The sequence below is a fragment of the Arvicola amphibius genome, chromosome 4, assembly GCF_903992535.2.
Source record: "Arvicola amphibius chromosome 4, mArvAmp1.2, whole genome shotgun sequence".
Taxonomy (NCBI): domain Eukaryota; kingdom Metazoa; phylum Chordata; class Mammalia; order Rodentia; family Cricetidae; genus Arvicola; species Arvicola amphibius.
The window spans coordinates 147,642,620-147,912,688 of NC_052050.1; the positions used below are offsets into that span (position 1 = coordinate 147,642,620).

The 270,069-nt window shown below is 48.2% G+C and overlaps 3 protein-coding genes and 1 pseudogene across 11 annotated transcripts; 1 reads left to right on the forward strand and 3 right to left on the reverse strand.

Annotated features, from left to right (window-relative positions):
• The first annotated feature begins 1,366 nt into the window (after positions 1–1,366).
• Gpat4 (glycerol-3-phosphate acyltransferase 4) lies at positions 1,367–38,099 on the forward strand. The gene is made up of 13 exons (XM_038325644.1): positions 1,367–1,494; positions 19,473–20,458; positions 25,440–25,509; positions 27,023–27,323; positions 28,526–28,600; positions 29,358–29,447; positions 29,559–29,652; positions 30,171–30,286; positions 30,647–30,702; positions 31,609–31,694; positions 35,464–35,592; positions 35,681–35,760; positions 36,437–38,099. The coding sequence occupies exons 2-13, from the start codon at positions 20,294–20,296 to the stop codon at positions 36,543–36,545; spliced, it is 1,371 nt and encodes a 456-aa protein (XP_038181572.1). The 5' UTR covers positions 1,367–1,494; positions 19,473–20,293; the 3' UTR covers positions 36,546–38,099.
• A 12,995-nt stretch (positions 38,100–51,094) lies between these two features.
• Positions 51,095–55,062, reverse strand: Nkx6-3 (NK6 homeobox 3). The gene is made up of 3 exons (XM_038324567.1): positions 54,678–55,062; positions 52,479–52,648; positions 51,095–51,328 (listed from the first exon to the last, which is right to left on the reverse strand). Exons 1-3 carry the CDS (start codon positions 55,060–55,062, stop codon positions 51,095–51,097), a joined length of 789 nt encoding a protein of 262 aa, XP_038180495.1.
• Positions 55,063–56,990: 1,928 nt separating this feature from the next.
• On the reverse strand, positions 56,991–57,278 carry LOC119811636 (annotated as a pseudogene).
• Positions 57,279–59,500: 2,222 nt separating this feature from the next.
• Ank1 (ankyrin 1) lies at positions 59,501–237,699 on the reverse strand. Of its 9 annotated transcripts, none has more exons than XM_038328934.1 (45): positions 146,656–146,694; positions 139,505–139,606; positions 121,514–121,612; positions 119,207–119,305; positions 118,513–118,611; positions 117,929–118,114; positions 116,528–116,626; positions 115,914–116,012; positions 115,540–115,638; positions 112,184–112,381; positions 110,876–110,974; positions 110,392–110,490; positions 109,855–109,953; positions 108,673–108,870; positions 107,667–107,765; positions 106,978–107,076; positions 102,932–103,129; positions 100,290–100,388; positions 98,337–98,435; positions 98,019–98,117; positions 96,973–97,065; positions 96,501–96,573; positions 95,793–95,816; positions 94,700–94,796; positions 94,313–94,391; positions 92,816–92,913; positions 92,512–92,736; positions 91,844–91,998; positions 91,229–91,440; positions 90,621–90,825; positions 90,207–90,303; positions 89,815–90,043; positions 88,270–88,395; positions 88,025–88,144; positions 86,798–86,876; positions 86,454–86,528; positions 84,180–84,311; positions 82,712–82,858; positions 74,137–74,511; positions 73,974–74,046; positions 71,635–71,896; positions 68,084–68,087; positions 67,154–67,242; positions 66,152–66,217; positions 65,778–65,876 (listed from the first exon to the last, which is right to left on the reverse strand). In XM_038328934.1, the coding sequence occupies exons 1-45, from the start codon at positions 146,692–146,694 to the stop codon at positions 65,778–65,780; spliced, it is 5,541 nt and encodes a 1,846-aa protein (XP_038184862.1). The 9 variants fall into 9 exon arrangements, with proteins under 9 accessions (XP_038184858.1, XP_038184864.1, XP_038184866.1 ...); XM_038328933.1 differs by having other exon boundaries at positions 74,125–74,511; XM_038328929.1 differs by lacking the exon at positions 146,656–146,694 and adding an exon at positions 237,574–237,699 and having other exon boundaries at positions 73,974–74,511.
• Between the last annotated feature and the right edge of the window lie 32,370 nt (positions 237,700–270,069).

Here is a 270,069-nt window from a genome sequence, read left to right on the forward strand (position 1 = left end):
GACTAGTCAGCGGCCTCACCCCAGGATCTTCCTATCTTGGCTCCTTCAGTGCACCAGGTCCACCTTCGATTTTCCGTGGATGCTGGGGATCTGAACTCAGGTCCTCATGCTTAACAAGCATTTTACCAGTGCTTAGCCACTTTTAATTAGCCATCTTCCCAGCCCTGAAAAGGATTTTTAAAAAGATGTTGCTCACTATTAAACTTTAAATCTCACATTTGCATCTTACTGCTAGGTCACACTGCCCAGAGTACATTCGAAATGCCTTAAAAGGCTCCAAAATCTACACAAGAGAAACCCTGTCTGGAAAACTGAAACTCTGGTATCAAATATTTAGCCGATTTCTTTATATAAAAAATGGCAAGCACATCCATCTCAGTAATATATAAATTTGCTTTCATAAATAAAACTATTATTTGCTACATACATAGCAAAATAATTTTAAGTAAATTTATAATTATCAGTAAATAAGTCTTGTATACCCGTTACATACTTACATACCTGGGGTTGTGTAAAAATTTCTTTGGCAAGAAGAAACTGAAAAGTGGAAAGGTTTAAGTCCTGAATTAGGGAAAGGGCTCTGTACTGTAGGAATTAAATAAAAGCAAGAAACTCGGAGGCTGGGGATGTAGCTCACTTGGTCGAGAGCTTGTTTTAGCATGCTTGAGGCCCCGAGTTCCGTTCCCAACACCTTATAAAACTTGGGATATGGTTTATTCCCAGCACTTGGGAGGTGAAATCAGCAGGTCCAGAAGTTCAACGTCATGTGCCACCTCAGCGTTTGAGGCAAGCTTGTATTACAGTACAATGTCTCCAAACAAACAAAAAAATCTCCACCTCCGCCCTTCTTTCTTCTCTTCCTCTTCTAAGACCCACGTCGGGGAAACAAGTCTCAATTGGAAGTTTCAAGTCTGACGAGGGATTAGCTAGAACTGTGGCTGAGTTGGAAAACTGCAGCTGGCCAACCAGCCAACCCCTGGCCTTTCTTTTTCAGTGTATCAAGATCAGCACAGGCAGGTCAGGCGGCGCTGGGATGGCAGCTAACATTTGCGTGACCAGCCGGTTCCGAATCTCAGTGGACATGAAGTCCCACAACGGTTCAGTAAACAAACCTTGCTCTTCCGGCCTCATTCGCTCTCCCCCCGGGACGATGCCCGAACTGGAAACCTGGCTGGCCATAGGGCGACCTTTGCTCACACCTCGGGTGCCCAGCGCGGCTCCGTGCCAGGGGCGGGGCGGGGCACGGCCTCCTCGCCGGCCAATAGGCAGCTCTGGGAGGCGGGCATCGCCTGAGCCCCGCCCCCGCCCCCGAGAACGGCGCAAGCGCGAGTGAGGGTGACGCCGGAGTGGGCGGGGCGCTAGGGGGGCCACGTCCAGCGGCGTAGACAAAGGCGGGCGTGCGCACGCTCTTACGTAGGCCTGGGCCGGCGGCGGGCAGGGCAGGGCAGGGCGGGAGCGGCAGGCGGAGAGGACTGCAGCCGAGCCTCACGGCCGGTGAGTTGGAGGGACCCGCTCCTGATGGACGCCCCTGGCCCCGGCAGGGCGTGGGGCGCTGGGTCGGGGACCGCTGAGGGTCCGGCCGGTGGGGCGGCCGCTGCCGGGCGGTGCGAGCTCCTTCCCGCTACCCTGTCCTCCTCAGCCGGCCCTTCTCTCTCCTCCCCTCAGCCGGCTTCTCTTCCCACTGACCACGCTTCTCCCGCAGGCCGCCGGCCGCCTCGGCCTTGCCAGGCCCTCAGCTGAGGAGCGTGACTGAGAACCGGGCGTTAGATCACGTGGAGACGCCTCCACCGGTGGTTCCCCCTGGAATGCACCCTTTCCCCCCACTGGGCTCACATTTTTCTTCTTCAGGTCTGTCTGTCCCTCCATCCGAGGGGCAGCTCTCCGCTCGTCTATTCGCTTTGCTGAGCCTCCGCGTCCGCCTCTTTCCCAGCCCCGTTCACACCCCAGACTCCACTACCTCCCCCTTGCTTCTCTTCCCTTCCCCCGGTGGCAGCATCCTCCTGCCTGAAACATTTACCTGTTTATTCATTTTTCATCTCATTTGGATGTCATTTGTCATTTGGATGGTGGCCCAGAAGTTATAGGAAATGTATGTGAAATGATTCCGTCCCGTACTCTTCATGCTTATTATCAGTAGACAGCCACGATTGCATTTGGTTGGAGTTCGTTTTCCTTAATTTTAGCAGAACTTTAAGAACCTCTAGGAGATTGTATTGCAACCCCGTAAGAATGGGCATTGAAATCACTTAAATTGAAGTCAAAGACTGAACTGTACTCTTGCCCGCTGAATGTTCTTTTCTCTTTCTGAGAGTAACTTTTCTTTTTAGTTCTATATTTTGGGAGAATTTCAGATGTACAAAAATAGTATTTCTAGCTAACATAGGCCCATTATTTAGTCTCATTTCCATTTTTTATTTATGCTATGTCTCAGAAAAATTTTTTTAGCTGTTGTGTATCGATGAGTAGGGTAGGGGAACTAGCTCTTGTAGACCAGGCTGGCCTTGAACTCACAAAGATCCTCCTGCCTCTACCTCCCGAGTGCTGGGATTAAAGGTATGAGCCACCACAGCCCGGCTGGTTGTTTTTTGTTTTTTTTTTTTTTTACCAGTGAACTATATATCTCTAGTCCCAGGGAAGTTTTTGATAGACGGTGAGCTGTACATGGCAAAAGTAGATTTCAAAATCAATATTGTAGCATTGCATGAAATCGTAATATATTTTCATTGGAAGATAACCTATTAAAAGTTTTTCCTTGAGTGGAGGAGATAGCCCGGTGGGTAAAGTGCTACACGAACAAAGAGGTTCGGAGTTCAGATCCCCAGCATCCATGTAAAAGCCAGATGTGTTGTTCATCTGTAATCTCACTGCTAAGAGGCAGAAACAAGAAGACCCTGCAGACCATTTGGTAAGATCCAGGTTCAGTGATAGACCCTGACTCAGTAACGTGGAAGGGCTTGAGAGATGGCTCCTCCATTAGGGGAGCCTCACAGAGGACCTTAGTTTGGTTCCCTGTACTGTGTGGTGGTTTCCAGTTATCTGTAGCTCCCAACTCCAGGGTATCCACACACAGACACATACAATTACACAGTTAAAAATAAAACAGCTGGAGAAGATGGCTTAGCGCTCTAGAGCCCAGGCTGCTCTTACAGAGGACCTAGATGTGATTCCCAGCATCCAGGTGATGGCTCACAACTGTTCATGCCAGTTCTGGGGAACCCTCTTTGGCCTCAGGCACCAGGTATGTGCAGGCCTACATGAAGGCAAAACACTCATACACATAACATAATGAGGCAATTTTTAAAAAAGTTTTTAAATGAAGAATGACTAAGGAAAAGACCTGATTTCTGGTTTTAGTATGCATATACATGAATGAGAACTTGTAGATCATCTTGTTCAGTGTCTTCATTTTTCTTTTCTTTCTTTAGCAAGCCTTCAGGTTTAGAAGAGTTCGTTGCCTTGTCCAGAGCACTAGTTCTAAAAGGCCATGTTGAGGCTAGGAAGAACATCCCATTTTCCTAACTCTGCATTAGTTCTCTCTTTGCCACAGCGAGGTGCCTCTTTCAGGTTGCCTTGAAAACTCATAATTCTGAAAGGTTTAGATGGGTTAGCATGAGCTTTCCCAGTGAAGTCAAAGTAATGTAATGACCATTTGCTTTAAATTATTGTAAAAACAAATGGAAAACAAAGGAAAAGTTCTGATTATAGCATTTAGAAGACCAGAAAATACTGACTTAAAATGGTTGGTAATAAGAATAAGATATAAGAATTTAAATAACATTCATTGCTATTTAATAAATTCACAAAGGGGAACCCACTTAGGTATGCAGCTCAATTGGAAGAGCACTCAGTATGCTTGAGTCCCTGGGTTGGATCCCCATCACAGCTGGGAAGCTTATTAATGGAAATTGGACTGTTTGGAGGCATACTCTTGGTGTTTTTCTTTTTCTCTTTGGAGGGGGTAGATATGATGGGAAGGTCTTCCTTTTTAGACCTGGCTGACCTCCTTGCCTTAACCCCCCTCAATGTTGGGCTCCTTTACTCTTGATGGCTGAGAGGACAATATTATCTTCCCATAAGCCCTTTCATGCTATTAACATAAAAATCTGGATGGGTTAGGTTTTGTTTTGATAAAACAGTATGCATTTCCTAGCAAACTTTATACTATTAAATTCCTTATAAGAAAGATCAGCAAATTTTCAAAACAGTCATACACAGAGATACTGTTCTGAAATGTACATTGCTAGGAAGTTTGTTATTAGGACACAGAGGACATTCACACAAAATAAAATGGCTAACGTATCTATTAGTAGTGAAATCTTAGGGGACCATTGTCTTTTAGACAGTTTGTTATTGACCAAAATGCCCTTATGCAGTGCTGTAACAGTTAATTTTCCCCTGAAACATTATTGCAGTTAGGAACATGAATGTTTCAAGGCAGCCTGCATAGTTCCAAGGCTCAGTTAAAGAACTTTCTTCAAATGTGTTGAGGGTTTTTAGTTTGGTTGTGGTTTGCTTGTTTTTTTGTTTTTTGTTTTTTAAAATATTTATTTATTTATTATGTATACAATATTCTGTCTGTGTGTATATCTGCAGGCCAGAAGAGGGCACCAGACCCCTTTATAGATGGTCGTAAGCCACCATGTGGTTGCTGGGAATTGAACTCAGGATCTCTGGAAGAGCAGTCAATGCTCTTAACCTCTGAGCCATCTCTCCAGCCCCCAGTTTGCTTGTTTTTTATAAAGGAGGTGAGGCACATACAAGCAGAAGAACCATTACCAAGACTTCTTGCATGAGATACCTGTCTTTAAACATGATGCTGTAAATGGGACAACTCATTAAGTGAATCTGTATGTTGGTTGCTTCAGGCTCGTATTGTTTTACAAGAGGACTAAGGATTGATTAATGAGATTGCCTATGCAAGTTAAACTGGTAAGCCAAATGGGAAGTAAAATAACTGAGTTACTTGAATCCCATTCCATCCATTGACAGCATATGGCAAAACTGAGTATTGATTATAGTCCATCTTTCTACCAAATTAGATAGCTCTACTTCTCTTCCGTCCCCCTTCCATCTTGTGTGATGGCAGAAATGTCTACGTAATTAGCAAAGCACACCATAGGCATGTAATCCTCTTTCCCGATTATAAAGGCTCTGGTTAGTGAATCTTTTAGTCCTTTTGTAGAGTCTTATGATGGCATTGCAGAACAGTGGTGAAAGGCGAGGAATGTCTAGCTGTAAGAAGTAAATCACAGGAACTATGTGTGCCCTTCAGAGCTGTGTCTTCTTCCTGTCTGCCATGAAGTGAACCGCTGAGTCCATCACATATCTTGCTGCCATGTTTTGCCCAAGCCTGTGGAGCTAGGCAATCTTAGACTCTGGAGCTGAGCCAAATAAAAAAATTTCCCCTTGAGTTACTCAATTATTTTGGTCTCTGTGACAAAAAGTAGCACACATGAATGGCTATAATTTTATTTGTGTATCAGTTTTCACACTTACTGTGGGGGTATTCTCTAAGGAGTGTTGTGAACAAGCAAACCGTAGACTGTAGAATACTTTAGATTTAGATGTGAGTGTAGTCTGTGTATTTTGTGCATGGTTGTAAATTTGCTTTCAGATGTCCAGTTGTGGTTTTGTAACCAATACAGTAATTGTACAGATGGAGTTTAATGGGAAACAGCTGCATCTAGTTGACATGGTGTACAGATTTGCTTTCTATTTCACCATGTGCTTTAAATGAGCTATCCATCAAACAGCATTTGAATGCTTGGTCCCCAGTTGCTGACATTGTTTGGGGCTACTGAGAAGGTGTGGCTTTGAAGTTTCAAAAGTCAAATACTATTTCCACTTAAATTCCTACTCTGCTGCTCACTTGTGATTTAAGATATGGCCCTTCCGCACCCTGTGTCTGCTGCTCACTTGTGATTTAAGATGTGGCCCTTCCACACCCTGTGGCAGCTGTCATACCTGTTCTCTGCTCTGCCCTCATGGGCTTTTACTCCTCTATAACCATAGCTCCAAATAAACCCATCCTTCTACAAGTTTCTGGGTCATAATGTTTTATCACAGCAATAGAAATATAACTAATAGACAGGGTAACCAGAAGCAACTCTGAGAGGAAAGGTTCTATATGACTTATACAGCCCAATCATTGTTGATCCTTGAGGGAGGTCAGGACAGAAACCATATAGGAAATCTGCTTTCTGGCTTGCTCAGTGGACTGGACTCTGCCATATCAATCATTAGTAAAGTGCCCCACATACATGCCCACAGGGCAGTCTGATGGAGATAACTCCTCTGTAGAGGTTCCTTATCCTGAGGTAAATTCGTTGTTGAAATAGGCTTTCTCTATGTAGCCCTGACTGTCATTGAACTTACTCTATAGACCAGACTAGCTTCACACTCAGAGATCTGACTGTCTCTGCCTCTAGAGTGCTGGGATTAAAGGTGTGTGCCATCACTCCCGCTTTCCAGGTAACTTAATTTGTGTCAGGTTACAAAAACTAACCAGCACAATTGACCCCTTGTCAATTTGACACAGACACATCACTGTGAAACCATAATTTTTCCTTTCTTGTTTATCCTCAAGACCTCGTTACTGTAACAGTATAAAATGGCATAACTTTAGACATGCCGCAGTCTTTAAAACTTTAAGATAGGGTCTGAAGTGGTTCTCAACCTTCCTAATGCTGTGACCCTTTAATATAGTTCCTCATGTTGTGGTGACCCCCAAACAAAATTATTTTTGTTGCTACTTTATAACTATAATTTTGCTAATTATGAATTGTAATGTGAAATATCTTAGGTGACCCCTATGAAAGGGTTTTTCAGCTCCTCCAAAGGGTCATAACCTACAGTTTGAGAACATCATCATGTTGTTCTGAAACTTGCTATGTATACCAGGCTGCCTGTAAACTGAGAGATCCACTTGTCTCTGCCTCCTGACTGAAATTTGCTTGGCAAAAATTTTCGACACTTTTAAAAGTCCAAGGTTTTTTTTAAAAAAATCCATACTCTTTAACTGTGTCCTGTAGAATGAAAAACATATGCACGTTCTCATTTCAAAGGAAAGATCCAGGGCACAGTTAAAATCAAATCAAAGCAAAACCCATCATCCAGCTGTGTAAATAGCTTGGTGTTTCATAAGTGGGAACTCACTCCTGATCATATGGGCTTGTCCCACTTTTCCATCTCTGATGATAGAGAAAAATACTTCTATCTTTTTGTCTTTTATCGATTGGAAATATATTATTTCAGAGTTTACCTTTAAAAGTTTTAAATCAGTACTATTAAAATATAAGGATATGTACAATTTTCATTTTTATGGTAGTTGCTTTTATAAGAATGTAAAAGTGATATGCTAGTTAGTTTGCTTTAGTGATTACACAACGCCTATTAAACGATCCCACTGAGCCCGGGCAGTGGTGGTGCACACCTTTAATCCCAGCACTTGGGAGACAGAGGCAGGTGGATTTCTATGAATTCAAGGCCAGCCTGGTCTGCAGAGTGAGTTCCAGGACAGGCTCCAAAACTACACAGAGAAACCCTGTCTTGAAAAACCAAAACAAGAAGGAAGGAAAGATCCCATTGAACCCTTTATATACAGTTGTCAGATAAAAATTTTTTAAAACTTGGGCAGGTGAGATTGCTCAGTGAGTAAAGGTATTTGCAGCTAAGATTGGCAGCCCAAGTTTGATCCCCAGGACTCGCATGGTGAAAGAAGAGAGCTGACTCTTGCAAGTTACGCTTTGACCCCCACATAGGCAAACACAAAATGCATTAAATTTTTTAAAACCGTTTTTAAACATTAACCTTGTATGTTTATTTACTTACAGTGTTGGAGATTGCGCCTAGGGCCTTGCGCATTGCTAGATACCTGCTCCACCACTGAACCACATTCCCCACCTCTTGAGTCTTTGAGATAGTTTAATGCAGGCTTGGTTCAAAGTCTCTATATAACTCTGGCTGGCCTTTCAGTCTTGCTTCTACCTCCTAAGTTCTGGGATTGTAATGCTTGTGGTGTCTCCCCTAAGAGGACAGTGATTCATATACCTGTCCCTCAGTATATGTGTGTTTGTGTGTGAGTACCGAAGTAGAACCTCAGTCCTTGTGTGTTCTGGGAAGGCTCTCTATTACTGAGCTTCGTCCCTCACCCTTTAACTTTATGTATTTATTGAGACAGAGTTTAGCTATGTAGTTCTGGCTGGCCTGAACCTCACTGTAGACCAGGCTAGCCTCAAACTCAGAAATATATGTGCTTCTACCTTCTGAGTTCTGGTATTAAAAATAAATACTACCAGACCCAACTGCTGTGTTAATCTTTGAAACAAAGTTTCTCTAGTTCAGGCTGTTCTGAAACTATTGTAGCCCAGGCTGGCTTCAAACCCATGACCTTCCTGGCTCAGCCTCTCAAGTGTTGAGAATTCAGCTCTGAGCCACCACTTCCAACTTTTTTCTTTTTTTGAATTGCCTTGAACAAAGCATAAACCATCACAGTATGTTTTGAAGGCTTTAGTAGGCCCAGGAATGCCAAACATAGTGCCAATAGTGTTTGCTTTGCCCTTCTCCCCATTCCCTCTACCTATTAAACCGTTAGATTACAGATAACATTCCTAAAGCTAGTCACCAGGATCTATTCCCTTATTTGGCCACTTTCTCCTCATGAGGCTAATTACCAAGGTCCAAGCTATTGAAAGTGTTGAAATCCAACAATCAAAAGCCCCCTTTTTTTTGTGGCCCTAATTAACAAGCCCAATCAAAATTAACCAAGGATCCTAACATTGGGTTTCCCCTTTTCCTTTATAAACTGTCATTTGCCTATGGTCCACATCTGTCTCTTCTATATCCAGAGACAGTCCTTTGTCCCTTTGGGGCAAATAAATCTCCTTTGTGCTTAGAACTTGGTTTTGAGGTATCTTGTGCTGACTTAAAGATCCTTTCATGTTTAGCCAAACCCTTTTCTAAATTAGCTATTCATTTTATATTTGCACCTGGAGTACAAGAAGATGCAGTAATTAGTTGTACATCCCATACTACTTGATAAAGCTGGCTTTTTAGTTTGACACATACTCATGAATGTAAAATGGATCTAATAATTACTAATTTGCATTTCCTTGACATAATATGGAAAACCTTTTCATGGTTGCCATTAATATATATGTCCCTCTGAATATCCAAATGGTATCACCACTAATTATATCACCACTAATTTACTGACATTTAAAATGTTTATTATTGTGTGCGTGTGCGTGTGTGTGTGCGTGTGTACATAGGAACTTCTGTGTGTTCTATGGTGTGAGGGTAGAAGTCAGAGGAACAACTTGTCAGTTCAGTCTCTTGATACAAGGTTTCAGTGTGTAGCTCTGTGGCCTGCAACTTACTTTGTAGACCACACTGACCTCAAAGTCAAAGAGAACTGCTGCTTTCTACCTCCTGGCTGATTTTATTTCCATCATCTGTTTCCCAGGAATTGAACTCAGGTCATTAGGCTTAGTGACAAGTACCTTTATGCCCTGAGCTGTCTCACTTGTCCTTATTGGCATTTAAAAAAAAAAAAACTTTTTGTATAATAATTCAACAGTCTTACTTGATTTTGTTTTGTGTATTGTTTTGTTCTGCTTTTTGGTTTTTCGAGACAAGGTTTCTCAGTAGCTATGGAGCCTGTCCTGGAACTCGCTCTTATAGACCAGGCTGGCCTTGAACTCAGAGATTCACCTGTCTCTGCCTCCCGAGTGCTGGGATTAAAGGTGTGAGCCACCAGCGCTTACTTGAAACATGGAAGGACTACTACTGAACTTTTTTTTTACATGTGTTGTTGATTTGAGTTTAGGCCCTTTTGACTTTCACAGCAGGTGCTCTTACCAAGCTATCTTGCTCGGCCCCACATTGCCTTTTTTTTTTTTTTTAAATTTTAAGACTTATTTTTATGTGTATGAGTGTGCCATTTGAAACCTAAAGACAGTGTTGGACATCCCCCCACCCCACCTCCACACACCCCAGAACTAGAGTTATAACCATATGTATACATGTATAGACCAGGTGGGTGCTGGGAACCGAATCTGTCATCTGCAGGAGTCGTTGGTGCTCTGAGCCATCTCTCCAGCCACTTCCTCCCTCCCTCCCTTTCTTCCTGGTTTTTAAAAATGTATGTGTGTTACCTTCAGTATTGTGAGCACCATGTGCATGCAGTGCCTGCAATGGCGAGAAGAGGGCATCTGATCCCCTGCAACTGGGGGTTACAGCTGTTTGTGAACATTGAATTCCTAAAAGCAATCCTGGGTCCTTGCAAGGACAAGTGTTCTTGACTGCTGAGCCATCTCTCCAGACTACATGCTGTCCTTTCTTATGTGGGTGGTACTGTATATCAAGATACTTGGTTTTCCCTAGCTTTAGGAGACCTTTTTTTTTTTTTTTTTTTTTTTTTGAGTGAACTTGATATACCATGTTACTTTTCATCCAGTGCTAACTCTGGTGAGTTGAGAATGACTTTGGGGTTTGGGGGAAGAACAAGACCTTAAAACTCAGCCCCACTCTTCCTAGTGAACTAAGTCAACTTTTGCCTATTGTAATCTGACTCTACCTTGAATAATTTATTTTACCCAGAGCACATTTCAAATGTATGTATATTGGTGATTCTTTAGGTTCACTTTACCTTAGCCACAATGCTTCTCCGTATCTGGAGAAACACTTCTTACTGAGCTGTAGCATCCCATGCAGGCCATTCTTCCATTTCAGTACTAAAAACAGTTGAAATCAGCCCAGCTGTGTTTGGGAGTCATGTTTGCCATCACATCAGAAATGAGCATTTGATAGGTCTGAAGTTAACTCACCCAAAAGCAAATGTAAGGTATAGTCCTGCTTCTGTTCTGTGGTTTGTCTTAGTTAATATTTAACCCTAGAGCATATAAAATGCAGAGGTTGGACTGGATTCTCAGTGGTGAAGTCTTAACTTTGTGGTTTGTCATCAGCTTATTGCCTCCAGCTTTGAAATGATAATTAATGCTTATACTTTCAATTTATCAAGCTCTTGTTTCAAACAATGAATTGATAGCTTGATCTGGTTGATTGGTACTCGGGGAGAGATTTTAAGTGCTTAGGTTCCTCAGTTTTAGAGACCAGTAGACAAAAATCTCCATAGTCCCACTTAATAGTTTTCAATAACTAATCTTTTAAAGGTCATTTAAAGTTCACACACTATACAGCTTTATAATTTACCCATTTAACATGCACACACTTGTTCTCTGCTTCTGACTGCTGCTGAGGTATAGAGCCCTTCTTGCATGTTCCAGTCTCTGAACTACACTGTGCCTTCTCTCCATGATAAAGTAAAACTTGAAACTGAGCCAAAGTAACCACTTACACACATAAAGCATCTAGTCAGTAGTTACTATATGAACAGATAGGTAGGTATAAGAATCACCAGTCAGGTTAGGCTGTTCTCATCCCTTTAGGAAGAGCCCACACCTTTTAACTGTTAATCCCAATCTTTCCACTTTTCTGCGGTGCTAGCCACCAATCTGTTTCCGTCTTTATAGATTTGTTGATTTCATTTAAATGAAATCATGCAGTTTGTGGTCCTTTGAATGTACTGATGCACAAAAGAGGGTGTTGAATCCCCAGAACTGAAGTTACAAATGATCCCAGACTCTGTATGGGTGCCGGGAACCCAGGTTCTTAGAATCGAGGTGCTTAGGCAGAACAGTCAGTGCTCTTAACCACCGAGCACTAGCACTTGGATTGGATTTTTAATATTGTGCTGAAGTTTATACCCCCACAACTGCTAATAATACCAGTTCTCTACCTTAAGGATGACCAGAGTAAGTCTCCTTTTTCTAGTTGGCAACTACATTAATCTCATCTGAATAATCTTTAACAGATTTTTTTTTAACCAGAGTTTGTAACCTAAGATACAGTTTTATAGCCTTTCATGAGCCTTCTTATTGGTGTACCTAAATTTGTTTATATTCCCTTCCCCCTTTTTTAGAGAATAAGATGCCTTTTACTTAAGGGTATACATCATCAAAGATGGTTAATAGTTTTCTCAAATTATATTTATTCTTTGCTGAGTTCATTGTTAATAATCCTGAACCCAAAACCAGCTCCACATTAGAGTCACTTGAGTTTCCTAGAAATACTTACAAATTTGTTTCTTTCTCTAATTACCAAGAAGTTCTAGTAAACAGGTCTGCCATGAACTTAGTGTTAATTTATTTCATGGTTGTTTGGGAAATTAAAAGGTGGTGTTCTTAAACAGTATGGGCTAGAAGACAGAGCCGTTTGTTCTAATCCTTATCCTGTCATTCACTGGTTGTGTGACCCTAGGAAGTTTAGTTTTTTTTTTTTTTTTCAAAGTGAGGTTGGATATTTATTTAGTAGTTATAGAAGAGAAGGAGAAGGGGAGAAGAACAGAGAGGGGAGGAGGAAGGGAGAGGGAGGATGGGAAGGAGGGAGGAGAGACCAAAGCTGCCTCTCCTCCAAGAGGGAGCTGGAAAAGAACGCAAGTTTAGTTTGGTTTTGGTTTTGGTTTTTTGAGACAGGATTTCTCTGTGTAGTTTTGGAGCCTGTCCTGTAGCTTTGTAGCAAGGCTGGCCTCGAACTCAGATCTGCCTGCCTCTGCCCCCCACCGCTGCCCAGCAATCCTGGGAAGTTTTATCTCCTCAGCTGAGTGCATTTAATATTAGTAGTCTCCCTCTACATAGATTCTGATGGATTTTGTCTGGACTGAAGCCTGGTGACTCATGTGCATCCTGATAGAGTCAGTAGTGGACCTAGAATAGCAGTGGCTGGGTCTGCGTCTAACCCGCCGTGTCTCCAGCCCCTGCCATCAATGCCACTGTTTTTTTTCCTCTTGAATTACTGTGATTGTCTTATGTTAACTTAGACATTCATACAAGGTCCTATTTTTAAGAACCAAACATTTTCTTCATTCTCATTTCGGTGGAGGGCATTTCACCCAGGTATGCTGTGCAGGCCATGGTATATGTGCACACACACACACACATTATTTCATAATCTACTATTTCAGGTTTTTTTTTTTTTGGTTTTTTTTTTTTTTTTTTTTTTTTTTGGTTTTTCGAGACAGAGTTTCTCTGTGGCTTTGGAGCCTGTCCTGGAACTAGCTCTTGTAGACCAGGCTGGCCTCGAACTCACAGAGATCCGTCTGCCTCTGCCTCCCGAGTGCTGGGATTAAAGGCATGCGCCACCACTGCCCAGCTTCAGTTTTGTTTTTTAAGATTTATTTATGTATATAGTGTTCTACCTGTATGTCTGCCTGCAGGCCAGAAGAGGGCATCAGATCTCATTATGGATGGTTGTGAGCCACCATATGGTTGCTGGGAATTGAACTCAGGATTTCTGGAAAACACCCAGTGCTGTTAATCACTGAGCCAGCTCTCCAGCCCATATTTTGGATTCTTTTACTAAAAAAGTATTTATACATCATTATTGTGATCCAATACATGTGTGCAGTTTAATCACAGCAGGGTAAATAAACATTTCTCTCTCTAAACAATCATTTTATATACTGGAAATTACTTACTCTTCCAGCTATTTTGGAATCTTTTATAGGTTATTTTAACCTATTGTGCTTAAAACCTCAGTACTTACCTCCAGTTGAACTCTGGTATTCCTTGTTTATAGGTTTCTAGTCACATTTATTTATTTGTGGATATATGTGTGGGAACATGTGCCAGAGCACAGGGGTGAAGGCCAGAGACAGCTTTTTGGGAATCAGTTCTCCTTCCAGAAACTGAACTCAGATCATCAGTCTTGGCATCGAGTGCCTTTACTTCTGAACCATCTCATGGCCCGGGTGCCCCTCATACCCCACTCCACCCCACTCTTCTATCTAGTGATCATTATTCCAGTTCATTCTTTAGAGGTAAGAATATGTGATACTTGTCTTTCTGTATCTTACTTATTTCACTTAATATGTTGACCTCCATTTCTATCCATGTTGCTATAAAAGAGAATTGTGCTTGTTTATTGCTAAATAAAATCCCATTGTGTGTGTGTACAACGCATATTTTGTTTGCCCATCTACTGAAGGGGGCGGAGTTGATTATTATTTGGGTACATACTAGGACATTTTAGCTATTGTGAAAAATGTGTATCTTCTGGGTGTAAATGATTTCCTTTTTTTGGATAAGGAGTGGAGTTTCTGGGTCATGTTGGAGGTTCTTTTTTGAGTGTTTTCAAGACTCTACTGTTTTTCCGCAGTGGCTAGCTAATACACTTCCTACCAATAGTGCATTCCTGTCCCCTTTTTCTCACCTTAGCCTGCATTTTAGTCTTTAATGATAGCCAGGTTTTACAGTCTTTGAGCAGTCCTTTTGGTCAGTAGGTATTGCTGAACAGGAGCTGAAAGAGATTGAGTAATTGGCCCACAATTCCATTCACAGTTAGGGAGTAATCCAGGGTTTAGACTACAGGGTGTCTCTTTTGAGAGAACTGAAACTATTACCTACTGAAAATGCTGACTGACGTGCTAAAGATGCCGAAAGAGAACAGTGGCATTAACTTTGAGAGGAACCTACAACCTAGCCAGTGTATTATTTCCCTAGAGATACTATATGCAGATAGCTGTAAACTTGTTTATTTTTTAATCATTACCTTCTTCACAATTGGTATTGTAGATATTATTCTGCTTCTAACTGGGAGACTGTATATTTGTTATAGGGTTGGGCTATGTATATAGCTCACACTGGCCTCAAAACTGCAATCTTCCTTTTAGGTTTACAAACATGAACTGTCACATCCTGCTAAACATTGTTTTAAAAATCATTGTAAATGTAGATGTGCCCCCCCACCTTCCTTCTATGTGCTTGGGGGATAAGCAGGTGTTCTGTCGTGATCCATCTTGCGTCCCTCTCCTTCCTCTGCCCCTCCCCACACTCAAAAGATTTATTTATCTGCATATGTGTCTGTCTGTCTGTCTCTGTGAGTGTATGCAGGCCCATAGAGGAAACAGTGCCCAGGTGTCCTCTCACCCTCCCTCTCTGCCTGTTCTTCGTTTTATTTTTTTTTAATTTTATTGATTTTTATTGAGCTCTATATTTTTCTCTGCTCCCCTCCTTGCCTCTCCCCTCCCCTTCAACCCTCTCTCAAGGTCCTCATGCTCCCAGTTTACTCAGAAGATCTTATCTTTTTTCTACTTCCCATGTAGATTAGATCTGTGTACATCTCTCTTAGGGTCCTCATTGTTGTCTAGCTTCTCTGGGATTGTGATTTGTAGGTTGGTTTTCTTTGCTTTAAAAAACACTTATGAGTGAGTACATGTGATAAATGCCTTTCTAGGTCTGGGTTACCTCACTCAAAATGATATTTTCTAGCTCTATCCATTTGCCTGCAAAATTCAAGATGTCATTATTTTTTTTCTGCTCTGTAGTTCTCCATTATGTAAATGTACCACATTTTTTTCTTATCCATTCTTTGGTTGAGGTCTGTCTATTCTTTTTAAGGTAGAGTCTCTCCCTAAACCTGGGACTTAATGTTTCTTTTTCTTTTTCTTTATTGAGCTTGGCTGGAAGCCAGCAATCCCTAGTGCTCCTCCTGTTTTCACCAGCCTCAGAGCTAGGGTTACAGTTGTGCTCTGGACACCAGGCTTATTGTGTGTGTGCTACAATGTGAACTCTGGTCCTCATACATCTATAGCAAGTTCTTTTGACCACAGAGCCATCTTTGCAGCCCGTCTCTTTTACTTTTTTTTTTTTAATTAAATAGTTTTTTTTAAAATTTATTATGTATGCAGCGTTCTGCCTGCAGGTCAGAAGTGGGCACCAGATCCCATTATAGATGGTTGTGAGCCACCATGAGGTTGCTGGTAATTGAACTCAGGACCTCTGGAAGAGCAGCTAGTGCTGTTAACTTCTGAGCCATCACTCCAGCCCCACTGTCTCTTTTTAAAAAAGGATACTGTGTTATTATGTCTTCTCCTGATAGGGTTTTTTTTTTTTTTTATTTTAGGTGCTGCTCTACCTGCTTCCTTTTGTATATGCATTAGGAGAGAGGGAGGGAGGGAGAAAGGGAGGGAGAGAGAGAGAGCACGAGCTGTGTAAAGTTGACACATACCTAACTAGGACAGTTCCTTGCAGAGGTAATAATAGTATGATCTGTTAATTGACATTTAATGTGTGACAAGCATGTACTTCGTGTGCTTAAAAAAATGTATCTATCCTTGAGTGGTCTAAACAATTTAAATTTTAATTTGTGAGTGTGTGTGTGTGTGTACATGCACACATGTGAAGGCATGTGTGTGGACATGTAAAGGTCAGAAGACACCTTTTGGAGACAGTTTCCCCTCCCATGCAGAGATCATATTTGGGTCATCAGGTTTGCACAGCAAGCCCTTCTGTCTACTGAGCTACCCCACCAGCCTTTAGGGTTATTATATGCCGTCTCTCTTTACATACTCTGACAGTCATGGTCACCTGATGAAGATGTGAGTTATTTCTTGAAATACTTTCTGAAATATTTCTGTATTTAGGAATGGTGATAGCCCCTGCCACACACCTGTGACTAGATCTGAACTGGCTTAGAGTTTAACTGAATTTAAATAATTTACTTTCTAACCTTTTCTGGGGGTCCTGTCTTTTCCTCCTTAGCCTTCATGAACATCTGAAATAGTGACTTTATGTTTGCTTTTTCCTTTGACTCTTGTCTGCAGGTTATTTGTTGACTGACTGTTAGCATAGTACCAAGCACATGCTGTCTGCCCAGTTAGTGTATGTTGAATCAGCCACTCCAAAGATTGAGGACATTGGAGACTACTCAGGATTAAAAAGTTTAGCTAGCTCAGCAAATTGGCTCTGTCTCTGACTACAATGAAACTATCTTCATTTCTGACACTCAGAAATAGTTGGATTTTGTGTTTTTCTCTGAAACAGTTGAGTAGTTTTGGGTTTTTTTTTTTGGGGGGTAGTCAGGGGGCTTCTGGTTGATGTGATTTTCAGTGTTTGGCAGGAACCTGGCTGTGGAAACTAAGAGAATAAGCAAATACTAATTAATGGCTTCCCTCCACACATTCCTAAGAGGCAGTGTTGTGTATTACTTGAAACAAAGTAATATTGTCTCCTAAATAAGCAGTGTTCTGAATTTTCAGTTACTTCTGACTCTAATATTTCTACTAACCCTCCAAGGTGTGTAGGACATTATTTTATAATTGCAGTTTGTTTATTGTTTCCTTGATTTCTAAGAATTTATGCGAGTATTGGTGTTGGCCAGAGAACTTGTCAGACTAGTTCAGTGTTCTCTGCTTTAGAGTCCAGCTTTCGTGAGCAAGTACTCTAGGAGGGGTGAGGTGAGGGGAGAGGTCATCACCTCTCATGGAAAAAAGAATAGGTACAAGTCATTTCTGTGAAGGCTCAGTGGTTAGTATTTTAGGCTTTTCCAGTCCCTGGTGTCTGTCACACACCCTTATTTCCATATCTCTCTAAAACTATAAAAGCCATACCAAGCTCCAGAGCCTTATAAAAGAAGCCATAGCCAGATATGTGTACTTGGCCAACTCCTGAACTAACTGAAGAAATGAGTGTGTTGCTACATGTGTTTATTTAGTGTTTTGGGGACATGAACCCAGAATAACCTTGGGAATTCTGAACTGATTGTGGTACAAAGAAGAATGTTCAAAACTTTGGCATGTGGGGTCAGATTTGGTATGTGACAGCCCTGCTGGCCTGTGGAACATAAGGTAACCTTGGGCAATGGGACAGAGGGCTCTTGCTGTATCTTCTCATGGGAATGCTGGGCAAGGGGAACAGGGCCCAGGATAGAGGGTAGAGTGGAGGGGTGGCTCTTGATTTGGGCTAGGCCCTGACAGGTGTAAGGAACACAGTGACGCAAATTCCTCAGTCACTTCGGGGATGTGGTTAGAAATCTGGCATATATAATAAGTTTAGCCAGTTTATAAGATTTAAAAAAAAACACCCATGTACTTGGATTCTGAGAACAGCAAATTCTGATATGTGATTCCAGATCTATCCTGTGGTTTTTCTCTCTAGGAAATCCGATAGCACCTTGCATAAGTAAGGTACTGATTATTTCAGGGTAGTTTGGGATGTGGAAAGCCATAAATGTTGTTAAAGAACATGGGATAAGAGACAGTCTGCTGTACTAACAGATTGTATGACCCTGGGAAGTTTAGTTATCTCCTTAATTTTACCATCCTCATTTGTAAATGGTAGTGGTGGTGACTCACCATAGAATTGTTGGGAGAATAAATGAGGACAGTGTATGGGTAATGATTTCAGCTCAGTGCCAGATGGAATACCATTTTTATTACATTTGTTTATTTTGTGTGGGTATGTGTACATATGCATGTTCCATGGTGCATATATGGAAGTCAGAGGGCAACTTGTGAAAACTAATTATACCTGGTAGAGTATGGTTCCTGGGGACCAGACTCGGGGCCTTAACTACTAAACTACTTTGCCAGCCCTGAGATAACACATATTAGTTCATAAAATGTTGGTCAAAATTGGTGGTAAGTCATTACCTATTTGTTCAGTTTCTTCAACAAAACTGGTAGGTCATTCCTGGGGTGTAACTCTGTTAGAGTATTTGCCCAGCATAGTCAGGGAAGGCCCTGGGTTCTATCCTAACACCACATGGTAAACATTTTTGCTAGAAAGATTTGATAGGGTGCACCCGAGTTCAGGACTTTCATTGATTGGTAACTTGTAATTTAGATTGAGTGCTGTATATTGGACTACTTGTATGAGATACTTTAATAGTAGAATTTTAAAATGAGCAGCCAGTGTAGTGAAGTGGACTGGAAGGACTTAATTTCTATGGAAGAAATGTGATAAATATCTTGTAAAAATTTAAACGTGTATTTCCTTTTCCTCTACAGTTCTATTATTCTAGGAATTTTGCTGGTACTAAATCATGTATGCTAGGATTATTTAGCACAGCAATATTTAACAAAAGGGTGGAATTAGTAGTGTTTAGTTTTGGGATAATCCTGTTGTGTTGTTTTAGTTGCAAACTATGCACCTACAAAGAGTGGGGGAGCTCTGTTTTTACTTATAGAACTCTCTTCCAAGTTATTTAAGACAAAGTAAAAAGCAAGGTGAAGAACAGCGTGACTTGTAAGTAATGCCCTCATTTTTGTTGTTTGGTGCTGAGACAGACAGGAACAAATGATTTTCCCTTGTAAGTAGAAATTATATTGGGAAGAATACAAAGCTAGTCCCATCTGTTAGGAAGAACTCTAAGTATAGGACAAGTCAGAATGGGATTTACATTCCATACTATACCCTTACCTTTCAGAATGCATGCTATCAGAAAGTTGATGTGGCCACAGCTCCTCTCATCATGGAAACCTATGTATTTATTTGCCTGCTCCCTTTGACCTTGATGACTAGGGAAGCTGGCTGCGGGTTCATCCTAAAACAGCTCTCCCTTGCCACACGTGTAGACTTATTGACATTTCTCGTCTTGCTTTGTGTGACTGATGGTGTTTCTGTTTCCACCCCCAGCCCTGGCAGCATGTAAACAACCTTTTGCCAAGAACCCAGGTCACCGCTGAGAAGGGTGCCTTAAGGGAGAAGAATATCAGAGGACACCAATGCCAGGCGTGTCTGGAATAGTGCTCGGTACAGGCAGCATGAGACGTTCTGTGCCAGCCTCTGTTTGTTACTGGCAAAAGCTGGGGCTCTCCAGATAGGAGGGTCCTGGAGCAGCCAGCACCGGGAGCCCCCCACAAGGGAGCATGGGACTAGCTATGAACTCTTTACAGTGAACTCAGTTTTAGCTTATGAAGGAATTCTAAGTAAAAGTTACTTAATTTCGGCACACTGACATTCAGAAGCCTTTGGTGTCACGTTCCAGCAATTGCTTTTGTCTACTGGAATTATCAGGATTCTTCTGGCATCAAGGTGAACTCTTCTTGGTACTTCTGGCAATACAGACCTTTAGGACAAATTCATCTGCTGAACGCTTTGGGGCAGGAAAAAAGTAAAACCTTGGAAGCAGCCCACATAGCTGAACAGAAAGCTCTCCCTTTCCACTCACTTGCCCGGAAACTTAGTAAGGACTCGGATGCCGTTCCTGAAGCCTTGTCCTGCCTTGTTCACCACAGCTCTATCTGTGCCGGGGAGACCTGGAATTTCTGGGGTTCTCCTGTGGCTCTTTTCTACTACTCTGTATTCAGACAGTTGGATGACATGAACTTTGAGATGGAGTTTGCCACCCGTGGGGAACTGACTTCCTTTCCAAGGCTTGTGCTGTTGGAAGGGACCATCTGAAGACGCGTTTGTGTGTAGAAAGGAGGGCACCAGCCTGACCTGCATCCTCCACCATGTTCCTGTTGCTGCCTTTTGATAGCTTGATTGTCAACCTTCTGGGTATCTCCCTGACTGTCCTCTTCACCCTGCTACTTGTGTTCATCATAGTCCCTGCCATTTTTGGAGTCTCCTTTGGTATTCGAAAGCTCTACATGAAAACATTGTTAAAGATCTTTGCGGTAAGTTGTCCTATTGTGATAGGTTTCCTCCCAGGGGAGAGAAGGGCATTAGCAGAAAGAATGGTTCCTATCAGGAGTCCTTTTACCTTCTATATAACGGTGGGGCCTAGACATCGGAAACTGCCTCATGCAGCACAGGTGGTAGGGCATAATAAGGCTTCTGCCGATGGGACTCCTTTTTCCTCTCTCACAGCAGTCCGAGGTCAGTCCTTGCATTCATGCAGAAAGAATGCACAGAAAAGAGGGTCTGAATTTTCAGAAAGATCGAGAATACATCAGAACTTAGTTAACGTACTGTTGAACCCGACTGATTGTTTTATTTATTATTTATTTATTTATTTATTTATTTATTTATTTATTTATTTATTGGTTTTTCGAGACAGGGTTTCTCTGTGGCTTTGAAGCCTGTCCTGGAACTAGCTCTTGTAGACCAGGCTGGTCTCGAACTCACAGAGATCCGCCTGCCTCTGCCTCCCGAGTGCTGGGATTAAAGGCGTGCGCCACCACCGCCTGGCCCCTGACTGATTGTTTTAAATGGAAGCAGATGAGAAGTAGTATCTCCTAAAAGTTGACCTGTGCCACAGGACTTTAATATTTAGACAGAGATTTGCTACTTGAGTTGTAGAATGTTTTCAGTAGTCACCAAATCCTCAGGAATTCTTTTCCACAGCTGAAGCTGCATAATTTGAGTAATGTACCATGATACTATAATACACTTGTTCACGTAATATCTTAGAGGTTTATTTGGTTTTATTTGGTGGTTCTGGGGATCAAACCAAGGTCTTTGATGTGCTTTGCAAGCACTCTGCAGTCTTTAAAATATTTTTCCCAGGTATATATCTGTGTATTCATGTATATACATCTAAAATTTATATGTGTTGATTAATTGGTTGGTTGGTTTTAAGAAATGTCCAAATTTGGACTACTGCCGGGCGGTGGTGGCGCACGCCTTTAATCCCAGCACTCGGGAGGCAGAGGCAGGCGGATCTCTGAGTTCGAGACCAGCCTGGTCTACAAGAGCTAGTTCCAGGACAGGCTCTAGAAACTACAGGGAAACCCTGTCTCGAAAAAAAAAAAAAAAAAAAAAAATTTGGGCTACTACAACATTTTGCTGATGTAGACTGATGGCCTATAAAAACAAACTTTCTCCAAGAACAGGGTGCTGACAGCATTGTCTGGTATCCTCAGGATGATGGAGCTTGCTGGGATCCCTTTTATAACCCTATTCCTTTTTTCTTTAGGAGTTATTTCATTGGTATGTATTTGTACCATGTGTGCACAGGTACAGTGGAGGCCAGAAAAGGGTGCCAAATCCCTTGGAATTGAAGGTATAGGTGGCTGTGAACTACTTAATTGTGGGTGCTGGGAATCAAAACCCAGTCCTCTTCAAGAGCAGCAAGTGATCTTAACAGCTAAACTATCTCTTCAGTCCCTCTAACCTTATTTTTGAGGACTTTTTCTTCATAATCTTATTCACATCTGAATAGCATCATATTGGAGATTAGGTTTCAGCAGAATTTTAGAGGACAAAGATTTTGTCTCATGGCATAGAATGTTTGATTTTACCTTTCAAAAGATTCTTCATTTTTTTCCTAAATTGGAATGATGTACATATTTTTTAGAATTGGAAGAAAGCTAAAAGATTATCATATTTCTTTGGTCCTTCTGACTACACATTTTAATCACCAGGGAAACTTATTTTGGGCTGTGCATGTAGTTCAGTAAAGTGTGTGCTGCCTGTACAAAACACTGGGTTCAGTCTCCAGCACAATATAAAACAGGATGTGGTGGTACATCTTTACCCCCCAGCACTTAGGGGGTAGAGTCAGGAAGTCAGAAATTGAAGGCCATCCTGGGCTGCTACATAGTGAGTTTGAGACCAATCTGTTATGCATAAGACCCTCTCCAAAAAAGAAAAAAGAAGAATGTACTTATTTTTCTCCTACTCAGAGGTCTACCTCTTTCCACTTCCTGTGTGCTGGGATTAAAGTACATCATCACCATCACCCCAGTTCATTAGTGGGTTTTGCTGTTGTTCTTATTCATCATTTGTTTGGTTTTTTTGAGACAGGGTCACTACAAGTCTTGGCTGTCCTGAAACTCACTATGTAGAATAGACTGGTTTTGAACTCACAGAAATCTGCCTCTCTGCTGGGATTAAAGGTGTATACCACCATGCAAATCCAGCTCAGTAGTGGGTTTTTAAACCATTAAGTTTTATGCCAAAGGAACAAAGAGTCTTAGAGATGAAATCTAAAAGGCCCTGACCAGGCTGTTCTTTTACTTCAGCATTCTTCCTGAATAGGTTTTATATGATAGTAGATAACAAGACCATACCATAATGTCAAAAATTATAATTATACATGTCTTATAGCTTACACTTTCGTTATTTTTTGCATATTGCCCTTCAGTCTTTGATCATTGATGTTCATAATTTAGTTAATAGTGTAGCCATACATTTTATGTCTGCGTCTCTTGTCATTTCACTAGCCATTTTCACATTTTATTTTCATGAAGATCATTAAAACTGGGTATTTAGTTCAAGTACACTTACCTGTGTTTTTTAAATGGGACTAAGCATAAGTCACTTACCTAAGCAGCTTGCCAATTGTTTTGGATACTTAGTCCTGTCAGGAGAAAAATACTTATGTGCCTGCCACAGGTGGGTCTATGCCTGTCCAGAGTACCTCAGAGTAATTTTCTGTTTTGGGTGTTTTTGCTTTAGAAGTTCCCTATACAGCTTGCAGTAATCTTTTTGCAGTGGGATTTCTAGGAACTAACTTTCAATTGAATTGAAGGTAATTTGGAGAAAGTGAAAAAAAGGCCTGGATATAAGCAAAAAGATGAAAATAAGCTGAATTTTGTTACCCAGATAAAAGGAGTCAATTAGGTCAGGTTAGAGAAGATGAGGTCTTGCATTCTGGTCAGTGCCCAGCTGCACAGTCGAATTTGTTGGAAACTTTCAGAAAACTATGGTGTGGTACAGAGCTGAAGATGCAAATGCAACAGTTGTGGGATTGAGACAGAGTGGGCAATATTTTTGAACACTTGGGTTTTTTTCAACCAGCCCAGAAGCTTAGCCTTGGTTAATAAACTTTCTAGTGTTATCTATGGAAGGGCATGAAAGTAATGAAAAGCCTGTGTTTTGAAGATGGGGATGATTTCTGGCAGGGAAGGTGATAGGAAGAACATTTGGGGGCTGGAGAAATGGCTCAGCGGTTAAGAGCCTGCGTTTTAAAGGTCCTGAGTTCAATTCCCGGCAACCACATGGTGGCTTACAACCATCTGTAATGAGGTCTGGAGCCCTCTTCTGGCCTGCAGGCACAAACACAGAATATCGTATACATAATAAAATAAACAAATATTTTTTTAAAAAAGAACATTTAGGTTTGTTTTAAAAAAGGTTTGTTTATTCTTTGATTATTTGATTGATCCACCCCAAATTCCCCATTCCCACGGGACCCCCAGAACATGCTCTCCTATCTTCTTACCTTCTTTTTCTTTTTTTTATAACCTACTGAATCTAATTAGTTTTGTCTGCATGCACATGGATGTGGGGCCCCCACTTGAGCAAGGCCCGCCTACCAGCAGTCCCACCCACAAAGAAAAATAGCTTACTTTGTCCCAGCAGCCGTCAGTTACTAGTAGCTCCTCAGCTACAAGTTGGGTCATGTGAGCCTTTTCTTCACCCATGCCAGATCCTCTGCAGGTTTTGTTCAGGTGACCATAGCTGCAGTTAGTTCATGAGCGCAGGACCAGCAGTGCCACATCCAGAAGACAGGAGTTCACAGCATTCTGTCCCCTCTGTTGCAGTGCTCCCTGGGACTGTGGGGATGTGTTTGTGATATGGTTAGATGTCCCATTTAGGACTGATCACCAGACATTTATTCTGAGCACATTGGCCAGCCCTGAATCTCTTCATTAACTGTCCATGGGCATTGTTTTTTCTAAGAAAACCAAAGAGGAAGAACTATAACTGTAAAGGCAACAAATACTGAGCTGTTCTAGAGCTAAAAGAAGCTCCGTGAAGAGTTACTCTACAGCCATTGTCACTGGTTTCCTGGGGTGAAGTTGTTGGTTTCGTTGTCTCACTATTGAAAAGAATGTCAGCGAGAACAACAGAATTGAGAGCAAGCAAGTAGGACTTTTATTGAAAAATAGAGTCACAGGTTTCTGCCACTGGAAAAGGTCCCAAAAATACTTTAACAAGGAGCACTGTAGATCAGATGTTCTTTTATGTAAATGGGAAGGAGTCAGTTTGCCCCATCAGTACATAAATTAAACATCAAGTTGGAATGTACCTGGTTGACTAGTTTGAGTGTGTTTGGGGGATTCTGGTTGGTCAAGGGATCAGGGAGAAGACTGCAGACTCAGAGGAAGTTCACCAAAGTCACCAAGGAGCAGGAAGAATGCTGAAGTAAAAGAACAGCCTGGTCAGGGCCTTTTAGATTTCATCTCTAAGACTCTTTGTTCCTTTGGCATATCACCAGTCGCATCTGTTTATGTGTTCTCGGAGTTTACTGGTTTCATCAGGGCATGCACAGGTAGGTACTTTTGTTCATTTGATCCCCAGAATCCACATGGTGGAAGGGAGAGACCCGACCATTTCCCCACAAGTTGTCCTCTTGACTTACACATGTTCTCCCCCACACCATACCCACAAATAGATAATGTTGTGGTGATAAGTATCCTTGCAGGGGTAGGCAGTAGTTAAAGGAGATGTTTACTAGTCAGTTCCTAAGTGCTTGGAGGCAGATCCTGGCAGTGAAAAAAGCACCCTGACCATCTTGACTTTTTAGCGCTTTACTTCTGGGAACTTAGTGTGTGAGCCCTGCGGCCAGGGTGAGTCCTCTCTGGAAGGTGTGCTGCTTGACTGCTACCTCGTGTCAGACAACTAGAGTCGAGCCTTTCGCAGGCTAAGGAAGTAGGGTGGTTACTGATGGAAGACTCACTGCTGTCATTTTGCCATTTTCCTCCTCAGTGGGCTACCTTGAGAATGGAGAGAGGAGCCAAGGAGAAGAACCACCAGCTTTACAAGCCCTACACCAACGGTAGGATTGGGTGCCTTAGTCTAAAAGAGCCTCTGAAATAATACCCAGAGTCCTTGTAGAGGTTCAGTCTACTTGCTCTTGCCTATAACAAAATACCTGAGGGTCCTTTGTAGAAGAAAACGTTTAACTTTCTGGTAAGTAGAAAACTCAGGCAGGGGCTGGGCAGATGGCTTAGAAAGTAAAATGCTTGGTGTGCATTTACACAGGTTGGATCTCTAGAACCGTGTAAAACCTAGGTTCAGTGACAATACCCCTGCAAAGTTCCAGTGCTGGGGCTAGAGACAGGCAGATTTCTGCAGCTCAGTGGCAAGCCAGTCTAGTAGTCAAAGAACTTCAAGTGCATTGTGAGCCTAGTAAACGTGTGTGGTGGAGAGTGGTAGGGAGAGATAGCTCACATCGACCTCTGGCCTGTGTTCATGCAGCACGCACACTCATACAGCTGGTCTCCCAACTCCTCCCTCTCTCTCTCACGTAGACAGAAGAGCAAACTTGGGTAGAAGTAAAATGCCACTAGTCAAGGGACCCTTGACCACATTGCAGTATGGCAGATGTACCACATGGCAGGAGCGTGTGAGAGGGCAGGAGGGGAGGGAAGAGTTGGTTTCAGTTGCAAGGAATGGCCTAAGAAAGTAGGCAGGTGTCTGGCTTACTTTTTAAAAACAAACTGATCTAAAGAGCTAGGCATAGTGGCACATGCCTCTGACCCCAGCATTAGGAGATGGAAGTAGGAGAATCAGGAATTCAAAGACATCCTTAGCTGCATAGTGAGCTCTAAGCCAGCCATTGGTCCTGAGACCTTGTCTCAAAACCAAGCAAACATGCAACCAAAAATCCACCAAAACCCCAACCTGATGTTGTGGGAGAGAATGTACCCCTGCAGAACCACCCACCCAGAGAAGAACAGTGCTGCTCTGTTCAGGGACAGCAGTCCCATGACCTAATCACACGAGCTAATCTCTTACATTCCAGGTTTGTCTGTTTAAAGACAGGGTCTGTGTAGCCCTGGCTGGCCTCAGAGATTTCATTGCCTATGCCTCGTGAATGTTGGGATTAAAGGCATTTGCTACCACACCTGTTGATTTTTATTTGATAGTTTTATACAAGTATATAATGAACTTCAGTCCTTTTCACCCCCTATTTCCCTGTCTCATCTTCCTTTCTTCTACAGAAACCCTTCTTTTTCCTGCCTACTTTCATGCCTTTTTTTGTGCAAGTGACTCACTTAGTTTAAACAGTGTTATAGGCATGAGCCTAAGTGGAAAACTATATATATTGGAGCACGATAGACCTCCACCACTTACAACCCCAGCACTTCTAAGTGCTGTTGTGTTGAGGGCTCCCTCTTTCTGCTCATGAAACTCTGGAGAGCATATTCACATCCAGACCATGGCACATGTACCTTTTGTACTTTAAAACTCAGTCTTCATACACATGCTCCTTGAAGCATGCTGCTTGACTGGGGATACTGTTTTTGTTTTTTTTTTTTTAATTTTTTATTTTTTTATTTTTTCAGGAATCATTGCAAAAGATCCCACTTCTCTGGAAGAAGAAATCAAAGAAATTCGCCGAAGCGGTAGTAGCAAGGCTCTGGATAAGACACCGGAGTTTGAGCTCTCTGACATTTTCTACTTTTGCCGGAAAGGAATGGAAACTATTATGGATGACGAAGTGACAAAGAGATTCTCTGCAGAGGAGTTGGAGTCTTGGAACTTGTTGAGCAGAACCAATTACAATTTCCAATATATAAGCCTCCGTCTTACCATCCTCTGGGGGTTAGGAGTGCTGATTCGGTATTGCTTCCTTCTGCCACTCAGGTGAGGCTGGGCCTTGGAGGCCAGTGTGAGCTGTTCTGCCTGTGTGCGTGGCTCGCCCATCTCACGGTGCCTTGTTTCCATTTATAAAGTGTGTTTGGTTTTTTCCCCAGGGCTAGTCCATTTTACTCTTGGAGGAGCATACTGGGAGCATTCCCTTCAAGCCTTTATATTCTTTACCTATCATACAGAAAGAGTTGGATTTCTTTGGTTTTTTTGTGTATATGTGTAGAAGGAACGGCAGGCTGCGTCCTGCCACCCGGCTAGCTTTATACCCGAAATAATTACACGAAAACTGTTTTCATTTAAACACTGCCTGGCCCATTAGTTTCAGCCTCTTATTGGCTAATTTTCACATCTTGCTTTAACCCATATTTAGTAATCTGTGTAGCACCACGTGGTGGTGTCTTACTGGGAAGATCTTAACCTGTATCCATCTCGGAGAGGAGAGCTATGGCGTCTGCCTGAGGCGTCTGCCTTGCTCTGCTTTCTTTCTCCCACAATTCTGTTCTGTCTACTCCGCCTACCCAATTTTCTGTCCTATTAAAGAGCCAAGGCAGTTTCTTTATTAACCAATGAAAGTAACACATAGACAGATGACCCTCCTCCATCATATATGTGTTCTGTAATGTTTTTGGTTTTTTTTTTTTTTGAGAGTCACACTGGGTAGCTCTGTCTCACCTGGAACTCACAGATATTTATGTGCCTCTGCCTCTTCCTCTTGAGTACTGGGATTAAAGGTGTGCTCCAAGCACCATACCTGGCTAGTCGGATTTCATAAAGACCATTTGCTTGTTGTGGGGACTGAACACAGGGCAGAGAACATCATATACTTCCTGACCCCTCTTTCCTAAGCATAGCCTTTCCTGAATCTTGCCTTTCTGGTACAGAAGCTGTATTGATCTCCTCTTCTCTGTGCTCTTCCTAGTTTGTCTGGTACCTTCCAACTCTGCCTCCTTTTTGACAGAGGTTTTACTTCTGCCAGGGTCTTGAACCTAAGCAAGATCAGACAGGTGTCGGGCATAGCAGCTGCTGAAGAGACAGTTCCACTGTCTGTTCGGAATTGTAATCATCTCTCCGTACAAATGGTTTCCCACATTTCCAGGGGAAGCTATTGTCAGGTCTTACGTGTGGTTTTTATGGCTCCTGCCTTTGTCTTCACATGTTCCCTGAATAACTGGTTTACTCTATTTTTCTTCTTACAGAATTGCACTGGCATTCACAGGGATCAGCCTCTTGGTGGTGGGCACTACCATGGTTGGATACCTGCCAAGTGGGAGGTGAGTAGAGTGAGCTGACGTCGCAGCCTCAGAGCGTGAGGACTGACTGGAGGCACAGTGCGCACACTAGGTCCTAGGTGGTTCAGAACTCGCACTGGCAGTGGTGTCTGTAGTAAGTGCTTTTGTTTCGTAATTGATGTGCGATAGTAGCTGTGTGTGCTTACTTCTTGCAGTCTAGTCTTCACCATCTTCCCATTTTAGAGTCAGAAGGGCAGATACCACAAAAGAGTCTTGGCTCAGGTATTAACAGATTTTTATAGCAAAACCAGGACCCTGTATGCAAGACGAGTTCTCTATTGCTGCTGTGCCCTCAATCTTTAAGATGTTTCATTGCTTGGTTCTGCTAGCTCCGTAAGTTGACAAATAACTTTCTTTCTCCCCACTACTCTTCCTTCTTAAGGAAACTTTACTCCCCTAGGGAAGCTCTGAGGCCCCGTAGATATGTGTTTTGCTGGGGCTGATAAAGAGCTTACACCTACTATGGGTTGTTGAGTTGGGGAATAGGAATCTAAGAAACCTTGGCTTGCCTATCCTGAAAATTCTAGGCCTAGAAATATTTTCTACCTCTAACAGGTGAATGTCATCAAGTCACATTGCATTTCTCTGATTGCATGTGGATATAAAGATGTTAAATAATACATTTGTAGGTTTTACTATGTGTGCTAATATTTCTATAAGTACTTTGTCCACTGTTAAATAGAATCAGCAACTTGTCCTGATTTTAGACACAAACACCTCAGCTGTCCTGTTGTTTCAGGTTTAAGGAGTTTTTGAGTAAACATGTTCACTTAATGTGCTACCGGATCTGTGTGCGAGCCCTGACAGCCATCATTACCTACCACAACAGGTGAGGGAGACTCATCACTGTCTAGAGCTAGTGATGCTTGTGAGGTGAGAGGAGTATTCCAAACGAATTGATTCTTGCCATTTTTATTGCTTGTATATATTTTATACCCAGGAAAAACAGACCAAGAAATGGTGGCATCTGTGTGGCTAATCATACATCTCCCATTGATGTGATCATCTTGGCCAGCGATGGCTACTATGCCATGGTATGCAGCCTCTCTTTGTGGTTTTCTGATCAGGACTAGGATCAGATCTCTAGGCCTTCCACAGAAAACTTCCTTGATGAAGGGTTCAGACATGTAAACATATTTTTATGTTCGGGTCCCAACTTAGGAAGGTCACCCTAGGCGTGGGTAGAAGCTGTTCTGAGTTGAGTGCTTGAGAGTATGGCTGGATTGTGTCTTGTGTCTTAGACTGAGGAGATTCCAAGAAAAGGGAGTCTTGAGAAAGCCAGGTGAGAGGCATTGAGATTACCTGAGAGAGCCATTTTATAAGTTACCCAGCTTTATGTGTTTAACTGGAGTAGCCTCTGACACTGATGGCTAAAAGGGAATTCAGATCAGGAGTTCAAGTAGTGGTTTCTTGATAGTGAGAAACTTAAAATTATGAAATATTAACAAGGAGAGGCCGAGGTGTATATTTTGTGGGATTGTGGTCCTCCCCAGAGTGGGGAGATCTGTGTGAGGACAGCTTCACTACTAATGATTCCTCTCTCTGAGAGTAGGTGGGGCAGGTGCACGGGGGCCTTATGGGTGTGATCCAAAGAGCCATGGTCAAAGCCTGCCCACACATCTGGTTTGAGCGTTCTGAAGTGAAAGATCGCCACCTGGTGGCTAAAAGGTAAGTGGCAAATGCTATTCAGTTGATCTAGCAAGGGCGTAAACAGAAAACATTTTCTTTATATAGGTATAACCTTTATACTGAGGTTATACCGTTGTAATAAAGTTTTAGGACATCTAAAAAGGATGTAAATAAACACAGTATTATTTATTTAAGTTATTTATGTTTTCATTATATCCTTCCCAATAAACAAGTTAAGAACTGTAATTCTTGTTTGTTTTGGGTAGTGCTGGGTAGGGTATATATATGCTGGGTAAGTGGTTCATTACTGAGATTTACAAATTGCAAGCCAAAAATCTTTGATTGCTATGTGCAACCTATAAGGTCATTGACTCTTCCTTTTATTTCTGTTTCCTAAAGACTGACGGAGCATGTACAAGATAAAAGTAAGCTGCCCATCCTCATCTTCCCAGAAGGTACAAAGTGATGGGAGTGGGAGACCAGGCCCTGAGCCTTGGGTAACTCTGGGGAGGGGGACCAGGCCCTGAGCCCTGGGTAACTCTGGGGAGGGGGACCAGGCCCTGAGCCCTGGGTAACGCTGGGGAGGGGGACCAGGCCCTGAGCCCTGGGTAACGCTGGGGAGGGGGACCAGGCCCTGAGCCCTGGTTAACCCTGGGGAGGGGGACCAGGCCCTGAGCTTTGGGTAACGCTGGGGAGAGAGATCAGTTCCTGTGTCCTGGGTAACACTGGGGCATTTTAGCATGGCAGACTAACAATTTGGGTCAGTTGAGAAGTTTGGTTACATTTTATAGTGTGTACCTCGCCAGTGCAGGATCCTTTTCTGTGGTACTACTGACAGGTAGCTTTCTAGCCTCTCGTAGAATACTCCTCAGTCTCCTTGGCATCCCTGCTCCAAACCTAAGGCTGGGACAGTGGCCTGAGACAGGAGAAAAGGAATAAGGACTGCATTTGTCCAGCTCCCTTACTGTTCATTCTTGATTTGGGTGATGATTGACTTACGCTCTTTGAGGATTATTTTTGGTGCTGAAGAAACACTGGGTAGCTGGGTGATGGGAGTGCACACCTTTAATCCTAACACTTGGGAGGGAGGCACAGACAGGTGGATCTCTGAGTTCAAGGCTAGCTTGGTGTACACAGCTAGTTCCAGGACAGCCAGGACTGTTGCATAGAGAAACACTGTCTTGAAAAAACAAAACAAAACAAAATATTAGAGAGAGAGAGAGAGAGAGAGAGGGGGGGGGGAAAGAAAGAAAGAAAGAAAGAAAGAAAGAAAGAAAGAAAGAAAAAGAAAGAAAGGGGAAAAATAAAACTCTGGGTAGAAGTCCAGAAAGAAAGGGTTTTCTCTTGCCTGTGTTTTTTAGGAACCTGCATCAATAACACATCAGTGATGATGTTCAAAAAGGGAAGCTTTGAAATTGGAGCCACTGTTTACCCTGTTGCTATCAAGGTATAAGACCTCTGAAGCCAGCTCGAATGCACAAGTGGGAAGTGGGAATTGGTGAATTAGTCGGGGCTGCTCCTCTCTCTGCCAGCACTGCCAGACTGTGTGGGCAGAGCAGTAGGAGAAGAGGATGCTGGTGGGATGCACAGGGATGTGGGATATGGGAGGAAAAGGGCTTCCAGGTTCTGCAAACAGAAACTTCACAAGCCATGTAATTGTGTCCTCACTACTTTGTTCTTTAGAGACTTTGTTGAAGCATAGGACACTCGATTGCACAGGTGACTTGTGCCAGTAGCAGAGGAGGGCTTGTAAGCTGAACTTGTGCAGTGGGGTAGAGAGGGGAGAATGGATGGCTCTTTGTTCTACTATGTGCAGTAAGCACTCCACCGCAGTGGGTTTCAGTGTCCTCATTCGAGCAGCGATAGACTGGATCCTGGAGCTTCTCCACTCCTGTTTCTATCATTCAGGAAGGAGCTTGTCCTAACCAGTCTCTTAGACACCCTGGAAACATGGGATGGTTCAACCAGTCAGCCTCCCTGAATTCCTCAATTTCCTTATCCCCCTTTAGCCTAGTGCAGATCTGTATTCCTTCTAAAAGAGTCTAATCCTCAGAGTATTATCCCCGAACAGTTTGTTTTCCGTAATGTCAACATATTTAGGCTGAGATTTTAGAGCATGGTCTGAAGTTGTGAACAGCTGTTTAGCCTGCCTTTTGGGTGTCTGTTTGCAGTGTTGTAGAAACGTGTCCATTTTGAAACGTGGTTTTCAGCTTTTCTGCACAACTCCTGGGTAGGTAGACAACACCTTCTACTAGCTAAGCAGAACACTGAGCCCACTAATACCTGAATATTGGCTGCAGGCTCACTGATGGACAGGCCTGGTCAGTCTAGCCATTAAGTAGGGATGGCATTGCCAAGGAATAGTCTTTATCAGAGTCTGCTGTGTGTGAAAGTAGAGAGTGGAGTCTATATCCCACATGTATTAGGGTTTTCTAGAGGAACAGAACAGGAGCGAACAAATGGGTGTGTGTAGCTTACACGCTGTGGTCCAGCTAATTCAACAATGTCGGTTTCCCAGCAGAAAGTTCAAAAATCCAGTAGTTGTTCAGTCTACAAGGCTGATTTCTTAGTTGGTCTTCAATATATGCCAGAATCTTGTAGGCTCCAGTGAGAGTGAAGGAATGGACTTGCCAGTGAAATTGATAACAAGCAGACAAAGAGCAGGCTTCATTCGTCCAGGTCCTTATATTGGCTGACACCAGAACAAAGTGTGGCCCAGATTAAAGGCAGATCTTCCCACCTCAAAAGATTCAGTTAAGGAGAAAAAATCCCTCACAGATGTAGCCCCTTAGGTTTTAGTTCATTTCAGGTGTAGTCAAGTTGACAGCCAAGAATAGCCGTCGCACCACCAGTGCCTTCCTGCGTCTGGCATAACGGTGTGTGGAGGTACTGTATCCGCTCTGTCTAGTGTTAGCTTCTATAGCATCGCGGGGGCGGAGGAAGGTGGCAGTAAAAAGATTTAGACCTCATGCCTAATTCTAAATGTCATTTTATCTAGGCCCTGGGTGATACTTAGGGTAGGTCAGGGGGTCCCCTTGGTAGAGCTGTGCGGCCTGACTCACCCATTGTGAGACGGAATCTTGAGAGACGTTAGGACTTCTCTGCAGAATAAAACATGTAAATTCCCATACTGCTCATGTGACAGACTTCTGCTCTACAGATATTTCTAGTTTTGTTTTGTTTTGAGGTTCTGTTGGTCTCTGAACGCGGGCAGCTTCTGCAGTGACAGTGCTATCACATTTCTGCAGTCACAAGTCACAGTCTGGTTTTGAGAGTGTTAACCGTTGTTTTGAACTTTTGTTTTGCCTTGCTTTGCCGTGGTGTCTGCCTGGATGGGAAGAGAATCAGTGCCAAACAGAGGAGTTGGTCTCTTCTAAAACAGCTTCTGCTCATGTGCTTGTAACAAGAGAGTCAGTTTTATGTTTTGAAACAGGTCTCCCTGTGTTACCCAGCCTGGTCTCAAGCTCCCAGGCTCAATCATCCTATTACTTTTTCCAAGTAGCTGGGATGACAGGTGTACTCCAGTACGTCTGGCTAGCTGCCCTATCTTTGTAATCATATACCGTAGATTAATTTTAAATTTTTATTCTCCCTTATTTTTTACTTGTATTAAAAAGTTCACTATTGTTATTTTTTTAAAAAAATATTTTTACTTTATGTGCATTGGTGTTTTGCTTGCATGTATGTCTGTGTGAGGGTGTAGGTTCTCCTGAAACTGAAATTGCAGATACTTGTGAGCTGCCATGTTGGTGCTGGGAATTAAACCAGGATCCTCTGGAAGAGTTGCCAGTGCTCTTAACTACTGACCTATCTCTCCAGCCCCTACTATTCCTGTTTTAAAATTTTATGTATATGATTGTTTTTGTCTGCATGTATCTGTGCACAGCTTATGTACCTGGTACCTGAGGAAGCTACAAAAGAATATTAGATTACAGATGACTTTAAGTTGACATGTAGGTGCTAGGAATTGAAGGCAGGTCTTCTGGAAGAGCAGCCAGTGCTCTTAACTGCTGAGCCATCTCTCCATCATTCCTCTTAGTGGTATTTAAGGTGCATTCATTAATGTGTTAGGTTTCTTAGTTTCTGTTGTTAAATCTGTATTTTTATAGTTAGGACTTAATCTCAGCAGAGTAGTTCAGTATTCTGATTTAGACAGTTGAAACTCCATCCTCCGGCATCTCCATGAATCTCCATGACAGTACTCTACAGACATCCTTCTGTCAGGAAGGCAGCAGTGGTGGTATCTTGATCCTGTGGGATAGCTCTTGAAATTCTTTCATTTATTCATTCTCCGTGCTGACCCTTGGCTTATGCTTTTGCAGTCAATGCACTGCTTTATCTATTTCCTCTAACATTTGGTAGCAACCGCCCATGCTCTGTGTTCCGGCAGCCTTCTCAAAGACTTAGCTCTTCCTGTTATTCTCATGTACCTTTCCTCACCAGACTTCCTACTCCTGAGGTTACTGTGGGTTAATGGTTGAGGAGCTGCAATCATTTCTCACAAAACCCTTGGAAACAAGCCTTTTCTCTCCATTAAAATCATTGACAAATCCAAGTACCTAATACACCTGTTTGTTGAGACTTCATGAGACCAATGGGTGTGGACCCATTTGCTAATGAATACTGGTGACTTAATTAGCAGAGTTTTCTGCCCATATAGAAATTCACTTTGTTAGAATTATAAATATGTAAATTATATTTGCAATACTTAAGGGTTTTTTTTTGCAATACTTAAGTTTTAATATAGCATATTGCAAGCTTTGTAAGTGTTTCTTAGTCTGCAGCATCAGAAATTTTCCTTTGAATGTCCCATGAAAAAGTTGATTATGTGTGGTGTCTTTGTTTATATTTCATGTACATTAGGAGATGCCTTGATGTTTAAGATAGGCCTCATAAGAGAGGAAAGGATGCGTGAAGCAGGCACAGTGGACTATTCCTAATGATTGAACCTAGGAAATGAGTGGCTGGTATTTTGTTATCCTGTATTCTGTTTTTGGATTGTCTGGAAATGTTTGCTTGTGAGTGCAGGATAAGGCTCTTTGAGGCAAGAACTGCTTGGGTGTGGTGGTCAGGAAAGACCTCCCTGATGGCCTGAGTGGGTCTGGAGGCTATGACCTTAGAGCCACTTCAGCCGTTATTTACCTGGACCCCTGCCCCTGTGGGCCCTCCCCAAGCACTGGTATAGTCCTTACATCCAGTCTCCTCTGCTTTTGCAGTATGACCCTCAGTTTGGTGATGCCTTCTGGAACAGCAGCAAGTACGGGATGGTGACATACTTGCTGAGAATGATGACCAGCTGGGCCATTGTCTGTAGCGTTTGGTACCTGCCCCCTATGACCAGAGAGGTAGGTATCTCCAGTCCTCCAGGGCAAGTCTTCGTGTGCTGTGGTGTTCAGGAGTCTGCAGAGTATTTTCATTCATTCTCTGTTACAGAAAGATGAAGATGCTGTGCAGTTTGCTAACAGGGTGAAGTCTGCCATTGCTCGGCAAGGAGGATTGGTAGACCTTCTGTGGTGAGTAGAGCTGACTCCAGAGAATATGCACCTCTGTGGCAAAGCAAAGGGCTCCTCCCTGGCACAGAGCATGAAACCTGCTGGCCATAGAGAAGAACTCTCCAGGCTCCTTTCCTTAGTTCCAGCTAATAATGCCAGTGCTGTGTTGTCCTCGGGAATGTAGAGTTGTGGGCCTTTGCCCAGTCTGTTGGGACTTTCAGACAGTTTGTGCCTCTAGGTAGAGATGACCCTATTCTGTTTGGAAACTTCAGAGGGAAGAATGTAGAATTTCCTCTGTTGTCTATGTGCTGTGTTTGAAAAGTCTGCATTTCCTTTTCTACATTTTCTTGCCTATCTCTTAGCAGAGGAGGTGACACACTTTTTCTGTACAGTTTATAGGTCTCTTGCAACCACTTATATTTGCCATTTGTAGTACAAAAGCAACCAAAGAGAAAACATGAACAAGTAGTCATGACTGTGTCTCACTGAAACTTCCTTACAGAAACAGATGTAAGACAGGGTCTGAACTTTTGTTCCATGGGTCTGAATTAACACCAGACCCTGCAGGAGTTAAACTCAAGTTAAAGAGGAGCTTGATTCATGATTCCTGCCAGATTTTGGCCATATAATGCATCTTTCATACTGCAGAGCTGACCAGTGGCCTTCTCTGTTGCTATATTAGCCTTTGTCTTTCCAGGGATGGGGGATTGAAGAGAGAAAAAGTGAAGGACACGTTCAAGGAGGAGCAGCAGAAACTGTATAGCAAGATGATTGTTGGTAACCATGAGGACCGGAGCCGGTCCTGAGCCTCTGCATGGCCCTGGCTGGAGCTGCCACCTCTAAATTCTGACAAGTGAGCCAGCTGGAGTTGTTGCTGCCACAACCTCTGCCACCATCCCTGCCACCCACTGCTGCATCTTCCAGACTCTGGCCCTCAGGCTGTTCTGGGCTCCAGGACTCCTGAGCTTCATCAAAGCCCCATGTGCTGCCTGCTGTCCTCTAACCAGAAAGCTGCTAGCCGGGGCTCCCCAGGACAAAATGCCTCTTGTTCCTTTATAATAAGCCTGTAAGAGGAAGACCATTAAAGCAGCTCTGTGGTATGCTAGCTGGTGGGAAGGCAGGCCCTGTTCTTGCCCTGAGAGAATGTTGGATATTATTGTGCAGGGACATACACATGCTGGGGAAAGTCAGAAGAGACATTGCTGAGGCAGGTGCCCAAACAGCCACCAGCCTGGGAGCTTTTAGATGGGACAAGAAGAAAGCTATCTACAGGAGTGTTGGTTCCACTCAGCAGATGGAGTTATAAGTTCTTGTGTCTTGCTTACGAAGATCAGCAGGGGAGATAGGAAGAAGCCAGTGGCCCACTGGCCAGCTAGCTAGCCCCAGGAAGATTTGATTCAGACTCCAGGCTGAGCCTGAGTCCCCCACATGACTTGTCTGTTTACTGTGTCTCAGTTTCCCTGTCTGTTACATGGAATTGCCAAGGGTGGTGATGACCTACCTCACAGGGTTGTTGTGGGGATTCTAGTGCTAGTGTATGTGAAGGAAATGGATGCTGGTCTCACAGGGATGGCTTCACAGAGTGTGGCAGGACAAGGTCAGCACTCACAGCTGCTGCCTGGGATTTTAAACCTGTTTGTGAGTAAATAAAACTGGATGGTAAATGAACTTAGGAACTTTGCCTTCACTCCCCGAGAAATGTATTTCTTGCCAGTTAACAGCAGTGGTACTTGAAAATGACCCTGGCCTGCAGGGTCTGGAATGAGGATAGTATTGCTCAGGAGAGGGTAACCTTTCAAATAAGATGTTTTCATGTCTCCATTTCTAGCTTTCTCCCCAGATGAGAGCCATGGAAACAAACTGTTGATGAGGTTGGAGGGAGGCCCTGTCGGTGGCATTCTGGATTTGAGAACTGTGGGACACGGCAGATATTAAGGCGTGAGGAGGGAGTGGAAGTGCTGGGGAGGATGAGTTAGGCAGGAGGGACGGGTACACTGCATGCACCCGTGGGAGAAATGGCAGGCCTGCAAGCCACCAACAACACCAAAGTCAGCCTCTTTCTTCTGAGGTCTACCAACTTTGAATTCCTCCAAAGGAAGAATTCCCTCCTACCCACATGATCTCCAAGTCTAGGAGTACAGCCTGGCTCCCAAGGCTATGAACTGATGCCACTCTGACACTTGAGGACCCTGTGGTGTCACCCCACCTTCCTGTCACCTGATAGCCTCCCATTCCCTCCTGCCTGCTCCATTCCCAGTGGAAAACACTTTTCAAATAAAAACACCAATGACTGTAAGAACAGCCTCGTGGGGACTGTTTTACAAATGTTCAAAAATAAAAAGTGGGTCTCGGCTTATGTAGAATGTAGTGTTTCAGTGCTGTCCTCTGAAAACGTCGAGGGTCAAGCATCCTTTGAAACTTCCGCTGGTGGTTTGATTCACAATCTGTAGAGTTTTTAATTTTGTTTTTACTCAGATCACATCCCTCTCACCCATGGCACAGCAGGGAACAGTGAGAAGTCTGCATCTTTCCTCGGCACTGGTCCAGGAACTCAGGCTAGTGTGCCGCGTGTGACTGGGTCCTGCAGGCTCCCAGCCACTGCAAGCCGCATGGTACAGACTCGGTCTCATGAGGGCTTCCATCCCACTGGCCAGCCTGCTGCTCCCTTGCTGTGTTGTCTTTATTTCTCTATTTTCTGACTTAAACCGGGTGATTTCTGAGGCCTTACACACCTCTGAAGTTTCAGTAGGTGTATGCGTGTGTACCTGTGTGCATACAGATGTGTGGGTAGCAGTGCATGTGGAGGCCGGAAAACAGCCTCAGCTGTTAGTTCTCCAGTCGGGCCTCACCTTGTTCTTTGAGATGGGGTCTCTTTGGCCTAGGATGATTGGCCAGTGAGTCTGTCGTCTCTGCTTCCTCAGCACAACAATTAAAAGTAGAAGCCACCATCCTAGCATTTTTTTTTTTTTTTTTAACGTTGGTTCTAGGAGCTCACACTCAGGGCTTCCTGCTTGCAATGCAAGTGCTTTATTGACTGAGCTCTTATTCCAGCTCCAGTTCCATTAAAAGCCCATTGCTCACACGTGAGCTTTGAGCCCTAAAATTGTACGGGTCCATTTTGAGCTGTTGAGTCCCCCTGCAAACCTAGCTTGGGAAGCTAACCAACTTGGGGCCCAGACCTGCTGGATAGTTGGGATTGTGGATCACAGACAATTTTCACTCAAACAGGACCTTTTTTTTTTTTTTTTATACCAACTAGTTAAAGAGCTTTCTAATCAGGGCAGTAAAAGTCCTCTGATAACAGAAAGGAAGCTCAATAGAAGGATGTCAGCCTGGCCAGGCCCTATAAATAAAGCTTGGGAGCCAGTTTACATCAGCACCACTCCCTGTTGGTGTCCTTCAGAGAAGAAAGAAACCTTGACGTGTGAGAGACGGTGGGCCAGGACAGTAGCAGGGGGCTTCTAGATACTGAAAAGCTGGCTAGTGGACACTAACCAGTTGCCTTGTGGCCGTCTGGGCCGATAAACCATGTGGCTTCCTTCTGCAATTTACCAAATGCCCACTGTCTGGGTTGGTGTTCACTGCTGGCCGCTGATGTCTGAAAGATACTACCATGTCGCTGCAGGTGCCATCCACCTGCTGTACATCTTAGCTGCCAGACTCAGTTTCTCCAGGCGCACCCTCCTGGGTGGCCCGGAATATCCCAGCTCATGCGCACAGACCCTTGGACAGGCTAAGAGATGACCGTCTGGCCATCCGTCTTTCACCGCACCCACTCCCCTCTCCCCCAGTCAATATGTCTCTCTCCGATGGGAAAGTTAATAAATTTTGCTCTAGATTAAAAGTATTGATTATTTCATTTGTAAACAATAAATAAAAAGGAGGAACTTTTCACTGCACCAGGGCTAGCGTCTGGTGTATTTTGCTGGTGAAATTTTGCTTGCTGTTTGGGGGGGTGGGTTTCTCATATGCATTCCGACCGGCCAGCAGCATTGATTTCCTATTAGTCTCCCAGCACCACCCAGTAACACATCATTTCAGTACCTGCTATTAATGGTCTTTTGATAAATAATCACTTGTAAGTCAATAAATTTTTATTAAACACTGTAGCTCTTTGATTTATTAAAATCCGACCATGTTTGTCTGGGAGAAAAGGGATGCTGAATTGAAGTGGAGATCTTCATACATCTTCCTGACGCGGAGCAGTCACTGCACACTCCAGAGAAAAACAATTGCATTTTAACAGAAACAAAACAGCCGAGTTTGGAACTTGGGCCCAGGGAAACTTTATCTCAGTCAGTGTCGCGCTTACTCTGCCGGGAGCAATGGCAGGCCAGCAGAGGAATAACTTGTGTTGGCTTCTGAGTGAGCAGTGCCATCCCCTGGGTGGCACTGAGGGGCCTGGGCAGGTCCCTGGGGCACATACTAAGCAACCTTTTCCAGGGTCAAGTGGGCTCTGGATCAAACACCTGTAAGAGCAGATACTTAAAATGGACTGGAGACAAAGGACCTTTTAACTAGCTGGCCATCTTACCAAAGCCACACCCAGGTCAGGGAATGCCTAGAGACGATGGATGTTGATCATAAAAGTGAGCCAACAGCTACAGATTGGAAGTCTGTCTTTTGGGTCGTACAGTGTGAAATGTTTGACACCTGAAGCCTAGCTGTACATCAGTTGCTCTATGGAGCTGCTCAGCCAGAGTCCTTACCCAGAGGGATGTTAGGGAAAGGGCAATCAGGCTGGATGGTCACTGTCAGAACAGCTGGGGCCTGGAGAGGTGGCTCAGTGGTTAAGAGCACTGCTGTTCAAGGGTCTCAGTTATGTTCCCAGCACCCAAACAACTTACAGCTGCCCGTGACTCCAGTTCTAGGGGACCTGGTGTCTTTCTGGCCGCCTAGGACACACACACACACACACACACACACACACACGCAAACGTGCACACAAATAATTTTTAAAAACTGAAGACCCTTGGCCCTATTGGTCATCTGTCAGTACCTGGCATGGTGGGCAGAGACATGACAGGAGAGGTGGGAAGAAGTCCACGAGCCAGGTCCGCACACCTTTAATCCCGCACCCTGGAGACAGGGAGAGGTGGATCTCTGAATTCAAGGCTAGCTTGATCTATATAGTGAGTTCTAGACCTGCATGGAATACACAGTGAGAACCTGTATCAGGGAGACATAAAATCGACTGGTGCTCTCTTGACAACTACCTGCTGCCGGCTTTCTCTGGAACTAACTGTAAGTTTCCTCTTCTGTCCCCATCTAGGGTGGCAGGGAGTCATCGGACTTTGATGGGTGAACTGCAAGGATTGGCACACTACTGTTTGAATGCATGACTTGTGTCCCCAGATGCAGGAGGTTGGTCAGGGAGCCTGGCTCCTCTTCTAAGGACATCAGTCTCAATGTCATTGGGTGGTGTGCCACACCCAGGAAGCCAAAGGAAGCATGAATCGAGCTTTCTAGAGCATGGATGACTTGAGTTTCATGTGCAAAATTCAAGCCCATTTTTTTGCTTTGTAGCCTAAGTTGATCTTGAACCTGTTATACTCCCACTCAGCCTCCTGAGTGTAGATCACGGGTGTGTGCCACCACACCCAGCTCAAGACCACTCTCAAGATGGAACAGACAACTTCCTAACCTTTGCTACTTTACCTCACTTCTGCCCAGGCTCATTTCATTCTAGGAGGACTTTGGTGGAGACAGGGGTGAAGAATTATCTGTTTCCTCTCCTCCAAGATGACTTCCTGAGGTCAAAAGCGCTGGGAGAGGAGCATCTTGCTCGGAACCTCCTGTTGTAGCTGAAGTAGAGGCAAGGGAAGTGAAGCTGGGACAAAGATGGCATCACAAAGGACATTTGGGCATCACCCACCAGCAACCTCACCACCTGTTGAAACCAGGAGATGACGTAAGATTGAGGGAACAACAGAGATTGGGGATCTCCAGAAAAGAGGATGTGGGTATCCCAGGGATAGCTGTGACCATGTGGTTGTTTTTTTTTTCCTCTTGACTCCGTGGGCCTGCAGCCACATTTGAAAGAAACTTGAGCCATGTCTCGGATCACCGACGCAGTACTGAGAGAACCGTAGCTAGGGCGTTCCTTCTGGATCCCATGAGTTTCGGTGGAAGATGTCCTCAGGCTGCCCAAGATCTGCATCCCATCCCATGACCCAGACAAGCAGCAGGTGGCGACTGGAGGCCACTGGATGCATGGGCCCTCCTGCTTGGCCCCGCTCCTTGTGCATGATGCTCTGTACTGGGCCCTGAGAAAGCCTTGCTGCAGCAGATTGATCAGCAAGCTGTGATTTGTCATTCCTGAGACAGGAGCTGTTTTCTCTTGCTTCAGGAGGCCCCTTCGACACCTGCTTTATTTTTCTTCCTGCGCTGACGTGACGGGAGACAGGTGTTAAACTACTTAATCACTTTAAAATTGTTTTAATTTTCTGTTTTTTATTGATCGCTCCAGCACCAATTAATCAGCTCACTGGACCAGGCAGTTAGTACATTAAAAATTGTCAGGCAGGCCGTGCATCTTGCAAAATGTCTAAAAAATATTCGGCTAACAAATTTTGTTTTTCCTTGGCATGCAACAGTACTTGGCCCGTGGACCTACCTCCCACTGAGAAAGGACCCCCTTCCTCTGGGGTTTTCATGTCGGAATATTGGGGGTCCCAGAGGAACCCAGGCCCAGGCTCTCGATAGAGATGAGCGAAAGCAGTAACCTTCGCTTGCCTCTTTGCACCTCCTCTCCACTTCGGCTTGTGGAGCAGCCCCAGGTCAGCTCTTACCAGGTTTTCCTTCCCTGGGACACCAGTACTTCTCACCTTCTCACGGTGCCAAAGCTTTCTCCCTGGGGCAAGGGATGGCTGAACTTGGTAAACTGTCTTGGCAGACAACTGTACCATACTGTCTTATCCCTGCTCCCCCAGTAATGAGCCTGGCACCCTTCTGTGGGGTATCCTGGGTAGCCACACTGCCCTCACTGCTGCCCCACGCACTACGAACCCTTGACTCACCTGTAATCACCCCACTAGAAAACGATGCAGCAATTGCCTCCCTGTACTCCGGAGTTACATAAACCACAGATGCTCTCCAGGAGCCGGCATCACTTCTAGAGAGCAGACACACTTGCTTCCCCATTTCTCCCTTGGCTCAGATCACCTATTGGTTTGTTAGGGCAAGGCCTGCCTGCATAACCTGGGTTGTGGTTGCTTCCTAGTGGGTGCCCTCACCCCAAAATGTCTTTTCGCTCACTTGCTCCCTCTAGGTCCATCCATCTTATTCCCCGTGTGGGCAGGAGTCACCCTCACCCCACCCCACACCTTGCCGTTGTCACAGGAGACTCCACCAAACCTCAGGCAGTCTTTGCAGATCGTTTCTGGAAGGGCCAGGACACGATCCCTGCCCACGAGGGTGCTCTAGGAGATGTGAGGCTCCCGAGGGCCAGGCCCAATGTTCTCTGCATCCTGGTGGCTGCCCTCAGCCCCACCTGTTCTGTATTAATTGTTATATGATTGGGTTAGCATGTATAATCTAGTATTGATTTTTCTCTTTGGATGCCATGGCTTTATTTGCTCACATCTGCCTTGTGTTTAATTGGTGCTTTGCTCTGGAAACGAGAGATCCTATCAGCCTGTTGGGTTTTCCCTGGGCACACTGGCATGCACACAGCCCAGCACCCACCCTCTCTCGGCCTCTCCCTGACCTTCCCACCTCCAGGCATTCCTGGGGTGTGAGGAGAGTGGGCAGTGACCCAGAAGGGCCTTTTTTTTTATACTTGACCTCATAAGTGTGGGTTCAATTTTCTTTGTGTGAAGTGTGTATGTGTGTGTGTGTGTGTGTGTGTGTGTGTGTGTGTGTGTGTGAGAGAGAGAGAGAGAGAGAGAGAGAGAGAGAGAGAGAGAGAGAGAGAGAGAGTTGTCTTTGGGGTTGGGTTCACGTCTACCCTCTCTGTGTATATGACCTGATACTAACCCATTGCATTTTCTGAACTCTAATGTCGCTTCACTGCTGAAGAATCCGGCTGTGTAGGATTCTTGGAGGTTGTGTGTCAGCCTATATAAGGCTTGGCACACTGTAGGTGCTCAATAAACAGCCCCTCCTTTGTCACTGTCCTCTTCGGCCTTTGTAGCTTGCATATTGCCTGGTACAGCCCTCAGCATGTAGATCAGTCCTGGACACCTTGTTAGTCCGTGTGTCCTGGTTGTGGCTGGTGGCCCCTCACCTAGCCCAAGGCCAGGATTTCTGTCTCCTCCTGTGCCTACTCACTGCCATTCTTAACACACCCAGGCTGGCATCTGAATTTTTGATTTCTTTTTTCCTGACTGGTCTGGCATCTGGCCCAGTTCACCCTGGACTTTCTGCAGTGAAGGGAAGACGTAAGAGCTGGAAGCAAACACTGGCTTCCTGTTGACACACGCTAACTCTCTTGCTTGGCCAGGTGAATGTACCACCCTCACGTTAGTAAGATTAATGGGGCTTGTTTCCTGCCGGGAGGCCCCATGAAGACTCTGTACATTGTTTCTGGGCTGACCGTGGAGACCATCCTGCCAACTGCTGTTCAGGAGAGACAGGTCTGATGTTTCCAATGGTGTGGTTCCTCCTTGGGCCAGGGCAGGGGGAAGAATTGCTGATTAAGGACTGGAAGCTGCCTGTGTCCTGCCTCAACGGAGTAGTTTTTATAAGAAACCCTCCCCAGTAGGTTTCAAATGTATCTAGGGACTGACCTGCCCTTCTCTCCAAATATGTGGACCCTTGTACTTGGGCGGGAAGCGTGGTTAAATGGTTCATTGTCCTGCAGAGTGAGGGAGGGGTTCACAAGGAAGCTTAGAATCAGTGTGGCACCTGGCAAAAGAGTGTCAGAGCAAGGAGTCCCCACCAGGAGGTGACATCGCAGGAGTACTACAGAGCAGTGACGGTTACATGACTTTGTTAACCTCATCGAACAGCCATGGCATATCATACAGAGGAGCCATGATCTGGGTATGCACCCTCCAAAGTCCATGTGTTAACAGCTTGATTTCCATTGGGAGGTGGTAGAAACTCTTAAGAGTGTGGTCTAACCGGAGTTTTAGGTCACTTGGGGTACGTTCTTGAAGGATGCTGATCCTCCTCTCTCTCGGCTTCTTGGCCCTCATGAGGGAGCACCTTTGCTCAACCCTGTGTTCTCTACCATCACGCTCTGTCTCTCCTCAGACTTAAAGCAACGGAGCCAAGCATGCTGGCTTTATGTTAACTTGACACAAGCTGGAGTCATTGGAGAAGAGGGAGCCTCAATTGAGAAAATGCCTCCCTAAGATCCAACTGTAGGCAAACCTGTGGGGCATTTTCTTAATTAGTGATTGATGGGGGAAAGGAGCCATTAAGGGGCCACCCTCGGGCACCTGGGGGCCCTGGGTTCTGTGAGAAAGCAGGCTGAGCAAGCCATGAGAAGCAAGCCCATGAGCAGCATCCTCCACGGCCTCTGCGTCAACTCCTCCCTCTTGAGTTCCTGCCTTGGCTTCCCTCAGTGGCCTGTGACTAAGGGTCTGAAAACACCAGAACTACCTCATGGTTTCTATGCAGTTGGGCATTGTCTTGATCTTGTGACCATCTTGGGATGGCATTTTTATCTCTGCCCTGAAGGAGATTTTTTTCCAAGATCTGAGCAAGTTTTCCAGAAGCTGAGATTTGCAGGTTTCTAGTTAAGACAGTTTTACCTTTAGCAAACAGGACTTGCTGCCTAAGCGGATATCAGCCATGGTCCCTTCTCAAGGGAGAGGAGAAAACCTTCCGCTTTGGAAGGCAGCAGGATCACAGAGCGGAAGTCAGTGGATCAGCATTGACTCTGCTGTCTCAGGACCCAGACAGTTTCTTCTTCTGTTTTCTTATTCCTGCGTAAACTATTATCTTCCTAGTCCGCTTGTTGATCATAATCAGCACCAGAGCTTGCTGTTTTCTTTTCCTCCATCCTTATGGGAAAGTTCATTCAAGCGACACATTCAGAAAGGGTTCGTACCCAGACCCTATAAGGGACTCAACTCAATGGCCAGACAGCAAACAGCTCGGGTAAAACTTATGTGGCTTGGAGAAATGCTTCTCTAAGGAACGTAAGTGACTAACACATACCTGAAAACTCCTACCACAGCTAACCGTGAGGAACTTTTCCCTTCAGTGCTGCCTGGGTCCAGAGCCTTGTGCACACCAGATAAGCATGGAGCCTCATCCCCAGTCCTGGGGAATGCGAATTAAAATCTGGATGAGACATCATCTTCAGACTGTTTGCTGTGGATGCGACTAAACGGGTGTCTTGTACACACACACACACACACACATGCACACACACACATGCGCGCACACACACGCTCTCACATACACACACGCACAAGCATGCACATGTACACATACGTATGTATATTTAATTGGCCCTCCTTCTGTCCTGTCTTAGTGTTATTATTCTTTTAATCTTGCCTTTATTTACTTAGCTTTAGGACTAAGGATTGAACCCGGGGTGGAATTCTAAGCATGTCCTCTACCACTAAACTGTGTCCCAGCCCTGATTTTCATTCAATGGTTTTTTATTAATAATTTGTTTTGTTTTAGACAAGAGTTTACCCTATCACTTAGACTGTTCCTTTAAAAAAAAATCAGACAAAATTTCATTGCACAAAGGTCGTCACCTAGTTGGTTTCTTCTCTACTTCGGACGCAGTTATTCTTGCTCTCCACAGAAAAAGCTGCTTCTGAATTTCTCATCTGATGAAGGCAAGCACTGAGAGTAAAAATGTAGGCTGGTCTCGAACTCATACTCTTCCCGCCTTAGCCTCTCAAGTGTGGGGGTTACAGGTGCTTGCGACCAGGTCATTCTGAAATCATAATCTATTTTTGTTATTTAAAGTTTCATTTTTCCTTCCTTTTTATTATCTTGGTTTTTTTTTTTTTTTTTTTTTTTTTTTTTTTTTTTTTTTTTTTTTTTTTTTTTTTTTTGGTCGTAGTTAAAAGTGGGCACTCTGGAGTCAGCCTGGGTCGAGCAGGATAATGCCTGGCAAGCCACCTGACTTCCCTGGCTCCTCGCTACCAATAAGTTAGAAAGGGGGTATAATGGAATACCTATCCCTAAGGATTTTTGAACGTGAGGAGACCTAAGATAAGGGACATACCTAGAACAGCCCAGGAGACAACAGAGACATCTAACAAACACTCAGGAGTGTAGCAGCCAGAGCAACAGTGGAGTTGGAGGTTATACCAGGACCGGCAATACAGTGAGAAAGAGCACACCATTCAGACAGTAGGACGAATAAGAGCTTATGTGCCCAGCGAATGCCAGCCGGCATTTCTGCCTCTTCATCCTCATCTCGAGAACAGCAGTGCCAGTCACCTGCAGCAGCTGGAAAATGACTGGTTGAAGGGGAGAGAACCCTTTTAAGAGTCCTTTGCAGGTAGTGCTAGAGCCGTCTTTGCACCCTGGACCAAGGCGCGACAAGCAAGACCCCTCCCCCCCCCCTCCCCCCCCCCCGTTGCATCCCGCTGGTACTGTGAAGCCTAGAGCAGCAGTGTCCAGACACAGAAGCCCGAGGTGACCGGGCAGGCGATGTGACACACAGTGAACTCCAAATGTTGAGAGGGAAAATGGTAAGGGGCGGGGTCTCTTACTGGAGCACGCTCTCCTGCCAGTGACCACTTACAGTAAGAGCACCGCACACGAGATGGTACACCTGCAAGCTGCAGTTGGCAGTGTAGTCTGGAGTGCCAAGAGGGTTTTTGGGGACCCTCTTGCAGCCCCCAGGCAGCAGCCGATCCATGGGGTGGGGGTGGGGGGGTGTTGAGCACATGAAGGAGCCAGTAGCTATGACTGTCCATGTGTCCCAGCCCTGACCACTAGTGTGAACTAGAAGAGGAAGAGTGGGGTGTGTACCAAGTTCCTTCTGGGCTCAGAACACAGCTTGCTGGGTCTCATCATCTTCCAGGTTTGGTCTTCTAGGCTCATTCTGTAGTCAGGGCACCAGCCTTATGGAGAAATGCACTGACTTGGTCACAAGGCTCCGGCTACCACTAGCCTAACTAGGGAGTCACATTCAGGCCTCCTGTGTCTTTCATACCCCAGTGCCTGAGCCTAGTGATTCTCAGAGTTGGAGACGAGAAACCTAAAGATCAAGGGCCACCAAGTTCAATGGCTCATTTCTACTCTAAGATGGTAACTTGAGTTCTGTCCTCCTTTGAAGAAAAGGTCACCAATCTTGTGCGTGAGGGTGGAACTCCCCCGGGCAGATCACCACTCTCCAAAGTCTTCACTCCTTGCTACTGTCACCCAGGGAGTCGAGTTTCAACCCAGCAACGTTGCAGGAGACACAAGCATTGGAAGCCAAAGCTGTTTCCAAAGTGTCTATCAATGATTGAGAATGGCTATGTCCTGTTGGTGTCTACCAGGTACACTCATTGGTTTATTTCTTTTCTTTTCTGTTTTTCCCCCTGAAATAAGGTCTCACCATCTTCCTTAAGTAGAAGCTCGGTATTTTCTCCTCTGTTTGGTTGAGTCCTGGCTAGCCTGGAACTGTTATGTAAACCAGGTTAGCTTTGACCTCACCTGCCTCTTCCTCTTGAATGATGGGATTAAGGACCTGCTCTGCCATGCCAGGCTTGTTTATTCTTACTCAACCCTACACAGTATGCACAATTATTACCCCATTTACGGATGAGTAAACTAAGTCCCAGAGGTTAGACAGTCCACCCAAGGATGGAGAGGATGACAGAACTCAGTCTATGGGCCTCTCTGTCCTGTGCCACTTCGGAGGGTTATGAAGCTCCACACTCAAACCCAAGGGTGGCCTGATTGTGAGGTCAGGTTGCAGAAGTGGCAGCTCACTGTTTGCCCCTTTGTTTGATCATTGCTGGCAGGGTATGATCATTCTGAACCTGGCATGATTCTGGTAGCTGCCTATCCTCTCCTGGCCTGCGAGGATTCGGTTAGAGCTGAGATATCCAGGCCTTTCCCTCTCTTTGCCCTCAGAGCTGTAGTAAAAGATGCGGCTGGCACCCTGCCATCGCTGTCTGTGTGTCTATGCTCTCCCTCCTTCCCCCTAAGAACGATTATATACCTCAGCTGTTGGCGGTACAGGTGGCACGTCTGGGTACATGTGTGCTGAGCACACAGCAGCTAAGGGCTGAACCTCCCTCCATCCACTGTTGCCCAGGAATCAAGACAACCTTCCTGTCAGCAAACACTATGGTACACTGTCTCCTGTCAGCAAACACTATGGTACACTGCCAGTTATGTGGCCTGAAACAGTGGTTCTCAACCTTCCTAATGCAGTGACCTTTTAATATAGTCCCTCGTGTTGTGGTGACCCCCCCAACCATAAAATGATTTTCATTGCTGCTTCATAACTGTAATTTTGCTAGTTACAAATTATAATGTAAATATCCGCTATGCAGGGGTCTTAGGTGACCCCTGTGAAAGGGGTCATTTGCCCCACAGGCTGAGAAGCGCTCTCATGGGACCCATTTCCAGAAATCTAGACAGGGCCTGCAACTCAGCCTCATGGTCGGAACTCTGCTCAGAGCTCTCACTGTTCTGTCTTTTTTTTTTTTTTTTTTTTTTTTTTTTTGGTTTTTCGAGACAGGGTTTCTCTGTAGCTTTGAAGCCTATCCTGGAACTAGCTCTTGTAGACCAGGCTGGTCTCGAACTCACAGAGATCCGCCTGCCTCTGCCTCCCGAGTGCTGGGATTAAAGGCGTGCGCCACCACCGCCCGGCTGTTCTGTCTTTTTGTGGCATTAATAATTCCCTTAATCAGTCACGTACTCAACATGGGAGCCCACCTCAGTGTTCTTGAACCCCTAATCTAATGCACGAGCCAGGCCCTTCTAGTATGAACGGCATACTTGAGAACTGTGCCCCAAATCTGTGGTCACCTATTAGCGCTTGAGCTGCCTGTCAGGGAGGATTCTGTGGCTGCTATGAGCACAGGCCTGTTCCCTTCCCCTTAACTCTGAAACATCTGTGATGCGGAAGGAAGGGAAAAATCGTGTCTCCAGAAAGTTCTGGGGTTTGTTTGCTTAAACACAGAGCCTCTTAAAGTCGCTTTGTGACTGAAGGTAACAATTGGGCCTGTGAATGATGGTTTCAGTATCTTTTTTAGATTTATTTTACAAGAACTTATTTTTAATTGTGTATGTGTACGTTTGCGAGCACGCATGCAGTACCTGAGGAGGCCAGTAGAGGGCGTCGGATCAGCTAGCGCTGGAGTTACAGGGCAGTTGTGAGCAGCCTGTAACTGGAAACCGAACTCAGGCCCTCCGGAAGAGCAGCAGACGATCTTAAGAGCTAAACCATTTCTCCAGCCCAAAGATAATTTCATGACACGAGAGACCACTGTCATTATTTTCTTCACAGAAGCGCAGGAGCCGCGGGGAGTTTTCTGGGATTTTAAGCTTTATTTTAGTTTTGTTTTGAAAGCCAATGAGAATTGGTACATCCTGACTCCTCTGGGCTGCACTCCTCTATGGTCAGCCCACTCTCTCCCGGCCTGGAACACAATCATACCCAGAACAGAAGACATTAGGACAGGGCTAGGCCTCAAGATGGGCTGGGAAAGGAGACTCAGTGGGTACCCAATGGTCCTCAATCCCCTGTCCTGCCTGGAGCTCTACCCGTCAGGTGACCCTGTGGGAGGAGTGTGGCTTTCAGAGCCCTTCTCTCCTTCCTGATGAGGTGCCCTCAAGCTCTGATGCCCTTTGGTTCCTAGGAACGCTTTGGTGGGGTGACTCCCAGGGACAACAAAACCTTAGGGTTCTCTCATCTGTTTTCGTCTCTGCCTGTCTCCCCCATTTCCCTTTTCCAGCCAATGTCATCCTTGTTCCGGAGGGATTGCCATTCAGAGTAAAGTGCAGTGGGAGGCCACCAGGGATCTGTTTTCAGAATCCCCTCGCAGAGGTGGGATTTCCTCCTGCCCCCACCAGTGGGAGCATTCGGAAGCACATCTGGACCTCATCTTTGGCTCTGCAGTCACAGCCGCTGACTGGGCGCAGTACCTGTTGACTCCCTAACCAGCTGTTTCCTAGGGGGGAAATCAACGCATCTAGAGAGTCCCACAGCCAGGTTCCCGGCTGCAAAACGCCTGCTCATGTTCTCGCAGGACTGACCCGGCAAGGGGCCCAGGGAGGGAGACGCGGCAGAAAGGTGTACCATCTCCTCCCTTGATGCGCTCACCGTCATCCCTTTCTTCCCTTCCATCACTCTCGCTCCCTCCTCCTCCTGTTTTTCCCTCTTTACTCTTTTTCTCCCCCTCCCCCGGCGCTCCTCTTCCCTGCCCCCCGCCCTCAGCTGGCTGCACAGAAAGGGGGGGAGGGAAGGCCGGCCTGCGCGGCGGGCCCGGGGTCAGACGCTGTGCGCGCCCAGGCTAAGCACCGAGAAGGCGGCTCGGTGCTTGCGCAACAGCAGGCGGATCTTCTCGTCGTCCGAGTCCGGGTCCAGCGGCTTGTTGTACTCATCATCCTCATTCTCCGAGGCCGCGCGGTCCCCGCCTGCACCGCCCGGGGCCCGAGGCGTGGAGGATGAGGGCTCCAGGGCGCTCTTCTTCCTCCACTTGGTACGGCGGTTCTGGAACCACACCTGCAAAGAGTGACCGGGGTGCGGGAGCGGGCCCCACTGCGAGGTCCCCTCGCTGCCCCAGAGTCATGAATGGACCAGGCAGGGCTGCGTTGTGCAGCGGCCTGACATTTACATTACTCGGAGGGGGGCGGTAAAATAAAAAAGTGTGGCGCATTCCTCCCGCAGCAACCCTCTCTGAGCTGTAGTAGCTTCCTCCTTGCGCTGTCTGGGCATCTGAGCCGAAGCCCGTGAAATGTCATTGACTAAAGTCCTCCCTGGGACCCAGGGCAGAGTGATGGTTGAGTCCGGGCCTAGCATGCCCTGGTCTTCCGTTCCACCTCCCGCAAGCAAAAGAAAACGAAATGAATGAATAAAGTTGTCCCTCTTTTGGCTTTATAGAGCCCCAGGAAGCTCATGAATAATTGCTCCCTAGAAAAACAACAAAGGCCAGTAAGAATGTTACTTGAGAAGGTTGAAGACTGTGGAGCCCTAAAGAGGCGAACAAACGAGAGACAGGAGCCTAGTCATCTCCTTGCACCTCTGCTCCACAGCCTTCTCTCGCGGCTGTGACAATCTGCGGAGGTAGGTCCCACTTTGTCCCCTAAAACCTCCCGAATGAATCTGTTCACACTTCTTCATGGAGGTTGCCTTTCTGGCAACTTTCCTTCTTCAGGGTCCCCACCCAAAGTGTGGTCTGACGCTTGTCCAGGGAGCCTGAGGAGGTGGAAGTAGGGAGACGGTTGCTTGCTCGTGAGGTGTGGAGAAGCCTGTGGCTGATCTCTGCCACCCTCCTCTGCATGGGTGGCCACAGAGGGTGTATTAACTTCATTTTAAAGACTGGAAAACTGGCGGGCTGGTCAGTATCCCACAGAATTTGGTTCAAGTCTGGCTCTGCATGCCCTTGGAAGACCACAAGCACCAGGCTGGATGAACTGTCCCTGTCCCTTTATTTATAAAATATAAGAGTGACTTCACGACAGGGTGAAATTTAATGGAAGTACAGCTTACAGGATCTGATGGGCTGGGTAGAGAGCTGTCATCTGGGGGGCTATTAGTAATTATTGTAATCTCTACAGTAAGACGGACAGGAAAGGCTTCCTCCCACCTAGTGGCCTCCTACCCTGGCAGACGCCTGGCTGCCAGGCAGATACCTTCTCCCGCTCAGACTCACCTTGACCTGGGACTCTGTCATGCCCAGTGAGTATGCTAGCCTCGCCCTTTCTGGGCCAGCCAGGTACTTGGTCTGCTCGAAGGTTTTCTCCAGGGCGAAGATCTGGTGGCCTGTGAAGGTAGGGCGTGTGTGCTTTTTCTTGTGGATGGTGTCATTCAGGGGGTCTGGGGCTGGCAGGAACAAGGAAAATAAGGTTAGCAGGGTCAGGAGAGACCTGATGGGAGCCTGTTCTGGGCCTTCCACAGGGATGTGTCCCTCTGAGAAGCCCCTTTGTGGTGACAGCTGCCAGTTGAGTAACACTTCTGATATTCATATAATAGTCACCGCGGTCTCTACCACACCGGGGTGGACAGGGCCTTTAGAGGGCAGCTGCACCAGGTTATAGTTACATGGGACAGCGAGGACTTAGAACCAGGCCTTGTGCCTTCCCTTCTAGTTTTCCCATAATTCACTGACGCTGCCTTCCCTAGGGGACATATGGGAATTTCTTTGCTGAGCCAAGACTCCAAGACAAGAATGCCCTTTCTTCCACCAAGACAGGCATGAGTACCTTCCACCTGCCATCAGACCTCCAGGGCCTCTGAATTCCTTCCCACTTCCTTTTCTTTTGAGACTTCAGCTTCCCAGGTCTGTTGCAAAAGTGTGGAGGGCAAAGCTTCAGGTCCCATGCATTCCTCGGGCTGCATTGCCTGGCAGCCAGCCTGGAAGCCCACCCTCCCTCCGACCTCTTGGGATCTATTGTACAGCCTGGTGTCGGAGTGCCAGAGTCCTCTGGAGAGGCTGGAGACCCCAAACTCAGTCAGGACTGAGGCTCAAAGCTAACAGAGTACCCATGTGTTCGTTCCTAGTGTGGTCCAGCAGCTTGGGTCCCTTGTCCTCATTACAGGCCGAGACTTCAACAAAGAGGAAAAGGATGCCTCTTAAGGAGTGGTTCTCAACCTTCCTGTGACCCTTTAATACAGTTCCTCATGTTTTGGCAACCCCCAACCATAAAATTATTTCATTGCTATTTCATAACTGTAATTTTGCTATGGTTATGAACCATAATGTAAATATCTGATACGTAACCACTGTGAAAGGGACATTTGGCCCGCAGACTGACCCATCACTGTCCTGAACGATGGCCATCACTAGTTCTCTCTCCCCTTGTGTTTCCTGGCTAATTTCTGATGTGTGCACGCATTCAAGACTGAGGGGTAGGACAGGTTGGGGGAGAGTGGGAGAGACAATTTGGGCTTATATAGTACCCCAAACTAGATTGTACAATAGGCTCCAAGAGATGAGGTCTGTCTGAGGGAGGTGGCTGTCATTTGGGCACATGGGGGACAAGAACTTTGGGGATTTCATTATTGGTTCCTTCTGCAGTGGGGCAGCTGGAGACTGAAGAGAAGAGGAGGGATTTCCCTTTGTCCCCACCACGTTTATCCCACCCAGAGTTTTAGTGGCCCCACAATAGCCCTAGAAGCCACTGCCATACTCTCCCAGGGTGTCTCCCTAGCACATGCCCCTGTCACTTCCTGGATCCCTGATTGGCATAATACCCACCCCCTCCAATCCAGTTCTCAGAAACATGAGTCTGAGGTATGGGTGGGGTAAGGGGCCCCCCAGCAGTCAGGGCCAAGGTCAGCTTAGCTCTGTTGTCCCTGAAGGCTGGGCTATTGTCACTGCCATTGCTGACATGGAGCAGGAAGGTGGGTTATGGGCCCTGGCTTCTGGGTGGGACGGGACCTCAGTGGGTCTTGGGAGGATGCCAGGATGCCATGCAAAATTGGGCACTTTGGGATCTGATAGTTCAGGAAGTTTTCTTCACCAGGGTAGCTTTTGCCTGCTTTGTGTGAAAGTCCTGTAGGACTCCAGGAAGAAGCAAACTGAGCTGCCAATTGGATACTGCACAGGGTGAGGTGGGCTGTGCTCGTGGGCCTGGAACACACAAAGTCCCTTGAAGGGTAACTGAAGTGGCACGGGGTAAGACGGGGTTCAGACACCCGTGTTAGGTGGAAGTGGGCTAAGAGTACGAGAGGGTGGAATTCAGTTCTGATGTGACCCGAGGCAAGGGACCAAGTGTCAGGCTGGGCTGTGTAATGGCGGCCGGCCGCTGCGGTGAGATACAGCACAGTGCAGTCCAGCCTCTGAAAGACTCCCTACCTCTGGCCTCCTCCCAGGGACAGGCTGGGGTTGGGGTGAAGGCCCTGTACTCACTGTTGTTGCATGGTCGAGCGCTGCCTCGCCAGTCCTGGCCTGTGTCCGCCCAGCAGTTCCGGGTCCGGGTGGGGTACTCGTTCCCAGCCTTGGAAAAACTCCCCACCTGGGGGCCATAGTAGACCCCCTGGGAACTGAGTCCACCAAAGCCTGCCACATGGGGGTAGCCAGAGAGGAGGCTGCTGTTTGGAGTGGCTACTGGCCTGCTCAGGATGTCTGTGATCCCATGGGGCGTCCCAGCGGCCAGCTGGGGGCCAAGTCCCGGAGGGCTGAGCTTGTAGAAGGAGTTCTGCACCGAGTACTGGCACATGGGAGCCTTCATTTCCGAGAACTGGGCCAGCTGTGTGTTGTTCAGGAGGAACGTCCCCTGCAGGTTGGACTCCATGGTCTACAGGTCAGCGAGTAGGGAGGGCAAGGAGCCCTTAAAGCCCAAACGCCTCAAATGGTGGCCCAGAATCTTACGGCAGGTTCGGAGAGTCAAAGTCCCCCCATCCCACCCTGGCCTCTGACTGTCCTCTGGCTCGGTCCTTCCTCAGAGATGGGGCACGGAAGTCAGGTGTCCAGAGAAGGTGGGAGGCCTTCCGCTTTTTCCCTCCGCCAGCTGTGTCTAAGGAGGGGTGTTCCCCGTATTCAGAGCACCCAATTTCTCTGCCTCTGAGTCTGGGGGCCCTCCATCAGAAGTTTTAAGTTCAGCGAAGGGACATTTCCTTGATAAAGATATGGCCCATTAGAATACAGACCTGAGACTGGCTGAGCTGCGAGCCCTCTGCCGCCATTGGTTGGAGCCCACATGGGCCTCACATTGGCTTCTCCTAGACAAATTGCACTTTGAAAGATTGACTGTAAATCAGCCGATCCGTGTGTGTGTGTGTGTGTGTGTGTGTGTGTGCTCGCGTGCATGTGCATGTGTGAAAGAATTAGCTCTAGACGCCCTGTGCATGGTCAGAGGCTCCTCTTGCTTACCCAAGTCCAGTATCTAGGAAAAGGAGGGTGCCTGGAGGTAGGGACCCGAGGCTCCTGCGGAAGTCTTTATTTGCTCCCTTGAGGAAGAGAAGGACTGGCTCAGAGGTCACCGACCCAAGCTGCCCCTGTATCAATCGCCTTCCTCCTCCAAGACAGGGTAAGTCGGGGCACCAGCAGGAGCTGCTCTGGGGTAATGCAAATCTCTTCAACCTGAGGACCCAGGGTGAGAAACTTCTCACAAAACGGCTTGGGGAGTGATGCAGCAACCCCTAGAGTTGCAGGGGTGTGGGTGTGAGGGGGGCATTCCGCTGAGTTGAGAAGGGGTAGCTGTGTAAATGTTCCTGCTTCAACCAGTCTTTCTTGGTCTCTTCAGTATTCGTCTGTCTAATGTCCTGGGTGAAGTTTCTCATGTGAGGGGCCCTGTGCTCCTGAGGCAGACTCCCAAGCAGGGCAGTTGGGTTGAGACTTGGGACTAAACTGAATCTAAGAGCACCATGGGCTTTGTTTCGGATGGATTGTGGTTTTTTTTTTTTTTTTTTTTTTTTTTTTTTTTTTCTGCTGGTTCTTGTGGGGGCAAGCTCTCATTTGACAACAGGGAAACTGAGGCACAGGGGAATGAGGGCTTGCCTTCTAGGTTATTCTCTAGATTCAGCATTCTTTCCTGAAGTTACTCTCCAAAAATGTGAAGTGACAGGTACAAAGTGAGCATCTCTCCAGATGAGTTCTTCCGGATCCGGGGTTTGGGGTGGGGGTGGGGTCTGTGTTTTCACAGGAGAGAGACAGGGTCTTTCCTTTGTTAGCCTTCTCTGAGGCAGAGGACTGAGATGGGAAGGCTGGCTGCCGTGTGGAATCCGACTGTGACGTAAGCACATGGCAAGGGTGATGTGGGTGACGGAACAGAAAGAATTTTACAAAGAGGGAGATGATCTTTCTATAAATTTTGATTAGGAAAAACATGAGAAAGAGTGGTTTTTAATTTTTTAAAAAAGACTGTGTGTGTGTGTGTGTGTGTGTGTGTGTGTGTGTGTGTCCGTGTCCCTGGGTCTACCTGATGAGTCCAGAAAAGGATGTTGAATCCCCTGGGACTGGAGTTAAAGACAGTTGTGAGCCCCTTAACGTGAGTGTTAGGAACCAAATACAGCACCATCTCTTCAGCCTGAGAAAAAGTTCTCTCTCTCTCTCTCTCTCTCTCTCTCTCTCTCTCTCTCTCTCTCTCGTTTTGTTTTGCTGGGTTTTTTTTTTTTTTGTATTTTTAACCATTGTACAAGAGACTATATTTTGGGCAATCAATTTCTAATTTATGGCAAGTTTTACTTTCAGAATCAAACCCACTGAACAGCCCATTCTAATTTACCCTTGAAGCCTGGCTTGCTGAGCGAGGAATGTTCTTATTCTTTGCAGAAGTTCCTTCCTCACAGGATCAGGCCTGAGGGCTCTGCCTGTTGGCGTGACATCAGCCACTAAGCCATCACCAGGATTGTCCTGTTTTAGTCCTGTCTTTAATTACCTCTTCGCAGTGTGCCTTCAACGGATCTTAGCTCTCAGCCACTCTTTGAGACACTCTCTTCTCCCATGTCTCTTTAACTTTTGGCCAGTCTCGGCTCTCACCTCTGCAGCCTTGTTCATCTTGCTGACCATGCACCTCAGCTGCCTGGACTTAAACCCTTGGGAAAAGGTTCATAATGATTGACATTGAGTTTGCTACCAGGTCACATGCCAGCTATTCCAGATTCCCAGACAAGCCACCCAGCCGAGGTAATGGTGGTTCTGAAAGTGTTTGAAAAACCTTCCGGGGAATTCAAATGCAGGGAGGAGCGTTGGTGGGCTTTCAGTGCCCGAGTGAGAGCTGGGACCCGGACTAGTGCTGAGGTGCACCAGGGATTCTGGGAACAAAGATATGGTCACGCCACAATAATGAGAAGTCAGGACAGGGCATTTGCTGCGATGATTTGACTCTTATTTAATGCTAGAGCTGATAAGGGTGTGTTGTCTGGTAACCTTGAGTGACGTAGGAAAGAGACGCTAGACGCTGTTTATTCTCAGTTATGGCAAAGGAGGGAACACTCCCATTGTGGAGCCGGGCTTTGCATAAAGTGCTGGAAACTCCTTTGGAACAGGGTTCACTTCCTCTCTCTAGGAAGGGCAGAATCTGGCAGCTCACTTGCCTGCCTGAACAGGTTCCCTGCTTTGTAGGGTCGGTACTGCCCCCACCTCTTCTCATCTCCCGATAGCCGGGTTGTTAGCTCTTTCTGGACCCTTCTAGAGAGGGTGGTACTGATTCAGGGGCTTTCCAGGAGCTGGATTCCTTTTAGGGGCAGAGAGAGGTGTCTCCTGGTGCCACCCAACAGACCCCATCACACTTCAAAACATGCTACACCCCTACCCATCACCTCAAACTCTCAAAGATGAGTCAAGAAGGAGAGATGGAGACCTGTGCCATGAGTCAGTTTCTTTATTAATTTGACATCTGTTTAGCTGGTGTAGGGAGAATGGTCTATACATCAGAATAGGGAGGGGTGGTCTCTCTCAGTAACAGAGCATGTGAGAGAGCCAGGACATAGTTCATTTTTCATAACAATTAAAAAAAATCAAGGTCATTTCAAAACTTCTAAAAAGCGTCTAAGGTGCAGACTGCAGCATTCTCTAGGCATCAAGTGGAGACCCCAAACTCCTCCTAAACAGCTCCTACTAGCAACGGGAGCGCGCAGCCATGCCGCCGAGGGCGGGGGGCGGCGTGCCAAGCAGCCAAGCCAGGCTGAGCGGAGGGTGCCAAAGCGGAGCCGGGCCGCGCGGGGCGCTATGAGCCGCTACTGGGGCGGCGGCCTGGAGCGGAGGGTACGGGTCGAGGAGGGGCGACCCCGTGCCCGTCCTCGTCCGCCCAGCCCTCCCGGGGCCGCCCCTCGGAGGAAAGCCAGCCGCGCCCGCGGGGACCACAGCATCCCCCTCCCCAATCCCTACACCCGCCTGGGGCTGGGGCTAGAGCGCGCGCGGGCTGGAGTGCCGGGGCGAGCCTCCAGGGCGTGGGGGCACGGGCATGGAGGGGCGTCTGTGCTACTTGGAAGGTTTTTATTGTGTCCTGACGACACCCTCCGAAGAGCGGCAGGCGAGGAAGGTGACCGCCATCCACCAGTGGCTCCTGGAGAGCGAGAAGAGCCTGCCAGTCTCTTTCCTGGCCGAAGGGGGCGCCGCCCGGGCAAGGCGGAGCCGGATTGTGCTGATTCGGGCCTCCCTCTGCAGGAGACTCTAGTGTGACGTTAAGGCTCTTCCCTGAGGGCTCCAAGGCAAGACCAGCCAGTTGAGGGGTCCCTTCCTGGCCTGGCCCTGAGTCTAGATAGAAGAGGGTCTTTCCTCAGCCCCCTGAAGTCAGCAGCTCTCTCCTGCTCCGGGCTCTCCTTGCGCTGGGCCGGTGGTCGGAGCTTGAGTCCAGGGTCTGTGCCAGGACCTCCAGCCTGCGGCCACCTGCACTTCAAGCACCAAGTTGGCTCTGGGAGACCTCAGGGTGGTGGTGTGACCTAGGAACTGGCAGGTACATTCACAGCCCTACTCCCTTCCTCTTTCAGTGAAAGACAGCCTTTAGCTCCTCCCACAGCCTGGAGAAGTCCTGGGGAGCTGAGCTGTTTTCGGGCTTTGTACATACTGCTAACGTGTTTCTATTGGTTTGCATAGTATTTATTGTATTGATATACACAAGGCTGATTACTGTACAGTTTACACTTTTAACACAGACTATTATTGAAATGCTTGACGCTTTAGAAAACCTCCCGTCTATTGAACATGCTGGTGCAATCCTCGGACAGCCACAGGCCCTTCCCCAGAGAGAACTTTGAGATGGGGCCCTGGCTCCCTTGGAGCCCTACAGCAAATCCTGCCGGCTCCTTGCCTCAGTTCCCAAATTGCTAAACACAAGGAACCCCGAATGCACTCTCAGGGTAATGATTTCCACTGGAAGATGATTAATACTGAAACTGAGAGACAACATAAAAAAATATATATATCCAGGTTATCCATACAGCTTCAGAGGACACAGTAAAACCAGTGTGGATGAGTGAGGGGGAGACCCGCACATGCGCACCTGTGTCGTGTCATTCTGGGAAGAGCAGTCCCTTCACCGGGAAGTGTGCTGTGTGTGTGTGTGTGGGGGGGGGGGGTGTTGTTACAAGTGGCATGTGGTGTGTGCAGGTGTGGAAGGCTGGCACACGAGAATGTGGGATGATGGTGCTAAACTGATTCCATACCCAGTTTCCAGTTTCCCCCTTCCAGAATGATCTCGTGAGTTTCTTACAAATGAGATCGAAGTCAAAATCAAAACAAAACAACAACAAAAAAGCAAACAAACTTTAACCAACCATCCCAGCCACAGTAGAGCCCTTGTTCATGTCTGCACCCATGTGCTCTTTGGGGGCTTGCTCGCTCTCCCTCACTCCTCTCTCCCTTCTTCTTGCGGCCTTTGTCCTGATTCCCACAGAGATCCATAGTCGCTAGAGGCAGGACTGAAGTCTGTAGGTCATGCGTCTACAGCAGTCGTTCATGCGAATATGAGACTAAAGGAAGCCCCTTACAGAGGTCATGCCGGGATCTTAGGACACGTGCGACCCTCCAGTAGCCCTCTGGTCCAGGTCTCCTTCTGTGTGCATGACAGAGTGTGTGGAGTTCAGGGTTTGGGTGTTGAGGTGTGATCCTGCAGGACACAGAAAAAGGAGTCACTCAAGGGTCCTGTGCTTTCCTTCTGGGGCAGGGCAGACCAGGAGAAACAGTGTCCCCAAGCAAAGCAATGAGATGACAGTGTCGTAGCAGAGGCTCGGCGCCCAAATACCACCCATCCTTCCCTTTCTCTACCCAGATGTCTCAGCTCCCTAGCCAGCCAGCCTCCAGTGGGCAGAGAAGGTGGTGCCCTGCCAAGGAGGGTAGGGAAAAAAATCTTTAGAGTAGATTCTTTTGCATAGAAAGTGGCCATTTTTCTGTGATGGGCCTTATACCAAGAAAAAGGCTAGGCAGTAGTGCATCTACACTCTCAGTCCAGGTGGGCCTACAACACTGCTGTCAGCTCTGTGTCTGCCCTGGACAAGATCACTGGTTTCAGGAACTCATGGCCTTGAAGCTCTGGTCCTGGGAACTCATGACCTTGAAGCCCTGGTCTTGGGAACTCATGACCTTGAAGCCCTGGTCTTGGGAACTCATGACCTTGAAGCTCTGGTCTTGGGAACTCATGACCTTGAAGCCCTGGTCTTGGGAACTCATGACCTTGAAGCTCCTCTTGGCTCTCGTTCACAGACTCTCATTGTCAGGTACCCCTGGCTCCCGTTCCTGTGCCTAGTGGTGGCTGACTCTGTGGTAAAGAGATCTTTTAGGCAGGTGCATACTCTCTAGAATATTACATCTCAAGCTGGAAAGCAACAGCCTTGCACGTGAAGTTCAAACTTGCCAGCCTGTGAGATTCACAGCTTGACGCCATTCCTGCCTCCCAGGGCCTTATTCCCCCCCCCCCCCCCCCCCCCCAGCCTCCTGAGAGTCTGGCCTCCTTCTTGCCTTCCTTCCTCTTTCCTTATTTTTTTTTTTCTGAGACAGAGTCTTGTTACACAGCTCAAGTCTGAAACTTCCCACCTCCTGCCTCTCTCTGCATCCCAGGTGCTGGGATTTCAGGCAGGTGCCATTGTGCCCAGGTAACTTCATGTCTTCCAGGAGAAACTAAAGGTTCTATCTACAGGGACCCAGGAGCTGGTGAGGAAGAGAAGGATACTTTTGTATTTTTATGTTCTGGGAAGGGAGCCCTCTGAGAAGGGAGCCCTCTGGGAAGGGAGCATTCTGGGAAAAGGAGCACTCTGGGAAAGGGAGCACTCTGGGAAAAGGAGCACTCTGGGCTTGTAGAAAGTGCAGCTGCCTAAGAGGTTTTCTCCTTACCAGCTGTGTGGCTACTCTGGCTGGTTAATGAGCACGTGGTCCCTGCAATGCCTACCCTGGAGCTAATCATTCCTCAAATGAGAGACAATGTGAGACCTGAGGTTCTAGACACACACAGAATCTGATTTCCCACCTACTTTACTATGCAGAGGAGAAGGCTCAGCCTTAGAGATCATTTTGGAGCAGACACCCAATTTATTTTTGGGTAAACTAAGACTCAGGAGAAAGAGAGAGCTGGAGCAGCTGGCGGACAGAGGTGTGGTAACATGAGCCTTCTGGCTATAACCAGGACTCCTCCTGACACTGTACGTCCTCCCCAGGCCAATCTCTGGAAAAGGCTGATCCTCCCAAAGCATAGGAAATTGCCCCTCCGGTGTGCTCGGGGTGCCCCTGAAGCCAGGCTCTTGAACATCTTTTCTCCCTGCCGTGGTACCTGCCCCTCACCTATGTTGTGACCCCTGCCATCTCCTTTACCTCTTACTCAGGAGTCCTTGAGGCGGCTGGATAGGAGAACAGATTCTAGCTTGAAATAAAGCAAAACAAAGCATGCCTCCCCACTTCCTCTCACTAAGACAGATTAACTTTACAATTGTCAGAGCTAGTTTAAATCCTGGAACTATGTTTGCATGGAAAGTGTTACATAAAAAGAAAACAGAGAGGCACGGGCTTTCTCCTCCCTCAGCACCTTGGAGAATCCTGCAAGGCACAGCCATGCACGTGCAGAGGGTATCAAGAGCCAGGACCCTTTCAAGGCTTGTGGGACCCCCCCCCCCCCCAGCTACATCACTGCCTGCGAGCCAGTCTCCTCAACGGTCCTGGCACCTTAACACTTAAGCACAGTACAAACCCTGCCACATGCCGCTTGCTCTGTGCCCTGAGCCTTGACTAACAACTTGCTAGCTTCTTCTGCCTGCTTCTTCACTCTCTAGAGCTCAGAGGCGGAGGCCTTTCCAACACAGGGGGCAGCAGGTAGGATCAGAACAAGGCTCAGCCACACACTGCTTACCAGGGTGCAGAGTCCTCCCAGTGGGTGTTCGACCTGTCTAAACAGTTGACTGTCCTCCATTTCAGCCGCTTTTTAGATCTGATACTTAGAGCCATGCTATTGGACTCGAGGGAAGTTTAAGGAGAAGGATCAAAATCAGTGATCAGAACTCAACCTTCCGTATGCACGATAATCACACTGCAGCAGAGAGTAGAAGCCCGGTCTCGTACCTGCTAGCTAGACCCCGGGTGGCTTTAGGAGGGGGTGTGGACGACACTCTGCGAAAGGGTACTGTTGAGCCTCACACTTTGTGAAGTCCCTTCACAAAACTAAGCACATTCCTTGCCACACAGCAGGTCTACAAGGAAATAACTGGCATCGTTGCTACGTGTGGGTAGAAATGTTGAGGCCGAGAGAGGTCAGTTGGCTTGCCCTGAGTCACACTGCAAATAAAAATTTGCCACTAATTGAATGCCAGAGTACATATACCTTTGTTGACTCCTCTGGACACAGCACCTCTCGTGGTTAATTATTGTACCCTTGCCACACCCGTGCTGTGGCTGGGACCTGGGGTCTCTGGCACGAGCATGCACTCTGTCATGGAGCCACACCCAGTTCCGTACGTACTTTTTATTGATATATAACACATATTCGGAAGAGACTGTTTCATCTCTCCTTGAGGAGTTTGAGGTTGGGGATATGAGCGTCTTAAGCTTATACAGTGTGGGAACAGGGGGCAGCCAGGCCTCGAATCTAGATTCCAAGGCTAGCTTTCATGCTTAGAAACAAATTAGATGCTTCCCGGTATTCACAGTAGTCCTGGTTCATAAAGCATAAACATGGGATGGACCGCATGAACATATGAAGGATGAACAGTGACTACCAAGTAACTGCTCCCAGGGAAACACAAGGCGAGTTTCTCGGCGTTCTCTGGCCACATTTTCCCCAACCAATGACTCTATCCCCAAATGCGTATTGACGGTCGTATGCATATTTCTGTGGGAGGCTGCGAGACTGCATGTGCCTGGCTCAGTCTCTCACACTGTCCTCATCTCCCCTAACACCAGAGCCCCCAGGAGGCTTTAAAACTCTGCTTCCCTGGACAGACAGAACGTCAACAAAAACAGCAAGGTAACCAGCAGAGAGCATGGAAACGTGCCGTGGCACTAGACAGACGGACAAGGAAGGGCAGTACAAGAACTCCAGCAAGGTGGAGCTGGGAAGTGCACATGCCAGTCACTCCGTGGTCACCCTTGTCTGTGTGTCTGCGAATGACTGATCCCAGAAGCACCCAGGGCTGGCTTCGGATTTCGAGTGACTTTCAGTGAGTGGGCAAATCAGGAGGGGGATAACGAGGACTGGCTGGACTGCTCATGAGGTGAGGTCAGTACGTGATAGGAACAGAGGCTGAAGACCCTTCACTAGCTGCTGCTTTCCAGCCCCAGGGGCGGACGTGGGCAGGAGCTGCCTCACTCGCTTCTGCAAGCGTTACTACCCTGGTCACGGCCCTTCCTTCCTTCCTTCCTTCCTTCCTTCCTTCCTTCCTTCCTTCCTTCCTTCCTTCCTTCGCCTTTTGATGGTGGAGGGCTCAGCACTGTCTCAGAATTAGGCTGCTCAAAATTCCTGACCCCTAAGCTCATGAGGTCTGCTGGGTAACCTTCTCTCTCTCTCTCTCTCTCTCTCTCTCTCTCTCTCTCTCTCTCTCTCTCTCTCTCTCTCTCTGTGGTATTGACGCTGTTGTAGATCAACTATAACAAATTAACGAAAACATCCTAGTTCCTCTCTGCCCTTCGGCCCACCTTCATGCTACCTACCTCCTCGTTCAGGGCACTGGTAAAATCTGAGTCAGAGAGAAGCTCAAAGCAGAGCTAATCCTGGCCTCTGAGTCAACAGCTGGGCAGGACCCTCCTGGCAGTGCCAGGGTTAACGCTGTGACCTCCTTAAAGCTGCTGAGGAGTCAGGGCTAATTTTACTCTCCTATCAGCTCTGCCAATCCCCGTTTTTGCCCAAGTGCTGAGATATGTTGGGAAGCACCCAGTCAGCACTTCTGCTGCCCCCGAGGCAGCACGGGCCCTGCCTTATGCCGAATGCAAAAAAACCAGCGATGGCTTGCTGCTTGGCTCTGGAGTCGGGCCCTGAGAGCTCTGGGGGCAACACCCCAGCTGGTGCTGTGCATAGGGGGAGGGGGCTGTGATGCTTCCTTGCTCCCCGCTGTCTCCCACCCCGACGCGTCTTGTACTGAGCTGCACCGAGCTGAGCACAATGAAGGGCCTCGGGGCAGCTCAGTACAGGACCCCTCAGGGAGGGTAAGGTCAGAGCTGGCTGCCAAAGCTCTCAGTACTGCCGCCTGCTGGAGAGCTTCGTTTCATATCCTGGCCCACCCCTCCTTGGCCCACTGCCATGCCCATCACACAGTAGCGCAGCCCCTAGCCACGAAGACCCTCTTGACTTTCAGAGAATCCCACCCACACCTTGGATCTGTTAGCTTCTTCTTAGACATCAAGGGAGTGGCCTTCACTCCCTTGTTCACAGAGCAGGAGAGAATTAAAACTACGGCAGGCTAGGATGCCAGCGGGCCTTAATTTTGACCTGGTATATTTTCTGGCCACACACAGTGAGGCACCCCTCAGGCTTGACAGTGAGCCCTGTGCTCTGCAGTGTCCTGGTCACCAACCCTAGAGCCCGCTGCTTGGTTTCTAAGAGGAATACCAAGGTTGTTCACACTTTAAAGCGCTATTTAAAAAATTATTCAGGAGTGGTGGCACGTGCCTTTAATTCCAGCACAGAGGTAACTGGAGCTCTTTGGGTTAGAGGCCAACCTGGTCAACGCAGCAAGTCCCAGGGCTCTCTAGAGAGGCCCTATTTAAAAATAAATTGTATAGGGGTTGAAGATGTGGTTCAAAGGCAGAATCCATACCTAGAATCCATGAGACTCTGGGCTCCATCCCTAACACAGCCAAAAGAAGACAAAAGAAAATACAAACAAGCAAAATCAAACTGAGCCCCTGAATGTGTGTACTCTCCTGCAGACCTGTGTCAAACGAGATGCATCTGCTTGAGGAGGAAGTTGGGGGTGGGGAGCAGAGACTAGTTTGGGGCCTGGGAATCTGAGAGTCGGGTTGTGACGCTCAGTTGTGCTAATGCAAGGAATGGGCTGGGGAGGGTGAGGAAGCAAGCAGTTACTTCATCAGAGACCATGCCAGGGAACGACAAGAAAGCCGCTGTTACCTCCCAAGGGGCTACTCGAGGAGAGATCACTGTTTGCCCCTTTTCAGGCTGGCCCGCTTCACTATCTGAGCCCCCTTCCTGCCCTCTAGCAGGTCCGGCTGTAGTCCACTCCCTCTTAGCTCCACCTGGAGACAGCATCAGAGACAGAAGAAAGAAGGAATCACACAGGCAGATGAGGGAAAGGGACAGTGAGGAGGAGGAGGAGCTGGGGACACTGTCCACCGGAAAGGTAACCAGAGGGCAGCACGTGCAGACGGGAGCAAAGTAGAGGTGTGGTAGAGGTGAGCTTGCTGCGGCCGCCAGGGGGCCTGCAGCTTCTCAGTACCTTACTGAGTTTCCTAAAGGACTCAATATCAGCTTCCAGATCCCCAGGGTCCACTAGGGGCCCCTCAACAATCACCTCCTCGTGCTGCTGGGTGTCGACGGCACCGGAGGAGTCTACCTGCCGAACGACTTTGCGAATGATCTGAAAGAGAGGGAGAGAGAAGGAGGGCTGGTCAAACCACCAGGACACAGTGTGAGGCCCTGGCGGTGACATCAGGAGAAGAAGCAATGGCCTCTTGTCCCTTGTCCATCGGGGTCCAAGAAGAAGCCTTTCTCTGCTGTCATTTAAGGAGACCGTTAGGGGAGTTTGAATGTGAGGAGTGGGTACCGTGGGCATGTTTCCTCAACTGCTGGCTTGGCCACTTGTAATGCCTCCTCAGCCTCCCACATTCTACTCTGTTTCTTAGGCTAGAAGCTGGTGCTGGCCCATCGTATCTGTCCAGTGCCTAAGGGCACAGGCAGCCTTTTCTTCTCTATGTGGCTGCCTTGCTCACCTGCTCTATACTCGTGTATCCAGAATGGGAGATGAACATAAAACATGGCTCAGGCCCTTAGGAAGGGGTCAGGACAGACCGGGGCTGTGGCCCCCTATGTGAGTGGCAGCCCTAGTAAAACACACATGCACCCTCTCCTGCTTTCTTCCTTTGCCTTATGGGGCAATGCTTGCTGGGCAATGCGAACCTATCATGCAGACTGATGCATGCCATCAGCTCAGTGAGTTTCTACAGCCTTGCTGCTGAGGGAGGCCTTGGGACCAGCTCCTTGTTCTCCGACAGCTCATCTCAGGGCCGACCTCACGGGCCTCGGGCTGTATTCACGGGAGCGGATCCTTCTGGAATAGGAAAGCTGGAACTATTCACGCTGAGTAGAGCTTTGAGGTTACAAGGCCCCCAATGTCCTGACTGCAGGGGACCTGAAGGTCTCAGCTCTCCTGAGTTACCCCGAATCACGGAGGTGTCGGGCCACAGCCTGCCTACCCCATCAGGGCAGCAGTAAGAAGCAGGTGTACACTGAGTCCCCCTCTCTTTCAGCTTCCAGTCCCATCAGTTCCTCCCCAACTTAGAGGCTCCACACTCACCTTCTTGGTGACAATGTTGCCCTGTTCGTCTGTGAATTGTTCCTCCGTCACCTGCTCTCCTGGAATATTCTGGAGCTCATCCCCCTGGAGTCAGAAGAAGGGAAAGACCCAGATTGGTAAGTTGGATTTTTTGAAGAAAAGCAGGAGATGAGGAACTAGAAAAGCTGCGGCAGCAACAGCCGTGTCCAGTGAAGCCCTGAGCTCAGCAAGTAGCCCCAGACAAACAGGGGCTCCCACGGCGTTGCAGCACCCTGTGGGGCCATGAGCCCTGAGACAGGCTGGGGCCAGAGCTCCCAAGAGCTCTGTGTGCTTGATATTGCAATGGCAGTAATACAGGGTGATTATGAAAGTTCCCAAAGGCCCCCAAGAGAAGTATGGGAGAGAATGTCCCGGATATCACTGCCCTGGAGGTGACTTGAATTCCAAAGTTGGCAATAGAAACGGAATAAGAGCAGAAGTCCTAAGCCCCAGAGCGGAGTGTCTCTACTACTTAAGGCTGGGCACTGGGGTGGTTCTGAGCGGGCACCATAAGCACCTGTGGTTCCCAGCACAGAACGCAAAGAGGTCTTCCTGGTCTTATCTGCTTGTCATATCTCCTGGTTTGAGTCAGCATTCTCTCAGCTTCATCCTGTGCACGCCTTAGAGAGTCCCCGCCGACTGTCCTGCCGCACCCTAGGTCCAGCCCCCGTCCTGCCGCTTGCCTGGTGTTACCTTCAGGAAGACCCTTCGGCGGACCACTCTGGTGGAGATGGTCTCCTCGTCGTCGCTCAGGCCCTCGCTCTCCCCCAGCTCCTTGTCCAGCTCCTGGTGAATGTGCTTCAGCACAAAGCACAGGGAGCCCTTGACAATGTGCATCACATTCTGACAGCTGACTAGGAAGAAGCCCAGCAGTACCAGAGTGACCAGGAGCTGGGTGATGAAGGTCCACATCCTCCTCTCTTCCCTCTCCTCACCAGCCTGGCCCTCCAGGGACCAGGGACACCAGGGGCCCAGCTGCTGTGGAGATCCAATTTCTCATTCTCCTCTTGGACTCCCGAGGCCCCCAGCAACCCCTTCCGTTCTGTCTCTGCCTCTCTTTGCTCTTTATCCCTTATTCTAAACAGGAGACCGAACAATCTCTCCCGAGTGCCTCTCTTAGCTGGGACAGCATGACCCAAGTGTCCTTCCTGCCAAACAGCCTGGGATCTCTCCTCACACCCGGAGGACGTCAGCCTTCTATAATTTTAGCTCTCAAGGCAGCTGCTGCTGTCCAACGGGGATGAAGTGGGAAAACAGGTGCCGTGTCCGGGGCTCGGAAGCGCATGGCAGAGTCACCACGGAGAGGGAAACTAGGCTTGCCTTTGGGAGCCAGAGGGATTCCATAAGTCAAGGTGCCCCAAGAATGCGGCTACTTTTGTGTCTCCATGGGTAGCTGTTTCTGTGTTGAGAGAGTATAGGCCAGGAAAGCTAAACATTTGTTTAAAAACTACCCTAAGGGTGAGCAACTTGTTCAGACCCAGTCAAGGGAAGAGGTGCTGGGCCACTGGGAAGCCAGGCCATCATTCCTGTCAGCCCTGAAGGCCTTTGGCATGGCACTGGCCCATCTCAAAGGCTCTTCTCAGGCTGGAGTGGAGATGCCCACAGAAGAGAAACCACTCCTAGCAACGCTTGTGCTTGGAGAATCACCTCGCACACTCAGTCACAGCAGGCCCTGAGGACCTCCCGTTCTAGATCAGGCTACTCTCCTCTGAGCACTGGCCTACCCCGGGACACGGCACACTCCTGTTACAGGTCACCACGGCGGGGGCTCGGGAAAGTCAGTGACCTTCTGTGCCTCGGTTTCCTCACTCATGGAACAAGGCTCACTGTGCTTTCCTCGCTGCTCTTGGGAATGCTGGCGGGCTCCTACAGTGCTTGGTGAACACAGCCACCGTGAGGAACAGGGGCGCACACTACTGTGGTGCGCTCTGCCCTCTAGAGACCAGCCAGTTCACACGGTCACCATCCTTCTCATTTTGGCTGAAGGACAGGGGTGAAGCTGGTGACAGCAATGTGTCTATGTGAAAAGGTTAAGTAAATGGAAGAGGTTTCCCAATTCTATCACCCCCGAACGGCTTCGCTCCAGTAGGAAAATGCTTGGAAATATCAAATCCCCATACAAAACAAAAAAACAAAAAAAACACCGCAGGCTGAAGGAAACATTTCATTATAGCTGAGCTAAGAAGAATCTAGGCTGGGAGGATAATGGTGGAATGTAACAGTGATGGGATGGTTTGTGGACTATGCCTGAAGCCCTGTGTGATTGATCCTAGCATGCACACTCATGACTACACACAGACACACAGACCACACACACACACACACACACACACACACACACAGGCACACACCAGTTCAACTTTGGATATCTCCTATTTCCACCCTGTTCCTCAGAGAACTTTATAAGAACTTCATAAGGTTATAGTCATTTCGAGGTCTACGAATCCCAAATGACAGAAAGGATTAATGAAAGTGCTAGGAAATAGGAGTTTGAAAACTATTTCCTTCGATGGGTTCATCATCATATCCCTGGGGCCCGTCAGACACCTCTGGAAGTAACCAGTGGTTCCCACAACAGCGAGGCAATGGCATCTCCATTTCTAAGCTGGGCATGTGGCCCCGTGCGCTCATGCTGGCCACAAGAGTGTGGGACGAGGAACCGAGAGATCTGGATACGCCCAGCTCCAGTTCACCGTGGGAGCCTGAAGAAAGCCCTTAGTTGCTTGTTTATGCTTTGCTCCCTTATGATGCAGGAGTCGGATGGACGGTTGATACCTAGAAGCATTCTCCTACGATACTCTCTGCTCCTCAGCGTCTCTCCTCCAAGGGAGCAGATGAAGCAACACTAAAGACTGTGCCTGGCTTTCCCCCTGGGGATTCAGAGCCGTCCCAGTGACCATCAGCTGTGTTTGGGCAGAGATGTCGTTCTTGGGAGAAACAGGAGCAGGTGGCCAGGGACAGCTAGTAGGGAAGGAATGCGCTGGGGGGCGGGGCCTGTTTAAAGACCGACAGGCTGCCTAGCCTGGAGCAGTGCACACACTTGGCAGGCAGGCTTTCTAACTCAAACTCCATGTGATTCCTAGCAGTGTGAGCAGCATCTCAGAAACACGGGTGAACCAAACTGTCTTTGGAGTTCCTGAAGGTGCTCTGGCAGGGGGAAGAAAAGAGAGGAGCAAAGGCGGGAACAAGGGAAGGTGGACTGGGGAAACGTGATGCTGGCTGAGGATACTGTACTGGGTAAAATGAGCCCACGGGTCACGTGCATGCTATAAATACCCGTTCCAGATTGGCAATGCAAACTCAGCAAGAACAAATCAGAAGGCCTATGTTCAAAAGATGCCTGGAATTTGTTCAAAATAGTATGTGGGGAGGAGAGAGGGTAAGGTTGTTGGTGTAGATAAGAAAAGACTGGTTATGACTGGGTAGCTTTGGGACCTGAGAGTGGAGAAGGGGAGGGGGTGAGACAAGACAAAAAAAAGGTAAAAATCAAAGAGAATGGGAAGGAGGGGTTAAGAGAGAGACAGGAGGAGGTCGGAAGGCTAGAGAGAGAGAGAGCTCTGAATGACAGGAGCTGGGGAGAAGGGAGTTATTGCTACCCTGCCACTTGAGAACCCAGAATCCACCCAGAGTCAGAGAAATCAGGGCCAGGTGAATGCTGGAGGTAGTCCAGTCTCTGTTTCTGCCACCAACCGGGACACTGAGGTCCTGAAAAGACAGCAGCTGGAGCATGGTCGCCCAGAGCTGAAAGAGTGGCTCCTATGTGGCCACTGGAGTTCTTAGCACATGGTTCTCTCAGCCCCAGGTTCTCTCTAGAGTGGGGTGGACATAGCCAGGAGTCGGGGTACACACCCGCGGTCTCAGCACTTGGGAGGCTGAGGCACCCCAGGCTACATAGTGCTTCCAAACCAAAACATGAGCACGAGACAAAACACAGCAAACAAACAAAACCACGGCTTTGTGTCACCCAGAAATTTCTATTATCCCTCTGGACAAGCGAGGCCTACGGCAAGCTGCCTGGTCACTTTGACGTCAACAGTCAAGAGAGTGAGCATTGGATGCCGTGCAGCTGTAGGATGGGTGGTAACTGGTGCATGAGCCCTTCTCTTCTAGAGGAAATGTCAAGAGCGTGAAAGGACAGAGAGCGAGGGCACCACCAGTAAACATGCCTGGGTTAGGGCCCGAATCATGAGCTTCTAAAAGCTAGAAGGAACAGGAGGAACCGTGAGGGCACTCAGCAGGTAAATGTGTGTGCTGTGCCAGCTTGGTAACTTGAGTTCTATCGCCAGGACTCTTGTAAAGGTGGAAGGAGAGAAGACTGACTCTTAAAACGTTATCTTCTGACCTCTACATACATGATGTGGCACACGTACCTACCGCTACATCACGTGTACACATGTACAGGGAAGCACATCTCCACCCTAAATAAAAAGTAAACAAATAAAAGAATAAGGAGGTGCGCTCACCTGAGAGAAGGTGCTCTCAGATGCCCACAGGCTTGGCTCCTTGGCAGCCTGGGGGCTATCGGTCTCAGGTGGCCCCCTCTGCACATGCTCTCTCGTAGACACCTGCTCATATTCCTGATGTGTGCCAGGCTCCAGCCCTTGGACAGTGGTGATCTTTCTCTGGATTGAGTGCCGGCCTTGTGTGACCTCCTCTTGCCAGGAGGTTTGTGCAGCTTCTTGCGGATGGGGCGCTGTGGAGCCCTGTTTATCCCAGTCCAGGGTTCTAGGGTCCGGGACAGGTGATAGATGGCCAGGGAGAGAGAAAGGATAATGGTTCACCTTCAGGCTCAGCTCTCAGATATACCCCATATTCCCCTGAACCTTGGCTCAGCTAGGATACAGCCTGTCGTGTCCTTTGCCCCCTCACACAGGCACAGCCATGCTCCGGAACATTGCAGTAGACCTCACAGCCTATGCTCTGATGGGCACTCGACTCACAGCCTATGCCCTGATGGGCACTCGGCTCCAGTACACACGCGGCTCCCCCTTCTGTTCTTTGCAGGCTTCTTATTCTGTCACCTTATCTACAATTTCAACCACGTTCCTCCCCCCCCACACACACTTTGTACCCCACTTTCATGCTTTGCTTTTCCATTTACCACTTGTAATTATCCAGGAAGATTTCTATTTGTCGGTTATTATTACTTTTTATTTAAATTTTTCTGTTTTTCCCATTTTCGTGCATATATGTTATGCGTGTGTGCCTATACATACGCATGCGTGTATGGGTGCTCACATATGTATGTGTGTGCATGTGCCTGCTAGAGGCCCGAGACTGGTATTAGGAACCATCTTCCCTTGCTCTTCCACCGTATTAACTGAGGCAAGGTTTCTCAGTCATACTCAGTTTGCTGATATGGCCAGTTTAGCTAGCCAGCTTGCTGCGGGATCCCCAAGTTTCCACCTTCCGGGGCTAGAATTACACCCAACATTTATGTGGGTTCTGGGGAGTCAAACTCTGGTCCTCATGCTGGTGCGAATGGCTCTTACACGTTGAGTCATCTCCCTAGCTACCAAAATTTCAGTTTTAGTTGTAGTTAATCTTACTACCCAAGAGGAGCTGGTTCTGTGACCCGCAGGATACCTAAGCGCATGGATGCTCAAGTTTCCTATGTGAAACGCTATGAGACGGCATGGAGCACACACACACCCTCTTCCATGCTTTAGGTCACCCGAGACGACTTATAATTCCCAACAGGAGGGAAATGCTGGGTAAATGGTTGCTATACTGCACTGTTGAGGGAACACCAAGAAACACCTGCGCGTGTTCACCGCAGCTGCTGTTTATTTGCTCCACGGCCGCCGGTAGAAGCCATGCGTTTGGAAACCATGATTATGAAGCCACGGAGACTTCAAAGGCCAGCTTTAGCGCTGGCTTGATTGACATTATCTTGTTCCCTGCCAGTCTCCCTGCTAGAACATTCCTGCAGGCAGACATTTCCCTGATTTCTTCCCTGGCACACGGTGAATGCTCGGTACCCATGGGTAAGTGAGTGAGATGGACCGGTCCACACTGGATGGCTGAAAAAGGCCACACAGCCAGGAAATGATCCAGCCGGGTCAGAGCCCGCCTTCAGGGAGCCAGCCGCTCTAACAGAGCAGAGGCCAGCAGACAGGAAGTGCTGGGTGTGATCCTCACAGGCTCAGTCCGTCGAAGTCTCCCCACTAATCAAAGGTTTTCTTTAGGAGCTAAAATGAATTATCTGCCATTTCCTCATGTAAACCATTGTGGGAGGAAAAATGGTTCCTCTGGGAGCTCCTCAGGGATGGCCCCTGGAGGCCTCAGGACAGTGAGGAGGACACGGCGGCTCCCTGGGGTTAACGCTGAGCCAATTAGGAAGACCTCATAAGCAAAGTGACCTCAAAGAAAAGGGCCTCAACACCAGGACAGGAAGGGACACTCGCCTCACACCTGTATTTCCTCTGCCAGCTCCAAGCCTTTGTCTACACTTAGCACAGTGCTGGGCTCTGTCCCACAGAGATATGGGAGTGCTCTATGGTGCCAGGAATCCAGAAGCGCTGAGCCCCCGTGCCATGGTGTAGCCACACGTCCAACAGTGCATCTCCTAGGCACATGTCCCAGATCCTCTGCATTTCTCCTGCTGGGCACAACTGGCAGGGAACTAACTGGCCTTTGTGGGTCACGGCTTCTTCCCGATAGTGGTGGCTTCAGAGGCATTTGTGTTTATTTGCCACCGGGCATTTAGAATACAGCATGAGTGGCAGCATCCAAGCCCAGCACCAGGAATGGTCAGACCCAAAGCCCAGGAAGACAGAGGGACCCATTGACCAGCCCTTACCTGGCCTGGCTTCTGTCCAGCACCTGCCTCACTGAGGGTGAGTCTGTGATTCGGGCGTGAACTCGCTGCTGGCCTGAAACAAGAGACACCTCAGTCTCTGTGTCCTGCTCTGTGCCTGAGACCTCCTGCCTCTTCTTTTCTGACCTCTGACCTTCCTCCTGACCTAGCAAATCAGCCAGGCCATTTGTGGCATCTGAATCCACTGTGTCGTCCTCCACCAGCTCCTGAGAGCCCAGCTCCGGGCCCTGTGGTTCCTCTGAGAGTGCCCCCTCCAACTTCCACTCTTGCGTGGCGTCAGAGTCCTCGGCCTTGCTGCACTCCAGGGAGGAGTCCTCAGCAGTGACCAGGGATGGGGTGAGGCCCGCAGACCACACCTGCATGTCAGACATCTCCAGCATGGTGTCATGCTCCGTGGCCGCCAGGGGGATGGCGTCTATGACAGCCACTTCGTTCCAGTACTGGTCTGCACACAGCGGAGAGGGAAGTGCGTAGTGCAGGGAGGCGGGGGACAGCAGCTCGTCCTGCAGCGAGGAGTAACCTGGAAGGGCAGACAGAGGGCAACATGCTCCAGAAGCGATTTTTGTCACACACACTCACGTGCAGGACCACACACACTTACACACAGGCACGGCCACAGACAGGCATGCACATTCAGGGCAGGGGCTTTCCAAGCTCCAAGTCCAAAGCTCAGGCCTTGTGGCTAATGCCGGGACACCCTGGCAAGAGAAACGAGGCTCTGAGCTGGATGGGGGCAGCCAAGGGGTGAGGGTAGAGAAGGGGGCTCCTTTGCTGGAGGGCAAAGAAACGTGATTGAAATTCGTTCTTATCCAGCTCTGAGCACTAGATAAGGGAGGCTTTAGCCAAAGGACTTGTGCTCTGATCTGTCCGGATCGATCACACGAAAGCCCCAGTCTCCGTGGCTGGCGGAGTCAAGGATGATCTAGGCTCAGTCTTCCGAGTCCTGTTAGGAATGTACCTTGGGGGGGAGAGTGCAGCCCACCCAGGATCAGGGTCAGTAACGAGGCTGCCCTGGAGGGGGTCTGACAGGGTACACTGAACATCCACAGACCTCAGTGCGGTGGTCAAGTGGGAAACAGGCTTCTGGATAGGCATGAAGTGACTTTTCCTCAAGGTGCATATTGGTTCCACAAACTCTGAATGATCTACAGTGGCACAGGTGAGGGTTCTAAGGGGTCAAAAATGGCGCAAGGTCAGAGGGCACCGTGGGTTCCAGTACACCTGCCCGCAGGGCTTCCTCCATAGGCCCTGAGCTATCCACCCAGCTCTGGCTCAGCAGGGACCTGGCACAGCCTGGAATCTGCAGCCTGCTCCCATTCCTGCCCCTTGCTTGGGAAACGTGCTCTTGGTGGTGTCTGGATGGCTTGGATGCTGGCTCTCTGGTGTTCAGAAGCGACTGTGACTGGGTTGAGAAGCATGGCCGCTGCACATGGGGGATTTGTGTGCTGGGTGGATGTCAGAGCTGCTTCAATCCTCCCACATCCAGGAGTCACAGGGAGGTCCCTTTGTGCCCAGGAGAGTAAGTGCCAATCTACAGACAAACTTGTCTGTCTGGTACAGTGTGTCTGAGGAGCCAGGGAACCGGCGTGTGCCTACAGTTGTTAAAGATCCAGGGTAAACAAAGTGTGTGTGTGTGTGTGTGTGTGTGTGTGTGCACGTGCGTGTGCGTACGTGTGCAATGGAGAGGGGCTATGTTATTTCTAGGGACCTTTCATTATCTGGTCCTCTAAGCCCAAACCCTTCAATCAGCCAGCCCCTTCCCAGTACCCACAATCCCTAAACCAGGCTTTTATGTTCATTCTCTGATCTCCATTCTTATTCTTTCTGACCTAGCCTGCCTTGCTCTCAGCTCCGGCACCAGGCACCGGCTCTCCCATGGCCTCTGCAGCTCTGTCCCCACTTATCCTCAGCCAAAGCATATACATACACCAGGATCTGGTTCCATGCCAGGAATTGTGCTAAAGGGCTGGTAAATGCCACACACACACACACACACACACACACACACACACACAAATTCAATTCAGGTTCTCTTTTATTGTAACATGGGTCTCCTGGTAAATACTTTTCAGCTTTTACACGTCTGGAAGAATTTATTTTTTTGTTTAATTTAGTTTCTAATTTTATTTTGAGACAGGGTCTCCTGTACATGGCTAACCTGAAATTTGCTATATAGATCAAGCTGTGCTGAAAAGCACTACCTTTCCGTCTCCCCGATTGAATGCTAAGATTACAGGCATGCTTGCTTCACTGGGATTCCCCCCCTTACTATACAGCTCAGGTTGGCTTCCAACTGCTATGCAGCTCATATTGGTGTTGAACTTTCCTCTCTTCCTCTTCTTCTAAGACAGAGTCTCAACCACGTAGCCCTGGCACTTGCTACATAGACCAAACTGGCCTTAAGCACACTGAGGTCTGCTTGCCACTGCCTCTTGGGTGCTGGTATCGAAGACATTGCTGCTAATATTACTTTTTCATCTTCTTCCTCCTCTCTATTCCCCTTCTTTTCTCACTCCCCTCCTCTGTCCCCTCTGTCACCACCAGAGAGCGACCCCAAGTCTCGCACATTCTAGGTAAACTTTCTAACCTTCCTCCAAGCCATGTCTGCTCATTCTTCTTTGATGGTGTTTTGCTTCGTACTCATTGGTTTCTTGCTTTTACTGTTTCCTCTGAGTCTACAATGCTTATTTTTGCTTCCTTGTGCGGAGTTCCCTTTCATGCCCTACTTTTGACCAATTTGCTTATTGCATACCTCAATATAATTGTTAAAATGCTTCCTGTATATGGAGTCCATGATACTATTATATCAACATGTTTATAATTTCCACCAAATCAGAATATGTTCAGCACATATATGTACACACACACACACACATGCACACACACACACTTTTGGGCACTGATGAGTTTTACATCTTTTCTCTTCCTCCTGTATTTCAACTTGGAGGGCGTCTGTCGACAGAGCCTTCTTTATGTAGCGAGGCAAATGCTGTACTGCTGAATTCCACCTGGTGCCGTGCTCTGAATAGGAATCACAGCTGTTCTGACTGTCCTGCCATCTTTGTTCCCGCATCTGTTCCCATCCTTCTTCTTCTGCCCATTACTGAGTCAGTTTTCTTGCTTCTGGTGTCTGATCATCTTTAATTAGCTGCCAGACACTGGTAATTTTACCTTTTAGGGTGCTGGATGTTTTCCTTGCTCTGCATATCCTTGGCAGTTGTCCTGTTAAGCAGTTTCTTAGGAAAGCAGTTTGATACAATTGCATTTTGCTTTTGGCATTTCTTAGGCAGGTCTTAGGTGTTGCTCAAACTCCGGTTAATTATTCCCATTTCCTGAAGTGTGATCCTTCTGTAACTAATGTCTGAATGGCCAGGCTAGTCATTGGGAATATCTGTTCAATACTCAGCTGAAGTGTGTGGTGACTTCCAAAGGACTCTACTGTTTTGACTCCCTCTCTTTCTCTCTCTGGTTATTTTGAGACAGGGTTTCTCCCTGTAGCCCTGGCTGTCCCAGAACTCTCTTTGTAAACCAGGCTGGTCTCGAACTCATAGAGACCCATCTGCCTCTGCCTCCCAGGTGTTGGGATTTAAGGCACGTACCACCACTGCCCAGCTGCCTTCTGATTCTTGTTAGATGTTTCTTTCCTTGCCTGCTAACTTGGGGAGTATAGCTGCTTTGGATTCCGCGACCTCAGCAGCCTCCCCTTAACCCAGGGAGACTACCTGGGTTTCCCTAGAAAGGCAGTTAAAGCTGAATCTGGACATCAACTCTCTCCGTTTGTGTCTTATGGACCACTGACTCTCACCTCCTCACGCCCAGAGTCCTGTAAACTGTGGTCTCATAGAGGGTGCTCTAGTGTTGGGCAGCATCGTTGTAAAGGGGGGCATGTCTAATCCCTGCGACTTGGCCAGAAGCAGCATACATCATAAACATCATAGACAGATTGTCATCTACTGTCATTCTGTCAGCCTGGGAATCTCATCAGCACCTCAGGGCAAAGGTTTTCTGCCTCCCAAAAGTCAGAGGCTCTGGCACTCGTCTGTAACTCTTCCACCTTGAAGCTTCCACGGTCTTCGTCTGAGTGGAAACTCCATCTAAATGAGGCGTGAGTGGAGAAGACACACGTACAGTTTCTGTTCATTGCTGCCTTCAGGATGTTTCCTGTTTTCAGACTTAGATCTGAGGAGCTCAGCACCGGCAGAGCTGACATGAGTAGGCGCCACTGTCAGTGTGGGCTGTGGTCCCCGCACGAGGGATCTCTCACTAGGTCAGGGGGCAGAAAAGCTCTTGGGAAGATCTACTTCTGTCCTACCTAAGTTTCAGAAATGCTCATCATTCTAGGACTCTTGCTGTCCTGTCCTATTTGGGTCGCCAGCTCATCTTCCGGTCTAAAAGTCTTGCATTTGAAGTCTGACCATGGGAAGATCAGATCTTAGTCACATACAATAAGGCTTGGCACAGAGGAAGTCAAGGGCCTTCCTTCTTCCTCCCTCTCTCCCCCTTCCTTCCTTCCTTCCTTCCTTCCTTCCTCCCTCCCTCCCTCCCTCCCTCCCTCCCTTCCTTCCTTCCTTCCCTTTCTCCCTTTTTCCTTTCTTCCTTTTTTCCCTCTCTTTCTCTCCCTCCCTCCCTCCCTCCCTCTCTTCCTCCCTCTCCCTCCTTCCCTCCCTCCCTCCCTCCCTCTCTCCCTTCCCTTCATTTCCCTTCCCTTCTTCTTCCTTCCTTCCTTCCTTCTTTATTTTTCTAAAACATATAGGGATTTCTTTCCACCCTACTGGGCAGGTCTCTGCAGGGCAGGGAGAGGGTTCTCATGGTGGGAGGAGGACCCTAATCTACTTGCCAGTTTTGAGTGGGTTCCTCAGGGCCCCAATGACAGAGTCCTCTCATAGTGACATCTGTGCCTATACTACTTTGCTTTGGCTTCTTGAGTTGAGAAGATGGTGTGACTCCAGGTGGCCTTTCTCTGTAGCAGGTCCTTGTTGACTGATGTGGCCTACTTCTAGCCCTTGTCTATCTCGGAGACGTGGTCCCCATCTCCTCCAGCACCAGATGGCGGGACTTCTGAGGGCTTGAGGCAGCCCAGGAGATTCTTGTTGGGGCAGCTGATGAGCGCTTCCATGCTGTTCTTGACCCACCATGTGAGCACAGAGAGTGGGCCCGGGTTAAGTGCCTCTTCCTTCCACTTTCGTGGCTCCTCTGACGTCATAACATTCTTAGGGCTAGGGAGGAGGCTCTTGGGGAAGGGCTTGGCCCACAGATCATGCCTGCCTGTATCATGTTGCTTTGGCTTCCTGAGTAGAGTGAGAGCTGGGCGGGACTCCAGGTGGCCTTAGGTGGCCTTTCTTTTTAGCAGGTTATTGTCCTGGGTCTGTACTAACTCAAACGCAGTAAATCATCCTCTTAGTTCAATGTCCGTAGGCAACAAAAGCTATGGCCAGGTAACCTGGTCCCAGACAGGAGTCACACTTCACTAAGCCGCATCATCGAACGCTGATATAAATAAGTACGTTTTGTTTCCAACTAGACAAAATATGTCTCATCAAGACAGATGGAGCTGATGGATACAAGACGGTCTGCTTTTTCTTTCCTTATAAGAAATGTCTCATTTTTAGAAGCCTTGGGTTATTTTTGTTCTTTGTTGTTGTTTTTCTTACAGGCATTTTCTTTCTTTGTGCTTATTCCACAGGCCTGGGTGGTCCCCTCTGACGGAGGAGAACTGGCCTTTCGGCCAGGTCTCCTTTCCCACAACAGTGCAGGCATGTAGGTCGGGAAAGGCTGTGACGAGAGGAGAGTCCACCCCTGCCCCGCCCGCTCTTCCTGCAGGCACTGACCTGAGCCCCTGGGACCTCAGAACAAGCAGAGGAATGTGGCAAAGCACTCAGAAACTGAGGTGATGGTGACGTGGTAACGTGTAGGGCTCGCTGGCACCGGGACAGGCACCATGTGTCCCTGTTAGAGGACACCCAGAGAAGGGTGGTGCCTCTTCATCCCTGCACTTTGCATCCCCTGCATCCTTTCATTTCTGGCCGCAAGGATAAATGTGGGACAGGCTTCCGGGGACAGGGACGAGGGTGCAACAACAATACACAAGCCAATCCTGATGCCTAGGAGGCGGAGAGATTCAGGCCAAGGATCAGTTTATGATATTTGCCCCCTCTGAGGGCAACATGCCTTCAGGGTCCAGAGTCTAGGGATCTGGAGATCTGTGGGCTTTTGGGTGCGGGGGCGGGGTTCAGCACGCTGCACAGAGAAGCCAGAAGTGCAGAAGCATCTACACTCAACGAAGCGGAGAATAATCCTTTGAAGATGTCATTCTGTCGCTCAAGCTCCACCCCCCACAGAACCCTATGTTCCTCTGACAGTCCTTAGGGGTTGGCTTCCTGGTGCCCCTTAGGCCTCCCTCCTTCTCTCTCCCTACCTCCTACTGCCCCAGCCTCTCTGGTTCCTCGCTATTTGTGAATCCACCAGGCATGCCACCCTTCTGGAATGTTCTTTCCTTCTTGTTTACATATGGCTCATTCCCTCATCATCTCTGTGTCTTTGTTCAAACACAACTATCCTACCCTGCTACTCAGTTCCTTTATTCTGACCTGTTCATCCCCATATCACTGTGAGGCCATATCACATATAACACATTATATATTCTCACACACATCATATTATCCATGGGCTCATAACAGAAGGACGATTTCACAAAGGCAGAATCTTGTTTTGTTTTCTTGCCTAAGAACTGATTTCATTCCCCTGCCTAGAATGGTGTCTAACATGTATCTGATGCTTGAGAAATATTTGCCAGTTGGGCTAGCCCATGACAACAGAGCCCTATCATCAGACACAGAACATACAGACTTGGTCCCACTCAAGGACTTGGGACTGCTGAGACATTAACACTCTTCTGGTCTGACTGGAGCCAACATCAGTCCTTCTGACCCTGGAAATTCTAAGGGTCTGCTAGTCCCATGAATGTTAACTCAATTTAGGGCATTAAAATAATCTGTGGATTTAATTTGCTTGAAATAACACAGGCAATATTAAGAAGCCCATGTCACACCCCAAAGCTCCAGTGTTTGGTCACTTGTACGTTCCAAAGCTTACAGATGTTCTCAGCTGCCCATCTTTTTCCTTCTGCAAAGGGGGAACTGGCCTATTTAGGAGCTCCCCATAGGGTTCCAACCAGGTTCCTAGAGGGCAGCTACAATCCCCATAGCTGTAGATGGCTGTTCTGGAACCCTCTGGACCTGAAGAGTGAGAGAAGTGTACGCATCAGCAGCCACCACAAGGCAACACAGACAACACGCCATGCACACGCAACAGATGCCCATGGGGACAGCCATGAGATGCGTAGGGTGGGGTGGAGCTAGGAGTCCTCTATGACATGCACTTGTGAACTCTGACAGCTCTGTCCACTTGGCCAGGTGGAGACAGTGGAGAACAGGAAGTACAAGCAAATGAGTCATCAGGATGAGGTCAGAGGCAGAGAGAGAGGAGACAGGACATGATCAGTAGATGAGCCCCACGCCTGCTGGGGCCACATAGCATGTTTCAGGAGACACAGGACATGAGAGAGAGAATGGGGGAGGTTTGGCATGCACAGGCCCCACCTGACAGAAGGAGGCCCTGTGTCCAGTCTAGTCTAGAACTCACCTGCCCCTGGCTACTCCCTGCTTCCTGGTGGCACCCCAAGCCGTGACTCAGGTGCCCTTGGATCCGATATGTGCATGACTAGGGACAGTCTTTAAAACTACTGCTGTCACCCCATAGCTGTCCACAGTGAGGTATGGGACATCAGAAGAAGACACATCTCACAGTTGACAAGATTTTTAGTTAGTAAGCAGCTTGGAATCTAACCCAACTTCTAAAGATGAGGAGCTGTCTCTGCCACACGAGAGCCAGCAGACAGAAAGGGCCTAATGTGCAGGCTTCTGGGCCCCCACACTGGACTGAGGAGAAAATGGGACCCTGCTCATGTCCACTGGCCAGAGAGAGGGAGGACAAAGAGAAAGGTTTGGGACCTCCAGGCCTGCTCCTTCACGGAAGTGCCTGCTTCTAGCACTGCTTTGGGTGGAGTGCAGGCCTGAGACACAGCTCAGTGGCAAAGGTCAGGGCCTCCTGGGCTTCATCTCCTTGAGATGGGCCACACTGGGGCTCCCTGCCATGCTGAACCACACTGAAGAGTGCAGGGAAGCAGGTGAGATGAGGAAAGGGGAGAGAGTTGACAAGGAAGAGAGACTGGGTTCAAGGAGAGAACACCCTTAGTCCCGAGGGTTCACGGTGGGATTTCAAACAACATCAACTGATCCCCATTAGGCCCTGGGCCAGAGCCTCCCTGCGCCTTGCTTCCTAACCACAAAAATTCTGCAGACAGGGACCCAGGGCATAGGTCCTCTCGTGCCTTGTGAAACAGAAAGCTTGGAGATTCTAGGGCAACGGCCTAGGCAACTTCTTCCCAGACTCAAATCCTTTCCTGCCACGCCAGGCCCTTCTGGGACCTTCATTCTGGGGGCTGGTGGTGAGGGCCTGGGAACTGCTCCCCATGTGGGCACAGAGGCAGACAGCCCTGACCTGTCTCTCTCACTTGCCTCTACTCTCCCTGGTAGGAGGAGCTCATCGCTGACAACCCTCCCATCAACAGGAGGGAGAGATGACTTAGGGAAAATGAAGTGTCTTGGGAAGGGGCCTAGGAGGCAGGGCCCCAGCTCAGCCTGGTCTCACAGGAGACTCACCATTCATCTGGGAGGGTGATAATGAATAGTCCCGGTCCCCGTGCCGCCGGTCTGGTTTGAGGTTGCGGCTCTGCCTGCCGGAGCCCTCCAGCATGTTAATGATCTCGCTTCTGTCGATGTTCCGCAGGGCTGTGTACAGATTCTCCACTGTCAGCAGAGAAGAGAAGAGACAGCTTGAGGAGCAAGCTCACATGGTTCTAGAGCAACAGGAATGCTGCAGGCCTAACGGCCATGGGGCACAAGGAAGTCTGGGGAAGAGAAATAGTTCCCCTTTTTATACAAAAGGTCTACAGAAAACTCAGTGGCAGTTGTGGTTTGGCTTTTTTGTTTTGTTTTGTTTCTTTCAATGCTGGGGATGGAGCCCATGGCCTTGTGCATGCTTGGCAAATGTTCTGGCTCTGCTGAGCACAAACCAGAGGTTCAGCTGCAAATGTGAAACATCTAAAGGTAGGTGTGTGTGTGTGTGTGTGTGTGTGTGAGAGAGAGAGAGAGAGAGAGAGAGAGAGAGAGAGAGAGAGAGCTATAGAGATGTGTGCGTATGATAGCTATAGGTGTGTGTGTGTGTGTGTGAGGGAGAGAGAGCTATAGAGGTGTGTGTGTATGATAGCTACAGGTGTGTGTGTGTGAGAGAGAGAGAGCGAGAGCTATAGAGGTGTGTGTGTATGATAGCTATAGGTGTGTGTGTGTGTCAGAGAGAGAGAGCTATAGAGGTGTGTGTGTATGGTAGCTATAAGTGTGTGTGTCAGAGAGAGAGAGATAGAGATAGAAGTATGTGTCTATGATAGCTATAGGTGTGTATGTGTGTGTGAGTGAGAGCTAGCTATAGAGATGTGTGTATGATAGCTCTAGGTGTGTTTGTGTGCGCGCGCACGTGCATGTGCGTGCATGTGCGTGCGTGTGTGTGTGTGTGTGTGTGTGTGTGTGTGAGTACGAGATATAGCTGTAAGAGTAGTGAGAAAACAAGACAAAAGACTGTTCTTTTGAAGTCCTGGTCTACATCAGTGGATGTAAGAAGCGGATGGAAGCATTGAGTGCCCCCACAGGGCAGGATTTGGAGGAGTTGCTGAGAAAGAGTGAGACATGTCTTTCTCCAGGCAGGAGGAGGGTGTTCCTAAGACAACGAGAGCTGAAGCCGACCAGGGCAGGCCCACCTGACTCTTCTCTGAGACCACAGCCCTCACCTGGTTGAGAAACTCAATGGGAATACTTTGAAAACAGGAGTCTTACATCGTATGCCATACTATTCTGAGGGGTCCAGGGCAATTTATACCTTCCTCTGAGAAGGGGAAAGATTGAGGGCAAGAGCCACTGGTGATGTGATCTGGTTGCCTAGGAGACCTCAAGACTATGAGAAGTGAGAGAAGGGACAGAGAGGGGAAACCCCAGGTCAGCAGCAGGACTGGAAGCGGAAAGGACTCTGGTGAGGAGCAGATCTCTCTAGCCAGCCAGTTGACTGAACGGTACTGACACTTTGCATTTTCGCCTTCACGGGCCACCCAGAGGGTCAGCAGGGCCGCACTCTGCTCCAGCAAGGAGTTGGGGTTTTCTACACGGATCCGGTTGATGTCTTCCACAGTGAACTGCAGTTCCCGGGCCAGCTCTGTAGGCAAAGAACCAAGAGCCAATATGAGTGCTCAGCTTGTCACAGTCCCCATTAAATCTGGGGTTCCTCCCCACCAGGAAAGACAGGGCAGAGCAAGTGTCTGCCTCCTTGTGTTCCTAGTGGACGGGGCAGGAAAGAGGCAATGAATGAGAAAATGAAGACGCTTCCTTTCTTCTCGCATGACTGCACTGAGGAAGTGTTGAGAATGAGCTTCCTCAGGGAACAGGACAGGCTAGTCCTCAGACTTCGAAGGCACTACAGCGCAGGCCACCTGCAGCCTTGCACAGGTGGCCACTGGCAGTCCTCCAAGAACTAGAGGATAGAAAGGCAGCCCTGTGGTTACTATGGTACCTCCCTCTGTTACTTTTATTGTGACTGCTTCCAGAGGTTTAGAAGGGGAATACTTCAGGGTACTTAAGTATGAGGAAGACTGGAGAGAAGGTGAGTACAAGAACATGCCTATACAACACACATACAAGCACACACACACACACACACACACAATACATATAAGAACACAGACCATATACTTGCACGCCGTTGTGCACAGATGCAGTGCACATACACATGTGTATATATTTATGGATATGTATAGACACGGTGCATCCTTGCGTGCACACATACACACATGCACACACCCACACACCCACACACCAAGCAGGAATAAAAATAGCATGAAGAACAGATAGTTCTCGAACTCTGAACTCCTGTCACACGTCTTTTCAGAGAGTTCCCACTGTGGTATCTGAGTCTAGAGCACTGTGGTGAGCACACACATGATGGCCATCCACATGAAGACTACAACAAAGAGTGACAAGAGACAGCAGGTCCGTTTACAGAGCCCGAGGCCGCATCAACGTGTGGGGCATTGTCCTCTGCCTACCTGCTTCCCTTCCAATACTATCTGCCCTGCGGTAGCCAAGGAGTACCACAGGCTCAGCTATAGCCAGAGGTGAAAAGGAACATCTGGAGACCTTGCCTTTCCCCCTTTTCCCACAGTAAGCTGCCTCTGAGAAGGAAATGAATAGCGCTGAGAAGGCAGTGGACACAGACACGATACATACATCATACATACATACACACACACATAAACACATACACATATACATATGCACATATATAAACATACACACATACATACACATAAACATATACATACATATACATATGCACATATAAACATACATACATAAATACACATAAACATATACACACATATACATATGCAGATGTATAAACATACATACATACATACGTACGTATATACACACACAAACATATATAATTTGTCTTGTACTAACGTTTATTTGTTTGATTTTCTGTGTTCTGTCACTAGCTACCAACTTGCTTTATGAAGGTGGACCTGCACATTCCCCGCAATAAAGCAAAGTGAACCAATACATCCAGCTTAGACCATCAAGAGCTGGTGTGGATAGATATAAAGTCTGATGTTTATTTTCAAAGGTATCTTAAGCCAGCTTAGGTCCAGCTCATCCACAAATACCCAGGAAACACTGGAGCTAATGTCCGCCGGCCTAGTTATTTCCCACCACTCAAACCAGCAGCTGAGAGCAGAAACTTAGTAACCACCGAGTCTGCCTGAGTGACCCTGGACCTATTAAGCTTTGAAATAAACAGAATTTAAATGTAGAGATTAACTCAGACAACAGTTTTTGTTGAGAAAAATTCAAATAAATAATAACAGTAGGAAACATAAAACCCAAGTGGCATGTAAGATTGTTCCCTTCTGATTATTACATAAGGCTCATGACTTAGGATTTCTCAACTCTTGTCTGTGCTTAGCCGGTGCTCCTGATGGCTTAGACTGATGCTCAACTTGGAGAGGTCGTAAAATAAATGGCGGTTTCCCGAGTCTCTAGTATTCTTGCTATGAAGTAAGGACAATGGTTTTTCTCAGTGCTTACAGGAAAAACAGACAAACGAGGAGGGGGCAGGCAGCTCGCTGCCCTGCACTGGTACCCAAGGCTGTTGCTTATAAAATGGGCCATCACAGACTCATGCACAATGGGTGATGAGGTGAGGGCTGGATACCCTTCACTCTGGATCACCCAGGAGGAAGGGTCATGGGGTTAGGTAGATGAGGGTTTTTCTTCTTTCTTTCCACATTCCCTAACTCACCCGCCCAGCTGAGGCCAAGGTGCTCCGTGATGACAGCCATCTTCATATCAGCACGGTCTGTGTCACTGGCAAAACCTGGGAAGAGTCATTGGATTGCAGTTAACAGCCGGGGCCAGTCGCAGCATGGATGAGGTGGGCGTGCGGCCCTCACAGAAGGATGCTCAGGTTATACAGGGCCTTCAGATTACAATGTCAGGTAGAGACGTAAGGGGAGGGCTTTGTCTCCTGCAGACAAAGCAAGATAAATGGACACCAGGACAGTCCTTGGCAGACTGCCTAGATGGGAATGCACCTGCATTCTTATAAGAGCAAGCATACTGGGGTGCTAGGCGAGGGGCTCCTACCCAGCCGGGACTCGCTGAGAATGCTATATCGAAGGGAAAGGGGTGTCAGGGTCCTCCTCCTGTCTTCTGCTCCACCGCCCTGCAGAAGACAAAGAAAGGGTACCATGGATTTTGGGTGTACTCCCTCTTAAAGAAGCTGATATAAGCTCTCATATTTTGGCAAAGGGGCATGGTGGTCCATGGCCTGAGAGATAAAATGCATGGAAAGAGGTGGGAGTGAAGGGAGGCTGTGATACTCAAATACTTCATGAATAGTATCCATAATGGCAGACCCAGGGAGCCATAATCATGTGAGCGGCTCTATTCCATACACTCAGCTATCTGTGAAGCAGGTAGGTACAATTCTAGCTTCGATTTCATTGGCGAGGAAACCGAGGCATAGAGTGTAACTTGCACAAGATCTCCCATTAGAGACAGATTTTGAATTCAAACTCAGCTTTTCCTTCCGGATTCTCTTTTGCTCAGTGGCTCATTTCTGACTCACACTGGCCTAAGGTTTAACACCAGGGCCTGTTTGTAGGCACTGGCAACTCCATCTGAGAGAGAAATGGGTTCATTTCTCTCATCCCCGGAAAGAAAAGAGGAGTTGAGCCACATATATGAAGGTGACCTTGTTTCTCTTCTAGGTGTCCGAAGAAGGCTAATGACTCATACAACAGCACAGTAGCACTGACAGAAACCAGGAGATATCCTGAGGGTGGAGTTGCTCCAAAGGTCCGATCTGCGCCATGATGCTCTTTTAGGGATCAAAAAGAGTCCATTGGTCCAGACTCCTTGACTGAGCATGGAAACGTGGGTTTTGACAGTGGCTGGGGACACCAGGGTCCCCTTGTTTGAGGGGAAAGATGGGCAAATAAATGGAAAAGAGACTTAACAACTTCTGTCTACGAGTAACTAACTGGTCTTGGACAAGTCCCCATTCAGCTGTATCAGACACCTCAAGAACAGCAGGGGCTCTGTCTTCCCCGTTCTAGGGAGGCTGGATGTCCATATGAACAGTTCTATTGGTGCCTGGTCCTGACATCTGCTCCTCATATCACGTGACTAGGCTTTCTAGACTTTCCAGGGCAAGATTTCTCTCCCTAGTCACAAAACACATGTTCACAGCAGAGCGAGAACCCTGGGGAGCCTGGGGATTAAAGTTGGCACTTCAGAAAGAAGAAGAAGCCCTTTGGATGTCTGCGTGTTCTGGGGGCTTTGGAGGGACACTGGTGGGTAGCAGCTCACCTTGGTACAGGGCGGCATGGTGATGTTCAGGTGGCAGAGAATGTGCTGTGTGTCCTCGTACTTCATCGCCTTTCGCAGGAACGACAAGAACCCTCCCGGTTCACGACTGCTGTCCCTCACCTAGATTCAATTACACACAGGGAGCTTTAGCAGGACCCTTTATGCCTCGAGACTCGTGTTCTCAGGGCTTCCTGCCACCCAAACTCCTAGGCCAAGGAAAGAGGGTGGCCATAGGAGGCCAGCACCTTCACAGGGATGGCCAAACGGTTCTCTCGAAATGACTGGAAGTGGAAACTTCGTTGTTGGGTTGTTTTCTTGACAGGCACCAAGTTCCCAGAGAGTTCTGCAAATAGAGGCATTCCTTCCAGAACCTACAGGAAAAGAAAAGCATGCTGAGCTCCTATGGACAAGTCTGTAAGTTTCTGTGTTTCCCTTCCCCAAACTGTCCCCGCAGAGGCTGGGGAGGGTTAATGAGAAACCTCGCTGCTCATTTAGGGAAAATGTCACAAATGAGCTGTGCTCTCCTGATGCAGACTCAAGATGAAGATGTTTCTAAGTACTCAGTGGCCAGTCAGGACCGTAGAGCATGCCGTTGGGAAAAGCCCTGGTCTGTTCTTAGGTCCACCTGAAGATATTTTGTTTGTGAGATATGCTGAAAGGCTACAAATGAGTCTCACACATCAGGACTCCTGTGTGCATAACAGCTTCAGCTGAGATGTTCTCGTGATCATATCTGACAGCTGAGGAAACTGAGGCCCATAGACAATGAATACTTTGACCAGTGAGTGCCAGGGCTGCATCAGAACCAGGCACACCTATGTCTCGGCCCTGAACTTCTGATTCCAAGCCAGCTCTTGGAGCTGACTCTTTTGTCAACTTGAGCCAAGCTAGAGTCATGTGAGAAGAGGAAACCCCAATTAAGAAAAGTCTCAAAAAAACAAAACAAAACAAAAAAGGTTAAAAAAAAAAAAGGTCCCCTCACCAGACTAGCGTGGGGGTAAACCTGCAGCACATTTTCTCGATTGATGATTGACATGAGACGGTCCAGCTCACTATGGGCAGTGCCACTCGTGGGCAAGGTGGCCCTAGGTTATATATAAAAGCAGGCTGAGCAAGCCATGAGGAACAAGTCAGTAAGCAATGTTCCTCCATGGCTTCTGCTTCAGTTCCTGCCTCTAAGTTCCTGACCTGAGTTCTTGCCCTGACTTTGTCCCACAATAGGCTGTGATATACTGATGAACTATAAACTGAAATAAACCCCTTCCCCACCAAGTTGCCTTTGGTCATGGTGTTTCATCACAGCAATAGAAACCCTAAATGAGACATCAGCTTTCCCAAGTAAGTCCAGCTAAGATTCAGAGGCCGGACCCTCAAACGGTCCCTAGCTTATTATATAATGAGAGAGACTCTTGGGATTGGTAATAATTTATAATTGATAACGAAAAATCAAAAAAAAAAGGATTTCAAAAAATGGTGTGTGTGTGTGAGAGAGAGAGAGAGAGACAGAGAGAGAGAGAGAGAGAGAGAGAGAGAGAGAGAGAGAGAGTGTGTGTGTGTGTGTGTGTGTGTGTGTATGCACCACATGCATGCAGGTGCCCAGAGAGGCCAGAAGAAGGCATTGGATCTCCTGGAACCAGAGTTAGAGGTGGTTGTGAGCTATCTGACATGGGTGCTGGGAACTGAACCCAGGTCCTCTGCAAGAGCAGTAAGTGCTCCTAACTGCCGAGCCACCTTAACCCAAGAGCTTCATTCCCTTCCAGGGCTGCTATGAGGACTGCCAGTGGCCATACCTCTATGTCCCTGCTCCGCGCCACCTCCACAAAGTTTTCATGCTGTTCCAGGGTCTTGTCCACTTTGTCGTCTGTCATGCAGTAGCAGCGTAGCCGTCCCTCCCGCGGGTCATTCATCTTGGCAAAAATGACGAACTTGGCCATATAGGGGACTGCTGTGAGCTCTTTGTACAACAGAGTGGCAAAGTGCACGGCCTCCGCGGTCCGAGGACAGTCCGACAGCCAAAACCTAAAAGACGGCAAGCAGTGAGCATGGCCACGCCACAGCAATGGAGCCCTGTCTGGTGGGGGAAGTGGCAGAGGACTCTCAAGCCTAGCCTGGAAGAGTGGGCCAGGCCACAAGGGTGGCTCCCTGCAGCCACCATGCTGGGCTAGGAAGGGCCGAGTCGTACCTGGCTGATACATTGGTGGTAAAGTTGGCACACTCGTTGGCGTACACAAGCTTGGTTGTTCCTGTTATATCTTCCCACTGGGCTTGGTCAGTTCCACCTGCAACAGCAGCAATATCAGGGCTGGGGAGATGCTTTCCATCCATAAACAGAGAGCTTACCTGTGTGTGTGTGTGTGTGTGTGTGTGTGTGTATGTGTGTGTGTGCGCAAAGCCAGAAATGGAACATCCAGGGGATCCTTGGTCTACAAATCTATCTCCCCATGCTGTGCTGAGGACTTACACACAGGTCATTTTCCTCTCATCCCCAGCGAAGTCATAAGAGCCCAATGTAGTTGCTGGCTTTATCTTTATACTGCTCAGTGTGTGCCCTAAGCCAGCTGCTGCCAAGGAAGCGGCCACTACAAGCACCACTCACCAATGACGCTGCACAGGAGGCGCAGGCTGGTGGTGTCTCCCTCCCCGCTGTCTCTCGGGTTGTCAGTCCAGGAGGGAGGGAGTGGGATCCGAAGCCCAATGGGGCGGTGGAACTTCCGGCGCCTCGGCTCAACAGTGACAATGGGGCTGAAGGTGGCCTGGTTGCCGAGGAGCTTGGTCACCAGCTCATCTGGGACGGGCTGGGCCTGTGGAGTGCCAAAGACAGAGGGCTCAGCCCCAGGCAAGTCAGGTAGGGTCAGCCGGGTATCCTCAAAGTTCAGGTTAGGAGGTGACTACCTCCCCCTCGGACTCCCCCATATACTTTGATGGGATGGCGTCCCCCTAGGTCTAACCCCTTGACTGAGTGTCTTCCTGAACCTTTTTTCTATCTCCCACTTCATGCTTTTCCTCAGCGCTTTGGCCCACTTCAGGCCTTCTGTGGAATCCTTCCTGGGGGACACAGCTGACCATACTCAGTGGCTATGCTGGGCTGTCTACAACTCTTTAGGAAACACACGGTCACCGCGCCCTCCCAGAGTTCCTTAAGCGTCTTCTCCAGGGCCTGACCTCTATGTAGTCTTAGGAACTGACAGAAAGGGGCCACGTCACCTGTAGAGCAAGCTTCACTTTCTTGGTGACAGCATTTTCAGGGAATGTTGCCTGTACCATGGGCACCAGCTTGCTTCTTAGGGAGCCCCCTTCAGGACCGATGGTGTCATAGTCCTGGCAGAGCCGGGACATGATCACAAAGTACAGGGGGAAGTCGGTGGTGATGATGCGGCAAACACGCTTCTTTTCCAGCTCCTCCAAGCTCCCCAGCTCTGGAACCACAAGTTGCCTCAGGATGAGCCATGACTGTGGTCCCAGGGTCTCCACATCCTAGACACATACACCTAGGGGCTTGGCAGGGAGGTGGCCTAGAAGGCTCTGTCTGAGCTATGACTGTGGTCCCAGGGTTTCCCTAGTGGCTTGGCAGGGAGGTGGCCTGGAAGGAGAAGCATCTGAACCCAGAGGCCCAGTAGAAGAAGCACTGCGCACAGGGGTGAGGGGCACTATGCCCACTCACATATCCTGGGGCTTCCAGCACTTGATCAGAAGGACCATTCCCTGCCTCTCTTAGCCTCCCACATTCCAAGCAGTGCTGACAGACCAACCCGAATGTGCAACCCCAGATCCCACGTTCCTAAAGCAGGAAACCCACCCGGAACTCTGGGGCCCCTTTACCTTCGTCCATGCCGTTCAGGATCTGGTCCAGGTAGCTTTCTCCATAGCGACTCTTATGTTCCTTCCACACAGAGCCATTCTCACTCCTCAGAACCACCAGTTCACGGTCCCCACGGCCATGCGAGGCGAAATGGGGGATCTCCACAATCACAGGGCTAAGGTAGAACACAGCAAACGGCGGGAGGGTGTTTAGAGGAGGCCGGATGCCTGGACACAGGGGGATGGCAGTGGGCCCTGCTCACAGCCTACAGGGGGAAGGACCTACTGGCCAGGGCTGGGGAGGAACAGAGCTACCCTGGGCCACTGAGGCAGAGCTCCGGGGACCCCAGTGGGCTTCAGGTGGGTGAGAAAAGAGAACCCGTGGTTCATTCCTGTCAGGGGCCTGGGGACCCTCTGTGGAGAATGCCTTCCAGATGAACGCTCTGGTGCTCATCCGAATAAACCCTAGGTCCCCCATTCTCCTCTCTAGTATCCTAGCGCTTTTGAGAGTAGCCAGCTCCTCTAGAGCCATAAACTGCTTCATGGGCCCAAGAGGGGAAGGCAAGCCTGTTTGTCACCACAGCAAAGAAATGAGATGCTGGGCGCTGCCCAGGTAGGGTGGTCCCTCAGTCTCAGCTGAAGTGGCAGGAACTGGTTGGGGACACATTCACCAGGACGGCATATCTCACCTAAGGAACTGGGCCCCCTTAGGTCCCAGTGCGATGATCCTGCTGGCCAGGCCCTCTTCCTCAGCCAGTGGGGGTGGTGTGCTCAGCTTCTGAGGCTTGACCAGGCGGCAGGTGATACGCATGGGTGCCGCACACGTCCGGGGAGGGATCACTACCCTCAGGCCATTATGACGACTTCCTCTCATGGATCCTCCCCGGGCATCCACCATGAAGCTCACCAGAAACCTAGAGGCACGGGTAGATCATGACCAGGCTGACTTCTTTCTCAAGGGCAGGAAAAGTGGGTCCCAGATTGGTAACTCACCCTGTGTGGACGGGGCTGGCCACGGGACTAATGTTGTCTGAGGTCTCTGTGGCTGGGCTACTGGGGATGAGGGAATCCTCATCGTATTCTTTGGACCCCTGCAGAAAAGCAGAAAGCCTCTGGTCTCCTGTCTTACCCCAAGTTTACACAAACATGTGCCAGGTCCCAGAGCTCATCTGGGAGAAACCGCTTCCACAAAATGAACTCTGATCCCTTTAGGCTCTCTCCTTGCTCGCTGTCCTCTGCTCAATGCACAAATTGCTCACCCGTCCGCCCTTCTCTCCTGCCATTCTCCTGACCTGTGCTTTCTTCTCCAGGGCTGGTTCTAGATCCTGTACCATTGCCTCATGCCTATTGGCATTGTGTGAGGAGGGCTCCATGAGGTGAGCCCGTCAGGCTGTGGGGCTTCCCATTCCTCCCCGGAGGAAGGAGACTATTCATTGCCTCACAGAAATCCTTGTATCTAAGTCCACACTCAGAGCTGACCGCAGCTCTGCCATAGGAGACAATTAAACCCAACTGTGTATATGAAGCCCTAGATGGGCGATTAGTATAGTACAATATGGTGTATACCTCTGACTGGGTTTATGACTTAAGCAAAGATGTGGAAAGAGATGTTGGGGCTCTGCTTAGCACATACAAAGCCCTGGGTTCTCTCTCTGTGTGTGTGTGTGTGTGAAGAGAACGGGATGATTACAGGACAAGACTCATTCAGGTCCCCTGGGCTTGTTCCTGCTGCCGTGAGAGCATCTAGGGACAACGTCACAGTGGTACCAAGGTCCCATCTGACTCTCTCTCAGACTCACGGCAACTCCAATGCTGTATTGTGCTGATACCCGAGCGTATTTTCAGACTCATAACCCTTTGTGGAGGAGGGAGGGGATGCAGCCCACCTTGGCTGTCAGGCCTTGACATGGCCAGCTTTCCACACATCAACTCTCCCACCTCCCTAGGAAATGATCTTGCTCTGGTGGAAAGTGCCAATGGACTAGCTAAACTGTTTGAAATCCTCCTCCTCCTCTACCTCTATCTACCTTTTTGGACAAATTCGCGTGGAAGGCAAGGAAGACACAAGCCAGGGTACTGTCGTGAATAACTGTTATGCATAGCACAGTGCAATACCCCTCTGTCAGTGCTGGGGTCTCTGGCTTCTATTAATGGGGGCAGAGGAGGGAAGACAGTTGCCCCTTCTGCAGAGAGAGGAAGCTGACATTTGTGCATTGCAGGGAAGGCTTTCTTCCTGCTCCCACAGTTGGCCGGCCTGAGTACCTTCTAGCACGTTATGATGGTGTTTCTCACCATCATACCTGAAGCCCTCTGAGGCTCCCGGAACTCACAGTGGCCATAATGAGTGTGCTAGCTGTACCAGGCTCTACAGAACACAGGGAACCATGATTCTGAGGGTGTGAGCTTCTCTGCTTTAGCTTCTACTGTCCCTAGGTCATAGGAACACAATCATGGGATGTCCTCACTCTCTGCCACGGAAGAGACCCTTACCTGTTCCGCGTCTTCAGATCGGATGATCACAGTCTCAGGGGTGACACAGGGGATCCTTGGGATGGCTGGAGATTCCACCCTATGAATCAGGGACATTAGACAATCAAAGAGCAGAACATTTGATGCAGGCTCCTCCGTCACTCCTGAGAGACCTCAGTGACAAACCTCAGCCCATCTGTAATGACCTGGCTGGTTCACCCCTCACCTCTCATGTGATAAAATGACTCTGTTATCTACAAATTGACCCACGTCCTCCCTGCACCTTGAAGCTTCTCCATCCCCAGGCACGCCCAAGCCTGGCCTTCACCTCCGTCTCTACTCTGAGTCCCAGAGTGGTTCTTGGCCATCCACAGCATGATCCTCCCACCCACACTGGGCCCATCTTACACTTGGTCTAGCTTCGGCACAAAATCCAACAGCTCTTTCTCCTCACCCACATCCCGGGAGTCCCGCCTTTCTGCCTTGGAGCCAACAAGTTCTTCACCTGAAAACCAGGAGCTCAAGTGAGTGGCAGGCCGGAGACAAGAAATCACCTTTGTTCCTAGCAAGCACTTCTCATAGTTCACCTCCCAACGTCTGCTCAAAAGTGGAGGGCAGGGCTGGTTTCTGATACCCCAAGGGCCTGTTAGCCATGGAGATTCCCAGTCCTGTTCTCCCAGCACTAGAGCCCAGGGTGGGCCAGTTCCTAGTCCCTGTGTGCACCCCTTGGCTTTGTAGGGTGGAAAACAATAAGCCAGGAAGAAGGTTTTTTTCCTTTTGATGAGGTCCCCATCACACAACAGCTCTTTCAGAGCGTAAAGTGGCGCCACATGCCACAAAAAGTCACAGCTACAGATATTTCTTTCTTTTTCTTTTTTGAGACACTTTCTCTATGTAGCGCTGGCTGTTCCAGAATCTGCTTCCTAGACCAGGCTGATCTTGAACTCAAGGATCTGCCTGTCTCTGCTTCTTGAACGCTGGGATTAAAATCATAAGTCATCACTCCCAATTTAGGTTACAGACATTTCTAATCTGCCATTACAGAGGGGGAAACACAGCGCCCAGACCTGTTCACTCAGGGTTGGGACATTCTTTTGTCACTGAATCCCCTTATTTCCCATCACCTTGGAACTGTCAATTGTAATTCCAAATCTCATAAAGAGGACCAGCTCCCTGCACCCCGTCCCCTCTTCTTAGCCCGACTGGAGCAGCGACCTGGGCTCTAGGGCCCATATGACTATTGCCCTATGGGAGAAGCCCAGTCCTATGACCTGGAGCCGACAGGACGGAGGTGTGACTGTTCATGCAGGATGAGCACAGACACGGAGGCATGGGCACAGAGACAGAGGTGATGTCATGGTGTGCATGTCCTGTTTAGTCAGCTCCGGGCCCTGCAGGCCACAGAGGATGCAAAGCAGGCATGGGTTAGTGAGGACTTGTGTGCTTATGACGGAATGTGCTCTGGTGAGAAAGACCACAGCGAACAGAAAACATTTCATACCCATTATAGTTATCTGAGCAGTTCCTGGAAGGCAAAGAAGAGCCAAGTTGAAGGAATGACAGCATTGGACCCAGTAAAGCGAGAGGCGTGTTGTTAACGGTGTGTGTGCTCTAACTGTCTAGCTGACTGTCACACGACCACCGATCTCCAGACAGAAGGGGCCAGAGAGCAGGCCCAACCCAGCTGTCCTGCATTTCCTCAATTCTGTGAGGAAATAGGGCTTACTTGGGGGACGGGAGATGGGGAGGATACCCTGGAGATCATGAAGTTGAAACCTTCGTTCCCCCAGTGACGACGGAGGACTCCAAACTTTCTGCCCCACAACACTGTCGGAGGGCAGCTGACCAAGATGTGTTCTCTTTTTAAACAAGCAGCCTTGTCATTTATGGAGGCTCAAGGAAAACAGCAGCCAGATGTTGCTGCAGCGAGCTGCCTTTAGTAGATCCATCCTTGACCAAATGCAGGAATGTCCTATATAACAACTAGCTCGCAGATAAAGACTTGAGATCTAAAATATTAACCCCTAAATTCTCAATCTTCCTTCACCCAGGATCGTTTGAAAGAAGTTATTCTGACAACAGACAATATTTGTAAGAAGCGGTGTCCCTAGTTTCAGTGTGTGCTTGTACGTCCTGCCCGGATCTGTTTCGAGAAACACCACGGGCAGCCTGAGAGGATTGCGCCTGAGCTCATCACCAAAGACTTTACCTTCATCTTCAGACACATCCAGGATCTCATCCACGGTCTCAGGGTAGCTCATCCGATGTTTGTCGCTGACTAACTGGAAGGGGGAAGGGCAGGGGCTCAGACCCACGTGGACTGCAGTATTTTTGCTTTAGTCCAGCTACTGCCCCCAGATGAGCAGCCAGGAAAGGAGACGGAAAGATGTGCCTCCAAAGAAAGCCAGGCATAGAAGGCATTTGATCTGGAAGCCGAAGCCTGGCAGGTACCATAGGCAGGATAACACCAGACCTCAGACTGCCCGCCCTTTTACCTCACCCCCTTCCTCAAGCCCTTCCAACCCTTTGGGCACTAGGTGGCAGTATTGCCCCACTTGTAGCTAGTAGTGCCTGCCAGGTGGGTGGCATTGACTTTGGGTAGTAACCCTCAGGGCCCACAGCTGTAACTGGGGTGGAGGGTGGAGGTGGGGCCGGGCTCCTCAGGAGAGGGGCAGACATACCACTACACTGGTTTCATCTGTGACCACTTTGAGCACGTCGGTTACAGAGATATAGCCCAACCGCTTGGCTATTGCCAGAGGTGTGGTTCCATTCTAGGACAGAGGGAAAGCAGACAGGGCGTCAGAGGGGAGAGCCTACCTCTTACACACAGACCAGGCTTGTTTGGATTCTTCAGAAGGGCCTAAGTGGACAGGCTGGGTCTTGGAGCTAAGATCTGCGTACAAGTCTGTGATCCTGGAGGCCACAGAGATGAGACAGGGCCGGAAGGCAAGCAGGGCACACCGTAAGCCCTCAGTGTTGAGAAAATGGCCTTGACATGAGACAAGGCAGGTGAGCACTGCTGGGAGAAGCCAGCCAGCAGCAGGGCAATGTTCCCACACCCTTTCTTCAGCTGTCAGTCACTCAGTGTTAAGATAGCTAACAACAGTCCTGAACTGTTTAGTTAACTAATTACAACAGTCAGAATCCACAAATTCCCCAAATGGGACGGGGGCACACTTTAATACATCGATTGTGAGAGAAAGGCTTAGGTGAAAACTGCAAGGCCTTGCAGCTTTTATTCTCTTGGAAGGTCTTCTCTGCTTACAGAATGTGCCTGGGCCCCACATGACTTTGGCCCACCTGCAGTTACACCCTCAGCAAACACCTACAGCCAAGAGTCCACAGCTTTCTGAGTTGGGAACAGCCATGCAGGTTAACCCTACAAACCCCACGATCATGACAGGGAATTCATCCCAAAGAACAATCGCCAAGGCTGCTAGGGGAGTCTTTGAGGTCCAAAACCACTTAATTTTGCCTACTTATCCTATCTTTCCTGAAGGTAGCTTCAAACACACCAGAAGGCATGCTAGCAGGAACAGTTACAAGCCGGAGAGGAGGAGGCATGGTATTGGGAAGGATAATGGTATTCCGATGGCTAAGTTCTGGAGAATACAAGGCAGCCACACTGTGGTGCATAGCTCAGTCCAGACTCCAGAGAGTCATCAACCTGTACAGTTAGGGATGCTCCCCTAGCTGTGAGGAATGGCTTCGGGTGGGTACTCACCGAGCTGACCTCGTTTGGAGAAGCACCATTCTTCAGGAGCAACGTCACAATGTCTGTGTGTCCTTGCTGAGCTGCCTGGTGCAAGGGGCTGTATCCTAGCTATGAAGTAAGGCAGACATTTGGCAGGATCAGTTAGCCATTGGGGGGGAAGAGCAGCATACAAAGTCCAGAGTCCATCCTACTAAAACTCTTCCCCCCACTTCCTTCTTTAGGGTCAAAGCTTGGGACGGAAGCAGGGCCTGGAGTGGCTCTGGCTCCCTCCTAAGGGAGCACCTAGGAGCTGTCGGCTCAGGAGTTGAGTGTAAGGGACCCCTGTACCTTGGTCTTGGCATTGACATCAGCCTGGTGCTGCAGCAAGAACTTCACCAGCTTGATGTTTCCATAATGGCTGGCCACGTGGAGTGGGGTGTAACCCATCTGAAAGGCAAGAGATGAATGTGGGCAGGAAGAAGTTGTCTGGGCATCCCTAGCTCCAGTGGAGTCATGCTTCAAGGCATCCTCACAGAAGCAGCTGCTTAAGGGAGGGGAGGAGGCTATGGGGAAGGGCAAGCGCTGTTGTGAGACACGGTGTGCTAATGTCGGCTAGAGAAAGGACAGGATTGGCGTCAGATGAAGGAAGCTGAGATGTTGCTGAAGCCACCAGGCAGGCAATCAGAAGGCTGATATGAACCCGGAAGAGGGAGTTAGGCTAAGAGCTGTTAGCCTTGGAGATTATCAAGGGCAGCTGACAGGAAGGAACAGAGACGACAGAGTAGGGACAAATATCTGGGAAGCACTTAGAAAGGCTGGGGTGGGGGATCCGAGAGAGCCACGCCAGGATTCGAGAAGCGTTCCTTTTAGAAGGAGGGGCTGACGGGTCTGTGCCAGGAGGAGCTCTGGAAGGACAGACAGCCATGCACTGTCGATGCTGACGTTCACAACGGCGGACTCATTTCTTCTACTAGAGGGGTGGAGCCCACTGTACACATCCAGATGCCAGGTGAACTACTGGAGTTTGTAGGGACTGACCGTGGCCTAAAGTGAAGTCGTGGGACTGTGGGCTGCAAGGCAAACTTCGAAAGACTCTATCCTAGTGATTTCTGCTTGTTTATCTCCAGTAGGGACAAACCCAGATCTCCCACACTCCAGCATGTGGCCCCACACTCTCCATGTTCAAATTCTTCTCCAGTTCCCCGTGATTACTTTGGTGTTATTTCTAAACGACTGACAAGCCAGGCCCTCTTTGGTCACGCATGTCCTTAGGGAGACAGCGGAAGAGTCTGGAGACCCTCTGAACACAGACCCTGTGGGCCAGACTCTCATGTCCTGGGATGGCTTTGTAATGTGGGAGGCAACTCTAATGTACAGAACAAGGTCCTTCAGGGAAGGACCCCAAAAGACTGAACTAGACCAAGGATACCCTTGTGCTTCACAGAAACCCTGCTGGAGCTGTAGGCAGCTCTTCTTGGGGTGTCTTCACCCGGTGGCTAGAGCATCTGTGGAACTGGGGTGCATGTGTGCGTGTTTCTGGCAGTGTCACTCTTCCTTCTTTGGGTTTTTTTTTCAGGACTGGGGACAGGACCCAGGGCCTTCCTTGCACGTGGCTAGGCAAACTCTCTGCCCCAGTTGTATCCTCAGTCCCTGTCCCAACAAAAGGAACCAGGATGTTCCTCTTCCGTGCAGTTCCGTCTCCCACCAGCTGGAGGTGCTCTTTTCTCCCTCTGGGCTACCAGCTTCTTAATCCGGGTTTTTACAACTCCTTCCTGTCACTGCAGTCATCTCCCCACGCTGCAAACGCCCAGAGCAGTGTGCTGTGTGCCACACACACACACACACACACACACACACACACACACACACACTCATCCTTACACCACAACACAGGGCTCTTTGCCACAGAGAGTTTGAGAGAAAGTCAAACTCCACTCAACACAATCTTGGCATCAAAGGGGCTGTACGTAGGAGTGACACAGAGGAAGCCCAGGTACCCTCCCCATGCTCACTGCACACACGTGACAGGACTTAACATCATGTGCAAACACCCCTTCCGAGTTCTTAACGACAAACCTAAGGTCTCACAAGCTTTAAAAAAAAACTCCTGGTTATAACGAGTGAGCATGAATGGCGGTGTCTCCAGACTCCTTACCAGTCCCAGGAAAAGGCATGAGGGGGTGTGAGGGGGTGCCCCGTGATGTTCTAAGGTGTGAGGGGGCACGTCTTAGTGGATTGTGACGGAGCATGCAGCTAAGGGAGGGAGCCATTACAGATGCGGCATGGGGTTGCCTGCCTTACCCGGGTGGTAGCATCCACTGTGACACCATGTTTGATCAGCACGTCGGCCACCGGAACATGGCCTTCTTGTGCTACCAGGTGGAGGGGGGTGAGGCCACTCTATAAAGAAACAGACGTACATCAGTTCTGAGCCAGTGAAGAATTCCAGGCTATCGTGACGGAACTGTGAGACTCGAGAGTCCTGGGCCTAGGCAGCACCAGGTCAGCTATCCGACAGGTTATTTGGCAAAATTTTTCCTGTCCTGGACCTCCAAGTCCTCACCGGAATGTCAGGTGACTAACTTAGGGAAGGGTCAGGCAGCTTTTTCTACTAAGGGCCCAACTGCTAATTGGTGAGACTGTGACTTTGTACCTTTGCCAATCCTGGTAACAAGCAGTCCTAACTAGCATGGAAACCATTGGGCATGGCTGAGTTCCAATGAAGCTTTATAGAGCTAAGCGGTGGGCTGAGGCTGACCCACAGACAGCAGATTCACTTAACAAAGACTTCCAATTGTAAGGACTGTTATTTCCAGGGTAAACTTTGGTGCCTTGGTTTCTTACTCTAGAAGATACGGGCTTCCGCCGACTCATCTCGAGGGCAGAGCAGGGGGCATCTGAGAAAGCCCCATCCATGTAAAATCACTGCAGCTTCTGAGAGCATGAGCTACCACTGCCCCGCAGCCCACAGCAGTGTGAGGGGTGGACCCCTCTGGGAGTGGAAGGGTCACATTATTAGGCTTCTCATCAGCCATCCCATGAGGATGGTGGTGTGTCAGGGTGTTGATTGCTATGTGGGAACTTGCACCAGATCTCTTGGGAAAAGCCACAGTCCCTTTACTCCCTGTGCTGAATACATGGACCCAACTCTGATTCCCCACCGAATCCACTCATCCCTGCATTCCGCAGGCTGCCCAAGGTCTGGATCCTGTTTCCTAATCTAATCTGTTACTTTGTGGTCTTTTTTCTTAATTGGTGAGCTGAGATCATTAACATTGAGAGTTATTAATGAGCAGTAGTTATTGATCCTGTTATTTGTTGTTACAATGTGGGTCCTCCAACCTGGTCTTTCGATTTGTTGGTCTGGGATTATTTGTTCCTTCTGTTTGTTTAACCCCCAAGAATTTGCAGGCTACAGATGGGAAAAGATCTTAACTAGTAATACATCTGCTACAGGGTTAATATCTAAAATATAGATATTAGAACTAAGGAACTAAAAGAATAAAGAACTAAAAAAAACTTGGACATCAAGAAAGCAAATAACAATTAAAAAACGGGGTACAGAGCTAAGTGGAATTCACAAAGATGAAACAGAAATGGCTGAGAAACACTTAGGGTTCGGGTTACGGCTCAGTGTTTCTAGCCATCAGGGAAATGCAAATCAAAACTACTTTGAGATTTCATCTTACACCTGTCAGAATGGCCAAGATCCATAAAACAAACGACAGCTCATGCTGCTGAGGATGTAGGGTAAGGTGCACACTCCTCCACTGCTGGTGAGTGTGCACATTTATACAGCCACTATGCAAATCAGCGTGGCCGTTCCTTGGGAAACTGGGAGTTGATCTACCTCAAAATCTTGAGCGTACACCCAAAGGGCTCTACACCCGACTACAGAGGATCATGCTCAGCCATGTTCATTGTTGCTTTACTCCCAATAGCCAGAAACTGGAAACAGCCTAGATACCCAAAGAGATGAATGGATAATGAAAATGGGGTGCATTTATACAGCAGAATATGACTCTAAATGGAGGGAGTGAGGAAAAAAATCATCCTGAATGAAGTAACTCAAACCGCAAAAGACAAATATTGTATATATTCTTTTATATGCATGTTAGCTTTTAAGCCTTCAATCGCGATGCTACAATCTGTACAAGCACAGAGATTATGGAGAGAGTAAGGAAGTAGGGAGGGGGAGGATTTCCCAAGGAAAGGAAAATAGAATAGTTATGGAAAGACGGGGGGGGGGGGGAGGGAGGGACTGGGATAAAAGGATTAAGCCCAGAGGGGGAGGAGTGTGTGGGAAAAGGGAGGGAATGCAGAGAGGGACAACTAACACTAATGGCTACTTGAAGGGTCATTGGAAACATATGGCAGTAAAAGCTTCTTGAAATATATACATATAAGAGAGAAGTTTGAATGAAGTCACCAAATAGTGGAGGAACAAAGCCCCAGCTTAGTGGAGGAACAAAGCCCCAGCTAGATACCATTCATCACCAAGTGAAATCTCCACTGCCAGGAATGGGTTACAGCTAGTTGAGGTTGAGTTGTTAACCAAAGAGGCTCTATTTTACACCCCCCCCCAAAAAAAAAACCAACTCAGGCTATTGCCAAAACTATTGGCAATATATTCAGAACCAAATTATGCAACGAACTCCTGAATGTAGATGCTACTCAGGGGCAAGTATACTCTGGGTTTCCATTGTGGCCTTCCTGAAGGTGCTCAAAGGGGCAGAGAAAGGCAGAATGGCACAGGAAGGCTACAAAGCCACAGGGTCTCAGTCTTCCCAGTCAGCTGTGGATTCCTATGACACTGGGATAAAATTGATGTAGGGCTGTTACCAGGATCCCACCCATAGGCCTCATGGAAAGCCAGAGCGCTCTGGTAAGTCCATAAGCTGCTGCCTACATGGAAGCCAGAGGGCAAACTCAGAGGGGCCTACCTTATTCCCCAGGTTGCCATTGGCTTGCTTTGAGAGGAGAAGGTCGACCATTTCGGTGTGGCCCTCTTGGGCAGCCAGGTGCAGCGGGGTCACGCCTTGCACAGACTCGGCATTTGCTGATCCCCCGTACTGCAGCAGACTGCGGGCCACCTCTATCTGGTTCTGCTTGGCAGCAATGTGCAAAGGTGTGTAGCCATTCTGAAACAGAAGAAGGCACCTGAGATCCCTTCCACCGAACAGCCGAGGTAAGGACAGGAGAGCACAGGGGGCGGGGTAGGCTCTGCCTTGCCCTCTGAGCAGGCTGTCATCATCAAGGAAAGCATGTTAGATAGACAAACAAATTCACAAACTGCTGGCTAGGAGCTAGACCTGCGGGCTCGCATCTCCGGCAAACCTCCGCTCCCTGCTCACCAAGCGTGATGACCTACCATCTTGCTCAGATGCGCTCGCTGCTGGGCAGGAAGCAATGTTACCAAGCAAAATTCAGATGCCAGCTTGAAGGTAGGGTAGGGAAGAGTTCAAGTTTCCTGTCTCTCCCTCCTGGCAGAAAGGACTCAAAGGCCCAAATGCTTCATACAGAAAAGAAACAGGGAACCACGTATGGCAGCACATGGCTGTAATCCCAACATTCTGGAGGGTGGGGGAGGGTGAGCCTGAAGCCAGCCAGGGCCACATAGTGAAACCCTGTGTCAAAGCAACAGAATGACTGGCTCTTGACACGCTCACATTTCTTCTTCAGTATTTATTACAATCTTTTTATTATTATTATTACCCTAAAAGAAACCTTTCCTCATGCAGTTTGGCCCCCAGTGCTGTTCTTTGGGCCTGCTGACAGGGAACTCAAGGATGTGGGGGTACTAGCCAGTTCTATTCTACTCCAAGCCATCTGTGGCCCAGGGCAATATTCCATCTCCTAGATGATGTCCTTACATATTTTTAAAGATCATTAAAAGTAGGGGAAATATCTGCCTCGTTTATTAAAAAAAAAAGAAAGAAACCAATTCTGGATGGATCAAATGTAATTATGTACTCGCAAGGAAGTGCTTTCCAAAACTAAGACACGAGAACGGAGCAGTCATGGGTGGTGGTGGCTTTGCCCTGCACGGTTGGGCAGGAGAGGATGACAAGTACCGGCCTTACCAGTAACTATGATGCCACCCTGTACCAGGGTCTCACTCTGGAGTCTAAGCTGTCCTGGAAATACAATACAGGCCAGGCAGGCCTCAAACTTGAGGTGGTTCTCCTGCCTCAGACTCTCAAGTGCTGGAAATACAGGTGTAAACCACCACTTCCGGCTTTCATTTCATTTCTTTATGTAGTTTTGATAAAACGCTGTCAGTGGTTGGGTTTCTAGTATGAGTGAGCTCCTTCTCCTACAGTAGACAGGTGATAGGTCGGTCGGTGACCTTGTTAGAAACTGCTTCTGTGATCTCTCTGGAGCATTAGAGTAAGGAAATCAGGCACACATCCCTGCTGTGTGATGAAGCTCTCTCTGAAAGGGGATGTGTGTTAACAGGCAGCAAACCCTAGGTCCTGTTGGCTTCCTGAACTCTGTCTCTCTCTCTCTCTCTCTCTCTCTCTCTCTCTCTCTCTCCTCTCTCTCTCCTCTCTCTCGTCTCTCTCTCTCTCTCTCTCTCTCTCTCTCTGTGTGTGTGTGTGTGTGTGTATGATGCCCTTGACACCTTGTTCAGCAGAATTAGATCCAGAAGGTCTAGACAGGGCTTGAGGGTCTGCGTTCCTAATCAGCTCCCAGGTGATGCTGACGTTGCTGGCCTATGAACCACACTTCGAGAAGCCCGGCCCTGAAATACTCAGAGTGAAGGACTGCCAGTCCAGAAGACTTCCAGGGCAGGACCCACGACCTCTAGGACCTATGCCCACTCAACCTTTCACAGAAGACCGTGACCGTGTGCGACGGTCTCCAGACATGTGTTTTCCCACACTGGCGAGTTAGCATTCCCCCAGCTGTCTGTGGTCTTTCGCTAGTCACCCACGATCTCACTGAGGGTCCACCAGCATTTCTGGTTGAGCTGTCTTAGTAAAATAAGGAGAGCCATTCAACTATAGCAAAGCAAGGGTTTTTAGGACTTCTTTTTTTTTTTCACCCCCAAGGCACGGTCATTTGAGACATTTGCAGTGCATCCATGGAGGTACCAGCAGGAGTCCCAGGTCACTTGGGCAGCTATGGGTATCTAATACACTGGCAGGAACAGACGTTGATTTCTCAGGGACAAGCTTGCCCTGGAGACGGCTAAATCTTCCAGGTCACCTTGGGTTAAATGGAAGACATGAGTCACTGACCATCTCAGAGCATGGACCAAGCCATCAGAGTGTCCCCCAAACCAGGACTAAAGGAATGATGACCTTTTGCGGGTGACAAGGAGAAGCAGCAACTAGGTCGGAGCTCCAGGGAGAGGTCAGACAGGGATCTATGTCAGTAAAAGGCTCCTTTTCCCAGGAAAATAAGCTCAGGGAAGGAAGGCACACGGGAGGGAATCTGTTAGCATCAGACCGAGAAGGGGAGAGTTTGGTTTGGGTGCAAAGGGATTTACTGTGAAATTCTACAAAATTGCCAGACTACTTTGGGAACTATTTTTGCCATGGAAACAAACCCCATCTGTGCAGGCTTTGAGCTGCCTTTCGCTCTCTTTAAATATCATGAACCTGGCTCCAGCTCCGTTTATATAAGTGGGAATGAGGAGGAGGAGGAGGGGAGTCCGGTTTCTTATTTTTAGAAGCAGGAGTAAGTCAACATCTCAGCCGGCTGTGTGCTGCCTCTGCACAATGACGTAGGGTGCGCTACCACGGGAGACAGGAGTAGGGGCGAAGCCTGAGGAGCCGAGGGCTTCCTGAGGCACGCTGTGTCTGCAGAGACGGATGCTGGGGCTAGAGGTGAGCATCATACTGAGAGGACAGAGCAAGCTAAGCCACTCGGTCCCCTGCCCACTGGTGAATCTGGCGAGTGTAAGCTGAAGCTCTCAGTGACCCACCAAATGACTCTTTCCTTGGTGGGCAACACTGGAGTTCCCACTGCGTGACTGAATTCTGCCATACATCATTCTCAGGCTGCCCTGTCAGGAGGCGGGGCCCTTGGTGCAGAGATCATGGGTGTCTCTTCTCCCATTCTTCATAATGTTCTCTTGCCTCTTACAGATCCAAGTCCCACCTTACCCCAGGGGTACTCTGGTCCTCCAAAGGCTTCCCTGTCTTCTGGCTTATTTTATAAATCCTCCCAACCCAGGTCAGGGTCCCTCAGGGCCACAGAGTCCTGTACGTAGCAGTGTATTGCAGAACCCAGATGTGCTATCACTGCAGACCATGCAGGGGTTAAAGCCCCCACCACAGTGTCTATATTCTAAAGCAGAAACAAAGTAGGGAGATCCTCACACCCAGACAGGACTCTGGGCTTCAAGGACCAGAGAGGAATGACCACTGCACCCAGCACCAGAACCTGGGAAAGAAGCAGAGAACAAGACATCCCAGCGGGACACACTCCCACTGAGGGAAAGCCCTGGGAACAAGGCTGTGGCCCCAGGAAACTCTCATGCGCTAGACCTTTGACCACCAGTTTACAAAACACAGTTGACGGGTAGCTGGTGGGGGTAGGGACTTGGGGTGTGTAAACTGAATCCTACCACTGTGAGGACCTTCTGACAGAACAGTATTGCCCACTTCCCATTCTATGAGCCCTCAGATAGCAGCCATGATGCTGCAGGCAGTATCTGTGAAGGCGTTATGGTGTGTCTGTGTTTAGGAGTCAAACACAAGACATCTGGGGTTGCTTAAGACTGGCAGTTCTCAACTTGTGGGTTGTGACCCCATTGGGGGTGAAATGACCCTTCCACAGGGGTTGCATATCAGACATCCTGCATGGCCAATATTTACATTAGCATTCATAACAGTAGCAAAATTACAGTTATGAAGTAGCAACGGAAATACGTTTATGGTTGGGCGTCACCACAACATGAGGAACTGTATTGAAGGGTCACAGCATTAGGAAGGTTGAGCACCACTGCCTTAGACAGGAGCTGGGAGAGGGACCTTACCCAGGCAGGGCTGTGCGGGGAGCCACCTCGGGGAAGTAGGAGCTTGACAATGTCCAAGTTATTGTGATGGACGGCTACATGCAGCGGAGTCAAGCCGTTCTGCAGAGGGACAAAGCAGAGGGGAAATGAGCAGCTTCATTCCTGTGAGGGACCATGTAGACAACCGAGATCCACTCTTCAATCCTGGGTGCTTCTTTCACAAGGCAGCACCCAACCAAATCTGGGCTGGGTATAGGTCAGGGGTGAAGCACTCGGCCAGCGTGTGCAAGCTCCAAGAATCATTTCATCACGAGAAGAGTGAAAATCAATCTCGTACTTAAGGCTGGGGGTGGCTCAATGGTAGAGAACTGTTTAGAATATGCTCTAGTGCTGGGTCCCATCATTAATACCATAGAAAAAGAAAAAATATCTGCCTAAAGCCAGTCTTGAAGGAGAGCTACGGAAAGACAGCTCCAGCAGGCTCTGGGACCATTTCTTCATCCCTGCTGGGGAGGTGGTCCACAAGATCAGCACACTTGTTGAGAGAGTACCAAGTCCTTCTAACAGATGCCGACTTTCTCAGGACTGCATCCTACAAGGACATTTCTCTATGGGAGGCTGCCCAGGCACGAGAGGTGCTTCCCAGTGGGGAAGCAGTCTGTTCCTTCTTGCTTCTGCTAACCCAAGAGGAGGGGGACGCTCCCACCTACCTTTCCTGCTGCGTTGGGATGTGCATCCTGTTCCAGGAGCAGCTCAGCCACCCGTACCTTCCCATACTTGGCAGCCACATGGAGAGGGGTAAATCCTTTCTGAGGAGAAACACAGGGCCGTCAGGATCCACGGGAGCCAATGCCACCGAAGGAGCGCACGGGTAGGACGCTTCCTGCGCTAACCAGCATGGGAATGCCTATGCGACAGAAGGACCGGAGCATTTTGGTCCCTGCAGGAGGCTACAAGCCTCCCTGAGTACCACCAGGCCGACTCTCACGAGGAGACACGAGAGGAAGCTGCCTGCGATATTGTCAATTGCTTGTTGACTGCGGGAGGCAGGGGCCATCTCTCTTGTTTGCTATTGTTCCTTTGGAGACAGTCTTAACACACGGCCCAGGCTGGCCTTGAACTCTAGATCTCTTTTCTTCTTCTCTGAAGTACTGGCTCACAGGCATGTGTCTCAGTCCATCAGGATCTGACCTGTTTAGTTGGTCAGTTATCTGTTGCCACTCTGGAGGGTGAACGTGGGGCCTTGAGAGCGCCAGGCAAGCAGTCCCTTTAAAAACTACTTCCCTTTGGTTCTTCCTGTAGCCTAGGAACCTAGAGCAGGTGTCTAGCAAGTTACAGGGGAAATAGAAGACACCTGGGTTGGAGCAGAGACCTGACTGGCTGTGCTCTTTCCGGGGAAGGAGATGACTCATGGGCCTGCAGAGTCCCATGACCACAAAGAAGCTTAGATGGGGACTCCCCTTCAGAGCCCCAGGCCTAGCCTATTATTTCTGAAAAATTGAAAAATATAAATATGTGTGGTTTGTTTTGTTTCTGGTCTTTTTTTTTTTTTTTTAAATTGAGATCCAGTCTTGATATGCTGTCCAGGTTGACCTTGAGCTCCTGGCTCAGGTGATCCTCCAGTCTCAGTTTTCTGGGTACTATGATCACAGGTGAGCCGCTAAACCCTGCCAGCCTGATGCTTTCTAAGAACTGGAACCGTGGTCATGACTGTACCTTGGTCATGCACGCTTGGGATGCCTCCTTCTCCAGGAGGGCCAGGGCTGTGTCCACGTGGCCCTCACGGGCTGCGGTGTGCAGGGGTGTGTGGCCAGCAGTGGTAGCCAGGTTGGGGCTGGCGCCGTTCTCCAGCAGGAGCTTCACCATGCTTGTGTGGCCGATGCGAGCAGCACAGTGAAGTGGTGTCTGGTCGTCCTGGACCCCAGAGGAAAGCACAGAACTGGGAATGTTAACCTTCCCAAGCCCAGCTTCGTATTTCCCAGGGGCGGGAGGTGGGGCCCAGAGAGAGAGAGTAAGCGACTCGGTCACGCATAAAAAGATCTGGGATTTCTTCCAGTCTCTGAGTTACAGAAAATAATACACTCTCCCTCATTTGATCCGAATACCTCACCAACTCTGTGCTTTCGCTACTTAATTGCGCAAAGGTTCAGCTTCCCCAGTTGTAAAGTGGGAATTGTAACATTATTTCATAGGGTTCAGCTCAAGCAGCTAAGGGACACAAAGGGTTCACAATGTTGGACATAGAAAAACTGCTCAGTAAACTGATCCCGATCCCAACAAGCCCTATCTCCCAAGCTCTGCGACTCTTATGCTTGTTTATGTTTGAATACTTTGATGTTCTTTATGCCAGCAGTCATGGGGCACCAAATTACTAAATCAGGGAAGGCGTCCAGCTACCGCTCCTAGTGCAGGGGCTCCACAGATGGCACACTGGTTACTGTGCTAAAGCAGAGATGCTCGAGGGAGCCTGTCGCCTGCAGAGTGCTGGTCTTGGCCACACAGCCTATCTTGCAAACTTGGTAGCTGGTCTTATGGTTTATTCGTCATCCAGTCTACAACTGGGGATCCTCCACTTGTAGACCAAGTGATTCCCGGCTGATTTGTACCGGTGACATCGTGATCTTACCAAGTCCCTTCCTTCAATCACATCTACTCGTCAGCCCAACGAAAGCCGCAGGCCAGCCCTGCTCCCCGGGGTTTGGTACTCTACAGAAATTCAGCTTTGATGCAAGAATATCTCTGGCCCCTCAGGACTCCAGCAAAGCAGAGCCGGAGCTTTCTGTGAGACCTACACAGGAGTGGCGTGACTGGGAGCCCCTGGCCTCTGAGAATGGCTTCCCTTCACCAGACTGGAGTGACCCTGGGACCCCCCCCCCCCTTCCTGCCTCCGGAACTCACCTTGGCCTTAGCATTGGCTTTGGCTTTGTTCTGGAGCAAGTATTTGGCCACTTCGGTATGCCCTGCTCGGGCTGCCATGTGCAATGGGGTCTCTACCTTCTGCAAAGTAACAAGGTTATAGAAATATTAATATATGCTGGTGTTGCAAATGGACACTTGTTGAACTCAGATTGCTGTCTGGGCTTGGTAGGATTTTGTCCAGGAGTCGGAGCTGCCCAGCAAGTCTGGCTCTTTCTCCCTGTCAGTTGTCTAGGGAAAAGGGAATGTAAACCTCGGAGCTAATGAATATTCAAATGCGGGAATGTACTTCCAGATTGCACTTATAGAAGTTCCAAAATAAAACTCTAAAGATGTGCAGTTGTGTGACAAATTTAACTGGGGGAGCCTCAATAGAGAGGAACGTTCGCCCCACTCCCGACACCTTTGCTATCCTGAGAATCCCATTTCCGTGGGTGGAGAAAACAGGGACCTGCTTCTACAGCTTCCCTCGGAGCTGGGGACCAGAGCCAAGAGTCCTCACCGTCTTCAAGGTCTTACCACATTGGAGACGTTGGGTGACGCCCCCCGCTGCAGTAAGTTCTTCACAATGGGAAGGTGTCCCATGAAGGACGCCACGTGGAGAGGTGTCAGTCCCGACTAGAAGAGACAGAGTGGAGTGAGCAGGAGCCGTCCCCACAAGGAAGAGCAAGCCAAGATATCTTAGGCTCTTCTGTTGATAGAGAGCTCCATGAACGGCCACCTGAGAAAATGGACTTAAACCAGGTGGGCTTCTTCTCAGGAAAATGGCCACAGGGACAAAAGCCCTGGCAGAAAAGGGTCACCACTTTGCATTTCAAACCATCCTTTCCTATCCTGAAAAGTCCTCTCGCCCGGGAGTCACCCTGATCCAGCCCCTTTGGGGACATGCTGACGTATACCTGCACATGAGCACACACGCATATCTGCAGGCACACACAGCTATGAGGAATAACCGTGTAAGACAATGGGGGCGGGGCGAAGGCACGCCTACGCTTTCTCCTACCTCGGTGACTGCGTCGATGGAGGCGCCCGTCTTCAGCAGCAGCTCCATGACGCGGATGTGATTCTTCTTGCAGGCGATGTGTAAGGGGGTGAAGCCATTCTGTAGCCCACACAAAGCCACATGGATAAACTCGGACAGTAAGCAGAGAACTGGAAAGGAATCCTGCCCCTTCCCAGCCCACCCAGCAAGCACTCGTAGACCACGGTATAGACCGTGTCACTCATGAACAGACAAACAGGCGTTCCTTCTCTTTACACATTGAGAATATTTCTGAGTATGATATTTGGGGGCATTTTAAAAGAATTCTGTCCTATTTCTGGACACACTAAAGGAGTACTCTTTGGAAGCAAACCACTTCCTTTCTACATGACGCTGCGTGGAGAGGGACTCTGCTCCCCAGCATGTATACAGGCGCACCCCTCCACGGGGACAGTTCTGTGTCTGTCTACCGCCTCTGTACTTCACAGGGCAGTGCTTCTCAAACAAGGTCAGTTTTCTGGGGGTGGGGGGAGGGGTTATAGCCAGCCATGTCTGCCGTCACAGGTAGGGAAGGAGAACTACTAACATTTAGTGGCTAGAGGCCAGAGAGGGTGCCAAGCACCCCACAGCAGTCAGAACAGCACATTTCAACCCCAATGTCGGCCCCAAGCTTTGGAAGCCTCAGTGACCCCCGAGTCTGCTCTGGGCTCACTGCAAGCAGGTTTGAAGGAATGGATGATCTGTCTTTTGCCTCTGGAGGGTACCTGTCCCTTCAGTCCTCCTCCGAGCATGGACAAGTGTGAGACCACGGTCCTGGATGCACTCCATGGCTCTCTGAACTACTCTGGTGGCCTCTGGCCTTGGTAGGAGGGTGAGGAGCGCAGCCATAGGACCACCCTGTTTTAGGTCTGAACTTGTTGCCTCCCAGGGCTGTGGCCACAGCCCCGATCAGAGCTGTCCTCAGTTCAAGTCAGCGCATTCTCACCCCAAAGCAGGTTGAAGACCAGGCCTGCCTCTAAGATGTTACTGCCTATTAGCACTGAGTCTGGCTGGGGCCTTAAACCTACATGTGCACCATAAACACAGCTTCCAAAGTCAGATCTCCTGGGTATAAACCCACAGCAGATCTCAGTCTCTGGCTGAAGCTTTGATCTCAAATACCACTCCCCCCCCGGATATACCACACACACACACACACACACACACACACACACACACACACTTTGTGCACTTGCCTACGGTGCTGCCCCTAGCGGTACGCATGCAGAGCTGCAGCCCCTCCCCGCATCCCTTCCCCCCAGCAGCATCCCTACAATAGCCTCCTCTCACCAGGGCTCTGGAGTTTGGCTTGGCTCCTTTATCCAAAAGAACCTTAGCCACCCTGTGGTGGCCACAGTGGGCTGCCACGTGGAGAGGAGTCAGGTGATCCAAGGTGACGTCATCGATCTCTGCATTGTATTGCAATAGAAGTCGGACACAGTCGAGATGGTCTCCCTGAGCGGCCATGTGGATTGGGGACAAGCCATTCTGGAGGAAGAGGGATAAAGCAATGACAGAACAGGGGACTCAGGACAGTGACGGCAATGCCACCCCCTCCTGTCTACACAAGCTTCAGTGTGGATCCCAAATGAGCTTGTCTCTGATGAACATGTTCTCTCCCACGTAGCCAAATCTTCAAGCCTTCCACAAAGGCTTCCCTGACCACCCTGGACTTCCTCAGGCCTCGCTGGTCTGTATTGGTCGCTCAAATCTGACCTTATTTTCACCTTTGACGAATCATCTACTTTGCGACCGCCATCTTGGCTATGTCTTTTCTCTTAATTACAAGCTTCTAGGACCAGAACTTTACCTCATTTTCCCAAATGCTCACGGGGCCCAATTACTACATGCAGCATGTGTGGTGGGCCTTAATTAACGAGTGGTGGGTCTTAATTAACGTGTGGATAAAGGACAACAGAACAGACTTTAGATCTCTTTAAACTTTCTAATTGGAAAACGTTCCCATTTATTTATTGTGTGTGCTTGTGGGGTGGTGGGAAGGCATGTCTGTGCCATGGTGTGGCCGTACACTGCCAAAGGACAACTTGCTGGAGTCAGTTTCTCTTTCTAGCATATGAGTTCTGGGGGCTGAACTTAGGCTGTAAGTCGTCTTGGTGACTAGTGAGCAATCTCACTAGCCTGGATAAAGTTTACAATCACTATGGAAACACCCTTGATATATTTGAGGGCAGTAATGGGAAGGTTTAAGTGAGAAGTGAAGACCCAACTATGGGAGGCACCAGGCTGTGGGCTGAAGTCCACCACTGACAACAAAAGGAGAAAGTTGGGCATCAGCGCTCACCTCTGTTTCCTACTGTGGATTTAATGTGACCCACTGCTTCGTGCCCCTGCCGCCAGGCCTTCCCCGCCATGATGGACTTCAATTCAAACTGTGAGCCACCCACCCCAGACTCACCCTTCCTGAGCTTGTCATATATGCTGTCCTAGCAACAAGAACAATAACTAGTACAGAAAAATTGGTACTAAGGAACACGCGGTTTCGGTGATAAACCTGACACAGAATCCCTAGGCCTTTGGAACTGTTTTTGCAAGAGAAATGTAGTAGATTTCAGAGCTTCAGGCTAGAGAAGTCCCAGAATGCTGTAAATAGGACCTAATGAGCCCGCTCATGAGAGTGTGGAAGGCCAGAACGCTGAGAGAGCTGAATGCAGGTAGCGACGGCCCAGCGTATGCGGTTTCAGAGAGGAACACGCTCCCTTTCATGCTATATTCTGCCAAAAAATCTGGCTTCTTTCTACCGTGTCCTAAGAACTTGCTTGGGTAAGGCTGAATGCAAAGTAATGGATGAAGCTATTTGGCGGAAGAAATCTCAAAATAGGGTAGCATTCAGGCGTTGTCATGGTTACTTGGGCAGGTCGATAGTGAGAGAGGGAGCAAGAAGAGGAAGATTAAAAAAATGTGTAGTTCAGCAGGAAAAGGCTCATGCGTGGATTTGAAGCTGTAGACAACGTGGCAGAGAAAAAGCAGCTATAACTGTCAAACCACCAAAAAGAGAAAAGCTCTCCTTGCTTTGCTCTAAGACAGGAATACACACCCAGGGCAAGAGCACACTGAAAGCCCCACTTTTGGAAGTGAAAATTCACTTGAAAGACGGAGAGATTGAACATTGGATGCCACTGAACAGGGTTTCCTGCTTACAACGTTCTAAGAATCATCCTGGAAGGCACACAGAGGCCAATGTGCTCCAGAGGGTCTAGGCTCTGTCTCAGGCTGGCAGGAGAGCTGGGCAGTGCTATTCATGTGTTAGCTTTATACGCATAAAAGACGTCAGACTGAGGGGGTTATGGAGTTTTACACCACAGTTCTAGAGACCACTCAGGCCAGAAAATGTGAGGCCAGGTCAGAGTCTCCAAAAGGGTGCCCTGAGAGGCCATTGCATGAAGCAGTGAAGCTGAGGTGCTAGCTGCAGTGTGGGTGTCCTCAGAGGAAAGCCGCAGCCACCACCACACAGTGCAGTCTCAAGAGAGGCGCTGTGTGTGTTTTAGGCAGTGGAGCTGGAGGGGCAAGGACATATAATCTCATCATGAGGCCAGATGTTGGACACAGCTGTAGTATTTGGGTTCCAGTCTTGGTTTAGCCTGATCTTTCTTTGCTTCTAGAAGGGGCTATTTACTCTGCGCCATGGAAGTGGCCTTACAATGACTGTACAGGGATCACAGTTAAGAGACTGTCTTGAGTCTCAGAGGAGACTAAGGACTTTGCACTCCTTTAAGAAATGTGTTAGGGTCTGGAGAGACAGCTCAGTGGTTAAGAGCATTTTGATATCCAGGACCTCCAGGGTGGCTCACAACCATTGGTAATTCTAGTTCCAGAAGATCTGACAACATCTTCAGGCCTCTGTGGGGGCACCAGGCATGCACACTGTGCACAGACATGCATGTAGGCAAAACACACATACAGTTAAATAAAAACAATTATTGAAAATAAAAAGTTAAATTATGAGTGTGTGTCTGTATGTCTGTGTGTGTCTGTGTGTCTGTTCACAGCTATGTGTACATGCGTTACAGACATTTGTGAGATGCCTGCTGTGGGTGCTGGGAGCTCTCTTAATCCCTGCATCATCTCTGTAGCCCAGGACTCTGCACGCTCTAAGGCGCTGGGACCAGTAAAGACTGTGAGGATAATTTAGAGACAGACTAAATGCATTTTACATCATGAGGTGGAAATGGGATTTAGGAGTTGAGATGGAACATTGCCATCACTGTGTGATACGCCTGGGTGTCGGGCTGACAGAGGGTGGAGTTGTGATGATCAAACCTCCAGTATTGTCAACTTGTCAGAAATACACTGGCATGCCTATGGGGGTGATTCCAGAGAGGATGAGCTGAAGAGGGAGCGCCCACCCTGGATGTGGGTGACACCATCCGTTGGCCTGGGACCGCAGACTGAATAAAAAGGAAAAGCCAGCTGAACACCAGCATTCGTCTTTCTCTTTTTCCTGACTGTACCTACAGTGTGACCTTTCACCCCTGCTGCCAGGACTTCATGGCCTTGAGTGACCGGGTGCCCTGAAACTGTGAGCCACCATGAACTCTTCTGAAGTTCGTTGTCACAGCAACAAGGGACATCTAGCTGGCTTGAAGTGTCGCCTACCCAAGATGGCCTACCCAGGAAGGAACACACACCTTGGTTTTGGCTTGGATGGGTGCCCCGTGGTCCAGCAGGATCTCTGAGATCCTCACGTGTCCGTTCCGAGCTGCACAGTGGAGCGGTGTCAATTCATCCTTTATAAGACAGTGAAGGACAGAAAGCCCGGACGACAGCCATCAGTGGCGAGGTGTCGCCAGCCTGGCTGCAATATCTCTTCCAGATGTGGAAGTTCTGACACTGCCTTCAGGCCAGGCTGGCTTTACCTCAGTTTAGTCCCTGTCTCCTGCTGCACCCAGCTGCTCCTGCAGGCCACTCAGGACGGCAGGGTACACATTGAGAGCCTGTCACTTGGGGAGACTCAAGGCAGAACTCACCCCCTGCCCTTGCCCTGAAGGCTGCAGACACCTACCTTGGTCCTCGTTTCTATCTGAGCCCCTCGGTCCAGCAGGAGTCTCACCATGATCACATTCCCCCTGCGGGAGGCGATGTGCAGTGGTGTGATGCCATTCTGGAGGAAGAGACGGGGACCCTCAGGGCTCAGTGGTCCTTTGGAAGGTGGCAGGATGCACACCATCCCCTAGCCCCTGCCTGCATCTCCTGACCGCCACAGAGCAAGCAGACACTTTAACTATGGGAGCACAGCTCACCTCAGGAAGAGTCAGGACCTGTGAGAACCTGATGGTACTGGGGTTAACTGCACTAAATTGGCCAAGCCCACATCCCCCAGAGCAATGGAGAAGATGGGGAGAAAGCCAGGCATTTGCAACCATCCCCCACCTCCTGTGTTCGCCTGAAGAGCAGGCACATGGAGTTTTGAGTTTCCTCCAGACCAAGTTGGTGGGAACTGAAGGGTCAGTTGATTAGTAATTCCTAGCAGGAGGTTTTAACATTCACTGGGGCTCTGCACCCCCTCCTCAGGCATTTCTGAGATACAGGTAGATTCCAAGGTGCTAGAGAGAGTATGTGAGAGAGACGGGGGTACCCCAAACCCTGGACAGTGTGCAGAGACTCCGGTGCAGTTACCTGAGGTGTGAAGTTGACGCTGGCTCCCCTGTTGAGGAGCAGCTGGGCCACGTTGAGGTTCTCATAGTGAGCTGCGATGTGGAGAGGTGTGAAGCCCGTCTGGCGCAACAGAGGGGGAGAATGGCTTGTCACACACCAGCACCTTTGCCCCAGAACAAGCCCAGGGTTTCTAAATAACAGTAGGGCCACAGGGCCTGACACACAAAGCAGGCTCTGGCCAATGGCAAAAGCTAAGGAAGGGGTGGAGAGATGACCTCTTGGCAAGATATTTCCACATCAGAGGGACTTCTAGTATGTGCCTTATGGCCAAGGTGCTGTGGGACAATGGTCTTTACAAATCCCTGTAAAGATTTGTTACTTGTATTGCTTTAATAAAACGCTGATTGGCCAGTAGCTAGGCAGGAAGTATAGGCAGGGCAACCAGAACAAGAGACTTCTGGGAAGAGGAAAGAGTCAGTCTGCAGTCATCACCCACATACAGAGGAAGCAAGATGAGAATACCTCACTGGTAAAAGGTAACAAGCCACATGGCTAATATAGACAAGAATTATGGGTTAACATAAGTTGTAAGAGTTAATAGGAACTAATAGGCCTGAGCTAATAGGCCAACCAGTTTATAATTAATGTAAGCCTTTGTGTGTTTCTTTGGGACTGAATGGCTGTGGGACTGGGCAGGACAGAAGCCTCTGTCAACACCAAGGCAAACTATAAACTGAGATCAGCTCTCATGAAGAGATTTTTCTCATCAGTGAAGAGCTATGGAGCCCATAACTGCCAGCCCCCTAACAGGGTGTGTGACTCAGCTCTCTGGCCAGAGAGTTCAGCAGTGTCATGCTGCTCCAAATCCTTAGACCACATCCAAGCAGGACCCAGGCACAGGGAAGTGGTAGAATAGGTGGAAGGGGAGGGCAGTGTGAACCAGTCAAGCAATCTTGATGACTGAGGGACAGCTGGAGGCCTCACTGAAGGAGCAGTGGTTAATAACACTTTAAATATCGTATCTCCAGCAACCTCACTTTACGCCTTCCTGTCTTTTGGCAACTGGAGGTGATGACTGCTTCATCCAGGAAGGGCACAGGGTAAGAAGAGGGTGACAATCTGGAGTCCCCTCTGAGTTGCGCGTCATGCTGCAGGGAGATCTACCCTGCCCTCCTGGGTGCTGGTCTGGATCCCCCAAGTAGCCAGAACCATCTTAGCACCATCTTGGCTTTCTCCAGGGATCTGAGGCAGGGCTGCCCACTAAGCCCTTCTATGTTACTGCTAAGCATGAAAGGCACAGCTGGTTCATTCCCCTCGACTCTGGTCTTGGAAAAACGACTCTGGTCTTGGAAAAAACGCCGGGAACTAAAGGTGCCTCTAGCTTGCTCACCCTGGGGGCATCATCGTCCTGGTTTCTCTCACCTTGGAAAGGACATCTGGGTTGGGGTCGTTCTGCAGAAGGACCGCAGCTGTCCGTGTGTCATCGTTGCGGGCTGCGATGTGCAGGGCTGGGAGGCGCACTTTCCCTTTGGTTCCATAGTTGATGAGGTGAGCCACCACATTCTCGTGACCCTGCTGTAGGGCCACAGCCAGCGGTGTGAAGCCATCCTGGTTAGGCAAGGGCAAAGATGGGATTTCAAAGCCCTTTGCATCCTCCAAGCTCAACGCAAGTGCCGCCTCCTCCCTGAAGCCTTCCTTGGCCCCATTTTCTTGCTCTGTGCTCCCACAGGGTCTGCATTCTTCTTCCCTTTGCACTGAGTTTTCATTTACCTTATGCTTGAGGTCAGGTCTGTCTGTGTGTTGTGAGGGTCTGACCATGTGTGTGTTGTGTTTGCAGTCTGAATGTGTGCTATGAGGGTATCTGATTGTATGTACTACATGTTTGTTGTCTAAGTGCCGAGGAGGCCTGAATGGGCATCACCTGTTTGCAGTCTGACTGTGTGCCATCGTCATTCCATGCACCGGAGACAGTTCCAGCGCAGCGCACACTTTGCAAGGGAACTTACTTCTGTGGCTACATTCTGATTGGCTCCGTTCTCCAGTAAAAACTTCACCACCTCCAAGTGATTCTCCTGGGCCGCCATGTACAGGGGAGTAAAGCCTTTCTGTAAACCCAAAGAAGAAGCCATGAAAATAGTGGGTAAGACAGGATGACAGCTGTAAACCCTTTCATGCTGGGGGGACTCTCTTCATACCCTCTCTTCGCCCTGGAGACAAACCACTGCCTCTGGAAAATTATTAGTTACCAAAGACCAAGATGGGGAGATGACTCCATAGACGTGTTTTCCCCCCTACCTAGCTCAAACATCCTCCTCCACTTAAAAAGTTATTTTGTTTTAAATTATGTGTATATGTTTATCTGTGATGTGTGGGTGTGTGCACACGAATGGAGAAGCCCTCTGCTCATATGATCCATATGTGATTTCATTGGTCCTATTGAACCAAGCTGGAGTCCACAATGACCAACTCTCCGTGCTAAGGTTGTGTACTCTAGCCTTGGACACTTAGCACAAAACGCCTGCATAACTGCTAGGACACGTGTTAGTAAGAAATCTAATGTCTGCCGTGCGTGCGTGCATGCGTGTGTGTGTGTGAAGTACACAGCAATCAATGTGTCTTCTGTGTGGCATAGAACAATTGTGTAAGTGGAGGAAGACCCCCCCGCCCCGCGCCCAGTTCTAGGAACCAGGGAGCCATTACCTGAGACTGGGCATTGACGTTGGCTCCATAATTAACCAGTTCCCGGACCACCTCGTCCTGACCAGCAAGGGCAGCGATGTGCAGAGCAGTATTCCCCTTCTGAAACACAGAAGCGAGGGACAGAGGATGTTTTCCTCAACCTGCTCAAGAGCTTGTCACAGAGAGGAAAACGAAGGTGCTGGGTGGGAAGCCCCAAGGCAGAAACATCTGTGTCTACGCCCAGTTTGTCACTGATCATGGAAGACTAGTAAAAGCTCAGGGAACAATGTGTTCTACTCTCTGACATATCACACACTCATATGAGTGCATGTATGTGCACATACACACACCACATAGACACATCACACACACACAGACAGATACAGACATACACATTACACATACAGACACAGGCACATATACCTCACACACACACAGACACACATACAGAGAGACACAAACACATCATACACACAGACATACACATATGTGCATGCACACACACACACACACACACACACACACCAACTGCAAGCCTCAAAGAACGGTCCTAAACCTGTGGGGCAGTCACAGGACAGGGGTGTGATCCTCTGTGTTAATGAAGAAGCAGAAGAGAAGTTTTAATTCTATTTTGATTTACAAATACCCGAGTTCTCCATGTTTAAGGAGCCACAGAAGCCACAGAAGCCACAGGAAGAGGAGGGTTGGGTCAGTACTGTGAATTTGTAGGGGATGGGAGGGGTCTACTTACTCCTTACCCACCCTGAATCTGGGCTCTAGTTTCTGGGTTGGAGAGGGAGGAGAGGAGCCAGGACACTCATTTTTTCACTTTCCCAACCATGAGCCCGGCTAAGGAACTAGGGCAGACTTTAGTGTCTTAGTTTGTCTTTATTTCTAATCTTCCCGAAGCCTGGGAGACCCATGACAATTTCACAATCTGTCTGGTGTCTTCCCTGGCCTCAGGTTTGACTTTCCCCTTTGTTACCCTCTTTCTCTCTGGCATTCTAAAGTTTCTCTGGCTTAGAAATGTCTACAAATAAAATCTACCAAGTAAGTATTCACGACAAAATAAAAACCAAAGGGGGAGGGTATGGAAAGAGTGCCATTTACTCGGCTCTGGGGAAATGCCAGAAAAAAAGAGACTGCAGGTTTGTGGCTGGGTACATTGGAGGTCAGTAGCTAACCCTTGTTCCCCGGGAAGAGCAGGTGAAACAGTTATCTCTGTGTAGGGGCTGGAAGCAAAAGCAGCTCCAAAGAGCAGCTCTGCTCACTACACCGACGAGTGAACAGGGAATGACATGAAAATTAGCAAATTTTACCATGGGAAAGGAGTCTACCTTCATAATATTTGGAAGTTCACTTCATACAAATTATATCTGTTCTCTACATATTGTTCAGCTGCATTTTCTGCTCGCTGCAGAGAGCTAAAATTGAGGCTGTTCTCAGGACTTAACAAGCATCTGATGGGAAATGAGAGGTTATGGTAACTCAGGCAGAGAGACAGCAATGTGGGGATGTGGAGCTGGGAGGAGAGGGAGGGGCCGCAGGGGGTGGCATAGGGAGATTATTTTAATAAACAAGTGATGTACGTAAGAAATAAGCGTGTTTTCGGGGTCAGATGTAGGCCAATGCTAGACTGCATGCTTACCGTGCATGAAGACCAGGGTTCCACCACTACCAATGCAAAAAATATTATTTTTGCAATCTGCATGAATTGATGCTTCTATGCCAAACAGTTTCTGATAAAAGGGAGTGCTGTCCCAGGTAACCAATCAGGGAGAAAATAGATGTAGCGCTGAACAGGAAGATTTTCTAGAGAAGGACACACCAGAAGGACCGGGCTCCCTTCAGTGACAACACCGTCACTGTCATTATTTCCCGTCTAATTCTGTTGTCAGATACTATATATACACGGCTCAGTTAATGGTCACACTGACCCTGCAAATAAGCTTCGTCATCCCCATTTACAGGGGAGAAAACTGAGACTTCCCAGTGGCCAAGGTCACAGAGGGGGAAGCATCTAAGCTGGGGCTCAACTCTGGAGCTTGCAGACCTCCAGGGCCCTGTATGAAGCAGTGAGAAGCCACTGTGAAAGGGTCCTGGTTTCGGAATCCAGAGCTGATGGTAGGATAAAGGCCCGCTGACAAATTCTGGAAACTGGGGCCTGTTTTTCAGGTGGCACCCAGGACTCAGAGAAACCAGATGTGACTAGCCCCATCCCGGAAACCAGTGCCACGTTTAGGCTGGTTTCCAAGCGGCAGTTTGAGAAAATTCACCAAGGCATTCCACGGGCTTGAATTTGCAATGCCAAGGACCCCTGCTTCTTACCTTGGTTGTCGTTTCTAGAATGATCTCTTTGTGCAGTAGTTCAACCACCATCTTCACGTGGCCTTCTTTAGACGCCAGGTGCAAGCCGTTCAACCCGTTCTGAGAGGAGCAGAAAGGAGGGGAGGTTTTGGTTAGTGTCACTGCCCACTCGGCTATCCTAAAGACTGGGTAAGCTGTGTGGAGGAGTGGAAGGCAGAAATGAGGGACACTGGGTGGGTACAGCCAACCCAGAGAGCCACCAGCTGAAGGCTAGCTGGGAGGGCTCTTGGCACCCGAGGTCAGAGCACCAAGAAGGAGAAGAGCAGATGACAACAAGGCCGTCACACTTGGACACGAATTAAGTCTTTCGGCTTCACTGGGGCGTGGAAGCGTCCAAACGCACAGATGTTGAAGGCTTGAAGAGGTAAAACCTTAACGAGCTGGCGCCTCAAGGAAGAGGCAGGTGGAATACAGCTGTCTTTCTGTCTTTAACTTACAAGCAGCCAGAGCCTAGCACCTCTTCTGCCACAGACTCATTCCCAAGACGTACTGTGTGACCACGGGCCCCCAAACATGAGACCTAGTGACCTTGGACTAAAATCACGAACCAATATAAACATTTTCATTTTTTTGAAGTCGACTTCCCCGGGTATTGTGTCATAGTGGCAGGAAGCTGACCACTTGATTGACAGATATGCCACGGACTGAGATGGTTGGTATGGCCGTGTCCCTGGGGAACTGTCATGCAGTAACTAAAAAAAAAAAGTAGGGATGTCACACCAATACATGCTTGAAATCTGTGGGGACCAGTCCACGCTTACCAAAATAAGCTGCAAAGCAGACCACTTTGCTGCGTGGTTTCCTCAATGGGAAACCAGTGTGAAAACAGCCCCTTTGCTAGCTTGTGGGTTCAGGTGCCACCAAGGAGGCCACGCCCAACCATCAGTCTCCAAAATCAGAGACTCACCAAGGTGTGAGAGTTGCAGTCAGTTGGAGGAGCCACTGCATCCCTAAGGGGCAGCACAGCGGTCCAGAATGCATCTCTCAGCCCATCCTCCCTCTCTGCAGTTCTTCTGACTGTTTACTTAAAGGCCCTGGAACTTTCTGGCAAACTCTGATTCAAAAAACTGGGTGTACTTGCTGGACAGTGGTGGCTCACACCTTTGATCCCAGCACTGGGGAGGCAGTGGCAGGGGGATCTCTGTGAGTTTGAGGACAGCCTGGTCTATAGAGTGAGCTCCAAGACAGCTGGGGCTACACAGTGAACCCATCTTGAAAACAACATCATCAACAACAAAACCCTGCTACTCGGGGGCTTGGTGAGAAGGCTCGGTGGGCAAAGGCATTTGCCATCATGCCTGATGACCTAAGTTTGGTTCATGTGATGGAAGGAGAGACTCCTTAAAGTGTCCTGCTGACCTCCACATGATCTCATGAAATACTTGCGCCCCCCCTCCTCCTAAACAAATGTCTTTTTAAAAAGTACTACCCAGCATTGAGAATGATTCTGACAATGTGATGTCATGAATTTCAAGTCCCCGGCTGAGTAGGATCCATAAAGGCAGTGGTGTCCGTCAGCAAGTGATTCCATTCGTTGCCTCCACTGCGGCCAGCAGCTCTCTTCTCCTACTGTCTTTCCCCATGGTCGTTAGTCTGGCTTTAACATCTTTACATTGTTGCTGCTGCTACAGTAGCCTGGCAACTGCTGCAGGCTCTTGCCAATTAGGATAAGGTTTGACCTCTCTGTGATTTGAGGCCTCTGACTCACCTGTCCTGAGAGTCCCTGCACCCAGGGCTCCAGAAATCCCCTCTCCTCTCTTGGATCAGAGGACATGCTCAGCTTCCTGCTAAAGCAACTCTACCTGGGGTCATTGCTCCCTCTTAGCACGTGACCATGGGGAAGAGTCTCCTGGGAATGTACTTGAGGGGAGGAAAACAGGAAGGTTGCAAGGATGTCAACCTATGTCCTATTTACATCTGGCTTGCCCAGCCTGCAAGCAGCCAGTGAATATGGTTGGCTAAGACCTCATTGGATTAGGACATTCCTTACTGTGTGTGTGTGTGTGTGTGTGTGTGTGTGTGTGCGCGCGCGTAGATGGCCATCATATGCCATCCTCTTACAGGCTGTACACAACAGTGACTTCAGGGTTCAACAACAGCTGTGTGACGTTTTCATCCCACAGTATGAGTAAAATTATCAGATCACAGAGAGACTAGAGCCAGTGCCTGAAATGGGAGAGGAAGTGCCTGAAGGCAGGCCATAGTCTGGACAGGAAGTTAGGGCCAGAGTAGGAAACACTGGACACACACAAAACCACTGTCTGTATTCAGTTTGCAAAGTGCAGGTTAGCTAAAAAGCCACCTGTCAAATGATGGGGTGCTTGGGAAGTCCCAGCTCTTCCTTCAGCTGCTCTTGTTTGGGGCAGGTCTGATAAGGGGCTTGTTCTCTTGCACACCTGTAGACAGAGATCTATCAACCCTACTCCGGAAGGCTCCAAGCCCTGGCGTGTGGGACTTCTGGGGTCCGGTGGTGAGGTTGTGGTCGTGGCTACATTCTGCTTACCACGAGAGATGATTCTGGTAGCATGCCAGCATGGATGTGGTTCATTTATTGCTTGGCTTGGCAGCATTGCCACCTAAATGGTGGGTATTGATTGGTCCTGAAAGCCTCAGAGCTGCAATGTTGTCGAGCCTGGAAGGAAACATCTAAGCTGGAGGTGGTTTTCCCCTGCTCTTCAGAGCCAGAGTGAGGACCCTAATCCATAGCGATGCTGGATTCTAACCACAGAAAGCTGGAGGCGAGATGTATTAGAGGCTCTCAGCTATACCTCTCATTCACAGCTTAGCACACCAAGGCCCACAGCAGTTAAACTAATGAAGTCACATCATCCTTTTACATCACAGCCACATGAAAGTCATCCTGGTTTTGGGTGCCTCCCTCCCTGGAGCTAGCTCACTTCTTTCGAATCAGATAAACAGAAGCATAGTTCACTTTCGATCACAGTCCCGAGAATCATCCCCAAGGATCTGGTTGTGGCCTCTGCGATTGATCTCAACAGTTCTACTCACTGTTCTGGTCTTCATGGGTCTCCCTTTCTCTCCTCCCTCGTTCACAAGCTGTCTAGAAGCCCACTCCTGGCAGAAGAAATGGTATTTCTACCAAGAGGGTCCATTGGATCAATTCTACATCCCAAAGCCTATCTCATCTTTCTTCTTTGTGACTCTCTCTCTCTCTCTCTCTCTCTCTCTCTGTGTGTGTGTGTGTGTGTGTGTGTGTGTGTGTATGATCAAATACGTGTGGAAGGCTGAGGTTAATGTCGGGAAATCTTCCTTGATCAAATCTTCAACCTTATGCTTTGAGGCAGAGTCTCTCAATCAAAGCCACAGTTCATAGTTATCACTGGCTTCAGTAGGTGGTTTGCTGGGAGATGTCCCTCATCTCTGACTTCTGAAACTGGGCTGGAACTGCAAGCAGGCCACCACGTTCACAGAGCATTTATGTGGGCTCTGACGATCAGCACTCAGGTCATGTGGCTGGAGCGCCAAGTGTGTCCAATGCTGAGCCATCTCCCCAGCCCTCCAGTGAGTTTTATTACTGCAAGCAGATGTAAGCTACACCCATGACTCAGGTGGTTTGAATTGAAAGTCCTCATCTGGACTACTGAACCAAAGCAAACCCTATTAGGTACAGCCAGCCAGGGTATGCAAGAAACCCTGGAGTTAGAATGCAACAAAACGCGGGTGCAAATGCTTGCTTCAGCTGCAGTTGCCACCCAATGCGAAGCTCCACCTACTCCCAAACTGCGTGAGAGCGGACAGTGCCTGGCAGTGCACTGGAGGTGATTAAGGAATGACATTTTCTCTTAAAGAACTCACTGTGGGAGGAACAGATCCACACAAAAGAGATATCCCAAATGTTTGTACAGACACGTATAAATCCGTCGCACAGAGGAGGGTTGAACTACTCTTTAAGAAAGGTTTCATAGCCAGACAGCCAGTTCACGTTAGCATTAGGGTGTCAAGTTCACTTACAATGGTGAAGTGAAGACGCCATATGTGATACTAAGGTCTAAACCCACACACTGACACGTCAGAAGCCAAGCATCCAGCCTGCTCGCCAGGTGTCCTTTTCCTCTCAGGAGGCGGCTGGATCCAACAGGTGCACAAACGCGCCAAGCCCCAGAGGCACAGCTCTCTGCAGGCGCGAACTTCAGCAAGCGGATGGATGCTTAGCTGCAGCGACTGACCAACCAGACCAGCGGCTGAAGCTGGGGGACACGGGGGACCAGTGTTGTAAGGAGCCTCTGCCTTACTAAACGTAGAACTAGTCCTCCCAATACCAGTCTGTTTCGATACCAAAACAGTGTCCTGTGAATGAATAGCGAATTTAACGCTTTCCTTTTCTTTAAACGGCTATTTTTTTTTTAATTGCTCAAGTGTGACGAGGGAGGAGTACAAATGATGTGAACTATTTGTTCTTAGCTGTGACTGTGGACAGGGATGAACTGTAATCTGCCACCTCTTCACAGCCAGGAACCATATGCTTCTGCTGCAGCTGAATCAAATGTAAGCTGGTTGCCAAGAGTGAGAGGCAGCCTGCTGGATCTCCTTGGAACTTCAGCTACTCATCCAGCCTCCACAGTCACTCTCTCTCTCGAAGCCAAATGGCAGACAGGCTGTGGAGGGGATTAGGCATGGGACAGAGCACACATTACTTCTCTCAGATAGCAGAGTGCAGAAGATAAGCACAAACAGGTTCAAGAGACACGAGCCTAGGAGTGTCAGCTAAGTGAGACGCGCAGCTACTTGCGGCCATTTTCAGTCGTGCTGTTCCGCAGGCCACGAGCTGGCCATCCTCTTCCCGCCGACCCCTTTGCACCACCCGTGTGTCAGACCTGAGATGCCCGTGCTCCAGGTGTTCCACTGTGCTTTCTCCTTCTGTTTTCCTTTGTTTTAACTTGAATGCTGTCTTCTGATCTAGTTCCTGTTCTGAACTCACCAAGTTTTGTCTAGTCTATGGATGATATTGCTGAAAAGCTTCTTTATGGCTAAGAGGTTGTTTTTTTTTTTTGTTTTTTTTTCCGTCACTGTCTTACATTATTAGATTCTTCCTGGGGCTTTCCATCTTCATGCTGAAATTCCCATCAGTTCATGAATGTCATTCATTTCTCCCCTGCATTCGTGCACATTTTGGTCATCTCTGTCCTCTCGGAGTCTGGCTCTGTTGAAGGCTTTGTCTCTTGACCATAGTTTGTGCTTTGTCTTATGTGTATATTACATTAATGATTCTTAATTGTCTGCCAGGCATCATGTATAGGACAGGAGACACTATGTCTCATCTATGGCTGGAAGCAGATTTGATTCATCTGTGGCTCGGACAGTGAGCGTTAGGAGTGGCCCTGGGTTCGAGCCTCGTTGTGTCTGGTCTGTTGGCCTCCACACTCAGTCAAGGCATGGGGCCAACAATTCACCGGAGACCTCTTGACCTGAAAGAGTTGTTGGGGTTTTGCCTCGCAGGGGTCACCACTTCCTCTTGTACTCAGTCAGCATGGAGATGATATATGTAGGCCTCTTGGGATGGTGTTGGCCTCTCTGGAAACCAGATTACCTGTCCCCTTTGACCCTCAGTGGAGTTCAGGAAGATTTATAATTTTTCTTTTTTAGATTATCTGTTTTGTTTTCTTACACTTAGGGTGACAGTGACACCCTCTGAAGTTTTTATACCCTACACACTCCCTATCCTGAGATCCATACCATTCCATGCCACAGAGGCCTTAGCGAAGAGATGGTCTCTTTGAAGAGCAAAAATCTTCCCACTGCCACCCATGCCAGCTTTCCTCTTGTGCCCTTGGCCCCTTTTGGGGATGTGGTCTGTTTTAGAGCATTTTGAGAAGCAACGTCTGAAGGAGGAGGAGAGCCCAATGAAGGCTGTGCAGCTGCTTCGACAGTTCTTAAGATATTCTCAAGTCCCATTCAGCCTGTATGATTTGACTTGGAGTATTTTCTTGTACCAAATGTGAGAGATTCCATTGGCAGCCACTCGATTCCAGACATTTGTTCTCAGTAAACTGTTCCTCTGTTTAGCTCCTCTGATTGCCCCAATTACACTAATTGATTTCCAAATGTACAAATACAGTTGACATGTCACCCGAAATTTAGCGCTTATCCAGTCCAAAGCAGAAAGCTTCAGACGGTAAGCGCTGGCATCCTGAGGTCCCACAGTCCACGGGAAATGTCATGGACGCCTCAAAAGCAGATGCCGATGGTCTCCCAACACACACCCCCCAAGCTTCCTGTTCGCCCAGTCATCCTATTCCTGGATCACACGGCTTCCAACTGGATCCTCTGATGAGGGCTCACAGTGCCCCTCCCACCTCAGAGTTTGCCTGGATTAGGGTCACTATTGCTGTGATGAAGCACCATGACCAAAGCAACTTGGGGAGGAAAGGGTTCATCATGCTTTATGCTCCCCCCTCACTGCTCATCATGAAGGAAGTTGGGACAGGAACTCAAACAGGGCAGGAACCTGGAGGCAGGAGCTGATGCAGAGGCCATGGAGGGGTGCTGCTTACTGCTTGCTCCTCATGGCTTGCTCAGCCAGCTTTCTTATAGAACCAGGACCACCAGGCCAGGGTGGCACCACCACAGTGTGATGTGCTCTCCCCTATCAATCACTAATTAAGAAAACGCCTACAGGCTTGACTACAGCCTGGTCTTATGGATGCATTTTGTCAGTTGAGATTCCCTCCCCTCAGAAGGCTCCAGCTTGTGTTAGGTTGGCATAAAACTAGCCAGCACCAATTTCCCAAATCTTTTCATTCCAGACCTATATTCTTCCTGGGAGTGAAGCTGGGACTAAGACCATGCCACGACCACTGCTGGGAAGCCATGGCTTGGTCCATCCACACTTATTATCATGCATTGGTTTTGCTTATTAGATCAGTTTTTTGCTCTCTGGCAAGGCAGAGACAAGAAGACACCGGCCAGGGGAGTTTCTGATGAGCAAGAATGGGGCTGGAGTTCTAGATGGCAGGGAAATCGGGGACCCTGAGTGCTAAGAGGTAGGATGGGAAAATCCTATTGTGGTGGTTTGAGTAGGAACGGCCCCCATAGACTTGTGTGTACAAATGCTTAGCCGGCAGGGAGGGGCACTATTAGGAGGTGCGGCCTTGCTGGAGTAGGTGTGTCCTTGTGGGAGAAAGTGTGTCACTGTGGAGGCGGGCTCTGGGGTCTCCTATGTTCAAGCTACGCCGAGTGTGACAGTTTCCTGTTGCTGCCTGTGGATCCAGATAGAGAACCCGCAGTTCCTTCTCTAGCTCCATTGCTGCCTGCACGCCACCATGTCCTGCCATGATGATAACAGACTAAACCTCTGAAACTGTAAGCCACCCAAATTAAATGTTTTCCTGTATAAGAGTCGCTGCGGTCACGCTGTCTCTTCACAGCAAATAGAAAGCTAAACTAAGACACGTGTATAATTGTGCCATGGTGCCATCTCCCCTTTACCAGGGTAGTCAGTAAAGAATCAATTAAATGGGCTGAGCATGTAGCCTGGTGGTGGCATGCTTGCCTCTAATGCACTGAGATCCTGGGTTTGATTTTTAGTACTGCAGAACAAACCAAAATACCGTAGTCAGGGTTCCTATTGCTGCAATAAAACACCATAACCCAGCCCAGCCATGGTGGCACATGCCTTTAATCCCAGCACTCGAGAGGCAGAGGGAGGCGGATCTCTGTGAGTTTGAGGCCAGCCTGGTCTACAAAAGCTAGTTTCAGGACAGGCACCAAAGCTACAGAGAAACCTTGTCTCAAAACAACAAACAAACAAACAAAAAACCCCACCACAACCCAAAGGAATCTGGGGAGGAAAGGGTTTATTTCAACTTCCAACTCTTGGGTCTCACTCTATCACTGAGTAAAGTCAGGGCACGGATTCAAGGCGGGAACCCGGAGGCAGGAACTGAAGTAATGCCATCACTGCCTTGCTCCTCCTGGCCTGCCCAGCATGATTTCTTATATACATCAAGACCACTGGCCCAGGGCTGTCACATCAATCATTAATCAAAAACATGACCCACAGGCCAGTCTTCTGGGGACATTTTCTCGATTGAGTTTCTCTCTTCCAAAATGACTTTAGCTGCTTTAAGCTGGCATCAAAGCACCCAGGACACAAAACAACCAAAAGAATCAAGCAGCAATCTTGCCCCTGGTGTGGTCAGAATGTCTACACAGAGCTGATGTACCAAGGTTTCTGTTTAGGACCTCACCCCCCTGCACAGTTCTTGGCTGAGAACCAGGACAATAGATGGGCACAGCTGTGGGAATGGGTGCCTAACCTCCACCTTTCAGAACAGAAGCCAAGGACACTCTGGGAAGTGAACAATACAGCAGGCACAGGTGCTCACCCATGGAGCCAGCCCAGGGGATCTTGGAACGGACCTGGAACAACTTGTGGCAGAAATTAAGGGACTCAAAGAATCACAAGGACACAACAGAGAAGCCAAAATACTGAAAGGACTCCCTGTGTCCCAATTTAGATTTTAACATCAGACAGACATTGCTGAGGTTGAATCATTGAATGGAGCAGGGTCAAAAACCACAGCCTGAGGACCTGCTCCACTGCTCCACGTCAGGTGCCCCTGTCACCTAAGGCCAAGCATGAACCTAGAAAGACGCCTGGAACAAGAAGGGAGGGTGAGCAGGTAGGCTGGAGACACAGGAAGAGGCAGGCAGAAAGAGGGATAAAAAGGAGAGCCCGAGGGAAGGGACGGTTTGAAGAGGGACAGCTGGACTCTGGACGGAATGTTGACATTGGTAGACATCCATGCTTCTTGCCTTGGCTGCATGTGGGAGCTGGGTGGGTGGTCCCCTTACTCATGCCTGTTGCAAACTGGAATGCCTGGGAACAAGAGACTATCATGGATGTGTAGGAAGGTCAACAGATATGAAGACTGCACAGAAAAACAGTCACAGCAGATGCACGCAATAGGGAGGGGAGGCAGGGACTCTGTACTGTTCTTTTGGTGTTTCTGCAGATAAGAAACAACTGCAGTGTTAAAGAAGACAGGAGGGAGGAGTGGAGGCAAAGGCTATTGAGGCTGAGGGAGAAGGGACCGCTCTCGGTTCTGGCACTGGAATAGGTTTTCTGCAAGCCTTTGAGGAGATCTGACCACATCCACCCTATTTTTGCAGGGCCTGTGAAGAGTGGCCTGGAACAGAGTTCTACTGCTCTCCTGTAAGGATATAAGCTGCCCTGCCTGCCATCAAACCATGCAAAGGGAACAGTCTCAACTTCACATGGATGCCTGCTGAGAAGGACCCTCCATCCTTTCTGCTTTCGAGGGTTTATGGCTCCGCAGAGACCACTTGGTGGGGGAAAGTCTGTTAAAAATATTCCATCTTGCAATTTAATGACTCAGGGCACAGATGGAGCTGAGTAAGTGTCAGGGTTGGGAGGGGGTTACCTTTCCCTTCTCTGCAAGCCTGGATTCCTCTGGAGGCAGGGACAATTGCAGAATGGAAGGGGCCAGGAAGACTGTACCAACTTAGAGAGGGAGCCAGAGAGAAAGGAACAAGCTGGCTCCGAGCATTTTCCCCCTTCTTTGTTTTATTACAACCTATAATTCAGTTCTCTGCCCAGGTAGCTCATAAGGATCATAGTTTAGTTCTACTCGGGAGGACGAGAGACACTGTGATCTGTTTCATTATCTGAAAGCTGAAAGGAACCTTGGCAATTTCTGAGCTCTGCTTGGAGGCCAGTCGACCTCAGATCGCCTTCCCTCGGCTGTGGGGTTGCTCAAAACTCGCAGTGGCCTCCATGCTCCGAAATCCCACAGCTCAGCAACAAACCCACTGCTGAGGTTTCAGGGCCCTTGGGAGTGCAGGGGGGAGGATGTTCGAGTTCAAGTTAATGAGAGAATGGGCTCTGAAATTGAGCGCAGCAGCTAAGAATATCTCCCATGTACTAGAAAGATTCTATGTCTGAGCTCTTGATATTTCATTTTTAAAAATCAAGAGAACCGTACCTCCCAAGGAAGGGCAGCAGGGTTAGAGGAAGAAGCCTAGGGAGGAGTGAGGTCATTAACTAGTCTTCACAGTTCATCTAAACCTGCATGCACTGAAAATGACGGCCCGGCTGCCATCCTGGTATGAGAGCTAAGCAATTAACATCCACAGGAAATGCCTTGGATATGTGTTTTGCTGGCACCGAGGAAAGCATGACAGTATTCCCACCAAACTGCCAACCATGGTGTGTGGGGTGGGGGAGGGGCAGACTTTCAGATGCCGTGCATTTCTGCACAGTTGTGATTTGTAAGTAAAACATGCATTCATCTTGCTGTTAAATTAAGAAATCAAAATTAAAACCGGAGACTCACTTATATATAGTCTATAGCCATACCACAATGAACATGCCCTCTCCAGAGACACATTTATATACATACAGTCTATAGCCACACCACCCTGGAAATCCCTATCTCAAAAGAGAAGCAGGGCTGAGCCTGGTCGGCTCATGGATGGAAGAGACATGCCAGTAACGAATGAGAAAAGCATCAAGTTCACCACCAAATGGACGAATTCTAGGCCCAGCCATATCTGTAGTCTATTTCAGTCAGGGTGGAGTTGAGAGAGGGTCATTGTTCTTGGCAAGTCCACCTGCCTCTCTCTCAAGTCCATACCCTGTTTCCAAACGGTGAACGGTTCACTGACCCATGTTCCCGTGGAACTGGGAAACAGTCTCTATGGTGGTTTGAATGAGAATGGCTTCCATAGGCTCACATATTTATATGAATCTTTGGTCCCTAGTTAGTAGAACTGTTTGGGAGGGATTAGGAGGTGCGGCCTCATTGGAGGAGGTGTGTCACTGGGTGTCTTAGGTGTCTTAGGTCAGTTGGGATTGGTTGGAGTCAATGACTTAATCCTTTGTAAAAGTTTTTTAAGGATTTCTGTAAAGTGTCTCATTCCTTCCCATGTGCTCCTCTGTTCAACAAAAACAGGACAGACAGACACAACTCATCCAATAGACACAGACACACACACACACACACACACACACACACACACACACACACAGGCACAGGTTTTGGGCTGCAAAGAGACACCATGACCATGACAACTCTTATAAAGGAAAGATTTAATTGGGTGGCTTATAGTTCAGAGGTTCAGTCCATTGTCCTCATGATAGGACATGGCGTGTGTAGGGAGACATGGTACTAGAGACGGGACTGAGAGTCCTACATCTTGATCAGAAGGCAGCAGAAGCAACCGTGTCCCAGTAGGTGAGGCCTGAGCACACATGAGACCTCAGAGCACACCTCCACAGTGACACACTTCCTCCAACAAGGCCACAGCTCCTAATAGTGCCACTCCCCATTGGCCGAGCACTTAAGCACATGAGTCAATGGGGCCATGCCTATTCAAACCACACACTGAGGGTGGGCTTTAAGGTTTCAAACACCTATTCCAAGCCTGTCTCACTCCCTCTGCCTGCAACGTGCAGATCAGATGTAACTGCTATTGCTCCAGCACCATGGCTGCCTGCCCGCTGCCACCACACTCCCCACCAGGGCGGTGGTCACAGACTCACCCTCTGAAACTGTAAGCAAGCCCCCAATTAAATGCTTCCTTTTGTAAGTTGCCTTGGTCCTGGTGTTTCATTGCAGCAACAGAACGGCAACGAAGACTCTCTAAAGACCCCATCCCACACAATTGCACACACCTGCTCCCGAGCCTGTGTACCCCAGAGGCCTGGATTTCCTGAGGTCCTGCTTCATGTGTAATCAGGTCCTAGCTTGGCTGGGCAAATGGAGAGTTTGCTACAGAAATGAATGCAAATCCAATCACCCTGACACCCATGCAGCCTCTCTTTTTCCTGAAGTTTCTCATGAATAAGAGGGTCGACCACATTTGGTCTTCACATGGTGAGTTCACAGCCATCAGATCACAGTGAGGAACTGGAGGGTTTGTTGCCCTTCCTGACTGTGTGACAGAATATTATGGAAATATCTCAAACATCCTAAGAGATGGAACTTCTACCGCCCTCACAGCCAGAGTTAATAATATATCTTGAAGTCACTTAAGACTGTTATCCTACTGTGTAATCTGATTTATCTTAGATTTCCCATGTGATAAACTTTTACAACCTAAGATAATACACAGTTGCAATCATGAGTTATGTATCCTTCCATCCCCTAACCCAGAACAATGCCAGTCCTGAAAGCAGCAAATACAGAAGCTGAAAGCAACTTGCTTTCATAAGATCTACCATAAAGGTTGAAAGCATTGAGGTATGGATATTGGTTAACAAACAATGACGTTTGAGGTATGGATATTGGTTAACAAACAATGACGTTTGAGGTATGGATATTGGTTGACAAGCAATGACGTTTGAGGTATGGATATTGGTTAACAAACAATGACGTTTGAGGTATGGATATTGGTTAACAAACAATGACGTTTGAGGTATGGATATTGGTTAACAAACAATGACGTTTGAGGTATGGATATTGGTTGACAAACAATGACGTTTGAGGTATGGATATTGGTTGACAAGCAATGACGTTTATTGTCTCAATCAGTGGGGATTGGTTGGAGCCAGTGGCTTAATCCCTTGTAAAAGTTTGTTAAGGATTTCTGTAAAGGGTCTCATTCCTTCCTCATGTGATGTACGCTGCTGTTCAACAAAAACAGAACAGACACACACAACTCATCCAGTAGACAGACACAGAGACACACATAGACAGACACAGGCACGGACACAAACAGATTCACAAGACAGTCTTCCAGCAGGCACATATTCAGATTCCCACACAGGCAGACAGAGGACAGACAGCACAGAGAGCAGGAGGTAGAGAATTCAAATCTGGACTCGCCCTTGGCTAAAGGACTCCAAGAGGAAGTGCTTTTATTTTTTCCCTTAATGTGACCCAGATGCATCGTTAGTGACTCAGAGTTAATCCCTAATGTGTATAATCCAAGCACTTCATAGCTCTGAGTTCCCTCCTTTCATGGTAATGGCAAGGAGTGTGCTGGTGCAAGACGCATACACTCCACACACCTGATGATGCTAATCACTAATGCACACACTCCACACACCTGATGACGCTAAGCTCCCCTTCCCTAGGCTTTAGGATGTGGGAAAAGGCTCTACTGGCTACAGATGGATATCCTTATGAAGCAGAACTAGACAATTACCCTTCTCTTTGCTTCACTAGAAAGAAAGGGGGAAAAAACCCAGAGCAGACTCTGGCAGGTGGATCTAAGCAGTGGTGGCCGTTGCTAGAGCCGGTGCTGTATCTGGAAGACTCTTTGCCTCTCCCGGCTTCACTTTTCCTGTCCTTTCCCTAGCCATCTTGCAAGCAGGCGTGGGCATTTAAAGTGGCCAGGCTGGGGACGGGCTTCAGACATCCACAGCAAGGAAAGCAAACATGACACACTCCTGAGTGTAACAAAGAACAACTTGCTTTCCAACTGCCTCATAACTAGCAAAATCAACATCAAATGGAGCCGTTCCGGCTCAACCCCAAATACTATTTCCCTTTTAAAAGCAATCCAGACTCTCAGAAGAAGCGCCACAGGCTCTGGCACGCAGGCAGGGGACTTGCATTGCCTCCCTCTCTTCCTTTGATGACAGTCAGCTTCTCACAGTATCAGATGTGGAACAATACGGCCTCTCCCCCTCATCACTACCCGGAGCCGCACCTGGGCGGCAAGGCTTAGGCAGTCGGGAGGTTCTCTGTGTGACAGCCGGGTATAGGCAGAATTTGGAACCACGTGGACTAATGCCATTCTATGCTTGTCAGCAGCCCAAATATCACAGATAACAGACGACAATAGCAGGCTGTCTGTGATGATGGAGAGCCAGTCTCCCAGACTGGAGGGCTGCCCCCTCACCCTCCTTCACTGCCTGTCACCCCCAACCTCCCAGCATGCCACGGGGACCCTTGCACTCCTCCTCTGTGTCTGCAGGGATCAGTCACCTGTCAGTGGCCCCCACTAGACATGTCACAACAGCTTAGGGAGCAAGTATGGCAGACACTGAAATCTCTCTGGCTCCTGTGCAGCCAGGAGAACACTGTGTCTGTGTGCTCCAGGCGGCAGGTAGGCTTCCTGTCTCAGTTTTTTGAGGGAAGACCGTGGCTTTATGCTCTGCTAGTTCCGTAGTCCGTGGCCATCATTAGCTTTCAGCACTGGGGTAGCAGGTGCGCTGCTGGGACCATCCCAAAAGGCCTTTTGCTGCTTTGGTTCCAGTTCCCGGGCCCCGGTGATACCATGTTGACCGTCCACTCTAGGAGAGAACCTAGGTTGTTCTGCCAGCTCGCTTCTTTTCATGTGGCTCGCTGGCAGTGTGAAAAGCCTGTCAACTCATCCTAAAGTCTCTTGTCAATCACCACAGTCTCCACACGATGACGTTTGGTTCTTGATGATGCTGAAGCTGGGACTGGCGGGATTACTGTCACCTCCACACATCCCCCCCACCCCAGCCACACTGTCCTTCTTGCTGCTCCCCGATGAGATGAGTGCCTCCTGCCTTGGAGCCTTTCATACATTCTCCCTCTTCTAGGGATGCGATTCCCTTTCTCTCTTCCTTTCTTGGTCCAGGCCTGTCCAAAGTTATCTCCTTAAGAACACGTCTAAAGCAGGTTTTGTCTCCTGGGTATCAACCATCAGATAAGGATGGCGATTAGCACATTTCCCCACCTGTTGTCTCTTTTCTTTACTAGCATACAGAGCTCAGCCTGTGTATTCTGTCAGGCATGTGTAGGACCTCGAAGGGAAGATGACACACAGTTGCTGCTCAGTAAACTCTACAGACGGTAAGGTTGTATTCTGAATGTCTTCTGTCCCTATTCATGATGCCAGAATGAGCTACTTGTGGGACCCTGCCTCCGGTCACCTTTCCGTCCCCTCTGCTGGTGACCTCCACTGTCATCAACCCCTGCACTACTATTCAACTTGTGACTTTACCATGCACATACTGTGTGACTGCCTGGTGTCCCCGGGTCATTCCGGAAGTCCCTCCCCCAATTCTAGTTCATGATCCAGGCTCACTGGCTGTTTCTTCTCCTCACCCATGACTTTTATCCAAGCGACCAACAAACAATATTCTCCTGGACCACCGCAGCAGCCCCATGGCTGGACCTCCTACTGTTCCCTCTGCACCCTCTGGAGCACAGTAGCCAGTGTGATCCTTTGTTAGGGCACTTCCGAGGACAGCACTCCCATGCTAGGACCCCAGGCTCATTTCCCTTTGCTCTCAGTATAAAGATCAAAATTCTTAACGAGGTATCTCCAAGCAGGAGAGACGGCCCACGTGGGTACACTAATACAGTTGTCCTGGGATGGCTCCACCCCTCTCAGTGAGCTGTAGTGGCTTTCATTTGTATTCTAATAAACAAAGCTCGCCTGAAGATCAGAAAAGTGAAAGAGCCACACTGATCAGCCTTACAGGCCAGGCAGTGGCCACACACACCTTTAATCCCTGTAGTTTGTAGGATGCTGTCCAGCTGTGTGATGTTAAGCTCTCATTACCAGGAAGATGCAGCTCTATCTAGTTTTACCTCAGCTGGGTCCCTGTCTGCCCACACTCACCCATGCTGTCTGTCCCTTCATTCACCTCAGCTTGACTCTCAGTTCCTCCATCTCTTGCTTAGGGTGAGGGCCTTAAGGTATCCGTGACTTCTAACTCTAGGTCAGGCTCCTCTCTACTCATTTACTCAGAGTATCTTAGAGGAATATCCAGAGCAATGCTTCTCAACCTTCCTAATGCCACAGCCCTTTAATACAGTTCCTCACATTGGTTCCCCAACCAAACAATTATTTCATTGCTGCTCCATAACTGTAATTTTGCTACTGTTATGAATCATAATGTAAATATCTGTGTCTTTCCGATGGCCTTAGGTGACCCCCGTGAAAAGGTCACTGGGCACACAAAGGAGTTGCTGCCCACAGGTTGAGAACCACTATCCTAGATCTTAGCCATGTATCATTATCAGCCCTCCCTTCCCTCAGGGGTAGAGGAGCAGGGTTAATCTATGTCCCTGCACATAGGAAGACACGGGATGTGGGGGTGAACCTAAAGATCCAATGATGCTGGAATAAATGACCAAAGCCGGCATTATGGAGATGCTGGTACATGTGTGGATCTGTGTGCACCCTGGTGTGCATGTCCTCTTTTCTGTAAGGAGAATGGGGACAAGAACTAATAGATCTGGCCTGGGCACCCACGTCTCTTACATAAGTGAGCTCGGTCTACGTACACGACCTAGAGGAATTTCCCTCTTTTGGCAGACGCCTCTGGCGCCTGTCTGCGGAAGGCTTTTTCAGGAGGTGTGTCCACAGGAAGTAAGCCTTGGTGTTTTACCTGCCATCACAGGCCCATGACCTCGGAGGATTCCTAGCCCCTGACCAGAGGACAAAACCCTGTGTGGAACTGCAAACAGCAAGCATATGTCACAGACAGTGGGCTCTGCCCTGCAGGGGGTTATCTTATCCCCTGACCCCTTTCATTTTTTTGGTGTGGCAGACATTGTCTGCCTTGAAAGGAAGGGGTTGGTGACAGCCAGGTCTGCTAACACAGGACCCCGTTCCACCTCAGCACACAGGTCCTGCACTGTCAGGGGCTGAGCCCAAGAGAAAGGGCTTCGACAAAGCACCAATAATTCCCACCTGCATCTTGCTTTCATATTCTGACACACGGAATAAGAAAGATAAAGATGGAGAGCCAGGGATGACTACAGGAGATGAAGTCACTCCATGATGCCCCCATCCCTCTGCTGCCACAGCGAACCAGGCCCAGCCTCTGTCACTCAGCTGCCCCATTTTAGCTCGGAGGTTCTTTTGAGACTGGAGGATTAGTCCTTGGAAGGCCTCCTTAGGGTTCTGACTCTCCTGGAAGTTGCATGGAAGCTAGGGCACAGGGAACCTTGGGGACGTGTGGGGTTTGGGGCTGCCCACTCAGTCCAGAGAGATGCTTCTGGGTTGTGCGATGAATGGTGACCAGTTTCTCTCTCAGACTCATCAATCAAGACTTTCTCCTTGTCCCCAGGCCTTACTCCTGCTTCCTTGTCCAAAGCAATGTATTCAGCATTCTTGACTTCAGCCCTGTCTCTCCTTCCTCCACATGAGACTTAGTTCAACCCCTGAGTGTTTTGAAGTCTGTGCGTGCACAGCTGTGGGTCTTTCTGCATGGGATATGACAATATCCTTTTCCTCAGCCAGTCTGCCAACCCAAGCCCAGCCCACACACTTACCACCCTCCCCCCAAGCGCATTGCCATGGACAGAATCACAATCATCCTAACCTACCACCCCCTTACCCTCCTTGCTCTTTCAGCTGTGGATGGAAGCCAGCACAAGGCCAGCTCACAGGGAGGAGAAGTCTATAGTTTCTGCCAAGCCTAGAGGGACAGAGACATAATGATTGAGGGCACAGAGTGGCCACTTGCATTCTGAGGGCTTGTTGCTGTTTCTGGGGAAGCAAGCCTCGACCACACCATATAGGAGGACACATGCTAAAAGGAAGAGACAAGTCCCCAAGGACAAATAACTATGGGTTCCACTTCTGGGAGGTCCCCGAAGTGGTCAAGTTTACAGAGGGTGAAAGCAGAGTGTTGTCGCCCACATGACTTGTTTCTCTTCCAGATGCCCAGGACCCTAAGCACTACTCGTGGGCAAAGAGGATCTACTCCATTGCTCCAGCATTGGCCTAGGGCTCCTCCTATGCTCATTTTCAAAGGTCATGTCTACGGCAGCAGCAGAATCCACAGCATCTCCTAAGGGAGAGGTTGCATTGGCCAGGCCTGAGCCTGGGTCCCACTGAAAGAGCAAGGTAGACTTTCTATGGGACCTAGGCTGGAAGGCATCAAAGGAGTAAGGAGAAAGGATACAGAAGATGCCCCAGAGACTTCTGAGGCTCTGGGAAGGGTCCAGCATGACAAGTTTCAAAGTCTCAGACATGGCACCAGGTAGGAACCCCTCTCCCGAGAGGATGTGCCGTCTGTGTCCACCCACTGACCTGGTTACAGGTGTTGATGTCCACCCCATTGCGCAGGTGATCCAGAGCCTTGTCCAGGTTTCCCGAGCGTGCCGCCCTCAGGAAGCTGGTAGCAGCATCGGCCTGTGGGAGAAGACAAGAGGCCGTGAGTGTCCCCGTGCGGCGAGGATCTTATAGTCCTGCGTGGTCATCTCCTCCTATTGGGAAACCCTGGTGCACAAAACACCCCCATTTGTGGTGTCAGCACCCCAGGTCTTGGTGGGCAGTTGCCTTATTGCTTCTCTTCCTTCAGGTGCCTTTGACAAGATCATCCATGCAAGGATTGAGTATTGAGTGATCCCAAACCAATCCCAGTGGTGAACATTCCCTTTATTCTTTTCTTCACTGTTAAGGATGGAACCCAGGGCCTCACTCATACCAGGTTAGCACTCCACCACTGAGCTACATCCCCAGCACACCCACTCACAGCCACCTTTTTTTTTCTTTTTTAATTTTGAGGAAGAGTCTCATTAAGTTTTCCAGGCTGGCCTCAAGCTCTCTGTAGCCCTTGAACCTGTGATCTTCCTGTCTCAGCCTTCCAAGTCACTGGGACTGCAGGCCTGTCTGGTTCCCTGTTCTTGCTGGGGATCAGGATATTACACAGGTTTCCATGCGAAAGATTCAGCAGCATAGGTACAGAAGTCAGTGTGGGCCTTGCCTTGTGTTTTTAGAAGTAAATAACACATGTGGATATTATTCTCCAGTTAAAAACCCTACGTGACAGTTAACACTGTTTCAGCTGGACTCCACAGTAGGCAGCATAGTTCTGAAATCCAAGGCTCTTTTCTTTAAGATGTGTGTGTGTGTGTGTGTGTGTGTATTTCAGTTGAATGTTTGCAAATGGAATTGGTTGTAAGCTGCCATGTGGGTGTCAGGAAGCAAACCTAGGTTCTCTGGAAGAGCAGTCAGTGCTCTTAACCTCTGAGACATCCCTCCAGTCCCAAACCCCAGGTTCTTAACCTCCTAGCTTTCCAGCTGGTGGCCCTTGCCAAGTAGGTGCCCAGCACAGTCCTTCCTCCCTTCCTACCTGCCACTTGGTCATCTGCCACACGGACAGCAAGACTCTGCTGCCCAAAGCACCGGTTTGCGTTGAAGAGGAATAGCAGCCAGAGAGTGAGAGTCAGGGCAACAAGGGACAGAGTTAATGTAGACAAGATGGTGGGGCACAAAGGACTAGAAGGTGAGAGGGGCTCACCACGGATGTCCTGGGTCCCAGTTTGAAAGCTAGAGTAGTAAGAATCTTTTTTGTACCCTTGTGATGCTTCTGAGAACTATCAGGTAAAGCAGAGGGTAAGTACAGCACTCAGTCCGTGGGACACGCAAGAATGCACTTAATATGAGTATTATATGTAGTGGGGCGGCAAACTATGTATTTCTCCAGACAATCTCACCTATGGCATCTTCCCTTCTGTAGGTAAGTCCTCCGTCTTCCTTTTTCTGTAGTACGCTCTCAGAGAGCATGCAGTAGTGGACGGAGTGGTGCCTACAGGGGTAAGTCCACTCCCTAGCCCTACAGTCTGGGCTATGTCCTCATTTGCAGAGAGTCTGTGCAGAAGTCACAGCGTGGCTCTTGAGATGAGATCAGCCTAGATTCCTTAGGCAAGTCCTAAATCCAGTGCTCGGTGTCCTTAGATAAATGGAAGCAATGGCACACCCAGAGGACACCAGCAGAGAGGGGGACTGCAGTCACAAGCCAGGTGGCCTTGAAGAGGACAGAGCACAGAAAAGCCTCTGTCGTGCAAGGAGCACGGCCCTGCTCCTGCTTCATTTACACTTTCGGTCATCCTGCCTGGTAGAGAACAAACTCCTTGCTTTAAGATATTTTGCTGGTGGTGCATTGGCATCGCGGCTGCAGAAAACTATGCATTAAGGGTCAGACTTCCTAAACTCAGAAGACATACAGTCCATAACCACCTAGCTCAAACACTGCTAAACAGGCCAGCGCTGAGCACTGCTCACAGAGGGGCTATATGTCACCACCAGTAGCAAGCACCAGCTGTGTGGTGGGAAGCAAGCATGACAACTGAAGCCTGTCCCCAAAGTCTGTCTTCCTGGGGCCCACGGACACACCTATGATGTATGTTCAAATCCAGGCCCTGAGCCTGCCCACACACGACCTGCCCCGTCCATCCAGGAGGCCCACTTCTCTCCTTTCTGTTGCTCTGTGGCATTTCTGTTCCTTATCCTGCTAGGCCTGAACCTGGCTACTTTCTGGACCCCAGGACTCTGTGGCAACTCCGGTCTGTGTGGTCATCTTGTTTGTCTTCAAGGTCCTACTGAGCGCCCCTGCTGGATGACGCTGCTCCCGGACATTAAGCATTTATCATCTTTGCATGGAGAAATAGTGGGGAAGAAGCTTGATTTTAGATGAAAAGATGTTTTTAAAACACATCTTTTTCTAGTTATTTAGTTGTTCGCTTCTTGGGGGAAGGTACTAAATCTTTTGAGCCCAGGTTTATTTCACTGCGAGGCCAAGGCCGACCTCCCTTGGCCTGGAGCCGGCTTCCTCACTAGGGCATTGGTGACGGGAGAAACATTTTGAAGAGGGGGCGTCTGCGTGAGTTCAGTTCTCAGCCGACTCGGACCCAGCATCTCTCTCGGAGGACAGCTATGACTGCTGACTCAGAAGGGCTTTCTGATCTCAACTAGCGGGAAAACGCGTTATTTATTTCCTAAGAAGAGGAGTGTTAAAGAGGCGCGTTCCACCAATGAGCCATTACAGCACAACAATAACAGGATTCGGGATAAAAAACCTGAAAGGGGGGATAAAAATAGAAGCAATCTCAGACACCCTTGCCTGTTCAAAGCCCCGAGGACGGGAAACTGTGACAGACAAGCAAGGGAACAGGAGCCAATCTGCAGTCGACTGGCGAAAGGATTTTTGCAGCTTCCAGAGCATAACCGGGATAATTACCACAGCCAAGTCCTGGGTCAGGTGCATTGTCAACCCTGGGGATGGAACTCCACGCCTTGTGCTAACCACAGCCCAAGGGGTAGGCACCATTGCCATCCCCATCTTAGAATTGGTTACACGGAGGTTTGGGGAGGGAAACGGTTTCTCCAATTCTACAGCTCGGCATTAGTCTAAGGAGGGGAGCGTGACTTAGGCCTGCGATGTCAAGGTGTGTTCTCGTAAGGAGGGGTGCGTGACTTAGGCCTGCGAGTCAAGGTGTGTTCTCGGCGGTGTTTGTTTTGTTTCATTTTTACTCTTGATTTTTATTTTATTTTTTTTTGTAAACCTGACTTCCATTGAGGCAATTTTTCCAGGCATTGGGCACCTAAGGATGCAGTTTAATCCAAGTCGGTCCCACAGCTCCCAGCTCTGTCTCTGAGCACCGTGTCAAGGCCGACGTAGGTCTAGAAAGGAATCACCTGGTTTCAGGTCTCCTCCTCCTCCTCCTTTTCCCCACAGAAGACAAAACTAATACTGTGAACACAGAAGGACTGGCTAATGCCACCTGGATAGTTGCTGTGGCTGTGTCCTTTAGATTTCCTAACGGATAGAGTAGCCAGGACAAGGCAGCATTCCTGCGGTGAAGTGCACGTAATGATGTCACTCCCTCTGGCTACTGTGTGCCACGCCCTCTAATTCTACAACGGGTTTACCGAGGTTCTATTTAAAGTCTGGTATCCTGTTGGGGGTGGGCGGAATAAAAGAGAGGGGGTGTGAAAGTGAAAAGCCTTGGGACACAGTGGTTGAGTTATAAAGTGGTCACTGGCACAACAGGGGTTCACGGTTTCCTTCCACACTCATTCATGAGTGTGTCCAGGCCACAGAGCAACGGTTCTAGCTGGTGTACAAGACTCATCTCTAATATTTTATTCTCCCAACTCTCCCTCCCCCATCTGTCTAGTTCAACTGCTCTAGTTTAGCTTCCTGTGCCTGGTGCACACAGGAACAGCCTAGACGGTCTAACAGGGCAGGAGGAGCCAAAGGAACCCAACGCCTTCCATTAAAACCACTGACTCGAATCAATGCTAACCAGACAAGCAAAAGTAGCAGGGCATTGCATGTCCCTGGGCTCTGATGAACTAGAACAAAGTTGTAGACCCTCTTGAAGACCATTCATCCCCAGCCTCAGGAAGCTACACTGTAAAAGGAGGGCTAGGCTGGGGTTCCCAGAGAAGGCCCGCTCTGTCACAAGAAGTCAGTCCTCAGATAGGTCACATTCTCAATTGATTGTGGTGGTGCTCACACTCCCTGGATGCCCCATTCAGGCTATAGTGTCTTTGTCCCTGCCTCACATTTCATGTCCCGCCTCCCTCTCCTCCTCAGCCGCCCCCTCTCTGTGTGTATGTGTGTGTGTGTGGGGGGGGGGGATGGAGAATGCACAGCATACATTTTCTGATGTGTTTGGCCCACATCCCTCCCACTCAATCCATGTGATGCCTTTGAATCTCCTTTCAATGCAAGTACGGAACTCTTACTATGCTTTAATTACTCAACATCAGTTAATTTGCTCTTCCCAAGAATTCCACGAGGCTGGATCTCCCTGGGAAGGGAAATAGACAAGATCTCCTGAGTAAATTGGGAGCAAGGGGGAGGAGGGAGTAGAAGGGGAATGGGAAGGGGTGAAGGGAAGGGGGAGGAGAACATGAGGGATTGGGAAGGTTGAGTTGAGGGAAGGGAAAAGAGAGAGAGCAAGGAAAGAGATATCTTGATAGAGAGAGCCATTATGGGATTAGCGAGAAATCTGGCACTAGGGAAATTCCCAGTAGTCTTCAGGAATGTCTCCAACTAAGACCCCAAGCAATGGCGGAGAGGGTGCCTGAACTGCCCTTCCCCTGTGATCAGATTGATGGCTACCTTAATTGTCATCATAGAACCTTCACCCAGTAACTGACGGAAGCTGATGCAGAGATTCACAGCTAAGCACTGGATAGAACACATGGAGTCCAGTCATAGAGAGGAAGGAGCAGAGGAGTCAAGACTATGATGGGGATACTCACAGAATCAGCCAACCCAAGCTAGTCTAGTGGGAGTTCACTGACTCCGGACTGACAGCTGGGAAACCTATATAGGCCCAAACTAGGCCCTCTGAATGTGGGTAAAAGTTGTGTGGCTTGGGCAGTCTGTGGGGTCACTGGCAGTGGAACCAGTATTTATCCCTAGTGCATAAACTGTTTTTTTTTTTTTTTTTTTTTTTTTGGAGCCTATTCCATATGGAGGGATACCTTGCTCAGCCTAGATACAAGGGGAAGGCATTGGTTCTGCCTCAAGTGATGTGACAGACTTTGTTGACTCTCTATGAGAGGCCTCGCCCTCTCCTGGGAGTTAATGGGGGTGGGTAGGGGGAAGGAGGGAGGGGGAACTGGGTTTGGTATGTAGGATAAGAAAGATGGTTTAAAAAAATAAAAAGAAACAAACAAAACAGAATTCTATGAGGCAGCTCCTTTACCCTCTCCTCCCTCACCAGAAGAAGCAACTAGCTCGCAGAGAAGTTAAGTAACTCATCTAGTACCAAATCAAGTAGTGGACTGACCAGGGTTTGAATCCAGACAGCGGATTCCAGGGCCTCTCTCCTAACCGGTCTGCTATCATTGACAAGTGCCCTCAGGCTTCCTCTCCAGTTCATCTCTAGCTAGAGGACGCTTGCCTGCCTCCAGAGGGTGTGCACCTTGGAAGGGGGGAAGCGGACGAGGGAAGGAGGGAGCGGAACTGTTGCTGAGACTCAGGTTCGAGAGGGTGGTAGAACTGGGTGAACCCTGGTCACCTGGACCACTCAGACTGTGACACTCGCACTTCTTGAGCAGAGCGGTACTAATATAGCAATGGCCCAGGAGACCAGTGCCCTGGGAGCGAGGAGACTCTGGGAGCGTGACAGTGAACGGCAGTATCTTTGTCAAGCCAAGCATGGCTCCAAACCCACTGGAGGCTGGACACCGGCAAGAGGACCCTGTGGCCTCCCTGGTCACACTTCTAGGGTTTGAGAAGGCCTAAGCGTCCCTTAAAGATGACCCTAACATTCTTTGCTCAAGGCCTGAATATCCGATTCTGAAAAGACAGCAGAAATAAAGCCGGGCAGAACGCAGCCTCTTTGACAAAGCCATCATGGGAACTCCAGGAAAGACAGTCTCCTGAGTTTGGGTAGGTGGGGGTTGCTCGTCCAGCAGACTAAGCAAGGCAGGCAGCAGGCTGGGCAATAGCTCAGTGGAAGAATGTTCACCTAGAATGTATGAGGTCCTGGGTTCTACCCTTGACAACATAACTCAGGTCTGTTCCTCAAGGGCCTACGCCAGGCCTCACGGTCAAGTACAGTGTTGCAGCTTCTGTAGAGCCCTGGCATTTATTCCCTGTAGTATGTGGAAAAAGAAATAAGGCCCAGGGCCACCAACAGCTTTACGATTTCTTTCCAGAAACTAGGCTGTCCAAAGATCAGCGAAGTGTCCACAGAGCCCCAACCAGACCGCAGCTGGTATCGATGAAATGGAAATCAGAGCTGCCACCTTCTAAAGAAGCAGCTGTGTGAGTGACAGCCCTGGGTTCTCTTGCTGTCCCCAAGGGACCCATCCTGCCTTGGAGGCTAGGTTGTGCAGGTGTGTGCAGGGCTGGGTGGGCCCACATGGGGGAAGACCTGCCTGTCAGTGCCCAATTCCTGCTTTGCTGCTTGATGCCCCGTGCCTCTTCAAGTTGCCAGACCCTAGTTTCCCCATTGTTAAAACAAGAGTAATACAAAGGCGGGCTCTGGCGTGCACAGATCCGTTTTCCTGTGCCCCATTTATTTCTGCTCCCTAGGGACCTGGAGGATTTGGGTGTTTCTAAGGACTTGGGATCAGGCTTGCCACTGCTCCGGCCAGGGCCAACCAAGACTAACATGCCAGGTACAGTTGAAGTCACAGGACCCTGGCTCTGCAACCTAAGCGAGGGGCGACACAGCCCAGCGCAGCTGCCTCCTGGTTCCAGCCAGCTACAGGTCGTGCCCGCGGGTGTCTCCTGGGCCCAGCCTAGGATGGCAGCAGCCTCCAGGCCTGAGGAATTTTCCTCTGGATCCCGCGGAGCCGCGGGCGTGAGGCAGCAGAAGCACAGACCCAGCCTGTCCTCGCTCGCCCGCAACCGGGAAAGTTGGCGCGCGCCGCCCCTGCCCCTGTCCCCCGTCCCCCGGCCCCCGCCCGCGCGGCCGCCGGACACTCACCGCGGGGTCTGTCCCCGACTTGCGCGGCCGTGCTGCCATCGCCCGGCGCCCGCTGACACCGGAGCTCCCTCGGCGTTATCTGCTGGGCGGCGCGGGGCGCGCGGGCAACTTACGAGGCATCTGGCTAAAAATACAGCCGCCTCCCACCCCTACTGCTCCGGCGCCCCGACCCTGCGCGCCGCTAACGCCATCGGGTCATTTTCACTCCATTATCGCGCCAGGCGGGAAAGCGCAGCACCAAGATCCCGGGGTGTGTTGGGGGGGGGGGGGGGGGGGGGGGTGGGTGGGTGGGGGGGGACAGGCCCCGCCACCGAGCCCCACAGGCCACCGAGCCCCACAGGCCACCGAGCTGCAGGTGCGGTCGCTGAAGCTGGAGCCCGGCACACACGACCAATGCGACCAGGGAGCTCCAAGCTGTACAGCGCTCTCGCTCTGCCTCGGCCGCCAGGGAACCCGCCGCAGGCCAGCGTGAGCTCAGCAAAGTCTGTTTGTGCCCCGTGGCTGATTTGTATATTTCCAGCTCTTCCATCATATCCGAGACTCCAGATTAAACAGCTTATTCCAGAGTCTGAGCCAGAGCCCCAGTGAATGAAGCTGAGGAGCTAGGGACAGGCATGGTACTACTGCCTCCAGTTCTTGAGATGGCCTGGTTCAAGTGCCCAGGTTTTTGCTCTGGGACGGTACCCACCTTTTCCTGTGGTCATTTCAGGGGCAGGTGTCAGAAACACGTCAGGGGCTGGCGTAGTGTTGGGAGTGACACCAATAACTATTACGAGACTGATGAGAAACGGTCAGGGAAAGCTGCCCCAGCCACAAGGTTCCTGCTCTCTTCCAAGGACAGTCTACACCACACAAATGCTGGTAAACTAACAGAGGTTATCGGTCGCCTGGGAACTGGACAACACTGAGCTCAGAGAGGTTCCTGGTGCAGGCCAAGGTCACCACCAGGAAACAGGAGGCCTAAGGGGCCCCAAGCCAAACTGAGTGAAGATCCTTCTATAAAGAGCCCTGCCAAGTTCCTAAGGAGAGTACAGGGGGCTTGGGCAATGGCTCAGTAGATAAAGTCTGCCATAAAAACATGAGGACCAGAGTTTAGATCCCCGGAACACATACACCAGCCAGGCAGACATGGTGGCCTCTTATAAGCCCAGCACTTGGGTTGCAGAGTCAGGGGATTCCCCGGGGAATCTCTCTGGAATTACCTGGCAAGCTCTGGGCTCTGTGAGAAACTCTACCTCAACAAATAAAGTGAAGTCAAGGAAAATGCCTGACCTTAACTTTGGTCTTCTGCACACATGGGTTCACGCAGTGAACCTACACACACACACACGTGCATCTACATACAAACACATGCGAAACAAAAAAATATGTGTGCAGTACCAGGAAGACAAAATAAGATGACTGAGAGACCACGAAATGAACTAAGGTGTTCATCAAATAGATGGCCTAAGTACTGAGCAAGAGCTGTCTAAAAGGCAACCAGATCAGTTGAAGTCAGAAATATCACGAGGCCCCCCCCCCCAACACCATTGCAGGCAGAATTTGAACACAGACACACTCCATAAGACTCTGGAGAATGCCCATACTGTTGTACCGAACTGCAAGTGCCTTCCCCATTGCTGGAATACAGAACACCCTAAAGATCTCCTGTCTGTGTGTGCCTTAAAACTGTGATGGTGGCGCATGCCTCTAATCCCACCACACGGGAGGCAGAGGCAAACAATCTCCCTGGTCTACAGAGTGAGTTCCAGGACAGGCTCTAAAGCTGCAGAGAAATTCTGTTTCAAAAACCAAAAACCAAAAAAACCAAAACATCAAAAAAGAAACAAATAGGTAAGTCTCCATATTTTAGCGGAGTGGTGGTGGCACACACCTTTAATTCCAGAACTTAGGAGGCAGAGGCAGGTAGATCTCCGTGAGTTCGAGGCCAGCCTGGTCTATAGAGCAAATTTCAGGACAGAGTTCAAAGCTACAAAGAAACCCTGTCTCAAACAATAACAACAGCAACAAAACCCCACAAAAAACTAAACAAAAAAACCTTCCTCTCAGGTTTGCTCAGAGAGAGTGCTGCAATTAATAAGTTATGGTTACCGGAACAGCCCAGAATGCAGCACAGTGGAGCCTCCCAGGGGTAACAAAGCTCCTTTTTAACATTAATATTTAGAGGGAGAAAGCACCCTACTCAAATGGAAGATAAATAATGTGTTTTGTTTTTTACTTTCAGAAACCACATGACTTGCAGAAAGCACTGACAGGCTATTTTCAAGTTATCTGAAGCGTAACTAACTTATTAGGAATTGCATATTTACAATGCACAATTTGGTGAGTTTTGATATTAGCACACCTCTAGAATACTATCACCCCAATTAAAACAAGGAGCATACGGATCTCTTTCAATGTTTCTTGGGGCTCCTTGCTCAATGGCTGCTTCCTGCCTGTTGGTCTGCATTCTTAGACATGCTAACAGATATCTGGCAATATCTCATGGTGGTTTTAATTTGCATTTTCCTTTCATAAGTAATAATACCTTTCCAGGTGTGTGCCTGCCATCCACCTCTCTGTTTTAGCAATGTATCTGTTCATATTGTTTGCTTATTTTAAAATTGAATTATTTATTCCTATTTAATTTCTCTCTCTCTCTCTCTCTCTCTCTCTCTCTCTCTCTCTCTCTCTCTCTCTCTGTGTGTGTGTGTATACATGTGAATCATGCCAGGAATCAAACTCAGGGTTGTGTATGCTAGCAAAACATTCTACAGCCTTTGTTTATAAAGTTCCTCATATTCAGAGTATCTGTCTGAAAAGTAATATTACCTGAAAACTTATAAGTGAAATATTCAAGGATTAATACAAAAATCCCAGTCAATTTTGAAACCTAATTCTTATAATTCCTAAGTCCAGCATTCCTTGCAGTATATAATTGTATTGATTGTATACAATCACTGACAAAAAGATGAGAGAGCCACAGTGGGCCAGACACTGAACACAGCCCACGGCACTATGTGTATAAAGGAAAAGCTGCTGAGATTGTCGAAGGACTTTTGTACCCAGGACTGACAAGAATTTTGGAAATATCCATAACCTCATTGGGGTTGAGATTCTGAAACTTACAAATGGAAACAGTCAACCAGGATGGAAGAGGAGAAGAAAAGGCACACCCGCAGGCATGCTGTTTTGTAAGTATTGAGTAAAGAGGAATACCGAAGACCAACATGAAAGAAAAACTGGCCCTTAACCCATGTGCTCCTCCAGGCCTGGAGTCAGTCTCTAAGGAAAACAAATTCCCCAGCTAACTTTCCCAAGCATGGCAGCCTTACACCACGACTGAATTATAAGCACCCGGCTGCGGAGATGGCCGGGTCCTCGTGGTCTGTATTCCCCACCCATTCTCTATACGACTGGAGCAGAGCTGGGCTGATTTTCAAGGCTGACATCACAGTCCGTCTCTGCTTGTCATCAGGATGCTACATGTCGTGGGATGAAAGTGATGTAGAGAGGACCAGGCTGGGCACAACATTCCAGCTGCAAAGGAAGAGACAATTCAACTCGCAATTCATAAAGGGTGTCGTGAGGGTGACAATGGAACCTGGTAGATTTCCAAGGTTCTAGATGAGCACTGGGACACACAGCCATTGTTTCCCTACAAGAAACTCTCCCCTCTATCCACGGGTGTTACGACGCTCCTAGACACGTTTAGACCACAAATATGGTCTCGCTCTTTCTCAATCTCGTATGTTTGTTTACCTTACATCAAGACACTACACTTTCCAGAGCTTGTTGTACCTACTGTGCCCAGAATAGCTGCTCATAGCATCCATGGGAATCTTCTCCAACTCACAACACAGAACTGGTGGGCTGAAGGAAAGGCAGCGGCTGCTGGCAAAGATTCTAGGCTCCTTCTTCAAGCCCATAGTTTCACAGGCTCTGCAGTTTTCCCAGGCTTGCCAAAGTCTTCCCCAACAGTCTTTCTGAAATGTTCTCACTTCAAAAACATAATGAAGGACTGGGGTCTTATTTGAGGAATGGAATCTGTGAAACTAAGTCAGAAGACTGAACTGGGAAGAGGAGGAACTAGCTGGGCTTGGTAGCCATCTCTGCTCCCAGTTCTCAGGAGACTGAGGTTGGAGGATGGTGAATTCTAGGCCAGTACAGTCTACACAGTGAGATGTCTCAAGGAGGGGGAGGGTGGATAGCTTGGTACGGTAGGACCTTCCCAGGTTGATGGACATTTTATAGGCTGTGCCTGCCCTCCCTACCCACCCCAGAGGCTGTTTATTCTTTAGCCCTTCTTAAACTTGGGGGAAGGATTTTGGGTTTTGTTCAGGAGCCTGAAACAGAGGCCCAAGAGAATGAAATTCTCAGCTCAACAAGTCTCCAGGATGATTTTGGGTTTTGTTCAGGGGCCTGAAACAGAGTCCCAAGAGAATGAAGTTCTCAGCTCAACAAGTCTCCAGGATGCTGAGGAACAGGGGTGAGCTTTGCTGACTAATATGGTATGTAAGATGGTGCTTCCATAAAACAGGACATCAGAGCTGTGTTCCAGGGCAAAAGCAGAGTCCCAGCACCTCAGGCTCCTACCACCATTGCCCTGAAGCTTCCTATGGAAACAGTAAAGACTTGGAACTCACTTAATGGAAACAGAAGGCCTGCTTTCCTGGATGGCTTTACACCCTGGCTGTGAGCTGGTCCCACTGCAGGTGAGCTGTGACATTCCCATGAGGGAGAATGCATTTCTGAACATTGTCTTCCACATTAAGGAAACAAACACAATTCTGCCTACCTGTCCAAGGGTCACATGGGTGACAGAAGATGCCTGCCACTCTCTGACACATGGTGGGCACCCAATTAAAGACAGCTGACACATCGTTTCCCTTTATCTCTCTCTCTTCTTCCCAGCTGAGGTTTTTTCTAAATCTTTCTCCCAGAGGTCTAAAGTGTTTTTGATCTGGTTTCTACCCTGGAAAAACTGGGACCAAAAAGAGGACACCAAGGGCCCCCAGATCTCTGGGCTTTGCAGGCACTACTTCCATGTGCAATTCTCCACACTACCAAACAGCTCTCAAGATGCAGCTATGTGGACAGGGTACCCCCATCCATGTCTGTTGGCCCCTTGTAGCATCGTCCTGCGCACCCATCCCCAGGAGCAGCTTTGCTCTGGTCCCTTCTCTATCAGTTCTGTCTGTCACCCACGCAGGGAGTCGCCCTGGCTCCTAAGGACTCTGGGCACCATTGATAAGGGCGTGTCTGAGGTACCCCACCCTTTACTGAGAAAGACAGGAGGTTTATCACCCTTGAGAGCCAGGAGTGGGCCACCCAGGGGAGTACGTGAAGCATCAGGAGGGTCAGAGCTGCCAAAGTGTTATTCCTTGCACACGGAACTGCCCTCCTCACTCTCCTCGCCAAGGAACTGGGAAGGATCTTTAGGAAATGTCCCAGAAAACATGGAATGTTTTGTTCTGTTGAATGGCTGAGGGTGCAGTTCAATGGCACAGTCTGGGCTTAGTTAGTATGTATGAGGTCCTCAGCAAAATGAGTAGATAAATAATGTTATGCCGAGTTGCATAAGAAATACAGCACGGCTCCCTGATACCCATGTGGCTTCTTTTGAACCTGCATGACAGGGCAGCAAAAAAGAGAGAAAACCCTGGCTGTTCCCCTTTAACAGTCTGTGGTGAGCTCCTAGTAGCTAACTGAGTAACCCTGGGTGCCCAGCCTCCCTGAGCGAAGCGGTGGCAAGCATGGGGGACTATTTAGGGAGGTGACCAGGACTGGGTATCAGGTCCCATAGTGTTGGCACTAGTGTCTGTCCTGTTCCTTTTAAGAGGGTTGGACACCTTGGAGTCTATTTTTAAACTCTTAAGAAAAACTCTGCATGGATTCCGGGGGCTCTTGGTAAATTAGAGATCATCACGGGAGGGGGGGTGGCATTGTGGCAGAATCTAGGACTTTCTCCTCAGATACACATGGGGCTTTCCCAGTTCCTGGGATCAGAAGTGACACAGAATGGCTTGTGTTACAGGCCGACTGTTTGGCACGGCCTCGACGGAATTTGAGTCTCAATGAGTCTGTAAATTGGAAGAGTTGTCTGTGCTGGCTCTGCCTTTTCGGTACTGAGCTCTGTTTTCTGGTACCTCTGAGTCCTAATGTGAAAAATCCATGGTTTTATATGTCTGTCAAACATCGTATATTCTGGAGCACCTGCCCCTTCTAGAACTGCAGAGACTTTAATCCAGAATTTGCTGATAGCATACAAGCCACATTTGCTCCTCCTGATGGCCACTGTAGCCAGCACCTGGGAAACACAGCACCTAAGCTAGAGAGAATGGGGCAGGAGACTGGCCCAAGTGGCAAGTCTTCAGGAGACAGAATTATTTCCCCAATAGCGAGCCTTAAACAGGCTCCAATGTCACTGCAGCTCATCCAAATGCCAGACGACAGGCACAGTCTGTTTCCGGTACAAAAGCAGACCAAAACTTGACTCTCCCTTTCTCTTTTTGGTAGGAAAGGGAACAAGAATTCCTAAAGAATGACAAGCCTTGAGCAAGCAAATATTTCCCCTGGGGCCACAAGGAACGAGGGGAGGGTAAGGCCCCCTTACAGACCCACTCACTTTGGAGCTTACAGGCTCAGCACGGAGACAGGACCTTCCTAGAGATGAACAGGACTAAACTGGGTCCTTGCTTAACCAAACACAAGCTTCTGCCAGGCTTGGCCAAAACAACAGATGTGAGTCCTGGCGTGATGCTGCCACACATCAGAGACACCAAACATAGTAGCTGAGCTAGAATCTCAGTGAATTTAATCTCTTTCCATTTTAGAGAGAGCCGTATCTGTGAAAAATCCACTATCAAGGCTGGTAGGCTAAGCGGTTCATTGCTCTGTGAGCTATCATGGCCCCTGTTAGGACATCCTTAGAACTTCTGTTCTCCAAGGTGGTTTCACTCTTTTCTTGCTTCCCATCCAAGAGCTCTGGGCCATGTGTCTAGAAAGTCAAATTCCATTCTTCACCTCTCTCACTTTCCCTGCTACCTCCATAAGACACATGGCCAAGTCCAGGCCCATGGGAAAATGGCTTCTCTACTGTCAAAACAGTGAAGCACTCACGTCTTCCATGGTCCCTACACCCTTGTTAAGGGAGAGAAGATGTAGGGATGATGGGAGGGGCAGAATTTAGAAACATTTTTGAGATGAGATATCACACAACTATCCAGGCTGTTTCTAGAGCTTGCTGTCGTCCAGGATGACCTTGAGCTCATGACAAGAATCCTGTCTCAGGCTCCAAAGTACTTTAATTTCACACACACACACACACACACACACACACACACACACGATACCCTGCCCGGGCATAAGTATGATCCTAGGAGCATCACCATCATTGAGGGTGGTGGCCCATGCCCCATAGTTCTGCTTATCTTCTGTGGGCAGAGCTGGCTGTGTGTGAGGCTGACCCTTCAGAACAAACAGCTGACAGGGAACCCAACTGCAGGGAAAAGAAACCCATTTGGAGCCACATGTGAGCTGCTTTGCCATTTACTAAGCTATCTCCGGTGTTTCTAGACATTAAGGACAATTTCTCTACAGCCTGCCTCTGTGGGAAAAATACACACTGGAGAAAACGCTGCACTTGCACCCACTGTGCTAACATGGAAACTCTTTTAAGGTGCTAAATGGACTTGATTGTTTCCTGAATCCCGTGGGTCCTGAAGAACGCGCGAGGATGCTCTCAGACCGTTCTACTGCTAACACTTCACCTGGGGCAAGCCAGGGCCCTGCCCTTCCTTAGAAAAGCAAACCCACCCTATTGGGACAATCAGGTCCAACCCAACCCTGGCCCACTTAGGCTTCTCCAATATCAGAACAAATCTCCTCTAAGAGACAGGGGATGGAGAGTGGCCCACCGCCAGCCACAGCGATGGCTGCCTACAGCTCCAGAGGGGCCTGTGCCCTCAAGTTTGCATTAGGAAAGGAGCCCTGAGGACCGTGATTTGGATGTCTTCCACAGCATTGGCCCATGATAAGTCCCTTCAGTGACAATAAAATGTAGATAAAAGAACAGGAAGGGGAAGGCTTTGAAAAATAAAAGCTGAAGTGTATGAGCCAGACACTGTTCAAAGCACTTTAGATGTCGTGCGTGTTTAAACCTCTGCCTTCCCCAGGTGCCTACTATTATTACCCTCCCCCACTCTACAAAAGCAGCAGCAGAGACACAGACACCTTAAGTAACTTGTCCCCAAACCACCCAAGGGTGACACAGGGGTCTGGGCTTGGCTCTCTTAGAGGGCTGAAGGTATTATTAGACGATGTGAGAAAAGACAATCTCAGGATTTCATAGGAGGAACTGTTAGAATATCATGATTGAGGATTCCTTTATTCATATAATACGCCAGGCATGGGTCAAAGACTCATTCAGTGCAGACTCTTTGTGCCGCTGTCCACAGGAAAGTTGGCTCCCCAGGATGTGGGGACAGGTCACTAACCAGAGGGTGTCCTTTTCAAGAGCAGCGGAAAACAGAGCCCCAAGAGCAGTGAATTTGACCTAACCCTGTGCACTCCCACTGAGCTCCCTGGAGTTAGAACAAAAATGACAATCCTGTCGTTTTTAGCCATGCCTTCTCAATCCGATGGTCTCCAAGACGAGTGCTCAGCCCGGACACTGGTCCTGCATCCTCAGAGAGGGTGCATTAGTTACTTGTCTCATTGCTGGTACAAAACACCTGGCAAAAGCAATTTCAGAAAGGAAGGGCTTGTTCTAGCTCACAACTCGAGGGGATATGTTCCACCATGGCAGGGGAGGCACAGTGCCAGAGGAGAAGGGACAGCTGGACCCATTGCACTTACCGCGGGAAGCAGAGGGTGATGACTGCATCTCTTTATTTACTCCACAGCCCCAACCCATGAACCGGTTCCACCTACAGTGGTGGGTCCCCCATTTTAATTCACCTAACCTACATAACCCCCACAGGTCTGCCCAGAGCCTAACCTGATCTAGAAGCAAGCATCCCCATAGACTGCCTTCTAGGTGATTCTATATTCCATAGAGTTGACGATCTAGAGTACCCATCACACATGATGACCAAAGAAACCCAGGTAGGTCTCTTTCCCATGAGTCCCATGGTCAAACCCTGTAGCTTTTGGAGTCTGTCCTGGAACTAGCTCTTGTAGACCAGGTTGGCCTCAAACTCACAGAGATCTGCCTGCCTCTGCCTCCCCGGGGGCTGGGATTAAAGGTGCGCACCATCACTGCCCAGCAGAAGAGAAGCTTCCCTGACCGGGAATCAAATCTCGGTCGCAGCGTGAGAGGGCTGAATCCTAACCACTTGACCACCAGGGAGCCCGACTCCTCTTTTAACTACCTTTTGATGCAGTATTTATGTCTCCCTTTTCATAGTTATTTAAATAAAAAGGCAAGGACTCCGTTACACATCACTCCACTTTTCTCCCTCCCCCACCCCCGTAGAAGACGCCCCCTGCAGTGAGGGACTCCCCTCCCCCACAGTCCATCTGAACGAACACCTCCAACATTGGACAAAGCATCGAAGTAAGTCTGGATGCTCCTCCCCTACTTTAAACACTGCCTTTACCCAGTGTCGGGAATGGGTTACCGCTTTTGGAGTTGTTAGCTACAGAGGTGGCATAGACTCCCGAACTTTACAGACTCCAGTCAATACCCTGGTTACATAACCCCCAACCCCAACTTGATGGTATGGCCCTATCGCTGAAGACACCACATAGCGGAGTCACAGAAAAAGGAGAAAATCAAGCTGGTCTGACCTGGAAGCTTCACCCTATTGGCTAGCTTTGATAGGAAGCTTCATCCCTATTGGCTAGCTTTGGTAGGAAGCTTCATCCCTATTGGCTAGTTTTGGTAGGAAGCTTCATCCCTATTGGTTAGTTTTGGTAGGAAGCTTCATCCTTATTGGCTGGCTTTGATAGTGCTGGAAAGGTGGGCCAGGAAACCATGGCTAGACAGGTCATAGGCTCTAGCGAGGGGGGGAGGACACGGGGGAGGGGCCACGGGGGCCACGGAGGGCGGAGGGGGGGCACGGGGGCCCACGCCACCCCACTACTGTTATTCTGCCTTCTACTCACAGACCAATCCTCACTTCTTTTTCTCTAGATGACGCTTAAGGCAGAGACCCACAACTAGTCAAGATGCAGAGAAGAAGGAACTCCAGAATGCTCAGCCCGCTCAGCCCTAAATGGGAGATCTATATGACAAACAGCCTTTCTTCCCAAGACTCAGGGGTCATTGCAAAGGAGGGACACAGTGTTTTCTGGGTATAACAGGGCAGTCGCACATGGGAAATCAACGGCAGTTGCCCTGGGCGTGCAGGCAAAACCTAAAGAAATGAGTTTAGGGATTAGGAGTCACCACGAGAGGCAAGTCTATGTGTGTAGGTGAGTGGTTCTGAGTTCCTAACGATGTGGACGTTGGCGCTGTGGATGACTAGGAAGCTGATAAGGAGCCAGGACCTCTGGCTGGGGTTAAGCTGGAAGGCAGACTCAGAAGACTGTCCTGCTAGCAGCCTGGTATGCGGTACTGTGGGACTTTGTCCAGGCCACTTGTGGTGTGTTTCCCACCGGCAGTGCAAACAGCCCTCAGTTTCCTCTGGGGACTGGCCTGAGCACAGCCAACCAGGTAACAGACCTAGTTTACCTCTCCCAGATTTCTAACCAACAACCTCCCGTTATTTCCTCTTCTACTCCACCTGAATTTATAACCTGGACAGCACGTCTCAGAGGCCTGTAGGAGTTTGCTGTGCTAACCTGAGTGACTCAGGATTATAGATCCACTCTCTCTCCTCCCCCACAGAGATGAGGCATCTCCCTTGCTGGAGGGAGGGTAGATCCCTGGTGGGTGTCACCGTGGGTGATGAGGTAACGGTGTTCCTGAGCCTGAGGCTCCTCAGAGGAGCTCTCTCTCTCTCTCCTCCAGGAGTTGCTCATGTTCTTGGAAGGATGTGTGCAGCACATTGGTATAGAAAGCTTATTGTGTGGTCCAGCAATTTAAGGTAACAGGTCGAAAGCTTGGTTAGAGAGTGTAAGGCTCAGCTGCCTAGGAGCTGGAGGTGAGGAACAGAGTCTAAAGGTTGGGGCCGAGAACGGTGGGATGGGAGTGGAGGCTCAGGGTTGGGAATGAAGGCTGGGTCGGGAGTAGGGAGTAGAGACTGGGGTAGGCATTGGGGAGCGAAGACTGGCAGTTGGGTCTGGGAAGGATAAGTAAGAAGAGAGGAAAACTGTTAGACTCCCTGCTCTTTCTGTAGGCAAGTGTGTTTGGAGTTTGCTAAAGGGATTACTTAAAGGGAGTATAGGCCATTGTTCACTTGTGCAAATTCTTGTTGTCTTTACCGGGGTCTCCCTCTGGAAGGCTGAAGTGAGAAGGGGCTCTGTGAAGAAAGCAAGCTACTGTGAGGTCAGGACATTCCCTGCACACACACACACACCCCACACCATACCATACATACACATGCACCACACACACACCATACACACACAAGCACACTACACACCACACACACACCACACTATACACAATACAAACACACAACGCACACACACACCACAACACAAACACACCACACACAACACACACACCATACACACACACACCACACCATACCACACATACACACGCACCATACACACACACCACACTATACACAACACAAACACACCACGCCCACACACACCACACACACAAACACACCACACACAACACACACACCATACACACAACACACCATACACAACACAAACACACCACGCACACACACACCACACATACAAACACACCACACCATACCACACATACACACGCACCACATACACACACCACACACAAACACACCACACATACCATACACACAACACACACACAAAGACACAACACACACACACCCCACACATGCACTCCTCAGCTCCCTTAGTCTCCCTTCTCAAGTTTTCCCAGAGTCCCAACAGACCCCAGCAGTTTTGACCAGTGCTCTCTGTGTTAACTGTCATGATTCCAAGTGACACCTCTTGAATACCATGTGAAGCCACAGAACTGTGCAAACGGGCAACTTGTCCCACATCCAGAGTGTCAGGTGCCATGGAAGAGACCTGTCCAGGCCCTCAGTGGCTCAGGGTACCCAAGCTCAAGTCCCTGTCTACAACAGACACTCAGGCTGTGTAGCTTGTCACCAGACCATCCCCTCTTCAATTTCCATGTCCACGAGATGAGATCTCATTTCCTAGTGGGATCATCACGTTCCTGAATATCCTGTTCCCTGACTATCCATGAGTCCCCCCTCCCCCCGTAACCTGCAGTGTTTGGCAATTCTGAGAGGGATAGGGTAGACCTATCTCAAGTGATCTTGCAGAACCAATCTCTACATATTTATCTGGGAAATCTATTACAGTGGATTTTTTTTTAACTTCATCTTAAACCCCAGCAACTACACAAATCTGGATCCCAAACTAAAGAGTTCTACCTTCCTCGGCTTATGAAATGTTGTGTTTCACTGACTTGATCGTTAGGCCTCAGCTAATCAGAGAAAGCTGTAGGTCTATACCTGTTCCTAAGTATTGCAAACATTTCCAAAATACCCGCACTGGGAAGGCCTCTTTGCTTGTCTCCAGTCCATTTCAGCTGACTGAAAGATTCCCCCATATCCACAGAGAGCTATTAAACCAGCCATGTGTGAACCACTGAGCCCTGCTGGCCCAGGAGGAGAAATGAGACGTTTGACTAAGCCAGCTCTCCACAGAGGGAAGTTTGGAAACTGCGTACGGCAAGCTTTATTAGTCAGGCCCTCTAGCCAGAGCTCTAGAATCATCTAGCTGATAATGAACAGCTGGAGGAGCGCGATGAAGGTCAATAGGGACCCACCCTTCCTCTCCTGTATTTGGCGGCTTGGGAGCAAACACCTTTCCTGCAGTAATCTCATTGTTGGGAAGTTCTGCTCTCTCGCAGAGTTAGAATCTTCTTCGCTGTCACCCCTACAGTGATTCCCATCACCCCACCTCTGGTCATGCACTAGGCACACCACAGCTGACTCTGTTGCTACTGAGGCAGCCTAGGGATAACTGGGGACTTGGGCCATGTGAGTCTTTTCTTCTCCCCATGTCTCTTCACACTCTCCCCCAGCCTGCTTCTCTGCCTGCCTGCATTCCTGCTCTAGAGACCACACCCCTTCTGTGATGGAATCTGAGCACCATTCTGAGGCTGTGTTCCCCAAAATGTGCTCCTAGGAGTGCTAGCATTGTCACCCACTCTAACCCAGGAGGTGTGCGGAAGAGCGGATGTAGAACTGCACAAACCAGCCAAGCATCCTAACCCTCCAATGCAGTCTTCTGAAACATCACACCGTTTCCTAAGAGCAGATGCCTGTAAGCTACTCCTCTGCCTCAGCTACACCTCTGCCTCCCTTTTCATCCCAATTCCACGCAACATCCCCAGCCTTCCTGGCCCCCAGAGCCAATAGAATAAAAACAAAACTCTTCTACAATTGCTACGTCATTTAGGAACTTCCCGATTAAAGCAAAGCATCCTTTAGGAGTATAATTGATTGATCCTATTGGAGTTTGTACATATGAACTTTCTTTTTCTCTGGCACAATGGCCTGCTGCCACCACAGCAGTTTTACATGACAGATGTCAGCTACTGAACTCACTGGTAAGCAGGAAACGGCAGAAGAAAATAAATCACTTCCAGGTACTTTTGGCATCGGAATGGTTGGAGTCTATTCAATTAGAAACATGGTTTTTGTGCCTCCACCAATGCTATGTAAGTAATACTCGTATGCATTTGGGAACTAAGCACTTAGAAAGGCCCCGTGGTGACACTTCTGCAGATTGAGTAAGTATGCTGTAATGCAGCTGCTTTATAAGTTATATGCTTGGGGAGGAGTTTGGGATTTGAGGTTTGGAAGGGGAGAGAACTTCTTTGCTCGGTGGACCCAGTGAAGATTTTGGAAGGAATGGGCAAAGCAGGTGATAGGAAGGTCCCAAAGGCAGCCTCTTGAATCCTCTGTGAGGCTGCACCCATGAGTCAGTGCTCAGGGTTCCAAGTCCTGGGAGTCCCAGTGAGATGTCACCACATGGAGGACTGCCCTTGACAACCCCTGTTTATCCTCTAGGGTCCCTGCTTTCCGGGCAGTGCACCCACAAAAACTGAGTAGGATACCGGGAAGAGTCCAAGCCTGGGACCCCATTACAACAGCCATGCCGCCTGGAAAAGATGAGCCAATAGCTCTGTGCCTCCAAGTCCTTATCTGTCAACTGCAATGATTTGTAGGGTCACATCTGCATGGGTTTAGGCCACAGTCTGGCCAAGGACTCGGGGAGCATTTTCCCCTTCTCACTTTCCCAAGTTCAGAGTCCATTCTGACCGATGACTGCTAATCTCTGTCCCTAACCACTTCTCTGCTGGCCTCCTTACCTCCCTGACTCACTTCTCCACCTTTGGGCTTCCATCTGCTGCCCCCCCCACACTGGTCCAGGCCATCAAAAATTATTAGATAATAAAAAATTATTAATATAATATAATTATTATAGTTCATTTATTCATTCATTCATTGAATGTTTATGTGAGGGCAGTGGATATGTGTGCCACAGGGCACAACTTGTGTAAGTCAACACTCTCCTTCCACCATGTAGGTTCTGGGGATCAAACTCACACCGCCACGTTTGGTGGAAGGCGCCTTCATCTGGTCAGCCGTCTTGCAGGCCATCCCCCTTTTCCTCCCATTTTTTGACACAATGCCATTATATAGCCTAGACTGACCTTAAACTTTTGGCAATCCTTCTGCTGCTGCCTCCAAAGTGATGGGATTACTATGCGTGCCATTAGATCTGGTTTTCTGCTTGCTGGGGACACTCTGTTGCTCACTGTTGCTCTGACGTCATTCAAACACCCCGAAGAGCCAAGTTAGGCCCTTGTGGGTCCCATGCTTTCCTTAGATGCATGTCTCTATTTTCTGGGCCTTGACCCTATGGCTCAGAGTCTCTCTTCTCATGGTTCCCCTTCCCTGCATTCTCCAATGTCGACACAAAATCTGTCCTGAGAGCCAATGTGGGTCAACTCTCTTCTCAGACTTCCCCTGAACTCCTCCTCTGGCAGTGATCCCCCTCTTCTGAAATTCCAAAGCTGACTCCATCTGAATTCTGGACCACTACCTTTGGGTGACTGCCTTAGCTCTCCTTGAAGCTTTCAGTGGTTTAGGAGCCTCCGTTGCAGGCCACTTCAAAGCTGTATCTCCACGGGCCTTGTCTATCCCAAGATTCTCAGTTATTGCTTCTCAGTTAGAAAAGGCGAGGTAGTAAGGACAGTGAGCAAGGACAAGAGCCAAGGAATCAGGGATGCCAACGAGGCCTGGATGACTGGCAGGTAGAGGAAGAGGGAAATCCCGACAAATCTGTGTTGCCCCAGAGCCCTGAAAGGACTGCCTGGATAGGAAGCTTACTAAGATGGGGTGTTTCGAAGACAGATCGAAATCAGTCCTCCGTCATGGCTTTACGCCCACTGCTGTTAAACAAACAAACAAATACACTTAGCTCCAACAAGCGAAGCCACAACATAAGGTATATTTTGAATATACCTCCTGTATATTCAAAAGCAGGTGACCAAGCTCCTAATGTCCACACTGCAAATGAGGGAAGCAGAGGGCAGGGCCCAGCTCCGTCAGCTTAACCCCCCGAGTGCCTGTGAGCTGTCGCTTTGTGCCCGACACCTTCAGAGCAATCTGCTGACACAGCTCAGAACTCAACGCCGGTTACTTCTGTGGGAGTCGGTGGCACGTGCCTATGTTTCATACAGAGAAACAAGGATGCTGGAAAGGAAGTGGTTTTTTTTTTTTTCAAAACTGAAATCAACTGTTTCTCTGGATGGCGAAAATCCAACCTCTCTCCCTGATTCATCACCCCATCAGGAGGTGCACTTACAAAACTGGCAAAAGACAGAAGGCTATTTTTATGGGAGATTCCAGACAGAGTTAAGATGGCACAAAGCAAGCTTTCCCCAATGCATTGTTTAGTGGGAACACACACACACACACACACACACACACCAAAAGTTTACACATTTTCAAATTCTCTGCCTTCGTGCATACAGAGTGACCATTCACTTTTACAGTTTTATTTTGTGCAGGAGATCTTAAACAAAGAGAAACCAGCTGCTGGATGAGGGTGCAACCAGAAGGGGCAAAGCTATGTCAAGGACCAATGAATGCTTTCGCACCATAGGAGTGGCAAAGCCTTCCCTGGGTCCTAGTGTAAAGGTTGGTAGTATGTGCAGAAAATGTTCACCATAGCCCCAGCCTATGCTTACAGCCTGAAGACTGCTTCCCTACAGAGATTGCTCCTCCTGGGATTAGCTAGACCTGCCTCCTTGTTCAGCTGTATGTAATAACCCCGCCTCCTTGTTTATCAGTTACAATAACCCCGCCTCCTTGTTTATCAGTTACAATAATCCTGCCCCCGGTTCACGTGTTTACAGCCTGTCTCCCTGTTCAACTGTACATGATAAACGTACTGTGCTTCCCGGGTGCCACAGCTTCTCTGTCTGAGACCCCAGACCACCCAAACCAGCTTTTCTGTGTGTCACATTTGTCTTTTCTTCATTCTTGAATCACCCTTTGTCAGGGTTCTGGGAACCAAGCCATGCAAAGACCTCCAACCGAAGGGTCAGTTGGCCTAGAGTCTAGAGTCTGGATTGTTGGCAATTCTGTTGGAAGCTTGGGGAAGCTGGGTTGGCAACTCCATACTAACTGATGACCCCCAGGGCAATTTGCTCACATTAACAACAAAGAGACCAGTGGGTATTGTCCCTTCAACTCTGTATCTCTCCCAGTCCATATCAGAATAGTGGAACATACTGACTCCGATGTGTGGAACTCCAGGCATGATCTGACCACAGAATAAGGGAGGACGGGGAACATGTGATGCCACATTGCCGTCCAGGAATAGAACTAGCATATACTACAGTATGGAACTTGACAGTACCTCACATCAGACATCCTTGACAGACGGGCACCTCACAAGCACCAGTTACAGCATGGCTTATCTCACTAAGGTTGAGCTTCAGAAGGCAGAAAGAAACAGAGTAACAGCGATGGCCCACAACTCGCCCACCAAAATGTCCTCTCCCCTCATCTGCCCAGCAGAGAGGACATTTTCCACGGCACTCTTGGTCATGAGGGGACCACAGCCTCGGAATCCTGGTCCCATCTCAGGTAGCTGCTGTGTGATAGGCCAGCACTGACACCAGGCGACAGGACTCATTTTCGACCCCTGTTTTGTTGAATCACCAATCTGTACCAAATACAATGCTCTTGGCTATGGGCATGAATGATTGATCAGCCTTATCAGTCTCGATGACAGGTTCTTCAAGATCATTTCCCCTCCTGTCTCTCTGATTGTCATTTGCCAGAACATTGCTTCTAACCAACTTGCCATTCAGGTGTTAGTAACGGGACAGACTTCATTGACCAGAGACCACGGATGAGCAAGAATACAAAAGAACACCAGAGCTTGGGGCATCCTGTTTTTCACTGTTGACATACTGTGACATACTGATGCAAACACCAGACACGGGTGAGTTATCCTAGCATTAAGCCATACCTAGACCTAAACCCTCCTACTGTGCCTCCAAACCAAGCTTGTGGGACTAGAGCCCAGACCTAAGGGCCTTGTACAAGCAGACAGCGTTTACCTTATCTCATCATCCTCCCTGTCTTTGTAAAACTGTTTCCTTCTTTGTCACACAGACACGAGGCCATCATTAATATTAAACACATTAGACATTTAACCACACAGAACTGATACTACTTAGTTGTACGATCGTCCATTTTTGGACCTCAACAGTTCTCACCTGGACACCGGCTCTGTTGTGCTAGCTGCTGTTCACTCCCCTGGCCCTCCGTCCCTGCCAAACCGAGCTTCCTGAAGCGCAAACAGATCCTGACCCTGTCTTGTTTGCTGGCTTGCTGAATGCCTGCTGAGTTTAGGAATGTGCAGTGCGACCTCTATCTCCCCATCCTCCCTTCTTGCCACTTTCTCCCTGTCCCACAGCACCTCAGAGCCAGCCCCCGGGGTTGCCAGTACAAGTTTCACAGAGTCCATACCTCCTGCATTCTATAAAAACCCCTACTGATTCAGCAAGCCTATGCCAAACTACCTGCCTTCCAGAAGATTTGCAGGTGACCTCCCCACAGAATCAACTCTTCTCATCTCAACTCAACTGCAATAGATGTAATCCACTAAAGCAACGTTTGCCACTTGTGGGGGGGAGGGGGTTCAGGGACTCTGTTGCTCACTGTTGCTTCTAACTCATGTTAAAAGTAGGAAGGACTTTTAATTTCTTCCAAAGTTCTTAGAATGGTTCAAGTTCTTGATGCAAAGGACTCTTGATTCCAAATATAAAACCATATATCCAACATTTCCTGGAACATGGCACTGGTCTAGTATACGCATCCTTCCTGACTGTCCTAGGACAGTCAATGTAGTCTGCAGTTAACAGGTGAGGACAAGGGGGCAGGCAGTGGGTTTCTGGTCTAAGAGTAATAATACTTAGAAGGTGGCAGATCGAGGGTTCAAACCTAGGAGTTCTGGTTGCAGACCCCACGAGTAGGACTATCTGTGGACTAGAGGTCCTGCACCTCCCAGCCAGGGTATTAAGGTGCCAAGAGACACATATATGAAACAGTAGGTTTCAGCATGCCCAGGGTGTAAGTGAAGAAGACACATGCCCTGAACACTGCGCCGGAGAGTGGGAAGACCTGCTGAGCTGTACCCCGCCATGGGGCATGGTCAGTGGTTAGCCGCTCAACCCCACTCCTCCCTGTGGAATGTGAGGCTAGTAACAGCAGTGCCTTACAGAGCAGTCTCCACATCCCATTGAGAGTCAGGAACAGACGGGAATGGAAGTAAATGTTCATGATTCAAGATCTTCGAGACTGAGACAGGGGATTGCCGTGAGTTCTGAGGCCAACCTAAGCTACATAGTAAGACCTGTCCAAAAATAATACAAGACTCTGCAAGTATAGTGTTTGCTATTTGTAAAACTACAGCCAAGCATGGCAGCTCACACCTGTAACATCTGTCCTGGGGAAGCTAAGGCAGGAAGATCATTGCAAATCCAAGGCCAGCTAGATGATTTAGTGAGTTCCAGGCCAGCCCGATCTAGAGTGAAGATCCGTCTGTGGAGTGGAGGAACAGATGGCACAACAAACAAACTCCAAGCCCCCAAGTCAACCAACCAAATAAAAACTGAAATTAGAAAAAACTATAAACAAAAAATGAGGTAAAAAGCAAAAGCAAAACTAACTGCATTATTCATACCCAGCGTATGAAAGGCCAGAGTTGGGCAAGAGAACTCAGCCAACAAGCCCCGTGCACACCTGGGCTGATCCCATGGTCACCAAGACACCTGCCTATATGAGAAGACATTCAGAAGTCGTGCGAGGTCTCACTGACCTCAGGCTTCTACTTCAAACCCAATATCCCTCATCAATTCATACTTTTTCCCCCCGGCGAAACAGTAGTTTTGGAGCCTGTCCTGGAACTAGCTTTTGTAGACCAGGCTGGCCTCGAACTCATGGATATCCGCCTGCCTGTGCCTCCTGAGTGCTGGGATTAAAGGAGTGCACCACTATTGCCCACCAGTTCACATGTCCTAAATGTGACAGACCTGACTGTTGGGATCAAAGAATTAGAGATGGAAGAACATTCAGAAAGAACTGTCAAGCCCAGGGGTATTGTCCTAAGCTGGGAAGGAAGTCTGTCCATCACCTTTCCCTGTCCCTACACCTTCTGACTGCCCCTCTGCCATCTGCCTTGAATGCTTCTACTCTTGGCTTTCCCCTTATCTGTTAAAAGTTTCACCAAGAATCAGTTTCTTGCAGAGTACAACTCAGTATTCTATTAGAAAAGCTGACATGTATGTAATTAATAGAAGACTTTTAGAGACGGCCTGAGGAAAAGTCTTCTGTGGCTGCACCCCTGGACTCCACGGCCGATGTGGCAAAGGTGTCCCAGGACTTGGGGGCTCTTTTGGCAACTTCAAACCATACCACAGAGAATCAAACCCACCAGTGCTGGATGCTCCACAGAGGCCCCGTGAATGGTTCCTGTCACTTTGAAAAGAAGCTGCGGGTCATTAGTCACTAAGCCACAGAGGAACACAGGAGCTGGGCTTTAAGGGGGACCAGCTTCCTGAAGGACAAAGAAGATAGATGCTCCCTCTTCCAAAACATGGCTTCCTATCCTACTTTGAGAGAAGACAGGGCAGTCTTCTGGCCAATGTCACCCTAAGGAAGGGCTTGAGAGGTTTTCTACTGCCTTCTGCTGTAACCCATTCCAGAAGACAATGAGGATCAGGGAGAGGATGGAGGTAGAGGCCAGGTACTTGACCAACTTTCTGCTCTTCTCCACACGAACAAATCCATCTTCAGGTCCCATGATGCCTCCATTCCTGGATCCCTCCCACTGCACGCTAATGCACTTAGGCTGGTTGGGTCCATTAGCAGCAGGATCACTTCCTTCCTATGTGGGTACAGGAAACTCAGCATCCACAGTGAGCTAGGAGGGATGGTGTTGGTCAGGACAGCACAGGAGGCTGGGAGCAAAGCAATTCCTCCCCTAACAAGATCTCCAATCTACTGTCATGACAAGCATGACAAGCCAAGCTTGCCAGAGGCAGGATGACTGACTGCAGTCCAGGCCAGGGGTTCCTGTACTCCATGCTGGCTCGGAAGCTAAGCTTTTAAGTTGTGACCTCCCTCCTAGTTTTCACTCAGACCTGCCTGGAGATTCATTTTGCAAATTAGCAGCCAGATGGATCCTGACAGCCGGTGGTGCTCACAACCTGAGTTCGCAATGGAGAAATGAGAGCTCACACGCTTTCACTGCTTTTATATTAAATCACTTGAAAAATACTTTTCAGCCCCACATTGAGGACCTCCTCGGAGGCTGGGGAAACTGAGAGGAAATGACTCAAAGATGAGTCAGTCTAGCACGCTGCCCTCCCCCAGCGCAGCCTGAAGGAGCAATGACACAGAGGTAAATAAGTCCAGAAGTGTGGGAAAGAGGAGGACTCTACGCGTGCGCGGTGCGCGCGGGGCGGGGGGGGGGGGCGGGTGTTTCCTGTAAGGTGAAATTTAAAACTCCCAGTGCAGGGCACATCCGGAGGAGACAGACTCACAGAGTGCAGGGTTAACGGCACCCGCGGACTCGCCCATTGCCTTGGTAGCGATAACCACCCGTTAGGTGCTTCGCCGGTGGTTTATTGTCTGGTCATGTATTAGTGTCACTGAGACTTATGAACGCTTACTATGCGCCAGGGACTGAGGGCCAAGGATGCGATGGGGATAACAGCTCTACCGATCCCACCTCATGGAGTGTGCGGACTCCCTGTGAAAATGACCCCACTGCCAGATTCCTGTGAAGATGCTGGGGGTGGGACTGAGGAAGGGGCCCAGAGGGCAGGACCAGGTGTCCAGGGTGAGAGAAGCCAGACTCTGCCCTCAGAACAAGGTGAAGCCACTGAGGGCTGAAAATGACAGGATGAGGTCTGCCTCTCCCAACAGCCACTATGATTGTATGTAATTATATGTAAAAAGCGGGGGAAGTGGGCGGGGCCAGTGGTGCCGCTCAAGTAGTCCAGTGTGCACTTAGCTAGCGGTGAGGCCCTCGGCTTGATTCCCAGCACAGAAAGGGGGGAAAAGAAGAAGAAGCAAAGAATGTGGGTGAAAAGATAGTACTGGAAGGAGCTGGGCCATTTGGAGGAAAAAAATACCACCACCGCTTCTAATAGCAAAGCAAGACAGCCGTCATCAGAGAGGCTCCCTCCTGCAGCCAATGGGAACAAATCCAGAGACCCACAGACAGACATTATGCAGAGAGTGAGAGACCTTGGAACACTCAGCCCTGAATGAGATACCTTTATCAAATCCCTCCCTTCTGGGCTCAGGGAACCCTGTGGAAGAGGAGGCAGAAAGAGCTTAATAGCCAGAGGGGATGGAGGATACCAAGACAAGCTCCTGTGAACTCACAGAGACCAAGGCAGCAAGTGCAGGCGTTGCATGGGTCCATATTGGGTCCTCGGCATTTGTATTGTGGCTTCCAGTTTAGTGTTATTATGGGATTCCTCAGTGTATGAACAATTGGGCCTCTGGTTTTTATGCTTTTTCTTGGGCTCTTCTTCTGTTTGTTTCATCTAGTGCCACAGTGTTCACTGTTGTCATATCATATCATATCACATCACATCACATCACATCACATCACATCACATCATATCATATCATATGAATTATAACCCCCTGGAAGCCCATTTGTCTTCTAATGAGAGACAGAAAGAGAGTAGAGCCCAATATAAGGGGAGGGGAGGAGGAACTGGGAGGAGTAGGGGGAGGGGAAACCATAATCAGGATATAGTATGTGAGACAAAAATCTATTTCCAATAAAAGAAAAAAATGACAGGAAAAAAATCAAATAAGCAGATGAGGCCTGGGCTCCCTCTAAGCAGCTTGGCTTTCTGACGCTGACACCGTGAGCATTCTGGATGGCTGGCAATGCCAGAACCCTGGTCTATGCTCCCTCTTAGCAGCTGGGATCACAAATGACCATACTGCAAACACACTGTGTTTCCTAGTAGCTTCTGGCTCCTGTTGCATTGTGCCAAGGGCAATGCTTTTCAGTGAGCACCCATGGCCTGCCTTGTTTCCTCTTTCACTGTAACTGGCCCTGCACATTCCAGAGGAAAAGGCTGAGGGCTGCATTAGAAGTCAGGGACTAAGAGTTCGGCTTCCAAGGCACCAGGAAGTGGCCAGCATAGGTAGACACAAACGCTGGTAGTTACAGATCCAAACTGTTCAAAGTCTGTTGTCCTACCCAAAGCAAATGGCGAATTCTCATACTGATACAAAGAGCCTCGCATCTTGGGCACCTAGGCCCCAATCTCGCCTTCCATAGGCTCTTCCGACCTCAGCTCTCCTCAGCACTCCATCCTTTTGCTGCTAGCCTCCTGGTTATCCCGCTAGCCATGCTTACCTTGGACCTTGGCAGGTGCTATGGCCTCCATCTCTCCCCCCTGAAGTAGTGCAGGGCTCTGGGCTCTCTCCCTTTGCTCAGGGGCAGGCACCTCACTGAGTCTCCTGAATGCCTTATGAACTTGCAGACCCTGCCCCCAGACACACACAGAATTCCCCTCCCCAATGCTCATCGCTTCTGTCTGTTTTTATAGTGCTGTGGATGGAGCCCTGGTCTCTTCCAAGCTAGGCAAGCACATTACCCACCCCAGCCTTTTAATAGGTGTGAAATTTTCTCATTCACACTGCATTAAGCTTCTCCGCTCAGCCGGGCCATGAACTCTTCCAGGGAGGGATTTCCCTCTCTGGCTCCTCTCTTTGTTCCTGCCACACAGGACTTCACACGACACTTCATAACCACTGCTGGTGGCTGTTGAGCAGCCCTTGAAGACAAAGGCATTTTGTGCCTTTTAGAGAACACTCTGTTAGCGCTCTCTCTCTCTCTCTCTCTCTCTCTCTCTCTCTCTCTCTCTCTCTCTCTCTTTCGGTAATGACAAAAACCCTGCCTTTCTAAGTATGTTTCACTTTGGTTAATCTAGAAGGGGGGGGAAACGCCAGCTAGTTTTGTAGAGAAACTGACAGGTCATTTCTGGAGTGGGAGGGAGCCAACTTGTATCACCTGTCTCCCAGAGCTACACCAGTCTCTCCCTTTCCCTTTCTCTCTCCCGCTCCCCTTCCTCTCCCATCCTCTCTCTCCCTTCTTCCCTCTCACTCTCTCCCTCCCTCTCCCCCTTCTCTCCTCCTCCTCTTTTCCTCCCCCATCTTCCTCCCTCTCCTTGTTCCTCTACCGTCTCCCTCCTCCTCCCTCCTTCTCCTTCTCTCCCTCCTCCTTCCTCTCCCTCCTCTTCCCTCTCTTCCTCCTCCTCCCTCCTCTCTCCTCCTCCTCCTCTCTCTACAACTTCTCTCTCCTTCTCCCTCTCCTTGTCCCTTTCCCCTCTGCCTCCTCCCGCCTCTCCCTCTTCCTCTAAGTCCTCCCTCTCCCTCCTTCCTCTCCCTCCTCTCTCTCCTTCTTCCCTCTCCTTTTCCCTCCTCCTCCTCCTGTTCCTCTCCCTCCTCCTCCCTCTCCCTCTTCTTGTCCCTCTCCCCTCTCACTCCTCCCTTTCCCTTTTTCCTCTCCCCTCACCCTTCTCCTCCCTCTCCCTCATCTCCCTCCTCCTCCCTATCCCCTCTTTCCCTCGAGTGAGCAGCAGCAATTCAAAATCGACCATTTTAAGAACCCAGAAGGTTTGTCCACGGGGTGCCTGGCTTTTGGGCAAATAAGCAAGCCTGTTTTCCAAAGAGGGCGGCAGCCTCTTACAGAGGGCCTAGCGACCCCTCCCGAGCGTCTTTATTCTTTATCCCTGCCTCTGGAAGGTACTCAGGGGTCAGGAAAGTCCCTAGTATCTCAGCAGGTTTATTCTGCGATGAATCCGCAAACCACGAAGCCTAACCCCGAAATAGAGCATAGATCAGAGATCCCAGAAAGAACCCAGTCAAGTCTGCGGCTGTGAAAAGTACCAAGCGAAGAAACAACCAAGGGCACCTGCCCCATCTACCACCGTCAGCGGCAAGTCCTTTGTGGAATGAGCAGTCTCCTCTGCACCCCAGGGCTGCCCGGTGCTGGCACCGTTCCCCACCACCGGTGGTGACAGCCTTAAGGCACACCTGTTCGCATATCTGCTCCACATCGCCCCTGGAAGTGCGGCCCCCAAGTACTTACTTTACAGAAGCCCATCGTGTCTCGCTGGGGACCTGGACCCTCCAGGGCAGGCGGGCTGGCTGTCAAAGCAGCCGGAACAGCCTGGCTTCCAGGGACCTGCCACCTCTACTCTGCCACCAGAAGAGGCCTTATCAGGGTACCAGCACACAGGGCGGCGCCCGCGTGTGGCCCTCAGATTGCTCCACCGAGGGCCTTGGCGCATAACCTGTGCCTCTTAGGCATGCCTCCTAAGGGGTTTGGGGCCCCTCTCATAGCAGGGGCTACAAGGACCCCGGGACTCTGTCTTTTCCATGCTTTCACTTCTGTCTTTATGTTGCTGACTGACTGCTGCTGGGAATTACGGGCACACAAAGCTGAAAAGGAAAGGGGTTGGGTGGGAACCAGACCCAAAAGTCTAGGTCCATTTCAGGCCATTCTCCTGCGATCCTGGCTGCAGAAGGGCTTACTTTTTGAATACCTGTTCAATCCAACAATGGGGTGAAGTGGCACCAGCCCAGAGTGGCTCAACGGTGAGAACAATGAACCCCAGAGTGGTGGATGGCAGCTGCTGGCAGAGAGGATGGTGGACCAGGACGGACTGAGCGGTGAGGCAGGGGGTGGGCTCATGAACAGGGTTGCCATTTAAGCACCCTAAGGGGTTCCTGGGGTCCCTTTCTAGAGGTGCCTTAGTGGGCTGTGTTGCCTGCCCCGCCCTTCCTGAGAAGGGTCTTTCCAGCCTTCCTCATGACTTGATGGAAGCCGAGCCAGATCCCCTGGCTGGGCAGCCATCTGGCTTCTCAGCTTTGCAGCAGAATCAAGCATGCCCTGCTGTGAGGTCTCAGCTGCCATGGAAAACACCCTGGACAGCCGTGAAATGACCTCTTCTACTCTTTACAATAGTAAGAGACCCCCCCCCCCATACACACACACACACACACACACACACACACACGCACACACACGAGTCCTGCCCTTCTCTACAGTCCAACACTGACAGGCAGGGGAGGGCTAACCCAATTGGAGCCACCATTAGGACTAAAAATAATCAGCAGGCTCCCAACGGCCCACGCCCTTAGGCTGGCATCTTTTGAAGCCCAGGACTCAGAACTGTGACGTTCTTCCTCCTCCCGCCCCATCTAAAACACAGAAAAGAGGCAGGTCCACAGGGCTACACCTCAGACACAGTGTCTGGTCTCACCTAGCCTCAACATGGGGCAAGGCTAGCTCATGTGAGGCAGGGGAATGACTTTAGAAGCATAGGATACTTGGTAGGTAGGAAGTGCTTGGTAAAGATTTCTGGAATTAATCCATAGCCGTCACCAATAAAAACGATATGATCAAGTAGCCATGTCACCATCTGCGGAGGTGGTTTTTCTCCCTTTAAGGTTTTCAGACTTTAAGAGAAAGCGCTAGGAAATAAGGAAATATTGTACCAACTCTGGTTAGGTCCTCAGGTGGTGCTTTTGGTGACAGGACACCGCTTCACAGATCTCTGAAGCCTAGGACTCAGATTGCCTGGCATCCCCGGGAGCTGGGTCATCTCAGAATTAAGTCCAGATGCCTCTCCCCCACGGAGCTTATATCCTCTGGGAGAAAGGCCAGCTACCCTCAGAGGCAAACCAACTGCTGAGGCTAGAGAGAGCTGGGTTGGGCCACAGAACCACTCTATCCCAGGAGCACGCTGGCACAGTGCTGGCATAGCGCTGGCTCGGCGCTCCGGACCTCAGATGACACCTGGAGGTGGCTCTCAGGTGACGACTCCTGCACCGTGAACAGGAGTGCTGGTTGCCACTCCTCTGCTAGAGACAGTCCCCGTGAGCTTTCACATCCTGCTGTATAATATCCCTTTCCACCTTATTTCTGAGATGGAGCCCCAGGGTTCGTCTTGATACTTGAAACTGAAGGCCAGGTTGCCTCTGCTCTCCTGAACGGGGGTGGGGTGGTGGGAACCCTGAACAGGTAGCATTGCTGGCCTCCCCACAACGTCATGTGCTTGCTTGCTGTCCCTACTGTGTGTGCTCAGTACACGTAGCTCGTTATTAAATTACCACTGTCCTCACTGCACACAGGTATTTCTCAATATCTGCTGACTGGTTCTGGGACCTCTAGGTACCAAAATCCGAGGTGCTCACATCCATCCCACAGTGGCATTTACACACAGCCTACGTATATTCTTCCATGTACTTAAATAATCTCTACTTTGCTCACAACAGCTAATACAATGTAATCCCATGACGGTAGCTGCTATACTATTTTTCAATTTGTATTATTTTATTGCCTTTTCCTCTAACTATCTTCAATTGGTGATTGTTTGAATCCATGGATGTGGAACCCAAGGAGACAAAAGGTCAGTTTGTATATTTTTCATTTATCCATGTTTTACAAGGTATTTCAGAGATTTTTGACAAGAATCTCTGGGTATGCCCTAACACAAAATAAAAATATAATTTTCTGCTCATCAGAACACATTTGCTTCCCAAGAGCCAACCGAAGATGCTTGTTATGCCAGCCTGCAGGCAACTGTAAACCAAAATGTCAACTATCATGGCCAAGGATGGCCGAGCATCCTATCACTGAAGACTCCCCCACACTGAGGGCTGGCTGCAGACTGCAGCCCATTATATAAACCACTGTGGCATGGCAATCCCAGTGGCTCCAAATCACTACAACCCAAATATCCTCTTTGCTTATGTCCAGAGAGATTTCCCCATTGTTTAACACATGCAAAAGATATCGATTTTAAATTTCTAGCATGATATTAGAAAATAAATACAAGTTCTAGGGCTGCCTTTCCCTGCTGAAGTAGTCTTGGGGTCATAAGTCATGGTCCTTCTGCTGTACCTGATCCCATTTGTTTATGGCAGTTTGTGGCACTTAGAGGATGCTTTATTTTATTACAGTTATTTGTGTGCGCGCTTGTCTTCTTTATTAAAAGCAAAGTCTTTGGGGGCAGAGATTGCAAGATATTCATCACTAGCCTGGGGCTTTACACCTAATAGATGCTCAGGAATTACTGCCAAGTGGACCGTGAACACATGCATGCACTAAAGGATGAAGGATTTCTTCCAATGCACAGTTGTTGAAAATTATAAAGGAAATGAGTTTTGTGGACATCACTAATTTCGGGTGCGCCCACGGTAGCTGCCAGAACACACTGTTTCTCTCCTAATTGAACAGTCTGTTTACCAATACTTCATTCTTTTTTCAAGAATTTGGCCTTGTTAAATTTGTTTTCTTGAAAAGGGAGACATCTATCTTTCCATCATTTTGTTTTAACCCAGACTCCCAAGAGTGTCATTCTGACTACACGTGCAAGGCCACCCAGTGGCAGGGATGACACCACTCTCTGCTGGAGGACTTGAGCCACTCAGAAATTGTGCACTGATAGCTATTGGGAATAAGGTAGCCCTTCCTAGTGTCTAACTCCACTCCTAATTCCAAGAAGATCCAGGGTGGACAAGTACCCTGCCACAGAGTCACACCCCAGCTCTAGCCCCTAAACTGTTGGAACTCCGTAGCCCTCTGAAAAGAAGTGTTTTGAGTATGCATTGTCAACAGATGCACGTTTGCTTATTTACAAACCACACACGAGCACTATTGTGACAATACATTATGTGCATCATAAAACATATGGCAAGATGGAAATTTTTAAATGATGAGATGTTTTCCACCTAGAAAATAGAAGTTCGGATGCCTTGTTCTTGAAGCTTTTCTGCTTTCCGCAGGGATGCATGGACCCCCATGTTGGAACTGACAGGACTATGGCTTATGGTGAGGTTGACAAGCCAATGCCCTCAGGTTAAGAAGGTTCACTGAACCTAACCTTTGTCTGGCATCCTTCACCTTCTAGATGCCTCACTAATGAGTGCTGTGCGCAGCTGCGTTAGAGATGGCAGCTGAGAACAATTCGGGTGTGATTGCAGATGTCTCACAGACTGATTCGGGGGGTGGGGGCAAGAATTCACCCATCGAGCCTTATCTGGAGCAAGTTGTCGGTAGCCCTGAGCCATCCTGACTCACTATGAAGCAGGACAGCTAGCATTTCAGGCTGCTCTAAGGATCAGATGAGGCAGCATAGAGGTGTGCGTAACAGGGACACTGGGCTGTTACCCAGGTATCACGTGTCTCATATGTAGCATGTGATCTTCTTGGTTTGAACCTGATACAGGAGATATGGACTACAGAGCACTCAGACCTCGCTAAGGGACTCCATAGTGACGAATAGAAGCACTTTCCTTTACCTAATAGCTAAAGATATAATTACTTAGGAAGGCTAGCAGGGACAATCTAGGGGAAGAGAGGTGGGCAGCAGAGATAAGGAAGGGAGCAAACAAGCAAGAGAAGAAAGATAGCCCCCAACATTAGGGGAGAAACAGATATATTTACTGAACTTTCCAGTCCTCTGTCTCTTCTCATCCTAAGCAATTTTTATACAGATAGTAATTTCAATGTAGTTGTACATATCCTTAAAATATGTAAATTAGGGCTTGTGTAGAAAGGAGAAGACTAGGGTGAACTCAGCTCCAGAACAGAGCACCAGGGCCATCAGTAAATCAGCTTCTACAGTCTCTACCACCTCACCCTCGGCCTGCCTTTCATCTGATACACACCAAATGCTTTTAAAGATCCTCGGGACTCACACGTGCGTTCCTAAGTGTCATGTAGCGTTGTTTTAGCGTGCTCACCCCTTTAAGGATGAGTGGCTGAGATTATCGTTACATTGGTTCGTGCTTCCTTTTCTCCATGCCGGTGGGAACTACTCCACAGGTAAACTGCTGCTCTGTTATTAGGGGGAGTGATGATAAACGCTGTGATGGGGGAGGAGGCAGGACAGAACTGTTTCCCCATGAAGATGTGTGCCACCCAGAGGCAAAGGAGCTCAGACAGCCCACCTGAGCCATTCATTCGGATTTGGCGTCCTCACCCCTGGCCTTCCCTTGGCCAATGAATGTGGTGCAACAATAAAGTCTACTCAGATTTCATAAATTCCTACCACATAGCACAAAAACAGCCCTGAATTCAAGCAGTCACCTCTGAGTATGGTGTGACCAGTCCCAAGCCTACACAGGCACCATGGAAGTATGGAACTTTGCTTAGGGCCCAGAACTAACACTAACTTTTTTTGTTTTTTTTCACTTGGCAAAGGCCCGTTTGGGGTTCTGTTTCACAAGTCGTTAACTGTAATGATGGTCAAGGTCATCAGGCTTCTGCCCACTGGATGAGGCCAATGGAAGTACCTTTATGAGCACTAACAACCAATATTCCATTAATCCTTCTTAAAATGACCGTCAGTGGTGCTGACTTTGCAGCCCCTGTGCCCCTGGAACCGGCCTTTGGGCCGCGCTTTCAGTCACGTTTATGCCACAGTGCGCTTTGCCTGGGATCCTCCATTCTGTGTCCTTCGACACCCAATACACAGAAGACTCCAAATGATCCAGTGTCCCCTCAGGTACCCGTGTGGCAGCTGCCACTGAAAACTCCTGAGAGCCAGGCAGATGCCCAGTTGGGGCATCCACTTCTATTCACAACGACTGGATGTTCGTCGTCGCCATTGTTTTGCACTTAACACAAATGAATTCCATAAACCAGCGTCTTTCTCTGTGCTGATTCCATCCATGTACACGCCACACACGGACTGGACATATCCCTCTATCCTCTGCCCTTTGCCCTTCGGTTATAGCTGGCAGTTTTGGAAATGGAGGGAAGATTTCACGTCGTGATGGCTCTGAGCAAAGGGAGGTCCTTATCTGCCCGACACGAGAGCCTTTATCTCCCGCTTCTGCCAGGGTAAGCATCCCGTTTTCTTTGACGCAGCTTCTTGGTCCTCCCCCCTTTTTCTTCTTGTTGTCCATAGCCCCAGTCTCCAGGGTTCTCATCCTCCCAGGTCTGAAGGACCCACAGGAAACACTGCAGAGCTGGTGCTCATCCGGGCGCCCTGCTCGCTGCCAACACACCTGCCTCTCCTGACCGCACGGTGCCTCCAGCCACACTTCCAATAAACATCCACGGGCATGTGCCCGTGGTCCACTGCCCCTGGGGCACCACTGCCTTCTCTCAGCGAGACATGGTTTCGCCGGCCGTTACAGAGATTAATCATTTCATGGTACCCAGCGAGAAAACACTAATAGTAAAAAGAAGAAACTAAAAATCACCCACAGTGTCTGCATCACAGTATAAACTTTCACTCTTCGACACATTCTCGTTTACATCTTTACATTTTCTTTACATCTGAAATAATAATAATAATAAATAATAATAATAAATACTTTTTGAAAATAGAAATTATGTCACACATAAGATTTTTTTTATTTAATTTGTATTTTATTTGCATGGGTGTTTTGGGTACCTGTCTGTCTGTCTGGTATCTGTGGAGGCCAGAAGAGAGCATCAGAGACTCTGGAACAGAAATTACATGTGACCTGAGCCACTGTGTAGGCACTAGGACTAGAACCTGGGTTCTCTGGAAGAGCAGCCAGTGCTTTTAACCACTGAGCCATCTCTCCAGCCCTGGATCTGCATTTGTTCAAGCTTTGTTGTATAAACATGTCATTCTTACTATGCCTCTAAATTCACATAGGCTGTTGTGCCTTCCCCCCTCCAGCCACCCAAGCCTTCCTTTTATTTTCCCCACCTGACATAACCCATTAGGATCATCCTAGTCTGTATTAATTTTATTCCTGTCATTACATTCAGCCTTTGTTGCACAGATTGCATAATTCGCCGCTTGATCTGTGGTCTTGTCTTTCTAATAATTTTGACAATGGCTTTTGAGTTCCTGGTCACCGGTCCTCAAGATCAGCACCTATGCCTCACACACAGCTCGTGCTCAGTCAACAGATGAAGATTTTCGGATTGCTTCCCAGGGCTTCGACTCTGTTCCTCCTGTGTTCTTTCTATGCAAAGGCAGACCGTCTCAGATTCATCGGAAGATGAATCAATACCGCAGAAAGGCTTGAGGCTCCCAGCCTGCATTTCCATAATTCATTTATGCCCTCCGTGGTAGCATAAATGGGCTCTCTGAGATGCCCTGGGGCATTCTGCAGCATCCTGGACCTTTCTGGGCTTTACCGACCGACAGCGGACCATCCTAGGACGTGAGTGATTTAAGCACCAAAGAAGAAATGGTGAGATTCAAACTCTCCTTTGCATTCTGTGTTGAAGGCCTTAAAATAAATACAACAGCCTTTATAAGAAAATGTAGGCTAGACAGAAATTACAAATTAACACATTTATTTTCTACCATTAAAGTCATAGAGAGCATTTTCCAGACCCCATTTTACAATGGCTATTATTTTCCGTTCCCAAACACAAGTACACACGCACTGTTACATACTGTCACCCCCCCCCCCCATAAATAAGAAATTGTACCAACCACATAGGCTTTTGCAACTTATCTACTATTAATGATGAGTCGGATGAAGACTTCTGAGTTATCTGCCAGCTCTATCTGACAGTTAAATGCACCATAGGCGAGAGGAAACAGGGCTCCGCTCAGGGGCTTACCTTATCCCTTGCCCGCCTCTTCCTGCCTCTTCTTGGCCCCGCCCCTTTCCTGGCAGCCCTTTCCCGTCCAGACCTGGCACTTACTCAGCTGTGAGATTCTCACACGCCACCTTCCCACTCAGAGCTGCGTCCTTTGTGCTTGCACTGTGGCCTCCCACCAGCTGTGGAACCCTGTCAGCACCATCGCGATATGCCAGGGACGGGAGAGAACTGCTGATTCTCTATGTCTTGCCCGGTCCCTTGGTCTCAACAGTAGCCCAGGAGCATCCAACCACAGGGAGACATAAACCATTCTGAAAGCCATTCCTGCCTGAGAACGACTACAGTTGCCACCAGAGGGAGCGGCCCTGTACCTATGGTCTCTGGGTGAATATATCCACTCTGCAGCTCCTCTGATAGCAAGCTCTAAAGAAGAGGTTTTTAACCTGTGGGTCGCGACCCCTTTGGGGTTACTTATCAGTTATCCTACCTATCAACTATTTACATGACGGTTCATAACAGTCGCAAAATCACAGTTACGAAATAGCAACGAAATAATTTTATGGTTGGGAAGGGTTGCTGCCCAGATGAAGAACTCTTAAAGAACCACAGCGTTAGGAAGGTTGAGGTCCACTGCTCTAACGTTCCAGGGATACAGAATACTGGGACGCTCTCATTAGCAACTGGCAGTCAGAGGATTCTAGTTCCCAATGCCGGGGGCTAGCTTGGGTATAACTCAAAGCGGTCCCATTCCCCACAGCGCCTCACCTACTACATCTCAGGCAAGAAGGACCAAAAAGACTCTCTGTGGAAGGCTCAGAAAGGTACCAGGGGTGGCATCTTCAGATAGTGGCAGAGAGGAGAGGCAAACGGAAGGACCTGGCAGGCTGGACCTTATCTTGTGGGACCCTGGAGATTGCTGGGACAGGTCAGGTTTCCTGTCGAGGCCCCTGAGGTGCTATTTCCGGTACCCATGCCGCCTTCCCCCTCCCTGCCGCAGATCCCCCAGCACAGTCCTTTCCAAAGCATCCCTGGTCCCTTCTGGGTCACCTGCTTCCTCCAGTCCCACTCCGCCTTGATCTCTTTACAGCCCTGAGCTGTCTAGGGATGAGTCCCTTCCCAGTTTCCCCTGCTATTTACACACCAGGGCCCTCTGAGGACACACAGTTAGTTTTTAGAAGCTTCCTTCACAGGCTTCAAAGGAAAACCTCAGTTTTGGCATTTCCTAGAAAAAGCGATTTAAGATTTCTTCTTGTGGCTCATGCTGTTGAAACAAAACCAAAAGCTGGGGGTCTTGGCAGCACTTGCCACCCTGCCAGTGCTTCCGGGAGCTACAGGTGCTGCTTAGTCCTTATTGGAACCCCGAGAAGAGCTGTTACCGTCCTCAGTTCACAGAAGTAGAAATTGAGGCTCCCTGGTGGCGGTGGTGGCGGGGGCGGGGGGGGGGGGGGTTTGGGAGGATGAGGGGGGGGTGTCAGGGGGCGTTTAGGAGTCAGGGGAGGGTAGGTGGGGCAGGTTCCAACAGATCAAGGCAACATAGGCTGGGATTGGAGCTGGGCCTGTCCCCAGAAGCTCTGTCTCCAGAGGCCCTGCACCCAGCAGCAGGCTTGCCTTCTATTGTCCAAATCTCCTGCAATGTGAGGGTCACAGTTTCTAGAGTACAGTCCTCTTGTGAGGCTCACATTTTCTTTGAGCATAAATGTACTAGAGAATCTTGTGATTTAAAAGGCTACTATCTCCTTACTGTTTTTTTTTTTGAAAAGAAATCTGACTTGACAGGATGCTCCTTTGTTTTGTTTCTGGTTTTTGTTTTGTTTTTGTTTTTGTTTTTCAGTACTAAAGCTTAACCTGGGCCTTTTGCATTCTAGAGAAGATCTCACCCACAGAGCCACAGTGCAGCCCTAGGAAGGTTCTTAGGTTGTAAATGAAGTTCTCCTGGCTTTCTCTAAGTATTCCTCAGATAACATCTATGGAAGTATCTAGAATGTTTTTTATACCTACAGTGAAGCATAAAAATTCTTTGGGTCACGTGAGAAATTTCAGTGGTAACCGTTCACTGTGTCCCAAGAGAATAAGGTACTAAAAAAGATGAAAGGGTTAGGGATGGTGCATATACCTGAATTTTTTGCTAAATCTAATTTATAATTATTTAGAAATGTCAAAAAAGCAGCTAAGACATTTCTAGCCGGTCTTTCTTTCTTTCTTTCTTTCTTTTTGTTTTTGTTTTGTTTTTCGAGACAGGGTTTCTCTGTAGCTTTTGGAGCCTGTCCTGGAACTAGCTAGCTCTTGTAGACCAGGCTGGCCTCGAACTCACAGAGATCTGCCTGCCTCTGCCTCCCAAGTGCTGGGATTAAACGTGTGCCACCACCGCCTGGCTTTGCCCTAGGTTTCTAAATCAAGTCTTTGGGTCCTAACAGGCCCGTCCCTGCTTCTCTTCCGAACACACAGGCTCCAGATACACACATAGTTCCTCCTGGGGTCATCTGTTCCCCAAGAGGCTTGGTAAAGTAGGCCATCATTCTTAAGTTAAATTATCAATCCACAGTATTTTTTCTGGTACGGCTGCTTTCCACAGATAATAAAACCCCATCAACTTCCTCCAATGGAAACGTGACCTACATAACAATGAGGAGTAATTAATCCTCTGCAGCAGTGTTCAGGAGCTGGAGCTGCGCTAGAGCCAGAGTGCCTAGGAGCCCGCTCCATCTTGACTGGGAGCTGGCAGCAGGTGAAGGAAGGGATGGATCCCCAGGGACAGGTCTCAAGCACCAAATGATGGCGGCACACAGGGAAGGTGGTCAGGACCTAAGAAGACCAAGCAGTACCCAGGACTCAGAGCAACTCGGAAGGCCAGTTCCAGGTCAGGCCTGCTACCAAAGAACCCAGAAGAACTCTATAGACTCTATATGGTAGAGATGAATGAATCTATATGAATACTATATAGGTTCATCTATAGGATAAAGGAATCACAGAAGATGATTTGTAGGTGACACTATCTTACCAGGTTGCTTGGGCTAGAATATGTCACACCCCTGTCCTTACCTCCAAAGATGGATGTGTCCCATCAACATGCCCAAATGGCCACTTGGTCTCCACTCCCTAAACCTGTTCTTTGGGTCACATTTCTCATTTGCGAGTGAGAAACTTGAGTGGTCACTGTTTACTGTGTCCCAAGAGGGTTCCCCTGAGAATACAGCACAGCAAAAGAAAAGGCCAAGGAGTGGTGTGCACACCTTCAATGCTGGCATCCAGGAGGGGGAAACAGGAGGATAAAGAGTTGTTCAAGCCCAGCCTAGGCAACATGGCAAGTTTCTCAAAAACAAAACAAAACCAGAGACGATGACGGGAACTAAATGACAACAGACCGCAGACTAGTGACCCGAGAACCAGGGTCCAGATGCTGGCCTGATTTGAGCCAAATTCCTTACAACTCCCAGCTTGTCTGCATCTCCATTTTCTCAGCAGTAAAACCAGAAGGCAATCAGGATGATGGTGCACTCACCTGGGCATCGAGGGCGGGCTGTGTATCGAGTAGCTCCTCCCTGATGGAAGGCAAAGCCAGGGAAGCTCAGCTATGTTAAAGGACAGCGGCTCTAGGCCTGGCACTCTCGTTCTAGAGTGTCTACTTGAGATTGAAGCCGGTGTAGCACAAAAGCCTCCACACAAGCCTTGTCTGTAACTAGAGAAGAAACCCAAAGTCCTTCGTGGAGAATAATCCACCCAACTGTAGCCCACCCAGAAGGAAGTCGCTACTCAGCCACCAGCTCTGTGAACATGAAGATGCACAGCGTTACATGTAAGACAGTTCAGAGGAGACAAGACTCTGGGGCTGGAGGACAGACCTAGGGGTCCGTGGACAGGAAAGGGAGACCCATGCAAGCTCTCTAAGGGGGCAGATCTAGTCTGTCTTGTTTGAGGGTGAAGTGTGTGACCCTATGCATTGATAAAAACGTGGGGGATGAATAAAAAGAAACGTGTGTTACTGTATGTGAACCTGAAAAATAACGGTTTGAACCATTTTTAATATCAAGTTTATATCCTCCAAGGCAGGGACACAAAAAGACAAATGTCTCTATCATGGTTTGAACCTACATTGTTCCCCACAGGCTCACAATTTTGAATGCTAATCCCAGGCTGCTTTGGGAGGGCAAGAGACATAGGAGGTAGATCCTGGCTGGCAGAAGGAAGTAAGTCGCTAGGGGCTGACGATAGAAAGTCGTAATCCCTCCTGGCTCCTATCTTTTTTTCTGCTTATAGGGCAGTCAGCCAGAGGCACCCTGTCACAATGATTTGGGACCTCTGAAACTGTGAACTCAACTAAATCTTCCTGCCCCCAAGTCATTCTGGCTGGATATTTTACCACAGGGACACAAAGGTGACTAACATAGTATCTGGAGTCAGCTTGGCTCTTGCTGCCTCTCTCTGTTCCACCCTCCTGGCTCAGGGTTCAGCTGCCACAGCATAGTCCAGCCATTTTCTTCAGGTTCATAGTCAGTTCATAATCAGACATTTAGCCAGAACTCGCTACCTAACTAGCAGGGGGATGTGACAGAAATATTAGGAGCTAACTCTCTGCACCTCATCTATTCCCCTACCCATGCCAAGCAGGCAGAAGTTGTCTCCTGCTGCCACGCACACCCAAAAACCCAAGAGTCAAGAAAGCAAAGACAGGGGAGAGAATTCGTCACCAGAGCTCAGATTTCTGCCCTTGTACCTGGAGGAAGACAACCTTTTCTTGAAAGAGCAACAGCAATAGTGCTTACCCCTTCCAGTGAACTTCCCAAACAAAGAAACACAGAGCGCTGGTAAGGGAACATCAGATAAGCCACACACAATGGTCTAGTGAAGTTTCTCCTGTGAAATATTCGCTTTTCTCTTCCATTTGTAGATGCATGGCCATTGCCTAGAAATGTAGTTTGTCTTTCACTATTTGCTGATGATACTATACTTTATATAAGTGACCCCAAAAACTCTGCCAGGGAGCTGATAAACACCTTCAGGAATGAAGCAGGATATAAGACCAACTCAAAAAAATCAGTAGCCCTCCTTTATACAAAGGATAAATGAACTGAGAAAGAAATCATAGAAACATCACCCTTCACAATAGCCACAAATAAACATAAAATATCTCAGAGTAACTCTAACCAAACAAGTGAAAGACCTGTATGGCAAGAACTTTAAATCTTTGGAGAAAGAGATTGAAGAAGACACCAGAAAATGGAAGGATCTCCCAAGCTCTTGGGTAGGTAGAACTTACATAGTAAAAATGGCAATCTTACCAAAAGCAACCTACAGATTCAATGCAGTGCCCATCAAAATCCCAGCAAAATTCTTCACAGACTTCGAAAGAATGGTACTCAGCTTCATAAGGAAAAACAAAAAATCCATGATAGCTGAAACAATCCTGTACAACAAAGGAACTTCGAGAGACATCACCATTCTTGATATAAAGCTCTATTATAGAGCTACAGTAATGAAAACAGCTTGGTATTGGCATAAAAACACACAGGAGGACCAATAGAATCAAATCGAAGACCCGGATATCAACCCACACACCTACGAACACCTGATTTTTGACAAAGAAGCAAAAAATATAAAATGGAAAAAAGAAAGCATAGTCAACAAATGGTGCTGGCATAACTGGATATCAACATGTAGAAGAATGTAAAGAGACCCATATCTATCACCATGCACAAAACTCAAGTCCAAATGGATCAAAGACCTCAACATAAAATCAACCACACTGAACCTCATGAAAGAGAAAGTGGGAAATACACTTGGACACATTGGCACAGGAGACCACTTCCTAAATATAACCCTAGCAGCACAGACACTGAGAACAACAATTAATAAATGGGACCTCCTGAAACTGAGAAGCTTCTGTAAAGCAAAGGACATGGTCAACAAGACAAAATGACAGCCTATAGAATGGAAAAAGATCCTCACAAACTCTACATGCAAGGAAATGCTCAAGATCCTTAGCCATCTTGCAAATCAAATGCAAATGCAAATCAAAACCACTCTGAGATTCCATCTTACACCTGTCAGAATGACCAAGATCAAAAACACTGATGACATCTCATGCTGGAGAGAATGTGGGGCAAAGAGAACACTCCTCTATTCCTGGTTGGAGTGTAAACTTATGCAGCTGTTTTGGAAATCAGTATGATGATTTCTCAGAAAATTAGGAAACAATCTATCTCAAGACACAGCAATAACACTTTTGGATGCTCAATTATACCACAAGGACATGTTCTCAACTATGTTCATAGCAGCATTATTCGTAATAACCAGAACCTTGAAACAACCTAGATGCCCCTCAACCAAAGAATGGATAAAGAAAATGTGGTACATTTACACAATGGAGTACTACTCAGGAGTAAAAAAAAAAATGAAATCTTGAAATTTGCATGCAAATGAATAGATCTAGAAAAAACATATTAGGTAAGGTAACTCAGACCCAGAAAGACAAATATAATCTGTACTCACTATAAGTGGCTTTTAGACATAAAGCAAAGACAAACCAGCCTACAATTCACAACCCCAGAGAACCTAGACAACAAAGAGGACCCTAAGAGAGACAAACATGGGCCTACATAGGAAGGAGAAAAAGACAAGATCTCTTGAGTGAATTGGGTGTATGTGGGTCACAAGAAAGGGTAGAAGGGGAGAGAGGAGGAAGGAAGGGGAGTGGACAAAAATGTATAGCTCATTAAAAACAATAAAAAGAAATAGTTTGTCATAACTCCATAAACTGAGACCACACTCCCATGTATGCTCTTTAACTCATTCCTGGATATGTTTGCAAACCTCTCTCAAAACCTGGCCACAAAGCAAGCCGAGGGGTCCAATAAGGGACAGAAAAAACCTAAGCCTGTGCCACTCCTGTCCTACTGCCCCTCCAGAAGCTGGACTTTAAGGTCAGATGGTGGTGACGCGTGTTAGAAAGGCAGCTCTGCCTGAGGGTGCATTCTGAGCAGGCTGGAGGCCAGCCAGCCAGCCAGCCAGCCAGCCAGCCAACCCTTTCTTGTAGGACACGAAGAGTCTGCATACGTGGTCCTCCCAGTAGGCTGTGCAAGCAGCCCACTCTCCCAGGTCTTTCCTAGTCACCTCTAGGCGACTCACAATGGTTTCCATATATTCCAGTACCCTGTGGTTACAGCAGGTGTCTGATGGGGGAGCCACTCTGGGGAAGGGGAAGCTGCTCTGATTTTTCTGTGGCTGCTAATAGAAGGTAAATCCAGCCAGAATTTGCACCAAAAGCTCTAGTAAATGCCAAGCAGCTGTTCTCTACCAATGAGGTCGAAGGCACAAGGTTAAACTGAAGTCTCTGTAGATTAGATGTGTTCCAGAGAAAGGGGTGGTGAAGAGAGAGACAGGAAACAGCCACTGCCTAAGACTGGGTTTGAAAGGCTGGCTGAACGACTGCAGGAGGATGGCCAGGGGCTGCTTCATCAAGTCCCATCTATCCCCAAGGTCCCCAAACACATATCCTCAGGGGCCACAGCAGCAGACCAGGGGCAGAGAAGATCTCAAAAGCATTCGAGGGGTAATGCCAGCCCCCTTGGGAGTCTACTGGAAGTGGATGAAGCAGAGGCTGAAGTTGAACTCCAAGTCTTCCCAATTATCGGCTCTTCAGATCCTCAAGATCCACTGGCTGATAGGATCCAGCTGGGACGTGACGCCTGCATCAAGGCAGTGCTGTGGCTTTTTACAGACTCCAGGTGTGTCCCAAGTAGATAGTTTCAGCCTCCGACATTTCAACCTTAGTAGCATGACTGTTGATAGATTGCAGCTGCAGCAAGTCAGGGCTGGAAGGCTGACTTTAGTGGTCATGAGGGCATCAGCGAGCTCAAAGGAAGGTTAAAAATCTCTCCAATCTTATTGTCGAAGTAACATGGATAGGAATAAAAAACATCTGTCCCTTCTCTGGAGCTCAGGACTGCTGGTTTGTTCAAGGATGGTGAGGTAGGGTCACTGTCCTTTGGGGTCTGAGTTTACAATACTGCTGGGGATCAAAGACTTAAATGCAGCTCAGTGCTGCCGTCTACTGTTCACATCACGCACTACACCAAGCAGCACCACTTCCCTTCCCCAGCCACATCTCCCTCCCAGCGCAAGGTTCCAGCTCAGGCTGCTTGTCACTCTAGGGAACTGTCTACAGAGATGCTCTCTGAAACCCTGCTGGTTAAATGTCCTCTATGGCTTAACCTGTGAGTTTCTGGCTTTTTAAAAGTGGTTGAATCCAGTCAGAGCAACCTCAAGGCATGTGCTTAGAAGGTCGTGGGGATCCCAGAGATCTGAGGCCCGCACAGCACTCACCGAAGTTCTGGGTGATTTTACTGGACTGGTACTGGGGCCAGGGCTGGAGAGTCAACCATGTTCAGGAGTGGCAGAGAAGACTCAAAGGCAGACACCCACAGCCTACAACCGGAGGGCTCCAAACCAGCCACCTTCTTGGACAAGCCACGCACAGGACAGCGTGTTAGTTTTCTGTTATTACGATGAACAAGGCCTGAAATAATCAACCCCAAAAGGAAATGTTTGTTCTGACTCAGTTTTGGAGGCTAAGTTCATGGTCTGGTGGCCCAGTGGCTTCAGAACTCGTGACAGCCCAGTACATTCTGCAGGGACATGGGGTGGCCAGAAACTGAAAGAGCAGAGGAGGAAGGGGCTTCATTCCTGGTGTCCCCCATGAGAGCCTGCCCCCATTACTTAATATCCTCTAACTAGGTCCCACCTCACAGAGATCCTACCACCTCCAAAGAAACCCCACCCCGGCACCAAGCCTTTAACACACAGGTCTTTGGGAGACATTTAGGACCTAAACTATAGCATATGGCTTTTACATTTCTAAAAATGGTTGAAAAACTAAAACCCAAAGGAAGACTACAAATGTAAGTCTACGTGGTGGGCAGAGTCTGGGATATTGGCGTGAGGGTCTTTCGCCATCGGTTGCTGGCTATCTGAAGAGAGGAGAATGGAGGGCCTCCCCTCTGAGATTTAATTCCCTGTATCTGGACCAGAGCTTCCAGATGCTGCCGGGATCCCCTGCAGGCCACTTTGGGAACGGAGAGGGCAGAGGAGGAGAAAGCATCCCAGGTCATGTCTACTAATCTCAGGTTCTCCACTGTGGGCCAGCCCAGCTGCTCAAGCAAGGGCTGCGCATCTCCTCAGCTCTGTCAGGGGTTACATAACCGCAAAGGCCGCAGAATAATACTTCAGCAGTCCTCGAAGCTCCAGATTGGCCAGAAAATGTGCCTGCATCCAAGACGATACACAGGATTTGTCAAAATGGCCTCTGTCTCCACTACAAATCCTTCTTCCAACCAAAAGTTCTGCTGAAAATTCAGGATTTTAGTTTAAGAAATAAAATACCTTTAAAAGAAAAGAAAAACCCTTACTCCTTGCTGTTTCTGAGCAGAGAAGTCATGTGAACCGTAAATGAAGAAATTAAGGAGCTTGTTCTCCACTCCTTTCTTCCACACTCCGGCTGTGCGAGCAGGTCACGTGATGACAGGAACGGAGTGTCGCAGTCCCCAGTGTGAGCAGTGCAGGGCCAGACCAGCCGGCCTTCACCAATCACTGCTCCAGTGTGGAGCAGCCGTGATCCCGCTTTACCTGTGATGATGCTGGGGTGGGAAAAGAGGATCACAGGTTCCAAGACAAGGACCGATTGATGGCTCAGGGCTCTCCATTTCAGCTGGTGGCAGTCAGCCGGGCTGAGGGCAGGGAGACTTGGAGGGGAGAGGCAGCAGGGACACCCTACACTGACGGAATGTGGTAGTAGTGCAAAATTCCCGCTATGGACGGCTTAGTCAGTGCTAGCCCCCTCACAGTTAGTTCCCTGAGGCCTTGGGGCAGGAGTGCTCTCTTACCTCTTCCTCATAGGGCAATCGCACGGCTGGGTTGAGACCAAGGCTGCAAGGAGCTACACAACAATCACTCGTCACCACCACACATTCACTCACCCAGCCGGTGCCCATTCACAGGGACAGAACTGGTTCTGGGGTGAAGGTGAGCAAGACAGCCCAGTCCTCGCCCTGATGCGACATGAGTTGACTTTGAGGAAAGTAGAACAGTGTTGTGTGTGTGTGTGGGGAACAGTATTGTATGGGGCGGTACAGTGTTGTGTAGGGTGGTACAATGTTGTATAGGGTGGAACGGTGTTGTGTAGGGTGGAATGGTGTTGTGTAGGGTGGTACAGTGTTGTGTAGGGTGGAATGGTGTTGTGTAGGGTGGAATGGTGTTGTGTAGGGTGGTACAGTGTTGTGTAGGGTGGAATGGTGTTGTGTAGGGTGGAATGGTGTTGTGTAGGGTGGTACAGTGTTGTGTAGGGTGGAATGGTGTTGTGTAGGGTGGAATGGTGTTGTGTAGGGTGGTACAGTGTTGTGTAGGGTGGAACGGTGTTGTGTAGGGTGGAATGGTGTTGTGTAGGGTGGAATGGTGTTGTGTAGGGTGGAATGGTGTTGTGTAGGGTGGCACAGTGTTGTTTAGGGTGGTACAGTGTTGTGTAGGGTGGTACAGTGTTGTGTAGGGTGGTACAGTGTTGTGTAGGGTGGTACAGTGTTGTGTAGGGTGGTACAATGTTGTGTAGGGTGGAACGGTGTTGTGTAGGGTGGAATGGTGTTGTGTAGGGTGGTACAGTGTTGTGTAGGGTGGAACGGTGTTGTGTAGGGTGGAATGGTGTTGTGTAGGGTGGAATGGTGTTGTGTAGGGTGGGTACAGTGTTGTGTAGGGTGGAATGGTGTTGTGTAGGGTGGAATGGTGTTGTGTAGGGTAGTACAGTGTTGTGTAGGGTGGAACGGTGTTGTGTAGGGTGGAATGGTGTTGTGTAGGGTGGTACAGTGTTGTGTAGGGTGGAATGGTGTTGTGTAGGGTGGCACAGTGTTGTTTAGGGTAGTACAGTGTTGTGTAGGGTGGTACAGTGTTGTGTAGGGTGGTACAATGTTGTGTAGGGTGGAATGGTGTTGTGTAGGGTGGAATGGTGTTGTGTAGGGTGGTAAACAGTGTTGTTTAGGGTAGTACAGTGTTGTATAGGGTGGCACAGTGTTGTTTAGGGTGGTACAGTGTTGTGTAGGGTGGCACACTGTTTTAAAAAGTTCTACTAATGGAAAATCTTGGCAAAACACAGGTTTTTTTCTCCTTTCTTTTTTTGTTCTGAAGACTGAACCTACAGCCGACTTTTCACATTTGTCTGTCTTACTCAGTCTGCCTTCATAAAATACCACACCGGGTGGTAAACAACAGGCATTCTGTCCTCACAGTTCTGAAGCAGTCGAAAATGGAGGTGCCGGAAAACCAGTCTTGGTAAAGGCTCTCTCTCTCCTACCTGCTCATATTTGCCTCCCTCCCATGCCCTCACTTGGCAGAGAGAGAGAGAGAGAGAGAGAGAGAGAGAGAGAGAGAGAGAGAGAGAGAGAGAGAGAGAGAGAGAGAGAGTTCTAGAATCTTTTCTTTTTCCAATAATGGCACTAATCCCATCACTGGCCTTCATCTCCGTGGTCCAGTTTCTTCCTGTTATCCGGTTTGTTTGTTTGTTTTTCTGTTGCTGTGAGAAACACCATGACCAAAAGCATCATGGGAGGAAAGGATTCATTTCGCTCACACGTCACAGTCAGAGTCCATCCCTGAGAGAAGTCAGGGCGAGGGCTCGAGCAGGATCTCACAGCAGACGCCATGGAGCATGGAGGAATGCAGCCTGCTGGCTTGCGTACAGGCTCACGCTTAGCTTGTTTCCCTACACAGCCCAGGACCACTTGCCTAGAAATGATGCTGGCCATAATGGGCTGGGCCCCCATACCAGCCAACAACAAGACACTCACACCACTCTGATGGAGGCAGTTCCCCAGGTAGAACTCTCTCAGGTAACTCTGGGCTATATCAAGTTGAAAATGAAGCCAAGAAGAAGAACTTCCAAAGACCCCATTGCAGGAACACAATGGGAGCAGAACTTGCCACATAATTGGGGCATTGAGACACAATCAGCACAGCGGACAGTATCAGCCCTGATGCCCCCACAGCGGGTAATCTGCAGTAAGGACAGCCTCACAAGTGCCCCACTTCTGAGGAGCTGACCACTATCAAAAGTACCCCAAAGATAAACATGTTGGAGCGGTAGTGGGGGAAACTGTGAGCCTTGTGGGCTATTTATAGAAAAGAGAAGTTGGGTAGTGACTGCAGAAAACAGTATGGAGAAACCTTAAAATCTTACTGTGTAGCCCAGGGAGCCAACATCCAAGTACAGTGGCCACATGTGTGACATTATTATTCCATTAAAAAAAAAAAAAGAGCACAACCCTGCCTGGAAAGGTGACTCATGTCTATGATCCCGGCACCAAGGGGTGGAAAGGACTGAGGCTGGATGTTTGCTTTGAATTCAAGGCCCATCTGGGCTAGGAAGAGAGTTCTAGGTCAGCCTATGGGAATGAGAGAGCCTGTCTATAACATACATAGTTTTAAAAAATACGAGAGACTGAAATCTTAAGGATGAGCCTTACGGCATCTCCCTCAGGGAAAGGGGCCACAGGAGGGCAAAGGCTGGATGGTTAAGCTTATCGGGATGTGTTATTGGTCTGCTGTGGCTGAGAAAAGACACCTGGGGCGGGGTGATTTTAAAGCTCAAGCTAGCGAGGCTGCAAAACCCAAAGTGGACCTTGTGGCAGATGGCATCACGAGAGGGACAGCATGTGTGAAGGAGACCACCTGGGGAAGCAGGAAGCCAGAGAGTTCGAGGACTTACTCCTTTTATAACAAACCTGCTTGGTTTAGGACTCACTGTCTTCTAGAGACTGGCACTGAGCCCAGGAGAGGGCAATGCCCTCAGTGACCTCACTGTCTTGCACAAGCCAGGCTCCGCCTCTTAAAGGTCCCGCCTCTCTACCTTACCATATTGGGTCCAAGCCTCCAGCACTCCAGTGTATTCCAATGGAAGTGACACATCTACACTATAGCAATGATGCATTTTATGTAATCATTTATGGCAGGGGCAGGGATAAGAGAAAAGCAGGACCTTGTTGCCCAGTGGCTAAGAGGTCTTAGTTATACAACATGAAAGTGTTCAGAAAGGCTCCACAGGGCCTCAATCAACTCTGTGCTGTGTCTCTGGAGAGTTAAGGGGACAGACAGTGCAGGCCACTGTCCTTTGCCATCCATGTCACAAGGCAGCAGGAACAAGGAAACTTGGTAGGTAATGGGCAATTAATCACTGTGTTTGCCGTAACCACTCCAGGGAGGTAGGCAGGTGTTCAGATTCATCAGACAATGTACTCCAGACCTGTGCCCTACCCTTCCATCAAGCTGGAAAAAAAAGGGGCTGGGGGAGCCCTTCCTGATGCTGCATACAGTTGCATGTGGAAAGACAGGAAACCTCCCAAGCTCTGAGGCTCTGTGCTGAGAAGCAGCCAGGCCACTGAAGAATACCTCCAACCTGTCCAGATGCATCTTACTGGGGTTCTTTTTTTTTCCAAGACAGGGTTTCTCTGAAGCTTTCGTGCCTGTCCTGGAACTAGCTCTTGTAGACAAGGCTGGCCTCGAACTCAAAGAGATCTGTCTGCCTCTGCCTCCCAAGTGCTGGGATTAAAGATGTGTACCACCACTGGCTCTTACTGGGGTTCTTAAGGTTGGAGTGACCAGCCCTGGATGGGACAGAAGAGCCAGGGCAGCCTCTTTTAACAGGTGGGAAGCCATTGTCTAATGGGCATTGTTATAAACATGAAGGCTGGAAACCAGACAGCATTGTGCTGACTTCTAACTAAACCATCCGGAGACCAGAGGATAGCCAGAGGAGATAGGGACACGGGGACGGCAGGCAGGAAAGAGAGGACAAACAGTCACTGTTTGCACTGTTTGTGGTTTTTGAGATATGTCCTTCCATTTCCCACTCAAGCAACTGTGGGCAAGCCATCTCTCCCCTTCCCTAGCCGGTTTCACCAGTAACACGGTGACAAAGCTCCCACCGGTGGACACCAGAGAGTGTGTGTGGACATCTGGTCGTGGTCACCACTTGAGGAACTTAGTGAACGGACAGGAGTATCATGAGGGATCTTGGCTGTGAAAGGAAGGCTTGGAGTAGCAGCTGAACCACAGGCACCACCATTTGCACAGAACGTTGGTGCCCTATGTAACTTAAGCCCAGGTCTGTGCAAAGCTCCCAGGTCTGCATCCAGCATAAGAGCAAGGGCACGGCAGATGGGACAAATGGCACGGCAGGGCCATCAGTGAGTTCCTTCATACACTGGAGCCCTGAGAGCATCGTGAGAAAGCCAGACGCCAGGGATGGGGGCAAGCCAGAAAACTGTCGTGAGGAGTACAAGCACACACCACCTTGTTTAGCAAACTCCAGAACATTGGTGAGCAGATCTTTTGGGAGTTTCTGAAAGATGGAATTTTTGAGTAAATTTATAGCAATTTATAAAAATATGAGGCGTGCTAGCCCGAGAGACGGTGGTGGGCTAGAAATCATACATAGGTCAGGAGAGCTTTCTATGAATCTGCCAGAAAACTCCACATTTATCACCAAGAAAAAGCTTGGGAGGTTGGGGAATATGTCCTGGATTTTCTCTGGAATGCATAAGTCTACATATTTACGGGACACATGCCCTTCTTCAACCTCTGTATACCATCGTGGATGTCCACAGATAAATCATGGGTTTGTTCCGCATCCTAGTTAGGGATTACTACTGCTGTGATGAAACACCATGACCAAAGCAGGTCTGGGAGGGGGGTTTGTTTGGCTTACACTTCTATAGCACGGTGTATCACTGAAGGAAGTTGGGGCAGAAACCTGGAGGCAGGAACTGATTGATGCAGAGGCCATGGAGGGATGCCATTTACTGGCTTGCTCCTCATTGCTTGCTCAGCCTACTTTCTTATAAAACCTAGGACTACCAGGCCAGGGATTGCATCACCCACAGTGAGCTGGGCCTTCCCACATCAATCACTAATTAAGAAAATGCCCTATGGGTGTGCCTATAGCCTGACCTTACAGAGGCATCTTCTCAGTTGAGGCTCCCTCCTTTCAAATGACTTTAGCTTCCGTCAAGTTGACATAAAACCAGTCAGTTGCTGACATTCTGGTCAGATATGCAGTAAGGGATGAGAACAGTGGGTAACAGCCCAGCACTACCGGCTGTAGACTGGGAGAACTCATGCATACACTCAGGGACCCTGCTTGGTTCCAGATCCCAACATGCTGCAGACATGAATCTCAGAACAAATCAGATTGAAGCAAAGTTGAGTTTTATTGAGAAAAAGACAACACACCTCAGATTTAAGCTGAATGTTAAGGTTAAGGAGGCATTGAAGCATCTTCACAATAGTTTTGAAAGATATAATTCTCTCTCCCCCTCTCTCTGTGTGTGCACAGGAACATGCATACATGTGGAAATCAGAGGATAACTCAGAGGAGTTGGTCTCTCTTGCACCTCTTAAGATAGGGGGACTGAACTCTGTTAGGTCTGCATATAAGCACCTCCCTTTGCTGGGCTATCCCACCAGCTCTAAAATACTATTTTCTAAATAAACTTGTAAGGTGGCTTATGAGGTATATTATTCAAAGTTAGAGGTGAGAAAGGAGTGATGACCTTGGCATGTGAGTTTGAACCTCATCCTGTTACTAACATGATCTCAGACACACTGCTGAGTCTCCTGAGCCTAGACTTCCAAGCTCTACATACAGAGCTTCCTCCAAAGACGTAGACGAACCAACGCACAGAGAAAAGACTGTTTAAGCAAGATCACGAAGTGCAAGCTGTGTATAAATGTGAGGTTCTTTATTCAAAGACCAGTTCTGCTTTAGACTGTAGAGGATGAAATTTCTCTGTCCAAAGTTGCAGGCGTGAGAATCTGAAGGAATTGGGAGCCCACTCTCTGAGTGAGGCTTCTGCATTTGCTGCGTGTCAAATTGAGGTCAGAGCTGGCACCAGTGTTTGCCCAGCATCTCAGGAGGGAAGTGGGCACCTTACCCAGCTCACTGGCGGTATGCATCTCTATTTGGAAAAGCTGCTTGCTTTGCAATGGCACAGGATGACTAAAGATGTGCATTTCCAAATCAGAGGCCCAGGGCTTCCGCTTTGGATCTCTTTTCCTTCTGTTTTTGGTGGTCTCCTGGAGCCTGATTCTCAGGGAAGAGATCTGGGGCTAGGGAGCTCTGGGTGGTGCAGCAGTGAACCACTCCTTCCTGCTGTGGATGTAGCCCACTTGCTCTGTTAGTGGGGACAGGAGAAATGATTAACTCCAGGAAACCGGCTCATTGGAATAGATTGCATAAATTATGCCTTCCAACAAAATTATCTGACCACAAGTAAAGGAAAAGGAAATGTGCTGCTTCCCATCTGGATTTCTTCCCCCACTGCTTTCTTAAACACTAGAACCATTTTAAGCTTCCATATACAAAAGTCCATGTTGGCACATAGATTACCCAGAGATGTGTAAAGTATTTGTGTAGCAGGGTCACCCAAAGTCTGGTTTTCTTCACACTCCCTGCCTCACCCTTCTTTCTGCTTCTCTCCGATTTTTATTTCTGGATGTTTCTCTGGAAACTGGAAGGCTTGGGGCTGAAAGGGTTCATGATAACTGGAAGCTCCCTGAGCGCACAAATGGGTAATATTCATCCCCTCGTGTCTGTGGTTGGACAAGCAAGACCCCACTTACAGACCTTTTCACAGAGAAGAAAACAGGGCCAGAACATGGCCAGGCTTGGCATCTTGTCTGGGCATCTTGTCTCTGAGCCCAGTGATCTTCCCAGGGCCATTTGTTGGCCCATCCTGTTGGCACACCGATTCAGTGGGCAGACTCTCACTGTGCCCTAAGAGGCCCTTTCCAGCAATGCTCACCCTCAGAAAGGTGCACCAGATGACAGGACCAGGAGTGAGGGCAAACATGTGAAGGCGCATGTCACCTGTCCCTACCTAAGCTACTCTTGCAGGCAGGCAACTCTTGGCGTTCATCCCAGGAACAGAGGCCAAGGGCAAAGCATTTGATTACTGCTTACCATGCAAGTTTTTTTTGTTTGGTGTGGACAGGGGCTAATCTGCAAAACACAGCAAGTTCTTACCAGCCTCCAGTGAATTGATCCCAGGAATCCATCCTTACCTGACCATGGGTCCTATTGCAATTGGAGAAGTAGTGGGAGCCACTCTAAACAAGGACCTCACCACTCTATAAATGGCCTAAGCCACACCCTTCTGACAGTTCCTCATCCTAGGCCACACCACCTAAGCACTCTTGACTGCCATGATCCTCAGTGGTCACATTGTGGCTTCATAATCCATCTCCCTCTGGTTTTCACATACAACCACCTGAGGTTACCAAAGAGCTAAATCATGCAACTTTCCCACTGTGGTGGAAGAGACTGGGATTTAGATGAACCACAAACTCAGAAACAAAAGAAAACATATGGCAGGTAATGAAATGAATTTAGATTAACAGCCTGTGGCCCCGCCCTCAACACAACAATGAACTGTCTCCTGTACTGTCACAGCTCCACGTGAGCCAGCAGGCTTCCCCGGTATCTCTCTCCCCTTGGACGCTGTCATCGCTGCTGTTGCCTGAGGAATGAGAGTGCGGGGAATGGTGCCTGCCCCAACATACTGCTCCACACAGTTCACTGGACAGAGTTAGTTACAAGACGGATGTAAAGGAGGCCGAGAATTCTGTCTTCCTCAGTGTCTCTACAGAGATGACACTGACGGTCACTAATGGAGCTGCATGAGTCAAGACTGGACTAAGAACCTCTGAGCATCCCACATACCAAGTGACCCATGACAGGTCCCTGAGGGTAAGGTGAGGAGACTTGAGGTAACCCCGCCCCTGCTCCACCATAGGAATGCATCTTCCTGTGCACAACAGAAATATTGCACAGAGAGCCTTCTTAATCCACCCTTCTTCCTAGCACAGATTTCCCAAGTTACCGTAATCACCATGGATGTATTTCATTTTATGTTTGAGGTGGCTTATTACTATGTCATCCAGGATGATCGTGAACCTGCCATCCTCCTGCCTCAGCCTCCCGAGTGCTGGCATTACAGGTCTACACCACATACCTGGTGTGTTGGTCAGGTTGTTTTTGTTGTTGTTGTTGTTTGCTTGGTCAACTTGACACAAGCTAGAGTTGCATGGGATGAAGACTGCAGCTGAGAAATGCCCCCGTCACACGGCCTGCATGCGAATCTGCAGGGCCTTTTCTTGATTAATGATTGATGTGGGAGGGCACAGCTCACGGTGGGCAGTACCACCCCTGGGCGGGCATTCTTAGGTTGTATAAGAGAGCAAACTGAGTAAGCCAGGAAGAGCAAGTGAGTGGGAAGCACTTCCTCATAGGCTCTGCTTCAGTTCCTGCCTCCAGGCTTCTGCCTTGAGCTCCTGCCCGGCCCTCTTTTCTTGATGGACTACAGCTGTAAGCTGAACTAAACCCTTTCCTCCCCTACTTGCTTTGCCCATGGTGTCCCAGCAATAGAAACCCGAACTAAGACAAGTTGTTATCAGGAGTGGGGTGTTGCTGTGACAGACCTGACAAGTGTTGTTCTGAGGAGGACTATGGGAGAGCATTGACACGTGAAGCTGGAAAAGCCTTTGACTGTTCAAAGCCTAGTGGACCATTTCGGAAAGCAAGGAGGAAGCGTGGGAGCAGTGCAGATGAAGACCTGGCTTGCGACGTTTAAGAGGGCAGCAAAGACGACCAGGACCTCTTGTGTGTTGTTTTGTATAAAGTATATTTCTAGTCAGCTGGATCTGAGAAATCAGCTGTGGTTAAGAGACCAGCATCACTGAGGCGAGATCTTCTGGGAAGTTCCTCAGGGTCAGCACACAGAAGCTGTGATGGGAGGGGGCTGAGGCTGTCTCTCATGCTGGCAGCTGAACTTGGTAATGTGTAAGAATCACCGAGGTGGTGCTGGTCTTTGAAGGTGTGAAGGGCTTATGGAGAGCAGCTGGGGCTTGCCACTGTGTAGCAGGCCTGGACCTGAAGAGAGACTGGGAGAAGGTTTTGAAGGTGCAGCCTCCGCTGCAGTAGAGACCCAAGCATATTGGAGACATCATAAGATGACCCAAGGACGGTCACAGCTGTAGAGGGGAGACAGTCTGAGCCTAGGATGTGACCTGTGTGTGCTATGGATGGCAGAGCTGGAGAGGCTGTGCCGCCCAAGCCCTGTGGAGCTCAGAAGACCCCGAGTCCTAGATGGCATGTGTTAATTTATTTACAGTATTGGAGTTTAACTTTTCATTGATCTTATTGTCACTGTGCTCTGGTTCTTCCTTCCTTCCTTGTTTTTTTTTTGTTGTTGTTGTTTGTTTTGTTTTGTTTTTTTTAAAGGAACCCGCAGTTGAGATGCTTTGAAATTTTTGTTTGTTTTGCTTCTTCAAGACGGGGGTCTCTCTATTATTTAGCTCTGGCTGTCCTTAAATTCATTATGCAAACCAGGCTGGCCTCAGACTCACATAGATTCACCTGCCTCTGCCTCCTGAGTGCTGGGATTAAAGGCCACCACAACTGGCCACCTTTAAAGAGACATTGGATTTTTAAATAGAATTTGGACTTTGAAACGGTTAAAAAAATAACTGTGGGGCTTTTAAAGTTCTACTATGTTGTATATTGTGATATTAACATGACATCCTCGGGACAAACAAGAAAGGGAAGTTTGTGGTTTAATAGTGATATGTGTCTCCTGTCAATCTATGAAGGCCTAATAAACCCATGCCCCACCCTGCTGCCTTTCCACTTCTCACTGCCATGAGAAAATCCTTGACTGGGACTTCGCTGATCTGTTGGAAAGTGGCCCCTGCACAGCAACCTTAGCTGTGTCTTCTCACTCAGACCCATGCCAGCATTGGAGATGCCCCGCATGCCTGGCCTTTGAGAGTTATATGTCCATCTTCCATATCTACATTAGCACTCAGAGACCAGTGCCATGGTTCCAAAGTTCACAGAAGGAAGAGGACGAGATCTCCGCCAATGGTAACAGCATGCTATGAACATGAGGAGCTTGGCTGCTTTCTCATTCTGTCTTGAAGAGAAGCGGAGTTGGCAGAGCGGGCAGTGTTGGCCAAACTGCATCCTGCAACCAATGCTTCAACATCTGATCTAGATGCAGGGCTCTCTTGAGATAAAATCAGCACAAAAGATTGCACAGTTCCAGGCTCAAAAGGTGCTAGAGGACATGGCCTGCATGCGTCCCCCTTTCCCTCTGCCACTACGGACTGTTCCCCACACCTAGACACTGAAAACCGTTCAAATTACACATGCTCCCATGGCTCAGCTGCTCCATGGCCTCCCACAGCCTTCCTCAGCTCCACAAGCTGCTAATCACACATCAGGGTGCTCTCTGCAACTCTTCCTTTCTAGAACAAAAGCAGCTGGGTCATCACCGTTCTTCCTTCATTGCTGAGAAGATCAATGAATGAGAACATTTAAGGTCAAACAACTGGTTGGTATTTAAGACCTACTGTGACCTTCATTGAGCCTCCCACCTCCCAAAGACGGTATTGAAAGATGAGTGGCCAGCCTGTGGCACTATTGAGAGGTAATAGTACCTTTGAGAGGCGAAACCTAGTGAGAGAAGCTTGGGTAAGTGGGGTGAGCCGGGACATGCCATTGGAGGGGATGTTGAGATCCTAGCCCCTCTCTTTTCTCTCTTTGCTTCTTGACCACTGGGAGGTGAGCAATTTCCACAGCTACCTACTCCACCATGATGTACTGGGTCCCCTCGGGCCCAAAGGAAACAAAGGTAAGCAACCATGGGGCAGAAACCCTGAACTGATATGTTTGTATACGTGTGTGTGTACGTATGTATGTATGTATTATGTATATATTATGTATGTATGTATGTATGTATATATGTGTGTATACATATACACACATGTATACACTCATACACACACACATTATATATACATCTGTTTCTACCTCCATATAGATATAGATACCCTTTCCTCCTTATGAGCTGAGTTCCTCAGTATTTTGTCATAATAATGGAAAGCTGACTCACACATGCTCAGATGCCTGTCTGGGAGGATAAAGTCAGGCAGATGGAGAGAGAAAAGCACATAGAGGACAAGGTTCCTACAAGTCTGGGGCCATGAAACAGACACTGGGTCAGAAGAGAGTTGGGTGCCCAAGTTACTGCCGATCCAGTTGCCCAGAGAAACACAGTGCCGGAGACTAATGTAACACTAGACTTCAAGTCTGCAAGCTGGCCTGATGGGTAAAGTTGCCTGCTTCCCAAGAATGACAACATGGGACCCCCATGGTAGAAGGAAAGAACTGACTTTTAATGGTTGTTCTCTGACCTCCACATATGGGTTGGGGTGCATGTATAACCCCCAAATAAATACAATTTAATAAAACTAGATAGCACCTCTGATGTCCTGGCCTCTCTACCTGCTTGTCCTACATGGTGAGGGGCTATGCTCAGGCCATCGTGAGCTCATGGAAAGGAAAGACAGCATGCTTAGAGTGTACTCATAGCACTGGAAAGGGGGATAACAGGAATCACAGGCTGGTCTGGTGAGGGGCTCTGTGCCAAAAGGGGGCCTAGTGTGTCCCCAGCAACTTTTGTTGCCTGGCACGATCTTGCTTTAGGTCCAGCCTCTGCTAAGGGGAACGTGGAGAGCCTCGACTCATGATGAAATGGCTGTGGTGGCGGAAGCGGTCACCTGATCAGCACAGCCCCAAACTATTTCATCCAAGGACATAGATAGTTTTTTTTCCAATTTCTGAATGGTTTCCCTGAAGATGGACATTCAATACTCCTCTACATCTGACTTGCTTCTCAGAACTGTCCTCTCACCTTCACAGGCAGTGGTGATGTGGACACATGGCTGTATCGTCCTCAGTCCTTTGTCCATAGGTGATCCCTGCTTTTAGCACCTTCAGCATAAGAAAATCCAGAGGAGCTTCCCGTGCAAAACGCGTAAGAGAGAGAAAGACTATTCAGGCAAAAGGGAGCCAGCTTTTAACAACCAGGGGATTTCCCCTGGTACATTTAAGAATGAGACTCAATTTCCAAAAATTCCTTTGGCGCTCAACTTTTCAGGAACATGACTATTGTCAATTTACGAGAACAAAACAGTGCTTTTTTTTTTTTTTTTTTTTTTTTTTTTTTTTTTTTTTTTTTTTTTTTTGGCTTTGCTCCTGATACTGACATGCCAGAGAGAGTCAGGGTTTGCTCAAAAAAAAAAAAAAAAAAATCATTTACTTTACAAAAATGTTCTGGCAACTTTGCTTACAGTGTCTTTTCTCAACACTCAGAATAAAGTCTGGAAATTTCTGCATTGCAAAGGCAAAACAGCCAGGAAAGACTGAAAACTCAGAAGGGTTCCGACGGGGTCAGTGGAAGGCGCTGGAAGTATTCTGGGTTCGGAACACCTAACGCTTCACTTCCTCCGGGTAATCTTTCAACTGAAAATGCTAGTATCGATTGTCTCTGAGCTTTATTGATGGGCTGCTTCTTTAAAATACTCAGATCTATTTGAATTTTTATAGCCTTTCTTCTCAAAACTCCATCCCCTCCCATTCCACCCTTACCACCAAGTAACAATTCTGCGGGAGACGAGAGACAGGTATGAGCACTTCGGGGCACTGTCTCAGGTTAATATTTCATTAGCTAATGATGGGCTACTCTGATTGAAAGAGCTCAGCATAAAGCACAGCCATCTCCGCACAAAAGGCAGAAATGCTTTTCCTCATCAGGCTAATAGTGTATTTATTCTTGGATTACGTACTTAAGTCTTTACTTACGGCTTCCCATCTTGCCAATTAGTTAAATAGCAAAGCTGAATCTCCTTGTGGAGGAGCTCTGCTCCCTAACGGGTAGTGTCAGGTCCCAGGTCCTTTCTGGAGAAAGACATCTTTCATATAAAAGCTGGCATGAGACAGGCAGGTTGGAAGGAGAGTCACTGTGTGACCACCTGCCCTCGCTAGGCATCTAGAAACTTCTGGCATTTATCAAGCTCCATTTCAGACCCAATTCCACTAAGCCAACTACTGAGCAAGAAAATTCCAAGTGAACCACCCCATCACCTAACTGCAGGTGCCCAAGAGAGGACAGTTTTCAAGAACAAAGATTCTATTTGAGAAACGCTGTCTGCATTTCGAAAATCCCTTTACATGGATGCTATAAAACAGCAAACTGGGTTCACTCAATGATGCCACAGGGATGGAACATGATGGGCTTCTCTGAGCCACTGGCTCCTCAGAGTGTGGTATTTGAACTAGAAATTTCTGTCACTATTTCTGTGTTCTTTAAAAATGCAAAGCAAGTACAGATGAGGTGGCTCCATGGGCAAAGGCACATGCCGCCAAGCCAGATGACGTGCGTTTGATCCCAAGGAGCCACAGAGTAGGAGAGAACCAACTCTCACAAGTTATCATTTGAGCACCACACGCATTGTGTGGCACACATGCGTACACACATGGAACAAAGCTTTGAGTAATAAAAAATGCAAAACACTTGGCTGTCTTCCAGACATACCACTTGGAGTTTGTAACAGCATCCCTCAGTGACATATGAGCCCACAGACTGAGGAGCGCTGCTCTGGACCCAGAGCCATGTATGGCACCACGCCCTCTACTAATATTTAAGATGTATTAGATGGGCAGCTAGCAAAAAAAAGGATAGATGTTTGGTGGAATATTTATAAGGACGAATGAACAAATGCATGACTAATTGAATAGATGAATAAGATTCATTGACACAGGACGCAAAATGTTATACCACCAACGCCAGAAACACCTAGAATTCAGGCTATTTCCAGACTCATTCACTTTCCTTTTTTTAAAAAATAAATGATGAACTTAGAATGTATCCAGTGTGCCACATGGTCCAGCAGCAATCATCTTCACGTGGCTAACATCTCAAGATGGTCTGAGTCTGTTGCACAAGACCTGGTCAGCACAAAAGAGAGGGCACATTATGTGTGGGGGAACCACGGTGTTACTTGTGATCTATTTGTTGTGTGGCCACACTGGCAATCACTCGGAGAGCTAGCTGTCAGGAAGAAGGTCTCTGCCAACTCAGGAGAAGTGATTGCTTCCGTCATAGGGACCATGACAGTCCTTTGGTTTCCCTGATGGTGAGGGCAAGGCTCAGCATGTGCTCCGCAGCCTGGCTGCTTCCTGCCCTCCTCTCCCCTGGCATCAGCAAAAGTACCAGAATGCGTTAGCTCGTGAGGACAGGACCACATGCAGAACATGCCCTTGCCAAGTGGCTCCTGGACCATCTACTTCTGTACATTCGGTACATCACCTAGCGAAGGATGGACTTGGAAACCGCAGTCCCCACATACCCAGAGCCAAAGTGCACAGAGGGAACCTCTGCCCCATACCCCTTAGCACAAGAAATCCCAATGTCAAGGAGCCAGGATGAAGACATTTCTCAGACGCCCACAGGTAGTATTTCCTTTGAAATCATTTTTGTTTGTTTTTTGCTTCTCTAAATGGGAAGCCCTTCAGTTTTGTGTAGTAGACACCCTTGGGAAAGGAATAAAGCCACGTATCTCTTCTCTCTCCCAGGGAAAATGTACATGAGGACATTTTTTTACTTTCAATTTCAAGGGAGCTTCTTGAGAGTTATTCGTAGAATCCCTAGAGGGCAGAAATTCTAGGTTAATCATCATTGATAGAAATGAGGCTATGGACCTTTTTCTCCAAACACAACTCAACTTCAGCACACTAACACCAACCAAAGAATATGAGTCATTTTTAATGAGGGGGTAAACCAGATGTAGAAATCAGAGAAGGCACTCGTGTAAAGTCAGAGGCAGGAACATAAAGACAGACTACTAGACCAGGCTAGAATGAGGCCCTGCTCCAAAGGGGAAAAGGGGCAGAAAAAGGAAGCATAGTTGGAAGGGAAGGCCTCTTGGTATGGCTGGCTGGAAAACAGTAGACCCAGCGGCACCTTCAAGAATTTTCCCAGGGCTTGGCTCCATGACAAGAGTCCAGTTTCTTAGATCCATATTGCCTTAATGGCTTCTTTTTTTGACAGTTGCCGACTATGCGCTCAATAAATACTTATTGATTCATTGATTTCTTCCTTGGCTAGTGTTGCCAGGAATTAAACACAGTGGCTACTGTATAGGGCTATAGGCTGCCTGCCTTCCCATCTCTAAGAGACTAGTGCTTTGGAAGCCCAATCAGTGGCTCTTTGATGACTACAACAGAAGTAGATTGGCAGGTGGCACGGGCCCCAACCAACCAAAAACACTGATGTTCCAACTGTCTGAATTGTTTCAAAAATTGCCATTCCTCTATTGACCTCTGCTGTCATGGACTGGCTCTCGTAAGGAGGGAACCCTCATCAGAAAGGGGAAAGGGGAATGAGGGCACCCATCTAAAGCCCTCCCTTCTGCAGAGAAGAAGGCTACAGGATGACTATGCTCAAACATTTATGATATAAGGGAGAGGGAGAGCCGTGGTGTGGGAGCGTGAGTCTGTGTCCTTGATGGACGTTTTAAAACTCTGCTAGGTTTCCAAAGCCCAAAGGAGCTGGACCATTATAATCTTGTCTTTGCAAGCCAAGAATAGCTCAAGATTTATGCTCCATGTTGGACAGACCTCCTCGGCCTGGATGCTGCCTCTGAGCAAATCTCTGCAATCCTGCCCTGGCTTTGACCAGCTCTGAGCCTGGGGTTCACTGACACTCCAGTTCACCAAGAAGTGCCAGGTCAGCCCTTCCCAAGGAGTGGCAGAGCCAAGGTACAGCTAAGGCTGATGATGGAGTCGGCGGGGAAGCACTCAGCACTAATGTGTTTGTAGGTGCCCAGGTGCTAAGGGCTGGGCTCCAGGCTGCTGTGTGTGTGGAACAATAATCCCTAAGCATGTTCTCAACCTCTCTGAACTGCAGGCTCTTATTCTGAAATCTCAGAGGCAGAAGGTATTCACTTGGCTGCTGTGGGATTTGCTACAAAGAGCTACCTGGAAATGAAGGCGCCATGATGGGAAATGTCTTTAAAGTTATCTTCTCCAAGTGTGGTGGAAGCCAAGCGGTGAAGAGGTCACAAGCACATGAGACCGTCCCCAGGATACAACCCTCTTAGGGTACCCCAGGGAACGGTGTGAAACTGGATAGGCCTTCCAGGAGCTTGCCTACTCACCCGGAACACCACTGGAGAGAAAATAAACAGACTTCCCATGCTATGGTGCAAAGCTGTCGACAGAACGCTGCAACCCAGACAGGACGCTCTCACTCAGCCAGTGCACAGTGCAGCCCCCGCTTCTCAGGAACTGCTATTTCTGCCTCAGAAATCCCTTCTCTCAGGGTGTGAAATGTTTCTGTAAGGCCATGATCAATGCCTGACAGAAACAATGTGTGAAAGGAAAGACTTGGCTTAACCATGGTTTCAGAGGTTTCTGCCCATATAATGGCAGTAAAATTCACATCATAGCAGACAATGGAGCCACAACAGGGAAGGACCAGAGTAAAACACAGCCCTCAAGAACATATCTCCAAAGCCGGGCGGTGGTGGGGCACGCCTTTAATCCCAGCACTCGGGAGGCAGAGGCAGGCGGATCTCTGTGAGTTCGAGGCCAGCCTGGTCTACAAGAGCTAGTTCCAGGACAGGCTCTAAAAAAAGCTGCAGAGAAACCCTGTCTCGAAAAACCAAAAAAAAAAAAAAAAAAAAAAAAAGAACATATCTCCAAATGACACTGATGACCTATTTTCCCCAATCATACCCTACCTTCCACTGTCTATCAAATATTGAATCTATGAATGGATTAATCGTTTATTAGGTCAGACTCTAATGAGCTAATCATCTTTGGAAATGAACTCAGCATATTCGAAGGTGTAATTTATTAACTTCCAGAGGGTTCTTAGTCTAACCGAATTATCAAGATCAACCACCTCAACCAGAAAACACTGCTATAGGAGACAGAAACAGTGCCAAGATCCCCTGCACCCACTGCTCAGCAGAAAATTCACAGGAGCCAAGCCCTCAAGTAGCTAGAGGACAAGATCTCTAGTCCTAGAAATTCAATGAGGCTCTCTATTCTAGAAATGAAGGTAACTGAACAGGGAGAGGACCCACTCCCTGGTGGGCACACCCATGGTGCACCAAGCCCTATATGACGTCCTCCTCCAACTGGGCAGCGATAGACAAATGTGGCTGCATGAAGGCCTCCTCCGGGTTGGACAGTGGTAGGTGAGCATGCTTTCAGCCTGTTCTATGATCCTGGATAGCATTTTCCAAACTGTGCTTTATAGAAACCAGGTCCCCAGGGCGTTTGTGAACACTGCGGAGTGCAGCCCCACTACTCAGAGAATGAGTCGATTACCCAGCGCCGTGCTGTAAACAATGCTGAACTTAGCTGTGCAGGGAACTTGAGTTCACCTTCCTCCAGTCCTCCACGGATTACATGTCATTAGAGTTTTGTGACAGACGCAGCTTTGGTGTGGGGATTCCCCACCCTGCTGCTAATTTAGCCAATAGTTCTTACTTGGGGCTATCGGCCTTCCATGTCCTTGACTCTATGGCCATCAGACTTCACCAAGTTCATCCAAGATGGCCAAATCTGCACCATGCACTGCACCAGAGATGAACTCTGGAGCAATTCTAAGGCCTTTACAAAAAGGGTAGCAATGGGGAGCTCCCCGGGGCTGGTGTTCAGAGACTGAAGATGGATGTCATCTCTCAGCCAAGGCCTGGCTCACTGATTTTCTTGCTTACTTCTTATTTTGTGAGCCTTCTTAGGAAACACTCAAGTCTGGAGTATAGTTTGCCTGGCATGCATGAGGTTCTAGATTCTATTATCAGCACTGAAACACACACACACACACACACACACACACACGGGGGTGGAGTGGGGGGCAGACAGACAGACAGACAGAGGACGTGAAGGAAGGTTAGGGGACCATGTGAATATGGTGAGAAGGGGAAATAAGAAATGGATATGGTTAATATACATGTATGACATTTTCAAAAATTAAAGATATTCTAAAAAGAAGGAGGAGAAGGGAAAAAAAGAATAAAGATACAAATTTGGGCCAGCAAGAACCCACCCCTAGCCCTTCTTAGAGGGCACCTCTAGCCCTTCTTAGTGCGCGAGCTCTAGCCCTTCTTAGTGCGCGAGCTCTAGCCCTTTTTAGTGCGCATGCTCTAGCCCTTCTTAGAGTGCATGCTCTAGCTTTTCTTGGCATTCTCTAGCTCTTCTTAGAGCGCATGCTCTAGCCCTTCTTAGTGCGCATGCTCTAGCCCTAAAGCCTCTATGCTTCTGTACCCAGAGGCCTCTTCTGCAATGGGGTGTAATGTAACCTACGCTAATCACCCAGTAACACTAAGTCTCTGCTTAAATGTGCCCAGTCCGGGTGACGTGAAGCAGGAACAAAACTGAAGAAACTAGCAGCATTCCATGACTGTATCCCTCTTTTTATGTCTTTTTTAGTCTGAGCCCTACTTCCACCCAGGAAATAACAGCCAAGTACACAGATATGAAGTGTGCAGTGCCTAGCGAGGGTCTTAGCTCTGTCTTATCTGCTGGACAGCCTAGGTGGGGTTATTTAACCTGCTGAGCCTTGGTTTCCCAAACTGTGTCAGGGCATTGGGGTGAAGCTCAGCGGCACTGATAGCCACGCCACAGGAAGAGCTGGGGGCAGACACAGGCCAATGGGGCTCTACAGGCAATGACAACTCCCTTCCCTGTGCTGACAGTGACTAGGGGGGACTGCTGTGTCCTTTGCTCTGTGTTTATCATAGAATCTGTGGGTAATCTTCTCTAGCAGCCTGGAGGGGATAGATGAGAAAGAAATCGCAAGCTCTACGCTCAAAAGCACAGACACAGAAGTTGTGACAGGTGGCTGAGGCCAGCCTTGCACGCTCAGGGCACTTGCTTTATACCCAACTTCTGGAAGCCAAAAGGCTGCAGATATGTTTGCTTATTTTTCAAGTGAAAACATGTTTTAAGACTCTGAAGGGGAAGGCGGTGGTGGTGCATGACTTTAATTCCAGCACTCAGGAGGCAGAGGCAGGTGGATCTCTGTGAGTTCAAGGCCAGCCTGGTCTACAGAATGGGTTCCAGGCCAGCTAGGGTTGTTACACAGAGAAACCCTGTCTCTGAAAAAGAAGAAGAAGAGGAGGAGGAGGAGGAGGAGGAGGAGGAGGAGAGAAGAAGAAGAAGAAGAAGAAGAAGAAGAAGAAGAAGAAGAAGAAGAAGAAGAAGAAGAAGAAGAAGAAGAAGAAGAAGAAGAAGAAGAAGAAGTAGTAGTTCTGGAGATTGAATAGAAGGAAAAAAATGCTGTACAGAAAATTACCATTCTAGTCCAACTATAAATGTCATTAGTTTTAAATTTGCATTATTAGAATCTGTTTACATTAAAAAAAGAAATGCAAGATTGTCAGGCACAGTGCACACCTCTTTAATTCCAGCACTCTGGAGGCAGAGGCAGGGGGATCTCTGTGAATTCAAGGCTGTCTTGGTTTACATATCAAGTTCCAGGACAGACAAGGCCACACAGAGAGACCCTGTCTCAAAAAAAGGAAGATAAAAGAAAGCACTGCCCATAGAGCAGACGCTCCCAACATTGCTACTGCAGAACAAGAGCAAATAGCAGTCAACCTTGTGCCTACTCAATCCCACAGCTCAGCAGAGCTGCCTGAGTTATTACCAGTCTGTCCACCCGTCCAGCCAAAGCCTTAAGCAGTGCAGAGCCAAGATTCTAGAATCATGTCTAAGGCCAACAATGTCTATGTGAGTTAACTTTTAATATGGAAAAAAATCTATGTTACTTAGCAATACATTTTGTCGTAGTTCATTTGGGTCATGAACAGTATTTACATGCACAGAATGCCTAAGAGGACAGTTACCAAGTTAGCCATAGTTTCTTTCCATTAATTTTTTAAAATTTATTATCATAGTGTGTGTGTTGTGTAGGTGTGCACAGGCCACAGTGCACATGCTGAGGTGAGACTATTCTCCCCTAGTTTTATTGGGTCTCAGGGATGGAACTTAGATCAGATCTCCGGGCTCATCTCCTGAGCCATCTCACAACCTTGGACACAGTTCTGAGATTGCCTTCATCTAGAGAAACAACGACCACCCCTTTTAAAATCTGTTTACATGTGCTTTATAAATTGGGGGTTCCTTCTTTTTGAAACAGGGTTTCATGTAGCCCAGATTAGCCTGGATGAAACTTGGTGTACAGACCAAGCTGGACCAGAGGCTCATGGAGTTCTGCCTCAGTTTACCGAGTGCCACCATGCAGAGCTTTCTACACACCCATGAGCACCATTTCCTCCTACAGCTCACATCTTACCAGATGGAATACTATTTCTCCCACTGGAGTATATACGAAGGAAATCTGCAATAAGGCTTACTTACAATGCTCAAGATACTTTTTCCCACCCCCACAAGGCCAAGGGCATCATCTGCAGAAGCCAGTGAGTCAGCAGCCAGCACTCAGAGAGATGGTACTTCCCACTAGTGTGGCCTCTGGACATCAGTGGCACTGAGTCTGTCAGCCATGCAGTCTGATCATTACTGCTGTTCCTTCGCCCTTTGCTACTCATTCAGGTAAAGACAGCGCAGCATTTACCATCTGGAGACCGTGTTCCAGCCTCACCGTAAACAAAGCAAACTGCCGCACCTTCTGCCACAGCAACGGCATCGTGAGTAAAACAGGTGGAAAAGCCTGAGCGCAATTAAACTCTTAGAAGGATTAGCACAGAGGGGAAGGGAGAAAGAAGACCACATCATTGAAGTCACAGTCATGGCTCCTGGAGCCTTGCATGGTAGTGTCTGTGGAAGCAACGCAAGAGAGGAGATCGCCCTGCATGTCCTGACATAATCTGTGGGCATCTCAAAGGGTTTCCTGTTAAGCCTCCTGCAATTCAAGCAAGTATCTTCTTCCCCTGGTGGAAAGACCAGCCTGCTAGCAAGGGGAAGGAAGAACAAGCAATGGTAGTCAATAGCAACCATCTGTGACATTTCTTAGAGGCCTGAATGCCCTTGGGGCCCACACGATCACCTGTGTCCATTTCTGCTGGTCCATTAGCCAAGTCTGGGAGCCTTGACCAGCACAGCATCTTGGCTGGGACCCTCTCCCTAGAACTTTCTGGCCTCTCAAGGAGTCTGAGCTCTGAATCAGTGGGTTTCCTTTGCCTAATTCATCTAGCGAGTCTAGATTCATGAGAATAGAAATGCCCAAGTCACAGTTAACTGGGCCAAACATTCTGTTAAGAGTTTTGGCAACAGTCTAAAGGCTAAAATCTGTGCTGCGAGGGCTGCAGATTTGGCTCCACGCACACCACATGAAGACTTTGGCCATGGGCCCTGCAATGTTTTACTCTCAGGGGTACACAGCATATTATGAAGGATCCATAAATACTGTAAACCCCACACCTCAAAAGTTCTGTGGGATCTTCATGGGCATGGCTGTCTCTAAGCCGACTTTCTCTGTGAAGCAACTGTTGGCTGTGTGCGCATGGAGCCTAGCAGGGCTCTTGTCTCAACTCCATTCCCAGCCAGGTCCACATAATACTGTCAGATGCCCACCTGACCTGGGCTTAATGAATCCTGAGCACCCCGCAGGGACAAGCACAGAGCTCTACTTGGTGTCTAATGAATATCCACAGTGCACTTCCTCCAGCTCATGGCTCCAGGTCATCTCCACACTCACAGGCTCCCAGATCCACATCTCGGGTCCTGCTTCCTTCAGACCAAATGTCTACATCCAGCCCACAGGCAGAGAAGATGGCCCTTGGCACCCAGCAGGACACATGGGAAACAGAACCTGCTCATGTTCTCCTGCCCCACTCAACACAGCACGAGGCCGCTGCCCAGAGTCCCTGCCTCTCCTCTACCCTGACTCCTTCACCCCATCCCCATCAATCCTTCCTGGAAGGATCTCAGTGTCTCCTCTTAACTGCTGATCTCCCAGTCACCACCAGCAAACTCCAGCAAAACCAGTTTCCTCCAGCAAACTCCACCCTCAGCAGCAAATGAGCCAATGCCTTTCCACTCAGCTGCACTGTCTCCTCCATCCCAGCTTGTGAAGAGTCCCAAGTCTCATCCTCCCAGCTCCCCCGCCAGGACACTGCTTTCCACCACCGTCTGGAGGCTCTGCAGTCTGCCCCCCCCTTTCTTTTCTCTTGTTCCTTTTCACTTAGCGATGACCTGTGGGCTCTTTTGTTTGGGGGTATCATGCTTTCATTTCTTTCCCCACAAGTAATGACTTTCCCTTAAAATAAAGGTAAAATACGTATAACTGAAAATTTCCTAGCATAACCATTTTCTCGGTGTCCATTCATTTCACATGCAGGTCACCTCCAGGCATTTGAAGAAAGTTGATCATCTTCCAAAGTAAAACTACTCATTAGAAACAACTCCTCACTCCCCCCCACACAGGCCTCCCGAAAACTACAACCAACTTCTGTCTCTCACTGACCACTTTAGGAACCCCACAGAAGACACATTACCCAGTACTTGTCCTTTGTAACTAGTTTATTTTGCTGGGCATAATGGTCCCCCAGGTCCTACTGTATGGTAGCGCATGACAGGATTTACCTTTTTTTCAAGGTAGAGTAATGGTCCATACCATACATACATCACATTTTCTTTACCCACTCATCCACTGATGGGCACTTGAATTGCTTCTACCTCTTAGTTGCTGTGAATCATGGTGCTATGAGTTTTTGGGTTATATATCCAGAATCTATTTAGAATTGTTAGACCATATGGTAATTCCATTCTCCTCCCCCTTCTCCAAATCTGCCCCGAGAGAGCCTGGAAAGAAAACCTCAGGACCAAGAACGGGGTGAGTGCAGTGAGTCCCCTTCCCAGTCATGCTCCAGTGCTGAGGGAAATGTGCAGTTAAGCCTGGCAAATGGAAGAAAATGTGTTGGGTAAAGCATTCAAAGCCAAGAGGAAGGTGCCTGTGACCTGCTTCTCATGGTGCCGAGGGGTATCACAGCATCAATGAAAGTTTCTTCAAATGACATAAAACCTCTTACGGGACAAGAAACAAAGCCTCGACCAACTAGAGTGAGAACCTAGGAACACAGAGAACAACTCAAAGCCCCAGAGCACTGGGAGCACCTTCCCACACACATGTTCCACAGCCTGGAGCACCTTCCCACACACGTGTTCCACAGCCTGGAGCACCTCCCCATATACGTGTTCCACAGCCTGGAGCACCTCCCCACACACGTGTTCCACAGCCTGGAGCACCTTCCCACATGTGTTCCACAGCCTGGAGCACCTTCCCACACACGTGTTCCACAGCCTTGAGCACCTTCCCACACACGTGTTCCACAGCCTGGAGCACCTCCCAGTACTGAGGTCCCTCATCTCTGCCCATGAGGTCAGTAGAGCATTGCCTTCCATGAGCCCCCTGGGCTTGGCTGCAGTTCACCTCCTCTGTCCTAAATGGCTCTGAATGCTGCCTTGGGTGCTTTCTCATCTCCCGCCCCGTCCATGTTCTGTTACACTGAAATGCGTATCTTATGTGTCCCCCACCTTCAGCGCAGGAGCTCTGGAAATAGTTTTTGACAGATACATGCACACCTAAAGCCCCGCTGATGTGGGTCCTAAGCTTATATGACGAGTGCTTTACTCACCGAGCCCTACATTTGGAGCTGTGACTGACCCACCACTTCCCTGTCAGAGTCACAAAAGGAATGAGGTGTACCAGCGGCAGAGGCAGTGCTGCCACGAGGTTGGTTGCTCCCTTCACCGCTCCTGACATTGGGGTTGGAGCATGTCTTATATGGGGCTGACCTCAACAAGCTAGATAGTAATAGAATCCTTCTTTTCTGTTACGGCAATCCGTGTGTTTTATAGATTATTGTCCAGTGTCCTTCTCCAGCGGCAAGAGGGAAGTGGCTCTCACGCAGAACCATTGTGTCAAGGTGATGGATGACAACTTGGGCAGGTTTTATCTGCCCAGGGACCTTCTGAAAGGCAAAGCCTGATGCAGATCAGAGACAATGCACAAGAACTCATCAGAAATATCCACAATACTGATTATCACCTGTGCATAATTTATAACTTGATATATCTTGTGAATAATTAAGAAATCTGACTGGGAACCTCTTCCAGCAGAACTTCTGGGAGAATATGAAGTAATCTACTAAGAAATATTGACCCTGGTATAATTCAATGCAAAGCCCACTTAAGTCTGGAGAAACAGCTATGCCAAACTGCTCTGTAGAATCTTTAAAGCTCTTAGAAATTTTGGGGAACAGAGAGAAAAACCTGTAGAATAAAAGTCTATGCTGTCAGACACCATGAAATCTTGGGGCAGGGAGCAAAGACCCTAAACTACTTTGTTGTTCTAGTTTCTATCTTGAATGTTCCTCTAAAGGCCCCATGTTAAAGACTTCGTGCCTATTGGGATGAATGAAAACATTCATCATACCCTTTGAACCCTTCGATGGAAGAAATTCCACACAAGGACTTAACAAAAGAGCAAGGCAGAATTGGGGATTAATTCAGAGAGGGAGAAAGAATGGGAGTTGCTCAGAGTCTCATAGCCCAGCTGAAGTGGTCCCTAAACAAGAAAGGAGGAAAAGATCTGCCTGAAAACAGCCCTGTCCTATGGCAAGGTAGACATCCCTGAGGAGAGCCACAATAATGAACACAGATGTGATGCTTCTACGGTTCGTGTCTCATCCTTTGTGACTCTGTCTGCCAAGAAAGTAGGGGATGGGTCAAAACCCTGTAGGGTTCAGGGAGTAAAGTTCTTGTTCTATGAGCTTAAGGACTTCCATTAGAAACCCCAGAAGCCACATAAAAAGCCAGCAAAGCTGGGGAGACAGAGACAGTAGGATCTAGGGGCTGGCTGGCCAGCTGGTCTAGCCAAATCGGCGAGCTCCAGGTTCAGGGATCGATCTCATCTTAAGAAGTAGGGCGGAGGATGAGTGACGATGACACCAGATGTTGTCCTCTGAGTAAGTTCCTCACTTACACCCACATTATATACATGTACAAACATATATGTGAATACGCACGACTTATTAAACTGGGTTGAGATCTTGGGGCAGAGAGCAAGGACCCTAAAACTACTTTATTGTTCTAGTTTCTATCTCGAGTGTTCCTCTAAAGGCCCCATGTTAAAGACTTTGTGCCTATTGGGGTGTGTAGAACCTCCAGAAGATGAGCCATTCGAGAGGCCTTTAGACTACCAGGGGTATGACCTTGAAAGGAACCATGGAGCCCAGGCCCTTCCTTACTGTGTTTGAGTGACTGAATCTGGAGGACACAATTTGACAATAATAAAAGGTTTCTGAATGCACAACGGCCAAAACTAAATTAAAAATCTAATATGTAATGAATCTGAGTTATTTCCAGCAGCCTTCGCTCTGAACACACGTGTGCACTTTGCGGTCAATAGAAAACAAACAAAAACAAAAACAAACAAATCTGCCCCAGATGCTGCTTCTCAGATCTGAGACTCATGAAAGTTATGAACGACAGTGGTTCTTTTCTGTGCATACAAGGTTTCCGGTCTTGTGGAAGCATAATGGTTTAATTATAGAAGACAAAGATCTTTAATATTTCCCGCTGTCGTTCCTCACCAGGTAAGCCCTAAATTAGCGTATCTTTGTACTGCATTAGAAAGTTCAATGTTGAAAGTTGCTGTTTGAAATACTACTGACTTGAGTTTCACAGATAATCATTAAATGAATGTTTTCTTGAGATTAGGACAGATTTTCCAGCCATTTCAGAAATGGCCCAGGCGTGTTCCTGCCAGCTTGCACTATGCATTTATGTGCTGCAGCGGTCTCAGCACTGACTATTGTAAAATCAAAATATTGATCAGCTCTGAAAAGCACTGAGGACACTTCGGGCCTCTAACATCAAATATTTAGCCAAGATTTAATTACTTACATAAAAATAAACGCATCTACCTCATGATGCAAAGTCGTTTTCCATGTTTATAAGTGATAAAATTGTATGTATACCAGAGAATTGTTTTAAGATACGTTTGTGATTTAGTGTTCATAAATATTTGTTTTGTATTCCTATTTTATATGCCCGAGGCTCACGGGCAACGGGGTTTCAACCAGAAAGCAGTGAAGAAGCCCTGCCCTAGAGGAGCAGAACTCAGATTGACCCTAGACCCCTGCAGAGGAAGAAGCAAGCATTGCAAACTGAGCTCCTTCCTCTTGGCTGACCCCTGTGTGAGGGGGAGGGAGGGGTGTGGCCCTGAGAGAGAGCGGAGCCACTCTGCCCCTTTCAAACCTGCAGTCTTTACCAAGTGATCCTTGAATTGTGTGTGTGTGTGTGTGTGTGTGTGTGTGTGTGTGTATTATGTGCATGTGTGTGTGCATGTGTGAGTGCGTGTGAGAGTGTGTGTGAGCTGAGTGCATGTGGCTGCATGTGACTGTGTGTTCGTGGGGTGGGGGGAAGGCGATAAGAAATGAGACTGGCCCGGTATTTATTTTTTACAAAAGGGAATCTTTGATAGTCATGCTGCTTTCATGTAGATCTGCTTCAGTTACCTTCATTCAGCCAAACCAGTTCCGTTGCATCCAGTAGGGAAGAAGAGAGATGAACGCTAGTTGAGGGCCCCCTTCTTTTCCTGCTTTTGTTCAGTCTGGTATGTTCAGGGTAAGTCCTCCCTCCTCAGTTAAACCTCTTTGAAGACTCCCTCAAAGACAGACCCAGAGTGTGCCTTCTAGATGTTACCAATTCTAGTCATGTTGCTGATGAAGAAAACCACCACACCTATCCATATATAAAGATATAGTTGTCCGTATATCATAGATCTAATTATGTCCTCTCAAATGTATATGCTGGAAATCCTAACCCAGCTCCTCAGAATGTAACCTGGTTTGAAAATAGGATCTTTATAGCAAGTAGCAGGGAGGTCGTTGGTACTGGACAGAACCCCAAATAACTGGTGTCCTTACAGGCAGGGAAAAGAGGCACAGGCCAAGACCAGAACACCATATGTTGGCTGGCCTGCCATTTCCAGGAGGAAATACACACAAGGAAAAGGGTTTATTGGTCTGTGGTTCTTGGCTCTGTTGCTTTTAGGTCTGTGGCAAGGCCAGACATGATGGCAGGGGAGTAAGCAGTGAAGGAAACCACTCACTTTGCAATGACTAGGAAACAAAAGAAGAAAGAGGAAGGGACTGAGGTCCCATAGTCCTCTGGAAGGCCATTTTCCCCAGTGAACTCACCTTGTCTCACTAGGCCCCATCTTAAAGGTTCCACCAACTCCTGATAGCTCCTTAGGCTGGTGACCAAGCCTTTTGCCATTAGGGGAACATTTGGTATTCAAACTATAGCACCACTGAAGATGAAGGCAGAGGTGAGGTGGTCTAACAAGCCAAGAAACATCAGAGACAGACCCTACCAGAAGCCAGAGTCCCTTTCCAGTCCTTGAAGCTTGCTACTTCCCATCCAGGGGCTTCGGCATGTTTCTGCTGGCTGAGCTATCCTCACCCCACCCAGGGGCAGCGTCACTTTGTACAGCAGCCCTAGCAAGCTACCCTGAAGACCTGTGAGCCCCGAGTGAAAGCAGTGCTATTTAAGAAAGGTAGGAGTCCTCTGAGCTCTGGAAATCACTGTGAAACAGAGGGCAGGGGCCTTGGATCTGTCCCAGGAATCCCTTGCCAGAATCCTGGCTGGTCACTTAGGACCCTGAGGTAGGGTAGAAGGAAATATATATGAACACACACATATATCATATAGCTGAACAAGGGAGTGGGATTCATAATTTACTGCTGGATCATGGGGACAGGACTTAGTAAATCTCAATAGGAGTAGTCTCTGTAGGGGAGAGGCCTTCAGGCCATAGACATCTGAGAGGAGAAAGCTATGGTGGATATTTCTGCACATACTGTCAACATCTGCACGCCGCCACTCCTCTGAGCCTGAGACACTGGGGTCCTTGACATATCTGTATCCTAGGGCTTCATCCACTCCCCACATGACCAACTGGAGGCTTGGCTCCATAGACAGATGTAGCGACCAAGTGTGGCATCACCGTAGCTGGAAGGCCAAAGCCCCAGCAAGTTCAGGGGACCCACCACACTGCCTTCTATGCATCTGCCTAGTCTCTGTCATGTGCTTGATCAAGACTCCATGAATACTGTGCCATCTGCCCTCTAGAGCCCCATCCCATCCCTTGGCAGCCTCCCTTATGCAGTCCAGAAGGTCCATGGTCTACTGACAAAGGCAGACATTTGTGGCACGACAGCTGGCAGCCCGGATTAGGGAGACACAAGCCCACTGCAGGGGAATTCCTCCGGTTGCCCAGCTGCCCTTGCTTTCCCATTGCCCACTTTCTCTAAGGATGGAGCGCACACCTCCTGCATCCCCACAGAGCCTCTCTCTCGTTGGGACAGATCCTTTCTTCAGGCCCCGTTTTCCTCATTAAGAGCTGGCTAGTGAGTTACACTGTGAACATCTTCCATTAATCAGGCTGGCTATATTTAGGATGTCACAGAACCCATGACAACCCTACGAGACAGGCATTACCAGTCTATCTCCATTTTGTAGATTAGCAAGCTAAAGCTGCTGAAGGCCACCAGCCCACCAAGATTTGACGACTTAAGTGTGTCCTCCCAGGTTCTTGCACTGGGATCTCATTCCCATTACGAGGTCCCTGAGGGCACATTATGGTTAGTTTTAACTGTCAACTTGACGTGACCTGGAATCGCTTGAAAAGAGTTTCTTTTTAAAGAATAATATTTTATTAACTCTTTGAAAATTTCTTGCAATATATTTTGATCATATTCAACCACTCCAAATCCTCCTAGATTTACACCACCTCCCATCTACTCAACTCATGACCACCCCCACCATGAGTTCAATTTGTTTGCCCAAATACTCTCAGGTGTGAGGCCCATCCTGGATCATGGTCCAACCTACCATAAGTCATACTCTTAAGGAAATCTGGCTCTTCTTCTCCTGACAGCTGTAAAATATTAATAGCTCCTCAACCAGGAGGAACCTACCTCCCTGCTGGGATTTTATCTGGCTTGAGCTTGTCTTATACAGGTTTTCACAATCCTACTGAGTTCATATTTGCAACTACACTATTGTGTCAGGGAAAAAACTGTTTCCTTAACATCATCTGCCAGCTCTGGTTCTTACAATCTTTACACTCCCTAGGAAATAGAGTCTTAATGAGGAGTTACCTGATCAGGCTGACCTGTTAGCATGTTTGTAGGAGACCATTTGATTGTTAGTTAACGTAGGAAAACCCAGCCCATTGTGGGTGACACCATTCCCTAGTCAGGGCGTCTTGAATAGCATGAGAAGATAAAGCTAGCTAAGAGCAATCAAGTAGTCATGCACCCATCTGTCTCGGCTCTTGACATGTGATGTGATGCTTTAAACTCTTGCCTTGTCTTTCCCACAATGATGAACTGTAGCTTATAACTAATATCTAAAATAACCCATTTCTCTCACAAAGTTGCTTTTTGTCTGGATGTACCATCATAACAGCAGAAAGAAAACTAAGACAGTGCATAGACTTAACCTATGTGCTTTGATAAGGGTACGGGTAGGATTTGATTAGGGCTGGAGATGGTCACCAGGTTAGAGGACTGAAAGTAAAATCATATTGGTTTTTAGGAAAAAGGAACAGTGAAACCAGACATACAAGGTCCCTTATCTCTTGCTAACAATTATTATTAGTATTCTGCTATTGGAAAACAAATTAATATATGGTCTATGGTTATAAGTAGCAGAATCTAGATTATGATCTAAGATGGCCCTACTTCAAAACTCTAACTACACAGGATATGATGATGCACACCTTTAATCCAGTACTGAGGAGGTAGAGACAGGCAGAGCACTGAGTTCAAGGCCAGTCTGGTCTACAGAGTGAGTTCTAGGACAGCCAGGGCTACGCAGAGAAACCCTGTCTCAAAATGAAACAAAACAAAACAAAAACTTCCAACTAGAATCACATGCTAACATGAGAATTCAATTAAACAAAGGAGCACAGGTTAGGGACTTAGTAAATTAGTCAATTTCCAATTGAAATTCACTGATATTTCTGGGGATCAGGACTGGGTCTGATCACACTGGGCAGCTTTAGAGCAAATCCTTGGGTCTTAGTCACTGGACCCTGGGTTTCTAACAGCTACCTCTTCCTTGAATGATCATGTCTTATTTAGGAAAATCTGGCCACAAGTACAAACTTTGTGCCTGTGAGGGCTAATCTTGGATGCCAACTTGAGTACATCTAGCTATTGTTGCTTCCAGGAGCTCTGGATGAACTGACAAATGAGAAGGGTGAGCTCATTGAAAAACTTTAGCGGGGTGGTGGTGGCACACACCTTTAATCCCAGCACTCAGGGGGGCGGGGCAGAGGCAGTGAGTTTGAGGCCAGCCTGGACTACAAGAGCTAGTGCCTGGACTACAAGAGCTAGTTCCAGGACAGGTTTCAAAGCTACAGTGAAACCCTGTCTCAACAAACAAACAAACAAACAAATAAAATAGACCGTCTAAAGTTTCCCAAGTATGTCCTGGAAGAAAACTGTTTCTCCAACAGCCATGAAGCCCAAGATAGAGAAAATTAAACCCAAGCGTTCATTAAAGCCTTGGCTGACCTACAAGCATCATGGAGAGAAGCAAGGTTTGGCACTGTGAGAAAGGCCAGAGTCCATGTGGAGAGGCCAGAAAAGGCTGAAACAGGCTATGTGTGCTACCCATGGTGGATCTGGAGCCAGAAGCCTACACAGTGAGTAAATCCCACATGCTAAACATTGGACTATAGGATATGGATTATATAAACATTGGACTATAGGATATGGATTATATGAGTAGGTTTTATTGGATCTGATTTTTCCCATGTCTTGGCCTTTTTCACTTGGAATAAGAAGTATCTAACTTGCTTTTAAGCTAATTCGACTTTTTAAAGCACTGAAATTCATAAAAGCTTTTAAAAATTGGACTATGTTTGATATTGCAATAGTAAGAGGACAGAGAAGGTGACGTGTCTGTATGTTAAGCTAACGTGAAATGGAGTGTCCCAGTTACCTCTGACTGTCAACTTGGAACAGTCTAGAGTCATTTGAAAAGGGAGTTTCACTTGAGGGGTTTCTCAATTTGCCTGTGAGCATGTATGTGTAGGGAGGTGGTCTTGATTGTTGGGCCATGTAGGAGGTCCCAACCCACTGTGGGCAGCATCATTCCCTAGGCAGATGGTCCTGGGCTATATGAAAAAGCTAGCGAAGGTTGAGCCTGCCAATGAGCCAAACGGCAGTTTTCCTCCATGTTTCTGCTTCAAGCTGCTGCTTGAGCTCCTATTCTGACTTGACTATGACATGGAAGGGTAAGACAAATGAACTTTCTTCTTCCCAATTTGCTTTTGGTGATGGCGCTTTTCATAGCAAGAGGAAAGGCATGAGATCTGGTGATAGCAAGTCGTAAGTGTGTGAGAAGCCAGAACGAAGGCCCACAGAGCTGTGGCAGTGTGAGGGGGAGAATGAGGAACTTAGCAGGGAAAATCAGTCCCCAACTTGTCCCCCTCCAAAATAGTCACTGCCTGTAGCTGCCATTACTCCTGGTATAACAATCAACCAAAAGCACATCCATGAACACTCTTGAAGGCAGCAGAGCCTGAGAGAAGAACCAGACCCCCACCCCTCACAAGCTATTATAAGATATATAAAAGAAACCTAAAATGCAATTTACAGCAATGACAGTCCCCTTTAGAGAGCTGAGTCTGTGGGGATGCGGGATGTGGGAGACTCATTGTTCCTGGCTGGGAAGATGGTACGTGAAGGTCTGCACTCTCTATCTTACCTTTGACATGACAGTCATGCCCTGATGCACAGGCCAAGCTGGAGGAGAGGAGAGGGGTCAGAGATAGGTCCTGGTCCCCTCACAAGCAGCTACTCAGGGACTCACCTTTGACAAGGTCTCAGAAAGTTGTTTACATGCAAGAATTTCCTCTAGACATTCCAGCTGCCACGGCCAAAAGCAAGTCACACTCAAGGTCATCTGCTCAGAAAAAAATATGAGTGTTGGCCTAGGACGACAATCACACAGCCAGGACTGGCTCTGCAACCTGAGTGTCTAGTGCAAAATGAAATGCAAAGCCCCCTGTGCACAGACGAGGAGTGATGTCAACATAGTCACCATGGAGCATTAAAAGAATCACTGACCCTTCAGAGGGTGACACCTTGTACAACTGCCCAGGGCGCCCACCATGAAACCAGCATTACTTACACCTGAAAAGAACCAAAACAAAACGCCCCCAAACCCAGCGCGTTTAAAATACATCACCAGTAGAACGGAAATCACAAAGAAATCATATAAGGGTTGGACCTAAGGTACATAAACTCATCACCACGGGCCTCCCTGGGCTTTGCACTCCCGGCTATAGCCCTTCTGGGTCTATTGTGGGACCCCAGAAGAGAGAATCGAAGCATGTTGGGGTTGGGGAGGCAGCGCACAGAAGAGGGAGTCCTGCTATTCTAGACTGGCAGAGCTCTGGGAATTCTGAAGAACATTGACATTCCCCAGCAATTAAGTCAAATTAACATAATTCAAACAAAACATCTAATTTTAGCTATGTGTAACAATTCTGCCTCAACAGAACAGACATTCCTGCCTTATTCCAGGAGTGCCTGCCATGCCAGGGAGAGGCAAGCTGGAAGGCAAAGCCTTCTGACACAGGCCAGCACCAGATTGCTTCCGTTTCCCTGCAAAACACAGGCTCCCAGAGGCTTCTAATCCCCAGTAGCAGAGCAATCTGCTGTCCCTCACACCTCCCTGTGCAAGGAGGACCAACAGCAATCATCCTGCTGGTGTGAAACCCAAGGCCCTGAAGCTCTTGCAATGAATGAGTCTGCTGCCTCTCTGTAAAAGAGGAAAAATAATGCCTGCTCTAACCAGGTAGGAAATGAATACCTGTAATTATTCAAGAGGCCAAGGCAGGAGGATTGCATGTTTGAGATTGGCCCACATAGCTACTTCCAGGCAATCTTGAACTACATAGACCCTGTCTCAAAACAGCAATGACTGTGGATACAGCTCAGCGGTAGAACACTTACCTCATACATGCCAAAGTCCAGGTTTCCATGCCCAGTATTACATAGACACACAGTAATGATACCTATGCTGCCTGCTCTTCTGGAGGCTCAAAAGTATTCATATCTGTTATCCTCTGTGTCTGAGCTAAAGGCAAGTCACTGGGTCTATCCATTCAACTGACAGATTTGGAACCCATGAAGCTGACCTAGGTGGGCCCCTGTGCATGTCCAGCATGGAAAGGAAACATTTAACCCAGTGGTTGGTATGCAAGACTCAAAGGCCTAGGCCAGCCTACTGCCGGGTTCTGTGTGACTCCCAAGCTAAGAATGATCTGCACATGTTCACATACATGGCTGGGGTGAAATGGATAATTTCCTAAACAATAAAGTCTGAATTTGAGTATCTTAGTTAGGGTAACTATTGCTGTGGTGAAACTTCATCACCAAAGTAACCCAGGGAAGAAGGGGTTTATTTGGCTTACATTTCTATACCCCTAGTTATAACGAAGGAAGCCAGGACAGGACACAAACAGTGAAGAAGCCTGGGTCCAGGAGCTGCTGCAGAGGCCATGGAGGGCTGCTGCTTTCTGGCTTGCTCAGCCTGCTTTCTTATAGAATCCAGGACCACCAGGCCAGGAATGGCACCACCCATGATGGGCTGGGCCTTCCTCCATCAATCACTAATTAAGAAAATGCCCTCAGGCTTGCTTACAGCCTGGTCTTAAAGAGACATTTTCCCAGCTGAGGTTCCCTCCTCTCAGATGATTCTACCTTGTGTCACATTGACATAAACCTAGCCAGCACCCTGAGTGTTGGTTAATAAAGTTTATTGCCATACTCTTGTGTTCTCTGCCTGTGGCCGTTTCCTCACTCTGGCCACACAGCTGAGCATTTGCAAAACAGGCTGAACTATTACTCTCTGCTGCATCTGTCAAATGAAGCACGATTAATAAAAACTCAGAGACCAAAATTGGAGTTCAACCTGAAGATCCGAAAAGCAAAGCAGCCAGCCACGAGCTCTTATCTCAACCTCAGTGGGAAATGGCGATCCTGCCTCCAGGATTCTGAATCTGAGAGCTGTTTCCTCTCTTTTTATAATCTTCTCTAACTCTGGGATTAAAGGTGTGCGCCACTACCGCCTGGTTTCTATGGCAAACTAGTGTGTCTACTGGGATTAAAGGTGTGTGGTGTTGTTGCCTGGTCTATAAGGCTGGCCAGTGGGGCTGTTTTACTTTTCTGATACTCAGGCAAGTTTTATTTATTAAAATACAAGTGAAATGCCAGTACAGTCAAACTCTTATTTAAACAAACCAAGCAATGAGGGCTGTGATAGACAGACCCAGTGCTCACGGAGCAGGAAGGGACAGCCTCTCTGCCCTGTCCAGTCAGAAAAGCCTTCCTAGAACACGGTCATTCTTTCAAGGCTGATGCTTGGCTCTGACCCTTGAGGAAGTCATCCCAGACTGTTCCTTGCTGGAAGAAAGATCCAAGTCCACATGAGACTAGAGGTAGGGAACAAACGAAGAGTTCTCAGCACTCAGCCATGGCTTTCAGCACTCTCCAACATTCCAAACTGAATATGGCATCCCCAAAGACTAACGAGGACACAGAGCAAGAAACAGTTTGGAATCCTGTATTGAGGGCACATTTCTCCCACTGGGCCCACGAGAGGACGACAGCTGAACCTGAGCCTGGTAGCTGTCTCCTCTTTTGCAGGCACCAGCAGATCCTGAATAATTTAGCAGCTGCAGCAACAGCGCTGAGGCAGCTCCTGCAGCAGCTGCGCCGGCGGCCGCTGGCCATAGACCTGCTTCCACGCTGGACCACAGAGCAAGGGCCTCTCCTCCCCCAAATTCCCCCCTCTGTTTTAGACTCAGACACTCTGCTTCTAATAGCTGGGCTTTCTCGGCAGCCTGCAGAGGAGTAGGGCCTGGACACATATTCTAGAACTTGTTTGGCCGCTAAAAATAGCTATGCGCTCTGGACAAGCCATTTCCTTTTCCTCACTGAATTTTCCCTTGAAGAGGAAGCATCTGGGCTCTCCCAGATTCCCTCCAAGATGCTGTCTAGCTAGTACAATGGCATACCTGGGATCCTGACTACAGGAGGGACCGAGGCAGGAAGATGCGTAAACCCAGGAATTCAAAGCCAGTCTGTACAACACAGCAAAACAAATAAAATGATGAATATATGTAAATAAAATGTATAATTGCTATACATATAAATAAAAGCTATATTTTTTATAAAGCAAGCTTCTCACCTAGTCTAGTCCAGGTTCTTTATTCTGCAGGTGAGAAAAAGAAGTCCAAATGAATGAAATGATTACTCCCAAGGTCATGCAGCCACTGCTTAAGAGGCAGTCTTAAGGGACCAACATGTAATTCCTAACACTTCTATTCTAAGCCACCATTCATATACCACAGGTACCTGGACATGTTTATGGTCATATTCAAGTTTCCCCCCCCACACACACACCTATGCCCACAGCTGTGTCTAGCTCAGCACCCATATTTGATGGCTGGGGTTGGCCTTTTATTCATCAGTCAAGGGAGCTGCTACACGGAGCCCACTTCAGCTCTGGGCTCTGTGCTGAGTTCCAGAACAGTGTCCAGCGGCTGGGACTCAGACAATAATGTGTTTGCCTTACAATCATGAGGACTTGAATTCTACTTCCCAGTGCTCACCTTCCCCCCACCCCACACACACAACTTGTGCAGGAGCATTTTTTTACAACCCCAAATGCTGGGAAAGTGGACACAGGCAGATCCCTAGAGCTTACAAGTTATGCAATCTAGCAGAAACCTCGAACTTTGGGTTCAGTAGGGAACCCTGTCTCAGAGTGACTGAGAGTGACCCCGAAGCCGTCCTCTGGCCTCCAGATGCACTCACACCGGAACCTACACCCTACACATACATACATTTTAAATGTCTTTAGTCCCTCCTATATCCATCCTGTCTTTCCCGTCAGTTTGCAGCCAGGCAGCTCGATGGAGCCCTGCTCCAGCTCTAGGAACTGTGCCTTGATCTCCCTGAGCCTTTGAATCTCAGCTGTAAAATGGACATCCTGTGCACCAGCCAAGAGCAGAGAGTCTGGAGAGCATGAGACGCTCTGCTTGCCCTCTGCATTCCCTGTTTGACCTCCCCTGTGGAGGAAACATCAGACGCAGCTGGATAATCCTTGCTACTCTCCTGCTGGAAGCAGGGTGGGCAGGTGATTGATGAGGAAACCAAAACATGATGGGAACCCTGACCCACTGATCCTACACATGCCACCAAGTGTCTGTTACAAACTGGGGCTTCAGAGAGAGAGGCGGAGATTTCTCCTCGGCTCTGCCACTTTGGATCACTGTGAAGTGCACTGTCTCTGTAGAATAGAAGCATGTCTCCCCACTCCCTGCAGGGCCACAAAGATGGATAGCATGAAGCCTTGGATGGCATGTGGGTTCTGATGACCACTGGACTCTGATCTAGGTTCCTGTGCATCCTGCTCCCCAGGGCATGCGAGGGCTCATCTTCCAAAAAAAACACAGAGTTTCTAGGTTGATGGCAGCCTCACCAAGCCATTACCTTCCTGGAATATTTGCTCTTCCCCGACCCCTGCAGAATAGCTACTGAACAAAACCGGGGAAGTGTTTAGCCCCCAAGGCTTCCATGAGAACAAGGAAGCAAGGCACTTGAGAATGGGAGAGATGGCCCCTGGTGCTAAGACTGATCCAAAAAGAAGTTCATGGCAGAGTAATTGGAGGGGCATACCTGTGAACCTAGCACTGGGAAGGCTGAGGGAAGAGGATTGAGTTCAAGGTCCACCTGGGTGCCGTGGCAAGGCCCCGTCTCAAATGTCTAAGAACTGGAGATGCAGACCAGCAACAGAACGCTGACCCAGCATGTGCAAGGCCCTGGGTTCCAGCCCCAATATTTGGTTTTGCAAAAGCAAAAACAGGGGCTGGAGACATGGCTCAGCGGTTAAGAGCATTGCCTGCTCTTCCACAGGTCCTGAGTTCAATTCCCAGCAACCACATGGTGCTCACAACCATCTGTAATGAGGTCTGTTGCCCTCTTCTGGCCTGCAGGCATACATGTAGACAGAATATTGTATACATAATACATAAATAAGTATTAAAAACAGAAACAGAATTTTCAGAGAAATTTAGTAATTAAAAATTCTAGAAATTGCCCCCAATAGATAAATTCATTTCCACTCTGAGTTAGATGTGAGTGTTCTCCAAAACTTGTGTCTTTAAAGCTTGGTCCCCAAGGTAGCACTATTGGAAGGTATGGAAACTTTAGCGGGGAGTACAAAGGTCTTCGGGAATATGTCTTTGATAGAAATCGGAGACTCTAGCCTTCTATGATTTGAATAGGGCTCCACCATGTGCTCTCTGTTATGGCTATATGGCATCCCAACCAGAGGCCTAAAAGCAATATGCCTGCCTGATTATGGTCTTAAGACTTCAAAACTGTGAGCCAAATGAACCTGTTTCTCTTTATAAGTTAATTATACCATTTGTTGCCACAACACAAACCCAAGGAAACCTCTAACAGTCTCTAAGACACCTAGGTCTCCTAAGACAACAGTTCTGACTGGCAAGCTGCATCTTATATGCCACAGAATGCTGAATCTGCTTTCTAGGAAAAAAGGGTAGCCACAGCTAGTCAGCGCTCTCCCCCAGAACCAGAGTGCCCTACACTCCTCTCGGGTGCAGGAGATGATACTCCCTCCAGTTGTGACCTTGAGAGCATGTCAGAGACAGCAGGCCACAAGGTCAGTCACCTTGCACTGTGAGGAGTAGGCCATGAGGCTCCTGACTCCTCCATGTACACCTGTGGCAGATGCCTTACCCCCTCGGATGCCACTGTATTAAAAACAAGAGGAGAAAGAGGAGGAGGAGGGAGAGGAGGAGCCTCATTTCCCCTAAATAAGGCAGATGGAGTCACAGGATGCTGAAGCACACAGGCTCTGCAGCAGAGACCTATACTCCAGCGACCTCACGTGCTGACCAAGAGCACAGATAACCCTCCAGCAGCCGTGGGCTCAGTCTGTCTGCCATCCCCTCTGCATCTGCTCACAGCAGCGTCAGCGTTGGAGAACCAGGCACTGCACAGACTGGACACAGAACGAGCAAAACCACAACTCTGTGTTGGGTACCTTCCATGTATTCGTTATTATCCATTTACTGCTGAGTTTGCCATCTTTTAGAGTGACTCTGACATGGGGCAATGGGAAGGAAACAATGCAAAAGAGCAGCCCGTGTTGGGCACTAGCCCAGGACCACGGAGAGGGCTGACAGCAGTCAGCTAATAGGTAGCCTGTCTGCCCTTGGAAAGAATTTGGCCCTGCCCTAGAGGCCATAGAAAAGCAACTTGAAGGGGTCCATGCAAGTGAGTAATGACTACTGATTTTAAGGGCTGAAGAGGTGGCTCAGTGGTTAGGAGCACTGGCTGCTATTCCGGAGGATTGGGGTTTGATTCTCAGCACTCACAAACTGTAACTGTCTGTAACTCCAGTTCCAGGGTGTCTGATAACCTCCTCTGTCCCCCATAGACACCAGACCCACAAGTGGTATGCAGACATAGATGCAGGCAAAATACCCATGCACATAAAATAAAATATTGCTGAAGTAACTCTGGCAACAAGAAGAAACACTGGGTTGGATGGGCAAGAGCAGCAAAGCTTCTTGGAAATAGCACAATTGAGATCAGAGGGCAGAGAAGCATCTGCCCCACCATGTGCCTGTCAGTCCTTCAAAACCCTTTATTACTACTGTGTGTGCATGGTCCACACAGACATGTGTGCCACTGTGTGCATGGGAAGGTCAGAGGACAACTTTGTTCTCTCCTTCTACTTTGGTTTTGTCTCTAGGGATCCAATTCAGGCCACCATCCTTGCACGGCTGGTGCCTTTCCCACTGAGTCAGCATCCCTCCAACCCGACACCTATCAACCCCTTCACGGAGAGTCCGTTGGTGTCAGGGCTGATCCCCTGGATGCGCTGCACACAGCACTTTTCCCCAGCTGCTTTGTGGTGGCAATATTGACATTTGGGTGGAAGGCGTTAAAACTGGAGGAGGCTAGGATGCATTCAGCGGTGGAACACTTGGTTGGCATGGAGGAAACCCTGGATTCTATCCACAACAGTGCACACGACAAACAGGCAGAGATAACAGACTGATAAATTCGAACATCATTTCAATGTCCTTCAAACAGAGCCGTGGCCAGCATGAGTTCCTAAGTTCATTATGTGTAAAACAAGGAAGAAGACACACACACACACACACAGACACACACACACACACACACAACACACACACACACACACGAAACTTTGTCTAATGGTTTATTCAACTTAAAGCAGAAAAAAAAATAGCCCTCCCTTCCGAGTTCAGCAGTGGTATCGTGGTTCCCCAGACCGACCAGGGAAGCAGTAGGCGCCAGGCCACCCTCAGTGAGAGGACTGTGATGGTGGGAATCACCTCATATCCCATCAGTCTCCAGCTCCTTGTGACCTCAGAGCAGAAGCTCGTTTCCAGGGTCAAGGGTAGACAGAAATCAATGCAGCCCTGTGGATAGCTCTAACATGGATCCGCTAACCATCCATGAGGAGGGGGGAGTTGCGTCTGTACAGCTAATGCCACTCCTGCACATGGTGCAGACCCCAAAGCTATTCTGGCTTGGTTTGTTTCTGATTCTTCACTGAGCTATGGTTGGGATTCATATTTCTCCAGTCTTTCTTAAGTCATTTCTGAAAACTCCGGCGATACTAAACAAACATTAGAATCGACCTTCATAGCCATCACTGGAAAGGAACTCATAATATTTAAGTTATATACAAGTGGGACTCAATTTCCATGTTTTAAGTCTTATTAGGGTTAAAGAGGAAAACGCCGATGGCTACATTTTCTGAAATCTTATTTATTCTCTCAGACATGAGGTTCTCTTTGCCACTCACATCCCCACAGCCTCTTGTGCCTGTGTTGGGGTTTTAGATTCCCCGGGGTGGATGTTGGAGGTGGGTGGGAATGGAAACCTGAGTGTTTGAACTGAAATCATTGAGTGCTTACTAGATTCCCGATAGTTTATGCATAGTAAGCCTCCTTCCAGAATACTAAAGCCCTTCTAAGGTTCCAGGGACCTTACTCAGAGATATCCAGGAGTATTACCAGGAGGGAGCCTTACCTGGTGGCTATTTAGAACTAGGAAGGCAACGTTGAAGTTGAGCTCTGATGGAAGAGTTGCCTTAAGTGAATGAAGCTAAGGATTTAGATGCAGGAAACTCTAGCAGCAAGTGAAAGTCTTCATCCTTAAGGTCCTGAAGATGTTTGCAGTTCATCTCAGAAATGACAGGATGGTAAATTTATGATCGACCAGGTGGCCCAAGGCTAATAAGGCTGGAGTTCATTTCAGGGAAATCAGGAGGCCAAAGGAGGTTTTGAGTAGGAAGCAAAACTGATTTGCATTTTTGGAGGATCACCCCAGAGGCTGAGTACAGTATGAAGCCCAACACCTATTTTCAAGGTAGTTTACAATGGACTCATTCCATGCCCAGATGTCTTAAGGACTGTGGTCCAGCTCCACTTTGAGCCAGGACACTGTCGCCTACTTGGCTCTAGTCCACATCACCTTGGGATTCTTAATTGGACTGTGACATCATCTCTCATCTCCAGCTCTGCTCCCCAGAAGGCTGGGCTCAGATGTCCTCTTTGACAAGCAGGGCATCCTTCGTCTTTTTCCTCTGTCTATGCATAAATTATCTGTGTCGGGTTTTTTAAATTGTGCAAATACAGAGAAGAATTAAAAGGAAAACTTAATTATCTAGAAACACACATCAGTGTCGCCAAGTTTGGTGGTATATGCTTGCAAATGCCAGTGCTTGGGAGACTGAGGCATGAGGATCACTTGAGTCTAGGTTTTCAAGACCAGCCTGAGTGACACAGAAAGACTCTGTCTCCTTAAAGAGCAACGAGGCAAACAGAAGTACTGTGTTTGAAATGTATAGCATGCTAGCAAATAGGTAATTGTCACAGCCCCTTCTTTTAAAGTAAGCTGGGCAGGGTGCAGTGGCAGAAGCTGAATCAGAACAGGTGTTTGAGGCCTGTCTGGGCAATTTAGCAAGACTCTGCCCCCCTCTTTTTAGGGGTGGGGATGTGGTACCCACCATGCTTGCTCATGTGGAGGCCAGGGATGACTGCTGAATATCTTCCTCTATTATTGCCCACCTTGTCTTTTGAGAGAGGATCCATCACTGAACCTTAAGCTCATTGACTGACGCCACTGGCTTCCAGCAAACTTCAAGGCTCTACTCTTGCTCCCAGCCCTTGAGTTACAGGCACCCAACTTTTCATGTAGGTGCTGGGGATCCAAATTGAGGTCTTCAAGCTTGTGCAGCAAGCACTTAACTCACTGAGTTGTCCCCTTAACCCAAAACACTATCTCGACACAAAAACTTTGAAAACTGGCTGGGGACCTAGCTCAGTGGTAGGAAGTTTATATAGCATACACAAGGCCCTGAATTCAGCTCCTGATAACACACACATGCACAAGCAAGCGGGAGAACGGTAGCCTTGCCCCCTCTAGCCACCTCTGGTGTGGGGTTCTCCAGTAACATCGTTTAGCTCTTGTGTTCTGTCAGCTAATCCACATGTGCCGTATTTAAAGAACTCAGAAAGCCTACATTCCAGGCCTTGCTAGAGGGCACAGAGTTGAACAGATCCCCACCCATATTTAAGATGTTCCTATATGTTCTCTCTCTCTCTCTCTCTCTCTCTCTCTCTCTCTCTCTCTCTCTCTCTCTCTCTCTCTCTCTCTCTCTCTCTCTCTCTCTCTGCCAGAGAGCTACTTAAGGGCATAATTCCGAGAAAGCACTCACTGTTTTCCACTGCTCCTTTCTTCCTTAGCTCAACAACTGATGCCACCAACTACAGATCCAAACACCAAGGCAAAAATGAGTCCCTGTAAATGCTGAATCCCACAAGCACACACATCTACGATCAACAACTTTTGTAGGTCAACGTATATGCAAATACGCTAACACACAACAAAGGGGGACTTGGAACTGCCCTAGAGCATGCCTCTCCAGTGCTCACACAGGGGACTCCACTACCCAAACAATCCTTTAGTTTTTCATTGGTTTTAGGTCCCTACCTGCCATCCCAGCTCAGGATAGCCTGGGCATAGGTGTTGTTTCTATTACTTGCTTACCTCAGGCTGAAGTAATGTTCTCTGCCTCAGAGTCTCCTCTGCCCTCCTGATTGGCCCATCTGAGATTCCTCTCCAGCCTGTGCTTCTGGCTCCCCTTGCTAGGCCCACAATTGCTGACCACCTCCACATCCAGAGTCCACTTCCTCGCAGCCACACACACTACTTGCATGGTTGGATGCTCTGTCCTACACATCTGGATGACCCCTATAAGCCCAGAGAGACCCCATCCAGCAGTTACTTCCCCCACCCCAGGGGCTCTCCACCACACATCTTTTATCTAAGACCAGTTTTGTGCAACCAGGCTGGTTTGCAGATCATCCCTAGACAACTCTAAGGCCAGCTCTTACCCACCTCTGGCAGTTCCGATAAACCTTGGAAGTCTGCACTCGCTCTGTGCATTCCCTGTAAAATGCAAATGCCCTCGATAACAGGAAAAAGGAAGAGGCAATGGCAGACTGCTGCTGCTGCGGCTGCTGCTGCTGCTGCTGCTGCGCAGTTACTCACATCAGCTCGCTACTAACTGATTGTGCGACCAGGATGCCGATTATGTGCAGGCGGAGGAAGAGCTGAATCAGAAAGTTAGGGAAACATTTGTCAAGACAGACGAACTGGAAGGAAAGGAGAGGGTTCCTAGCACCCAGTCTTTACCCCTGCCTTCCTCTGGATGCTCAGTGAGGGGTTTCCAGCTACCAAGCAGGCTACTCTAAAACATCCACAGGAGCCTTTGGACACAGTCGAGGCTGTGTAACCAGAGCCCTGCGGCTCTGTGCTAAGCCTCTAATTTGTAATCCCTTCCTTTCCAAGGAGGGCACCTATGCTCCACTTTGGGATGCCTCAGTCTTCCTTGAAAAACAAACAGCAGAGCAATCTTCTCAGAGGCAAAGGATCAGGTCACATTGGAAGTCAATGAGACAAGAAGTCCAAAGTAATTATCTGGCTTTAGTTTGATGATATATAATGCAAGTTTTCCTTTTCTGGGGAATATGCTGTGCTTTATGCTCCTAAAATTCAGATCTTCCCCCCCCCCCCCGATAAGTCCAGTAAATCCATAATCCAACATGCCTCCTCGTCTGTGTGTCCTACACCCTGGAGTCATTGGCCATGGTCTTAATGATGATTAGTCTCAGAGAAACCAGGAACCACTTTTATGTGACCTATTTCATGTGACCTACTGATATACAGCTGCACCCCCATGCTGGGCTATAACAAAGCCTGAAATAGTCAAGCTCATCCCACAATATAGACCGTCTGCACAGACGATTGAGTGGGCATGGGACAATAAATCTATTCCAAATAGCAACTTCATTCCTTTCCTGGAAATGAAATGAAGGTGTGGTTTAAAGCAACATTTTTCTCATTGACTAGCACTGAGATAATAATGTGTTGGCCTTTTCAGATGACCATCAACATTTCACACTGAGGTTTGGTCATAGGGTTTAATCAAAAACAATTTATTAGCCCTGTACTATCAGATTTCCATCATTATAACAAATAGTTGAAATAATCAGCTTATTAGGAAGAATGCCCATTGGCTCACAGTTTTGGAGGTGTCAGTCTGTGTATGCTTGGTCCTGTTACCCTGAAGCCTGTGATGAGAACAGCACACAGTAGTGGGGAAAGCTTGGTAAAGCCAAAACACTCACTTTACCACTGGGGCACAAGAGAGAGCAGAGGCCAAGTTCCCACAATGCACTTCTAAGTCACATTTTTCAGTGACTTGAAGACTTCCCAATAGGGTCTACCTCGAAAATGTCCCATCACCTAAGTGAAGCACCTGGTCTGAACGTGAACCTTGGGAACATTTCTGATACAAAGCACGGTAACCATCTTGTACAACCCCATGTTACTACAGCCTCTTATGAGCACAGTCCTCACCTGTTGGCTAAAACAGAAGAATTTAAATTTGACATCTTGTCATATTAAGAAGACCAAAGCAAAACTAGTAAGCAAGCAGTGTTGGGGCAGCTGGCCCAATCCCTGCGTTCAGGGGCGTCCCTCCCCGACCCGGTTCTTTTTAAAGGCAGCCTTTGTGGGGGCGAGGAAAACAGAGGCTTGGGGGCAAGCCACAACCTGTGTCACTTCCCAAGGAGGTCCACGATCTAGTATCAGCTTCTGTCTCATCTGCTCCAATGGGGCAGCTGTGAAGAGTGAAGACCCGCAGAATGCAGGGTGCTGGGTGTACACCAGGCATTGTCTTTCTGTATCCAGGATGCTCTAGCTTATGACTGGGGAGTGAAAGACACCACGCATCAGGAAAGGAAGAACTAGGCAGGTCCCGGGACAAGAAACAAGCTAGGAAAACCCTGCCTTCAGCCACAGCCAGAGCTAAAGGGACTGCTTCTTATTTTTGAGGTTCTCCATGTACCACAATCAAGTGTCAAAACAGGGTTAATCAAAGCGGTAATATGTTTTAAAGTCTTACAATTATTAATAAATGGGCGCTTCTAACAATCCACATGCAGTACAAAAATTAGGCAATTCAGAAACAAAGTGGGGAGTGCACACACAAATATCACCTCACCCTACAGCATGTGCTAGCAAATTGGCCTAGCCACAGGGCCAAGGTTTGAAGACATAAGGAACACCATTATCTGAAGCCTACAACTTAGCCCTTAGGTTGAGTTTATAACCCCATTGGGAGATAACAGAAGCTTTAACTTGCAGCTCTTTGCCAGTACAAGTCCTGGGGCAGCCCCTGCCTAACTTGCAGTCCCCAACCCTGCCCAACTCTATCCCACCGTCTCCACTGCCCAGAAGCTAGGCAAAGGAGGAGAGCCGAGAGCTCTTCTGTGCCTTCAGGTAGGGCAGGAGTTTTCTTTTTCTCCTGACTCCACCTTTCCACTGTGTATCCACAAGGCTTTGGCTCCTTGAGGCCCTGTTAAGAAACTGTTGTTCAAAACCGCTCAAACCACTTGCCATGTAGCACAGCAGACACCCTGCAAGGACTAGCTCCATGCTCATGGGCAGAATGCTACACCCAAAGACCAGGTAGTCCCCCTGCCTGGCTGAGGTTGCTATTGCAATGCAAATGACTTGGAAAAGATGCATCAGGCTCCCTTCCAATCTCCCCCAAAGATAGCCAAAGAGTGTAGTTTGCACCTGAACACATGCCACAGCCAAGACAATGCCCGGGCCAGCAGAAACAAACATAATTCACTCATCAAACCGTTAATTCTACAAACATCCATTGCAGGCCCCTTGCGTGTGAAGGGCTGAGCTAGGCGGTGAGCGCCCAATCACACACAGAACATGGTCAAAGCTTGCCGTGCATCAGCGTCCGACATGAAGTCGGTGTACAGAATGGAGGCCGTGGAGAGAGCCCGGTTAACGCTACCCCAGCGTACTCACAGGCTTGGAACTCCTGAAAGAGGCTCTGTCTGCCATCAGCCACCCACTGCTGCTTCCTTGAATTCTGCCCCTCCTCAGTCCTCTGCCTAGCTTTCTCTCCAGCCTCCATAATCTCTTTTTCCTCCTAGCTGCAAGCTCTGGACGAACACCAAAGGCACACAGATTCTCATTCTCACAGCTTCCTCAGCCCTAGAAAACTCTCCTTTTAAATGCAAATGCCTTTGCAGAGGCCGCACCATCTATTCCTTTCCACTATAGCCTTCAGAAACAAGGGAACCCAACGGTAAATGTCATGAAGGCTGTGTTTTGCTCTTTAAACATTGAAATAAAATAAGCCGGAGCGGGGTACAGCAAGGGCTTGATGAGGACACCGCTCCTTCACCAGAAAACTGAATGGAGCACCTGCAGAGCTCCCAGGTTGAATCCCAGTCCCGGAGCTGAGTTCTCTATGTGTGTCAGTCAGTGCGGCACATCAACTCCCATCCCTGATGCACAGCCCCCTTAGCAAGCACCTTCCCACACAGTATCATAACTGCAAAGACAGCAGCCACCATTCAGGTTACAACCGCGATTATTCCTACAAATGAGAGGGCTGTGGCTCTGCTCAGTCAGCCCCAGTTAAGCAGTTACCCGTGAGACAGACACCTTTCCTTCTAGTAAATGCAGCGTGCCCTTGGCTCAGGTTCCCACTGCCATAAATTGCCCTGTTAATGTATTCATTTGTATGTAGGAAGTTCTTTTTCTACACTCAAGGGAGATGGCTCCAGAGCCTTGGGTCGTTATAAGATCATCGATAGTCCTCCATGTTTGACTTTAATATGCTGTATCTTAAAACGTTGCTTCTCTGGTAAACACTGGATTTAGACCTCACCTTATATAAACCTTTAAGTCAATGCTCAGCTCACTGCTTCACATAGACCCAAGAGGAACATTCTCCAAATTATCTTTTTTGGGGCTAGGGGTTAAGCTCTATGGTAGAGCACCTGCTTAGCATGAAAAGGCCCTGGATTTGCTACCCAGCACCCTTTGCAAAATAAATGAAAACAAACAAATATATAAATGACCCTTCCAGATTGCCTTTGTCCCTCGCTTTTTCTTCCGGGGTTTCCCACCTCCCTGTAGTTTCATGGTTTACTGAAGGTTTTAGCTGCATTACTTTCTCTGACTGTCCAGACCATCTCAGTGTTTTATAGAACTCACAATCACTAGAAATACAAAGAAAGTAGCCCTGCCTACCCTCCCAATGCATCCCCAATAAAGAATAAGTCTTGGGAGTTTACATCATCTCTATCAGTTCTAATGAAAACTTCCTAGATGTTATGCCGATCACAGCTCTTGGGATACTGCAGAAAACCATGAAAATCTGTATGGAAGATTTCAGAACACCTACTGACGCAGTATGCTGTGACCAGTTAGTAAGTCAAAACAACGCAATTCAGGGAGAAGGCAGCCTATTGTCATCTAGCACTAACATGTGGAAAGAAGTTTCCCAAGAATGCAAAGATTAAGATCCAAGAAGTAAAGTGAATATCAGAATTGCTGTGTTTACATGGGTGCAAGCATGCAGTCAAAGAGAGTTTCGTAGATGATAGAGAAATGAAATGGGGGGGGGGTTGTTTTGGTTGTTAGTCAATGTTAACTCCAGTATCTGTAGCATGAAAGAGGAAGCTCAAGGCAAGAACGGGGTTTAAAAACATGGAGTGAGTTTTGGAGATGATTGTCTTGCCCCAAGATCGAGAACAAGAATGGAAATACAGAAGGCTGACACCATCGCCAAGAAAGGGGGTGAACCCCAGGCACTCTGAAGTACACTTCCCTGCTAACTTACAGGATTGGCATGTGAGACCCTAACAGGGACCTGATAGGATTCTGCTTCTAAGTGTCATCAGACCAAACCGATTCACTATTGTTTTGAGAAGACCTCTTCCACTCTTGCTTAGGGAGTGTGTCGTGGTGAAATTACTATTTACATATAAGGTGCCAATATCGGGATAGGAGAAGAGGGGCGGGGGGGGGACACTTGTATTTTTCAGGGGTGTGGTGATTCCTTAGGTTAAAATCAGTGAACATCTCAGCCCACCCAGTGTCTCCAGGAAAAGAGCCAATATCCATCCTGCCACCTACTTAAGGTAGACTGTCCCCTACACTGCTGTCAACTGCAGCTTCCACACTTCCTTCTCAGAATGAGACGATTTCAGGGAGGAAGTCTTTCTCAAGCAAGGGCAATGCCTCTGTGGGGAAGCCCCAGGAACCCCATTCTCGGGCCAGGAGGCATTCATGCAGTCCCTACACCAACAACTTCTCTAGGTTAAAATGGCTCTGTGAAGCGAGGGTCTAGCCCTACCTCGGACTCCCAGAATTCCATCCGTGCTCTCCTAACCTGGGCATCCCTGCAGCTCTAGCTGATGGTAGAGGCAGCTGCTGGGTTGCTGTGGATCTCCAGATGTTGGTAATTAGACAGTGGGTCTAGTCGAAGGTGGCCCTTAGTATGCCTTGGTCGGAAAGCAAGGACCGCAGATAGCAACAGTTGCTTTCAGGGGTCTGGATCCCTGGGGTGTCTCAGCACAGACCCCTGTCCCATGAAAGATTCCCCGACGCTGACCCATGGAAGAGCCCTTCTCCGACCAGGCCTTGGGTCAGATTGAACAGCCCCAGAGAGGCTTCTAAGGGAATTTCCTCCTCCCTGTCACCAGCTACTCCTCTGAAATGACCTTAACATAAAATGTTGCCAAATGCCCAAGGCTGAGTGGCGTCTTCTAGGTTCTCCCGCGGACCCACAGGGTCAGGAAGGGCAGTAGCCCCAGTCGTCCTAAGAGATCTGGGGAGGATGATCTTTCCGTGCGGCGCAGGAAAACTAACTGGTCACCTGAGCAGGAGCGGGCAGTGCCACCTCTGGAGCGCCTGTCGCGATCACCCAAAGCAGCTACCCAAGAAAGCCAGGCAGCCAGCACGAAAACGCCGCTGTGCAGCCCCTTGCCGGCTCCGCCACCCCGGAGGCGGCAAAAGTTCCTCCCAAGCGCGCGGGCCTGCCGGCCTCTGTTCAAGGTGCTGAAGGGACTCTCCGGGCCAGCGCGCCCCAGCCCCCGGGCCACCAGCCGCGTGCCCTGCCCGCCACCCCCACGGCGCTCCGAGAGGGTCAACCCCAGAGCGGCCGATAGAGCGCCTTCCCGCAGCTACTTCAGGCGCCTCGGTGCGGGGCCGCCGCCGCCCCCTTACCTTCTTCTTGCGGTCACGGGAGCGGTTCCGCCGCTTCCTGTTGGATTCCTCCTTCTCCTTCTGCTCCTGGAGGGCCTGCGCCTCGATGTCTTTGATTTTCTTCAGCTGTTTGGCCGCCTGAGCCATGGCGGGTCGCGGCGCTCGGTCCCCGCCTCCCGGGCCCGCTCACTCTGCGATCCGCCGGCGGCGACACCCTCCCGGGAAGAGCCGGCTCCTTCGGCTGCGCAGAGTGCGAGCCGCTCGCCCGCGGCGGCCAAGGCTGCGGCGCCCGGGGACCGGGTGCGGGGCGCGGAGGGCGAGGAGAGGCCGGTGCGCGGCTACCCGAGCCCCGGGGTGGCGCCTCCCGCCGCGGCGGAGCCTGCTCGCCCGCGCCCCGCACCGGCTCTGGGCTCGCCGCGCGCCCTCGCCGCGCCCGGGCCCCCCCTCTCCTGCGGCGGCGGCGGCGCGGGGGGCGGGAGGGAGGAGGCTCGTACTGCGGCGCGGGCCGCGGAGGGCGGACTCGCGGGCTCGCGGGAGGCGCGGGGGCAGCTCGGCGCGGCCACCCCACCAGACTGGGCGCAGGGCGCTGCGAGCGCCGGGTCCCCACTGTAGCGAGGCCCCGGGGCACGGGATGGGGCTCGCCTTTGGACGACTGGAACAAAGCGGGAGCGCTCAGCCCGAGCCCAATACGGGCGACCCTGCGGACCCGCGTGTCTGACGCCGGCGGAAACGCCAGCATCACCGGGCCAGGCTGCGGAGCGTGGGACCTGGGCGCCGCTGCGGCACGGACTCTGCTAGCACCGAGCCCGGCCAGGGGCGCCCTCCGGAAAGGGCCGCGGCTCCTGCATGAGAGCCTGATTTGCCCGTGTCAAACCAAGAGGGCCTTTCGTTCGCATATTTACCAACTATAGGTAGAAAATGTGTCCGGCGTTAAGTGATTCTTTTTTTTTTTTCGCTCTGTTTAGACTGGAGTGAAACTGGGTCTCCTCACCAGGGACCGCCCACCTTGCACTAGCAGGTCTCTCCCCACCCTCCGTAGGCACTGTGGTTGCGATCCGTATTCAGCTATAGTCTTTCCAGTTGGGGTCATGCAGCCACCATCGCAGACTGTGGGAGGGGGAAGTGGCTTACGTTCATTTCACCACTCAGTCATGTGACAAACGGGGAAACTGAGGCTCAGACCTATGAACATTGCGGCTCCCAACCTACTCCTTCCCTGTCCCGCGGGATGTTAAGGGCAGAGTTTTGACCACCAGTGTTTGAGACTTGGAGAAGTTATTATGAAACAGCCTGCTTCCTCCTGCCCCAACCCCCATCCCAGTCTGTGTAGAGGTTTAAAGTAGCTCTGGAGAGCAGGGGAAGGAGTAGCGATGGGTACCTTGCAGCCCGTTATCCCACAAACACATCTCGCTCAGTGACTTCCATTTCTGCTTTCCCCTCTGAGCACTTGACAGGAAGCAAGGAGCTGGCCGAGCCTAGGGTTTTCAGGGCTCTAACTGCTGTCTCTTCCCAGAGGTGAGTCCTGGGTCTTCTCACAGTAAGCATAACCACAAACACCAATCACATAGGCAACTTCAATTGTCCTGTTATCTTCAATGTAAAGAAACCGGAAAGCTGATTTAAAATGTATTTTAAGCCTATATACCCCAAGCCATCATTTCAACCCATGAAGTTGATATATTATTGATGAGATTTTACATTTTTCTGCTGAGTCTTAAGAATCGAGTCTATTCTCGTCCAGATTCAAATGAGACACAGTCCCTCGCCACCACGGGTCCCACTTTGGTGGTCACTGCACTGGAGAGCTTCCCTGGGCTGTAACCAGCCTGCCCAGAACAGTACCCTCTGGAGCCCCAGCCCCCATGTCTTCTGTATCCCTCTCACGACCCACTAATAAGTCTCTTCTCTGTAGTCAGGATATTTTCAAACAGATAAAATTATTGTTAGTTCCCTCTAAACATCCTTTTTTGTTCCAAAATCAAAATCTGATCTACTACCTACAAGGACCTGATGACCAGCCCTGTCCTGTCCCCCAGTTTCTCACTCTAGGACTTTTGGGTGCTCATGTGTCACCTAAAGGTGCGGATGCTTTTTACCACAGGACCTACATCCCTGCTGCCCTAGCCCAGACTGCTCTGTCCCTACTCCACCTTCTTCCCTCCCCTTGGCTCAGCAGAGCTCTGAAGCCCCCAGACAGACGATTTTCCACTGTAACACACCGCAGGTGCGCTCTCGCTACACCTGGCATGGGATTCTTTTACATTAGTATGGTCAGGTGGGTTGACGCATGCCTCCCGACTGGATTTTTAAACTCCAGAAAGAGAGGCCTTAGTTCTTAGTTCGTCATTGCATCTTCAGCACCATGGCCAGTTCCACACATTCCCGGAAGCTCGGAGACTGGCAGTTAAAACCAAGTCAGCTGTGTGCTGGTGTAAGGAACACGATTTCAAACAGCAGCACTAACATTGCACAGAACACTTTCACTCTTTTACACGGGGCTACAAATGAGGGACGGGGAGGTTGAGAAGCTTTCCCGAGATCACACAGCTAATAGAGAGTAGACCAATAATCTGGTGGCAGAGTCCACCCCCTGCCTCTGAAAACGCATGAGACCATTTCTCTTCCTCATCTGTGACAAGGATGGCGATAATTTCTCCTCTGAAAGACAAAGAGGAGAGCAAACGGCAATACTCCAGTAAGACACAGAGCAGACTAAACTGGTGTCTGTCAGAGTGGACTAAACTGGTGTCTGTCCAAACCTGTCTAAACCACCTTTAGTTCCAGAATACAGACGTCCCCTGCACAATAAAATCTCTACAGGATTTGAGATTTGCCTTTGAAGGCAAATTAAATTAAAACAAACTTCCCCCAAGACTGAGAGCAAAGGGCATTAGTAAGAAACAGATCCTGCCTCAGCTGTCCCTGGCATCATCACTAAGGTGGTGGCTCTGACCCTGGACTTACACAGCTCCCATGGGGCCAGGTGTAAGTGCTGTTCAGTTTCATGATCCTCTTGCCAGATGCTTCTCCTAGGATTGGTGATGTAGGGGAAGACCTCTGCCACAGCACAAGGGTACAGGCTAAAGCTGTTTGCTCAGCGGGCTCATCTAGACCCAAAGGAAAGGAGGAGATAGCAGGCGAACTCTCCTGCATGAATGAGAAACTGGGTGAGGCCAGCATGGTGACAGCTGGAGGGACTGCCTTGTTTTTGATAGGAACACTACCCAAATGTGGTGGTTTGAATAAAAATTGCTTCCTTATATCCATAGGGCAGCACTATCAGGAGGCGTGGCCTCGTTGGAAGAAGTCCATCAGTAGAGGGAGGGCTTTGCGGTCTCAGAAGCACAAGCCAGGCCTAGTGGTTCCCATTCTCTTCTTGCTGCCTGCTGATCCGGACGCCAAACTCCCAGCTCCCTCTCCAGTACCATGTCTGTCTGCATGATGCTGTGCTTCCTGACAGGAGGATAACTGACCAAACTTCTGAACTGTAAGCCAGCCCCCAGTTAACTGTTTTCCTTCAGAAGACTTGCCATGGTCGTGGTGTCTCTTCACAGCAACTGAGACCCTAACAGAAACAGCAGGTAACTCTTATCGGACTCCTCAATACCACAGACCATTGTACCTGTGCCAACCTGAATGTTTACTGGGCCCTAGGCACTGCCAACCATTTATGAATAAAACATGCCTGTAACCCCAACATCAGAGATGGAGGCTGGGAGATTATGAGGTTTTTTCTTTTTTTAAAAAAAGCAGAGTGAGAGTCTTTCAACACCCCATCCAACCCCAACAAATGCATCAATTATAGTTTAGATATGAAATGTCCTGCCAGAGGGCCTGTATTGAAGGACTGGTCTCCCAAGAAAAGCAGTGCTCAGAGGTTGGGCTTTGGGGCAGAGGGTAGATCTGAAGGTCTCTCACTTCATGAATAAATTGATCCATTGACAAATTCAATGTTTTGTTTTGTTTGTTTGCTTGTTTGTTTGAGACAGGGATTCTCTTGGAAGCCTTGGCTGGCCTGGAACTTGCTTTGTAGACCAGACTGGCCTCAAACTCAGAGATCCACCTGCCTCTGTCTCCAGAGTGCTGGAATTAAAGGCCTGTGGTATCACCACCACCCCACCCTAGCTGATGGATTCAAATTTTGAGTAGAATATTGGGAGGTGATGGAAGTGTGGGAGATGGAGCTGGATGGGAGGGAGGGAGTCACTGGCAGTGACTCCTTTGAAGAGGTCTCTTGGCTCTGTCTACTTTCTGTTTTTCCTCAAGGACTGCTTGCTAGCTACCCTGATATGAACAGCCTCTATTTCACCCTCACCAACACGAGGCTCAGCTTCATCACAGGCCCCAACAACGAAAGAGCCAACCTTGGGCTGAAACCTCTGAACCCAGGAGTACAAATAAGTATTGTCTCCTTCCAGTTTCTCTGGTGTGTTGTCACAGTGACCAGAGTGTAACTAGCAACGTGACATCACCCCTATTTTCCATATAAAGAAGCTTAGGCTATGTGCTCTTAAGTGGCTTCCTTTCCGTCATGTTCCAATGAAACAGGGTCAGAGTCCAGGCCCAGGGTGAGGTGCTGTCTCTCCATATCCCCCACCAAGGTATGATGCGGGAATGAAGTGCCCCTCCCAAAGACCATCAGATGGCCTGCGGTGCCCGCAATGAGCTAGCTCTTTGTGGTGCCGATTTCCATTGTCAATGTGATAGGATTTAAAATCACTATGGAAACAAATCTTTGAGTATGCCTGAGAGAGATTATTTAGATTAGAGTAATTGAGATGGGACCACACAGTAGGCAGCATCATTCCATAGACTAGGACTCGGGACTAAATGGAACAGAGGAAGTGAGCTGAGCGTGGCCAACCACTTTTCTGCTTCCTCACTAGGTCAGCTGCCCCACACTCCTGCCTCTGTGATGGACTGTACCCTAGATTGTAAGTCAAAAGTCCCATAACTCTTCTATCTCAGCTAGGCTTTTATTGCTATGAAGAGACACCATGACCATGGAAACTCTTACAAAGAACACATTTAATTGGGGTGGCTTACAGTTCAGAGGTTTAGTTTATTATCATCACAGCAGGGAACATAACTGCATGAAGGCAGGTGTGGTGCTGGCTACACCGGCTTGCAGGAAACAGGAAGTCGACTGAGACACTGAGTGGTGTCCTGAGCATGGGAAACCTCAAAGCCCTCCCCTACAGTGACACACTTCCTCCAACAAGGCCACACCCATGCCAACAAACCCACACCTTCTAATAGTGCCACTCCCTATGAGATTAGGGGGCCACTTGCATTTAAACTCCCACACCCTCCTTCCTTGAGTGACTTTTGTCAAGCATTTTGCCTCAGTAAAACTGAAAAGATCTAATGGCATCGTCACAGGAATAAAATTGCTTGTAATTACCTGAATATATCAAGCAGTATTGCCAGGCAGCCAAAGATCCATACATCCTTCCCCTAGACATCCAGGTCAAGGAAATAGCCCCTTCGTGCAGTTCCAGAAGGGCCACCTCCCATGCCAGTCACGGCTCTCCCAGGTGTCTGGGCTAGGATCAGGGAGGAAATTTTTTTGTGATGCTTCCTACCATTCTGCAGGAGTCCTCACTCCCTGAGCAGCTGTGACACTTGTCCCTAACTCTGAGATGAGAGCCAGCCTCAGGGAGCCTATACCTGACATTTCCACAGAGAGCGCTGTATTTCAATGGGCCTTTTCATTTATCTGATTAACAAAGGGGAGGAGAATCCATTTTTACATTTCTACTTCCTCTAAGATTTCCAGCCCTGCCCCCGCCAACTCCATCCTCTAAGCATATGGTTTATACAACTGTACCAAATTATGTTCTTAAAAGGAACATTATTAATAATTAATACAGCTTCCCAACATAAAAGCTGCCTCCAGAGCTAAGTAATATAAATAGCTGAAACATGCCAGGGTGCTTAGACATTCCTGTGAGTGTCTCCAACGTGAGAATAGCTTCACAAAGCAGACCACCGGAGTCAACACTTACAGATGGGAGCCAAGGAACTGAACTCATTTGTATTCAAGTTCAAATTCCCGGGCCTGAGACTAGAACTAAAATAGTCTTCAGGGTCTATGGTTTGACTGGTGTATGTGGCCATAGATCCTAAACTAAGATGAACCTGGGAATCTCTTCTGTCCTATCCTGCACCCCAGTTCCTCGGGAAAGAAGCAACTTGCAAATACCTGTTGGCCTGAGCCCTCACCACAGGCTGTTTCTGACTCCCTCGGAGAGGGGCGCTAGTCATTCATTGCTATGTCAGAATAAGCTAATCTGAACAGCAGAAAGTTTATTCGGCCAGTAGGTTTGGAGACAGAACATTTAAGATAAAGTGGACATCCTCAGGTCAACACCCAGCTGGTTCACCAGATAGCAGGTGGCCTCGTGGCAAAAAGCAAGCACCAAGGAGAAAGACTCCGTACTATAAGCAAGACAGGAAGTTGGAGAGGGGCAAGGGCCTAGATGGCTCTTTTTAGTCCCACGGTCAGGATAACTGAAAGGGTCTCTTGAAAACAATACCACTTCCTGTCTAAGGCAGCAGCTTGTGACCTCATAACTTTGCATTAATCCTGACTTAAAGCTTCTTTCTCTGCTAATGTCTGAGCCCTGGGAAATGGGATGGTTTGAATACGAAGCAGGGTCTCCCAGATCATGTCTTGGAGGCTTAATTCCTGAGACAGTGGCACTATTTGGGAAGGTCGTGGAAGACATTAGGAAGTGGGGGCTGGCTGGAAAAAGTAGGTCACTGGAGCCAGAATTTTGGGAGTATCTTGACCTAGGACTCTGACTGGACCCCTCTTCTTTAGACTCTGTTCTAGTTTGATTTCTGACAAACAGCATGACTAAAAATAGCTTGGAGAGAAAGGAATTTATTTGGTTTCCAGATTCCAGTCCATCATCAATGGAAGCCGAATCAGGAACTCAAGGCAGGAATCTGGAGGTGGGAACCACTTCCCGTGGCTTGCTTAGCCTGCATTCTCATGTAGTCACCATGCCTGGGAGTCACAGAGCCCACAGTAGGTGAGGCACTCCTGCATCTGCCATTGGTTAATCAAGAAAATGTCCCTGTCGCCCCAACCACAACGTCCCTATCGTCAGTCTGAGGAAGGCATTCTGAGGGTCCCTCTTTCCAGGGAATTATAGTTTGTGTCAAGTTACAAAAACTATCCAACACAGGACACACACACACACACACACACACACACACACCCTCTGCTTCCTGTTTACCAAAATGGGAGCTACTTCTGCCAGTCACTTCTGTAGCCATGATCCTCTCTTTCACCTGTCCGTTTGCTGTGACTCTCTCCCAGTCTCCCCTGGCTCCTCTCTCACTCTCTGTCATTGCAGAGTAAGCGTGCCTTTTGCAAACTGTTATATAATGGACCGGCTCCTTAGGTTCTGTGATGTGGCTGTGTTTAAGTGCCCTATTGCATAGAGAAGCCTTGTTTATTCTTCCCTCCACCATTAAGAAGCATCTGGGCTCCTCTACCTTTGGTCATCTGTGAGTCCACTGCCATTACACACAGTGTAAGTCCGGGGGTAGGGAGGATGTATCCCTCCATTTCTTTGGTAGCTGGTGACAAGGTGTCTTAGTGGGACGAAAGCAATGAGTAGATGTTTAAGGAGGTGCTGGACTTCCTGGGTAATGTGACAGACTATATACTGCTGCCATGTGACCCAGTGCGAGAGCAGAGTCAAGATAAGAAGGAAATGGACTCTGTGCTTTGGAAGTTCACAAAACTAACGAGAGAACAGCCACAACTAGAGAAAAAGATGGGGGGCACATACTTAAAAGAATCTAGCCAAGCCAGGCCCAGCTCCAGCCATGCAACCTGGACAAGTGGAAGGGAATGACCAAAGCATCCCATTATGTAACCCAGGTGTCCCTAGAGTAAGAAGATGGGCAATCTTGCCTCGGGGCGAGCCTATAGCTCTCACAAATTTCAGAACCAGTTGTGTGTTTTAGTGAGACCATGGTTCCTCCGGGGCACAAGTCAGCAGTGGAGACAAATCCCATTTTGTCCCTGTTGGGACCTGGAGGAAAAGGGTTGAGTGCCTTTTGAAAAGGAATGTATTGTTTTAAACTGACCTATTATGGAGGGCCTGAAAGCCAGGGTTACAACTAGAGAGCCCGGACCAAATCTGCCATGGTCCCACGGTCTAAGACAGCCCTGGGAGACAGTGTCCAGCCTCTGCCAATGCTTTCTTCCTTTCTTTGCTAACCAGAGGTGTTTGCTGACCACACTTAGTTTTGAGGATTGTGCTCTGGGCATGTCCTTCTACCCACTAGTGACTACGCAGATTTTACCCCCAGAATAGCTGATGTTCTGGGTGGGAGACATCTCCAAGAGCGTTGTGAGCAGGGGAAGGCATCGTAGCATTGAGAGCTGTGTGGGTGGAGGGTCCCTCAACTGCTTAAGTGTCGATCGCACTGCTGGAAGGATGCAGTTTGGATGCCCTGTGGAGCTTCAGCATCCCCAGACCTGACTTACAGGGGATGGCAGACAGACTGTTGGAGAAGTTGACCCAAACGCTGACCTCAGACCTTCCTTCAGCAACTGATGGAACCAGACGCAGAGATCCACAGCCAAGCACCAGGACAAGCTCCAGGGATCCAATCGAAGAGAGGGAGGAGGGAATATATGAGCAAGGGAGGTCAGATCAGGATGGAGAACTCTACAGAGACAGCTGAACAAAGCTCATGGAAACTCGTGAGCTCTAGACCAACAACAGTGGAGCCTCGATAGGACTGAACTAGACCTTCCATATGTGGGAGACAGTGGTGAAGCTTGGACTATCTGTGAGGCACCCGGCAGTAGAACCAGGATCTATTCCTGGTGCACAAGCTAGCTTGTTGGAACCCATCCCTCTGGTGGGATGCCGTGCTCAGCCTTAATGCAGAGGGGAGGAACTTGGTCCTGCCTCAGCTTAATGAGCCAGACTTTGCTGACTTCCCATGGGAACCCTTACCTGTTGTGAGGAGTGGATGGGGGAAGCGAGAGGGCAATAGGAAGTGTAGGGGTTGGGGAGAACTGTAGATGGAATGTAAAATGAAATTTTAAAAAAATTAAAGTAAAAAAAGAATCTCTGGTGTCTAGTTATCTGGGACTGAAGTCAACTGTGATTATGAAGAGCCCTTTTCTTTGCTGGGACAGCTGACTGATGCAGGCCACCTGGGACTGAGGAGTTTGAGATGATCAAGGAGAGAGCAGCATCACAGAGGTGAGACCTTCTGGGAAGTGTTTCCTCAGGGTCATCACACAGAAGCCGTGACCCTGTGAGGGGGTCATGGCTGCATCCCATGCTGGCAACCAGATTTCGGAAGCACAAAAGATACCAAATAACTAAGTATCCTAAGCAGACAGCAACCCTGGAGTTATTATCATATATGTCTGATCTCAAACTAGACTGCAGACTCGCAGTAAGACAGAGCTGTACTGGGAGGGGGAGACACATGTGGACCAATAGTGTAAAATAAAGGACCCGGAAATAAATCCACATGGCTACAGTCACCTAAACTTTCACAGTGTCCAGATACACACTGTGAAGAGAAGAGCCTCTTCAACAATTAGTCCTGGGAAAATTGCGTCTCCACGGCAGAAGGCTGAAGCCAGGCCTGGATCTCTCATAGTGATGGCTAATGTCGGTTGTCAATGGCATCTCTGAGAAGAGGAACCCCATCTCTCTTGGAAGCTGTTGGGGGCTGTGAACCCCCAGACCCTGAATTCCCTGTGAGCGGCTTGTTTTTCCTATGCTTGCAGCTGCTCTGAGCACGAGGCCCCGCCTGCAGCTGCTCTGAGCACGAGACCCCACCTGCAGCTGCTCTGAGCACGAGGCCCCGCCTGCAGCTGCTCTGAGCACGAGGCCCCGCCTGCAGCTGCTCTGAGCACGAGGCCCCACCTGCAGCTGCTCTGAGCACAAGACCCCGAGACCCCGTCTGCAGCTGCTCTGAGCACGAGACCCCGCCTGCAGCTGCTCTGAGCACGAGGCCCCGCCTGCAGCTGCTCTGAGCACGAGGCCCCACCTGCAGCTGCTCTGAGCACGAGACCCCGAGACCCCGCCTGCAGCTGCTCTGAGCACGAGACCCCGCCTGCAGCTGCTCTGAGCACGAGACCCCGAGACCCCGTCTGCAGCTGCTCTGAGCACGAGACCCCGCCTGCAGCTGCTCTGAGCACGAGGCCCCGCCTGCAGCTGCTCTGAGCACGAGGCCTGCAGGTGAAAAATCCTGAGAGCTGGGCGTGGCTATTAGTTAAAGATTTCTATATAAGCTTCTCCTGAGCACAATAAAGTTAGTATTCTTGTATCAAGGAGGACCGTGTCCCCATGTCCGTGTCTCTCTCTGTGTGTCTCTGTCTCTGTGTTTTCAAATCTCCAGGCCTAATTCCCGGCTTGCAGTGGCATGGTAGCATAGTACCGTATAGATTGTAGTACAGGACCATTTTGGGTTTTTACACATCTCATTTTTTGTTTGTTTTTTTGTTTGTTTGTTTGGGAGGCAGAGTCTCACTATGTAACTCTGGCTGTCCTGGAGCCCACTATGTAGACCAGGCTGGCTTTGACCTCACAGAGATCCATCTGCCTCTGCCTCTGCCTCTGCCTCCTGAGTGCTGGGATTTAAGGTTTGTGTCACACACTCTACCTGGCTACAAGAGGGAGCTTTGATTCAAGAGCTGCCATGTTGTGGGCATGTCTGTGGGGTATTGTCTTGGCTCCCAATAGATGTAGAAGGGCCCAACCCACTGTGAGTGGTACCATCCCCAAGCAGATGGATTAGGACTGTATAAGAAAGGTAGCTGATGTTTCCATTGGCACTGGGAGCCACAGCTCTGCATCTTCTTCGGTTGGAGTTCTCTGTGGTCCCTGTCTCATGCAAAGAGAGGCTTCCTTGATGAGGGGTGAAGACCACACTCACCTGTGGGTATCAGGACAAATGTTTTCTGATTCTCCTTCAAACAACAAGGGCCTAACTGCCAGTTCTGAAGACACACTGTGGATAGAATGACATCCTGAAGACACACACACACACAAGTAGCATTAAATAAACTGAGGTTATATTTAACATACGTGTGTGTGTGTGTGTGTGTGTGTGTGTGTGCATATTCAATCACAATGGAAAGAAGGGGACATGAATTGAAGGAGACTGGGGAGTGATATACAAGAGGGCTTGTGAAATGTTGAAATTATATAATAATCTCAAAAATTAAAAGACTGTTAAACAAAAACAGAAAGCTAACTGAATTTGAGTCTGGGAACACACCACAAAGCAGCCTTCCTCCAAGGCTCCTGCCTTGAATCCCTGGCCTGACTTCCCTCAGTGACAGACCGAGACGCAGTGAGTCCTTCTCTCCCCAAGCTGTTTTGGTCGTAGTGTTTACCACAGCCCCAGGAAAGCTAACTAGGACACTCCCTCCGCACAGAAGTCAAAGTGGATCAAAGACTTCACACTCTGTAACTGCAGGAGGAATCATGGCAAACACTTCAAGGCGCAGGCACAGGCAAGGGCTTTCTGACGAGGACAACTCCAGTCATTGTCAAACAGGATGCCAAGAAATTAAAAGGCTTCTGCACATCAAAGCAAACGGCACCATGAAGAGATGGCCCACCGAGGCAAGAGATATTTGCCAGCCGTACACCCACCAGAATGTGGCCAGAGTCTATAAAGAATACTAAAAATTAAGAGCCAGAATTCATCCAGTCAATAAATGGGCGAAGGAACTGAACCAATAGTTGTCAGAAGATGAAATACAAATGGCCAGTCAATATTTCAAAAAGTTTTCGGTATACTTAGCCATCAGGAGACAGCAGATTCAAACTACACAGGGATTCCGTCTCAGCCCAGTCAGGACGGCCTCTACCAAGAAAACAGATGACCACACATCCTGGTAAGGATGAGAGGACAGAGCCCCCATTCGATGCAGGTGGAGTGAACTGGAGCAGGCACTGTGGACATCAGAGTGGAGGTTCATAAGAGACCTAAACATAGAACCATATAATGTTGCTTTACATCCTGAGTTCACGCTTCTGTGTCCATGTGTCTTGCTGTACTGGGCACAGTAGCCAAGCTATGGAACCAAAGTCAGGGTCCATCAACAGACGAATGAATGAAGAAAATGCAGCAAATGTGTGCAGTGGGGTTTACATTTGACCATAAAGAAGAATGAAATTATTACTTTAGCATACACACACACGTGCACACACACACACAAATAATGGAAACAGAAAACACTTTAAAATATATAAGCCAAATTCACAGGAGTTATTTGGCTTTGTTTTGTTTTGTTTTGTTTTTCTGAGACAGGGTTTCTTTGTGTAGCTCTAGCTGTCCTGGAACTCACTCTGTAGACCAGGCTGGCCTTGAACTCACAGAGATCCACCTGCCTCTACCTCCCGAGTGCTGGGATTAAAGGCATCACAAATTAAATTTATATTTAAATTTATAAATACATATATACCTAGGGCATGAGAATAAAAAACAAGCTGAGGGGGGATGAAGCGTGGGAGGGCACAAGAGACAGTGTGATATATGAGGCATGATAACAGAAGGAAGGGAGGGGACCAGCAATAGGAGGGACAGAGGGAAGGGGTGGGGAGAGAGGGAACAAATTATTGTCGTGTAGACATATGAGAACATCACAGTGGAACCCATGGTTTTCCATGACTGCAAAAACTAACCAAAAAAAGAGAGAAACTGTTAAGGTTTTTATTTTTGAAAATTATTTGAGCCATTTTATACACACCAGTAGTATATGTCTGCTCCACGTGCCTTGGAGGGTGGGGTGCAGTTCAGCGGCAGAGACCCTGGATCAACCTTCACCTTTCCCCTATGACCCCATGACAAGGCATGCCTCTGTCACTAATGACAGGGACCTCTTTTCACACACTGCTGCCCACTCATGAACCTTCTTTGGTGAAGTTTTGTTCAAAACTCCTGCCTGTTTAAAAAAAACTAGAGTATACTGTTACTGATTTTAAAAAATTATTCGTATACTGAGGTTCTATAAGAGAGATCTTTTGTCAGATATATGCATTGTAGTAAATACAAATATGTCAGCCGGGTGATGATGACACGGGCCTTTAATCCCAGCACTCGGGAGGTAGAGGCAGGTGGATCTCTGTGAGTTCAAGGCCAGCCTGGTCTACAGAGTGAGTTCCAGGACAGCTAGAGCTACACAAAGAAACCCTGTCTCAGAAAAACAAAACAAAACAAAGCCAAATAACTCCTTGACTGTGATCTAACTCCATCTCTTTTTCCCCCCCTCCTTTGCTCCCCCCGCTCCTTTACTCCCCCTGCTCCTTTGCTTCCCCCCTCCTTTGTTCCCCCCCCCGCTCCTTTGCTCCCCCCCCGCTCCTTTGCTTCCCCCTCCTTTGCTCCCTCCCCCCCGCTCCTTTGCTCCCCCCTTCTCTCCCTTGCCTTCTAACGACAGGGTCCTTCTGTGTGAGCCAGGCCGCAGAGACAGTCTATAGCAACACTGACATCAGATGGCTCACAGCACGGAGTCATGGTACTTTCTGCTTTGTGAGCACAGAGAAGTCCTCTGCATTACAACTTGGACTGTGCGGCCATTGGGTCTGGCAGATGGGCTCTTGTATGCTGCTGCTAAATTCTTGCACACGAACTGGAAATCTAGCTGCTTGTCTTTCTTTAAGCTTATTTATCTGTGCATGTATACACATGCGCGTGGACACGTCAGGAGCACCATTCAGTTCCTTCGAGAAAGTCTCTTATTGGCCTAGAGCTCCCTGCTTAGGTGAGGCTAGTGGCCAGCAGCCCCAGGAATCTACCTGCCACTGCTTTTCATAGCGCTGATGTGTGCCACCGTGCCCAGCATTTTTGCATGGTCGCTAGGGATCACTCTAGTCCTTGGTGCTAGGGAACACACAGGTCCCTGGGTGTGAAGCCACATGCATTACTGACTGAGTCTTCCATCCCTTCCGTTAGGTTTGCATCAGAGTGGAATTGCTGGATGGTGGGACATGCATGACTTTGGCTCTAATAGATAATAGCAGGACTTTTCGAAAGGAAAAGGTTACAGGCCACCAGCAGTTTATAAGAACCAAGGGGCATCACGTGCCCAACAGCACTTGGCATTTCTCATCGCTTTTGCTGATCTAATTATTCAGTCACTCATTCGTTCATTTTTAGCACTTCCTTTTTACTATATCCATTTTAATTAAGGCCATATTTCCATCTAAACACTTCTTTAGCTGCTTTTAAATGATTTTTAAAAGCATTTTAAATGTCTCATTAAGACATTTGAAGATTTTCAAAAGTAGCTAAAGAACAGTAAATTAATTAAATTTACCAGCTTCAAAATTAGCAGCTCACGGCTGACAGTTGAGCACTCTTGAGAACTTGCTCAAGCCGTGGTTTACTTGGAAACAAATGTCAGTATATATCCTTTCATCTTTACAGCTTAGTGCCTAACTCTAAAGAAAACAGCCTTGTCAAAAAACCAACCAACCAAACAAACAGGTTTCTGCTCTGTGACAGCGTACGTCAACCTTCCTTGGAGTGTTTGCTTTGCCTAGCTTTGCTCAGTAAGCGTCTGTTCAAACTGTTAACACACCTGCATGTGCACATACACACACACAAATACACACAGACACACACACATAAATACACACAGAGACACAGACATACAGAGAGACACACACATATAAGCACATACACAGACACACATATGCACACAGAGACACACATGCTCACACTGAGACACACACACACTCTCTCTCACACACACACACACATACACACACACATACACACACACACCCCACATCACACTCTAAATACCAAACTCTCAGTATCATCAGTAAGTACTGCTTCAGTTAACTGGGCTGTTGCTTCTTCAGGTCACTTCAGGGATTGGAATTCACACCAGCTCCCCCTCCCCTGCTGGCTGGGCCTCCACTATCATTCCCTGCAATGTCTGTCTTGTATCCTTTCTAGTTTCTCCTATTCCCCCTTTGCTGCTTTTTCTATTGTAGCAATGCTTACTATGCTCTCCTGTCTCTCACACACCCTATAAACTGATCGACCGAGGCTTATGCCAAGTCCGTTGACTGTGGTAAACATACTCGCTCAGGTGGCATGAAAGCCCACAGAGCCCTAGGCGTTTCTTTTGGTCTTATTATCAGCACTCCATCACCTTTGCCTGGATCCACTATCTCACCTGGTAGAAGACATAAAACTTCCATTCAAAAATATGTCTTCTATTTCCCTGTATTTAATTTTCGCACATATAGATGTGTGTGGCATGCATGGGACAGGGCATGCGTGTTTGTGGGCATGCATGCATAGCCAGAGGACAACGTTGAAGGTCTCTGGCTGCTCTCCACTTTATTCGCTGAAGCGAGGTCGCTGGCTGAACCGGAGACCACTGATCTGGCTGGTTTTGCTAGTTAGCTTCACCAGACATCCATCTCCACCTGCCTCCGGAGCACCGGATGGGTTTACCACGAGGAGCTGTGCCTGCTCAGTCTCCCGGCTTCTTCCACCTGCATCTGCTTGCTCAGACTTTTCATGACTGAGCTTTACCCACTGAGCCATCCGCACATGAGTCCGTGAGTTATTCTAAGCATCCAGAATGCTTCTACTAGTCATGTTTTTTTTTTTTTTTTTTTTTTTTTTTTTTTTCCCTGAAGACTTCTGGTGCCACAACACAGCAGCCACAGCACGTACTCTGGGATTTATGTCTGGGTGAAATGTGCTTCATTCGTGGGCACTTTTTTAAAGCTGTTGTTGCAAGCTGTGTTTTTTTTCAATATTTTTTATTACTTTATTAATACTAAGAATTAAAATTTCCACTTCCTCCCCTCCTCCCACTTCCCTCCTGCTCCCCTACTCACCCTCTCTCCCTCCCCCTCCAGTCCTAAGAGAGGGAAGGGTACCCTGCACTGTGGGAAGTCCAAGGCCCTCCCCCCTCCATCCAGGTTTAGGAAGGTGTGCATCCAAACAGACTAGGATCACCAAAAGCCAGTACATACAATAGAAACAAATCCCAGTGCCATTATCATTGGCTTCTCAGTCTGCCCCAATTGTCAGCCACATTCAGAGGGTCCAGTTTGATCCCATGCTCATTCAGTCCCATTCCGGCTGGCTTTGGTGAGCTCCCATTAGCTTAGGCACACTGTCTCAGTGGGTGGATCATCTCCTCGTGGTCCTGACTTCCTTGGTCATATTTTCCCTCCTTCTGCTCTTCAACTGAACCTTGGGAGCTCAGTCCAGTACTCCCATGTGGGTCTCTGTCTCTATCTTCATCTGTTGCCGGACAAAGGTTCTGTCTGGATCCGCTCAGCACAGGAGCAGCGACCTCTTGCCGCAAGCTGTGTTTTATATGTGCCCTATAAGGCATTTTTTTTTTTGAGACAGGGTTTCTATGTAGCTTTGGAACCTGTCCTAGAACTCACTTTGTAGACCAGGCTGTCCTCGAACACATAGAGATCCACCTTCCTCTGCCTCCCCAAAGCTGAGATTAAAAGCATGTGCCACCACTGCCCTGCTGGCAATTTTGTTAATTGTTTTCAATTCTTTATTCTTGTGTGTGTGAGAAAGAGAGACAGAGACAGAGAAACAGAGACAGACAGAGAGAAAGGGAGAGGGAAGAAGGAAGGAGGGAGGGAGAGAGGGGGAGAGGGGGGGAAGGAAGAGGAAAGAGGGAGAGAAGAGAGTGCCCAAATGTGTGTGCATCTGTGTGTGTGCATATGGAAGCCAAAAGAGGATGTGGCATGTGTTTTTCTAAAGCCTCTACCTTACTATTTAAGACAAGTCTCTCACTGACCTTGAAGCACCCTGTGTCAGCTCGGCTGGCTAGCCAGTGATCTTCTGGGATCTTCTGGCTCCAACTCCAATGCTGGGGTTACAGTCACATGCAGTTATCCCCCAGTGCTAGGGTTACAGACATATGCAACCATCCCCCAGTGCTAGGATTACAGACACATGCAGCTATCCCCCAATGCTATGGTTATAGATACATGCAGTTAATAGCAGATGAAATAGATTTTAAACCAAAACTATTAGAAGAGATAGAATGAGACACTACACACTCATTAAAGGAAATATCCACCAAGAGGGTATTATAATTCTAAATATTTATGTAGTAAGGACAGCCAAGTTCATAAAAGAAACACTAGTACAACTGAAGCCACGTGTTGAACCTCGCACAGTGACAATGGGAGACTTGTATAGTCCTCTCTTGCCAATAGATAGGTCACGTAGACAAAACTAAACAGAGAGATGCTGGAGTTTAACATAAATCAAATGGACCTAGCAGATGTCTACAGCGCACTCTATGCACACACTGAAGGATATTCTTCTCAGCAGCTCAGGAAACAGTCTCCAAAGCTGACTACATATTCAGACACGAAACCTGTCTCCACAGACATAAGAATCTGAAACGGCACCCTGCATCTTATCTGACCACCACAAACTAAAGTGGGCATCAACAACAGAAGCAGCAAAAGTACGCAAGTTCGTGAGAACTGAACAACTCACTACTGAGCGAAAGCTGTCAAGACAGAACTCAAAAAGGAAATTAAAATTTTTTATAGATTTGAATGAAGATGAAAACACACAAAGCCAAACTTATGGAACACAATAGAGGCAGTTCTGAGAGGCAAGCTCACTGCACTAAGTGCCTATGCTAAGAAAAAACAAAACAGAACACAACAGGAGAGATCTCGTATTCGTAACTTAACAACACACCTGAAAGCTCTAGAGAATCAAGAAGAAATGATACCCAAAGGAGTAGGTAGGAAGAAATAATCAAACTCAGAGCTGAAATCAACAGAATGAAAACAACAGTGAACAATGAAATCAATGGCTCTTTGAAAAAAAATCAACAAGACTGACAAATCTGTAGTCAAATTAACCAAAATATGCAAAGACCCAACTTAATAAAATTAGAGATGAAATGTAGACATTACAACAGATACCAAGGAAATTCAGGGAATCCTAAGGATATAAAATCTGCATTCTGAGAACTCTTTGTGTCACCTACACCACCCTGTTCCACACACAGACTTCCACGCCCTCCACTGAGGATGGAGGCTTCTGTCCTGCCTCATCCACAGCCATTCAGTCCCAAGGAAACACACAGGGACTTATGTTAATTATAAAATGTTTGGGCTATTAACTCAGGCATATCATTAAATAGTTCTTACAACTTAAATTAACCCATAAGTCTTGTCTATGTTTAGCCACGTGGCTTGGTACCTTTTCTGGGTAAGGCATTCTTATCTTGCTTCTTCTGTGTCCGGCTGGTGACTGCATCTCTTCTTTTCCTCTTCCCAGAATTCTTTCAGTCTGGTTGCCCCACCTATACGTCCTTCCTGGTTACTGGCCAATCAGTGCTTTATCAAACCAATATGAGTGACAAATCTTTACAGTGTACAAAAGCATTATCCCATAACCTTTACCAGGGTGAGACCTCTGACCTCTTCATGTATTTTCTGTCATCTACCAGACTTAGCCTGGGTCCCACTATACCCAGACTAGTCTGGCCCTTCCTGCCTTCACTGTAGAGGGGCTCAAGTGGTGGGCCTGCGTCCTCCCTTCCTATCCGCTAAACCACAGGACGCTCCTTCCACTCAGACATACCTCCCCCCACACTCCTGGCTTAGAACAGGAAGCACATCCGTACACCATCCCAAACCTCTCTGCCCACCTGACTTCCCTCCACCCAAGCCATTTCCAACCTCTAGACCAAGCCTGTCCCCACATCCTCTCATCTCTCCCCACCCTGCTTTATCTACAACAAACTTAAAGCTAGCAGAGGAAGTCTACTAGCCTAGATCTCGTTACACAAAGATCAAACCTGTGTTCCTCCCCAAATCTACTAGTCCTGGAGAAACGCTGGCCAATGAGAATTACCTGGATGAGGCCAGGATGCAGAAGGTTAAAACAACCCTAACGCTCCTTGAAAATTCCTGGATCTAAATGAAAATGAAAACACATTTCAATAAAATCTGTCCTATGAGGAAAACTAATAGCTCTAAGTGCAGACACTAAAAAAGTGAGAAAAAGCACAAATAAGTGGGTGAATGATGCAACTAAGAAATTTGGGAAAACAAGAATAAATCAAATCTAAATCCAGTCAACAGCAAGAAATAATTAAAAAAAAAACAAACAGAGCCCAAATCAATGACATAGAAACAAAGAAAACAATTCAAAGAATCTACTAATATAAGAGCTATTTTGGGGGACATTTGGGGGGTTTTGTTGTTGTTGTTGTTGTTTGAGAAGTCAAACAAAATTGACAGACTCTTGGCCCAACTAGCCAAAAGAAAAAAAGGAAACCCAAATTGACAGAATAAACAAAGAAGCATTACAACAGATCCCAAAGAAAATCAGAATATTTGAAAAACCTGTACTCCCTTAACCTGGAAAATCTAAAAGAAATGGATGATTTTCTAGATACAGCCAAACCATCAAAAATTAAACCAAAGAGTCAACAACTTAAACAGACCTATAACAAATGAGGGGATTAAAATAATAATAAAAAGCTTCCTGCTAAGAAAAGTTCAGTAGCAGATAAACTCACAGCAGAATTCTACCAGAAAGTCAAAGACAATCTACAGCCAGTCCTTCTTAAACTTAAAAAAATATATAGAAACAGAAGAAATGCTCCTAAACTCTTTCTACAAAGTCAGAACCACTCTAACACCCTGATCAGGGAAAGACACAACAAAGGGGGAAAAAAAGAAAGAAAGAAAGAAAGAAAGAAAGAAAGAAAGAAAGAAAGAAAGAAAGAAAGAAAGAAAAGAAAACTATGGGCCCTCGTGGACATAGACTCAAAAATAATAAAATACTTGGAAACATACATCAAATATATTATCCACTATGACCAAGTTGGCTTTATCCCTGAAATGCAGGGATGGTTCAACACACACAAGTCAATAAGTGTAATAAATCACACAAATGGACTTAAAGACAAAAACCAGAAGATCATCTCAACAGATGCAGAAAAGTCCTTTGACAAAATCGGCATGCCTTCATGATAAAAGTCTAAGAGACTGCAGGGCTAGAGGGAACGTACTTCAGTTTAATAAATTCAATATTTTCTATGTGTATATGCAATGGACCCACAGCCAACGTCAACCTAGAAAGAGAAAAGTTTGAGGCAATCCCACTGAAGTCAAGAATGCCTATTCCCCACTCCTTTTCAACACTGTTTAAAGCACTAGCTGTAGCAATAATAAGATGAGAGGAATTAAGGGGTACAAATAGGAAAAGAAGAAGTAAAGGATCCCTATTAGCAGATGACATGATACTGTATATTAGAGAGTCCAAAAACTGCTACCCGAAAACATTTAAAAATGATAAACTCAGCAGTGTGTCAGGATATATAATCAACTCGCACAAATCAATAACTTTCCTATACACCACCAATAAACATACAGAGAAGGAGCTCATGGACACACTCCCAGTCACAATAGCTTCAAAGAAAAGAAAATATCAAGGAATAAACCTAACCAAAGAAGTGGAGGACCTCTACAATGAAAGCTTTAAGCTTCTGAAGAAAGACAAAGACACTAGAAAAAGGAAAACAATCCCGTGTTCCTGCATTGATAGAATTAACTTCGTGAAATAGCTGTCCTGCCACAGGCTATTTACAGATCCAACGCAATCCCAACCAAAATCTCCAACTCATTCTCTGCAGAAATAGAAAAAACTATCCCTAAAATTCCTATGAAACCACAGAAGGTCCCGGATTAAAAAAAAAAAAAAAAAAAACCCTGAACAACAACAATGACTACAATGATGGAGGAATTACAGTTCCAGATCTTAGGATCTGTAATTACCATTACAGGGACATATTAATAAAACCAATGTGGTATTGGCACAAAAACAGGCATGTAGACCAAGGGAACAAAACCAAAGATCTAAATATAAGCACATGTGATTTCAGCCACCTAATATCTGACAAAGATGCCAAAAACATAAGCTGGAAAAAAGAAAACATCTTCCACAAATGATGCTGGGCAAGCAGAAAGTCCAAATGCAATGAAACTAGACCCATATCTATCACCTCGCACAAAAGCTAACTCCAGATGGATCAAAGACCAGAAACACTGAAATTGCTAGAAAAACCCATAGGCGGTGCCCCCCACAATGGAATGTAGGAAATGACTTTCTGAACAGGACTCTATGTGCACAAGAATTATGCCCAGTCATTGACAAATGGGGCTTCATGAAACTCAAAAGCTTCTGCACAGCTAAAGAAACAACCTGGTGAAGAGGAAGTCCACGCAACAGGAGAGCATCTTTTCCAGCTATATGTCTGTCTTAATTAGGGTTTCTATTGATGTGAAGAGACACCATGGCCACAGCAACTGTTATAAAGGAAAACATTTAATTGGAGTGGTTTACAGTTCCAGAGGCTCAGTCCATTATCATCATGATGGGGAGCACAGCATCATTCAGGCAAACATGGTGCTGGCTACATCTTGCCTTGTGGGGAACAGGAAGTTGACTGAGACACTGGATGATATCCCGAGCATAGCAAACCTCAAATCCCTCCCCGACAGTGACACATTTCCTCCAACAAGGCCACACACTCCTACAAAGCCGTACCTCCTAATAGCGCCACTCCGTATGAGATTATGGGGGGGGGGGCAATTACATTCAAACTCCCACAGCATCTGATGGAGGATTAATATATGGATTATATAAAGGCTCAAAAAAACAATATCAAAGGACTTATTCAAAAAATGGGCCTGAGACCTGAACATAGAGTTCTCAAAAGAAGGGGGGGAAAGTGACTAATACATATCTCAAAAAAATGTTCATCATTCCTAGCAATTAAGCAAAGTGCAAATCAAAACAACTTTGAGGTGTAACCATATACTGATCAGAACGGCAAAGATCAATGAGACAACTGACAGCAAATGCTGGAGGGGGTGTGGTTGGGAGGTGGGGAGGACTTTAGTTCCTTTGGATGGCAAACTGGTGCAGCCCCCATGGAAACCAGTGTGGGGAGTCCTCAAAAAGCTGTAATAAGTCTACGTTTGACCCTGCTATATCAGGCATATGCCAGCGGGCTTGACTTCATACTCAAGATCCTAGATCAGCCATGTTCATTGCTGCTCTATTTACAATAGCTGGGAAACGGAGACAACCTAGCTGCACAATGAAAATGAGGTGCAGGCAGGCTATGGATTGCTGGTCCTCTGCCAAGAAAAACGAAACTGTGAACTTTGCAGGTATATGGATAGAACTGGAAAAGACCGTACAGAGCAAGGTGACCCAGACCCAGAAAGACAAATGTTGCATGTTTTTTCTTACTGGACGCTCCTAGCTCCAGTTCTTCAGATGCGATGTGAGTTCATAGCCTTTCTGTCACTACAGACTACAGAAACCAGGACAGTAAAACAGGCCCGTTACCGTGATAGGGTTCGGGGATCAACAAAGAAGGGAATAGCAAGTACGAGTGATATCATCAAGAGATAGAAAGCGGGGCTTGCGCCTTGCTCGGCCCTCATCAGAGTGGCCTGCTCCTTCTTCAATAGATGGGGACTCAGGCAGAGGGTGGGAGACTCTGGAGCGCTCAGTCCGGAACCGTATGTCTTCAACCGGATGTCTTCAGCAAGCCCCTCCCTTCAAGACTCGGGATCTGTGTGGAAGAGGAGGCAGAAAGACTGAGAGCCAGAGGAGATGGAGGACTCCAAGGAAACGGCGTCTTCCAGACACAGCAGGGCTGACGTACACATGAACCTCCAGAGACTGTGAGACCTCATGCACAAGGCCTGAATGGGGCCCCGGCACTGAGATGGGGAAATGAACATAGGCTCCCACTGCTAACTGAGAAGATTTCTGCCACCGATACCAGCTGTCAAAGCAAAAGCCAGTGTCATCCAGTGGCGTCTCAGTGGGTGTATCAGCCACACTCCAGAGCAGGCCCCACGCATGCTCAGGAGTAGTTGACTAACACGAAATTTTTTTCCGGGCTGCTTGCTTTGATTACTGTTTGTCTTATTTGCTTTTATTTTTGTTTTGTGTTGTTCTGAGGTTTTTGTTTTGAGAGAGGGAGAGAGAGACAAAGAGAGAGAGAGCATAAAGTTGTGCAGGTAGGGAGCTGAGGAGGATCCGGATTTTGGGGGAGGGAAAACATAATCAGAATATATTGCATGAAAGAGTTGAATTTTAAAAAAGGAGAAAGTGAGCCGAGCACAGCACTTGTCTGTCTGTCCCAGCTACCCTAGCTAGGGCCGTTCTTTCTCCTCTAGACCGTGAGCTAAAATAATCTGCTACCTCCTTGTTCTGTTTCTGTCAAGTACTTTACTGGAGCAAAGTGTAGCAAGTGGCACAGCTCCCCCAAAGGACCATGTGCTAAGGTCCTGTTCGCCAGCTTGAGGTGGTCCTGAGAGGTAGCAGAACCTTTAAAGGGTGGGGCCTAGTTCCAGGAAGTTAGATCACTGTGGGCAGGGCATTTGCTTTTGAAGAGGATGTTGCTGGTAACCCAGCCACTTCCTGTCACTTTTGGCTTCCAAAAGTGAGGTGAGCAACTTAGGCCATCTTGTGATTATCTAATGACATGCAGTTGCTAGGTTGCCAGAGATGTGAAGAACAGGGTCAGGTGACCATGGTGGGGAACTCTGAAGCCGTGAGGCAAAAAGAGTCCTTTATCCTTAGAATTTTGTTTATTTCAAATATTTTCACAACCATGAAAAGCTAGTACAGTATGAATAAAAACTGATAAACAGGACTTGATTAAAGTACAGACATTCCCTTTTAAAAGACGACATTAAGAGAATGAAAAGACAAGCCATTGACAACAGAAAATATCTAAAGAAAGCACATATTTTGAGGGGTTGGAGAGATGGTTAAGAGCACTGGCTGGCCAGCAGTGGTGGCACACACCTTTAATCCCAGCACTCGGGAGGCAAGGCAGGTTTGAGGCCAGTCTAGTCTATGGAGCGAGTTCCAGGACAGTCAGGAACAGAGAAACCCTGTCCAAAAAAATAAAAATAAATAAATAAATAATAAAAATATCATTGGCTGATCTTGCAGAGGACCTGGGTTCTATCTCCAGAACCTACGTGATGGCTCACAACCATCTGTAATTCTAGTTCCAGAGGATCTGACGCCCTCTTCTGGTCTCCACGGGCTGTGTACACACTTGGTACACAGACTCACGCAGGCAAAACACCCATGCACATAAAATAAAAGTTTTAAAAAGTAAAAAAAAAAACACAGACTTGAAACTGAGCAAGACAATTCATGCCTATGCCCCCAACCCCAACATGGGAGCTGGAAGCGGCAGGGCCAAGAATCTAACGGTAGCCTAGAGCATGCAGCAAGTTTACGGCCAGTCTGCTACCTCAGACCTTGTCTTAGGAAACCAAACAACCAAAACACATCTAGTAAAGGACAGTTATCCTTAAATATGCAACAAACCATTAAGTATGCAAAGGATGCTTCAAACTTAAAACAACAAACCATATTTAAAAATGGGCCAAAGGCCTAGACACGGCACCAAAAAAGACGGTAAATAACCTCACCCACCGAGGCATCACACCCCGTGTCATTGGAGAAATGCCAGTCAGGGCAGCGAGGTGCTGCTACACACTTACCAGAAGGCTCCCAATCTGAAGCACTGGCGACACAGAATGCTGGTGAGGACGTGGGACAGCAGGAGCACAGCCAGCTTAGAAGACAGCTTGTCAGCTTTCTACAAAATCCCCACAAATGTAACTCCCGCAAAAGCAGTCAATATGGTGTAAGGAAGCAGAAATACTTCAAACCCGCATGTTCTCCTACTATAAACCCATCAGTTATCGCCCCCAGACTGACTCAGATAAGATAAAAGCTTAGGTCCATACAGGCACGCAGAGGGATTTTTATAGCAGCTGTGAACACTGGAAGAAACAAGGATCTACCTCTACCTGTCCTCTGCCAGGTGCTGAGTGTAAACATCCAGACAATGAAAGGTCGTTTCACTAACAGCGACATGACTATCTGGCTATGAAAAGTCATGGAGGAACGTAAAAACACATTGCCTGAAAGAACCAAACGTCACGTGATTCCAAGTATATGACTTTCTAGAAAAAAGTCTATGGGGTGACTTCTTTAGAAGAGTGGTTGTCAGGGCTTAGAGTGAAGGATGATGGGTAAGGCAAAGGCGTTTGGCAGTGATGAGATCGTTCTGTATGATAGCATGGCGCATACACGTCCTTACGTATTTGTGAAACAGACAGGATACAGATGACGTACCTTGACGAGGCGATGGCGTGTTTCTGTGACGTCATCCGTTACGGTGGGAGTGTCAATAGCAAGACGGGCTACACGTGTGGGGCTGAGGAACTTTGAACGCATGGGTAAATTCTATAAACTTTAAACTGCATTAGTAAAGATTGTGTTTTGTTTTGCTTTTTGAGAAAGGGTTTCTCTGTGTAGCCCTGGCTGTCCCGGAACTTGCTCTGTAGACACAGAGATACTACTGTCTCTGCCTCCCAAGTGCTGGGATTAAAGGTGTTCTACACCACCACCTAGCAGTAAAACTTATTTTTTTTAAACTTGAATGACTCTCAAAAATATCATGCTGACATGGAAGCCATTTTTTAAATTTTAAAAAATTTTTTATGTGCATTTGGTGTTTTGTCATGGGTGTCGGGTTCCCTGAAACTGGAGTTACAAACAGTTGTGAGCTGCCATGTGGGTGCTGGGAATTGAACCTGGGTCCTCTAGAAGAGCAATCAGTGCTTTTAACTGAAGTGCCATCTCTTCAGGCCCAAAACTTATTTTTTTAAAAAAAGTCCCACTGTGACTATGGGTATTTTTCATTGTTCTATATACTTTTGTCTAATATATTTTGGTCTTGTGTTAATAGAATTTTATGAGCTTAAAAATTTTAAATCTTCCTCACAAATAATAACTTTTACCTTTATGAAGTAGCATCTTTATCTTAATAATGCTTCTTGCCTTAAGCTCTCTTTTGTCTCGGATTACCAGCTGTGTCAGGGCCCCTTCACTGTAATCCTCTGACAGGGTTTTGTTACTCTTAACATTCTGGAGTTTTCTTAAGTTTCTATTGTCTTATTTTCAAACAACTTCTAGTATTTTGTTGTCCGTTTTTGTTTGGGTTTTTTTTGGGGGGGGTGTTCTTTCCCAATGTCTAATCCATTTACAAATAATTATTAATGTGTTTACACCTGTTTATTACAGATTTTCAGCTACTTGGCTTGGTTTCTTATTCTGGACTTGATAATGTATTTCAGTATACCACTCCTCCATTACTTGAAAATTAGGTGCCCCATCTGCACCCACTATTCACCTGTTCACTCTAGAAACTTAGAGTATGTATTTTTAACTGCTCAATAACTACTACTCGTCACTATGACGTAAGGAAACAGAAATACTTCAGCTTCATTCTTCTACTAGTATAAGAGATAACCATTTTGTAATTAATTACACATGGGTACATGTGTCCTAGTTCTGTTTCTGTGGCTGTGATAAACACTGACCAAAACCAACTTAGGCAGGGAAGGGTTTACTTGGTTTAGAGGCTCCAGTCCATTGTCAAGGGAAGCTGAAGCAGGGACTGAAGGGGAGGCCATGGAAGATCTCTGCTTATTGGCTTGTCCCAGGCTTACATTTGTCTGCTACAGGCCCAGGAGCCCAGGCGTGACACTGGCCATGGTGGGTTAGGTTCTCCTACATCAATTAGCAGTCAAGAAAATCCGCCATGGGACAATTTGATGGAGTTAATTTTTCAGTTGCGGTTCTTTCTTCCCAAGTGTGTCAACAACCAAGATTAACTCTCACAGCAGGTGTGTGTCATGATTTTACCTCACCCACATATCACTTTCACATTCATTGGCTTGCAATTAGAAAAGTGGAGGCTGGCAAGATGGCTTAGAGGTAAAAAGTGCACACACACACACACACACGCACACACACACACATGCACACACACACACGCATGCACGCACACACACGCGCACACACATGCACGCACGCGCACACACGCACACACGCAAACGCACACACACGCACGCACACACACGCACGCACACACACGCACGCACACGCACGCACACACACGCACGCACACGCACGCACACACACGCACGCACACACGCGCACACGCACACACACGCACACACGCACACATGCACACACCCATGCACACATACACACACATGCACACATGCACGCACACACACATACACACCAAAAAATTAAAATGTAACAAGAATTTTAAATTAGAAAGGCAGTATTTTGGCTATACTAGCAGATCCTACGAGGAAAAAAAAAACTCAGAAGAAAACTGATGGAATTCATATTCTTCCACGATGGGAGCTCCTGGGAAGCTGGGAGCCGGATGGGTCCTAAAGCACCGCCATTCCATTCCTGTCCCCATCACTTCTCTCGTCAGTGGCCGAGTAAGGTCTAACCTACTTCTGTCACAAAAGATAAGACACACTGATTCCACATAGAAACCAAACGAAAATGGTGATAGAAATTAAAGACGTCTTAAATGCAAACATGTTCAGTAAATGGGAGAATCAATACTGTTACAATGTTAACAAATTGATTCTTAGGATCAGTGTAATCACAATAAGACGTCAATAGGATTGTTTAACAGTCTGAAAGCTAATTATAAAAAGGTGCGGATGTCTGGAAAGCCTAGAGGAACCCATCACTCCGGAGAAGAAAGTGGGAGAGCCTGTTTGATGTAATACGGAGGTTTATTTAAGATTCGGAGTTAAGACAACACACACATCAGACCAGCTGCAGACTACACTGTCCAGAAATAGACGAAGGTGCATCTAGACACGTACCGTGGATGATGTGACTGTTGTGGGAACCACATATGTACACAGGGGGAAAGTAAGCTGGCTCCCTAATCATAGACCATTAGCAAAATTTACATGTGTTAAAAATTTAACCATGTAAGCCAAACAATGAGGCCGTTAGAAATTAGAGAGAAATATAAAATAATCTTTGAGCAGGGAAAGCCTGCCCAGGAATACAGGCTGTCAGTTAAAACTGGAAACTCTTAGGTCAGCCCAAGGGCAGCTCCTCAGCCATCGTGCCTTTCCTTCCAGAGCTCCTCTCTGCTTGGTGGTCCTGTGGGCTAAACAGGTCTCCTGCACTCCTGGGCCCGGGCGGCCTGGATGACTAAGAATCCAGGCGAGGGGTGTCTCCCAGATGGGCTGGGCCTACAGGAAGCAAACCAAGCCCTGAGAGCGTTCAACCCCACTTAGCATTAAAAACTCGCTGCTGAAGGAATGAGGCTGAGGAAGTCAGGTGCTTACTTGGAATCCGAAGCTTTAAAAAATGGACCTCTAATGTCTACAAAGGTGCACCAGGGGACCCATGTGGGGTTAAACAGAGCAGTGTCATTTCTAACAGCCTAACTGGAAAGAACCTAAATATTTGTTAACTTTAGAATGTGTACATTTTTGTGTGGTCATGTGATGAACTATTGTACAGTGAGAGCAATGAACAACAGAAGCGTCAAGCCCCTTAAATCTCCTAAGAGCTGAGGGATTACCAAGTACAAATGCATATAGTATTATTTCTATTCAGTTCAAAGCAGTAAAATGAAACAGCGCTATGATAACTGAGAACGCACACGGGCTCATAAAATAGTATTTAAGAGACACGCGACCGTGTGTGTGCTGAGCATCTTTGGCTGGGAGAGCTGGGATGAAAGCAGGACTTTCCAGGTCAGGGTGGAGAGCTACCAGGCTGCTCTTATTTTAGAATCTAATTTGTTATCCAAGCCTACATGGCTGTTTGTGGTTTGGACTCTTCTCTACATAACCTTATTTGCAACAGAAAAGGTTTAATTAAGAAAGATTATGGGGGGGGGGGCTCTGGAGAGATGGTTCAGGGGTTAAGAGCACTGTCTGCTCTTCCAGAGGACTCAGGTTTGATTCCTAACACCCTCACATGGTGACTCACAAGTGTCTGTAATTCCAGTCCCAGGAGAGCCAACCCCCCTCTTCTGACCTTCACAGGTACTTGCGTGCACATGACGCCCGCCCAAACACACAGGCAGGGAAAAGACACACACACACACAAAGCTTTAAAAAAAATAAAATAAAAAGGAGCTGGGCAAGGTGGCACACGCCTTTAATTCCCAGCACTCAGCACAGAGGTAAGATAATCTCTGAGTTCTAGGCCAGCCTGGTCTACATCAGCTGTTACACATAGTGATTTCCAAGACAGCCAGAGCCATACAGTGAGAGCCTGCCTCCATCAAAACAAAATCATAAACAAATCCAAAAAAGGAAGACATATAGGAACAAAGTCCCCCTTATTCATACTGATTAAAATTAGTATGTCTTCTCAGTGAGAAATTCCTCTTCTACACACTTAAAGGAGATCAACCATGGAAAGCTCTTTAATATAGCACTTGTCCAGATCTGGCTAATCCTCAAAGATTTACCAACTTATATGCCTTAGGCGTATGCAGTCCACATACACTGTGATCTTTCTATCTTTCAGGTCCCTATCCAGGTCACATTTTTAAACACTGAGGGGAGACTGCAAGTCTGGTCACTTCCGGCAGATCTGAGATCTATACAGCAAAGACATTGCCAGGATTGTTTCTTGTTACCTAGGGTCCTCTTGCCCACCTGGCAGGAGTATGTCTCTTCCTCCCTGGTCTACACGGGTACACGTGGCACCAGGCCTGGCTTTTACTCTAGTAATAGATCACCTGAACAATTAGGACTTGTTTACGCATAGGGCACTGCCTCAGACCGTTTTAAAAGCTCAAGGCCAGTCTAAATGTCAACGGTGTTGTGAGTGAATGGCTTGTCTTCCAACATTAAGCAGCTGTCAATTTTTTAATGCATATTAATAGATATTCCAGTTATGTGCCCCAGCACTGCAGCCGGCTGCTGTGTGCATTGTAGGAACAGGCAGATGTATACATGCAATTCAAGATGGCTGGCTGCAGTGAACACTGTCCCAGAGAATATGGTATACATGTACCATTGCGAATGTCTATTCAGCATAGTGTTTTTCATTGAAATGACAAGAACATATATTTACTCAGAATGTGCATTCATGCTGGCCACAGGGAAACAATCCACTATGGCTTTCTATAACCGAAAGTATCCCTGATGGAAGCCCGCCATCCCCCTGGGCTTCTCCTCTCTCTAAGGCATAAAATCAAGCTGACACCTTTCCGGAGTTTTATGTAATACGTACTACTATTTAGACTCCTTATTAACCCAGTGAGGAATTTTCATTAAGCCCCAATTTGTAGCTGCCACTCTGGAAAAAGGAACCATGAACAACCATCTACTGGTCTGTGCTATGTTACATAAACACACCACCTTACATAAGCCTGACCCTCAACAGAAAGGTATTAACAGAAGGGGTAGGTTTGCTCTGGGGAATGTCTGCTTTTAATTGGATTTGCCAACATGAAGAGCATTACTCTAAAGTGTTTTGTTGACAGACTTGTTTCAGGGTTCCCTGAAGCCCACTGCTTTGCCCCCTTCGAGTCTCACGTTTTGTTCTGCCAAGGGCAGTCACTTTGGTTTTCTACATACTACTCCAAATAACCATCACCAATGACCTACATCTTGCCTATTATGAAAAGATTAGAAGGAATATGAAAAAAAGAAGTAACTTGACCAAACTGTACTTAGGGAATATCTAAAATAATTTTCATTTAATGAATTATACTGTCAGCCTCATAAAACTTTGGGATTTGGTGCAGACAGTTGTCACTAAGCTACAAAGTGGAAACCTACTGAGGTACTTACTCTAAAGGAATGGTTCTTGGCACTCTAATGACTGGACATGTGGCAGTGGGCAGACAGTTTGCAGGCCAGAACCCTCAATAAATAGTATCAATCCAGTTTATCATCACTTTCTTCCCACGCCTACCTTCGTGAGCACCTCTCGATGCAGAGAGCATTTATGACGTGGCTATAAACAGGCCTAATTTAAAATGTATCTAAATGCAAGGTAGAGATGTCAAGAATGTTTACACCTTCTGGTTTCATTACCCCCTTTGCAGACAAACCAGAAATTACTTTATGCTGAGTTAACTGAAAGCCAGTACTCTGCAGCAGCAAAGACGAGCAGCATGTTTTGACACCACCAAGAACGGTGCAGAGTGGTGACAGACTGCGACCCAGAGAAGACAGGAAGTCTGGAGATGACAGAACCGTCCTGCTTAATTTCAACAGCACGAGGCTTAGAGCTAGCGTCCATTACGATCCATGTATATGTCCTGAATTGTTAACTTGATGTGCAGGCTATATGAAGCATGGTGACCACTTAAACCCACTAACCTCATCCCGCTAACATGGGAGAGTAAGGCCGATTTCCCAGAGCTAAGTCCCATTTTCTGGACTATTGTATATACGAAATTCTAAGTGATAAAAGAAAATACAGTAACTCTGAAAACACAGCAGAAAGGCGGCTCCTTCCAGATCTCAACCCAGGACAGAATATAGAATTCTTTCCTTTAAAAGTCCCTAGTGCTTGAATTGGCCCATTCTCATTGGAGGGATACCTTGCTCAGCCTAGATGTGTGGGGGGTGGGGTGGGGGGGGAGGGGACAGAGGTGTTTGGTCCTGCCTCAGAGTAATGTGCCAGACTTTGTTGACTCCCCAGAGGAAGGCTTACCCTGAGGAATGGATGTGAGCCGGATGAGTGCAAGATGAGGAGAGCAGGAGGAGGGGAGGGAAAGGGAACGGGGATTGGCATGTAAAATGAGAAAATATTTTTTTTAGGTTTCAAGTATATTTTGTGGTCTCCAGGTTTTATGCACCTAAAATCATGCATGCATACATTACGTAAAAGTAGACACTGTCTATGGCAACAAGGAGTGGCAAGATGGGAGGGACAAGGAAGAGGCGGTGAGGAAGTAGGGGCGTGTGTTTAATGTAAATATATACTTGTATGAAGACTAATCAGCAGCTGTGTACTGGAAAGGAGGGATCTGGTCCTCGAGATAAACTCACTTTAAACTGAAAGACTGAATTAAGTATCTGGCTGTTCCTAAGATGATTTTTTAATGATAAACAATAAATCATAAGTAGAAAGTAATAATTACTAAATTAAATTACACAAAATTGCACAGCTAATTGTTATTACAATTGTGCCTTTCATGTGTGGGTAAATTATGACTCCTCTAGGTTTTCAAGTGGATTTCTCAAAAAATTCAAAGGCAAGTTACTATATTTTCTTTAAAAAAAGGGGAAAATAAAAACCCAACACCCCTTTGCTCCCAGCACTCTTGAGGGAGAACAGGCAGAACTGTTCGAGGCCACCCTGGTCTATAGCAAGTTCTAGGCCAGCCAGGCCTACATAGTGGGACCCTGCCTAAAAACAACCCTGCCCTGTGGCTTTGTTGGTACTTAAACACTTACATAAATGGACACTAGAATCTCAAAGCAAAAGAGCGTGGAAAAGGTTAGCACACACAGGTCTCCGCGTGGAACAAGAATCTCGGAGAGTCTGAAACGTTTGAAGAAAAACTCCACATGTAAGACAGACATCCAAAATGGCTCAACATAA

Bases quoted from the DNA above. Each gene is read 5' to 3' on its own strand.
- Gpat4 (XM_038325644.1), top strand. From the start codon at position 20,294: ATGTTCCTGTTGCTGCCTTTTGATAGCTTGATTGTCAACCTTCTGGGT. The intron at 30,703-31,608 runs GTACAAAGTGAT...TGTGTTTTTTAG, and splicing joins CATCCTCATCTTCCCAGAAG to GAACCTGCATCAATAACACA. The intron at 35,593-35,680 runs GTAGGTATCTCC...TCTCTGTTACAG, and splicing joins TGCCCCCTATGACCAGAGAG to AAAGATGAAGATGCTGTGCA.
- Ank1 (XM_038328929.1), bottom strand. From the start codon at position 237,699: ATGGCTCAGGCGGCCAAACAGCTGAAGAAAATCAAAGACATCGAGGCG. The intron at 108,871-109,854 runs GTGAGTTCCGGA...TCTGGGGTCCAG, and splicing joins AAGCCAATGCTAAGGCCAAG to GACGACCAGACACCACTTCA. The intron at 74,512-82,711 runs GTGAGTCTCCTG...CTGCCCTTCCAG, and splicing joins ATCACCCTCCCAGATGAATG to GTTACTCCTCGCTGCAGGAC.
- Nkx6-3 (XM_038324567.1), bottom strand. From the start codon at position 55,062: ATGGAGTCCAACCTGCAGGGGACGTTCCTCCTGAACAACACACAGCTG. The intron at 52,649-54,677 runs GTGAGTACAGGG...TGTTCCTGCCAG, and splicing joins CGCTCGACCATGCAACAACA to CCCCAGACCCCCTGAATGAC. The intron at 51,329-52,478 runs GTGAGTCTGAGC...CACTCTTTGCAG, and splicing joins TGACAGAGTCCCAGGTCAAG to GTGTGGTTCCAGAACCGCCG.